Source organism: Vipera ursinii, assembly GCF_947247035.1.
Source record: "Vipera ursinii genome assembly, chromosome: 7".
Lineage (NCBI taxonomy): Eukaryota > Metazoa > Chordata > Lepidosauria > Squamata > Viperidae > Vipera > Vipera ursinii.
In genome coordinates, this window is record NC_139521.1 from 23,660,410 (window position 1) to 23,948,767 (window position 288,358).

Consider the following 288,358-nt stretch of genomic DNA (forward strand, 5'->3'; position numbering starts at 1 on the left):
AATTCGAAAAACAAACACATATTCATGTTCTCCCGGCTCACCGAAGACCAAAAAACCATGAGTTATGCAGATCTGATGTCTCCTTGCGGAGATAGCCCATGTTATATCTTGCATTTGTTAGGAAAAACTGCTTATAGCAAGAAATGTGCCCTTTGCAGATAGAGCTCAAATTCGAAAAACAAACACATATTCATGTTCCCCCGGCTCACCGAAGACCAAAAAACCATGAGTTTTGCAGATTTGAGTCTCCTTGCGGAGATAGCCCATGTTATATCTTGCATTTGTTCGGAAAAACTGCTTTTAGCAAGAAAAGTGCCGTTTGCAGATAGAGCTCAAATTCGAAAAACAAACACGTATTCATGTTCCCCAACCTCCCCGAAGACAAAAAAACCATGCGTTTTGCAGTTCTGATGTCTCCTTGCGGAGATAGCCCATGTTATATCTTGCATTTGTTAGGAAAAACTGCTTTTAGCAAGAAAAGTGCCCTTTGCAGATAGAGCTCAAATTCGAAAAACAAACTCATATTCATGTTCTCCCGGCTCACCGAAGACCAAAAAACCATGAGTTATGCAGATCTGATGTCTCCTTGCGGAGATAGCCCATGTTATATCTTGCATTTGTTAGGAAAAACTGCTTTTAGCAAGAAAAGTGCCCTTTGCAGATAGAGCTCAAATTCGAAAAACAAACACATATTCATGTTCTCCCGGCTCACCGAAGACCAAAAAACCATGAGTTATGCAGATCTGATGTCTCCTTGCGGAGATAGTCCATGTTATATCTTGCATTTGTTAGGAAAAACTGCTTTTAGCAAGAAAAGTGCCGTTTGCACATAGAGCTCAAATTCGAAAAACAAACACATATTCATGTTCCCCAACCTCCCCGAAGACCAAAAAACCATGCGTTTTGCAGTTCTGATGTCTCCTTGCGGAGATAGCCCATGTTATATCTTGCATTTGTTAGGAAAAACTGCTTTTAGCAAGAAAAGTGCCCTTTGCAGATAGAGCTCAAATTCGAAAAACAAACACATATTCATGTTCCCCCGGCTCACCGAAGACCAAAAACCATGAGTTATGCAGATCTGATGTCTCCTTGCGGAGATAGCCCATGTTATATCTTGCATTTGTTAGGAAAAACTGCTTATAGCAAGAAAAGTGCCGTTTGCAGATAGAGCTCAAATTCGAAAAACAAACACATATTCATGTTCCCCAACCTCCCCGAAAACCAAAAAACCATGCGTTTTGCAGTTCTGATGTCTGCTTGCGGAGATAGCCCATGTTATATCTTGCATTTGTTAGGAAAAACTGTTTATAGCATGAAAAGTGCCCATTGCAGATAGAGCTCAAATTCGAAAAACAAACACATATTCATGTTCCCCCGGCTCACCGAAGACTAAAAAACCACGAGTTATGCAGATCTGATGTCTCCTTGCGGAGATAGCCCATGTTATATCTTGCATTTGTTCGGAAAAACTGCTTTTAGCAAGAAAAGTGCCGTTTGCAGATAGAGCTCAAATTCGAAAAACAAACACGTACTCATGTTCCCCAACCTCCCCGAAGACCAAAAAACCATGAGTTATGCAGATCTGATGTCTCCTTGCGGAGATAGCCAATGTTATATCTTGCATTTGTTAGTTAAAACTGCTTATAGCAAGAAAAGTGCCCTTTGCAGATAGAGCTCAAATTCGAAAAACAAACACATATTCATGTTCCCCCGGCTCACCGAAGACCAAAAACCATGAGTTATGCAGATCTGATGTCTCCTTGCGGAGATAGCCCATGTTATATCTTGCATTTGTTAGGAAAAACTGCTTATAGCAAGAAAAGTGCCCTTTGCAGATAGAGCTCAAATTCGAAAAACAAACACATATTCATGTTCCCCCGGCTCACCGAAGACCAAAAAACCATGAGTTTTGCAGATCTGAGTCTCCTTGCGGAGATAGCCCATGTTATATCTTGCATTTGTTAGGAAAAACTGCTTATAGCATGAAAAGTGCCCTTTGCAGATAGAGCTCAAATTCGAAAAACAAACACATATTCATGTTCCCCCGGCTCACCGAAGACAAAAAAACCATGAGTTTTACAGATCTGATGTCTCCTTGCGGAGATAGCCCATGTTATATCTTGCATTTGTTAGGAAAAACTGCTTATAGCATGAAGTGCCCTTTGCAGATAGAGCTCAAATTCGAAAAACAAACACAAATTCATGTTCCCCCGGCTCACCGAAGTCCAAAAAACCATGAGTTATGCAGATCTGATGTCACCTTGTGGAGATAGCCCATGTTATATCTTGCATTTGTTAGGAAAAACTGCTTATAGCAAGAAAAGTGCCCTTTGCAGATAGAGCTCAAATTCGAAAAACAAACACATATTCATGTTCCCCCGGCTCACCGAAGACCAAAAAACCATGAGTTTTACAGATCTGATGTCTCCTTGCGGAGATAGCCCATGTTATATCTTGCATTTGTTAGTAAAAACTGTTTATAGCATGAAAAGTGCCCATTGCAGATAGAGCTCAAATTCGAAAAACAAACACATATTCATGTTCCCCCGGCTCACCGAAGACTAAAAAACCACGAGTTATGCAGATCTGATGTCTCCTTGCGGAGATAGCCCATGTTATATCTTGCATTTGTTCGGAAAAACTGCTTTTAGCAAGAAAAGTGCCGTTTGCAGATAGAGCTCAAATTCGAAAAACAAACACCTATTCATGTTCCCCAAGCTCCCCGAAGTCCAAAAAACCATGAGTTATGCAGATCTGATGTCTCCTTGCGGAGATAGCCCATGTTATATCTTGCATTTGTTAGGAAAAACTGCTTATAGCAAGAAAAGTGCCCTTTGCAGATAGAGCTCAAATTCGAAAAACAAACACATATTCATGTTCCCCCGGCTCACCGAAGACCAAAAAACCATGAGTTTTGCAGATCTGATGTCTCCTTGGGAAGATAGCCCATGTTATATCTTGCATTTGTTCGGAAAAACTGCTTTTAGCAAGAAAAGTGCCGTTTGCAGATAGAGCTCAAATTTGAAAAACAAACACGTATTCATGTTCCCCAACCTCCCCAAAGACCAAAAAACCATGCGTTTTGCAGTTCGGATGTCTCCTTGCGGAGATAGCCCATGTTATATCTTGCATTTGTTAGGAAAAACTGCTTTTAGCAAGAGAAGTGCCCTTTGCAGATAGAGCTCAAATTCGAAAAACAAACACATATTCATGTTCTCCCGGCTCACCGAAGACCAAAAAACCATGAGTTATGCAGATCTGATGTCTCCTTGCGGAGATAGCCCATGTTATATCTTGCATTTGTTAGGAAAAACTGCTTATAGCAAGAAAAGTGCCCTTTGCAGATAGAGCTCAAATTCGAAAAACAAACACATATTCATGTTCCCCCGGCTCACCGAAGACCAAAAAACCATGAGTTTTGCAGATCTGAGTCTCCTTGCTGAGATAGCCCATGTTATATCTTGCATTTGTTAGGAAAAACTGCTTATAGCATGAAAAGTGCCCTTTGCAGATAGAGCTCAAATTCGAAAAACAAACACATATTCATGTTCCCCCGGCTCACCGAAGACAAAAAAACCATGAGTTTTACAGATCTGATGTCTCCTTGCGGAGATAGCCCATGTTATATCTTGCATTTGTTAGGAAAAACTGCTTATAGCATGAAGTGCCCTTTGCAGATAGAGCTCAAATTCGAAAAACAAACACATATTCATGTTCCCCCGGCTCACCGAAGTCCAAAAAACCATGAGTTATGCAGATCTGATGTCACCTTGTGGAGATAGCCCATGTTATATCTTGCATTTGTTAGGAAAAACTGCTTATAGCAAGAAAAGTGCCCTTTGCAGATAGAGCTCAAATTCGAAAAACAAACACATATTCATGTTCCCCCGGCTCACCGTAGACCAAAAAACCATGAGTTTTACAGATCTGATGTCTCCTTGCGGAGATAGCCCATGTTATATCTTGCATTTGTTAGTAAAAACTGTTTATAGCATGAAAAGTGCCCATTGCAGATAGAGCTCAAATTCGAAAAACAAACACATATTCATGTTCCCCCGGCTCACCGAAGACTAAAAAACCACGAGTTATGCAGATCTGATGTCTCCTTGCGGAGATAGCCCATGTTATATCTTGCATTTGTTCGGAAAAAATGCTTTTAGCAAGAAAAGTGCCGTTTGCAGATAGAGCTCAAATTCGAAAAACAAACACCTATTCATGTTCCCCAAGCTCCCCGAAGTCCAAAAAACCATGAGTTATGCAGATCTGATGTCTCCTTGCGGAGATAGCCCATGTTATATCTTGCATTTGTTAGGAAAAACTGCTTATAGCAAGAAAAGTGCCCTTTGCAGATAGAGCTCAAATTCGAAAAACAAACACATATTCATGTTCCCCCGGCTCACCGAAGACCAAAAAACCATGAGTTTTACAGATCTGATGTCTCCTTGCGGAGATAGCCCATGTTATATCTTGCATTTGTTAGTAAAAACTGTTTATAGCATGAAAAGTGCCCATTGCAGATAGAGCTCAAATTCGAAAAACAAACACATATTCATGTTCCCCCGGCTCACCGAAGACTAAAAAACCACGAGTTATGCAGATCTGATGTCTCCTTGCGGAGATAGCCCATGTTATATCTTGCATTTGTTCGGAAAAAATGCTTTTAGCAAGAAAAGTGCCGTTTGCAGATAGAGCTCAAATTCGAAAAACAAACACCTATTCATGTTCCCCAAGCTCCCCGAAGTCCAAAAAACCATGAGTTATGCAGATCTGATGTCTCCTTGCGGAGATAGCCCATGTTATATCTTGCATTTGTTAGGAAAAACTGCTTATAGCAAGAAAAGTGCCCTTTGCAGATAGAGCTCAAATTCGAAAAACAAACACATATTCATGTTCCCCCGGCTCACCGAAGACCAAAAAACCATGAGTTTTGCAGATTTGAGTCTCCTTGCGGAGATAGCCCATGTTATATCTTGCATTTGTTCGGAAAAACTGCTTTTAGCAAGAAAAGTGCCGTTTGCAGATAGAGCTCAAATTCGAAAAACAAACACCTATTCATGTTCCCCAAGCTCCCCGAAGTCCAAAAAACCATGAGTTATGCAGATCTGATGTCTCCTTGCGGAGATAGCCCATGTTATATCTTGCATTTGTTAGGAAAAACTGCTTATAGCAAGAAAAGTGCCCTTTGCAGATAGAGCTCAAATTCGAAAAACAAACACATATTCATGTTCCCCCGGCTCACCGAAGACCAAAAAACCATGAGTTTTGCAGATCTGATGTCTCCTTGCGAAGATAGCCCATGTTATATCTTGCATTTGTTCGGAAAAACTGCTTTTAGCAAGAAAAGTGCCGTTTGCAGATAGAGCTCAAATTCGAAAAACAAACACGTATTCATGTTCCCCAACCTCCCCAAAGACCAAAAAACCATGCGTTTTGCAGTTCGGATGTCTCCTTGCGGAGATAGCCCATGTTATATCTTGCATTTGTTAGGAAAAACTGCTTTTAGCAAGAGAAGTGCCCTTTGCAGATAGAGCTCAAATTCGAAAAACAAACACATATTCATGTTCTCCCGGCTCACCGAAGACCAAAAAACCATGAGTTATGCAGATCTGATGTCTCCTTGCGGAGATAGCCCATGTTATATCTTGCATTTGTTAGGAAAAACTGCTTATAGCAAGAAATGTGCCCTTTGCAGATAGAGCTCAAATTCGAAAAACAAACACATATTCATGTTCCCCCGGCTCACCGAAGACCAAAAAACCATGAGTTTTGCAGATTTGAGTCTCCTTGCGGAGATAGCCCATGTTATATCTTGCATTTGTTCGGAAAAACTGCTTTTAGCAAGAAAAGTGCCGTTTGCAGATAGAGCTCAAATTCGAAAAACAAACACGTATTCATGTTCCCCAACCTCCCCGAAGACAAAAAAACCATGCGTTTTGCAGTTCTGATGTCTCCTTGCGGAGATAGCCCATGTTATATCTTGCATTTGTTAGGAAAAACTGCTTTTAGCAAGAAAAGTGCCCTTTGCAGATAGAGCTCAAATTCGAAAAACAAACTCATATTCATGTTCTCCCGGCTCACCGAAGACCAAAAAACCATGAGTTATGCAGATCTGATGTCTCCTTGCGGAGATAGCCCATGTTATATCTTGCATTTGTTAGGAAAAACTGCTTTTAGCAAGAAAAGTGCCCTTTGCAGATAGAGCTCAAATTCGAAAAACAAACACATATTCATGTTCTCCCGGCTCACCGAAGACCAAAAAACCATGAGTTATGCAGATCTGATGTCTCCTTGCGGAGATAGCCCATGTTATATCTTGCATTTGTTAGGAAAAACTGCTTTTAGCAAGAAAAGTGCCGTTTGCACATAGAGCTCAAATTCGAAAAACAAACACATATTCATGTTCCCCAACCTCCCCGAAGACCAAAAAACCATGCGTTTTGCAGTTCTGATGTCTCCTTGCGGAGATAGCCCATGTTATATCTTGCATTTGTTAGGAAAAACTGCTTTTAGCAAGAAAAGTGCCCTTTGCAGATAGAGCTCAAATTCGAAAAACAAACACATATTCATGTTCCCCCGGCTCACCGAAGACCAAAAACCATGAGTTATGCAGATCTGATGTCTCCTTGCGGAGATAGCCCATGTTATATCTTGCATTTGTTAGGAAAAACTGCTTTTAGCAAGAAAAGTGCCCTTTGCAGATAGAGCTCAAATTCGAAAAACAAACACATATTCATGTTCTCCCGGCTCACCGAAGACCAAAAAACCATGAGTTATGCAGATCTGATGTCTCCTTGCGGAGATAGCCCATGTTATATCTTGCATTTGTTAGGAAAAACTGCTTATAGCAAGAAATGTGCCCTTTGCAGATAGAGCTCAAATTCGAAAAACAAACACATATTCATGTTCCCCCGGCTCACCGAAGACCAAAAAACCATGAGTTTTGCAGATCTGAGTCTCCTTGCGGAGATAGCCCATGTTATATCTTGCATTTGTTAGGAAAAACTGCTTATAGCATGAAGTGCCCTTTGCAGATAGAGCTCAAATTCGAAAAACAAACACATATTCATGTTCCCCCGGCTCACCGAAGTCCAAAAAACCATGAGTTATGCAGATCTGATGTCACCTTGTGGAGATAGCCCATGTTATATCTTGCATTTGTTAGGAAAAACTGCTTATAGCAAGAAAAGTGCCCTTTGCAGATAGAGCTCAAATTCGAAAAACAAACACATATTCATGTTCCCCCGGCTCACCGAAGACCAAAAAACCACGAGTTATGCAGATCTGATGTCTCCTTGCGGAGATAGCCCATGTTATATCTTGCATTTGTTCGGAAAAACTGCTTTTAGCAAGAAAAGTGCCGTTTGCAGATAGAGCTCAAATTCGAAAAACAAACACGTATTCATGTTCCCCAACCTCCCCGAAGACCAAAAAACCATGAGTTATGCAGATCTGATGTCTCCTTGCGGAGATAGCCCATGTTATATCTTGCATTTGTTAGGAAAATCTGCTTTTAGCAAGAAAAGTGCCCTTTGCAGATAGAGCTCAAATTCGAAAAACAAACACATATTCATGTTCTCCCGGCTCACCGAAGACCAAAAAACCATGAGTTATGCAGATCTGATGTCTCCTTGCGGAGATAGCCCATGTTATATCTTGCATTTGTTAGGAAAAACTGCTTATAGCAAGAAATGTGCCCTTTGCAGATAGAGCTCAAATTCGAAAAACAAACACATATTCATGTTCCCCCGGCTCACTGAAGACCAAAAAACCATGAGTTTTGCAGATCTGAGTCTCCTTGCGGAGATAGCCCATGTTATATCTTGCATTTGTTCGGAAAAACTGCTTTTAGCAAGAAAAGTGCCGTTTGCAGATAGAGCTCAAATTCGAAAAACAAACACGTATTCATGTTCCCCAACCTCCCCGAAGACAAAAAAACCATGCGTTTTGCAGTTCTGATGTCTCCTTGCGGAGATAGCCCATGTTATATCTTGCATTTGTTAGGAAAAACTGCTTTTAGCAAGAAAAGTGCCCTTTGCAGATAGAGCTCAAATTCGAAAAACAAACTCATATTCATGTTCTCCCGGCTCACCGAAGACCAAAAAACCATGAGTTATGCAGATCTGATGTCTCCTTGCGGAGATAGCCCATGTTATATCTTGCATTTGTTAGGAAAAACTGCTTTTAGCAAGAAAAGTGCCCTTTGCAGATAGAGCTCAAATTCGAAAAACAAACACATATTCATGTTCTCCCGGCTCACCGAAGACCAAAAAACCATGAGTTATGCAGATCTGATGTCTCCTTGCGGAGATAGCCCATGTTATATCTTGCATTTGTTAGGAAAAACTGCTTTTAGCAAGAAAAGTGCCGTTTGCACATAGAGCTCAAATTCGAAAAACAAACACATATTCATGTTCCCCAACCTCCCCGAAGACCAAAAAACCATGCGTTTTGCAGTTCTGATGTCTCCTTGCGGAGATAGCCCATGTTATATCTTGCATTTGTTAGGAAAAACTGCTTTTAGCAAGAAAAGTGCCCTTTGCAGATAGAGCTCAAATTCGAAAAACAAACACATTTTCATGTTCCCCCGGCTCACCGAAGACTAAAAAACCACGAGTTATGCAGATCTGATGTCTCCTTGCGGAGATAGCCCATGTTATATCTTGCATTTGTTCGGAAAAACTGCTTTTAGCAAGAAAAGTGCCATTTGCAGATAGAGCTCAAATTCGAAAAACAAACACGTATTCATGTTCCCCAACCTCCCCGAAGACCAAAAAACCATGAGTTATGCAGATCTGATGTCTCCTTGCGGAGATAGCCCATGTTATATCTTGCATTTGTTAGGAAAAACTGCTTTTAGCAAGAAAAGTGCCCTTTGCAGATAGAGCTCAAATTCGAAAAACAAACACATATTCATGTTCTCCCGGCTCACCGAAGACCAAAAAACCATGAGTTATGCAGATCTGATGTCTCCTTGCGGAGATAGCCCATGTTATATCTTGCATTTGTTAGGAAAAACTGCTTATAGCAAGAAATGTGCCCTTTGCAGATAGAGCTCAAATTCGAAAAACAAACACATATTCATGTTCCCCCGGCTCACCGAAGACCAAAAAATCATGAGTTTTGCAGATCTGAGTCTCCTTGCGGAGATAGCCCATGTTATATCTTGCATTTGTTCGGAAAAACTGCTTTTAGCAAGAAAAGTGCCGTTTGCAGATAGAGCTCAAATTCGAAAAACAAACACGTATTCATGTTCCCCAACCTCCCCGAAGACAAAAAAACCATGCGTTTTGCAGTTCTGATGTCTCCTTGCGGAGATAGCCCATGTTATATCTTGCATTTGTTAGGAAAAACTGCTTTTAGCAATAAAAGTGCCCTTTGCAGATAGAGCTCAAATTCGAAAAACAAACTCATATTCATGTTCTCCCGGCTCACCGAAGACCAAAAAACCATGAGTTATGCAGATCTGATGTCTCCTTGCGGAGATAGCCCATGTTATATCTTGCATTTGTTAGGAAAAACTGCTTTTAGCAAGAAAAGTGCCCTTTGCAGATAGAGCTCAAATTCGAAAAACAAACACATATTCATGTTCTCCCGGCTCACCGAAGACCAAAAAACCATGAGTTATGCAGATCTGATGTCTCCTTGCGGAGATAGCCCATGTTATATCTTGCATTTGTTAGGAAAAACTGCTTTTAGCAAGAAAAGTGCCGTTTGCACATAGAGCTCAAATTCGAAAAACAAACACATATTCATGTTCCCCAACCTCCCCGAAGACCAAAAAACCATGCGTTTTGCAGTTCTGATGTCTCCTTGCGGAGATAGCCCATGTTATATCTTGCATTTGTTAGGAAAAACTGCTTTTAGCAAGAAAAGTGCCCTTTGCAGATAGAGCTCAAATTCGAAAAACAAACACATATTCATGTTCCCCCGGCTCACCGAAGACCAAAAACCATGAGTTATGCAGATCTGATGTCTCCTTGCGGAGATAGCCCATGTTATATCTTGCATTTGTTAGGAAAAACTGCTTATAGCAAGAAAAGTGCCCTTTACAGATAGAGCTCAAATTCGAAAAACAAACACATATTCATGTTCCCCCGGCTCACCGAAGACCAAAAAACCATGAGTTTTGCAGATCTGAGTCTCCTTGCTGAGATAGCCCATGTTATATCTTGCATTTGTTAGGAAAAACTGCTTATAGCATGAAAAGTGCCCTTTGCAGATAGAGCTCAAATTCGAAAAACAAACACATATTCATGTTCCCCCGGCTCACTGAAGTCCAAAAATCATGAGTTATACAGATCTGATGTCACCTTGTGGAGATAGCCCATGTTATATCTTGCATTTGTTAGGAAAAACTGCTTATAGCAAGAAAAGTGCCCTTTGCAGATAGAGCTCAAATTCGAAAAACAAACACATATTCATGTTCCCCCGGCTCACCGAAGACAAAAAAACCATGAGTTTTACAAATCTGATGTCTCCTTGCGGAGATAGCCCATGTTATATCTTGCATTTGTTAGGAAAAACTGCTTATAGCATGAAGTGCCCTTTGCAGATAGAGCTCAAATTAGAAAAACAAACACATATTCATGTTCCCCCGGCTCACCGAAGTCCAAAAAACCATGAGTTATGCAGATCTGATGTCACCTTGTGGAGATAGCCCATGTTATATCTTGCATTTGTTAGGAAAAACTGCTTATAGCAAGAAAAGTGCCCTTTGCAGATAGAGCTCAAATTCGAAAAACAAACACATATTCATGTTCTCCCGGCTCACCGAAGACCAAAAAACCATGAGTTATGCAGATCTGATGTCTCCTTGCGGAGATAGCCCATGTTATATCTTGCATTTGTTAGGAAAAACTGCTTATAGCAAGAAATGTGCCCTTTGCAGATAGAGCTCAAATTCGAAAAACAAACACATATTCATGTTCCCCCGGCTCACCGAAGACCAAAAAATCATGAGTTTTGCAGATCTGAGTCTCCTTGCGGAGATAGCCCATGTTATATCTTGCATTTGTTCGGAAAAACTGCTTTTAGCAAGAAAAGTGCCGTTTGCAGATAGAGCTCAAATTCGAAAAACAAACACGTATTCATGTTCCCCAACCTCCCCGAAGACAAAAAAACCATGCGTTTTGCAGTTCTGATGTCTCCTTGCGGAGATAGCCCATGTTATATCTTGCATTTGTTAGGAAAAACTGCTTTTAGCAAGAAAAGTGCCCTTTGCAGATAGAGCTCAAATTCGAAAAACAAACTCATATTCATGTTCTCCCGGCTCACCGAAGACCAAAAAACCATGAGTTATGCAGATCTGATGTCTCCTTGCGGAGATAGCCCATGTTATATCTTGCATTTGTTAGGAAAAACTGCTTTTAGCAAGAAAAGTGCCCTTTGCAGATAGAGCTCAAATTCGAAAAACAAACACATATTCATGTTCTCCCGGCTCACCGAAGACCAAAAAACCATGAGTTATGCAGATCTGATGTCTCCTTGCGGAGATAGCCCATGTTATATCTTGCATTTGTTAGGAAAAACTGCTTTTAGCAAGAAAAGTGCCGTTTGCACATAGAGCTCAAATTCGAAAAACAAACACATATTCATGTTCCCCAACCTCCCCGAAGACCAAAAAACCATGCGTTTTGCAGTTCTGATGTCTCCTTGCGGAGATAGCCCATGTTATATCTTGCATTTGTTAGGAAAAACTGCTTTTAGCAAGAAAAGTGCCCTTTGCAGATAGAGCTCAAATTCGAAAAACAAACACATATTCATGTTCCCCCGGCTCACCGAAGACCAAAAACCATGAGTTATGCAGATCTGATGTCTCCTTGCGGAGATAGCCCATGTTATATCTTGCATTTGTTAGGAAAAACTGCTTATAGCAAGAAAAGTGCCCTTTACAGATAGAGCTCAAATTCGAAAAACAAACACATATTCATGTTCCCCCGGCTCACCGAAGACCAAAAAACCATGAGTTTTGCAGATCTGAGTCTCCTTGCTGAGATAGCCCATGTTATATCTTGCATTTGTTAGGAAAAACTGCTTATAGCATGAAAAGTGCCCTTTGCAGATAGAGCTCAAATTCGAAAAACAAACACATATTCATGTTCCCCCGGCTCACTGAAGTCCAAAAAACCATGAGTTATACAGATCTGATGTCACCTTGTGGAGATAGCCCATGTTATATCTTGCATTTGTTAGGAAAAACTGCTTATAGCAAGAAAAGTGCCCTTTGCAGATAGAGCTCAAATTCGAAAAACAAACACATATTCATGTTCCCCCGGCTCACCGAAGACAAAAAAACCATGAGTTTTACAGATCTGATGTCTCCTTGCGGAGATAGCCCATGTTATATCTTGCATTTGTTAGGAAAAACTGCTTATAGCATGAAGTGCCCTTTGCAGATAGAGCTCAAATTCGAAAAACAAACACATATTCATGTTCCCCCGGCTCACCGAAGTCCAAAAAACCATGAGTTATGCAGATCTGATGTCACCTTGTGGAGATAGCCCATGTTATATCTTGCATTTGTTAGGAAAAACTGCTTATAGCAAGAAAAGTGCCCTTTGCAGATAGAGCTCAAATTCGAAAAACAAACACATATTCATGTTCCCCCGGCTCACCGAAGACCAAAAAACCATGAGTTTTACAGATCTGATGTCTCCTTGCGGAGATAGCCCATGTTATATCTTGCATTTGTTAGTAAAAACTGTTTATAGCATGAAAAGTGCCCATTGCAGATAGAGCTCAAATTCGAAAAACAAACGCATATTCATGTTCCCCCGGCTCACCGAAGACTAAAAAACCACGAGTTATGCAGATCTGATGTCTCCTTGCGGAGATAGCCCATGTTATATCTTGCATTTGTTCGGAATAACTGCTTTTAGCAAGAAAAGTGCCGTTTGCAGATAGAGCTCAAATTCGAAAAACAAACACGTATTCATGTTCCCCAACCTCCCCGAAGACCAAAAAACCATGAGTTATGCAGATCTGATGTCTCCTTGCGGAGATAGCCCATGTTATATCTTGCATTTGTTAGGAAAAACTGCTTATAGCAAGAAAAGTGCCCTTTGCAGATAGAGCTCAAATTCGAAAAACAAACACATATTCATGTTCCCCCGGCTCACCGAAGACCAAAAAACCACGAGTTATGCAGATCTGATGTCTCCTTGCGGAGATAGCCCATGTTATATCTTGCATTTGTTCGGAAAAACTGCTTTTAGCAAGAAAAGTGCCGTTTGCAGATAGAGCTCAAATTCGAAAAACAAACACGTATTCATGTTCCCCAACCTCCCCGAAGACCAAAAAACCATGAGTTATGCAGATCTGATGTCTCCTTGCGGAGATAGCCCATGTTATATCTTGCATTTGTTAGGAAAATCTGCTTTTAGCAAGAAAAGTGCCCTTTGCAGATAGAGCTCAAATTCGAAAAACAAACACATATTCATGTTCTCCCGGCTCACCGAAGACCAAAAAACCATGAGTTATGCAGATCTGATGTCTCCTTGCGGAGATAGCCCATGTTATATCTTGCATTTGTTAGGAAAAACTGCTTATAGCAAGAAATGTGCCCTTTGCAGATAGAGCTCAAATTCGAAAAACAAACACATATTCATGTTCCCCCGGCTCACCGAAGACCAAAAAACCATGAGTTTTGCAGATCTGAGTCTCCTTGCGGAGATAGCCCATGTTATATCTTGCATTTGTTCGGAAAAACTGCTTTTAGCAAGAAAAGTGCCGTTTGCAGATAGAGCTCAAATTCGAAAAACAAACACGTATTCATGTTCCCCAACCTCCCCGAAGACAAAAAAACCATGCGTTTTGCAGTTCTGATGTCTCCTTGCGGAGATAGCCCATGTTATATCTTGCATTTGTTAGGAAAAACTGCTTTTAGCAAGAAAAGTGCCCTTTGCAGATAGAGCTCAAATTCGAAAAACAAACTCATATTCATGTTCTCCCGGCTCACCGAAGACCAAAAAACCATGAGTTATGCAGATCTGATGTCTCCTTGCGGAGATAGCCCATGTTATATCTTGCATTTGTTAGGAAAAACTGCTTTTAGCAAGAAAAGTGCCCTTTGCAGATAGAGCTCAAATTCGAAAAACAAACACATATTCATGTTCTCCCGGCTCACCGAAGACCAAAAAACCATGAGTTATGCAGATCTGATGTCTCCTTGCGGAGATAGCCCATGTTATATCTTGCATTTGTTAGGAAAAACTGCTTTTAGCAAGAAAAGTGCCGTTTGCACATAGAGCTCAAATTCGAAAAACAAACACATATTCATGTTCCCCAACCTCCCCGAAGACCAAAAAACCATGCGTTTTGCAGTTCTGATGTCTCCTTGCGGAGATAGCCCATGTTATATCTTGCATTTGTTAGGAAAAACTGCTTTTAGCAAGAAAAGTGCCCTTTGCAGATAGAGCTCAAATTCGAAAAACAAACACATTTTCATGTTCCCCCGGCTCACCGAAGACTAAAAAACCACGAGTTATGCAGATCTGATGTCTCCTTGCGGAGATAGCCCATGTTATATCTTGCATTTGTTCGGAAAAACTGCTTTTAGCAAGAAAAGTGCCATTTGCAGATAGAGCTCAAATTCGAAAAACAAACACGTATTCATGTTCCCCAACCTCCCCGAAGACCAAAAAACCATGAGTTATGCAGATCTGATGTCTCCTTGCGGAGATAGCCCATGTTATATCTTGCATTTGTTAGGAAAAACTGCTTTTAGCAAGAAAAGTGCCCTTTGCAGATAGAGCTCAAATTCGAAAAACAAACACATATTCATGTTCTCCCGGCTCACCGAAGACCAAAAAACCATGAGTTATGCAGATCTGATGTCTCCTTGCGGAGATAGCCCATGTTATATCTTGCATTTGTTAGGAAAAACTGCTTATAGCAAGAAATGTGCCCTTTGCAGATAGAGCTCAAATTCGAAAAACAAACACATATTCATGTTCCCCCGGCTCACCGAAGACCAAAAAATCATGAGTTTTGCAGATCTGAGTCTCCTTGCGGAGATAGCCCATGTTATATCTTGCATTTGTTCGGAAAAACTGCTTTTAGCAAGAAAAGTGCCGTTTGCAGATAGAGCTCAAATTCGAAAAACAAACACGTATTCATGTTCCCCAACCTCCCCGAAGACAAAAAAACCATGCGTTTTGCAGTTCTGATGTCTCCTTGCGGAGATAGCCCATGTTATATCTTGCATTTGTTAGGAAAAACTGCTTTTAGCAATAAAAGTGCCCTTTGCAGATAGAGCTCAAATTCGAAAAACAAACTCATATTCATGTTCTCCCGGCTCACCGAAGACCAAAAAACCATGAGTTATGCAGATCTGATGTCTCCTTGCGGAGATAGCCCATGTTATATCTTGCATTTGTTAGGAAAAACTGCTTTTAGCAAGAAAAGTGCCCTTTGCAGATAGAGCTCAAATTCGAAAAACAAACACATATTCATGTTCTCCCGGCTCACCGAAGACCAAAAAACCATGAGTTATGCAGATCTGATGTCTCCTTGCGGAGATAGCCCATGTTATATCTTGCATTTGTTAGGAAAAACTGCTTTTAGCAAGAAAAGTGCCGTTTGCACATAGAGCTCAAATTCGAAAAACAAACACATATTCATGTTCCCCAACCTCCCCGAAGACCAAAAAACCATGCGTTTTGCAGTTCTGATGTCTCCTTGCGGAGATAGCCCATGTTATATCTTGCATTTGTTAGGAAAAACTGCTTTTAGCAAGAAAAGTGCCCTTTGCAGATAGAGCTCAAATTCGAAAAACAAACACATATTCATGTTCCCCCGGCTCACCGAAGACCAAAAACCATGAGTTATGCAGATCTGATGTCTCCTTGCGGAGATAGCCCATGTTATATCTTGCATTTGTTAGGAAAAACTGCTTATAGCAAGAAAAGTGCCCTTTACAGATAGAGCTCAAATTCGAAAAACAAACACATATTCATGTTCCCCCGGCTCACCGAAGACCAAAAAACCATGAGTTTTGCAGATCTGAGTCTCCTTGCTGAGATAGCCCATGTTATATCTTGCATTTGTTAGGAAAAACTGCTTATAGCATGAAAAGTGCCCTTTGCAGATAGAGCTCAAATTCGAAAAACAAACACATATTCATGTTCCCCCGGCTCACTGAAGTCCAAAAATCATGAGTTATACAGATCTGATGTCACCTTGTGGAGATAGCCCATGTTATATCTTGCATTTGTTAGGAAAAACTGCTTATAGCAAGAAAAGTGCCCTTTGCAGATAGAGCTCAAATTCGAAAAACAAACACATATTCATGTTCCCCCGGCTCACCGAAGACAAAAAAACCATGAGTTTTACAGATCTGATGTCTCCTTGCGGAGATAGCCCATGTTATATCTTGCATTTGTTAGGAAAAACTGCTTATAGCATGAAGTGCCCTTTGCAGATAGAGCTCAAATTAGAAAAACAAACACATATTCATGTTCCCCCGGCTCACCGAAGTCCAAAAAACCATGAGTTATGCAGATCTGATGTCACCTTGTGGAGATAGCCCATGTTATATCTTGCATTTGTTAGGAAAAACTGCTTATAGCAAGAAAAGTGCCCTTTGCAGATAGAGCTCAAATTCGAAAAACAAACACATATTCATGTTCTCCCGGCTCACCGAAGACCAAAAAACCATGAGTTATGCAGATCTGATGTCTCCTTGCGGAGATAGCCCATGTTATATCTTGCATTTGTTAGGAAAAACTGCTTATAGCAAGAAATGTGCCCTTTGCAGATAGAGCTCAAATTCGAAAAACAAACACATATTCATGTTCCCCCGGCTCACCGAAGACCAAAAAATCATGAGTTTTGCAGATCTGAGTCTCCTTGCGGAGATAGCCCATGTTATATCTTGCATTTGTTCGGAAAAACTGCTTTTAGCAAGAAAAGTGCCGTTTGCAGATAGAGCTCAAATTCGAAAAACAAACACGTATTCATGTTCCCCAACCTCCCCGAAGACAAAAAAACCATGCGTTTTGCAGTTCTGATGTCTCCTTGCGGAGATAGCCCATGTTATATCTTGCATTTGTTAGGAAAAACTGCTTTTAGCAAGAAAAGTGCCCTTTGCAGATAGAGCTCAAATTCGAAAAACAAACTCATATTCATGTTCTCCCGGCTCACCGAAGACCAAAAAACCATGAGTTATGCAGATCTGATGTCTCCTTGCGGAGATAGCCCATGTTATATCTTGCATTTGTTAGGAAAAACTGCTTTTAGCAAGAAAAGTGCCCTTTGCAGATAGAGCTCAAATTCGAAAAACAAACACATATTCATGTTCTCCCGGCTCACCGAAGACCAAAAAACCATGAGTTATGCAGATCTGATGTCTCCTTGCGGAGATAGCCCATGTTATATCTTGCATTTGTTAGGAAAAACTGCTTTTAGCAAGAAAAGTGCCGTTTGCACATAGAGCTCAAATTCGAAAAACAAACACATATTCATGTTCCCCAACCTCCCCGAAGACCAAAAAACCATGCGTTTTGCAGTTCTGATGTCTCCTTGCGGAGATAGCCCATGTTATATCTTGCATTTGTTAGGAAAAACTGCTTTTAGCAAGAAAAGTGCCCTTTGCAGATAGAGCTCAAATTCGAAAAACAAACACATATTCATGTTCCCCCGGCTCACCGAAGACCAAAAACCATGAGTTATGCAGATCTGATGTCTCCTTGCGGAGATAGCCCATGTTATATCTTGCATTTGTTAGGAAAAACTGCTTATAGCAAGAAAAGTGCCCTTTACAGATAGAGCTCAAATTCGAAAAACAAACACATATTCATGTTCCCCCGGCTCACCGAAGACCAAAAAACCATGAGTTTTGCAGATCTGAGTCTCCTTGCTGAGATAGCCCATGTTATATCTTGCATTTGTTAGGAAAAACTGCTTATAGCATGAAAAGTGCCCTTTGCAGATAGAGCTCAAATTCGAAAAACAAACACATATTCATGTTCCCCCGGCTCACTGAAGTCCAAAAAACCATGAGTTATACAGATCTGATGTCACCTTGTGGAGATAGCCCATGTTATATCTTGCATTTGTTAGGAAAAACTGCTTATAGCAAGAAAAGTGCCCTTTGCAGATAGAGCTCAAATTCGAAAAACAAACACATATTCATGTTCCCCCGGCTCACCGAAGACAAAAAAACCATGAGTTTTACAGATCTGATGTCTCCTTGCGGAGATAGCCCATGTTATATCTTGCATTTGTTAGGAAAAACTGCTTATAGCATGAAGTGCCCTTTGCAGATAGAGCTCAAATTCGAAAAACAAACACATATTCATGTTCCCCCGGCTCACCGAAGTCCAAAAAACCATGAGTTATGCAGATCTGATGTCACCTTGTGGAGATAGCCCATGTTATATCTTGCATTTGTTAGGAAAAACTGCTTATAGCAAGAAAAGTGCCCTTTGCAGATAGAGCTCAAATTCGAAAAACAAACACATATTCATGTTCCCCCGGCTCACCGAAGACCAAAAAACCATGAGTTTTACAGATCTGATGTCTCCTTGCGGAGATAGCCCATGTTATATCTTGCATTTGTTAGTAAAAACTGTTTATAGCATGAAAAGTGCCCATTGCAGATAGAGCTCAAATTCGAAAAACAAACGCATATTCATGTTCCCCCGGCTCACCGAAGACTAAAAAACCACGAGTTATGCAGATCTGATGTCTCCTTGCGGAGATAGCCCATGTTATATCTTGCATTTGTTCGGAATAACTGCTTTTAGCAAGAAAAGTGCCGTTTGCAGATAGAGCTCAAATTCGAAAAACAAACACGTATTCATGTTCCCCAACCTCCCCGAAGACCAAAAAACCATGAGTTATGCAGATCTGATGTCTCCTTGCGGAGATAGCCCATGTTATATCTTGCATTTGTTAGGAAAAACTGCTTATAGCAAGAAAAGTGCCCTTTACAGATAGAGCTCAAATTCGAAAAACAAACACATATTCATGTTCCCCCGGCTCACCGAAGACCAAAAAACCATGAGTTTTGCAGATCTGAGTCTCCTTGCTGAGATAGCCCATGTTATATCTTGCATTTGTTAGGAAAAACTGCTTATAGCATGAAAAGTGCCCTTTGCAGATAGAGCTCAAATTCGAAAAACAAACACATATTCATGTTCCCCCGGCTCACCGAAGTCCAAAAAACCATGAGTTATGCAGATCTGATGTCACCTTGTGGAGATAGCCCATGTTATATCTTGCATTTGTTAGGAAAAACTGCTTATAGCAAGAAAAGTGCCCTTTGCAGATAGAGCTCAAATTCGAAAAACAAACACATATTCATGTTCCCCCGGCTCACCGAAGACAAAAAAACCATGAGTTTTACAGATCTGATGTCTCCTTGCGGAGATAGCCCATGTTATATCTTGCATTTGTTAGGAAAAACTGCTTATAGCATGAAGTGCCCTTTGCAGATAGAGCTCAAATTCGAAAAACAAACACATATTCATGTTCCCCCGGCTCACCGAAGTCCAAAAAACCATGAGTTATGCAGATCTGATGTCTCCTTGCGGAGATAGCCCATGTTATATCTTGCATTTGTTAGGAAAAACTGCTTATAGCAAGAAAAGTGCCCTTTGCAGATAGAGCTCAAATTCGAAAAACAAACACATATTCATGTTCCCCCGGCTCACCGAAGACCAAAAAACCATGAGTTTTACAGATCTGATGTCTCCTTGCGGAGATAGCCCATGTTATATCTTGCATTTGTTAGTAAAAACTGTTTATAGCATGAAAAGTGCCCATTGCAGATAGAGCTCAAATTCGAAAAACAAACACATATTCATGTTCCCCCGGCTCACCGAAGACTAAAAAACCACGAGTTATGCAGATCTGATGTCTCCTTGCGGAGATAGCCCATGTTATATCTTGCATTTGTTCGGAAAAACTGCTTTTAGCAAGAAAAGTGCCGTTTGCAGATAGAGCTCAAATTCGAAAAACAAACACGTATTCATGTTCCCCAACCTCCCCGAAGACCAAAAAACCATGAGTTATGCAGATCTGATGTCTCCTTGCGGAGATAGCCCATGTTATATCTTGCATTTGTTAGGAAAAACTGCTTTTAGCAAGAAAAGTGCCCTTTGCAGATAGAGCTCAAATTCGAAAAACAAACTCATATTCATGTTCCCCCAGCTCACCGAAGACCAAAAAACCATGAGTTATGCAGATCTGATGTCTCCTTGCGGAGATAGCCCATGTTATATCTTGCATTTGTTAGGAAAAACTGCTTTTAGCAAGAAAAGTGCCGTTTGCACATAGAGCTCAAATTCGAAAAACAAACACATATTCATGTTCCCCAACCTCCCCGAAGACCAAAAAACCATGCGTTTTGCAGTTCTGATGTCTCCTTGCGGAGATAGCCCATGTTATATCTTGCATTTGTTAGGAAAAACTGCTTTTAGCAAGAAAAGTGCCCTTTGCAGATAGAGCTCAAATTCGAAAAACAAACACATATTCATGTTCTCCCGGCTCACCGAAGACCAAAAAACCATGAGTTTTGCAGATCTGATGTCTCCTTGCGGAGATAGCCCATGTTATATCTTGCATTTGTTAGGAAAAACTGCTTTTAGCAAGAAAAGTGCCGTTTGCAGATAGAGCTCAAATTCGAAAAACAAACACATATTCATGTTCCCCAACCTCCCCGAAGACCAAAAAACCATGCGTTTTGCAGTTCGGATGTCTCCTTGCGGAGATAGCCCATGTTATATCTTGCATTTGTTAGGAAAAACTGCTTTTAGCAAGAAAAGTGCCCTTTGCAGATAGAGCTCAAATTCGAAAAACAAACACATATTCATGTTCCCCCGGCTCACCGAAGACCAAAAAACCATGAGTTTTGCAGATCTGAGTCTCCTAGCTGAGATAGCCCATGTTATATCTTGCATTTGTTAGGAAAAACTGCTTATAGCCTGAAAAGTGCCCTTTGCAGATAGAGCTCAAATTCGAAAAACAAACACATATTCATGTTCCCCCGGCTCACCGAAGTCCAAAAAACCATGAGTTATGCAGATCTGATGTCACCTTGTGGAGATAGCCCATGTTATATCTTGCATTTGTTAGGAAAAACTGCTTATAGCAAGAAAAGTGCCCTTTGCAGATAGAGCTCAAATTCGAAAAACAAACACATATTCATGTTCCCCCGGCTCACCGAAGTCCAAAAAACCATGAGTTATGCAGATCTGATGTCACCTTGTGGAGATAGCCCATGTTATATCTTGCATTTGTTAGGAAAAACTGCTTATAGCAAGAAAAGTGCCCTTTGCAGATAGAGCTCAAATTCGAAAAACAAACACATATTCATGTTCCCCCGGCTCACCGAAGACAAAAAAACCATGAGTTTTACAGATCTGATGTCTCCTTGCGGAGATAGCCCATGTTATATCTTGCATTTGTTAGGAAAAACTGCTTATAGCATGAAGTGCCCTTTGCAGATAGAGCTCAAATTCGAAAAACAAACACATATTCATGTTCCCCCGGCTCACCGAAGTCCAAAAAACCATGAGTTATGCAGATCTGATGTCACCTTGTGGAGATAGCCCATGTTATATCTTGCATTTGTTCGGAAAAACTGCTTTTAGCAAGAAAAGTGCCCTTTGCAGATAGAGCTCAAATTCGAAAAACAAACTCATATTCATGTTCTCCCGGCTCACCGAAGACCAAAAAACCATGAGTTATGCAGATCTGATGTCTCCTTGCGGAGATAGCCCATGTTATATCTTGCATTTGTTAGGAAAAACTGCTTTTAGCAAGAAAAGTGCCGTTTGCACATAGAGCTCAAATTCGAAAAACAAACACATATTCATGTTCCCCAACCTCCCCGAAGACCAAAAAACCATGCGTTTTGCAGTTCTGATGTCTCCTTGCGGAGATAGCCCATGTTATATCTTGCATTTGTTAGGAAAAACTGCTTTTAGCAAGAAAAGTGCCCTTTGCAGATAGAGCTCAAATTCGAAAAACAAACACATATTCATGTTCTCCCGGCTCACCGAAGACCAAAAAACCATGAGTTTTGCAGATCTGATGTCTCCTTGCGGAGATAGCCCATGTTATATTTTGCATTTGTTAGGAAAAACTGCTTTTAGCAAGAAAAGTGCCGTTTGCAGATAGAGCTCAAATTCGAAAAACAAACACATATTCATGTTCCCCAACCTCCCCGAAGACCAAAAAACCATGCGTTTTGCAGTTCGGATGTCTCCTTGCGGAGATAGCCCATGTTATATCTTGCATTTGTTAGGAAAAACTGCTTTTAGCAAGAAAAGTGCCCTTTGCAGATAGAGCTCAAATTCGAAAAACAAACACATATTCATGTTCCCCCGGCTCACCGAAGACCAAAAAACCATGAGTTTTGCAGATCTGAGTCTCCTAGCTGAGATAGCCCATGTTATATCTTGCATTTGTTAGGAAAAACTGCTTATAGCATGAAAAGTGCCCTTTGCAGATAGAGCTCAAATTCGAAAAACAAACACATATTCATGTTCCCCCGGCTCACCGAAGTCCAAAAAACCATGAGTTATGCAGATCTGATGTCACCTTGTGGAGATAGCCCATGTTATATCTTGCATTTGTTAGGAAAAACTGCTTATAGCAAGAAAAGTGCCCTTTGCAGATAGAGCTCAAATTCGAAAAACAAACACATATTCATGTTCCCCCGGCTCACCGAAGTCCAAAAAACCATGAGTTATGCAGATCTGATGTCACCTTGTGGAGATAGCCCATGTTATATCTTGCATTTGTTAGGAAAAACTGCTTATAGCAAGAAAAGTGCCCTTTGCAGATAGAGCTCAAATTCGAAAAACAAACACATATTCATGTTCCCCCGGCTCACCGAAGACAAAAAAACCATGAGTTTTACAGATCTGATGTCTCCTTGCGGAGATAGCCCATGTTATATCTTGCATTTGTTAGGAAAAACTGCTTATAGCATGAAGTGCCCTTTGCAGATAGAGCTCAAATTCGAAAAACAAACACATATTCATGTTCCCCCGGCTCACCGAAGTCCAAAAAACCATGAGTTATGCAGATCTGATGTCACCTTGTGGAGATAGCCCATGTTATATCTTGCATTTGTTAGGAAAAACTGCTTATAGCAAGAAAAGTGCCCTTTGCAGATAGAGCTCAAATTCGAAAAACAAACACATATTCATGTTCCCCCGGCTCACCGAAGACCAAAAAACCATGAGTTTTACAGATCTGATGTCTCCTTGCGGAGATAGCCCATGTTATATCTTGCATTTGTTAGTAAAAACTGTTTATAGCATGAAAAGTGCCCATTGCAGATAGAGCTCAAATTCGAAAAACAAACACGTATTCATGTTCCCCAACCTCCCCGAAGACCAAAAAACCATGAGTTATGCAGATCTGATGTCTCCTTGCGGAGATAGCCCATGTTATATCTTGCATTTGTTAGGAAAAACTGCTTTTAGCAAGAAAAGTGCCCTTTGCAGATAGAGCTCAAATTCGAAAAACAAACACATATTCATGTTCTCCCGGCTCACCGAAGACCAAAAAACCATGAGTTATGCAGATCTGATGTCTCCTTGCGGAGATAGCCCATGTTATATCTTGCATTTGTTAGGAAAAACTGCTTATAGCAAGAAATGTGCCCTTTGCAGATAGAGCTCAAATTCGAAAAACAAACACATATTCATGTTCCCCCGGCTCACCGAAGACCAAAAAACCATGAGTTTTGCAGATCTGAGTCTCCTTGCGGAGATAGCCCATGTTATATCTTGCATTTGTTAGGAAAAACTGCTTATAGCATGAAGTGCCCTTTGCAGATAGAGCTCAAATTCGAAAAACAAACACATATTCATGTTCCCCCGGCTCACCGAAGTCCAAAAAACCATGAGTTATGCAGATCTGATGTCACCTTGTGGAGATAGCCCATGTTATATCTTGCATTTGTTAGGAAAAACTGCTTATAGCAAGAAAAGTGCCCTTTGCAGATAGAGCTCAAATTCGAAAAACAAACACATATTCATGTTCCCCCGGCTCACCGAAGACCAAAAAACCATGAGTTTTACAGATCTGATGTCTCCTTGTGGAGATAGCCCATGTTATATCTTGCATTTGTTCGGAAAAACTGCTTTTAGCAAGAAAAGTGCCGTTTGCAGATAGAGCTCAAATTCGAAAAACAAACACGTATTCATGTTCCCCAACCTCCCCGAAGACCAAAAAATCATGAGTTATGCAGATCTGATGTCTCCTTGCGGAGATAGCCCATGTTATATCTTGCATTTGTTAGGAAAAACTGCTTTTAGCAAGAAAAGTGCCCTTTGCAGATAGAGCTCAAATTCGAAAAACAAACACATATTCATGTTCTCCCGGCTCACCGAAGACCAAAAAACCATGAGTTATGCAGATCTGATGTCTCCTTGCGGAGATAGCCCATGTTATATCTTGCATTTGTTAGGAAAAACTGCTTATAGCAAGAAATGTGCCTTTGCAGATAGAGCTCAAATTCGAAAAACAAACACATATTCATGTTCCCCCGGCTCACCGAAGACCAAAAAACCATGAGTTTTGCAGATCTGAGTCTCCTTGCGGAGATAGCCCATGTTATATCTTGCATTTGTTCGGAAAAACTGCTTTTAGCAAGAAAAGTGCCGTTTGCAGATAGAGCTCAAATTCGAAAAACAAACACGTATTCATGTTCCCCAACCTCCCCGAAGACAAAAAAACCATGCGTTTTGCAGTTCTGATGTCTCCTTGCGGAGATAGCCCATGTTATATCTTGCATTTGTTAGGAAAAACTGCTTTTAGCAAGAAAAGTGCCCTTTGCAGATAGAGCTCAAATTCGAAAAACAAACACATATTCATGTTCTCCCGGCTCACCGAAGACCAAAAAACCATGAGTTTTGCAGATCTGATGTCTCCTTGCGGAGATAGCCCATGTTATATCTTGCATTTGTTAGGAAAAACTGCTTTTAGCAAGAAAAGTGCCGTTTGCAGATAGAGCTCAAATTCGAAAAACAAACACATATTCATGTTCCCCAACCTCCCCGAAGACCAAAAAACCATGCGTTTTGCAGTTCGGATGTCTCCTTGCGGAGATAGCCCATGTTATATCTTGCATTTGTTAGGAAAAACTGCTTTTAGCAAGAAAAGTGCCCTTTGCAGATAGAGCTCAAATTCGAAAAACAAACACATATTCATGTTCCCCCGGCTCACCGAAGACCAAAAAACCATGAGTTTTGCAGATCTGAGTCTCCTAGCTGAGATAGCCCATGTTATATCTTGCATTTGTTAGGAAAAACTGCTTATAGCATGAAAAGTGCCCTTTGCAGATAGAGCTCAAATTCGAAAAACAAACACATATTCATGTTCCCCCGGCTCACCGAAGTCCAAAAAACCATGAGTTATGCAGATCTGATGTCACCTTGTGGAGATAGCCCATGTTATATCTTGCATTTGTTAGGAAAAACTGCTTATAGCAAGAAAAGTGCCCTTTGCAGATAGAGCTCAAATTCGAAAAACAAACACATATTCATGTTCCCCCGGCTCACCGAAGTCCAAAAAACCATGAGTTATGCAGATCTGATGTCACCTTGTGGAGATAGCCCATGTTATATCTTGCATTTGTTAGGAAAAACTGCTTATAGCAAGAAAAGTGCCCTTTGCAGATAGAGCTCAAATTCGAAAAACAAACACATATTCATGTTCCCCCGGCTCACCGAAGACAAAAAAACCATGAGTTTTACAGATCTGATGTCTCCTTGCGGAGATAGCCCATGTTATATCTTGCATTTGTTAGGAAAAACTGCTTATAGCATGAAGTGCCCTTTGCAGATAGAGCTCAAATTCGAAAAACAAACACATATTCATGTTCCCCCGGCTCACCGAAGTCCAAAAAACCATGAGTTATGCAGATCTGATGTCACCTTGTGGAGATAGCCCATGTTATATCTTGCATTTGTTAGGAAAAACTGCTTATAGCAAGAAAAGTGCCCTTTGCAGATAGAGCTCAAATTCGAAAAACAAACACATATTCATGTTCCCCCGGCTCACCGAAGACCAAAAAACCATGAGTTTTACAGATCTGATGTCTCCTTGCGGAGATAGCCCATGTTATATCTTGCATTTGTTAGTAAAAACTGTTTATAGCATGAAAAGTGCCCATTGCAGATAGAGCTCAAATTCGAAAAACAAACACGTATTCATGTTCCCCAACCTCCCCGAAGACCAAAAAACCATGAGTTATGCAGATCTGATGTCTCCTTGCGGAGATAGCCCATGTTATATCTTGCATTTGTTAGGAAAAACTGCTTTTAGCAAGAAAAGTGCCCTTTGCAGATAGAGCTCAAATTCGAAAAACAAACACATATTCATGTTCTCCCGGCTCACCGAAGACCAAAAAACCATGAGTTATGCAGATCTGATGTCTCCTTGCGGAGATAGCCCATGTTATATCTTGCATTTGTTAGGAAAAACTGCTTATAGCAAGAAATGTGCCCTTTGCAGATAGAGCTCAAATTCGAAAAACAAACACATATTCATGTTCCCCCGGCTCACCGAAGACCAAAAAACCATGAGTTTTGCAGATCTGAGTCTCCTTGCGGAGATAGCCCATGTTATATCTTGCATTTGTTAGGAAAAACTGCTTATAGCATGAAGTGCCCTTTGCAGATAGAGCTCAAATTCGAAAAACAAACACATATTCATGTTCCCCCGGCTCACCGAAGTCCAAAAAACCATGAGTTATGCAGATCTGATGTCACCTTGTGGAGATAGCCCATGTTATATCTTGCATTTGTTAGGAAAAACTGCTTATAGCAAGAAAAGTGCCCTTTGCAGATAGAGCTCAAATTCGAAAAACAAACACATATTCATGTTCCCCCGGCTCACCGAAGACCAAAAAACCATGAGTTTTACAGATCTGATGTCTCCTTGTGGAGATAGCCCATGTTATATCTTGCATTTGTTCGGAAAAACTGCTTTTAGCAAGAAAAGTGCCGTTTGCAGATAGAGCTCAAATTCGAAAAACAAACACGTATTCATGTTCCCCAACCTCCCCGAAGACCAAAAAACCATGAGTTATGCAGATCTGATGTCTCCTTGCGGAGATAGCCCATGTTATATCTTGCATTTGTTAGGAAAAACTGCTTTTAGCAAGAAAAGTGCCCTTTGCAGATAGAGCTCAAATTCGAAAAACAAACACATATTCATGTTCTCCCGGCTCACCGAAGACCAAAAAACCATGAGTTATGCAGATCTGATGTCTCCTTGCGGAGATAGCCCATGTTATATCTTGCATTTGTTAGGAAAAACTGCTTATAGCAAGAAATGTGCCTTTGCAGATAGAGCTCAAATTCGAAAAACAAACACATATTCATGTTCCCCCGGCTCACCGAAGACCAAAAAACCATGAGTTTTGCAGATCTGAGTCTCCTTGCGGAGATAGCCCATGTTATATCTTGCATTTGTTCGGAAAAACTGCTTTTAGCAAGAAAAGTGCCGTTTGCAGATAGAGCTCAAATTCGAAAAACAAACACGTATTCATGTTCCCCAACCTCCCCGAAGACAAAAAAACCATGCGTTTTCAAGTTCTGATGTCTCCTTGCGGAGATAGCCCATGTTATATCTTGCATTTGTTAGGAAAAACTGCTTTTAGCAAGAAAAGTGCCCTTTGCAGATAGAGCTCAAATTCGAAAAACAAACTCATATTCATGTTCTCCCGGCTCACCGAAGACCAAAAAACCATGAGTTATGCAGATCTGATGTCTCCTTGCGGAGATAGCCCATGTTATATCTTGCATTTGTTAGGAAAAACTGCTTTTAGCAAGAAAAGTGCCCTTTGCAGATAGAGCTCAAATTCGAAAAACAAACACATATTCATGTTCTCCCGGCTCACCGAAGACCAAAAAACCATGAGTTATGCAGATCTGATGTCTCCTTGCGGAGATAGCCCATGTTATATCTTGCATTTGTTAGGAAAAACTGCTTTTAGCAAGAAAAGTGCCGTTTGCACATAGAGCTCAAATTCGAAAAACAAACACATATTCATGTTCCCCAACCTCCCCGAAGACCAAAAAACCATGCGTTTTGCAGTTCTGATGTCTCCTTGCGGAGATAGCCCATGTTATATCTTGCATTTGTTAGGAAAAACTGCTTTTAGCATGAAAAGTGCCCTTTGCAGATAGAGCTCAAATTCGAAAAACAAACACATATTCATGTTCCCCCGGCTCACCGAAGACTAAAAAACCACGAGTTATGCAGATCTGATGTCTCCTTGCGGAGATAGCCCATGTTATATCTTGCATTTGTTAGGAAAAACTGCTTTTAGCAAGAAAAGTGCCCTTTGCAGATAGAGCTCAAATTCGAAAAACAAACTCATATTCATGTTCTCCCGGCTCACCGAAGACCAAAAAACCATGAGTTATGCAGATCTGATGTCTCCTTGCGGAGATAGCCCATGTTATATCTTGCATTTGTTAGGAAAAACTGCTTTTAGCAAGAAAAGTGCCCTTTGCAGATAGAGCTCAAATTCGAAAAACAAACACATATTCATGTTCTCCCGGCTCACCGAAGACCAAAAAACCATGAGTTATGCAGATCTGATGTCTCCTTGCGGAGATAGCCCATGTTATATCTTGCATTTGTTAGGAAAAACTGCTTTTAGCAAGAAAAGTGCCGTTTGCACATAGAGCTCAAATTCGAAAAACAAACACATATTCATGTTCCCCAACCTCCCCGAAGACCAAAAAACCATGCGTTTTGCAGTTCTGATGTCTCCTTGCGGAGATAGCCCATGTTATATCTTGCATTTGTTAGGAAAAACTGCTTTTAGCATGAAAAGTGCCCTTTGCAGATAGAGCTCAAATTCGAAAAACAAACACATATTCATGTTCCCCCGGCTCACCGAAGACTAAAAAACCACGAGTTATGCAGATCTGATGTCTCCTTGCGGAGATAGCCCATGTTATATCTTGCATTTGTTCGGAAAAACTGCTTTTAGCAAGAAAAGTGCCGTTTGCAGATAGAGCTCAAATTCGAAAAACAAACACGTATTCATGTTCCCCAACCTCCCCGAAGACCAAAAAACCATGAGTTATGCAGATCTGATGTCTCCTTGCGGAGATAGCCCATGTTATATCTTGCATTTGTTAGGAAAAACTGCTTTTAGCAAGAAAAGTGCCCTTTGCAGATAGAGCTCAAATTCGAAAAACAAACACATATTCATGTTCTCCCGGCTCACCGAAGACCAAAAAACCATGAGTTATGCAGATCTGATGTCTCCTTGCGGAGATAGCCCATGTTATATCTTGCATTTGTTAGGAAAAACTGCTTATAGCAAGAAATGTGCCCTTTGCAGATAGAGCTCAAATTCGAAAAACAAACACATATTCATGTTCCCCCGGCTCACCGAAGACCAAAAAATCATGAGTTTTGCAGATCTGAGTCTCCTTGCGGAGATAGCCCATGTTATATCTTGCATTTGTTCGGAAAAACTGCTTTTAGCAAGAAAAGTGCCGTTTGCAGATAGAGCTCAAATTCGAAAAACAAACACGTATTCATGTTCCCCAACCTCCCCGAAGACAAAAAAACCATGCGTTTTGCAGTTCTGATGTCTCCTTGCGGAGATAGCCCATGTTATATCTTGCATTTGTTAGGAAAAACTGCTTTTAGCAAGAAAAGTGCCCTTTGCAGATAGAGCTCAAATTCGAAAAACAAACTCATATTCATGTTCTCCCGGCTCACCGAAGACCAAAAAACCATGAGTTATGCAGATCTGATGTCTCCTTGCGGAGATAGCCCATGTTATATCTTGCATTTGTTAGGAAAAACTGCTTTTAGCAAGAAAAGTGCCCTTTGCAGATAGAGCTCAAATTCGAAAAACAAACACATATTCATGTTCTCCCGGCTCACCGAAGACCAAAAAACCATGAGTTATGCAGATCTGATGTCTCCTTGCTGAGATAGCCCATGTTATATCTTGCATTTGTTAGGAAAAACTGCTTTTAGCAAGAAAAGTGCCGATTGCACATAGAGCTCAAATTCGAAAAACAAACACATATTCATGTTCCCCAACCTCCCCGAAGACCAAAAAACCATGCGTTTTGCAGTTCTGATGTCTCCTTGCGGAGATAGCCCATGTTATATCTTGCATTTGTTAGGAAAAACTGCTTTTAGCAAGAAAAGTGCCCTTTGCAGATAGAGCTCAAATTCGAAAAACAAACACATATTCATGTTCCCCCGGCTCACCGAAGACCAAAAACCATGAGTTATGCAGATCTGATGTCTCCTTGCGGAGATAGCCCATGTTATATCTTGCATTTGTTAGGAAAAACTGCTTATAGCAAGAAAAGTGCCCTTTACAGATAGAGCTCAAATTCGAAAAACAAACACATATTCATGTTCCCCCGGCTCACCGAAGACCAAAAAACCATGAGTTTTGCAGATCTGAGTCTCCTTGCTGAGATAGCCCATGTTATATCTTGCATTTGTTAGGAAAAACTGCTTATAGCATGAAAAGTGCCCTTTGCAGATAGAGCTCAAATTCGAAAAACAAACACATATTCATGTTCCCCCGGCTCACTGAAGTCCAAAAAACCATGAGTTATACAGATCTGATGTCACCTTGTGGAGATAGCCCATGTTATATCTTGCATTTGTTAGGAAAAACTGCTTATAGCAAGAAAAGTGCCCTTTGCAGATAGAGCTCAAATTCGAAAAACAAACACATATTCATGTTCCCCCGGCTCACCGAAGACAAAAAAACCATGAGTTTTACATATCTGATGTCTCCTTGCGGAGATAGCCCATGTTATATCTTGCATTTGTTAGGAAAAACTGCTTATAGCATGAAGTGCCCTTTGCAGATAGAGCTCAAATTCGAAAAACAAACACATATTCATGTTCCCCCGGCTCACCGAAGTCCAAAAAACCATGAGTTATGCAGATCTGATGTCACCTTGTGGAGATAGCCCATGTTATATCTTGCATTTGTTAGGAAAAACTGCTTATAGCAAGAAAAGTGCCCTTTGCAGATAGAGCTCAAATTCGAAAAACAAACACATATTCATGTTCCCCCGGCTCACCGAAGACTAAAAAACCACGAGTTATGCAGATCTGATGTCTCCTTGCGGAGATAGCCCATGTTATATCTTGCATTTGTTCGGAAAAACTGCTTTTAGCAAGAAAAGTGCCGTTTGCAGATAGAGCTCAAATTCGAAAAACAAACACGTATTCATGTTCCCCAACCTCCCCGAAGACCAAAAAACCATGAGTTATGCAGATCTGATGTCTCCTTGCGGAGATAGCCCATGTTATATCTTGCATTTGTTAGGAAAAACTGCTTATAGCAAGAAAAGTGCCCTTTACAGATAGAGCTCAAATTCGAAAAACAAACACATATTCATGTTCCCCCGGCTCACCGAAGACCAAAAAACCATGAGTTTTGCAGATCTGAGTCTCCTTGCTGAGATAGCCCATGTTATATCTTGCATTTGTTAGGAAAAACTGCTTATAGCATGAAAAGTGCCCTTTGCAGATAGAGCTCAAATTCGAAAAACAAACACATATTCATGTTCCCCCGGCTCACCGAAGTCCAAAAAACCATGAGTTATGCAGATCTGATGTCACCTTGTGGAGATAGCCCATGTTATATCTTGCATTTGTTAGGAAAAACTGCTTATAGCAAGAAAAGTGCCCTTTGCAGATAGAGCTCAAATTCGAAAAACAAACACATATTCATGTTCCCCCGGCTCACCGAAGACAAAAAAACCATGAGTTTTACAGATCTGATGTCTCCTTGCGGAGATAGCCCATGTTATATCTTGCATTTGTTAGGAAAAACTGCTTATAGCATGAAGTGCCCTTTGCAGATAGAGCTCAAATTCGAAAAACAAACACATATTCATGTTCCCCCGGCTCACCGAAGTCCAAAAAACCATGAGTTATGCAGATCTGATGTCACCTTGTGGAGATAGCCCATGTTATATCTTGCATTTGTTAGGAAAAACTGCTTATAGCAAGAAAAGTGCCCTTTGCAGATAGAGCTCAAATTCGAAAAACAAACACATATTCATGTTCCCCCGGCTCACCGAAGACCAAAAAACCATGAGTTTTACAGATCTGATGTCTCCTTGCGGAGATAGCCCATGTTATATCTTGCATTTGTTAGTAAAAACTGTTTATAGCATGAAAAGTGCCCATTGCAGATAGAGCTCAAATTCGAAAAACAAACACATATTCATGTTCCCCCGGCTCACCGAAGACTAAAAAACCACGAGTTATGCAGATCTGATGTCTCCTTGCGGAGATAGCCCATGTTATATCTTGCATTTGTTCGGAAAAACTGCTTTTAGCAAGAAAAGTGCCGTTTGCAGATAGAGCTCAAATTCGAAAAACAAACACGTATTCATGTTCCCCAACCTCCCCGAAGACCAAAAAACCATGAGTTATGCAGATCTGATGTCTCCTTGCGGAGATAGCCCATGTTATATCTTGCATTTGTTAGGAAAAACTGCTTATAGCAAGAAAAGTGCCCTTTGCAGATAGAGCTCAAATTCGAAAAACAAACACATATTCATGTTCCCCCGGCTCACTGAAGACCAAAAAACCATGAGTTTTGCAGATCTGAGTCTCCTTGCGGAGATAGCCCATGTTATATCTTGCATTTGTTCGGAAAAACTGCTTTTAGCAAGAAAAGTGCCGTTTGCAGATAGAGCTCAAATTCGAAAAACAAACACGTATTCATGTTCCCCAACCTCCCCGAAGACCAAAAAACCATGCGTTTTGCAGTTCTGATGTCTCCTTGCGGAGATAGCCCATGTTATATCTTGCATTTGTTAGGAAAAACTGCTTTTAGCAAGAAAAGTGCCCTTTGCAGATAGAGCTCAAATTCGAAAAACAAACTCATATTCATGTTCTCCCGGCTCACCGAAGACCAAAAAACCATGAGTTATGCAGATCTGATGTCTCCTTGCGGAGATAGCCCATGTTATATCTTGCATTTGTTAGGAAAAACTGCTTTTAGCAAGAAAAGTGCCGTTTGCAGATAGAGCTCAAATTCGAAAAACAAACACATATTCATGTTCCCCAACCTCCCCGAAGACCAAAAAACCATGCGTTTTGCAGTTCTGATGTCTCCTTGCGGAGATAGCCCATGTTATATCTTGCATTTGTTAGGAAAAACTGCTTTTAGCAAGAAAAGTGCCCTTTGCAGATAGAGCTCAAATTCGAAAAACAAACACATATTCATGTTCTCCCGGCTCACCGAAGACCAAAAAACCATGAGTTTTGCAGATCTGATGTCTCCTTGCGGAGATAGCCCATGTTATATCTTGCATTTGTTAGGAAAAACTGCTTATAGCAAGAAATGTGCCCTTTGCAGATAGAGCTCAAATTCGAAAAACAAACACATATTTATGATTCCCCCGGCTCACCGAAGACCAAAAAACCATGAGTTTTGCAGATCTGAGTCTCCTTGCGGAGATAGCCCATGTTATATCTTGCATTTGTTCGGAAAAACTGCTTTTAGCAAGAAAAGTGCCGTTTGCAGATAGAGCTCAAATTCGAAAAACAAACACGTATTCATGTTCCCCAACCTCCCCGAAGACAAAAAAACCATGCGTTTTGCAGTTCTGATGTCTCCTTGCGGAGATAGCCCATGTTATATCTTGCATTTGTTAGGAAAAACTGCTTTTAGCAAGAAAAGTGCCCTTTGCAGATAGAGCTCAAATTCGAAAAACAAACTCATATTCATGTTCTCCCGGCTCACCGAAGACCAAAAAACCATGAGTTATGCAGATCTGATGTCTCCTTGCGGAGATAGCCCATGTTATATCTTGCATTTGTTAGGAAAAACTGCTTTTAGCAAGAAAAGTGCCCTTTGCAGATAGAGCTCAAATTCGAAAAACAAACACATATTCATGTTCTCCCGGCTCACCGAAGACCAAAAAACCATGAGTTATGCAGAACTGATGTCTCCTTGCGGAGATAGCCCATGTTATATCTTGCATTTGTTAGGAAAAACTGCTTTTAGAAAGAAAAGTGCCGTTTGCACATAGAGCTCAAATTCGAAAAACAAACACATATTCATGTTCCCCAACCTCCCCGAAGACCAAAAAACCATGCGTTTTGCAGTTCTGATGTCTCCTTGCGGAGATAGCCCATGTTATATCTTGCATTTGTTAGGAAAAACTGCTTTTAGCAAGAAAAGTGCCCTTTGCAGATAGAGCTCAAATTCGAAAAACAAACACATATTCATGTTCCCCCGGCTCACCGAAGACCAAAAACCATGAGTTATGCAGATCTGATGTCTCCTTGCGGAGATAGCCCATGTTATATCTTGCATTTGTTAGGAAAAACTGCTTATAGCAAGAAAAGTGCCCTTTACAGATAGAGCTCAAATTCGAAAAACAAACACATATTCATGTTCCCCCGGCTCACCGAAGACCAAAAAACCATGAGTTTTGCAGATCTGAGTCTCCTTGCTGAGATAGCCCATGTTATATCTTGCATTTGTTAGGAAAAACTGCTTATAGCATGAAAAGTGCCCTTTGCAGATAGAGCTCAAATTCGAAAAACAAACACATATTCATGTTCCCCCGGCTCACCGAAGTCCAAAAAACCATGAGTTATGCAGATCTGATGTCACCTTGTGGAGATAGCCCATGTTATATCTTGCATTTGTTAGGAAAAACTGCTTATAGCAAGAAAAGTGCCCTTTGCAGATAGAGCTCAAATTCGAAAAACAAACACATATTCATGTTCCCCCGGCTCACCGAAGACAAAAAAACCATGAGTTTTACAGATCTGATGTCTCCTTGCGGAGATAGCCCATGTTATATCTTGCATTTGTTAGGAAAAACTGCTTATAGCATGAAGTGCCCTTTGCAGATAGAGCTCAAATTCGAAAAACAAACACATATTCATGTTCCCCCGGCTCACCGAAGTCCAAAAAACCATGAGTTATGCAGATCTGATGTCACCTTGTGGAGATAGCCCATGTTATATCTTGCATTTGTTAGGAAAAACTGCTTATAGCAAGAAAAGTGCCCTTTGCAGATAGAGCTCAAATTCGAAAAACAAACACATATTCATGTTCCCCCGGCTCACCGAAGACCAAAAAACCATGAGTTTTACAGATCTGATGTCTCCTTGCGGAGATAGCCCATGTTATATCTTGCATTTGTTAGTAAAAACTGTTTATAGCATGAAAAGTGCCCATTGCAGATAGAGCTCAAATTCGAAAAACAAACACATATTCATGTTCCCCCGGCTCACCGAAGACTAAAAAACCACGAGTTATGCAGATCTGATGTCTCCTTGCGGAGATAGCCCATGTTATATCTTGCATTTGTTCGGAAAAACTGCTTTTAGCAAGAAAAGTGCCGTTTGCAGATAGAGCTCAAATTCGAAAAACAAACACGTATTCATGTTCCCCAACCTCCCCGAAGACCAAAAAACCATGAGTTATGCAGATCTGATGTCTCCTTGCGGAGATAGCCCATGTTATATCTTGCATTTGTTAGGAAAAACTGCTTATAGCAAGAAAAGTGCCCTTTGCAGATAGAGCTCAAATTCGAAAAACAAACACATATTCATGTTCCCCCGGCTCACCGAAGACCAAAAAACCATGAGTTTTGCAGATCTGAGTCTCCTTGCGGAGATAGCCCATGTTATATCTTGCATTTGTTCGGAAAAACTGCTTTTAGCAAGAAAAGTGCCGTTTGCAGATAGAGCTCAAATTCGAAAAACAAACACGTATTCATGTTCCCCAACCTCCCCGAAGACCAAAAAACCATGCGTTTTGCAGTTCTGATGTCTCCTTGCGGAGATAGCCCATGTTATATCTTGCATTTGTTAGGAAAAACTGCTTTTAGCAAGAAAAGTGCCCTTTGCAGATAGAGCTCAAATTCGAAAAACAAACACATATTCATGTTCCCCAACCTCCCCGAAGACCAAAAAACCATGCGTTTTGCAGTTCTGATGTCTCCTTGCGGAGATAGCCCATGTTATATCTTGCATTTGTTAGGAAAAACTGCTTTTAGCAAGAAAAGTGCCCTTTGCAGATAGAGCTCAAATTCGAAAAACAAACACATATTCATGTTCTCCCGGCTCACCGAAGACCAAAAAACCATGAGTTTTGCAGATCTGATGTCTCCTTGCGGAGATAGCCCATGTTATATCTTGCATTTGTTAGGAAAAACTGCTTTTAGCAAGAAAAGTGCCGTTTGCAGATAGAGCTCAAATTCGAAAAACAAACACATATTCATGTTCCCCAACCTCCCCGAAGACCAAAAAACCATGCGTTTTGCAGTTCGGATGTCTCCTTGCGGAGATAGCCCATGTTATATCTTGCATTTGTTAGGAAAAACTGCTTTTAGCAAGAAAAGTGCCCTTTGCAGATAGAGCTCAAATTCGAAAAACAAACACATATTCATGTTCCCCCGGCTCACCGAAGACCAAAAAACCATGAGTTTTGCAGATCTGAGTCTCCTTGCTGAGATAGCCCATGTTATATCTTGCATTTGTTAGGAAAAACTGCTTATAGCATGAAAAGTGCCCTTTGCAGATAGAGCTCAAATTCGAAAAACAAACACATATTCATGTTCCCCCGGCTCACCGAAGTCCAAAAAACCATGAGTTATGCAGATCTGATGTCACCTTGTGGAGATAGCCCATGTTATATCTTGCATTTGTTAGGAAAAACTGCTTATAGCAAGAAAAGTGCCCTTTGCAGATAGAGCTCAAATTCGAAAAACAAACACATATTCATGTTCCCCCGGCTCACCGAAGACAAAAAAACCATGAGTTTTACAGATCTGATGTCTCCTTGCGGAGATAGCCCATGTTATATCTTGCATTTGTTAGGAAAAACTGCTTATAGCATGAAGTGCCCTTTGCAGATAGAGCTCAAATTCGAAAAACAAACACATATTCATGTTCCCCCGGCTCACCGAAGTCCAAAAAACCATGAGTTATGCAGATCTGATGTCACCTTGTGGAGATAGCCCATGTTATATCTTGCATTTGTTAGGAAAAACTGCTTATAGCAAGAAAAGTGCCCTTTGCAGATAGAGCTCAAATTCGAAAAACAAACACATATTCATGTTCCCCCGGCTCACCGAAGACCAAAAAACCATGAGTTTTACAGATCTGATGTCTCCTTGCGGAGATAGCCCATGTTATATCTTGCATTTGTTAGTAAAAACTGTTTATAGCATGAAAAGTGCCCATTGCAGATAGAGCTCAAATTCGAAAAACAAACACATATTCATGTTCCCCCGGCTCACCGAAGACCAAAAAACCATGAGTTATGCAGATCTGATGTCTCCTTGCGGAGATAGCCCATGTTATATCTTGCATTTGTTAGGAAAAACTGCTTATAGCAAGAAAAGTGCCCTTTGCAGATAGAGCTCAAATTCGAAAAACAAACACATATTCATGTTCCCCCGGCTCACCGAAGACCAAAAAACCATGAGTTTTGCAGATCTGAGTCTCCTTGCGGAGATAGCCCATGTTATATCTTGCATTTGTTAGGAAAAACTGCTTTTAGCAAGAAAAGTGCCCTTTGCAGATAGAGGTCAAATTCGAAAAACAAACTCATATTCATGTTCTCCCGGCTCACCGAAGACCAAAAAACCATGAGTTATGCAGATCTGATGTCTCCTTGCGGAGATAGCCCATGTTATATCTTGCATTTGTTAGGAAAAACTGCTTTTAGCAAGAAAAGTGCCCTTTGCAGATAGAGCTCAAATTCGAAAAACAAACACATATTCATGTTCTCCCGGCTCACCGAAGACCAAAAAACCATGAGTTATGCAGATCTGATGTCTCCTTGCGGAGATAGCCCATGTTATATCTTGCATTTGTTAGGAAAAACTGCTTATAGCAAGAAATGTGCCTTTGCAGATAGAGCTCAAATTCGAAAAACAAACACATATTCATGTTCCCCCGGCTCACCGAAGACCAAAAAACCATGAGTTTTGCAGATCTGAGTCTCCTTGCGGAGATAGCCCATGTTATATCTTGCATTTGTTCGGAAAAACTGCTTTTAGCAAGAAAAGTGCCGTTTGCAGATAGAGCTCAAATTCGAAAAACAAACACGTATTCATGTTCCCCAACCTCCCCGAAGACAAAAAAACCATGCGTTTTGCAGTTCTGATGTCTCCTTGCGGAGATAGCCCATGTTATATCTTGCATTTGTTAGGAAAAACTGCTTTTAGCAAGAAAAGTGCACTTTGCAGATAGAGCTCAAATTCGAAAAACAAACTCATATTCATGTTCTCCCGGCTCACCGAAGACCAAAAAACCATGAGTTATGCAGATCTGATGTCTCCTTGCGGAGATAGCCCATGTTATATCTTGCATTTGTTAGGAAAAACTGCTTTTAGCAAGAAAAGTGCCCTTTGCAGATAGAGCTCAAATTCGAAAAACAAACACATATTCATGTTCTCCCGGCTCACCGAAGACCAAAAAACCATGAGTTATGCAGATCTGATGTCTCCTTGCGGAGATAGCCCATGTTATATCTTGCATTTGTTAGGAAAAACTGCTTTTAGCAAGAAAAGTGCCGTTTGCACATAGAGCTCAAATTCGAAAAACAAACACATATTCATGTTCCCCAACCTCCCCGAAGACCAAAAAACCATGCGTTTTGCAGTTCTGATGTCTCCTTGCGGAGATAGCCCATGTTATATCTTGCATTTGTTAGGAAAAACTGCTTTTAGCATGAAAAGTGCCCTTTGCAGATAGAGCTCAAATTCGAAAAACAAACACATATTCATGTTCCCCCGGCTCACCGAAGACTAAAAAACCACGAGTTATGCAGATCTGATGTCTCCTTGCGGAGATAGCCCATGTTATATCTTGCATTTGTTCGGAAAAACTGCTTTTAGCAAGAAAAGTGCCGTTTGCAGATAGAGCTCAAATTCGAAAAACAAACACGTATTCATGTTCCCCAACCTCCCCGAAGACCAAAAAACCATGAGTTATGCAGATCTGATGTCTCCTTGCGGAGATAGCCCATGTTATATCTTGCATTTGTTAGGAAAAACTGCTTTTAGCAAGAAAAGTGCCCTTTGCAGATAGAGCTCAAATTCGAAAAACAAACTCATATTCATGTTCTCCCGGCTCACCGAAGACCAAAAAACCATGAGTTATGCAGATCTGATGTCTCCTTGCGGAGATAGCCCATGTTATATCTTGCATTTGTTAGGAAAAACTGCTTTTAGCAAGAAAAGTGCCCTTTGCAGATAGAGCTCAAATTCGAAAAACAAACACATATTCATGTTCTCCCGGCTCACCGAAGACCAAAAAACCATGAGTTATGCAGATCTGATGTCTCCTTGCTGAGATAGCCCATGTTATATCTTGCATTTGTTAGGAAAAACTGCTTTTAGCAAGAAAAGTGCCGATTGCACATAGAGCTCAAATTCGAAAAACAAACACATATTCATGTTCCCCAACCTCCCCGAAGACCAAAAAACCATGCGTTTTGCAGTTCTGATGTCTCCTTGCGGAGATAGCCCATGTTATATCTTGCATTTGTTAGGAAAAACTGCTTTTAGCAAGAAAAGTGCCCTTTGCAGATAGAGCTCAAATTCGAAAAACAAACACATATTCATGTTCCCCCGGCTCACCGAAGACCAAAAACCATGAGTTATGCAGATCTGATGTCTCCTTGCGGAGATAGCCCATGTTATATCTTGCATTTGTTAGGAAAAACTGCTTATAGCAAGAAAAGTGCCCTTTACAGATAGAGCTCAAATTCGAAAAACAAACACATATTCATGTTCCCCCGGCTCACCGAAGACCAAAAAACCATGAGTTTTGCAGATCTGAGTCTCCTTGCTGAGATAGCCCATGTTATATCTTGCATTTGTTAGGAAAAACTGCTTATAGCATGAAAAGTGCCCTTTGCAGATAGAGCTCAAATTCGAAAAACAAACACATATTCATGTTCCCCCGGCTCACTGAAGTCCAAAAAACCATGAGTTATACAGATCTGATGTCACCTTGTGGAGATAGCCCATGTTATATCTTGCATTTGTTAGGAAAAACTGCTTATAGCAAGAAAAGTGCCCTTTGCAGATAGAGCTCAAATTCGAAAAACAAACACATATTCATGTTCCCCCGGCTCACCGAAGACAAAAAAACCATGAGTTTTACATATCTGATGTCTCCTTGCGGAGATAGCCCATGTTATATCTTGCATTTGTTAGGAAAAACTGCTTATAGCATGAAGTGCCCTTTGCAGATAGAGCTCAAATTCGAAAAACAAACACATATTCATGTTCCCCCGGCTCACCGAAGTCCAAAAAACCATGAGTTATGCAGATCTGATGTCACCTTGTGGAGATAGCCCATGTTATATCTTGCATTTGTTAGGAAAAACTGCTTATAGCAAGAAAAGTGCCCTTTGCAGATAGAGCTCAAATTCGAAAAACAAACACATATTCATGTTCCCCCGGCTCACCGAAGACCAAAAAACCATGAGTTTTACAGATCTGATGTCTCCTTGCGGAGATAGCCCATGTTATATCTTGCATTTGTTAGTAAAAACTGTTTATAGCATGAAAAGTGCCCATTGCAGATAGAGCTCAAATTCGAAAAACAAACGCATATTCATGTTCCCCCGGCTCACCGAAGACTAAAAAACCACGAGTTATGCAGATCTGATGTCTCCTTGCGGAGATAGCCCATGTTATATCTTGCATTTGTTCGGAAAAACTGCTTTTAGCAAGAAAAGTGCCGTTTGCAGATAGAGCTCAAATTCGAAAAACAAACACGTATTCATGTTCCCCAACCTCCCCGAAGACCAAAAAACCATGAGTTATGCAGATCTGATGTCTCCTTGCGGAGATAGCCCATGTTATATCTTGCATTTGTTAGGAAAAACTGCTTATAGCAAGAAAAGTGCCCTTTACAGATAGAGCTCAAATTCGAAAAACAAACACATATTCATGTTCCCCCGGCTCACCGAAGACCAAAAAACCATGAGTTTTGCAGATCTGAGTCTCCTTGCTGAGATAGCCCATGTTATATCTTGCATTTGTTAGGAAAAACTGCTTATAGCATGAAAAGTGCCCTTTGCAGATAGAGCTCAAATTCGAAAAACAAACACATATTCATGTTCCCCCGGCTCACCGAAGTCCAAAAAACCATGAGTTATGCAGATCTGATGTCACCTTGTGGAGATAGCCCATGTTATATCTTGCATTTGTTAGGAAAAACTGCTTATAGCAAGAAAAGTGCCCTTTGCAGATAGAGCTCAAATTCGAAAAACAAACACATATTCATGTTCCCCCGGCTCACCGAAGACAAAAAAACCATGAGTTTTACAGATCTGATGTCTCCTTGCGGAGATAGCCCATGTTATATCTTGCATTTGTTAGGAAAAACTGCTTATAGCATGAAGTGCCCTTTGCAGATAGAGCTCAAATTCGAAAAACAAACACATATTCATGTTCCCCCGGCTCACCGAAGTCCAAAAAACCATGAGTTATGCAGATCTGATGTCACCTTGTGGAGATAGCCCATGTTATATCTTGCATTTGTTAGGAAAAACTGCTTATAGCAAGAAAAGTGCCCTTTGCAGATAGAGCTCAAATTCGAAAAACAAACACATATTCATGTTCCCCCGGCTCACCGAAGACCAAAAAACCATGAGTTTTACAGATCTGATGTCTCCTTGCGGAGATAGCCCATGTTATATCTTGCATTTGTTAGTAAAAACTGTTTATAGCATGAAAAGTGCCCATTGCAGATAGAGCTCAAATTCGAAAAACAAACACATATTCATGTTCCCCCGGCTCACCGAAGACTAAAAAACCACGAGTTATGCAGATCTGATGTCTCCTTGCGGAGATAGCCCATGTTATATCTTGCATTTGTTCGGAAAAACTGCTTTTAGCAAGAAAAGTGCCGTTTGCAGATAGAGCTCAAATTCGAAAAACAAACACGTATTCATGTTCCCCAACCTCCCCGAAGACCAAAAAACCATGAGTTATGCAGATCTGATGTCTCCTTGCGGAGATAGCCCATGTTATATCTTGCATTTGTTAGGAAAAACTGCTTATAGCAAGAAAAGTGCCCTTTGCAGATAGAGCTCAAATTCGAAAAACAAACACATATTCATGTTCCCCCGGCTCACCGAAGACCAAAAAACCATGAGTTTTGCAGATCTGAGTCTCCTTGCGGAGATAGCCCATGTTATATCTTGCATTTGTTCGGAAAAACTGCTTTTAGCAAGAAAAGTGCCGTTTGCAGATAGAGCTCAAATTCGAAAAACAAACACGTATTCATGTTCCCCAACCTCCCCGAAGACCAAAAAACCATGCGTTTTGCAGTTCTGATGTCTCCTTGCGGAGATAGCCCATGTTATATCTTGCATTTGTTAGGAAAAACTGCTTTTAGCAAGAAAAGTGCCCTTTGCAGATAGAGCTCAAATTCGAAAAACAAACTCATATTCATGTTCTCCCGGCTCACCGAAGACCAAAAAACCATGAGTTATGCAGATCTGATGTCTCCTTGCGGAGATAGCCCATGTTATATCTTGCATTTGTTAGGAAAAACTGCTTTTAGCAAGAAAAGTGCCGTTTGCACATAGAGCTCAAATTCGAAAAACAAACACATATTCATGTTCCCCAACCTCCCCGAAGACCAAAAAACCATGCGTTTTGCAGTTCTGATGTCTCCTTGCAGAGATAGCCCATGTTATATCTTGCATTTGTTAGGAAAAACTGCTTTTAGCAAGAAAAGTGCCCTTTGCAGATAGAGCTCAAATTCGAAAAACAAACACATATTCATGTTCTCCCGGCTCACCGAAGACTAAAAAACCATGAGTTTTGCAGATCTGATGTCTCCTTGCGGAGATAGCCCATGTTATATCTTGCATTTGTTAGGAAAAACTGCTTTTAGCAAGAAAAGTGCCGTTTGCAGATAGAGCTCAAATTCGAAAAACAAACACATATTCATGTTCCCCAACCTCACCGAAGACCAAAAAACCATGCGTTTTGCAGTTCGGATGTCTCCTTGCGGAGATAGCCCATGTTATATCTTGCATTTGTTAGGAAAAACTGCTTTTAGCAAGAAAAGTGCCCTTTGCAGATAGAGCTCAAATTCGAAAAACAAACACATATTCATGTTCCCCCGGCTCACCGAAGACCAAAAAACCATGAGTTTTGCAGATCTGAGTCTCCTAGCTGAGATAGCCCATGTTATATCTTGCATTTGTTAGGAAAAACTGCTTATAGCATGAAAAGTGCCCTTTGCAGATAGAGCTCAAATTCGAAAAACAAACACATATTCATGTTCCCCCGGCTCACCGAAGTCCAAAAAACCATGAGTTATGCAGATCTGATGTCACCTTGTGGAGATAGCCCATGTTATATCTTGCATTTGTTAGGAAAAACTGCTTATAGCAAGAAAAGTGCCCTTTGCAGATAGAGCTCAAATTCGAAAAACAAACACATATTCATGTTCCCCCGGCTCACCGAAGTCCAAAAAACCATGAGTTATGCAGATCTGATGTCACCTTGTGGAGATAGCCCATGTTATATCTTGCATTTGTTAGGAAAAACTGCTTATAGCAAGAAAAGTGCCCTTTGCAGATAGAGCTCAAATTCGAAAAACAAACACATATTCATGTTCCCCCGGCTCACCGAAGACAAAAAAACCATGAGTTTTACAGATCTGATGTCTCCTTGCGGAGATAGCCCATGTTATATCTTGCATTTGTTAGGAAAAACTGCTTATAGCATGAAGTGCCCTTTGCAGATAGAGCTCAAATTCGAAAAACAAACACATATTCATGTTCCCCCGGCTCACCGAAGTCCAAAAAACCATGAGTTATGCAGATCTGATGTCACCTTGTGGAGATAGCCCATGTTATATCTTGCATTTGTTAGGAAAAACTGCTTATAGCAAGAAAAGTGCCCTTTGCAGATAGAGCTCAAATTCGAAAAACAAACACATATTCATGTTCCCCCGGCTCACCGAAGACCAAAAAACCATGAGTTTTACAGATCTGATGTCTCCTTGCGGAGATAGCCCATGTTATATCTTGCATTTGTTAGTAAAAACTGTTTATAGCATGAAAAGTGCCCATTGCAGATAGAGCTCAAATTCGAAAAACAAACACATATTCATGTTCCCCCGGCTCACCGAAGACTAAAAAACCACGAGTTATGCAGATCTGATGTCTCCTTGCGGAGATAGCCCATGTTATATCTTGCATTTGTTCGGAAAAACTGCTTTTAGCAAGAAAAGTGCCGTTTGCAGATAGAGCTCAAATTCGAAAAACAAACACGTATTCATGTTCCCCAACCTCCCCGAAGACCAAAAAACCATGAGTTATGCAGATCTGATGTCTCCTTGCGGAGATAGCCCATGTTATATCTTGCATTTGTTAGGAAAAACTGCTTTTAGCAAGAAAAGTGCCCTTTGCAGATAGAGCTCAAATTCGAAAAACAAACACATATTCATGTTCTCCCGGCTCACCGAAGACCAAAAAACCATGAGTTATGCAGATCTGATGTCTCCTTGCGGAGATAGCCCATGTTATATCTTGCATTTGTTAGGAAAAACTGCTTATAGCTAGAAATGTGCCCTTTGCAGATAGAGCTCAAATTCGAAAAACAAACACATATTCATGATTCCCCCGGCTCACCGAAGACCAAAAAACCATGAGTTTTGCAGATCTGAGTCTCCTTGCGGAGATAGCCCATGTTATATCTTGCATTTGTTCGGAAAAACTGCTTTTAGCAAGAAAAGTGCCGTTTGCAGATAGAGCTCAAATTCGAAAAACAAACACGTATTCATGTTCCCCAACCTCCCCGAAGACAAAAAAACCATGCGTTTTGCAGTTCTGATGTCTCCTTGCGGAGATAGCCCATGTTATATCTTGCATTTGTTAGGAAAAACTGCTTTTAGCAAGAAAAGTGCCCTTTGCAGATAGAGCTCAAATTCGAAAAACAAACTCATATTCATGTTCTCCCGGCTCACCGAAGACCAAAAAACCATGAGTTATGCAGATCTGATGTCTCCTTGCGGAGATAGCCCATGTTATATCTTGCATTTGTTAGGAAAAACTGCTTTTAGCAAGAAAAGTGCCCTTTGCAGATAGAGCTCAAATTCGAAAAACAAACACATATTCATGTTCTCCCGGCTCACCGAAGACCAAAAAACCATGAGTTATGCAGATCTGATGTCTCCTTGCGGAGATAGCCCATGTTATATCTTGCATTTGTTAGGAAAAACTGCTTTTAGAAAGAAAAGTGCCGTTTGCACATAGAGCTCAAATTCGAAAAACAAACACATATTCATGTTCCCCAACCTCCCCGAAGACCAAAAAACCATGCGTTTTGCAGTTCTGATGTCTCCTTGCGGAGATAGCCCATGTTATATCTTGCATTTGTTAGGAAAAACTGCTTTTAGCAAGAAAAGTGCCCTTTGCAGATAGAGCTCAAATTCGAAAAACAAACACATATTCATGTTCCCCCGGCTCACCGAAGACCAAAAACCATGAGTTATGCAGATCTGATGTCTCCTTGCGGAGATAGCCCATGTTATATCTTGCATTTGTTAGGAAAAACTGCTTATAGCAAGAAAAGTGCCCTTTACAGATAGAGCTCAAATTCGAAAAACAAACACATATTCATGTTCCCCCGGCTCACCGAAGACCAAAAAACCATGAGTTTTGCAGATCTGAGTCTCCTTGCTGAGATAGCCCATGTTATATCTTGCATTTGTTAGGAAAAACTGCTTATAGCATGAAAAGTGCCCTTTGCAGATAGAGCTCAAATTCGAAAAACAAACACATATTCATGTTCCCCCGGCTCACCGAAGTCCAAAAAACCATGAGTTATGCAGATCTGATGTCACCTTGTGGAGATAGCCCATGTTATATCTTGCATTTGTTAGGAAAAACTGCTTATAGCAAGAAAAGTGCCCTTTGCAGATAGAGCTCAAATTCGAAAAACAAACACATATTCATGTTCCCCCGGCTCACCGAAGACAAAAAAACCATGAGTTTTACAGATCTGATGTCTCCTTGCGGAGATAGCCCATGTTATATCTTGCATTTGTTAGGAAAAACTGCTTATAGCATGAAGTGCCCTTTGCAGATAGAGCTCAAATTCGAAAAACAAACACATATTCATGTTCCCCCGGCTCACCGAAGTCCAAAAAACCATGAGTTATGCAGATCTGATGTCACCTTGTGGAGATAGCCCATGTTATATCTTGCATTTGTTAGGAAAAACTGCTTATAGCAAGAAAAGTGCCCTTTGCAGATAGAGCTCAAATTCGAAAAACAAACACATATTCATGTTCCCCCGGCTCACCGAAGACCAAAAAACCATGAGTTTTACAGATCTGATGTCTCCTTGCGGAGATAGCCCATGTTATATCTTGCATTTGTTAGTAAAAACTGTTTATAGCATGAAAAGTGCCCATTGCAGATAGAGCTCAAATTCGAAAAACAAACACATATTCATGTTCCCCCGGCTCACCGAAGACTAAAAAACCACGAGTTATGCAGATCTGATGTCTCCTTGCGGAGATAGCCCATGTTATATCTTGCATTTGTTCGGAAAAACTGCTTTTAGCAAGAAAAGTGCCGTTTGCAGATAGAGCTCAAATTCGAAAAACAAACACGTATTCATGTTCCCCAACCTCCCCGAAGACCAAAAAACCATGAGTTATGCAGATCTGATGTCTCCTTGCGGAGATAGCCCATGTTATATCTTGCATTTGTTAGGAAAAACTGCTTATAGCAAGAAAAGTGCCCTTTGCAGATAGAGCTCAAATTCGAAAAACAAACACATATTCATGTTCCCCCGGCTCACCGAAGACCAAAAAACCATGAGTTTTGCAGATCTGAGTCTCCTTGCGGAGATAGCCCATGTTATATCTTGCATTTGTTCGGAAAAACTGCTTTTAGCAAGAAAAGTGCCGTTTGCAGATAGAGCTCAAATTCGAAAAACAAACACGTATTCATGTTCCCCAACCTCCCCGAAGACCAAAAAACCATGCGTTTTGCAGTTCTGATGTCTCCTTGCGGAGATAGCCCATGTTATATCTTGCATTTGTTAGGAAAAACTGCTTTTAGCAAGAAAAGTGCCCTTTGCAGATAGAGCTCAAATTCGAAAAACAAACACATATTCATGTTCCCCAACCTCCCCGAAGACCAAAAAACCATGCGTTTTGCAGTTCTGATGTCTCCTTGCGGAGATAGCCCATGTTATATCTTGCATTTGTTAGGAAAAACTGCTTTTAGCAAGAAAAGTGCCCTTTGCAGATAGAGCTCAAATTCGAAAAACAAACACATATTCATGTTCTCCCGGCTCACCGAAGACCAAAAAACCATGAGTTTTGCAGATCTGATGTCTCCTTGCGGAGATAGCCCATGTTATATCTTGCATTTGTTAGGAAAAACTGCTTTTAGCAAGAAAAGTGCCGTTTGCAGATAGAGCTCAAATTCGAAAAACAAACACATATTCATGTTCCCCAACCTCCCCGAAGACCAAAAAACCATGCGTTTTGCAGTTCGGATGTCTCCTTGCGGAGATAGCCCATGTTATATCTTGCATTTGTTAGGAAAAACTGCTTTTAGCAAGAAAAGTGCCCTTTGCAGATAGAGCTCAAATTCGAAAAACAAACACATATTCATGTTCCCCCGGCTCACCGAAGACCAAAAAACCATGAGTTTTGCAGATCTGAGTCTCCTTGCTGAGATAGCCCATGTTATATCTTGCATTTGTTAGGAAAAACTGCTTATAGCATGAAAAGTGCCCTTTGCAGATAGAGCTCAAATTCGAAAAACAAACACATATTCATGTTCCCCCGGCTCACCGAAGTCCAAAAAACCATGAGTTATGCAGATCTGATGTCACCTTGTGGAGATAGCCCATGTTATATCTTGCATTTGTTAGGAAAAACTGCTTATAGCAAGAAAAGTGCCCTTTGCAGATAGAGCTCAAATTCGAAAAACAAACACATATTCATGTTCCCCCGGCTCACCGAAGACAAAAAAACCATGAGTTTTACAGATCTGATGTCTCCTTGCGGAGATAGCCCATGTTATATCTTGCATTTGTTAGGAAAAACTGCTTATAGCAAGAAAAGTGCCCTTTGCAGATAGAGCTCAAATTCGAAAAACAAACACATATTCATGTTCCCCCGGCTCACCGAAGACCAAAAAACCATGAGTTTTACAGATCTGATGTCTCCTTGCGGAGATAGCCCATGTTATATCTTGCATTTGTTAGTAAAAACTGTTTATAGCATGAAAAGTGCCCATTGCAGATAGAGCTCAAATTCGAAAAACAAACACATATTCATGTTCCCCCGGCTCACCGAAGACCAAAAAACCATGAGTTATGCAGATCTGATGTCTCCTTGCGGAGATAGCCCATGTTATATCTTGCATTTGTTAGGAAAAACTGCTTATAGCAAGAAAAGTGCCCTTTGCAGATAGAGCTCAAATTCGAAAAACAAACACATATTCATGTTCCCCCGGCTCACCGAAGACCAAAAAACCATGAGTTTTGCAGATCTGAGTCTCCTTGCGGAGATAGCCCATGTTATATCTTGCATTTGTTAGGAAAAACTGCTTTTAGCAAGAAAAGTGCCCTTTGCAGATAGAGGTCAAATTCGAAAAACAAACTCATATTCATGTTCTCCCGGCTCACCGAAGACCAAAAAACCATGAGTTATGCAGATCTGATGTCTCCTTGCGGAGATAGCCCATGTTATATCTTGCATTTGTTAGGAAAAACTGCTTTTAGCAAGAAAAGTGCCGTTTGCACATAGAGCTCAAATTCGAAAAACAAACACATATTCATGTTCCCCAACCTCCCCGAAGACCAAAAAACCATGCGTTTTGCAGTTCTGATGTCTCCTTGCGGAGATAGCCCATGTTATATCTTGCATTTGTTAGGAAAAACTGCTTTTAGCAAGAAAAGTGCCCTTTGCAGATAGAGCTCAAATTCGAAAAACAAACACATATTCATGTTCTCCCGGCTCACCGAAGACCAAAAAACCATGAGTTTTGCAGATCTGATGTCTCCTTGCGGAGATAGCCCATGTTATATCTTGCATTTGTTAGGAAAAACTGCTTTTAGCAAGAAAAGTGCCGTTTGCAGATAGAGCTCAAATTCGAAAAACAAACACATATTCATGTTCCCCAACCTCCCCGAAGACCAAAAAACCATGCGTTTTGCAGTTCGGATGTCTCCTTGCGGAGATAGCCCATGTTATATCTTGCATTTGTTAGGAAAAACTGCTTTTAGCAAGAAAAGTGCCCTTTGCAGATAGAGCTCAAATTCGAAAAACAAACACATATTCATGTTCCCCCGGCTCACCGAAGACCAAAAAACCAAGAGTTTTGCAGATCTGAGTCTCCTAGCTGAGATAGCCCATGTTATATCTTGCATTTGTTAGGAAAAACTGCTTATAGCATGAAAAGTGCCCTTTGCAGATAGAGCTCAAATTCGAAAAACAAACACATATTCATGTTCCCCCGGCTCACCGAAGTCCAAAAAACCATGAGTTATGCAGATCTGATGTCACCTTGTGGAGATAGCCCATGTTATATCTTGCATTTGTTAGGAAAAACTGCTTATAGCAAGAAAAGTGCCCTTTGCAGATAGAGCTCAAATTCGAAAAACAAACACATATTCATGTTCCCCCGGCTCACCGAAGACCAAAAAACCATGAGTTTTACAGATCTGATGTCTCCTTGCGGAGATAGCCCATGTTATATCTTGCATTTGTTAGTAAAAACTGTTTATAGCATGAAAAGTGCCCATTGCAGATAGAGCTCAAATTCGAAAAACAAACACATATTCATGTTCCCCCGGCTCACCGAAGACTAAAAAACCACGAGTTATGCAGATCTGATGTCTCCTTGCGGAGATAGCCCATGTTATATCTTGCATTTGTTCGGAAAAACTGCTTTTAGCAAGAAAAGTGCCGTTTGCAGATAGAGCTCAAATTCGAAAAACAAATACGTATTCATGTTCCCCAACCTCCCCGAAGACCAAAAAACCATGCGTTTTGCAGTTCGGATGTCTCCTTGCGGAGATAGCCCATGTTATATCTTGCATTTGTTAGGAAAAACTGCTTTTAGCAAGAGAAGTGCCCTTTGCAGATAGAGCTCAAATTCGAAAAACAAACACATATTCATGTTCTCCCGGCTCACCGAAGACCAAAAAACCATGAGTTTTACAGATCTGATGTCTCCTTGCGGAGATAGCCCATGTTATATCTTGCATTTGTTAGTAAAAACTGTTTATAGCATGAAAAGTGCCCATTGCAGATAGAGCTCAAATTCGAAAAACAAACACATATTCATGTTCCCCCGGCTCACCGAAGACCAAAAAACCATGAGTTATGCAGATCTGATGTCTCCTTGCGGAGATAGCCCATGTTATATCTTGCATTTGTTAGGAAAAACTGCTTATAGCAAGAAAAGTGCCCTTTGCAGATAGAGCTCAAATTCGAAAAACAAACACATATTCATGTTCCCCCGGCTCACCGAAGACCAAAAAACCATGAGTTTTGCAGATCTGAGTCTCCTTGCGGAGATAGCCCATGTTATATCTTGCATTTGTTAGGAAAAACTGCTTTTAGCAAGAAAAGTGCCCTTTGCAGATAGAGGTCAAATTCGAAAAACAAACTCATATTCATGTTCTCCCGGCTCACCGAAGACCAAAAAACCATGAGTTATGCAGATCTGATGTCTCCTTGCGGAGATAGCCCATGTTATATCTTGCATTTGTTAGGAAAAACTGCTTTTAGCAAGAAAAGTGCCGTTTGCACATAGAGCTCAAATTCGAAAAACAAACACATATTCATGTTCCCCAACCTCCCCGAAGACCAAAAAACCATGCGTTTTGCAGTTCTGATGTCTCCTTGCGGAGATAGCCCATGTTATATCTTGCATTTGTTAGGAAAAACTGCTTTTAGCAAGAAAAGTGCCCTTTGCAGATAGAGCTCAAATTCGAAAAACAAACACATATTCATGTTCTCCCGGCTCACCGAAGACCAAAAAACCATGAGTTTTGCAGATCTGATGTCTCCTTGCGGAGATAGCCCATGTTATATCTTGCATTTGTTAGGAAAAACTGCTTTTAGCAAGAAAAGTGCCGTTTGCAGATAGAGCTCAAATTCGAAAAACAAACACATATTCATGTTCCCCAACCTCCCCGAAGACCAAAAAACCATGCGTTTTGCAGTTCGGATGTCTCCTTGCGGAGATAGCCCATGTTATATCTTGCATTTGTTAGGAAAAACTGCTTTTAGCAAGAAAAGTGCCCTTTGCAGATAGAGCTCAAATTCGAAAAACAAACACATATTCATGTTCCCCCGGCTCACCGAAGACCAAAAAACCAAGAGTTTTGCAGATCTGAGTCTCCTAGCTGAGATAGCCCATGTTATATCTTGCATTTGTTAGGAAAAACTGCTTATAGCATGAAAAGTGCCCTTTGCAGATAGAGCTCAAATTCGAAAAACAAACACATATTCATGTTCCCCCGGCTCACCGAAGTCCAAAAAACCATGAGTTATGCAGATCTGATGTCACCTTGTGGAGATAGCCCATGTTATATCTTGCATTTGTTAGGAAAAACTGCTTATAGCAAGAAAAGTGCCCTTTGCAGATAGAGCTCAAATTCGAAAAACAAACACATATTCATGTTCCCCCGGCTCACCGAAGACCAAAAAACCATGAGTTTTACAGATCTGATGTCTCCTTGCGGAGATAGCCCATGTTATATCTTGCATTTGTTAGTAAAAACTGTTTATAGCATGAAAAGTGCCCATTGCAGATAGAGCTCAAATTCGAAAAACAAACACATATTCATGTTCCCCCGGCTCACCGAAGACTAAAAAACCACGAGTTATGCAGATCTGATGTCTCCTTGCGGAGATAGCCCATGTTATATCTTGCATTTGTTCGGAAAAACTGCTTTTAGCAAGAAAAGTGCCGTTTGCAGATAGAGCTCAAATTCGAAAAACAAATACGTATTCATGTTCCCCAACCTCCCCGAAGACCAAAAAACCATGCGTTTTGCAGTTCGGATGTCTCCTTGCGGAGATAGCCCATGTTATATCTTGCATTTGTTAGGAAAAACTGCTTTTAGCAAGAGAAGTGCCCTTTGCAGATAGAGCTCAAATTCGAAAAACAAACACATATTCATGTTCTCCCGGCTCACCGAAGACCAAAAAACCATGAGTTTTACAGATCTGATGTCTCCTTGCGGAGATAGCCCATGTTATATCTTGCATTTGTTAGGAAAAACTGCTTATAGCAAGAAATGTGCCCTTTGCAGATAGAGCTCAAATTCGAAAAACAAACACATATTCATGTTCCCCCGGCTCACCGAAGTCCAAAAAACCATGAGTTATGCAGATCTGATGTCACCTTGTGGAGATAGCCCATGTTATATCTTGCATTTGTTAGGAAAAACTGCTTATAGCAAGAAAAGTGCCCTTTGCAGATAGAGCTCAAATTCGAAAAACAAACACATATTCATGTTCCCCCGGCTCACCGAAGACCAAAAAACCATGAGTTTTACAGATCTGATGTCTCCTTGCGGAGATAGCCCATGTTATATCTTGCATTTGTTAGTAAAAACTGTTTATAGCATGAAAAGTGCCCATTGCAGATAGAGCTCAAATTCGAAAAACAAACACATATTCATGTTCCCCCGGCTCACCGAAGACTAAAAAACCACGAGTTATGCAGATCTGATGTCTCCTTGCGGAGATAGCCCATGTTATATCTTGCATTTGTTCGGAAAAACTGCTTTTAGCAAGAAAAGTGCCGTTTGCAGATAGAGCTCAAATTCGAAAAACAAACACGTATTCATGTTCCCCAACCTCCCCGAAGACCAAAAAACCATGCGTTTTGCAGTTCTGATGTCTCCTTGCGGAGATAGCCCATGTTATATCTTGCATTTGTTAGGAAAAACTGCTTTTAGCAAGAAAAGTGCCCTTTGCAGATAGAGCTCAAATTCGAAAAACAAACTCATATTCATGTTCTCCCGGCTCACCGAAGACCAAAAAACCATGAGTTATGCAGATCTGATGTCTCCTTGCGGAGATAGCCCATGTTATATCTTGCATTTGTTAGGAAAAACTGCTTTTAGCAAGAAAAGTGCCCTTTGCAGATAGAGCTCAAATTCGAAAAACAAACACATATTCATGTTCTCCCGGCTCACCGAAGACCAAAAAACCATGAGTTATGCAGATCTGATGTCTCCTTGCGGAGATAGCCCATGTTATATCTTGCATTTGTTAGGAAAAACTGCTTTTAGCAAGAAAAGTGCCGTTTGCACATAGAGCTCAAATTCGAAAAACAAACACATATTCATGTTCCCCAACCTCCCCGAAGACCAAAAAACCATGCGTTTTGCAGTTCTGATGTCTCCTTGCGGAGATAGCCCATGTTATATCTTGCATTTCTTAGGAAAAACTGCTTTTAGCAAGAAAAGTGCCCTTTGCAGATAGAGCTCAAATTCGAAAAACAAACACATATTCATGTTCCCCCGGCTCACCGAAGACCAAAAAACCATGAGTTTTGCAGATCTGAGTCTCCTTGCTGAGATAGCCCATGTTATATCTTGCATTTGTTAGGAAAAACTGCTTATAGCATGAAAAGTGCCCTTTGCAGATAGAGCTCAAATTCGAAAAACAAACACATATTCATGTTCCCCCGGCTCACCGAAGTCCAAAAAACCATGAGTTATGCAGATCTGATGTCTCCTTGCGGAGATAGCCCATGTTATATCTTGCATTTGTTAGGAAAAACTGCTTTTAGCAAGAAAAGTGCCCTTTGCAGATAGAGCTCAAATTCGAAAAACAAACACATATTCATGTTCCCCCGGCTCACCGAAGTCCAAAAAACCATGAGTTATGCAGATCTGATGTCACCTTGTGGAGATAGCCCATGTTATATCTTGCATTTGTTAGGAAAAACTGCTTATAGCAAGAAAAGTGCCCTTTGCAGATAGAGCTCAAATTCGAAAAACAAACACATATTCATGTTCCCCCGGCTCACCGAAGACAAAAAAACCATGAGTTTTACAGATCTGATGTCTCCTTGCGGAGATAGCCCATGTTATATCTTGCATTTGTTAGGAAAAACTGCTTATAGCATGAAGTGCCCTTTGCAGATAGAGCTCAAATTCGAAAAACAAACACATATTCATGTTCCCCCGGCTCACCGAAGTCCAAAAAACCATGAGTTATGCAGATCTGATGTCACCTTGTGGAGATAGCCCATGTTATATCTTGCATTTGTTTGGAAAAACTGCTTATAGCAAGAAAAGTGCCCTTTGCAGATAGAGCTCAAATTCGAAAAACAAACACATATTCATGTTCCCCCGGCTCACCGAAGACCAAAAAACCATGAGTTTTACAGATCTGATGTCTCCTTGCGGAGATAGCCCATGTTATATCTTGCATTTGTTAGTAAAAACTGTTTATAGCATGAAAAGTGCCCATTGCAGATAGAGCTCAAATTCGAAAAACAAACACATATTCATGTTCCCCCGGCTCACCGAAGACTAAAAAACCACGAGTTATGCAGATCTGATGTCTCCTTGCGGAGATAGCCCATGTTATATCTTGCATTTGTTCGGAAAAACTGCTTTTAGCAAGAAAAGTGCCGTTTGCAGATAGAGCTCAAATTCGAAAAACAAACACGTATTCATGTTCCCCAACCTCCCCGAAGACCAAAAAACCATGAGTTATGCAGATCTGATGTCTCCTTGCGGAGATAGCCCATGTTATATCTTGCATTTGTTAGGAAAAACTGCTTTTAGCAAGAAAAGTGCCCTTTGCAGATAGAGCTCAAATTCGAAAAACAAACACATATTCATGTTCTCCCGGCTCACCGAAGACCAAAAAACCATGAGTTATGCAGATCTGATGTCTCCTTGCGGAGATAGCCCATGTTATATCTTGCATTTGTTAGGAAAAACTGCTTATAGCAAGAAATGTGCCCTTTGCAGATAGAGCTCAAATTCGAAAAACAAACACATATTCATGTTCCCCCGGCTCACCGAAGACCAAAAAACCATGAGTTTTGCAGATCTGAGTCTCCTTGCGGAGATAGCCCATGTTATATCTTGCATTTGTTCGGAAAAACTGCTTTTAGCAAGAAAAGTGCCGTTTGCAGATAGAGCTCAAATTCGAAAAACAAACACGTATTCATGTTCCCCAACCTCCCCGAAGACAAAAAAACCATGCGTTTTGCAGTTCTGATGTCTCCTTGCGGAGATAGCCCATGTTATATCTTGCATTTGTTAGGAAAAACTGCTTTTAGCAAGAAAAGTGCCCTTTGCAGATAGAGCTCAAATTCGAAAAACAAACTCATATTCATGTTCTCCCGGCTCACCGAAGACCAAAAAACCATGAGTTATGCAGATCTGATGTCTCCTTGCGGAGATAGCCCATGTTATATCTTGCATTTGTTAGGAAAAACTGCTTTTAGCAAGAAAAGTGCCCTTTGCAGATAGAGCTCAAATTCGAAAAACACACACATATTCATGTTCTCCCGGCTCACCGAAGACCAAAAAAACATGAGTTATGCAGATCTGATGTCTCCTTGCGGAGATAGCCCATGTTATATCTTGCATTTGTTAGGAAAAACTGCTTTTAGCAAGAAAAGTGCCGTTTGCACATAGAGCTCAAATTCGAAAAACAAACACATATTCATGTTCCCCAACCTCCCCGAAGACCAAAAAACCATGCGTTTTGCAGTTCTGATGTCTCCTTGCGGAGATAGCCCATGTTATATCTTGCATTTGTTAGGAAAAACTGCTTTTAGCAAGAAAAGTGCCCTTTGCAGATAGAGCTCAAATTCGAAAAACAAACACATATTCATGTTCCCCCGGCTCACCGAAGACCAAAAACCATGAGTTATGCAGATCTGATGTCTCCTTGCGGAGATAGCCCATGTTATATCTTGCATTTGTTAGGAAAAACTGCTTATAGCAAGAAAAGTGCCCTTTGCAGATAGAGCTCAAATTCGAAAAACAAACACATATTCATGTTCCCCCGGCTCACCGAAGACCAAAAACCATGAGTTATGCAGATCTGATGTCTCCTTGCGGAGATAGCCCATGTTATATCTTGCATTTGTTAGGAAAAACTGCTTATAGCAAGAAAAGTGCCCTTTACAGATAGAGCTCAAATTCGAAAAACAAACACATATTCATGTTCCCCCGGCTCACCGAAGACCAAAAAACCATGAGTTTTACAGATCTGATGTCTCCTTGCGGAGATAGCCCATGTTATATCTTGCATTTGTTAGTAAAAACTGTTTATAGCATGAAAAGTGCCCATTGCAGATAGAGCTCAAATTCGAAAAACAAACACATATTCATGTTCCCCCGGCTCACCGAAGACTAAAAAACCACGAGTTATGCAGATCTGATGTCTCCTTGCGGAGATAGCCCATGTTATATCTTGCATTTGTTCGGAAAAACTGCTTTTAGCAAGAAAAGTGCCGTTTGCAGATAGAGCTCAAATTCGAAAAACAAATACGTATTCATGTTCCCCAACCTCCCCGAAGACCAAAAAACCATGCGTTTTGCAGTTCGGATGTCTCCTTGCGGAGATAGCCCATGTTATATCTTGCATTTGTTAGGAAAAACTGCTTTTAGCAAGAGAAGTGCCCTTTGCAGATAGAGCTCAAATTCGAAAAACAAACACATATTCATGTTCTCCCGGCTCACCGAAGACCAAAAAACCATGAGTTTTACAGATCTGATGTCTCCTTGCGGAGATAGCCCATGTTATATCTTGCATTTGTTAGGAAAAACTGCTTATAGCAAGAAATGTGCCCTTTGCAGATAGAGCTCAAATTCGAAAAACAAACACATATTCATGTTCCCCCGGCTCACCGAAGTCCAAAAAACCATGAGTTATGCAGATCTGATGTCACCTTGTGGAGATAGCCCATGTTATATCTTGCATTTGTTAGGAAAAACTGCTTATAGCAAGAAAAGTGCCCTTTGCAGATAGAGCTCAAATTCGAAAAACAAACACATATTCATGTTCCCCCGGCTCACCGAAGACCAAAAAACCATGAGTTTTACAGATCTGATGTCTCCTTGCGGAGATAGCCCATGTTATATCTTGCATTTGTTAGTAAAAACTGTTTATAGCATGAAAAGTGCCCATTGCAGATAGAGCTCAAATTCGAAAAACAAACACATATTCATGTTCCCCCGGCTCACCGAAGACTAAAAAACCACGAGTTATGCAGATCTGATGTCTCCTTGCGGAGATAGCCCATGTTATATCTTGCATTTGTTAGGAAAAACTGCTTTTAGCAAGAAAAGTGCCCTTTGCAGATAGAGCTCAAATTCGAAAAACAAATACGTATTCATGTTCCCCAACCTCCCCGAAGACCAAAAAACCATGCGTTTTGCAGTTCGGATGTCTCCTTGCGGAGATAGCCCATGTTATATCTTGCATTTGTTAGGAAAAACTGCTTTTAGCAAGAGAAGTGCCCTTTGCAGATAGAGCTCAAATTCGAAAAACAAACACATATTCATGTTCTCCCGGCTCACCGAAGACCAAAAAACCATGAGTTATGCAGATCTGATGTCTCCTTGCGGAGATAGCCCATGTTATATCTTGCATTTGTTAGGAAAAACTGCTTATAGCAAGAAATGTGCCCTTTGCAGATAGAGCTCAAATTCGAAAAACAAACACATATTCATGTTCCCCCGGCTCACCGAAGACCAAAAAACCATGAGTTTTGCAGATCTGAGTCTCCTTGCGGAGATAGCCCATGTTATATCTTGCATTTGTTCGGAAAAACTGCTTTTAGCAAGAAAAGTGCCGTTTGCAGATAGAGCTCAAATTCGAAAAACAAACACGTATTCATGTTCCCCAACCTCCCCGAAGACCAAAAAACCATGCGTTTTGCAGTTCTGATGTCTCCTTGCGGAGATAGCCCATGTTATATCTTGCATTTGTTAGGAAAAACTGCTTTTAGCAAGAAAAGTGCCCTTTGCAGATAGAGCTCAAATTCGAAAAACAAACTCATATTCATGTTCACCCGGCTCACCGAAGACCAAAAAACCATGAGTTTTGCAGATCTGAGTCTCCTTGCGGAGATAGCCCATGTTATATCTTGCATTTGTTCGGAAAAACTGCTTTTAGCAAGAAAAGTGCCGTTTGCAGATAGAGCTCAAATTCGAAAAACAAACACGTATTCATGTTCCCCAACCTCCCCGAAGACCAAAAAACCATGCGTTTTGCAGTTCTGATGTCTCCTTGCGGAGATAGCCCATGTTATATCTTGCATTTGTTAGGAAAAACTGCTTTTAGCAAGAAAAGTGCCCTTTGCAGATAGAGCTCAAATTCGAAAAACAAACTCATATTCATGTTCACCCGGCTCACCGAAGACCAAAAAACCATGAGTTATGCAGATCTGATGTCTCCTTGCGGAGATAGCCCATGTTATATCTTGCATTTGTTAGGAAAAACTGCTTTTAGCAAGAAAAGTGCCGTTTGCACATAGAGCTCAAATTCGAAAAACAAACACATATTCATGTTCCCCAACCTCCCCGAAGACCAAAAAACCATGCGTTTTGCAGTTCTGATGTCTCCTTGCGGAGATAGCCCATGTTATATCTTGCATTTGTTAGGAAAAACTGCTTTTAGCAAGAAAAGTGCCCTTTGCAGATAGAGCTCAAATTCGAAAAACAAACACATATTCATGTTCCCCCGGCTCACCGAAGACCAAAAAACCATGAGTTTTGCAGATCTGAGTCTCCTTGCTGAGATAGCCCATGTTATATCTTGCATTTGTTAGGAAAAACTGCTTATAGCATGAAAAGTGCCCTTTGCAGATAGAGCTCAAATTCGAAAAACAAACACATATTCATGTTCCCCCGGCTCACCGAAGACCAAAAAACCATGAGTTTTGCAGATCTGAGTCTCCTTGCTGAGATAGCCCATGTTATATCTTGCATTTGTTAGGAAAAACTGCTTATAGCATGAAAAGTGCCCTTTGCAGATAGAGCTCAAATTCGAAAAACAAACACATATTCATGTTCCCCCGGCTCACCGAAGTCCAAAAAACCATGAGTTATGCAGATCTGATGTCACCTTGTGGAGATAGCCCATGTTATATCTTGCATTTGTTAGGAAAAACTGCTTATAGCAAGAAAAGTGCCCTTTGCAGATAGAGCTCAAATTCGAAAAACAAACACATATTCATGTTCCCCCGGCTCACCGAAGACCAAAAAACCATGAGTTTTACAGATCTGATGTCTCCTTGCGGAGATAGCCCATGTTATATCTTGCATTTGTTAGTAAAAACTGTTTATAGCATGAAAAGTGCCCATTGCAGATAGAGCTCAAATTCGAAAAACAAACACATATTCATGTTCCCCCGGCTAACCGAAGACTAAAAAACCACGAGTTATGCAGATCTGATGTCTCCTTGCGGAGATAGCCCATGTTATATCTTGCATTTGTTCGGAAAAACTGCTTTTAGCAAGAAAAGTGCCGTTTGCAGATAGAGCTCAAATTCGAAAAACAAACACGTATTCATGTTCCCCAACCTCCCCGAAGACCAAAAAACCATGAGTTATGCAGATCTGATGTCTCCTTGCGGAGATAGCCCATGTTATATCTTGCATTTGTTAGGAAAAACTGCTTTTAGCAAGAAAAGTGCCGTTTGCAGATAGAGCTCAAATTCGAAAAACAAACACATATTCATGTTCCCCAACCTCCCCGAAGACCAAAAAACCATGCGTTTTGCAGTTCGGATGTCTCCTTGCGGAGATAGCCCATGTTATATCTTGCATTTGTTAGGAAAAACTGCTTTTAGCAAGAAAAGTGCCCTTTGCAGATAGAGCTCAAATTCGAAAAACAAACACATATTCATGTTCCCCCGGCTCACCGAAGACCAAAAAACCAAGAGTTTTGCAGATCTGAGTCTCCTAGCTGAGATAGCCCATGTTATATCTTGCATTTGTTAGGAAAAACTGCTTATAGCATGAAAAGTGCCCTTTGCAGATAGAGCTCAAATTCGAAAAACAAACACATATTCATGTTCCCCCGGCTCACCGAAGTCCAAAAAACCATGAGTTATGCAGATCTGATGTCACCTTGTGGAGATAGCCCATGTTATATCTTGCATTTGTTAGGAAAAACTGCTTATAGCAAGAAAAGTGCCCTTTGCAGATAGAGCTCAAATTCGAAAAACAAACACATATTCATGTTCCCCCGGCTCACCGAAGACCAAAAAACCATGAGTTTTACAGATCTGATGTCTCCTTGCGGAGATAGCCCATGTTATATCTTGCATTTGTTAGTAAAAACTGTTTATAGCATGAAAAGTGCCCATTGCAGATAGAGCTCAAATTCGAAAAACAAACACATATTCATGTTCCCCCGGCTCACCGAAGACTAAAAAACCACGAGTTATGCAGATCTGATGTCTCCTTGCGGAGATAGCCCATGTTATATCTTGCATTTGTTCGGAAAAACTGCTTTTAGCAAGAAAAGTGCCCTTTGCAGATAGAGCTCAAATTCGAAAAACAAACACATATTCATGTTCCCCAACCTCCCCGAAGACCAAAAAACCATGCGTTTTGCAGTTCGGATGTCTCCTTGCGGAGATAGCCCATGTTATATCTTGCATTTGTTAGGAAAAACTGCTTTTAGCAAGAAAAGTGCCCTTTGCAGATAGAGCTCAAATTCGAAAAACAAACACATATTCATGTTCCCCCGGCTCACCGAAGACCAAAAAACCATGAGTTTTGCAGATCTGAGTCTCCTTGCTGAGATAGCCCATGTTATATCTTGCATTTGTTAGGAAAAACTGCTTATAGCATGAAAAGTGCCCTTTGCAGATAGAGCTCAAATTCGAAAAACAAACACATATTCATGTTCCCCCGGCTCACCGAAGTCCAAAAAACCATGAGTTATGCAGATCTGATGTCACCTTGTGGAGATAGCCCATGTTATATCTTGCATTTGTTAGGAAAAACTGCTTATAGCAAGAAAAGTGCCCTTTGCAGATAGAGCTCAAATTCGAAAAACAAACACATATTCATGTTCCCCCGGCTCACCGAAGACAAAAAAACCATGAGTTTTACAGATCTGATGTCTCCTTGCGGAGATAGCCCATGTTATATCTTGCATTTGTTAGGAAAAACTGCTTATAGCAAGAAAAGTGCCCTTTGCAGATAGAGCTCAAATTCGAAAAACAAACACATATTCATGTTCCCCCGGCTCACCGAAGACCAAAAAACCATGAGTTTTACAGATCTGATGTCTCCTTGCGGAGATAGCCCATGTTATATCTTGCATTTGTTAGTAAAAACTGTTTATAGCATGAAAAGTGCCCATTGCAGATAGAGCTCAAATTCGAAAAACAAACACATATTCATGTTCCCCCGGCTCACCGAAGACCAAAAAACCATGAGTTATGCAGATCTGATGTCTCCTTGCGGAGATAGCCCATGTTATATCTTGCATTTGTTAGGAAAAACTGCTTATAGCAAGAAAAGTGCCCTTTGCAGATAGAGCTCAAATTCGAAAAACAAACACATATTCATGTTCCCCCGGCTCACCGAAGACCAAAAAACCATGAGTTTTGCAGATCTGAGTCTCCTTGCGGAGATAGCCCATGTTATATCTTGCATTTGTTAGGAAAAACTGCTTTTAGCAAGAAAAGTGCCCTTTGCAGATAGAGGTCAAATTCGAAAAACAAACTCATATTCATGTTCTCCCGGCTCACCGAAGACCAAAAAACCATGAGTTATGCAGATCTGATGTCTCCTTGCGGAGATAGCCCATGTTATATCTTGCATTTGTTAGGAAAAACTGCTTTTAGCAAGAAAAGTGCCGTTTGCACATAGAGCTCAAATTCGAAAAACAAACACATATTCATGTTCCCCAACCTCCCCGAAGACCAAAAAACCATGCGTTTTGCAGTTCTGATGTCTCCTTGCGGAGATAGCCCATGTTATATCTTGCATTTGTTAGGAAAAACTGCTTTTAGCAAGAAAAGTGCCCTTTGCAGATAGAGCTCAAATTCGAAAAACAAACACATATTCATGTTCTCCCGGCTCACCGAAGACCAAAAAACCATGAGTTTTGCAGATCTGATGTCTCCTTGCGGAGATAGCCCATGTTATATCTTGCATTTGTTAGGAAAAACTGCTTTTAGCAAGAAAAGTGCCGTTTGCAGATAGAGCTCAAATTCGAAAAACAAACACATATTCATGTTCCCCAACCTCCCCGAAGACCAAAAAACCATGCGTTTTGCAGTTCGGATGTCTCCTTGCGGAGATAGCCCATGTTATATCTTGCATTTGTTAGGAAAAACTGCTTTTAGCAAGAAAAGTGCCCTTTGCAGATAGAGCTCAAATTCGAAAAACAAACACATATTCATGTTCCCCCGGCTCACCGAAGACCAAAAAACCAAGAGTTTTGCAGATCTGAGTCTCCTAGCTGAGATAGCCCATGTTATATCTTGCATTTGTTAGGAAAAACTGCTTATAGCATGAAAAGTGCCCTTTGCAGATAGAGCTCAAATTCGAAAAACAAACACATATTCATGTTCCCCCGGCTCACCGAAGTCCAAAAAACCATGAGTTATGCAGATCTGATGTCACCTTGTGGAGATAGCCCATGTTATATCTTGCATTTGTTAGGAAAAACTGCTTATAGCAAGAAAAGTGCCCTTTGCAGATAGAGCTCAAATTCGAAAAACAAACACATATTCATGTTCCCCCGGCTCACCGAAGACCAAAAAACCATGAGTTTTACAGATCTGATGTCTCCTTGCGGAGATAGCCCATGTTATATCTTGCATTTGTTAGTAAAAACTGTTTATAGCATGAAAAGTGCCCATTGCAGATAGAGCTCAAATTCGAAAAACAAACACATATTCATGTTCCCCCGGCTCACCGAAGACTAAAAAACCACGAGTTATGCAGATCTGATGTCTCCTTGCGGAGATAGCCCATGTTATATCTTGCATTTGTTCGGAAAAACTGCTTTTAGCAAGAAAAGTGCCGTTTGCAGATAGAGCTCAAATTCGAAAAACAAATACGTATTCATGTTCCCCAACCTCCCCGAAGACCAAAAAACCATGCGTTTTGCAGTTCGGATGTCTCCTTGCGGAGATAGCCCATGTTATATCTTGCATTTGTTAGGAAAAACTGCTTTTAGCAAGAGAAGTGCCCTTTGCAGATAGAGCTCAAATTCGAAAAACAAACACATATTCATGTTCTCCCGGCTCACCGAAGACCAAAAAACCATGAGTTTTACAGATCTGATGTCTCCTTGCGGAGATAGCCCATGTTATATCTTGCATTTGTTAGTAAAAACTGTTTATAGCATGAAAAGTGCCCATTGCAGATAGAGCTCAAATTCGAAAAACAAACACATATTCATGTTCCCCCGGCTCACCGAAGACCAAAAAACCATGAGTTATGCAGATCTGATGTCTCCTTGCGGAGATAGCCCATGTTATATCTTGCATTTGTTAGGAAAAACTGCTTATAGCAAGAAAAGTGCCCTTTGCAGATAGAGCTCAAATTCGAAAAACAAACACATATTCATGTTCCCCCGGCTCACCGAAGACCAAAAAACCATGAGTTTTGCAGATCTGAGTCTCCTTGCGGAGATAGCCCATGTTATATCTTGCATTTGTTAGGAAAAACTGCTTTTAGCAAGAAAAGTGCCCTTTGCAGATAGAGGTCAAATTCGAAAAACAAACTCATATTCATGTTCTCCCGGCTCACCGAAGACCAAAAAACCATGAGTTATGCAGATCTGATGTCTCCTTGCGGAGATAGCCCATGTTATATCTTGCATTTGTTAGGAAAAACTGCTTTTAGCAAGAAAAGTGCCGTTTGCACATAGAGCTCAAATTCGAAAAACAAACACATATTCATGTTCCCCAACCTCCCCGAAGACCAAAAAACCATGCGTTTTGCAGTTCTGATGTCTCCTTGCGGAGATAGCCCATGTTATATCTTGCATTTGTTAGGAAAAACTGCTTTTAGCAAGAAAAGTGCCCTTTGCAGATAGAGCTCAAATTCGAAAAACAAACACATATTCATGTTCTCCCGGCTCACCGAAGACCAAAAAACCATGAGTTTTGCAGATCTGATGTCTCCTTGCGGAGATAGCCCATGTTATATCTTGCATTTGTTAGGAAAAACTGCTTTTAGCAAGAAAAGTGCCGTTTGCAGATAGAGCTCAAATTCGAAAAACAAACACATATTCATGTTCCCCAACCTCCCCGAAGACCAAAAAACCATGCGTTTTGCAGTTCGGATGTCTCCTTGCGGAGATAGCCCATGTTATATCTTGCATTTGTTAGGAAAAACTGCTTTTAGCAAGAAAAGTGCCCTTTGCAGATAGAGCTCAAATTCGAAAAACAAACACATATTCATGTTCCCCCGGCTCACCGAAGACCAAAAAACCAAGAGTTTTGCAGATCTGAGTCTCCTAGCTGAGATAGCCCATGTTATATCTTGCATTTGTTAGGAAAAACTGCTTATAGCATGAAAAGTGCCCTTTGCAGATAGAGCTCAAATTCGAAAAACAAACACATATTCATGTTCCCCCGGCTCACCGAAGTCCAAAAAACCATGAGTTATGCAGATCTGATGTCACCTTGTGGAGATAGCCCATGTTATATCTTGCATTTGTTAGGAAAAACTGCTTATAGCAAGAAAAGTGCCCTTTGCAGATAGAGCTCAAATTCGAAAAACAAACACATATTCATGTTCCCCCGGCTCACCGAAGACCAAAAAACCATGAGTTTTACAGATCTGATGTCTCCTTGCGGAGATAGCCCATGTTATATCTTGCATTTGTTAGTAAAAACTGTTTATAGCATGAAAAGTGCCCATTGCAGATAGAGCTCAAATTCGAAAAACAAACACATATTCATGTTCCCCCGGCTCACCGAAGACTAAAAAACCACGAGTTATGCAGATCTGATGTCTCCTTGCGGAGATAGCCCATGTTATATCTTGCATTTGTTCGGAAAAACTGCTTTTAGCAAGAAAAGTGCCGTTTGCAGATAGAGCTCAAATTCGAAAAACAAATACGTATTCATGTTCCCCAACCTCCCCGAAGACCAAAAAACCATGCGTTTTGCAGTTCGGATGTCTCCTTGCGGAGATAGCCCATGTTATATCTTGCATTTGTTAGGAAAAACTGCTTTTAGCAAGAGAAGTGCCCTTTGCAGATAGAGCTCAAATTCGAAAAACAAACACATATTCATGTTCTCCCGGCTCACCGAAGACCAAAAAACCATGAGTTTTACAGATCTGATGTCTCCTTGCGGAGATAGCCCATGTTATATCTTGCATTTGTTAGGAAAAACTGCTTATAGCAAGAAATGTGCCCTTTGCAGATAGAGCTCAAATTCGAAAAACAAACACATATTCATGTTCCCCCGGCTCACCGAAGTCCAAAAAACCATGAGTTATGCAGATCTGATGTCACCTTGTGGAGATAGCCCATGTTATATCTTGCATTTGTTAGGAAAAACTGCTTATAGCAAGAAAAGTGCCCTTTGCAGATAGAGCTCAAATTCGAAAAACAAACACATATTCATGTTCCCCCGGCTCACCGAAGACCAAAAAACCATGAGTTTTACAGATCTGATGTCTCCTTGCGGAGATAGCCCATGTTATATCTTGCATTTGTTAGTAAAAACTGTTTATAGCATGAAAAGTGCCCATTGCAGATAGAGCTCAAATTCGAAAAACAAACACATATTCATGTTCCCCCGGCTCACCGAAGACTAAAAAACCACGAGTTATGCAGATCTGATGTCTCCTTGCGGAGATAGCCCATGTTATATCTTGCATTTGTTCGGAAAAACTGCTTTTAGCAAGAAAAGTGCCGTTTGCAGATAGAGCTCAAATTCGAAAAACAAACACGTATTCATGTTCCCCAACCTCCCCGAAGACCAAAAAACCATGCGTTTTGCAGTTCTGATGTCTCCTTGCGGAGATAGCCCATGTTATATCTTGCATTTGTTAGGAAAAACTGCTTTTAGCAAGAAAAGTGCCCTTTGCAGATAGAGCTCAAATTCGAAAAACAAACTCATATTCATGTTCTCCCGGCTCACCGAAGACCAAAAAACCATGAGTTATGCAGATCTGATGTCTCCTTGCGGAGATAGCCCATGTTATATCTTGCATTTGTTAGGAAAAACTGCTTTTAGCAAGAAAAGTGCCCTTTGCAGATAGAGCTCAAATTCGAAAAACAAACACATATTCATGTTCTCCCGGCTCACCGAAGACCAAAAAACCATGAGTTATGCAGATCTGATGTCTCCTTGCGGAGATAGCCCATGTTATATCTTGCATTTGTTAGGAAAAACTGCTTTTAGCAAGAAAAGTGCCGTTTGCACATAGAGCTCAAATTCGAAAAACAAACACATATTCATGTTCCCCAACCTCCCCGAAGACCAAAAAACCATGCGTTTTGCAGTTCTGATGTCTCCTTGCGGAGATAGCCCATGTTATATCTTGCATTTCTTAGGAAAAACTGCTTTTAGCAAGAAAAGTGCCCTTTGCAGATAGAGCTCAAATTCGAAAAACAAACACATATTCATGTTCCCCCGGCTCACCGAAGACCAAAAAACCATGAGTTTTGCAGATCTGAGTCTCCTTGCTGAGATAGCCCATGTTATATCTTGCATTTGTTAGGAAAAACTGCTTATAGCATGAAAAGTGCCCTTTGCAGATAGAGCTCAAATTCGAAAAACAAACACATATTCATGTTCCCCCGGCTCACCGAAGTCCAAAAAACCATGAGTTATGCAGATCTGATGTCTCCTTGCGGAGATAGCCCATGTTATATCTTGCATTTGTTAGGAAAAACTGCTTTTAGCAAGAAAAGTGCCCTTTGCAGATAGAGCTCAAATTCGAAAAACAAACACATATTCATGTTCCCCCGGCTCACCGAAGTCCAAAAAACCATGAGTTATGCAGATCTGATGTCACCTTGTGGAGATAGCCCATGTTATATCTTGCATTTGTTAGGAAAAACTGCTTATAGCAAGAAAAGTGCCCTTTGCAGATAGAGCTCAAATTCGAAAAACAAACACATATTCATGTTCCCCCGGCTCACCGAAGACAAAAAAACCATGAGTTTTACAGATCTGATGTCTCCTTGCGGAGATAGCCCATGTTATATCTTGCATTTGTTAGGAAAAACTGCTTATAGCATGAAGTGCCCTTTGCAGATAGAGCTCAAATTCGAAAAACAAACACATATTCATGTTCCCCCGGCTCACCGAAGTCCAAAAAACCATGAGTTATGCAGATCTGATGTCACCTTGTGGAGATAGCCCATGTTATATCTTGCATTTGTTTGGAAAAACTGCTTATAGCAAGAAAAGTGCCCTTTGCAGATAGAGCTCAAATTCGAAAAACAAACACATATTCATGTTCCCCCGGCTCACCGAAGACCAAAAAACCATGAGTTTTACAGATCTGATGTCTCCTTGCGGAGATAGCCCATGTTATATCTTGCATTTGTTAGTAAAAACTGTTTATAGCATGAAAAGTGCCCATTGCAGATAGAGCTCAAATTCGAAAAACAAACACATATTCATGTTCCCCCGGCTCACCGAAGACTAAAAAACCACGAGTTATGCAGATCTGATGTCTCCTTGCGGAGATAGCCCATGTTATATCTTGCATTTGTTCGGAAAAACTGCTTTTAGCAAGAAAAGTGCCGTTTGCAGATAGAGCTCAAATTCGAAAAACAAACACGTATTCATGTTCCCCAACCTCCCCGAAGACCAAAAAACCATGAGTTATGCAGATCTGATGTCTCCTTGCGGAGATAGCCCATGTTATATCTTGCATTTGTTAGGAAAAACTGCTTTTAGCAAGAAAAGTGCCCTTTGCAGATAGAGCTCAAATTCGAAAAACAAACACATATTCATGTTCTCCCGGCTCACCGAAGACCAAAAAACCATGAGTTATGCAGATCTGATGTCTCCTTGCGGAGATAGCCCATGTTATATCTTGCATTTGTTAGGAAAAACTGCTTATAGCAAGAAATGTGCCCTTTGCAGATAGAGCTCAAATTCGAAAAACAAACACATATTCATGTTCCCCCGGCTCACCGAAGACCAAAAAACCATGAGTTTTGCAGATCTGAGTCTCCTTGCGGAGATAGCCCATGTTATATCTTGCATTTGTTCGGAAAAACTGCTTTTAGCAAGAAAAGTGCCGTTTGCAGATAGAGCTCAAATTCGAAAAACAAACACGTATTCATGTTCCCCAACCTCCCCGAAGACAAAAAAACCATGCGTTTTGCAGTTCTGATGTCTCCTTGCGGAGATAGCCCATGTTATATCTTGCATTTGTTAGGAAAAACTGCTTTTAGCAAGAAAAGTGCCCTTTGCAGATAGAGCTCAAATTCGAAAAACAAACTCATATTCATGTTCTCCCGGCTCACCGAAGACCAAAAAACCATGAGTTATGCAGATCTGATGTCTCCTTGCGGAGATAGCCCATGTTATATCTTGCATTTGTTAGGAAAAACTGCTTTTAGCAAGAAAAGTGCCCTTTGCAGATAGAGCTCAAATTCGAAAAACACACACATATTCATGTTCTCCCGGCTCACCGAAGACCAAAAAAACATGAGTTATGCAGATCTGATGTCTCCTTGCGGAGATAGCCCATGTTATATCTTGCATTTGTTAGGAAAAACTGCTTTTAGCAAGAAAAGTGCCGTTTGCACATAGAGCTCAAATTCGAAAAACAAACACATATTCATGTTCCCCAACCTCCCCGAAGACCAAAAAACCATGCGTTTTGCAGTTCTGATGTCTCCTTGCGGAGATAGCCCATGTTATATCTTGCATTTGTTAGGAAAAACTGCTTTTAGCAAGAAAAGTGCCCTTTGCAGATAGAGCTCAAATTCGAAAAACAAACACATATTCATGTTCCCCCGGCTCACCGAAGACCAAAAACCATGAGTTATGCAGATCTGATGTCTCCTTGCGGAGATAGCCCATGTTATATCTTGCATTTGTTAGGAAAAACTGCTTATAGCAAGAAAAGTGCCCTTTGCAGATAGAGCTCAAATTCGAAAAACAAACACATATTCATGTTCCCCCGGCTCACCGAAGACCAAAAACCATGAGTTATGCAGATCTGATGTCTCCTTGCGGAGATAGCCCATGTTATATCTTGCATTTGTTAGGAAAAACTGCTTATAGCAAGAAAAGTGCCCTTTACAGATAGAGCTCAAATTCGAAAAACAAACACATATTCATGTTCCCCCGGCTCACCGAAGACCAAAAAACCATGAGTTTTACAGATCTGATGTCTCCTTGCGGAGATAGCCCATGTTATATCTTGCATTTGTTAGTAAAAACTGTTTATAGCATGAAAAGTGCCCATTGCAGATAGAGCTCAAATTCGAAAAACAAACACATATTCATGTTCCCCCGGCTCACCGAAGACTAAAAAACCACGAGTTATGCAGATCTGATGTCTCCTTGCGGAGATAGCCCATGTTATATCTTGCATTTGTTCGGAAAAACTGCTTTTAGCAAGAAAAGTGCCGTTTGCAGATAGAGCTCAAATTCGAAAAACAAATACGTATTCATGTTCCCCAACCTCCCCGAAGACCAAAAAACCATGCGTTTTGCAGTTCGGATGTCTCCTTGCGGAGATAGCCCATGTTATATCTTGCATTTGTTAGGAAAAACTGCTTTTAGCAAGAGAAGTGCCCTTTGCAGATAGAGCTCAAATTCGAAAAACAAACACATATTCATGTTCTCCCGGCTCACCGAAGACCAAAAAACCATGAGTTTTACAGATCTGATGTCTCCTTGCGGAGATAGCCCATGTTATATCTTGCATTTGTTAGGAAAAACTGCTTATAGCAAGAAATGTGCCCTTTGCAGATAGAGCTCAAATTCGAAAAACAAACACATATTCATGTTCCCCCGGCTCACCGAAGTCCAAAAAACCATGAGTTATGCAGATCTGATGTCACCTTGTGGAGATAGCCCATGTTATATCTTGCATTTGTTAGGAAAAACTGCTTATAGCAAGAAAAGTGCCCTTTGCAGATAGAGCTCAAATTCGAAAAACAAACACATATTCATGTTCCCCCGGCTCACCGAAGACCAAAAAACCATGAGTTTTACAGATCTGATGTCTCCTTGCGGAGATAGCCCATGTTATATCTTGCATTTGTTAGTAAAAACTGTTTATAGCATGAAAAGTGCCCATTGCAGATAGAGCTCAAATTCGAAAAACAAACACATATTCATGTTCCCCCGGCTCACCGAAGACTAAAAAACCACGAGTTATGCAGATCTGATGTCTCCTTGCGGAGATAGCCCATGTTATATCTTGCATTTGTTAGGAAAAACTGCTTTTAGCAAGAAAAGTGCCCTTTGCAGATAGAGCTCAAATTCGAAAAACAAATACGTATTCATGTTCCCCAACCTCCCCGAAGACCAAAAAACCATGCGTTTTGCAGTTCGGATGTCTCCTTGCGGAGATAGCCCATGTTATATCTTGCATTTGTTAGGAAAAACTGCTTTTAGCAAGAGAAGTGCCCTTTGCAGATAGAGCTCAAATTCGAAAAACAAACACATATTCATGTTCTCCCGGCTCACCGAAGACCAAAAAACCATGAGTTATGCAGATCTGATGTCTCCTTGCGGAGATAGCCCATGTTATATCTTGCATTTGTTAGGAAAAACTGCTTATAGCAAGAAATGTGCCCTTTGCAGATAGAGCTCAAATTCGAAAAACAAACACATATTCATGTTCCCCCGGCTCACCGAAGACCAAAAAACCATGAGTTTTGCAGATCTGAGTCTCCTTGCGGAGATAGCCCATGTTATATCTTGCATTTGTTCGGAAAAACTGCTTTTAGCAAGAAAAGTGCCGTTTGCAGATAGAGCTCAAATTCGAAAAACAAACACGTATTCATGTTCCCCAACCTCCCCGAAGACCAAAAAACCATGCGTTTTGCAGTTCTGATGTCTCCTTGCGGAGATAGCCCATGTTATATCTTGCATTTGTTAGGAAAAACTGCTTTTAGCAAGAAAAGTGCCCTTTGCAGATAGAGCTCAAATTCGAAAAACAAACTCATATTCATGTTCACCCGGCTCACCGAAGACCAAAAAACCATGAGTTTTGCAGATCTGAGTCTCCTTGCGGAGATAGCCCATGTTATATCTTGCATTTGTTCGGAAAAACTGCTTTTAGCAAGAAAAGTGCCGTTTGCAGATAGAGCTCAAATTCGAAAAACAAACACGTATTCATGTTCCCCAACCTCCCCGAAGACCAAAAAACCATGCGTTTTGCAGTTCTGATGTCTCCTTGCGGAGATAGCCCATGTTATATCTTGCATTTGTTAGGAAAAACTGCTTTTAGCAAGAAAAGTGCCCTTTGCAGATAGAGCTCAAATTCGAAAAACAAACTCATATTCATGTTCACCCGGCTCACCGAAGACCAAAAAACCATGAGTTATGCAGATCTGATGTCTCCTTGCGGAGATAGCCCATGTTATATCTTGCATTTGTTAGGAAAAACTGCTTTTAGCAAGAAAAGTGCCGTTTGCACATAGAGCTCAAATTCGAAAAACAAACACATATTCATGTTCCCCAACCTCCCCGAAGACCAAAAAACCATGCGTTTTGCAGTTCTGATGTCTCCTTGCGGAGATAGCCCATGTTATATCTTGCATTTGTTAGGAAAAACTGCTTTTAGCAAGAAAAGTGCCCTTTGCAGATAGAGCTCAAATTCGAAAAACAAACACATATTCATGTTCCCCCGGCTCACCGAAGACCAAAAAACCATGAGTTTTGCAGATCTGAGTCTCCTTGCTGAGATAGCCCATGTTATATCTTGCATTTGTTAGGAAAAACTGCTTATAGCATGAAAAGTGCCCTTTGCAGATAGAGCTCAAATTCGAAAAACAAACACATATTCATGTTCCCCCGGCTCACCGAAGACCAAAAAACCATGAGTTTTGCAGATCTGAGTCTCCTTGCTGAGATAGCCCATGTTATATCTTGCATTTGTTAGGAAAAACTGCTTATAGCATGAAAAGTGCCCTTTGCAGATAGAGCTCAAATTCGAAAAACAAACACATATTCATGTTCCCCCGGCTCACCGAAGTCCAAAAAACCATGAGTTATGCAGATCTGATGTCACCTTGTGGAGATAGCCCATGTTATATCTTGCATTTGTTAGGAAAAACTGCTTATAGCAAGAAAAGTGCCCTTTGCAGATAGAGCTCAAATTCGAAAAACAAACACATATTCATGTTCCCCCGGCTCACCGAAGACCAAAAAACCATGAGTTTTACAGATCTGATGTCTCCTTGCGGAGATAGCCCATGTTATATCTTGCATTTGTTAGTAAAAACTGTTTATAGCATGAAAAGTGCCCATTGCAGATAGAGCTCAAATTCGAAAAACAAACACATATTCATGTTCCCCCGGCTAACCGAAGACTAAAAAACCACGAGTTATGCAGATCTGATGTCTCCTTGCGGAGATAGCCCATGTTATATCTTGCATTTGTTCGGAAAAACTGCTTTTAGCAAGAAAAGTGCCGTTTGCAGATAGAGCTCAAATTCGAAAAACAAACACGTATTCATGTTCCCCAACCTCCCCGAAGACCAAAAAACCATGAGTTATGCAGATCTGATGTCTCCTTGCGGAGATAGCCCATGTTATATCTTGCATTTGTTAGGAAAAACTGCTTTTAGCAAGAAAAGTGCCGTTTGCAGATAGAGCTCAAATTCGAAAAACAAACACATATTCATGTTCCCCAACCTCCCCGAAGACCAAAAAACCATGCGTTTTGCAGTTCGGATGTCTCCTTGCGGAGATAGCCCATGTTATATCTTGCATTTGTTAGGAAAAACTGCTTTTAGCAAGAAAAGTGCCCTTTGCAGATAGAGCTCAAATTCGAAAAACAAACACATATTCATGTTCCCCCGGCTCACCGAAGACCAAAAAACCAAGAGTTTTGCAGATCTGAGTCTCCTAGCTGAGATAGCCCATGTTATATCTTGCATTTGTTAGGAAAAACTGCTTATAGCATGAAAAGTGCCCTTTGCAGATAGAGCTCAAATTCGAAAAACAAACACATATTCATGTTCCCCCGGCTCACCGAAGTCCAAAAAACCATGAGTTATGCAGATCTGATGTCACCTTGTGGAGATAGCCCATGTTATATCTTGCATTTGTTAGGAAAAACTGCTTATAGCAAGAAAAGTGCCCTTTGCAGATAGAGCTCAAATTCGAAAAACAAACACATATTCATGTTCCCCCGGCTCACCGAAGACCAAAAAACCATGAGTTTTACAGATCTGATGTCTCCTTGCGGAGATAGCCCATGTTATATCTTGCATTTGTTAGTAAAAACTGTTTATAGCATGAAAAGTGCCCATTGCAGATAGAGCTCAAATTCGAAAAACAAACACATATTCATGTTCCCCCGGCTCACCGAAGACTAAAAAACCACGAGTTATGCAGATCTGATGTCTCCTTGCGGAGATAGCCCATGTTATATCTTGCATTTGTTCGGAAAAACTGCTTTTAGCAAGAAAAGTGCCGTTTGCAGATAGAGCTCAAATTCGAAAAACAAATACGTATTCATGTTCCCCAACCTCCCCGAAGACCAAAAAACCATGCGTTTTGCAGTTCGGATGTCTCCTTGCGGAGATAGCCCATGTTATATCTTGCATTTGTTAGGAAAAACTGCTTTTAGCAAGAGAAGTGCCCTTTGCAGATAGAGCTCAAATTCGAAAAACAAACACATATTCATGTTCTCCCGGCTCACCGAAGACCAAAAAACCATGAGTTTTACAGATCTGATGTCTCCTTGCGGAGATAGCCCATGTTATATCTTGCATTTGTTAGGAAAAACTGCTTATAGCAAGAAATGTGCCCTTTGCAGATAGAGCTCAAATTCGAAAAACAAACACATATTCATGTTCCCCCGGCTCACCGAAGTCCAAAAAACCATGAGTTATGCAGATCTGATGTCACCTTGTGGAGATAGCCCATGTTATATCTTGCATTTGTTAGGAAAAACTGCTTATAGCAAGAAAAGTGCCCTTTGCAGATAGAGCTCAAATTCGAAAAACAAACACATATTCATGTTCCCCCGGCTCACCGAAGACCAAAAAACCATGAGTTTTACAGATCTGATGTCTCCTTGCGGAGATAGCCCATGTTATATCTTGCATTTGTTAGTAAAAACTGTTTATAGCATGAAAAGTGCCCATTGCAGATAGAGCTCAAATTCGAAAAACAAACACATATTCATGTTCCCCCGGCTCACCGAAGACTAAAAAACCACGAGTTATGCAGATCTGATGTCTCCTTGCGGAGATAGCCCATGTTATATCTTGCATTTGTTCGGAAAAACTGCTTTTAGCAAGAAAAGTGCCGTTTGCAGATAGAGCTCAAATTCGAAAAACAAACACGTATTCATGTTCCCCAACCTCCCCGAAGACCAAAAAACCATGCGTTTTGCAGTTCTGATGTCTCCTTGCGGAGATAGCCCATGTTATATCTTGCATTTGTTAGGAAAAACTGCTTTTAGCAAGAAAAGTGCCCTTTGCAGATAGAGCTCAAATTCGAAAAAGAAACTCATATTCATGTTCTCCCGGCTCACCGAAGACCAAAAAACCATGAGTTATGCAGATCTGATGTCTCCTTGCGGAGATAGCCCATGTTATATCTTGCATTTGTTAGGAAAAACTGCTTTTAGCAAGAAAAGTGCCCTTTGCAGATAGAGCTCAAATTCGAAAAACAAACACATATTCATGTTCTCCCGGCTCACCGAAGACCAAAAAACCATGAGTTATGCAGATCTGATGTCTCCTTGCGGAGATAGCCCATGTTATATCTTGCATTTGTTAGGAAAAACTGCTTTTAGCAAGAAAAGTGCCGTTTGCACATAGAGCTCAAATTCGAAAAACAAACACATATTCATGTTCCCCAACCTCCCCGAAGACCAAAAAACCATGCGTTTTGCAGTTCTGATGTCTCCTTGCGGAGATAGCCCATGTTATATCTTGCATTTCTTAGGAAAAACTGCTTTTAGCAAGAAAAGTGCCCTTTGCAGATAGAGCTCAAATTCGAAAAACAAACACATATTCATGTTCCCCCGGCTCACCGAAGACCAAAAAACCATGAGTTTTGCAGATCTGAGTCTCCTTGCTGAGATAGCCCATGTTATATCTTGCATTTGTTAGGAAAAACTGCTTATAGCATGAAAAGTGCCCTTTGCAGATAGAGCTCAAATTCGAAAAACAAACACATATTCATGTTCCCCCGGCTCACCGAAGTCCAAAAAACCATGAGTTATGCAGATCTGATGTCTCCTTGCGGAGATAGCCCATGTTATATCTTGCATTTGTTAGGAAAAACTGCTTTTAGCAAGAAAAGTGCCCTTTGCAGATAGAGCTCAAATTCGAAAAACAAACACATATTCATGTTCCCCCGGCTCACCGAAGTCCAAAAAACCATGAGTTATGCAGATCTGATGTCACCTTGTGGAGATAGCCCATGTTATATCTTGCATTTGTTAGGAAAAACTGCTTATAGCAAGAAAAGTGCCCTTTGCAGATAGAGCTCAAATTCGAAAAACAAACACATATTCATGTTCCCCCGGCTCACCGAAGACAAAAAAACCATGAGTTTTACAGATCTGATGTCTCCTTGCGGAGATAGCCCATGTTATATCTTGCATTTGTTAGGAAAAACTGCTTATAGCATGAAGTGCCCTTTGCAGATAGAGCTCAAATTCGAAAAACAAACACATATTCATGTTCCCCCGGCTCACCGAAGTCCAAAAAACCATGAGTTATGCAGATCTGATGTCACCTTGTGGAGATAGCCCATGTTATATCTTGCATTTGTTTGGAAAAACTGCTTATAGCAAGAAAAGTGCCCTTTGCAGATAGAGCTCAAATTCGAAAAACAAACACATATTCATGTTCCCCCGGCTCACCGAAGACCAAAAAACCATGAGTTTTACAGATCTGATGTCTCCTTGCGGAGATAGCCCATGTTATATCTTGCATTTGTTAGTAAAAACTGTTTATAGCATGAAAAGTGCCCATTGCAGATAGAGCTCAAATTCGAAAAACAAACACATATTCATGTTCCCCCGGCTCACCGAAGACTAAAAAACCACGAGTTATGCAGATCTGATGTCTCCTTGCGGAGATAGCCCATGTTATATCTTGCATTTGTTCGGAAAAACTGCTTTTAGCAAGAAAAGTGCCGTTTGCAGATAGAGCTCAAATTCGAAAAACAAACACGTATTCATGTTCCCCAACCTCCCCGAAGACCAAAAAACCATGAGTTATGCAGATCTGATGTCTCCTTGCGGAGATAGCCCATGTTATATCTTGCATTTGTTAGGAAAAACTGCTTTTAGCAAGAAAAGTGCCCTTTGCAGATAGAGCTCAAATTCGAAAAACAAACACATATTCATGTTCTCCCGGCTCACCGAAGACCAAAAAACCATGAGTTATGCAGATCTGATGTCTCCTTGCGGAGATAGCCCATGTTATATCTTGCATTTGTTAGGAAAAACTGCTTATAGCAAGAAATGTGCCCTTTGCAGATAGAGCTCAAATTCGAAAAACAAACACATATTCATGTTCCCCCGGCTCACCGAAGACCAAAAAACCATGAGTTTTGCAGATCTGAGTCTCCTTGCGGAGATAGCCCATGTTATATCTTGCATTTGTTCGGAAAAACTGCTTTTAGCAAGAAAAGTGCCGTTTGCAGATAGAGCTCAAATTCGAAAAACAAACACGTATTCATGTTCCCCAACCTCCCCGAAGACAAAAAAACCATGCGTTTTGCAGTTCTGATGTCTCCTTGCGGAGATAGCCCATGTTATATCTTGCATTTGTTAGGAAAAACTGCTTTTAGCAAGAAAAGTGCCCTTTGCAGATAGAGCTCAAATTCGAAAAACAAACTCATATTCATGTTCTCCCGGCTCACCGAAGACCAAAAAACCATGAGTTATGCAGATCTGATGTCTCCTTGCGGAGATAGCCCATGTTATATCTTGCATTTGTTAGGAAAAACTGCTTTTAGCAAGAAAAGTGCCCTTTGCAGATAGAGCTCAAATTCGAAAAACACACACATATTCATGTTCTCCCGGCTCACCGAAGACCAAAAAAACATGAGTTATGCAGATCTGATGTCTCCTTGCGGAGATAGCCCATGTTATATCTTGCATTTGTTAGGAAAAACTGCTTTTAGCAAGAAAAGTGCCGTTTGCACATAGAGCTCAAATTCGAAAAACAAACACATATTCATGTTCCCCAACCTCCCCGAAGACCAAAAAACCATGCGTTTTGCAGTTCTGATGTCTCCTTGCGGAGATAGCCCATGTTATATCTTGCATTTGTTAGGAAAAACTGCTTTTAGCAAGAAAAGTGCCCTTTGCAGATAGAGCTCAAATTCGAAAAACAAACACATATTCATGTTCCCCCGGCTCACCGAAGACCAAAAACCATGAGTTATGCAGATCTGATGTCTCCTTGCGGAGATAGCCCATGTTATATCTTGCATTTGTTAGGAAAAACTGCTTATAGCAAGAAAAGTGCCCTTTGCAGATAGAGCTCAAATTCGAAAAACAAACACATATTCATGTTCCCCCGGCTCACCGAAGACCAAAAACCATGAGTTATGCAGATCTGATGTCTCCTTGCGGAGATAGCCCATGTTATATCTTGCATTTGTTAGGAAAAACTGCTTATAGCAAGAAAAGTGCCCTTTACAGATAGAGCTCAAATTCGAAAAACAAACACATATTCATGTTCCCCCGGCTCACCGAAGACCAAAAAACCATGAGTTTTACAGATCTGATGTCTCCTTGCGGAGATAGCCCATGTTATATCTTGCATTTGTTAGTAAAAACTGTTTATAGCATGAAAAGTGCCCATTGCAGATAGAGCTCAAATTCGAAAAACAAACACATATTCATGTTCCCCCGGCTCACCGAAGACTAAAAAACCACGAGTTATGCAGATCTGATGTCTCCTTGCGGAGATAGCCCATGTTATATCTTGCATTTGTTCGGAAAAACTGCTTTTAGCAAGAAAAGTGCCGTTTGCAGATAGAGCTCAAATTCGAAAAACAAATACGTATTCATGTTCCCCAACCTCCCCGAAGACCAAAAAACCATGCGTTTTGCAGTTCGGATGTCTCCTTGCGGAGATAGCCCATGTTATATCTTGCATTTGTTAGGAAAAACTGCTTTTAGCAAGAGAAGTGCCCTTTGCAGATAGAGCTCAAATTCGAAAAACAAACACATATTCATGTTCTCCCGGCTCACCGAAGACCAAAAAACCATGAGTTTTACAGATCTGATGTCTCCTTGCGGAGATAGCCCATGTTATATCTTGCATTTGTTAGGAAAAACTGCTTATAGCAAGAAATGTGCCCTTTGCAGATAGAGCTCAAATTCGAAAAACAAACACATATTCATGTTCCCCCGGCTCACCGAAGTCCAAAAAACCATGAGTTATGCAGATCTGATGTCACCTTGTGGAGATAGCCCATGTTATATCTTGCATTTGTTAGGAAAAACTGCTTATAGCAAGAAAAGTGCCCTTTGCAGATAGAGCTCAAATTCGAAAAACAAACACATATTCATGTTCCCCCGGCTCACCGAAGACCAAAAAACCATGAGTTTTACAGATCTGATGTCTCCTTGCGGAGATAGCCCATGTTATATCTTGCATTTGTTAGTAAAAACTGTTTATAGCATGAAAAGTGCCCATTGCAGATAGAGCTCAAATTCGAAAAACAAACACATATTCATGTTCCCCCGGCTCACCGAAGACTAAAAAACCACGAGTTATGCAGATCTGATGTCTCCTTGCGGAGATAGCCCATGTTATATCTTGCATTTGTTAGGAAAAACTGCTTTTAGCAAGAAAAGTGCCCTTTGCAGATAGAGCTCAAATTCGAAAAACAAATACGTATTCATGTTCCCCAACCTCCCCGAAGACCAAAAAACCATGCGTTTTGCAGTTCGGATGTCTCCTTGCGGAGATAGCCCATGTTATATCTTGCATTTGTTAGGAAAAACTGCTTTTAGCAAGAGAAGTGCCCTTTGCAGATAGAGCTCAAATTCGAAAAACAAACACATATTCATGTTCTCCCGGCTCACCGAAGACCAAAAAACCATGAGTTATGCAGATCTGATGTCTCCTTGCGGAGATAGCCCATGTTATATCTTGCATTTGTTAGGAAAAACTGCTTATAGCAAGAAATGTGCCCTTTGCAGATAGAGCTCAAATTCGAAAAACAAACACATATTCATGTTCCCCCGGCTCACCGAAGACCAAAAAACCATGAGTTTTGCAGATCTGAGTCTCCTTGCGGAGATAGCCCATGTTATATCTTGCATTTGTTCGGAAAAACTGCTTTTAGCAAGAAAAGTGCCGTTTGCAGATAGAGCTCAAATTCGAAAAACAAACACGTATTCATGTTCCCCAACCTCCCCGAAGACCAAAAAACCATGCGTTTTGCAGTTCTGATGTCTCCTTGCGGAGATAGCCCATGTTATATCTTGCATTTGTTAGGAAAAACTGCTTTTAGCAAGAAAAGTGCCCTTTGCAGATAGAGCTCAAATTCGAAAAACAAACTCATATTCATGTTCACCCGGCTCACCGAAGACCAAAAAACCATGAGTTTTGCAGATCTGAGTCTCCTTGCGGAGATAGCCCATGTTATATCTTGCATTTGTTCGGAAAAACTGCTTTTAGCAAGAAAAGTGCCGTTTGCAGATAGAGCTCAAATTCGAAAAACAAACACGTATTCATGTTCCCCAACCTCCCCGAAGACCAAAAAACCATGCGTTTTGCAGTTCTGATGTCTCCTTGCGGAGATAGCCCATGTTATATCTTGCATTTGTTAGGAAAAACTGCTTTTAGCAAGAAAAGTGCCCTTTGCAGATAGAGCTCAAATTCGAAAAACAAACTCATATTCATGTTCACCCGGCTCACCGAAGACCAAAAAACCATGAGTTATGCAGATCTGATGTCTCCTTGCGGAGATAGCCCATGTTATATCTTGCATTTGTTAGGAAAAACTGCTTTTAGCAAGAAAAGTGCCGTTTGCACATAGAGCTCAAATTCGAAAAACAAACACATATTCATGTTCCCCAACCTCCCCGAAGACCAAAAAACCATGCGTTTTGCAGTTCTGATGTCTCCTTGCGGAGATAGCCCATGTTATATCTTGCATTTGTTAGGAAAAACTGCTTTTAGCAAGAAAAGTGCCCTTTGCAGATAGAGCTCAAATTCGAAAAACAAACACATATTCATGTTCCCCCGGCTCACCGAAGACCAAAAAACCATGAGTTTTGCAGATCTGAGTCTCCTTGCTGAGATAGCCCATGTTATATCTTGCATTTGTTAGGAAAAACTGCTTATAGCATGAAAAGTGCCCTTTGCAGATAGAGCTCAAATTCGAAAAACAAACACATATTCATGTTCCCCCGGCTCACCGAAGACCAAAAAACCATGAGTTTTGCAGATCTGAGTCTCCTTGCTGAGATAGCCCATGTTATATCTTGCATTTGTTAGGAAAAACTGCTTATAGCATGAAAAGTGCCCTTTGCAGATAGAGCTCAAATTCGAAAAACAAACACATATTCATGTTCCCCCGGCTCACCGAAGTCCAAAAAACCATGAGTTATGCAGATCTGATGTCACCTTGTGGAGATAGCCCATGTTATATCTTGCATTTGTTAGGAAAAACTGCTTATAGCAAGAAAAGTGCCCTTTGCAGATAGAGCTCAAATTCGAAAAACAAACACATATTCATGTTCCCCCGGCTCACCGAAGACCAAAAAACCATGAGTTTTACAGATCTGATGTCTCCTTGCGGAGATAGCCCATGTTATATCTTGCATTTGTTAGTAAAAACTGTTTATAGCATGAAAAGTGCCCATTGCAGATAGAGCTCAAATTCGAAAAACAAACACATATTCATGTTCCCCCGGCTAACCGAAGACTAAAAAACCACGAGTTATGCAGATCTGATGTCTCCTTGCGGAGATAGCCCATGTTATATCTTGCATTTGTTCGGAAAAACTGCTTTTAGCAAGAAAAGTGCCGTTTGCAGATAGAGCTCAAATTCGAAAAACAAACACGTATTCATGTTCCCCAACCTCCCCGAAGACCAAAAAACCATGAGTTATGCAGATCTGATGTCTCCTTGCGGAGATAGCCCATGTTATATCTTGCATTTGTTAGGAAAAACTGCTTATAGCAAGAAAAGTGCCCTTTGCAGATAGAGCTCAAATTCGAAAAACAAACACATATTCATGTTCCCCCGGCTCACCGAAGACCAAAAAACCATGAGTTTTGCAGATCTGAGTCTCCTTGCGGAGATAGCCCATGTTATATCTTGCATTTGTTCGGAAAAACTGCTTTTAGCAAGAAAAGTGCCGTTTGCAGATAGAGCTCAAATTCGAAAAACAAACACGTATTCATGTTCCCCAACCTCCCCGAAGACCAAAAAACCATGCGTTTTGCAGTTCTGATGTCTCCTTGCGGAGATAGCCCATGTTATATCTTGCATTTGTTAGGAAAAACTGCTTTTAGCAAGAAAAGTGCCCTTTGCAGATAGAGCTCAAATTCGAAAAACAAACTCATATTCATGTTCTCCCGGCTCACCGAAGACCAAAAAACCATGAGTTATGCAGATCTGATGTCTCCTTGCGGAGATAGCCCATGTTATATCTTGCATTTGTTAGGAAAAACTGCTTTTAGCAAGAAAAGTGCCGTTTGCACATAGAGCTCAAATTCGAAAAACAAACACATATTCATGTTCCCCAACCTCCCCGAAGACCAAAAAACCATGCGTTTTGCAGTTCTGATGTCTCCTTGCGGAGATAGCCCATGTTATATCTTGCATTTGTTAGGAAAAACTGCTTTTAGCAAGAAAAGTGCCCTTTGCAGATAGAGCTCAAATTCGAAAAACAAACACATATTCATGTTCTCCCGGCTCACCGAAGACCAAAAAACCATGAGTTTTGCAGATCTGATGTCTCCTTGCGGAGATAGCCCATGTTATATCTTGCATTTGTTAGGAAAAACTGCTTTTAGCAAGAAAAGTGCCGTTTGCAGATAGAGCTCAAATTCGAAAAACAAACACATATTCATGTTCCCCAACCTCCCCGAAGACCAAAAAACCATGCGTTTTGCAGTTCGGATGTCTCCTTGCGGAGATAGCCCATGTTATATCTTGCATTTGTTAGGAAAAACTGCTTTTAGCAAGAAAAGTGCCCTTTGCAGATAGAGCTCAAATTCGAAAAACAAACACATATTCATGTTCCCCCGGCTCACCGAAGACCAAAAAACCATGAGTTATGCAGATCTGATGTCTCCTTGCGGAGATAGCCCATGTTATATCTTGCATTTGTTAGGAAAAACTGCTTATAGCAAGAAAAGTGCCCTTTACAGATAGAGCTCAAATTCGAAAAACAAACACATATTCATGTTCCCCCGGCTCACCGAAGACCAAAAAACCATGAGTTTTACAGATCTGATGTCTCCTTGCGGAGATAGCCCATGTTATATCTTGCATTTGTTAGTAAAAACTGTTTATAGCATGAAAAGTGCCCATTGCAGATAGAGCTCAAATTCGAAAAACAAACACATATTCATGTTCCCCCGGCTCACCGAAGACCAAAAAACCACGAGTTATGCAGATCTGATGTCTCCTTGCGGAGATAGCCCATGTTATATCTTGCATTTGTTCGGAAAAACTGCTTTTAGCAAGAAAAGTGCCGTTTGCAGATAGAGCTCAAATTCGAAAAACAAATACGTATTCATGTTCCCCAACCTCCCCGAAGACCAAAAAACCATGCGTTTTGCAGTTCGGATGTCTCCTTGCGGAGATAGCCCATGTTATATCTTGCATTTGTTAGGAAAAACTGCTTTTAGCAAGAGAAGTGCCCTTTGCAGATAGAGCTCAAATTCGAAAAACAAACACATATTCATGTTCTCCCGGCTCACCGAAGACCAAAAAACCATGAGTTTTACAGATCTGATGTCTCCTTGCGGAGATAGCCCATGTTATATCTTGCATTTGTTAGGAAAAACTGCTTATAGCAAGAAATGTGCCCTTTGCAGATAGAGCTCAAATTCGAAAAACAAACACATATTCATGTTCCCCCGGCTCACCGAAGTCCAAAAAACCATGAGTTATGCAGATCTGATGTCACCTTGTGGAGATAGCCCATGTTATATCTTGCATTTGTTAGGAAAAACTGCTTATAGCAAGAAAAGTGCCCTTTGCAGATAGAGCTCAAATTCGAAAAACAAACACATATTCATGTTCCCCCGGCTCACCGAAGACCAAAAAACCATGAGTTTTACAGATCTGATGTCTCCTTGCGGAGATAGCCCATGTTATATCTTGCATTTGTTAGTAAAAACTGTTTATAGCATGAAAAGTGCCCATTGCAGATAGAGCTCAAATTCGAAAAACAAACACATATTCATGTTCCCCCGGCTCACCGAAGACTAAAAAACCACGAGTTATGCAGATCTGATGTCTCCTTGCGGAGATAGCCCATGTTATATCTTGCATTTGTTAGGAAAAACTGCTTTTAGCAAGAAAAGTGCCCTTTGCAGATAGAGCTCAAATTCGAAAAACAAATACGTATTCATGTTCCCCAACCTCCCCGAAGACCAAAAAACCATGCGTTTTGCAGTTCGGATGTCTTCTTGCGGAGATAGCCCATGTTATATCTTGCATTTGTTAGGAAAAACTGCTTTTAGCAAGAGAAGTGCCCTTTGCAGATAGAGCTCAAATTCGAAAAACAAACACATATTCATGTTCTCCCGGCTCACCGAAGACCAAAAAACCATGAGTTATGCAGATCTGATGTCTCCTTGCGGAGATAGCCCATGTTATATCTTGCATTTGTTAGGAAAAACTGCTTATAGCAAGAAATGTGCCCTTTGCAGATAGAGCTCAAATTCGAAAAACAAACACATATTCATGTTCCCCCGGCTCACCGAAGACCAAAAAACCATGAGTTTTGCAGATCTGAGTCTCCTTGCGGAGATAGCCCATGTTATATCTTGCATTTGTTCGGAAAAACTGCTTTTAGCAAGAAAAGTGCCGTTTGCAGATAGAGCTCAAATTCGAAAAACAAACACGTATTCATGTTCCCCAACCTCCCCGAAGACCAAAAAACCATGCGTTTTGCAGTTCTGATGTCTCCTTGCGGAGATAGCCCATGTTATATCTTGCATTTGTTAGGAAAAACTGCTTTTAGCAAGAAAAGTGCCCTTTGCAGATAGAGCTCAAATTCGAAAAACAAACTCATATTCATGTTCACCCGGCTCACCGAAGACCAAAAAACCATGAGTTATGCAGATCTGATGTCTCCTTGCGGAGATAGCCCATGTTATATCTTGCATTTGTTAGGAAAAACTGCTTTTAGCAAGAAAAGTGCCCTTTGCAGATAGAGCTCAAATTCGAAAAACAAACACATATTCATGTTCTCCCGGCTCACCGAAGACCAAAAAACCATGAGTTATGCAGATCTGATGTCTCCTTGCGGAGATAGCCCATGTTATATCTTGCATTTGTTAGGAAAAACTGCTTTTAGCAAGAAAAGTGCCGTTTGCACATAGAGCTCAAATTCGAAAAACAAACACATATTCATGTTCCCCAACCTCCCCGAAGACCAAAAAACCATGCGTTTTGCAGTTCTGATGTCTCCTTGCGGAGATAGCCCATGTTATATCTTGCATTTGTTAGGAAAAACTGCTTTTAGCAAGAAAAGTGCCCTTTGCAGATAGAGCTCAAATTCGAAAAACAAACACATATTCATGTTCCCCTGGCTCACCGAAGACCAAAAAACCATGAGTTTTGCAGATCTGAGTCTCCTTGCTGAGATAGCCCATGTTATATCTTGCATTTGTTAGGAAAAACTGCTTATAGCATGAAAAGTGCCCTTTGCAGATAGAGCTCAAATTCGAAAAACAAACACATATTCATGTTCCCCCGGCTCACCGAAGACCAAAAAACCATGAGTTTTGCAGATCTGAGTCTCCTTGCTGAGATAGCCCATGTTATATCTTGCATTTGTTAGGAAAAACTGCTTATAGCATGAAAAGTGCCCTTTGCAGATAGAGCTCAAATTCGAAAAACAAACACATATTCATGTTCCCCCGGCTCACCGAAGTCCAAAAAACCATGAGTTATGCAGATCTGATGTCACCTTGTGGAGATAGCCCATGTTATATCTTGCATTTGTTAGGAAAAACTGCTTATAGCAAGAAAAGTGCCCTTTGCAGATAGAGCTCAAATTCGAAAAACAAACACATATTCATGTTCCCCCGGCTCACCGAAGACCAAAAAACCATGAGTTTTACAGATCTGATGTCTCCTTGCGGAGATAGCCCATGTTATATCTTGCATTTGTTAGTAAAAACTGTTTATAGCATGAAAAGTGCCCATTGCAGATAGAGCTCAAATTCGAAAAACAAACACATATTCATGTTCCCCCGGCTCACCGAAGACTAAAAAACCACGAGTTATGCAGATCTGATGTCTCCTTGCGGAGATAGCCCATGTTATATCTTGCATTTGTTCGGAAAAACTGCTTTTAGCAAGAAAAGTGCCGTTTGCAGATAGAGCTCAAATTCGAAAAACAAACACGTATTCATGTTCCCCAACCTCCCCGAAGACCAAAAAACCATGAGTTATGCAGATCTGATGTCTCCTTGCGGAGATAGCCCATGTTATATCTTGCATTTGTTAGGAAAAACTGCTTATAGCAAGAAAAGTGCCCTTTGCAGATAGAGCTCAAATTCGAAAAACAAACACATATTCATGTTCCCCCGGCTCACCGAAGACCAAAAAACCATGAGTTTCGCAGATCTGAGTCTCCTTGCGGAGATAGCCCATGTTATATCTTGCATTTGTTCGGAAAAACTGCTTTTAGCAAGAAAAGTGCCGTTTGCAGATAGAGCTCAAATTCGAAAAACAAACACGTATTCATGTTCCCCAACCTCCCCGAAGACCAAAAAACCATGCGTTTTGCAGTTCTGATGTCTCCTTGCGGAGATAGCCCATGTTATATCTTGCATTTGTTAGGAAAAACTGCTTTTAGCAAGAAAAGTGCCCTTTGCAGATAGAGCTCAAATTCGAAAAACAAACTCATATTCATGTTCTCCCGGCTCACCGAAGACCAAAAAACCATGAGTTATGCAGATCTGATGTCTCCTTGCGGAGATAGCCCATGTTATATCTTGCATTTGTTAGGAAAAACTGCTTTTAGCAAGAAAAGTGCCGTTTGCACATAGAGCTCAAATTCGAAAAACAAACACATATTCATGTTCCCCAACCTCCCCGAAGACCAAAAAACCATGCGTTTTGCAGTTCTGATGTCTCCTTGCGGAGATAGCCCATGTTATATCTTGCATTTGTTAGGAAAAACTGCTTTTAGCAAGAAAAGTGCCCTTTGCAGATAGAGCTCAAATTCGAAAAACAAACACATATTCATGTTCTCCCGGCTCACCGAAGACCAAAAAACCATGAGTTTTGCAGATCTGATGTCTCCTTGCGGAGATAGCCCATGTTATATCTTGCATTTGTTAGGAAAAACTGCTTTTAGCAAGAAAAGTGCCGTTTGCAGATAGAGCTCAAATTCGAAAAACAAACACATATTCATGTTCCCCAACCTCCCCGAAGACCAAAAAACCATGCGTTTTGCAGTTCGGATGTCTCCTTGCGGAGATAGCCCATGTTATATCTTGCATTTGTTAGGAAAAACTGCTTTTAGCAAGAAAAGTGCCCTTTGCAGATAGAGCTCAAATTCGAAAAACAAACACATATTCATGTTCCCCCGGCTCACCGAAGACCAAAAAACCATGAGTTTTGCAGATCTGAGTCTCCTAGCTGAGATAGCCCATGTTATATCTTGCATTTGTTAGGAAAAACTGCTTATAGCATGAAAAGTGCCCTTTGCAGATAGAGCTCAAATTCGAAAAACAAACACATATTCATGTTCCCCCGGCTCACCGAAGTCCAAAAAACCATGAGTTATGCAGATCTGATGTCACCTTGTGGAGATAGCCCATGTTATATCTTGCATTTGTTAGGAAAAACTGCTTATAGCAAGAAAAGTGCCCTTTGCAGATAGAGCTCAAATTCGAAAAACAAACACATATTCATGTTCCCCCGGCTCACCGAAGACAAAAAAACCATGAGTTTTACAGATCTGATGTCTCCTTGCGGAGATAGCCCATGTTATATCTTGCATTTGTTAGGAAAAACTGCTTATAGCATGAAGTGCCCTTTGCAGATAGAGCTCAAATTCGAAAAACAAACACATATTCATGTTCCCCCGGCTCACCGAAGTCCAAAAAACCATGAGTTATGCAGATCTGATGTCACCTTGTGGAGATAGCCCATGTTATATCTTGCATTTGTTAGGAAAAACTGCTTATAGCAAGAAAAGTGCCCTTTGCAGATAGAGCTCAAATTCGAAAAACAAACACATATTCATGTTCCCCCGGCTCACCGAAGACCAAAAAACCATGAGTTTTACAGATCTGATGTCTCCTTGCGGAGATAGCCCATGTTATATCTTGCATTTGTTAGTAAAAACTGTTTATAGCATGAAAAGTGCCCATTGCAGATAGAGCTGAAATTCGAAAAACAAACACATATTCATGTTCCCCCGGCTCACCGAAGACTAAAAAACCACGAGTTATGCAGATCTGATGTCTCCTTGCGGAGATAGCCCATGTTATATCTTGCATTTGTTCGGAAAAACTGCTTTTAGCAAGAAAAGTGCCGTTTGCAGATAGAGCTCAAATTCGAAAAACAAACACGTATTCATGTTCCCCAACCTCCCCGAAGACCAAAAAACCATGAGTTATGCAGATCTGATGTCTCCTTGCGGAGATAGCCCATGTTATATCTTGCATTTGTTAGGAAAAACTGCTTTTAGCAAGAAAAGTGCCCTTTGCAGATAGAGCTCAAATTCGAAAAACAAACACATATTCATGTTCTCCCGGCTCACCGAAGACCAAAAAACCATGAGTTATGCAGATCTGATGTCTCCTTGCGGAGATAGCCCATGTTATATCTTGCATTTGTTAGGAAAAACTGCTTATAGCAAGAAATGTGCCCTTTGCAGATAGAGCTCAAATTCGAAAAACAAACACATATTCATGTTCCCCCGGCTCACCGAAGACCAAAAAACCATGAGTTTTGCAGATCTGAGTCTCCTTGCGGAGATAGCCCATGTTATATCTTGCATTTGTTCGGAAAAACTGCTTTTAGCAAGAAAAGTGCCGTTTGCAGATAGAGCTCAAATTCGAAAAACAAACACGTATTCATGTTCCCCAACCTCCCCGAAGACCAAAAAACCATGCGTTTTGCAGTTCTGATGTCTCCTTGCGGAGATAGCCCATGTTATATCTTGCATTTGTTAGGAAAAACTGCTTTTAGCAAGAAAAGTGCCCTTTGCAGATAGAGCTCAAATTCGAAAAACAAACTCATATTCATGTTCTCCCGGCTCACCGAAGACCAAAAAACCATGAGTTATGCAGATCTGATGTCTCCTTGCGGAGATAGCCCATGTTATATCTTGCATTTGTTAGGAAAAACTGCTTTTAGCAAGAAAAGTGCCCTTTGCAGATAGAGCTCAAATTCGAAAAACAAACACATATTCATGTTCTCCCGGCTCACCGAAGACCAAAAAACCATGAGTTATGCAGATCTGATGTCTCCTTGCGGAGATAGCCCATGTTATATCTTGCATTTGTTAGGAAAAACTGCTTTTAGCAAGAAAAGTGCCGTTTGCACATAGAGCTCAAATTCGAAAAACAAACACATATTCATGTTCCCCAACCTCCCCGAAGACCAAAAAACCATGCGTTTTGCAGTTCTGATGTCTCCTTGCGGAGATAGCCCATGTTATATCTTGCATTTGTTAGGAAAAACTGCTTTTAGCAAGAAAAGTGCCCTTTGCAGATAGAGCTCAAATTCGAAAAACAAACACATATTCATGTTCCCCCGGCTCACCGAAGACCAAAAACCATGAGTTATGCAGATCTGATGTCTCCTTGCGGAGATAGCCCATGTTATATCTTGCATTTGTTAGGAAAAACTGCTTATAGCAAGAAAAGTGCCCTTTACAGATAGAGCTCAAATTCGAAAAACAAACACATATTCATGTTCCCCCGGTTCACCGAAGACCAAAAAACCATGAGTTTTGCAGATCTGAGTCTCCTTGCTGAGATAGCCCATGTTATATCTTGCATTTGTTAGGAAAAACTGCTTATAGCATGAAAAGTGCCCTTTGCAGATAGAGCTCAAATTCGAAAAACAAACACATATTCATGTTCCCCCGGCTCACCGAAGTCCAAAAAACCATGAGTTATGCAGATCTGATGTCACCTTGTGGAGATAGCCCATGTTATATCTTGCATTTGTTAGGAAAAACTGCTTATAGCAAGAAAAGTGCCCTTTGCAGATAGAGCTCAAATTCGAAAAACAAACACATATTCATGTTCCCCCGGCTCACCGAAGACAAAAAAACCATGAGTTTTGCAGATCTGAGTCTCCTTGCGGAGATAGCCCATGTTATATCTTGCATTTGTTCGGAAAAACTGCTTTTAGCAAGAAAAGTGCCGTTTGCAGATAGAGCTCAAATTCGAAAAACAAACACGTATTCATGTTCCCCAACCTCCCCGAAGACAAAAAAACCATGCGTTTTGCAGTTCTGATGTCTCCTTGCGGAGATAGCCCATGTTATATCTTGCATTTGTTAGGAAAAACTGCTTTTAGCAAGAAAAGTGCCCTTTGCAGATAGAGCTCAAATTCGAAAAACAAACTCATATTCATGTTCTCCCGGCTCACCGAAGACCAAAAAACCATGAGTTATGCAGATCTGATGTCTCCTTGCGGAGATAGCCCATGTTATATCTTGCATTTGTTAGGAAAAACTGCTTTTAGCAAGAAAAGTGCCCTTTGCAGATAGAGCTCAAATTCGAAAAACAAACACATATTCATGTTCTCCCGGCTCACCGAAGACCAAAAAACCATGAGTTATGCAGATCTGATGTCTCCTTGCGGAGATAGCCCATGTTATATCTTGCATTTGTTAGGAAAAACTGCTTTTAGCAAGAAAAGTGCCGTTTGCACATAGAGCTCAAATTCGAAAAACAAACACATATTCATGTTCCCCAACCTCCCCGAAGACCAAAAAACCATGCGTTTTGCAGTTCTGATGTCTCCTTGCGGAGATAGCCCATGTTATATCTTGCATTTGTTAGGAAAAACTGCTTTTAGCAAGAAAAGTGCCCTTTGCAGATAGAGCTCAAATTCGAAAAACAAACACATATTCATGTTCCCCCGGCTCACCGAAGACCAAAAACCATGAGTTATGCAGATCTGATGTCTCCTTGCGGAGATAGCCCATGTTATATCTTGCATTTGTTAGGAAAAACTGCTTATAGCAAGAAAAGTGCCCTTTACAGATAGAGCTCAAATTCGAAAAACAAACACATATTCATGTTCCCCCGGCTCACCGAAGACCAAAAAACCATGAGTTTTGCAGATCTGAGTCTCCTTGCTGAGATAGCCCATGTTATATCTTGCATTTGTTAGGAAAAACTGCTTATAGCATGAAAAGTGCCCTTTGCAGATAGAGCTCAAATTCGAAAAACAAACACATATTCATGTTCCCCCGGCTCACCGAAGTCCAAAAAACCATGAGTTATGCAGATCTGATGTCACCTTGTGGAGATAGCCCATGTTATATCTTGCATTTGTTAGGAAAAACTGCTTATAGCAAGAAAAGTGCCCTTTGCAGATAGAGCTCAAATTCGAAAAACAAACACATATTCATGTTCCCCCGGCTCACCGAAGACAAAAAAACCATGAGTTTTACAGATCTGATGTCTCCTTGCGGAGATAGCCCATGTTATATCTTGCATTTGTTAGGAAAAACTGCTTATAGCATGAAGTGCCCTTTGCAGATAGAGCTCAAATTCGAAAAACAAACACATATTCATGTTCCCCCGGCTCACCGAAGTCCAAAAAACCATGAGTTATGCAGATCTGATGTCACCTTGTGGAGATAGCCCATGTTATATCTTGCATTTGTTAGGAAAAACTGCTTATAGCAAGAAAAGTGCCCTTTGCAGATAGAGCTCAAATTCGAAAAACAAACACATATTCATGTTCCCCCGGCTCACCGAAGACCAAAAAACCATGAGTTTTACAGATCTGATGTCTCCTTGCGGAGATAGCCCATGTTATATCTTGCATTTGTTAGTAAAAACTGTTTATAGCATGAAAAGTGCCCATTGCAGATAGAGCTCAAATTCGAAAAACAAACACATATTCATGTTCCCCCGGCTCACCGAAGACTAAAAAACCACGAGTTATGCAGATCTGATGTCTCCTTGCGGAGATAGCCCATGTTATATCTTGCATTTGTTCGGAAAAACTGCTTTTAGCAAGAAAAGTGCCGTTTGCAGATAGAGCTCAAATTCGAAAAACAAACACGTATTCATGTTCCCCAACCTCCCCGAAGACCAAAAAACCATGAGTTATGCAGATCTGATGTCTCCTTGCGGAGATAGCCCATGTTATATCTTGCATTTGTTAGGAAAAACTGCTTATAGCAAGAAAAGTGCCCTTTGCAGATAGAGCTCAAATTCGAAAAACAAACACATATTCATGTTCCCCCGGCTCACCGAAGACCAAAAAACCATGAGTTTTGCAGATCTGAGTCTCCTTGCGGAGATAGCCCATGTTATATCTTGCATTTGTTCGGAAAAACTGCTTTTAGGAAGAAAAGTGCCGTTTGCAGATAGAGCTCAAATTCGAAAAACAAACACGTATTCATGTTCCCCAACCTCCCCGAAGACCAAAAAACCATGCGTTTTGCAGTTCTGATGTCTCCTTGCGGAGATAGCCCATGTTATATCTTGCATTTGTTAGGAAAAACTGCTTTTAGCAAGAAAAGTGCCCTTTGCAGATAGAGCTCAAATTCGAAAAACAAACTCATATTCATGTTCTCCCGGCTCACCAAAGACCAAAAAACCATGAGTTATGCAGATCTGATGTCTCCTTGCGGAGATAGCCCATGTTATATCTTGCATTTGTTAGGAAAAACTGCTTTTAGCAAGAAAAGTGCCGTTTGCACATAGAGCTCAAATTCGAAAAACAAACACATATTCATGTTCCCCAACCTCCCCGAAGACCAAAAAACCATGCGTTTTGCAGTTCTGATGTCTCCTTGCGGAGATAGCCCATGTTATATCTTGCATTTGTTAGGAAAAACTGCTTTTAGCAAGAAAAGTGCCCTTTGCAGATAGAGCTCAAATTCGAAAAACAAACACATATTCATGTTCTCCCGGCTCACCGAAGACCAAAAAACCATGAGTTTTGCAGATCTGATGTCTCCTTGCGGAGATAGCCCATGTTATATCTTGCATTTGTTAGGAAAAACTGCTTTTAGCAAGAAAAGTGCCCTTTGCAGATAGAGCTCAAATTCGAAAAACAAACACATATTCATGTTCCCCCGGCTCACCGAAGACCAAAAAACCATGAGTTTTGCAGATCTGAGTCTCCTAGCTGAGATAGCCCATGTTATATCTTGCATTTGTTAGGAAAAACTGCTTATAGCATGAAAAGTGCCCTTTGCAGATAGAGCTCAAATTCGAAAAACAAACACATATTCATGTTCCCCCGGCTCACCGAAGTCCAAAAAACCATGAGTTATGCAGATCTGATGTCACCTTGTGGAGATAGCCCATGTTATATCTTGCATTTGTTAGGAAAAACTGCTTATAGCAAGAAAAGTGCCCTTTGCAGATAGAGCTCAAATTCGAAAAACAAACACATATTCATGTTCCCCCGGCTCACCGAAGACCAAAAAACCATGAGTTTTACAGATCTGATGTCTCCTTGCGGAGATAGCCCATGTTATATCTTGCATTTGTTAGTAAAAACTGTTTATAGCATGAAAAGTGCCCATTGCAGATAGAGCTCAAATTCGAAAAACAAACACATATTCATGTTCCCCCGGCTCACCGAAGACTAAAAAACCACGAGTTATGCAGATCTGATGTCTCCTTGCGGAGATAGCCCATGTTATATCTTGCATTTGTTCGGAAAAACTGCTTTTAGCAAGAAAAGTGCCGTTTGCAGATAGAGCTCAAATTCGAAAAACAAATACGTATTCATGTTCCCCAACCTCCCCGAAGACCAAAAAACCATGCGTTTTGCAGATCTGATGTCTCCTTGCGGAGATAGCCCATGTTATATCTTGCATTTGTTAGGAAAAACTGCTTTTAGCAAGAGAAGTGCCCTTTGCAGATAGAGCTCAAATTCGAAAAACAAACACATATTCATGTTCTCCCGGCTCACCGAAGACCAAAAAACCATGAGTTTTACAGATCTGATGTCTCCTTGCGGAGATAGCCCATGTTATATCTTGCATTTGTTAGGAAAAACTGCTTATAGCAAGAAATGTGCCCTTTGCAGATAGAGCTCAAATTCGAAAAACAAACACATATTCATGTTCCCCCGGCTCACCGAAGTCCAAAAAACCATGAGTTATGCAGATCTGATGTCACCTTGTGGAGATAGCCCATGTTATATCTTGCATTTGTTTGGAAAAACTGCTTATAGCAAGAAAAGTGCCCTTTGCAGATAGAGCTCAAATTCGAAAAACAAACACATATTCATGTTCCCCCGGCTCACCGAAGACCAAAAAACCATGAGTTTTACAGATCTGATGTCTCCTTGCGGAGATAGCCCATGTTATATCTTGCATTTGTTAGTAAAAACTGTTTATAGCATGAAAAGTGCCCATTGCAGATAGAGCTCAAATTCGAAAAACAAACACATATTCATGTTCCCCCGGCTCACCGAAGACTAAAAAACCACGAGTTATGCAGATCTGATGTCTCCTTGCGGAGATAGCCCATGTTATATCTTGCATTTGTTCGGAAAAACTGCTTTTAGCAAGAAAAGTGCCGTTTGCAGATAGAGCTCAAATTCGAAAAACAAACACGTATTCATGTTCCCCAACCTCCCCGAAGACCAAAAAACCATGAGTTATGCAGATCTGATGTCTCCTTGCGGAGATAGCCCATGTTATATCTTGCATTTGTTAGGAAAAACTGCTTTTAGCAAGAAAAGTGCCCTTTGCAGATAGAGCTCAAATTCGAAAAACAAACACATATTCATGTTCTCCCGGCTCACCGAAGACCAAAAAACCATGAGTTATGCAGATCTGATGTCTCCTTGCGGAGATAGCCCATGTTATATCTTGCATTTGTTAGGAAAAACTGCTTATAGCAAGAAATGTGCCCTTTGCAGATAGAGCTCAAATTCGAAAAACAAACACATATTCATGTTCCCCCGGCTCACCGAAGACCAAAAAACCATGAGTTTTGCAGATCTGAGTCTCCTTGCGGAGATAGCCCATGTTATATCTTGCATTTGTTCGGAAAAACTGCTTTTAGCAAGAAAAGTGCCGTTTGCAGATAGAGCTCAAATTCGAAAAACAAACACGTATTCATGTTCCCCAACCTCCCCGAAGACAAAAAAACCATGCGTTTTGCAGTTCTGATGTCTCCTTGCGGAGATAGCCCATGTTATATCTTGCATTTGTTAGGAAAAACTGCTTATAGCAAGAAAAGTGCCCTTTGCAGATAGAGCTCAAATTCGAAAAACAAACACATATTCATGTTCCCCCGGCTCACCGAAGACCAAAAAACCATGAGTTTTGCAGATCTGAGTCTCCTTGCGGAGATAGCCCATGTTATATCTTGCATTTGTTCGGAAAAACTGCTTTTAGCAAGAAAAGTGCCGTTTGCAGATAGAGCTCAAATTCGAAAAACAAACACGTATTCATGTTCCCCAACCTCCCCGAAGACCAAAAAACCATGCGTTTTGCAGTTCTGATGTCTCCTTGCGGAGATAGCCCATGTTATATCTTGCATTTGTTAGGAAAAACTGCTTTTAGCAAGAAAAGTGCCCTTTGCAGATAGAGCTCAAATTCGAAAAACAAACTCATATTCATGTTCTCCCGGCTCACCAAAGACCAAAAAACCATGAGTTATGCAGATCTGATGTCTCCTTGCGGAGATAGCCCATGTTATATCTTGCATTTGTTAGGAAAAACTGCTTTTAGCAAGAAAAGTGCCGTTTGCACATAGAGCTCAAATTCGAAAAACAAACACATATTCATGTTCCCCAACCTCCCCGAAGACCAAAAAACCATGCGTTTTGCAGTTCTGATGTCTCCTTGCGGAGATAGCCCATGTTATATCTTGCATTTGTTAGGAAAAACTGCTTTTAGCAAGAAAAGTGCCCTTTGCAGATAGAGCTCAAATTCGAAAAACAAACACATATTCATGTTCTCCCGGCTCACCGAAGACCAAAAAACCATGAGTTTTGCAGATCTGATGTCTCCTTGCGGAGATAGCCCATGTTATATCTTGCATTTGTTAGGAAAAACTGCTTTTAGCAAGAAAAGTGCCGTTTGCAGATAGAGCTCAAATTCGAAAAACAAACACATATTCATGTTCCCCAACCTCCCCGAAGACCAAAAAACCATGCGTTTTGCAGTTCGGATGTCTCCTTGCGGAGATAGCCCATGTTATATCTTGCATTTGTTAGGAAAAACTGCTTTTAGCAAGAAAAGTGCCCTTTGCAGATAGAGCTCAAATTCGAAAAACAAACACATATTCATGTTCCCCCGGCTCACCGAAGACCAAAAAACCATGAGTTTTGCAGATCTGAGTCTCCTAGCTGAGATAGCCCATGTTATATCTTGCATTTGTTAGGAAAAACTGCTTATAGCATGAAAAGTGCCCTTTGCAGATAGAGCTCAAATTCGAAAAACAAACACATATTCATGTTCCCCCGGCTCACCGAAGTCCAAAAAACCATGAGTTATGCAGATCTGATGTCACCTTGTGGAGATAGCCCATGTTATATCTTGCATTTGTTAGGAAAAACTGCTTATAGCAAGAAAAGTGCCCTTTGCAGATAGAGCTCAAATTCGAAAAACAAACACATATTCATGTTCCCCCGGCTCACCGAAGACCAAAAAACCATGAGTTTTACAGATCTGATGTCTCCTTGCGGAGATAGCCCATGTTATATCTTGCATTTGTTAGTAAAAACTGTTTATAGCATGAAAAGTGCCCATTGCAGATAGAGCTCAAATTCGAAAAACAAACACATATTCATGTTCCCCCGGCTCACCGAAGACTAAAAAACCACGAGTTATGCAGATCTGATGTCTCCTTGCGGAGATAGCCCATGTTATATCTTGCATTTGTTCGGAAAAACTGCTTTTAGCAAGAAAAGTGCCGTTTGCAGATAGAGCTCAAATTCGAAAAACAAATACGTATTCATGTTCCCCAACCTCCCCGAAGACCAAAAAACCATGCGTTTTGCAGATCTGATGTCTCCTTGCGGAGATAGCCCATGTTATATCTTGCATTTGTTAGGAAAAACTGCTTTTAGCAAGAGAAGTGCCCTTTGCAGATAGAGCTCAAATTCGAAAAACAAACACATATTCATGTTCTCCCGGCTCACCGAAGACCAAAAAACCATGAGTTTTACAGATCTGATGTCTCCTTGCGGAGATAGCCCATGTTATATCTTGCATTTGTTAGGAAAAACTGCTTATAGCAAGAAATGTGCCCTTTGCAGATAGAGCTCAAATTCGAAAAACAAACACATATTCATGTTCCCCCGGCTCACCGAAGTCCAAAAAACCATGAGTTATGCAGATCTGATGTCACCTTGTGGAGATAGCCCATGTTATATCTTGCATTTGTTTGGAAAAACTGCTTATAGCAAGAAAAGTGCCCTTTGCAGATAGAGCTCAAATTCGAAAAACAAACACATATTCATGTTCCCCCGGCTCACCGAAGACCAAAAAACCATGAGTTTTACAGATCTGATGTCTCCTTGCGGAGATAGCCCATGTTATATCTTGCATTTGTTAGTAAAAACTGTTTATAGCATGAAAAGTGCCCATTGCAGATAGAGCTCAAATTCGAAAAACAAACACATATTCATGTTCCCCCGGCTCACCGAAGACTAAAAAACCACGAGTTATGCAGATCTGATGTCTCCTTGCGGAGATAGCCCATGTTATATCTTGCATTTGTTCGGAAAAACTGCTTTTAGCAAGAAAAGTGCCGTTTGCAGATAGAGCTCAAATTCGAAAAACAAACACGTATTCATGTTCCCCAACCTCCCCGAAGACCAAAAAACCATGAGTTATGCAGATCTGATGTCTCCTTGCGGAGATAGCCCATGTTATATCTTGCATTTGTTAGGAAAAACTGCTTTTAGCAAGAAAAGTGCCCTTTGCAGATAGAGCTCAAATTCGAAATACAAACACATATTCATGTTCTCCCGGCTCACCGAAGACCAAAAAACCATGAGTTATGCAGATCTGATGTCTCCTTGCGGAGATAGCCCATGTTATATCTTGCATTTGTTAGGAAAAACTGCTTATAGCAAGAAATGTGCCCTTTGCAGATAGAGCTCAAATTCGAAAAACAAACACATATTCATGTTCCCCCGGCTCACCGAAGACCAAAAAACCATGAGTTTTGCAGATCTGAGTCTCCTTGCGGAGATAGCCCATGTTATATCTTGCATTTGTTCGGAAAAACTGCTTTTAGCAAGAAAAGTGCCGTTTGCAGATAGAGCTCAAATTCGAAAAACAAACACGTATTCATGTTCCCCAACCTCCCCGAAGACAAAAAAACCATGCGTTTTGCAGTTCTGATGTCTCCTTGCGGAGATAGCCCATGTTATATCTTGCATTTGTTAGGAAAAACTGCTTTTAGCAAGAAAAGTGCCCTTTGCAGATAGAGCTCAAATTCGAAAAACAAACTCATATTCATGTTCTCCCGGCTCACCGAAGACCAAAAAACCATGAGTTATGCAGATCTGATGTCTCCTTGCGGAGATAGCCCATGTTATATCTTGCATTTGTTAGGAAAAACTGCTTTTAGCAAGAAAAGTGCCCTTTGCAGATAGAGCTCAAATTCGAAAAACACACACATATTCATGTTCTCCCGGCTCACCGAAGACCAAAAAAACATGAGTTATGCAGATCTGATGTCTCCTTGCGGAGATAGCCCATGTTATATCTTGCATTTGTTAGGAAAAACTGCTTTTAGCAAGAAAAGTGCCGTTTGCACATAGAGCTCAAATTCGAAAAACAAACACATATTCATGTTCCCCAACCTCCCCGAAGACCAAAAAACCATGCGTTTTGCAGTTCTGATGTCTCCTTGCGGAGATAGCCCATGTTATATCTTGCATTTGTTAGGAAAAACTGCTTTTAGCAAGAAAAGTGCCCTTTGCAGATAGAGCTCAAATTCGAAAAACAAACACATATTCATGTTCCCCCGGCTCACCGAAGACCAAAAACCATGAGTTATGCAGATCTGATGTCTCCTTGCGGAGATAGCCCATGTTATATCTTGCATTTGTTAGGAAAAACTGCTTATAGCAAGAAAAGTGCCCTTTGCAGATAGAGCTCAAATTCGAAAAACAAACACATATTCATGTTCCCCCGGCTCACCGAAGACCAAAAACCATGAGTTATGCAGATCTGATGTCTCCTTGCGGAGATAGCCCATGTTATATCTTGCATTTGTTAGGAAAAACTGCTTATAGCAAGAAAAGTGCCCTTTACAGATAGAGCTCAAATTCGAAAAACAAACACATATTCATGTTCCCCCGGCTCACCGAAGACCAAAAAACCATGAGTTTTACAGATCTGATGTCTCCTTGCGGAGATAGCCCATGTTATATCTTGCATTTGTTAGTAAAAACTGTTTATAGCATGAAAAGTGCCCATTGCAGATAGAGCTCAAATTCGAAAAACAAACACATATTCATGTTCCCCCGGCTCACCGAAGACTAAAAAACCACGAGTTATGCAGATCTGATGTCTCCTTGCGGAGATAGCCCATGTTATATCTTGCATTTGTTCGGAAAAACTGCTTTTAGCAAGAAAAGTGCCGTTTGCAGATAGAGCTCAAATTCGAAAAACAAATACGTATTCATGTTCCCCAACCTCCCCGAAGACCAAAAAACCATGCGTTTTGCAGTTCGGATGTCTCCTTGCGGAGATAGCCCATGTTATATCTTGCATTTGTTAGGAAAAACTGCTTTTAGCAAGAGAAGTGCCCTTTGCAGATAGAGCTCAAATTCGAAAAACAAACACATATTCATGTTCTCCCGGCTCACCGAAGACCAAAAAACCATGAGTTTTACAGATCTGATGTCTCCTTGCGGAGATAGCCCATGTTATATCTTGCATTTGTTAGGAAAAACTGCTTATAGCAAGAAATGTGCCCTTTGCAGATAGAGCTCAAATTCGAAAAACAAACACATATTCATGTTCCCCCGGCTCACCGAAGTCCAAAAAACCATGAGTTATGCAGATCTGATGTCACCTTGTGGAGATAGCCCATGTTATATCTTGCATTTGTTAGGAAAAACTGCTTATAGCAAGAAAAGTGCCCTTTGCAGATAGAGCTCAAATTCGAAAAACAAACACATATTCATGTTCCCCCGGCTCACCGAAGACCAAAAAACCATGAGTTTTACAGATCTGATGTCTCCTTGCGGAGATAGCCCATGTTATATCTTGCATTTGTTAGTAAAAACTGTTTATAGCATGAAAAGTGCCCATTGCAGATAGAGCTCAAATTCGAAAAACAAACACATATTCATGTTCCCCCGGCTCACCGAAGACTAAAAAACCACGAGTTATGCAGATCTGATGTCTCCTTGCGGAGATAGCCCATGTTATATCTTGCATTTGTTAGGAAAAACTGCTTTTAGCAAGAAAAGTGCCCTTTGCAGATAGAGCTCAAATTCGAAAAACAAATACGTATTCATGTTCCCCAACCTCCCCGAAGACCAAAAAACCATGCGTTTTGCAGTTCGGATGTCTCCTTGCGGAGATAGCCCATGTTATATCTTGCATTTGTTAGGAAAAACTGCTTTTAGCAAGAGAAGTGCCCTTTGCAGATAGAGCTCAAATTCGAAAAACAAACACATATTCATGTTCTCCCGGCTCACCGAAGACCAAAAAACCATGAGTTATGCAGATCTGATGTCTCCTTGCGGAGATAGCCCATGTTATATCTTGCATTTGTTAGGAAAAACTGCTTATAGCAAGAAATGTGCCCTTTGCAGATAGAGCTCAAATTCGAAAAACAAACACATATTCATGTTCCCCCGGCTCACCGAAGACCAAAAAACCATGAGTTTTGCAGATCTGAGTCTCCTTGCGGAGATAGCCCATGTTATATCTTGCATTTGTTCGGAAAAACTGCTTTTAGCAAGAAAAGTGCCGTTTGCAGATAGAGCTCAAATTCGAAAAACAAACACGTATTCATGTTCCCCAACCTCCCCGAAGACCAAAAAACCATGCGTTTTGCAGTTCTGATGTCTCCTTGCGGAGATAGCCCATGTTATATCTTGCATTTGTTAGGAAAAACTGCTTTTAGCAAGAAAAGTGCCCTTTGCAGATAGAGCTCAAATTCGAAAAACAAACTCATATTCATGTTCACCCGGCTCACCGAAGACCAAAAAACCATGAGTTTTGCAGATCTGAGTCTCCTTGCGGAGATAGCCCATGTTATATCTTGCATTTGTTCGGAAAAACTGCTTTTAGCAAGAAAAGTGCCGTTTGCAGATAGAGCTCAAATTCGAAAAACAAACACGTATTCATGTTCCCCAACCTCCCCGAAGACCAAAAAACCATGCGTTTTGCAGTTCTGATGTCTCCTTGCGGAGATAGCCCATGTTATATCTTGCATTTGTTAGGAAAAACTGCTTTTAGCAAGAAAAGTGCCCTTTGCAGATAGAGCTCAAATTCGAAAAACAAACTCATATTCATGTTCACCCGGCTCACCGAAGACCAAAAAACCATGAGTTATGCAGATCTGATGTCTCCTTGCGGAGATAGCCCATGTTATATCTTGCATTTGTTAGGAAAAACTGCTTTTAGCAAGAAAAGTGCCGTTTGCACATAGAGCTCAAATTCGAAAAACAAACACATATTCATGTTCCCCAACCTCCCCGAAGACCAAAAAACCATGCGTTTTGCAGTTCTGATGTCTCCTTGCGGAGATAGCCCATGTTATATCTTGCATTTGTTAGGAAAAACTGCTTTTAGCAAGAAAAGTGCCCTTTGCAGATAGAGCTCAAATTCGAAAAACAAACACATATTCATGTTCCCCCGGCTCACCGAAGACCAAAAAACCATGAGTTTTGCAGATCTGAGTCTCCTTGCTGAGATAGCCCATGTTATATCTTGCATTTGTTAGGAAAAACTGCTTATAGCATGAAAAGTGCCCTTTGCAGATAGAGCTCAAATTCGAAAAACAAACACATATTCATGTTCCCCCGGCTCACCGAAGACCAAAAAACCATGAGTTTTGCAGATCTGAGTCTCCTTGCTGAGATAGCCCATGTTATATCTTGCATTTGTTAGGAAAAACTGCTTATAGCATGAAAAGTGCCCTTTGCAGATAGAGCTCAAATTCGAAAAACAAACACATATTCATGTTCCCCCGGCTCACCGAAGTCCAAAAAACCATGAGTTATGCAGATCTGATGTCACCTTGTGGAGATAGCCCATGTTATATCTTGCATTTGTTAGGAAAAACTGCTTATAGCAAGAAAAGTGCCCTTTGCAGATAGAGCTCAAATTCGAAAAACAAACACATATTCATGTTCCCCCGGCTCACCGAAGACCAAAAAACCATGAGTTTTACAGATCTGATGTCTCCTTGCGGAGATAGCCCATGTTATATCTTGCATTTGTTAGTAAAAACTGTTTATAGCATGAAAAGTGCCCATTGCAGATAGAGCTCAAATTCGAAAAACAAACACATATTCATGTTCCCCCGGCTAACCGAAGACTAAAAAACCACGAGTTATGCAGATCTGATGTCTCCTTGCGGAGATAGCCCATGTTATATCTTGCATTTGTTCGGAAAAACTGCTTTTAGCAAGAAAAGTGCCGTTTGCAGATAGAGCTCAAATTCGAAAAACAAACACGTATTCATGTTCCCCAACCTCCCCGAAGACCAAAAAACCATGAGTTATGCAGATCTGATGTCTCCTTGCGGAGATAGCCCATGTTATATCTTGCATTTGTTAGGAAAAACTGCTTATAGCAAGAAAAGTGCCCTTTGCAGATAGAGCTCAAATTCGAAAAACAAACACATATTCATGTTCCCCCGGCTCACCGAAGACCAAAAAACCATGAGTTTTGCAGATCTGAGTCTCCTTGCGGAGATAGCCCATGTTATATCTTGCATTTGTTCGGAAAAACTGCTTTTAGCAAGAAAAGTGCCGTTTGCAGATAGAGCTCAAATTCGAAAAACAAACACGTATTCATGTTCCCCAACCTCCCCGAAGACCAAAAAACCATGCGTTTTGCAGTTCTGATGTCTCCTTGCGGAGATAGCCCATGTTATATCTTGCATTTGTTAGGAAAAACTGCTTTTAGCAAGAAAAGTGCCCTTTGCAGATAGAGCTCAAATTCGAAAAACAAACTCATATTCATGTTCTCCCGGCTCACCGAAGACCAAAAAACCATGAGTTATGCAGATCTGATGTCTCCTTGCGGAGATAGCCCATGTTATATCTTGCATTTGTTAGGAAAAACTGCTTTTAGCAAGAAAAGTGCCGTTTGCACATAGAGCTCAAATTCGAAAAACAAACACATATTCATGTTCCCCAACCTCCCCGAAGACCAAAAAACCATGCGTTTTGCAGTTCTGATGTCTCCTTGCGGAGATAGCCCATGTTATATCTTGCATTTGTTAGGAAAAACTGCTTTTAGCAAGAAAAGTGCCCTTTGCAGATAGAGCTCAAATTCGAAAAACAAACACATATTCATGTTCTCCCGGCTCACCGAAGACCAAAAAACCATGAGTTTTGCAGATCTGATGTCTCCTTGCGGAGATAGCCCATGTTATATCTTGCATTTGTTAGGAAAAACTGCTTTTAGCAAGAAAAGTGCCGTTTGCAGATAGAGCTCAAATTCGAAAAACAAACACATATTCATGTTCCCCAACCTCCCCGAAGACCAAAAAACCATGCGTTTTGCAGTTCGGATGTCTCCTTGCGGAGATAGCCCATGTTATATCTTGCATTTGTTAGGAAAAACTGCTTTTAGCAAGAAAAGTGCCCTTTGCAGATAGAGCTCAAATTCGAAAAACAAACACATATTCATGTTCCCCCGGCTCACCGAAGACCAAAAAACCATGAGTTATGCAGATCTGATGTCTCCTTGCGGAGATAGCCCATGTTATATCTTGCATTTGTTAGGAAAAACTGCTTATAGCAAGAAAAGTGCCCTTTACAGATAGAGCTCAAATTCGAAAAACAAACACATATTCATGTTCCCCCGGCTCACCGAAGACCAAAAAACCATGAGTTTTACAGATCTGATGTCTCCTTGCGGAGATAGCCCATGTTATATCTTGCATTTGTTAGTAAAAACTGTTTATAGCATGAAAAGTGCCCATTGCAGATAGAGCTCAAATTCGAAAAACAAACACATATTCATGTTCCCCCGGCTCACCGAAGACCAAAAAACCACGAGTTATGCAGATCTGATGTCTCCTTGCGGAGATAGCCCATGTTATATCTTGCATTTGTTCGGAAAAACTGCTTTTAGCAAGAAAAGTGCCGTTTGCAGATAGAGCTCAAATTCGAAAAACAAATACGTATTCATGTTCCCCAACCTCCCCGAAGACCAAAAAACCATGCGTTTTGCAGTTCGGATGTCTCCTTGCGGAGATAGCCCATGTTATATCTTGCATTTGTTAGGAAAAACTGCTTTTAGCAAGAGAAGTGCCCTTTGCAGATAGAGCTCAAATTCGAAAAACAAACACATATTCATGTTCTCCCGGCTCACCGAAGACCAAAAAACCATGAGTTTTACAGATCTGATGTCTCCTTGCGGAGATAGCCCATGTTATATCTTGCATTTGTTAGGAAAAACTGCTTATAGCAAGAAATGTGCCCTTTGCAGATAGAGCTCAAATTCGAAAAACAAACACATATTCATGTTCCCCCGGCTCACCGAAGTCCAAAAAACCATGAGTTATGCAGATCTGATGTCACCTTGTGGAGATAGCCCATGTTATATCTTGCATTTGTTAGGAAAAACTGCTTATAGCAAGAAAAGTGCCCTTTGCAGATAGAGCTCAAATTCGAAAAACAAACACATATTCATGTTCCCCCGGCTCACCGAAGACCAAAAAACCATGAGTTTTACAGATCTGATGTCTCCTTGCGGAGATAGCCCATGTTATATCTTGCATTTGTTAGTAAAAACTGTTTATAGCATGAAAAGTGCCCATTGCAGATAGAGCTCAAATTCGAAAAACAAACACATATTCATGTTCCCCCGGCTCACCGAAGACTAAAAAACCACGAGTTATGCAGATCTGATGTCTCCTTGCGGAGATAGCCCATGTTATATCTTGCATTTGTTAGGAAAAACTGCTTTTAGCAAGAAAAGTGCCCTTTGCAGATAGAGCTCAAATTCGAAAAACAAATACGTATTCATGTTCCCCAACCTCCCCGAAGACCAAAAAACCATGCGTTTTGCAGTTCGGATGTCTCCTTGCGGAGATAGCCCATGTTATATCTTGCATTTGTTAGGAAAAACTGCTTTTAGCAAGAGAAGTGCCCTTTGCAGATAGAGCTCAAATTCGAAAAACAAACACATATTCATGTTCTCCCGGCTCACCGAAGACCAAAAAACCATGAGTTATGCAGATCTGATGTCTCCTTGCGGAGATAGCCCATGTTATATCTTGCATTTGTTAGGAAAAACTGCTTATAGCAAGAAATGTGCCCTTTGCAGATAGAGCTCAAATTCGAAAAACAAACACATATTCATGTTCCCCCGGCTCACCGAAGACCAAAAAACCATGAGTTTTGCAGATCTGAGTCTCCTTGCGGAGATAGCCCATGTTATATCTTGCATTTGTTCGGAAAAACTGCTTTTAGCAAGAAAAGTGCCGTTTGCAGATAGAGCTCAAATTCGAAAAACAAACACGTATTCATGTTCCCCAACCTCCCCGAAGACCAAAAAACCATGCGTTTTGCAGTTCTGATGTCTCCTTGCGGAGATAGCCCATGTTATATCTTGCATTTGTTAGGAAAAACTGCTTTTAGCAAGAAAAGTGCCCTTTGCAGATAGAGCTCAAATTCGAAAAACAAACTCATATTCATGTTCACCCGGCTCACCGAAGACCAAAAAACCATGAGTTATGCAGATCTGATGTCTCCTTGCGGAGATAGCCCATGTTATATCTTGCATTTGTTAGGAAAAACTGCTTTTAGCAAGAAAAGTGCCCTTTGCAGATAGAGCTCAAATTCGAAAAACAAACACATATTCATGTTCTCCCGGCTCACCGAAGACCAAAAAACCATGAGTTATGCAGATCTGATGTCTCCTTGCGGAGATAGCCCATGTTATATCTTGCATTTGTTAGGAAAAACTGCTTTTAGCAAGAAAAGTGCCGTTTGCACATAGAGCTCAAATTCGAAAAACAAACACATATTCATGTTCCCCAACCTCCCCGAAGACCAAAAAACCATGCGTTTTGCAGTTCTGATGTCTCCTTGCGGAGATAGCCCATGTTATATCTTGCATTTGTTAGGAAAAACTGCTTTTAGCAAGAAAAGTGCCCTTTGCAGATAGAGCTCAAATTCGAAAAACAAACACATATTCATGTTCCCCTGGCTCACCGAAGACCAAAAAACCATGAGTTTTGCAGATCTGAGTCTCCTTGCTGAGATAGCCCATGTTATATCTTGCATTTGTTAGGAAAAACTGCTTATAGCATGAAAAGTGCCCTTTGCAGATAGAGCTCAAATTCGAAAAACAAACACATATTCATGTTCCCCCGGCTCACCGAAGACCAAAAAACCATGAGTTTTGCAGATCTGAGTCTCCTTGCTGAGATAGCCCATGTTATATCTTGCATTTGTTAGGAAAAACTGCTTATAGCATGAAAAGTGCCCTTTGCAGATAGAGCTCAAATTCGAAAAACAAACACATATTCATGTTCCCCCGGCTCACCGAAGTCCAAAAAACCATGAGTTATGCAGATCTGATGTCACCTTGTGGAGATAGCCCATGTTATATCTTGCATTTGTTAGGAAAAACTGCTTATAGCAAGAAAAGTGCCCTTTGCAGATAGAGCTCAAATTCGAAAAACAAACACATATTCATGTTCCCCCGGCTCACCGAAGACCAAAAAACCATGAGTTTTACAGATCTGATGTCTCCTTGCGGAGATAGCCCATGTTATATCTTGCATTTGTTAGTAAAAACTGTTTATAGCATGAAAAGTGCCCATTGCAGATAGAGCTCAAATTCGAAAAACAAACACATATTCATGTTCCCCCGGCTCACCGAAGACTAAAAAACCACGAGTTATGCAGATCTGATGTCTCCTTGCGGAGATAGCCCATGTTATATCTTGCATTTGTTCGGAAAAACTGCTTTTAGCAAGAAAAGTGCCGTTTGCAGATAGAGCTCAAATTCGAAAAACAAACACGTATTCATGTTCCCCAACCTCCCCGAAGACCAAAAAACCATGAGTTATGCAGATCTGATGTCTCCTTGCGGAGATAGCCCATGTTATATCTTGCATTTGTTAGGAAAAACTGCTTATAGCAAGAAAAGTGCCCTTTGCAGATAGAGCTCAAATTCGAAAAACAAACACATATTCATGTTCCCCCGGCTCACCGAAGACCAAAAAACCATGAGTTTCGCAGATCTGAGTCTCCTTGCGGAGATAGCCCATGTTATATCTTGCATTTGTTCGGAAAAACTGCTTTTAGCAAGAAAAGTGCCGTTTGCAGATAGAGCTCAAATTCGAAAAACAAACACGTATTCATGTTCCCCAACCTCCCCGAAGACCAAAAAACCATGCGTTTTGCAGTTCTGATGTCTCCTTGCGGAGATAGCCCATGTTATATCTTGCATTTGTTAGGAAAAACTGCTTTTAGCAAGAAAAGTGCCCTTTGCAGATAGAGCTCAAATTCGAAAAACAAACTCATATTCATGTTCTCCCGGCTCACCGAAGACCAAAAAACCATGAGTTATGCAGATCTGATGTCTCCTTGCGGAGATAGCCCATGTTATATCTTGCATTTGTTAGGAAAAACTGCTTTTAGCAAGAAAAGTGCCGTTTGCACATAGAGCTCAAATTCGAAAAACAAACACATATTCATGTTCCCCAACCTCCCCGAAGACCAAAAAACCATGCGTTTTGCAGTTCTGATGTCTCCTTGCGGAGATAGCCCATGTTATATCTTGCATTTGTTAGGAAAAACTGCTTTTAGCAAGAAAAGTGCCCTTTGCAGATAGAGCTCAAATTCGAAAAACAAACACATATTCATGTTCTCCCGGCTCACCGAAGACCAAAAAACCATGAGTTTTGCAGATCTGATGTCTCCTTGCGGAGATAGCCCATGTTATATCTTGCATTTGTTAGGAAAAACTGCTTTTAGCAAGAAAAGTGCCGTTTGCAGATAGAGCTCAAATTCGAAAAACAAACACATATTCATGTTCCCCAACCTCCCCGAAGACCAAAAAACCATGCGTTTTGCAGTTCGGATGTCTCCTTGCGGAGATAGCCCATGTTATATCTTGCATTTGTTAGGAAAAACTGCTTTTAGCAAGAAAAGTGCCCTTTGCAGATAGAGCTCAAATTCGAAAAACAAACTCATATTCATGTTCTCCCGGCTCACCGAAGACCAAAAAACCATGAGTTTTGCAGATCTGATGTCTCCTTGCGGAGATAGCCCATGTTATATCTTGCATTTGTTAGGAAAAACTGCTTTTAGCAAGAAAAGTGCCCTTTGCAGATAGAGCTCAAATTCGAAAAACAAACTCATATTCATGTTCTCCCGGCTCACCGAAGACCAAAAAACCATGAGTTTTACAGATCTGATGTCTCCTTGCGGAGATAGCCCATGTTATATCTTGCATTTGTTAGTAAAAACTGTTTATAGCATGAAAAGTGCCCATTGCAGATAGAGCTGAAATTCGAAAAACAAACACATATTCATGTTCCCCCGGCTCACCGAAGACTAAAAAACCACGAGTTATGCAGATCTGATGTCTCCTTGCGGAGATAGCCCATGTTATATCTTGCATTTGTTAGGAAAAACTGCTTTTAGCAAGAAAAGTGCCCTTTGCAGATAGAGCTCAAATTCGAAAAACAAACTCATATTCATGTTCTCCCGGCTCACCGAAGACCAAAAAACCATGAGTTATGCAGATCTGATGTCTCCTTGCGGAGATAGCCCATGTTATATCTTGCATTTGTTAGGAAAAACTGCTTTTAGCAAGAAAAGTGCCCTTTGCAGATAGAGCTCAAATTCGAAAAACAAACACATATTCATGTTCTCCCGGCTCACCGAAGACCAAAAAACCATGAGTTATGCAGATCTGATGTCTCCTTGCGGAGATAGCCCATGTTATATCTTGCATTTGTTAGGAAAAACTGCTTTTAGCAAGAAAAGTGCCGTTTGCACATAGAGCTCAAATTCGAAAAACAAACACATATTCATGTTCCCCAACCTCCCCGAAGACCAAAAAACCATGCGTTTTGCAGTTCTGATGTCTCCTTGCGGAGATAGCCCATGTTATATCTTGCATTTGTTAGGAAAAACTGCTTTTAGCAAGAAAAGTGCCCTTTGCAGATAGAGCTCAAATTCGAAAAACAAACACATATTCATGTTCCCCCGGCTCACCGAAGTCCAAAAAACCATGAGTTATGCAGATCTGATGTCACCTTGTGGAGATAGCCCATGTTATATCTTGCATTTGTTAGGAAAAACTGCTTATAGCAAGAAAAGTGCCCTTTGCAGATAGAGCTCAAATTCGAAAAACAAACACATATTCATGTTCCCCCGGCTCACCGAAGACCAAAAAACCATGAGTTTTACAGATCTGATGTCTCCTTGCGGAGATAGCCCATGTTATATCTTGCATTTGTTAGTAAAAACTGTTTATAGCATGAAAAGTGCCCATTGCAGATAGAGCTGAAATTCGAAAAACAAACACATATTCATGTTCCCCCGGCTCACCGAAGACTAAAAAACCACGAGTTATGCAGATCTGATGTCTCCTTGCGGAGATAGCCCATGTTATATCTTGCATTTGTTAGGAAAAACTGCTTTTAGCAAGAAAAGTGCCCTTTGCAGATAGAGCTCAAATTCGAAAAACAAACTCATATTCATGTTCCCCAACCTCCCCGAAGACCAAAAAACCATGCGTTTTGCAGTTCTGATGTCTCCTTGCGGAGATAGCCCATGTTATATCTTGCATTTGTTAGGAAAAACTGCTTTTAGCAAGAAAAGTGCCCTTTGCAGATAGAGCTCAAATTCGAAAAACAAACACATATTCATGTTCCCCCGGCTCACCGAAGTCCAAAAAACCATGAGTTATGCAGATCTGATGTCACCTTGTGGAGATAGCCCATGTTATATCTTGCATTTGTTAGGAAAAACTGCTTATAGCAAGAAAAGTGCCCTTTGCAGATAGAGCTCAAATTCGAAAAACAAACACATATTCATGTTCCCCCGGCTCACCGAAGACCAAAAAACCATGAGTTTTACAGATCTGATGTCTCCTTGCGGAGATAGCCCATGTTATATCTTGCATTTGTTAGTAAAAACTGTTTATAGCATGAAAAGTGCCCATTGCAGATAGAGCTGAAATTCGAAAAACAAACACATATTCATGTTCCCCCGGCTCACCGAAGACTAAAAAACCACGAGTTATGCAGATCTGATGTCTCCTTGCGGAGATAGCCCATGTTATATCTTGCATTTGTTAGGAAAAACTGCTTTTAGCAAGAAAAGTGCCCTTTGCAGATAGAGCTCAAATTCGAAAAACAAACTCATATTCATGTTCTCCCGGCTCACCGAAGACCAAAAAACCATGAGTTATGCAGATCTGATGTCTCCTTGCGGAGATAGCCCATGTTATATCTTGCATTTGTTAGGAAAAACTGCTTTTAGCAAGAAAAGTGCCCTTTGCAGATAGAGCTCAAATTCGAAAAACAAACACATATTCATGTTCTCCCGGCTCACCGAAGACCAAAAAACCATGAGTTATGCAGATCTGATGTCTCCTTGCGGAGATAGCCCATGTTATATCTTGCATTTGTTAGGAAAAACTGCTTTTAGCAAGAAAAGTGCCGTTTGCACATAGAGCTCAAATTCGAAAAACAAACACATATTCATGTTCCCCAACCTCCCCGAAGACCAAAAAACCATGCGTTTTGCAGTTCTGATGTCTCCTTGCGGAGATAGCCCATGTTATATCTTGCATTTGTTAGGAAAAACTGCTTTTAGCAAGAAAAGTGCCCTTTGCAGATAGAGCTCAAATTCGAAAAACAAACACATATTCATGTTCCCCCGGCTCACCGAAGTCCAAAAAACCATGAGTTATGCAGATCTGATGTCACCTTGTGGAGATAGCCCATGTTATATCTTGCATTTGTTAGGAAAAACTGCTTATAGCAAGAAAAGTGCCCTTTGCAGATAGAGCTCAAATTCGAAAAACAAACACATATTCATGTTCCCCCGGCTCACCGAAGACCAAAAAACCATGAGTTTTACAGATCTGATGTCTCCTTGCGGAGATAGCCCATGTTATATCTTGCATTTGTTAGTAAAAACTGTTTATAGCATGAAAAGTGCCCATTGCAGATAGAGCTGAAATTCGAAAAACAAACACATATTCATGTTCCCCCGGCTCACCGAAGACTAAAAAACCACGAGTTATGCAGATCTGATGTCTCCTTGCGGAGATAGCCCATGTTATATCTTGCATTTGTTAGGAAAAACTGCTTTTAGCAAGAAAAGTGCCCTTTGCAGATAGAGCTCAAATTCGAAAAACAAACTCATATTCATGTTCCCCAACCTCCCCGAAGACCAAAAAACCATGCGTTTTGCAGTTCTGATGTCTCCTTGCGGAGATAGCCCATGTTATATCTTGCATTTGTTAGGAAAAACTGCTTTTAGCAAGAAAAGTGCCCTTTGCAGATAGAGCTCAAATTCGAAAAACAAACACATATTCATGTTCCCCCGGCTCACCGAAGTCCAAAAAACCATGAGTTATGCAGATCTGATGTCACCTTGTGGAGATAGCCCATGTTATATCTTGCATTTGTTAGGAAAAACTGCTTATAGCAAGAAAAGTGCCCTTTGCAGATAGAGCTCAAATTCGAAAAACAAACACATATTCATGTTCCCCCGGCTCACCGAAGACCAAAAAACCATGAGTTTTACAGATCTGATGTCTCCTTGCGGAGATAGCCCATGTTATATCTTGCATTTGTTAGTAAAAACTGTTTATAGCATGAAAAGTGCCCATTGCAGATAGAGCTGAAATTCGAAAAACAAACACATATTCATGTTCCCCCGGCTCACCGAAGACTAAAAAACCACGAGTTATGCAGATCTGATGTCTCCTTGCGGAGATAGCCCATGTTATATCTTGCATTTGTTAGGAAAAACTGCTTTTAGCAAGAAAAGTGCCCTTTGCAGATAGAGCTCAAATTCGAAAAACAAACTCATATTCATGTTCTCCCGGCTCACCGAAGACCAAAAAACCATGAGTTATGCAGATCTGATGTCTCCTTGCGGAGATAGCCCATGTTATATCTTGCATTTGTTAGGAAAAACTGCTTTTAGCAAGAAAAGTGCCCTTTGCAGATAGAGCTCAAATTCGAAAAACAAACACATATTCATGTTCTCCCGGCTCACCGAAGACCAAAAAACCATGAGTTATGCAGATCTGATGTCTCCTTGCGGAGATAGCCCATGTTATATCTTGCATTTGTTAGGAAAAACTGCTTTTAGCAAGAAAAGTGCCGTTTGCACATAGAGCTCAAATTCGAAAAACAAACACATATTCATGTTCCCCAACCTCCCCGAAGACCAAAAAACCATGCGTTTTGCAGTTCTGATGTCTCCTTGCGGAGATAGCCCATGTTATATCTTGCATTTGTTAGGAAAAACTGCTTTTAGCAAGAAAAGTGCCCTTTGCAGATAGAGCTCAAATTCGAAAAACAAACACATATTCATGTTCCCCCGGCTCACCGAAGTCCAAAAAACCATGAGTTATGCAGATCTGATGTCACCTTGTGGAGATAGCCCATGTTATATCTTGCATTTGTTAGGAAAAACTGCTTATAGCAAGAAAAGTGCCCTTTGCAGATAGAGCTCAAATTCGAAAAACAAACACATATTCATGTTCCCCCGGCTCACCGAAGACCAAAAAACCATGAGTTTTACAGATCTGATGTCTCCTTGCGGAGATAGCCCATGTTATATCTTGCATTTGTTAGTAAAAACTGTTTATAGCATGAAAAGTGCCCATTGCAGATAGAGCTGAAATTCGAAAAACAAACACATATTCATGTTCCCCCGGCTCACCGAAGACTAAAAAACCACGAGTTATGCAGATCTGATGTCTCCTTGCGGAGATAGCCCATGTTATATCTTGCATTTGTTCGGAAAAACTGCTTTTAGCAAGAAAAGTGCCGTTTGCAGATAGAGCTCAAATTCGAAAAACAAACACGTATTCATGTTCCCCAACCTCCCCGAAGACCAAAAAACCATGAGTTATGCAGATCTGATGTCTCCTTGCGGAGATAGCCCATGTTATATCTTGCATTTGTTAGGAAAAACTGCTTTTAGCAAGAAAAGTGCCCTTTGCAGATAGAGCTCAAATTCGAAAAACAAACACATATTCATGTTCTCCCGGCTCACCGAAGACCAAAAAACCATGAGTTATGCAGATCTGATGTCTCCTTGCGGAGATAGCCCATGTTATATCTTGCATTTGTTAGGAAAAACTGCTTATAGCAAGAAATGTGCCCTTTGCAGATAGAGCTCAAATTCGAAAAACAAACACATATTCATGTTCCCCCGGCTCACCGAAGACCAAAAAACCATGAGTTTTGCAGATCTGAGTCTCCTTGCGGAGATAGCCCATGTTATATCTTGCATTTGTTCGGAAAAACTGCTTTTAGCAAGAAAAGTGCCGTTTGCAGATAGAGCTCAAATTCGAAAAACAAACACGTATTCATGTTCCCCAACCTCCCCGAAGACCAAAAAACCATGCGTTTTGCAGTTCTGATGTCTCCTTGCGGAGATAGCCCATGTTATATCTTGCATTTGTTAGGAAAAACTGCTTTTAGCAAGAAAAGTGCCCTTTGCAGATAGAGCTCAAATTCGAAAAACAAACTCATATTCATGTTCTCCCGGCTCACCGAAGACCAAAAAACCATGAGTTATGCAGATCTGATGTCTCCTTGCGGAGATAGCCCATGTTATATCTTGCATTTGTTAGGAAAAACTGCTTTTAGCAAGAAAAGTGCCCTTTGCAGATAGAGCTCAAATTCGAAAAACAAACACATATTCATGTTCTCCCGGCTCACCGAAGACCAAAAAACCATGAGTTATGCAGATCTGATGTCTCCTTGCGGAGATAGCCCATGTTATATCTTGCATTTGTTAGGAAAAACTGCTTTTAGCAAGAAAAGTGCCGTTTGCACATAGAGCTCAAATTCGAAAAACAAACACATATTCATGTTCCCCAACCTCCCCGAAGACCAAAAAACCATGCGTTTTGCAGTTCTGATGTCTCCTTGCGGAGATAGCCCATGTTATATCTTGCATTTGTTAGGAAAAACTGCTTTTAGCAAGAAAAGTGCCCTTTGCAGATAGAGCTCAAATTCGAAAAACAAACACATATTCATGTTCCCCCGGCTCACCGAAGACCAAAAACCATGAGTTATGCAGATCTGATGTCTCCTTGCGGAGATAGCCCATGTTATATCTTGCATTTGTTAGGAAAAACTGCTTATAGCAAGAAAAGTGCCCTTTACAGATAGAGCTCAAATTCGAAAAACAAACACATATTCATGTTCCCCCGGTTCACCGAAGACCAAAAAACCATGAGTTTTGCAGATCTGAGTCTCCTTGCTGAGATAGCCCATGTTATATCTTGCATTTGTTAGGAAAAACTGCTTATAGCATGAAAAGTGCCCTTTGCAGATAGAGCTCAAATTCGAAAAACAAACACATATTCATGTTCCCCCGGCTCACCGAAGTCCAAAAAACCATGAGTTATGCAGATCTGATGTCACCTTGTGGAGATAGCCCATGTTATATCTTGCATTTGTTAGGAAAAACTGCTTATAGCAAGAAAAGTGCCCTTTGCAGATAGAGCTCAAATTCGAAAAACAAACACATATTCATGTTCCCCCGGCTCACCGAAGACAAAAAAACCATGAGTTTTGCAGATCTGAGTCTCCTTGCGGAGATAGCCCATGTTATATCTTGCATTTGTTCGGAAAAACTGCTTTTAGCAAGAAAAGTGCCGTTTGCAGATAGAGCTCAAATTCGAAAAACAAACACGTATTCATGTTCCCCAACCTCCCCGAAGACAAAAAAACCATGCGTTTTGCAGTTCTGATGTCTCCTTGCGGAGATAGCCCATGTTATATCTTGCATTTGTTAGGAAAAACTGCTTTTAGCAAGAAAAGTGCCCTTTGCAGATAGAGCTCAAATTCGAAAAACAAACTCATATTCATGTTCTCCCGGCTCACCGAAGACCAAAAAACCATGAGTTATGCAGATCTGATGTCTCCTTGCGGAGATAGCCCATGTTATATCTTGCATTTGTTAGGAAAAACTGCTTTTAGCAAGAAAAGTGCCCTTTGCAGATAGAGCTCAAATTCGAAAAACAAACACATATTCATGTTCTCCCGGCTCACCGAAGACCAAAAAACCATGAGTTATGCAGATCTGATGTCTCCTTGCGGAGATAGCCCATGTTATATCTTGCATTTGTTAGGAAAAACTGCTTTTAGCAAGAAAAGTGCCGTTTGCACATAGAGCTCAAATTCGAAAAACAAACACATATTCATGTTCCCCAACCTCCCCGAAGACCAAAAAACCATGCGTTTTGCAGTTCTGATGTCTCCTTGCGGAGATAGCCCATGTTATATCTTGCATTTGTTAGGAAAAACTGCTTTTAGCAAGAAAAGTGCCCTTTGCAGATAGAGCTCAAATTCGAAAAACAAACACATATTCATGTTCCCCCGGCTCACCGAAGACCAAAAACCATGAGTTATGCAGATCTGATGTCTCCTTGCGGAGATAGCCCATGTTATATCTTGCATTTGTTAGGAAAAACTGCTTATAGCAAGAAAAGTGCCCTTTACAGATAGAGCTCAAATTCGAAAAACAAACACATATTCATGTTCCCCCGGCTCACCGAAGACCAAAAAACCATGAGTTTTGCAGATCTGAGTCTCCTTGCTGAGATAGCCCATGTTATATCTTGCATTTGTTAGGAAAAACTGCTTATAGCATGAAAAGTGCCCTTTGCAGATAGAGCTCAAATTCGAAAAACAAACACATATTCATGTTCCCCCGGCTCACCGAAGTCCAAAAAACCATGAGTTATGCAGATCTGATGTCACCTTGTGGAGATAGCCCATGTTATATCTTGCATTTGTTAGGAAAAACTGCTTATAGCAAGAAAAGTGCCCTTTGCAGATAGAGCTCAAATTCGAAAAACAAACACATATTCATGTTCCCCCGGCTCACCGAAGACAAAAAAACCATGAGTTTTACAGATCTGATGTCTCCTTGCGGAGATAGCCCATGTTATATCTTGCATTTGTTAGGAAAAACTGCTTATAGCATGAAGTGCCCTTTGCAGATAGAGCTCAAATTCGAAAAACAAACACATATTCATGTTCCCCCGGCTCACCGAAGTCCAAAAAACCATGAGTTATGCAGATCTGATGTCACCTTGTGGAGATAGCCCATGTTATATCTTGCATTTGTTAGGAAAAACTGCTTATAGCAAGAAAAGTGCCCTTTGCAGATAGAGCTCAAATTCGAAAAACAAACACATATTCATGTTCCCCCGGCTCACCGAAGACCAAAAAACCATGAGTTTTACAGATCTGATGTCTCCTTGCGGAGATAGCCCATGTTATATCTTGCATTTGTTAGTAAAAACTGTTTATAGCATGAAAAGTGCCCATTGCAGATAGAGCTCAAATTCGAAAAACAAACACATATTCATGTTCCCCCGGCTCACCGAAGACTAAAAAACCACGAGTTATGCAGATCTGATGTCTCCTTGCGGAGATAGCCCATGTTATATCTTGCATTTGTTCGGAAAAACTGCTTTTAGCAAGAAAAGTGCCGTTTGCAGATAGAGCTCAAATTCGAAAAACAAACACGTATTCATGTTCCCCAACCTCCCCGAAGACCAAAAAACCATGAGTTATGCAGATCTGATGTCTCCTTGCGGAGATAGCCCATGTTATATCTTGCATTTGTTAGGAAAAACTGCTTATAGCAAGAAAAGTGCCCTTTGCAGATAGAGCTCAAATTCGAAAAACAAACACATATTCATGTTCCCCCGGCTCACCGAAGACCAAAAAACCATGAGTTTTGCAGATCTGAGTCTCCTTGCGGAGATAGCCCATGTTATATCTTGCATTTGTTCGGAAAAACTGCTTTTAGCAAGAAAAGTGCCGTTTGCAGATAGAGCTCAAATTCGAAAAACAAACACGTATTCATGTTCCCCAACCTCCCCGAAGACCAAAAAACCATGCGTTTTGCAGTTCTGATGTCTCCTTGCGGAGATAGCCCATGTTATATCTTGCATTTGTTAGGAAAAACTGCTTTTAGCAAGAAAAGTGCCCTTTGCAGATAGAGCTCAAATTCGAAAAACAAACTCATATTCATGTTCTCCCGGCTCACCAAAGACCAAAAAACCATGAGTTATGCAGATCTGATGTCTCCTTGCGGAGATAGCCCATGTTATATCTTGCATTTGTTAGGAAAAACTGCTTTTAGCAAGAAAAGTGCCGTTTGCACATAGAGCTCAAATTCGAAAAACAAACACATATTCATGTTCCCCAACCTCCCCGAAGACCAAAAAACCATGCGTTTTGCAGTTCTGATGTCTCCTTGCGGAGATAGCCCATGTTATATCTTGCATTTGTTAGGAAAAACTGCTTTTAGCAAGAAAAGTGCCCTTTGCAGATAGAGCTCAAATTCGAAAAACAAACACATATTCATGTTCTCCCGGCTCACCGAAGACCAAAAAACCATGAGTTTTGCAGATCTGATGTCTCCTTGCGGAGATAGCCCATGTTATATCTTGCATTTGTTAGGAAAAACTGCTTTTAGCAAGAAAAGTGCCGTTTGCAGATAGAGCTCAAATTCGAAAAACAAACACATATTCATGTTCCCCAACCTCCCCGAAGACCAAAAAACCATGCGTTTTGCAGTTCGGATGTCTCCTTGCGGAGATAGCCCATGTTATATCTTGCATTTGTTAGGAAAAACTGCTTTTAGCAAGAAAAGTGCCCTTTGCAGATAGAGCTCAAATTCGAAAAACAAACACATATTCATGTTCCCCCGGCTCACCGAAGACCAAAAAACCATGAGTTTTGCAGATCTGAGTCTCCTAGCTGAGATAGCCCATGTTATATCTTGCATTTGTTAGGAAAAACTGCTTATAGCATGAAAAGTGCCCTTTGCAGATAGAGCTCAAATTCGAAAAACAAACACATATTCATGTTCCCCCGGCTCACCGAAGTCCAAAAAACCATGAGTTATGCAGATCTGATGTCACCTTGTGGAGATAGCCCATGTTATATCTTGCATTTGTTAGGAAAAACTGCTTATAGCAAGAAAAGTGCCCTTTGCAGATAGAGCTCAAATTCGAAAAACAAACACATATTCATGTTCCCCCGGCTCACCGAAGACCAAAAAACCATGAGTTTTACAGATCTGATGTCTCCTTGCGGAGATAGCCCATGTTATATCTTGCATTTGTTAGTAAAAACTGTTTATAGCATGAAAAGTGCCCATTGCAGATAGAGCTCAAATTCGAAAAACAAACACATATTCATGTTCCCCCGGCTCACCGAAGACTAAAAAACCACGAGTTATGCAGATCTGATGTCTCCTTGCGGAGATAGCCCATGTTATATCTTGCATTTGTTCGGAAAAACTGCTTTTAGCAAGAAAAGTGCCGTTTGCAGATAGAGCTCAAATTCGAAAAACAAATACGTATTCATGTTCCCCAACCTCCCCGAAGACCAAAAAACCATGCGTTTTGCAGATCTGATGTCTCCTTGCGGAGATAGCCCATGTTAGGAAAAACTGCTTTTAGCAAGAGAAGTGCCCTTTGCAGATAGAGCTCAAATTCGAAAAACAAACACATATTCATGTTCTCCCGGCTCACCGAAGACCAAAAAACCATGAGTTTTACAGATCTGATGTCTCCTTGCGGAGATAGCCCATGTTATATCTTGCATTTGTTAGGAAAAACTGCTTATAGCAAGAAATGTGCCCTTTGCAGATAGAGCTCAAATTCGAAAAACAAACACATATTCATGTTCCCCCGGCTCACCGAAGTCCAAAAAACCATGAGTTATGCAGATCTGATGTCACCTTGTGGAGATAGCCCATGTTATATCTTGCATTTGTTAGGAAAAACTGCTTATAGCAAGAAAAGTGCCCTTTGCAGATAGAGCTCAAATTCGAAAAACAAACACATATTCATGTTCCCCCGGCTCACCGAAGACCAAAAAACCATGAGTTTTACAGATCTGATGTCTCCTTGCGGAGATAGCCCATGTTATATCTTGCATTTGTTAGTAAAAACTGTTTATAGCATGAAAAGTGCCCATTGCAGATAGAGCTCAAATTCGAAAAACAAACACATATTCATGTTCCCCCGGCTCACCGAAGACTAAAAAACCACGAGTTATGCAGATCTGATGTCTCCTTGCGGAGATAGCCCATGTTATATCTTGCATTTGTTCGGAAAAACTGCTTTTAGCAAGAAAAGTGCCGTTTGCAGATAGAGCTCAAATTCGAAAAACAAATACGTATTCATGTTCCCCAACCTCCCCGAAGACCAAAAAACCATGCGTTTTGCAGTTCGGATGTCTCCTTGCGGAGATAGCCCATGTTATATCTTGCATTTGTTAGGAAAAACTGCTTATAGCAAGAAATGTGCCCTTTGCAGATAGAGCTCAAATTCGAAAAACAAACACATATTCATGTTCCCCCGGCTCACCGAAGACCAAAAAACCATGAGTTATGCAGATCTGATGTCTCCTTGCGGAGATAGCCCATGTTATATCTTGCATTTGTTAGGAAAAACTGCTTATAGCAAGAAATGTGCCCTTTGCAGATAGAGCTCAAATTCGAAAAACAAACACATATTCATGTTCCCCCGGCTCACCGAAGACCAAAAAACCATGAGTTTTGCAGATCTGAGTCTCCTTGCGGAGATAGCCCATGTTATATCTTGCATTTGTTCGGAAAAACTGCTTTTAGCAAGAAAAGTGCCGTTTGCAGATAGAGCTCAAATTCGAAAAACAAACACGTATTCATGTTCCCCAACCTCCCCGAAGACCAAAAAACCATGCGTTTTGCAGTTCTGATGTCTCCTTGCGGAGATAGCCCATGTTATATCTTGCATTTGTTAGGAAAAACTGCTTTTAGCAAGAAAAGTGCCCTTTGCAGATAGAGCTCAAATTCGAAAAACAAACTCATATTCATGTTCTCCCGGCTCACCGAAGACCAAAAAACCATGAGTTATGCAGATCTGATGTCTCCTTGCGGAGATAGCCCATGTTATATCTTGCATTTGTTAGGAAAAACTGCTTTTAGCAAGAAAAGTGCCCTTTGCAGATAGAGCTCAAATTCGAAAAACAAACACATATTCATGTTCTCCCGGCTCACCGAAGACCAAAAAACCATGAGTTATGCAGATCTGATGTCTCCTTGCGGAGATAGCCCATGTTATATCTTGCATTTGTTAGGAAAAACTGCTTTTAGCAAGAAAAGTGCCGTTTGCACATAGAGCTCAAATTCGAAAAACAAACACATATTCATGTTCCCCAACCTCCCCGAAGACCAAAAAACCATGCGTTTTGCAGTTCTGATGTCTCCTTGCGGAGATAGCCCATGTTATATCTTGCATTTGTTAGGAAAAACTGCTTTTAGCAAGAAAAGTGCCCTTTGCAGATAGAGCTCAAATTCGAAAAACAAACACATATTCATGTTCTCCCGGCTCACCGAAGACCAAAAAACCATGAGTTTTGCAGATCTGATGTCTCCTTGCGGAGATAGCCCATGTTATATCTTGCATTTGTTAGGAAAAACTGCTTTTAGCAAGAAAAGTGCCGTTTGCAGATAGAGCTCAAATTCGAAAAACAAACACATATTCATGTTCCCCAACCTCCCCGAAGACCAAAAAACCATGAGTTATGCAGATCTGATGTCTCCTTGCGGACATAGCCCATGTTATATCTTGCATTTGTTAGTTAAAACTGCTTATAGCAAGAAAAGTGCCCTTTGCAGATAGAGCTCAAATTCGAAAAACAAACACATATTCATGTTCCCCCGGCTCACCGAAGACCAAAAACCATGAGTTATGCAGATCTGATGTCTCCTTGCGGAGATAGCCCATGTTATATCTTGCATTTGTTAGGAAAAACTGCTTATAGCAAAAAAAAGTGCCCTTTGCAGATAGAGCTCAAATTCGAAAAACAAACACATATTCATGTTCCCCCGGCTCACCGAAGACCAAAAAACCATGAGTTTTGCAGATCTGAGTCTCCTTGCTGAGATAGCCCATGTTATATCTTGCATTTGTTAGGAAAAACTGCTTATAGCATGAAAAGTGCCCTTTGCAGATAGAGCTCAAATTCGAAAAACAAACACATATTCATGTTCCCCCGGCTCACCGAAGTCCAAAAAACCATGAGTTATGCAGATCTGATGTCACCTTGTGGAGATAGCCCATGTTATATCTTGCATTTGTTAGGAAAAACTGCTTATAGCATGAAGTGCCCTTTGCAGATAGAGCTCAAATTCGAAAAACAAACACATATTCATGTTCCCCCGGCTCACCGAAGTCCAAAAAACCATGAGTTATGCAGATCTGATGTCACCTTGTGGAGATAGCCCATGTTATATCTTGCATTTGTTAGGAAAAACTGCTTATAGCAAGAAAAGTGCCCTTTGCAGATAGAGCTCAAATTCGAAAAACAAACACATATTCATGTTCCCCCGGCTCACCGAAGACCAAAAAACCATGAGTTTTACAGATCTGATGTCTCCTTGCGGAGATAGCCCATTTTATATCTTGCATTTGTTAGTAAAAACTGTTTATAGCATGAAAAGTGCCCATTGCAGATAGAGCTCAAATTCGAAAAACAAACACATATTCATGTTCCCCCGGCTCACCGAAGACTAAAAAACCACGAGTTATGCAGATCTGATGTCTCCTTGCGGAGATAGCCCATGTTATATCTTGCATTTGTTCGGAAAAACTGCTTTTAGCAAGAAAAGTGCCGTTTGCAGATAGAGCTCAAATTCGAAAAACAAACACGTATTCATGTTCCCCAACCTCCCCGAAGACCAAAAAACCATGAGTTATGCAGATCTGATGTCTCCTTGCGGAGATAGCCCATGTTATATCTTGCATTTGTTAGGAAAAACTGCTTATAGCAAGAAAAGTGCCCTTTGCAGATAGAGCTCAAATTCGAAAAACAAACACATATTCATGTTCCCCCGGCTCACCGAAGACCAAAAAACCATGAGTTTTGCAGATCTGATGTCTCCTTGCGAAGATAGCCCATGTTATATCTTGCATTTGTTCGGAAAAACTGCTTTTAGCAAGAAAAGTGCCGTTTGCAGATAGAGCTCAAATTCGAAAAACAAACACGTATTCATGTTCCCCAACCTCCCCGAAGACCAAAAAACCATGCGTTTTGCAGTTCGGATGTCTCCTTGCGGAGATAGCCCATGTTATATCTTGCATTTGATAGGAAAAACTGCTTTTAGCAAGAGAAGTGCCCTTTGCAGATAGAGCTCAAATTCGAAAAACAAACACATATTCATGTTCTCCCGGCTCACCGAAGACCAAAAAACCATGAGTTATGCAGATCTGATGTCTCCTTGCGGAGATAGCCCATGTTATATCTTGCATTTGTTAGGAAAAACTGCTTATAGCAAGAAATGTGCCCTTTGCAGATAGAGCTCAAATTCGAAAAACAAACACATATTCATGTTCCCCCGGCTCACCGAAGACCAAAAAACCATGAGTTTTGCAGATCTGAGTCTCCTTGCGGAGATAGCCCATGTTATATCTTGCATTTGTTCGGAAAAACTGCTTTTAGCAAGAAAAGTGCCGTTTGCAGATAGAGCTCAAATTCGAAAAACAAACACGTATTCATGTTCCCCAACCTCCCCGAAGACAAAAAAACCATGCGTTTTGCAGTTCTGATGTCTCCTTGCGGAGATAGCCCATGTTATATCTTGCATTTGTTAAGAAAAACTGCTTTTAGCAAGAAAAGTGCCCTTTGCAGATAGAGCTCAAATTCGAAAAACAAACTCATATTCATGTTCTCCCGGCTCACCGAAGACCAAAAAACCATGAGTTATGCAGATCTGATGTCTCCTTGCGGAGATAGCCCATGTTATATCTTGCATTTGTTAGGAAAAACTGCTTTTAGCAAGAAAAGTGCCCTTTGCAGATAGAGCTCAAATTCGAAAAACAAACACATATTCATGTTCTCCCGGCTCACCGAAGACCAAAAAACCATGAGTTATGCAGATCTGATGTCTCCTTGCGGAGATAGCCCATGTTATATCTTGCATTTGTTAGGAAAAACTGCTTTTAGCAAGAAAAGTGCCGTTTGCACATAGAGCTCAAATTCGAAAAACAAACACATATTCATGTTCCCCAACCTCCCCGAAGACCAAAAAACCATGCGTTTTGCAGTTCTGATGTCTCCTTGCGGAGATAGCCCATATATCTTGCATTTGTTAGGAAAAACTGCTTTTAGCAAGAAAAGTGCCGTTTGCACATAGAGCTCAAATTCGAAAAACAAACACATATTCATGTTCCCCAACCTCCCCGAAGACCAAAAAACCATGCGTTTTGCAGTTCTGATGTCTCCTTGCGGAGATAGCCCATATATCTTGCATTTGTTAGGAAAAACTGCTTATAGCAAGAAAAGTGCCCTTTACAGATAGAGCTCAAATTCGAAAAACAAACACATATTCATGTTCCCCCGGCTCACCGAAGACCAAAAAACCATGAGTTTTGCAGATCTGAGTCTCCTTGCTGAGATAGCCCATGTTATATCTTGCATTTGTTAGGAAAAACTGCTTATAGCATGAAAAGTGCCCTTTGCAGATAGAGCTCAAATTCGAAAAACAAACACATATTCATGTTCCCCCGGCTCACCGAAGTCCAAAAAACCATGAGTTATGCAGATCTGATGTCACCTTGTGGAGATAGCCCATGTTATATCTTGCATTTGTTAGGAAAAACTGCTTATAGCAAGAAAAGTGCCCTTTGCAGATAGAGCTCAAATTCGAAAAACAAACACATATTCATGTTCCCCCGGCTCACCGAAGACAAAAAAACCATGAGTTTTACAGATCTGATGTCTCCTTGCGGAGATAGCCCATGTTATATCTTGCATTTGTTAGGAAAAACTGCTTATAGCATGAAGTGCCCTTTGCAGATAGAGCTCAAATTCGAAAAACAAACACATATTCATGTTCCCCCGGCTCACCGAAGTCCAAAAAACCATGAGTTATGCAGATCTGATGTCACCTTGTGGAGATAGCCCATGTTATATCTTGCATTTGTTAGGAAAAACTGCTTATAGCAAGAAAAGTGCCCTTTGCAGATAGAGCTCAAATTCGAAAAACAAACACATATTCATGTTCCCCCGGCTCACCGAAGACCAAAAAACCATGAGTTTTACAGATCTGATGTCTCCTTGCGGAGATAGCCCATGTTATATCTTGCATTTGTTAGTAAAAACTGTTTATAGCATGAAAAGTGCCCATTGCAGATAGAGCTCAAATTCGAAAAACAAACACATATTCATGTTCCCCCGGCTCACCGAAGACTAAAAAACCACGAGTTATGCAGATCTGATGTCTCCTTGCGGAGACAGCCCATGTTATATCTTGCATTTGTTCGGAAAAACTGCTTTTAGCAAGAAAAGTGCCGTTTGCAGATAGAGCTCAAATTCGAAAAACAAACACGTATTCATGTTCCCCAACCTCCCCGAAGACCAAAAAACCATGAGTTATGCAGATCTGATGTCTCCTTGCGGAGATAGCCCATGTTATATCTTGCATTTGTTAGGAAAAACTGCTTTTAGCAAGAAAAGTGCCCTTTGCAGATAGAGCTCAAATTCGAAAAACAAACACATATTCATGTTCTCCCGGCTCACCGAAGACCAAAAAACCATGAGTTATGCAGATCTGATGTCTCCTTGCGGAGATAGCCCATGTTATATCTTGCATTTGTTAGGAAAAACTGCTTTTAGCAAGAAAAGTGCCCTTTGCAGATAGAGCTCAAATTCGAAAAACAAACACATATTCATGTTCCCCCGGCTCACCGAAGACCAAAAAACCATGAGTTTTGCAGATCTGAGTCTCCTAGCTGAGATAGCCCATGTTATATCTTGCATTTGTTAGGAAAAACTGCTTATAGCATGAAAAGTGCCCTTTGCAGATAGAGCTCAAATTCGAAAAACAAACACATATTCATGTTCCCCCGGCTCACCGAAGTCCAAAAAACCATGAGTTATGCAGATCTGATGTCACCTTGTGGAGATAGCCCATGTTATATCTTGCATTTGTTAGGAAAAACTGCTTATAGCAAGAAAAGTGCCCTTTGCAGATAGAGCTCAAATTCGAAAAACAAACACATATTCATGTTCCCCCGGCTCACCGAAGACCAAAAAACCATGAGTTTTGCAGATCTGAGTCTCCTTGCGGAGATAGCCCATGTTATATCTTGCATTTGTTCGGAAAAACTGCTTTTAGCAAGAAAAGTGCCGTTTGCAGATAGAGCTCAAATTCGAAAAACAAACACGTATTCATGTTCCCCAACCTCCCCGAAGACCAAAAAACCATGCGTTTTGCAGTTCTGATGTCTCCTTGCGGAGATAGCCCATGTTATATCTTGCATTTGTTAGGAAAAACTGCTTTTAGCAAGAAAAGTGCCCTTTGCAGATAGAGCTCAAATTCGAAAAACAAACTCATATTCATGTTCTCCCGGCTCACCGAAGACCAAAAAACCATGAGTTATGCAGATCTGATGTCTCCTTGCGGAGATAGCCCATGTTATATCTTGCATTTGTTAGGAAAAACTGCTTTTAGCAAGAAAAGTGCCCTTTGCAGATAGAGCTCAAATTCGAAAAACAAACACATATTCATGTTCTCCCGGCTCACCGAAGACCAAAAAACCATGAGTTATGCAGATCTGATGTCTCCTTGCGGAGATAGCCCATGTTATATCTTGCATTTGTTAGGAAAAACTGCTTTTAGCAAGAAAAGTGCCGTTTGCACATAGAGCTCAAATTCGAAAAACAAACACATATTCATGTTCCCCAACCTCCCCGAAGACCAAAAAACCATGCGTTTTGCAGTTCTGATGTCTCCTTGCGGAGATAGCCCATGTTATATCTTGCATTTGTTAGGAAAAACTGCTTTTAGCAAGAAAAGTGCCCTTTGCAGATAGAGCTCAAATTCGAAAAACAAACACATATTCATGTTCTCCCGGCTCACCGAAGACCAAAAAACCATGAGTTTTGCAGATCTGATGTCTCCTTGCGGAGATAGCCCATGTTATATCTTGCATTTGTTAGGAAAAACTGCTTTTAGCAAGAAAAGTGCCGTTTGCAGATAGAGCTCAAATTCGAAAAACAAACACATATTCATGTTCCCCAACCTCCCCGAAGACCAAAAAACCATGCGTTTTGCAGTTCTGATGTCTGCTTGCGGAGATAGCCCATGTTATATCTTGCATTTGTTAGTAAAAACTGTTTATAGCATGAAAAGTGCCCATTGCAGATAGAGCTCAAATTCGAAAAACAAACACATATTCATGTTCCCCCGGCTCACCGAAGACTAAAAAACCACGAGTTATGCAGATCTGATGTCTCCTTGCGGAGATAGCCCATGTTATATCTTGCATTTGTTCGGAAAAACTGCTTTTAGCAAGAAAAGTGCCGTTTGCAGATAGAGCTCAAATTCGAAAAACAAACACGTACTCATGTTCCCCAACCTCCCCGAAGACCAAAAAACCATGAGTTATGCAGATCTGATGTCTCCTTGCGGAGATAGCCCATGTTATATCTTGCATTTGTTAGTTAAAACTGCTTATAGCAAGAAAAGTGCCCTTTGCAGATAGAGCTCAAATTCGAAAAACAAACACATATTCATGTTCCCCCGGCTCACCGAAGACCAAAAACCATGAGTTATGCAGATCTGATGTCTCCTTGCGGAGATAGCCCATGTTATATCTTGCATTTGTTAGGAAAAACTGCTTATAGCAAGAAAAGTGCCCTTTGCAGATAGAGCTCAAATTCGAAAAACAAACACATATTCATGTTCCCCCGGCTCACCGAAGACCAAAAAACCATGAGTTTTGCAGATCTGAGTCTCCTTGCTGAGATAGCCCATGTTATATCTTGCATTTGTTAGGAAAAACTGCTTATAGCATGAAAAGTGCCCTTTGCAGATAGAGCTCAAATTCGAAAAACAAACACATATTCATGTTCCCCCGGCTCACCGAAGTCCAAAAAACCATGAGTTATGCAGATCTGATGTCACCTTGTGGAGATAGCCCATGTTATATCTTGCATTTGTTAGGAAAAACTGCTTATAGCAAGAAAAGTGCCCTTTGCAGATAGAGCTCAAATTCGAAAAACAAACACATATTCATGTTCCCCCGGCTCACCGAAGACAAAAAAACCATGAGTTTTACAGATCTGATGTCTCCTTGCGGAGATAGCCCATGTTATATCTTGCATTTGTTAGGAAAAACTGCTTATAGCATGAAGTGCCCTTTGCAGATAGAGCTCAAATTCGAAAAACAAACACATATTCATGTTCCCCCGGCTCACCGAAGTCCAAAAAACCTTGAGTTATGCAGATCTGATGTCACCTTGTGGAGATAGCCCATGTTATATCTTGCATTTGTTAGGAAAAACTGCTTATAGCAAGAAAAGTGCCCTTTGCAGATAGAGCTCAAATTCGAAAAACAAACACATATTCATGTTCCCCCGGCTCACCGAAGACCAAAAAACCATGAGTTTTACAGATCTGATGTCTCCTTGCGGAGATAGCCCATGTTATATCTTGCATTTGTTAGTAAAAACTGTTTATAGCATGAAAAGTGCCCATTGCAGATAGAGCTCAAATTCGAAAAACAAACACATATTCATGTTCCCCCGGCTCACCGAAGACTAAAAAACCACGAGTTATGCAGATCTGATGTCTCCTTGCGGAGATAGCCCATGTTATATCTTGCATTTGTTCGGAAAAACTGCTTTTAGCAAGAAAAGTGCCGTTTGCAGATAGAGCTCAAATTCGAAAAACAAACACGTATTCATGTTCCCCAACCTCCCCGAAGACCAAAAAACCATGAGTTATGCAGATCTGATGTCTCCTTGCGGAGATAGCCCATGTTATATCTTGCATTTGTTAGGAAAAACTGCTTATAGCAAGAAAAGTGCCCTTTGCAGATAGAGCTCAAATTCGAAAAACAAACACATATTCATGTTCCCCCGGCTCACCGAAGACCAAAAAACCATGAGTTTTGCAGATCTGATGTCTCCTTGCGAAGATAGCCCATGTTATATCTTGCATTTGTTCGGAAAAACTGCTTTTAGCAAGAAAAGTGCCGTTTGCAGATAGAGCTCAAATTCGAAAAACAAACACGTACTCATGTTCCCCAACCTCCCCGAAGACCAAAAAACCATGAGTTATGCAGATCTGATGTCTCCTTGCGGACATAGCCCATGTTATATCTTGCATTTGTTAGTTAAAACTGCTTATAGCAAGAAAAGTGCCCTTTGCAGATAGAGCTCAAATTCGAAAAACAAACACATATTCATGTTCCCCCGGCTCACCGAAGACCAAAAACCATGAGTTATGCAGATCTGATGTCTCCTTGCGGAGATAGCCCATGTTATATCTTGCATTTGTTAGGAAAAACTGCTTATAGCAAGAAAAGTGCCCTTTGCAGATAGAGCTCAAATTCGAAAAACAAACACATATTCATGTTCCCCCGGCTCACCGAAGACCAAAAAACCATGAGTTTTGCAGATCTGAGTCTCCTTGCTGAGATAGCCCATGTTATATCTTGCATTTGTTAGGAAAAACTGCTTTTAGCATGAAAAGTGCCCTTTGCAGATAGAGCTCAAATTCGAAAAACAAACACATATTCATGTTCCCCCGGCTCACCGAAGTCCAAAAAACCATGAGTTATGCAGATCTGATGTCACCTTGTGGAGATAGCCCATGTTATATCTTGCATTTGTTAGGAAAAACTGCTTATAGCAAGAAAAGTGCCCTTTGCAGATAGAGCTCAAATTCGAAAAACAAACACATATTCATGTTCCCCCGGCTCACCGAAGACAAAAAAACCATGAGTTTTACAGATCTGATGTCTCCTTGCGGAGATAGCCCATGTTATATCTTGCATTTGTTAGGAAAAACTGCTTATAGCATGAAGTGCCCTTTGCAGATAGAGCTCAAATTCGAAAAACAAACACATATTCATGTTCCCCCGGCTCACCGAAGTCCAAAAAACCATGAGTTATGCAGATCTGATGTCACCTTGTGGAGATAGCCCATGTTATATCTTGCATTTGTTAGGAAAAACTGCTTATAGCAAGAAAAGTGCCCTTTGCAGATAGAGCTCAAATTCGAAAAACAAACACATATTCATGTTCCCCCGGCTCACCGAAGACCAAAAAACCATGAGTTTTACAGATCTGATGTCTCCTTGCGGAGATAGCCCATGTTATATCTTGCATTTGTTAGTAAAAACTGTTTATAGCATGAAAAGTGCCCATTGCAGATAGAGCTCAAATTCGAAAAACAAACACATATTCATGTTCCCCCGGCTCACCGAAGACTAAAAAACCACGAGTTATGCAGATCTGATGTCTCCTTGCGGAGATAGCCCATGTTATATCTTGCATTTGTTCGGAAAAACTGCTTTTAGCAAGAAAAGTGCCGTTTGCAGATAGAGCTCAAATTCGAAAAACAAACACGTATTCATGTTCCCCAACCTCCCCGAAGACCAAAAAACCATGAGTTATGCAGATCTGATGTCTCCTTGCGGAGATAGCCCATGTTATATCTTGCATTTGTTAGGAAAAACTGCTTATAGCAAGAAAAGTGCCCTTTGCAGATAGAGCTCAAATTCGAAAAACAAACACATATTCATGTTCCCCCGGCTCACCGAAGACCAAAAAACCATGAGTTTTGCAGATCTGATGTCTCCTTGCGAAGATAGCCCATGTTATATCTTGCATTTGTTCGGAAAAACTGCTTTTAGCAAGAAAAGTGCCGTTTGCAGATAGAGCTCAAATTCGAAAAACAAACACGTATTCATGTTCCCCAACCTCCCCGAAGACCAAAAAACCATGCGTTTTGCAGTTCGGATGTCTCCTTGCGGAGATAGCCCATGTTATATCTTGCATTTGTTAGGAAAAACTGCTTTTAGCAAGAGAAGTGCCCTTTGCAGATAGAGCTCAAATTCGAAAAACAAACACATATTCATGTTCTCCCGGCTCACCGAAGACCAAAAAACCATGAGTTATGCAGATCTGATGTCTCCTTGCGGAGATAGCCCATGTTATATCTTGCATTTGTTAGGAAAAACTGCTTATAGCAAGAAATGTGCCCTTTGCAGATAGAGCTCAAATTCGAAAAACAAACACATATTCATGTTCCCCCGGCTCACCGAAGACCAAAAAACCATGAGTTTTGCAGATCTGAGTCTCCTTGCGGAGATAGCCCATGTTATATCTTGCATTTGTTCGGAAAAACTGCTTTTAGCAAGAAAAGTGCCGTTTGCAGATAGAGCTCAAATTCGAAAAACAAACACGTATTCATGTTCCCCAACCTCCCCGAAGACAAAAAAACCATGCGTTTTGCAGTTCTGATGTCTCCTTGCGGAGATAGCCCATGTTATATCTTGCATTTGTTAAGAAAAACTGCTTTTAGCAAGAAAAGTGCCCTTTGCAGATAGAGCTCAAATTCGAAAAACAAACTCATATTCATGTTCTCCCGGCTCACCGAAGACCAAAAAACCATGAGTTATGCAGATCTGATGTCTCCTTGCGGAGATAGCCCATGTTATATCTTGCATTTGTTAGGAAAAACTGCTTTTAGCAAGAAAAGTGCCCTTTGCAGATAGAGCTCAAATTCGAAAAACAAACACATATTCATGTTCTCCCGGCTCACCGAAGACCAAAAAACCATGAGTTATGCAGATCTGATGTCTCCTTGCGGAGATAGCCCATGTTATATCTTGCATTTGTTAGGAAAAACTGCTTTTAGCAAGAAAAGTGCCGTTTGCACATAGAGCTCAAATTCGAAAAACAAACACATATTCATGTTCCCCAACCTCCCCGAAGACCAAAAAACCATGCGTTTTGCAGTTCTGATGTCTCCTTGCGGAGATAGCCCATGTTATATCTTGCATTTGTTAGGAAAAACTGCTTTTAGCAAGAAAAGTGCCCTTTGCAGATAGAGCTCAAATTCGAAAAACAAACACATATTCATGTTCCCCCGGCTCACCGAAGACCAAAAACCATGAGTTATGCAGATCTGATGTCTCCTTGCGGAGATAGCCCATGTTATATCTTGCATTTGTTAGGAAAAACTGCTTATAGCAAGAAAAGTGCCCTTTACAGATAGAGCTCAAATTCGAAAAACAAACACATATTCATGTTCCCCCGGCTCACCGAAGACCAAAAAACCATGAGTTTTGCAGATCTGAGTCTCCTTGCTGAGATAGCCCATGTTATATCTTGCATTTGTTAGGAAAAACTGCTTATAGCATGAAAAGTGCCCTTTGCAGATAGAGCTCAAATTCGAAAAACAAACACATATTCATGTTCCCCCGGCTCACCGAAGTCCAAAAAACCATGAGTTATGCAGATCTGATGTCACCTTGTGGAGATAGCCCATGTTATATCTTGCATTTGTTAGGAAAAACTGCTTATAGCAAGAAAAGTGCCCTTTGCAGATAGAGCTCAAATTCGAAAAACAAACACATATTCATGTTCCCCCGGCTCACCGAAGACAAAAAAACCATGAGTTTTACAGATCTGATGTCTCCTTGCGGAGATAGCCCATGTTATATCTTGCATTTGTTAGGAAAAACTGCTTATAGCATGAAGTGCCCTTTGCAGATAGAGCTCAAATTCGAAAAACAAACACATATTCATGTTCCCCCGGCTCACCGAAGTCCAAAAAACCATGAGTTATGCAGATCTGATGTCACCTTGTGGAGATAGCCCATGTTATATCTTGCATTTGTTAGGAAAAACTGCTTATAGCAAGAAAAGTGCCCTTTGCAGATAGAGCTCAAATTCGAAAAACAAACACATATTCATGTTCCCCCGGCTCACCGAAGACCAAAAAACCATGAGTTTTACAGATCTGATGTCTCCTTGCGGAGATAGCCCATGTTATATCTTGCATTTGTTAGTAAAAACTGTTTATAGCATGAAAAGTGCCCATTGCAGATAGAGCTCAAATTCGAAAAACAAACACATATTCATGTTCCCCCGGCTCACCGAAGACTAAAAAACCACGAGTTATGCAGATCTGATGTCTCCTTGCGGAGACAGCCCATGTTATATCTTGCATTTGTTCGGAAAAACTGCTTTTAGCAAGAAAAGTGCCGTTTGCAGATAGAGCTCAAATTCGAAAAACAAACACGTATTCATGTTCCCCAACCTCCCCGAAGACCAAAAAACCATGAGTTATGCAGATCTGATGTCTCCTTGCGGAGATAGCCCATGTTATATCTTGCATTTGTTAGGAAAAACTGCTTTTAGCAAGAAAAGTGCCCTTTGCAGATAGAGCTCAAATTCGAAAAACAAACACATATTCATGTTCTCCCGGCTCACCGAAGACCAAAAAACCATGAGTTATGCAGATCTGATGTCTCCTTGCGGAGATAGCCCATGTTATATCTTGCATTTGTTAGGAAAAACTGCTTATAGCAAGAAATGTGCCCTTTGCAGATAGAGCTCAAATTCGAAAAACAAACACATATTCATGTTCCCCCGGCTCACCGAAGACCAAAAAACCATGAGTTTTGCAGATCTGAGTCTCCTTGCGGAGATAGCCCATGTTATATCTTGCATTTGTTCGGAAAAACTGCTTTTAGCAAGAAAAGTGCCGTTTGCAGATAGAGCTCAAATTCGAAAAACAAACACGTATTCATGTTCCCCAACCTCCCCGAAGACAAAAAAACCATGCGTTTTGCAGTTCTGATGTCTCCTTGCGGAGATAGCCCATGTTATATCTTGCATTTGTTAGGAAAAACTGCTTTTAGCAAGAAAAGTGCCCTTTGCAGATAGAGCTCAAATTCGAAAAACAAACTCATATTCATGTTCTCCCGGCTCACCGAAGACCAAAAAACCATGAGTTATGCAGATCTGATGTCTCCTTGCGGAGATAGCCCATGTTATATCTTGCATTTGTTAGGAAAAACTGCTTTTAGCAAGAAAAGTGCCCTTTGCAGATAGAGCTCAAATTCGAAAAACAAACACATATTCATGTTCTCCCGGCTCACCGAAGACCAAAAAACCATGAGTTATGCAGATCTGATGTCTCCTTGCGGAGATAGCCCATGTTATATCTTGCATTTGTTAGGAAAAACTGCTTTTAGCAAGAAAAGTGCCGTTTGCACATAGAGCTCAAATTCGAAAAACAAACACATATTCATGTTCCCCAACCTCCCCGAAGACCAAAAAACCATGCGTTTTGCAGTTCTGATGTCTCCTTGCGGAGATAGCCCATGTTATATCTTGCATTTGTTAGGAAAAACTGCTTTTAGCAAGAAAAGTGCCCTTTGCAGATAGAGCTCAAATTCGAAAAACAAACACATATTCATGTTCCCCCGGCTCACCGAAGACCAAAAACCATGAGTTATGCAGATCTGATGTGTCCTTGCGGAGATAGCCCATGTTATATCTTGCATTTGTTAGGAAAAACTGCTTATAGCAAGAAAAGTGCCCTTTACAGATAGAGCTCAAATTCGAAAAACAAACACATATTCATGTTCCCCCGGCTCACCGAAGACCAAAAAACCATGAGTTTTGCAGATCTGAGTCTCCTTGCTGAGATAGCCCATGTTATATCTTGCATTTGTTAGGAAAAACTGCTTATAGCATGAAAAGTGCCCTTTGCAGATAGAGCTCAAATTCGAAAAACAAACACATATTCATGTTCCCCCGGCTCACCGAAGTCCAAAAAACCATGAGTTATGCAGATCTGATGTCACCTTGTGGAGATAGCCCATGTTATATCTTGCATTTGTTAGGAAAAACTGCTTATAGCAAGAAAAGTGCCCTTTGCAGATAGAGCTCAAATTCGAAAAACAAACACATATTCATGTTCCCCCGGCTCACCGAAGACCAAAAAACCATGAGTTTTACAGATCTGATGTCTCCTTGCGGAGATAGCCCATGTTATATCTTGCATTTGTTAGTAAAAACTGTTTATAGCATGAAAAGTGCCCATTGCAGATAGAGCTCAAATTCGAAAAACAAACACATATTCATGTTCCCCCGGCTCACCGAAGACTAAAAAACCACGAGTTATGCAGATCTGATGTCTCCTTGCGGAGATAGCCCATGTTATATCTTGCATTTGTTCGGAAAAACTGCTTTTAGCAAGAAAAGTGCCGTTTGCAGATAGAGCTCAAATTCGAAAAACAAACACGTATTCATGTTCCCCAACCTCCCCGAAGACCAAAAAACCATGAGTTATGCAGATCTGATGTCTCCTTGCGGAGATAGCCCATGTTATATCTTGCATTTGTTAGGAAAAACTGCTTATAGCAAGAAAAGTGCCCTTTGCAGATAGAGCTCAAATTCGAAAAACAAACACATATTCATGTTCCCCCGGCTCACCGAAGACCAAAAAACCATGAGTTTTGCAGATCTGAGTCTCCTTGCGGAGATAGCCCATGTTATATCTTGCATTTGTTCGGAAAAACTGCTTTTAGCAAGAAAAGTGCCGTTTGCAGATAGAGCTCAAATTCGAAAAACAAACACGTATTCATGTTCCCCAACCTCCCCGAAGACCAAAAAACCATGCGTTTTGCAGTTCTGATGTCTCCTTGCGGAGATAGCCCATGTTATATCTTGCATTTGTTCGGAAAAACTGCTTTTAGCAAGAAAAGTGCCCTTTGCAGATAGAGCTCAAATTCGAAAAACAAACTCATATTCATGTTCTCCCGGCTCACCGAAGACCAAAAAACCATGAGTTATGCAGATCTGATGTCTCCTTGCGGAGATAGCCCATGTTATATCTTGCATTTGTTAGGAAAAACTGCTTTTAGCAAGAAAAGTGCCGTTTGCACATAGAGCTCAAATTCGAAAAACAAACACATATTCATGTTCCCCAACCTCCCCGAAGACCAAAAAACCATGCGTTTTGCAGTTCTGATGTCTCCTTGCGGAGATAGCCCATGTTATATCTTGCATTTGTTAGGAAAAACTGCTTTTAGCAAGAAAAGTGCCCTTTGCAGATAGAGCTCAAATTCGAAAAACAAACACATATTCATGTTCCCCCGGCTCACCGAAGACTAAAAAACCACGAGTTATGCAGATCTGATGTCTCCTTGCGGAGATAGCCCATGTTATATCTTGCATTTGTTAGGAAAAACTGCTTTTAGCAAGAAAAGTGCCGTTTGCAGATAGAGCTCAAATTCGAAAAACAAACACATATTCATGTTCCCCAACCTCCCCGAAGACCAAAAAACCATGCGTTTTGCAGTTCGGATGTCTCCTTGCGGAGATAGCCCATGTTATATCTTGCATTTGTTAGGAAAAACTGCTTTTAGCAAGAAAAGTGCCCTTTGCAGATAGAGCTCAAATTCGAAAAACAAACACATATTCATGTTCCCCCGGCTCACCGAAGACCAAAAACCATGAGTTATGCAGATCTGATGTCTCCTTGCGGAGATAGCCCATGTTATATCTTGCATTTGTTAGGAAAAACTGCTTATAGCAAGAAAAGTGCCCTTTACAGATAGAGCTCAAATTCGAAAAACAAACACATATTCATGTTCCCCCGGCTCACCGAAGACCAAAAAACCATGAGTTTTGCAGATCTGAGTCTCCTTGCTGAGATAGCCCATGTTATATCTTGCATTTGTTAGGAAAAACTGCTTATAGCATGAAAAGTGCCCTTTGCAGATAGAGCTCAAATTCGAAAAACAAACACATATTCATGTTCCCCCGGCTCACCGAAGTCCAAAAAACCATGAGTTATGCAGATCTGATGTCACCTTGTGGAGATAGCCCATGTTATATCTTGCATTTGTTAGGAAAAACTGCTTATAGCAAGAAAAGTGCCCTTTGCAGATAGAGCTCAAATTCGAAAAACAAACACATATTCATGTTCCACCGGCTCACCGAAGACCAAAAAACCATGAGTTTTACAGATCTGATGTCTCCTTGCGGAGATAGCCCATGTTATATCTTGCATTTGTTAGTAAAAACTGTTTATAGCATGAAAAGTGCCCATTGCAGATAGAGCTCAAATTCGAAAAACAAACACATATTCATGTTCCCCCGGCTCACCGAAGACTAAAAAACCACGAGTTATGCAGATCTGATGTCTCCTTGCGGAGATAGCCCATGTTATATCTTGCATTTGTTCGGAAAAACTGCTTTTAGCAAGAAAAGTGCCGTTTGCAGATAGAGCTCAAATTCGAAAAACAAACACGTATTCATGTTCCCCAACCTCCCCGAAGACCAAAAAACCATGAGTTATGCAGATCTGATGTCTCCTTGCGGAGATAGCCCATGTTATATCTTGCATTTGTTAGGAAAAACTGCTTATAGCAAGAAAAGTGCCCTTTGCAGATAGAGCTCAAATTCGAAAAACAAACACATATTCATGTTCCCCCGGCTCACCGAAGACCAAAAAACCATGAGTTTTGCAGATCTGAGTCTCCTTGCGGAGATAGCCCATGTTATATCTTGCATTTGTTCGGAAAAACTGCTTTTAGCAAGAAAAGTGCCGTTTGCACATAGAGCTCAAATTCGAAAAACAAACACATATTCATGTTCCCCAACCTCCCCGAAGACCAAAAAACCATGCGTTTTGCAGTTCTGATGTCTCCTTGCGGAGATAGCCCATGTTATATCTTGCATTTGTTAGGAAAAACTGCTTTTAGCAAGAAAAGTGCCCTTTGCAGATAGAGCTCAAATTCGAAAAACAAACACATATTCATGTTCCCCCGGCTCACCGAAGACTAAAAAACCACGAGTTATGCAGATCTGATGTCTCCTTGCGGAGATAGCCCATGTTATATCTTGCATTTGTTAGGAAAAACTGCTTTTAGCAAGAAAAGTGCCGTTTGCAGATAGAGCTCAAATTCGAAAAACAAACACATATTCATGTTCCCCAACCTCCCCGAAGACCAAAAAACCATGCGTTTTGCAGTTCGGATGTCTCCTTGCGGAGATAGCCCATGTTATATCTTGCATTTGTTAGGAAAAACTGCTTTTAGCAAGAAAAGTGCCCTTTGCAGATAGAGCTCAAATTCGAAAAACAAACACATATTCATGTTCTGCCGGCTCACCGAAGACCAAAAAACCATGAGTTATGCAGATCTGATGTCTCCTTGCGGAGATAGCCCATGTTATATCTTGCATTTGTTAGGAAAAACTGCTTATAGCAAGAAAAGTGCCCTTTGCAGATAGAGCTCAAATTCGAAAAACAAACACATATTCATGTTCCCCCGGCTCACCGAAGACCAAAAAACCATGAGTTTTGCAGATCTGAGTCTCCTTGCGGAGATAGCCCATGTTATATCTTGCATTTGTTCGGAAAAACTGCTTTTAGCAAGAAAAGTGCCGTTTGCAGATAGAGCTCAAATTCGTAAAACAAACACGTATTCATGTTCCCCAACCTCCCCGAAGACCAAAAAACCATGCGTTTTGCAGTTCTGATGTCTCCTTGCGGAGATAGCCCATGTTATATCTTGCATTTGTTAGGAAAAACTGCTTTTAGCAAGAAAAGTGCCCTTTGCAGATAGAGCTCAAATTCGAAAAACAAACACATATTCATGTTCCCCCGGCTCACCGAAGACCAAAAAACCATGAGTTTTACAGATCTGATGTCTCCTTGCGGAGATAGCCCATGTTATATCTTGCATTTGTTAGTAAAAACTGTTTATAGCATGAAAAGTGCCCATTGCAGATAGAGCTCAAATTCGAAAAACAAACACATATTCATGTTCCCCCGGCTCACCGAAGACTAAAAAACCACGAGTTATGCAGATCTGATGTCTCCTTGCGGAGATAGCCCATGTTATATCTTGCATTTGTTCGGAAAAACTGCTTTTAGCAAGAAAAGTGCCGTTTGCAGATAGAGCTCAAATTCGAAAAACAAACACGTATTCATGTTCCCCAACCTCCCCGAAGACCAAAAAACCATGAGTTATGCAGATCTGATGTCTCCTTGCGGAGATAGCCCATGTTATATCTTGCATTTGTTAGGAAAAACTGCTTATAGCAAGAAAAGTGCCCTTTGCAGATAGAGCTCAAATTCGAAAAACAAACACATATTCATGTTCCCCCGGCTCACCGAAGACCAAAAAACCATGAGTTTTGCAGATCTGAGTCTCCTTGCTGAGATAGCCCATGTTATATCTTGCATTTGTTCGGAAAAACTGCTTTTAGCAAGAAAAGTGCCGTTTGCAGATAGAGCTCAAATTCGAAAAACAAACACGTATTCATGTTCCCCAACCTCCCCGAAGACCAAAAAACCATGCGTTTTGCAGTTCTGATGTCTCCTTGCGGAGATAGCCCATGTTATATCTTGCATTTGTTCGGAAAAACTGCTTTTAGCAAGAAAAGTGCCCTTTGCAGATAGAGCTCAAATTCGAAAAACAAACTCATATTCATGTTCTCCCGGCTCACCGAAGACCAAAAAACCATGAGTTATGCAGATCTGATGTCTCCTTGCGGAGATAGCCCATGTTATATCTTGCATTTGTTAGGAAAAACTGCTTTTAGCAAGAAAAGTGCCGTTTGCACATAGAGCTCAAATTCGAAAAACAAACACATATTCATGTTCCCCAACCTCCCCGAAGACCAAAAAACCATGCGTTTTGCAGTTCTGATGTCTCCTTGCGGAGATAGCCCATGTTATATCTTGCATTTGTTCGGAAAAACTGCTTTTAGCAAGAAAAGTGCCCTTTGCAGATAGAGCTCAAATTCGAAAAACAAACACATATTCATGTTCCCCCGGCTCACCGAAGACTAAAAAACCACGAGTTATGCAGATCTGATGTCTCCTTGCGGAGATAGCCCATGTTATATCTTGCATTTGTTAGGAAAAACTGCTTTTAGCAAGAAAAGTGCCGTTTGCAGATAGAGCTCAAATTCGAAAAACAAACACATATTCATGTTCCCCAACCTCCCCGAAGACCAAAAAACCATGCGTTTTGCAGTTCGGATGTCTCCTTGCGGAGATAGCCCATGTTATATCTTGCATTTGTTAGGAAAAACTGCTTTTAGCAAGAAAAGTGCCCTTTGCAGATAGAGCTCAAATTCGAAAAACAAACACATATTCATGTTCTGCCGGCTCACCGAAGACCAAAAAACCATGAGTTATGCAGATCTGATGTCTCCTTGCGGAGATAGCCCATGTTATATCTTGCATTTGTTAGGAAAAACTGCTTATAGCAAGAAAAGTGCCCTTTGCAGATAGAGCTCAAATTCGAAAAACAAACACATATTCATGTTCCCCCGGCTCACCGAAGACCAAAAAACCATGAGTTTTGCAGATCTGAGTCTCCTTGCGGAGATAGCCCATGTTATATCTTGCATTTGTTCGGAAAAACTGCTTTTAGCAAGAAAAGTGCCGTTTGCAGATAGAGCTCAAATTCGAAAAACAAACACGTATTCATGTTCCCCAACCTCCCCGAAGACCAAAAAACCATGCGTTTTGCAGTTCTGATGTCTCCTTGCGGAGATAGCCCATGTTATATCTTGCATTTGTTAGGAAAAACTGCTTTTAGCAAGAAAAGTGCCCTTTGCAGATAGAGCTCAAATTCGAAAAACAAACACATATTCATGTTCTCCCGGCTCACCGAAGACCAAAAAACCATGAGTTTTGCAGATCTGATGTCTCCTTGCGGAGATAGCCCATGTTATATCTTGCATTTGTTAGGAAAAACTGCTTTTAGCAAGAAAAGTGCCGTTTGCAGATAGAGCTCAAATTCGAAAAACAAACACATATTCATGTTCCCCAACCTCCCCGAAGACCAAAAAACCATGCGTTTTGCAGTTCTGATGTCTCCTTGCGGAGATAGCCCATGTTATATCTTGCATTTGTTAGGAAAAACTGCTTTTAGCAAGAAAAGTGCCCTTTGCAGATAGAGCTCAAATTCGAAAAACAAAAACATATTCATGTTCTCCCGGCTCACCGAAGACCAAAAAACCATGAGTTATGCAGATCTGATGTCTCCTTGCGGAGATAGCCCATGTTATATCTTGCATTTGTTAGGAAAAACTGCTTATAGCAAGAAAAGTGCCCTTTGCAGATAGAGCTCAAATTCGAAAAACAAACACATATTCATGTTCCCCCGGCTCACCGAAGACCAAAAAACCATGAGTTTTGCAGATCTGAGTCTCCTTGCTGAGATAGCCCATGTTATATCTTGCATTTGTTAGGAAAAACTCCTTATAGCATGAAAAGTGCCCTTTGCAGATAGAGCTCAAATTCGAAAAAAACATATATTCATGTTCCCCCGGCTCACCGAAGTCTAAAAAACCATGAGTTATGCAGATCTGATGTCACCTTGCGGAGATAGCCCATGTTATATCTTGCATTTGTTAGGAAAAACTGCTTTTAGCAAGAAAACTGCCCTTTGCAGATAGAGCTCAAATTCGAAAAACAAACACATATTCATGTTCTCCCGGCTCACCGAAGACCAAAAAACCATGAGTTATGCAGATCTGATGTCTCCTTGCGGAGATAGCCCATGTTATATCTTGCATTTGTTAGGAAAAACTGCTTTTAGCAAGAAAAGTGCCGTTTGCACATAGAGCTCAAATTCGAAAAACAAACACATATTCATGTTCCCCAACCTCCCCGAAGACCAAAAAACCATGCGTTTTGCAGTTCTGATGTCTCCTTGCGGAGATAGCCCATGTTATATCTTGCATTTGTTAGGAAAAACTGCTTTTAGCAAGAAAAGTGCCCTTTGCAGATAGAGCTCAAATTCGAAAAACAAAAACATATTCATGTTCTCCCGGCTCACCGAAGACCAAAAAACCATGAGTTATGCAGATCTGATGTCTCCTTGCGGAGATAGCCCATGTTATATCTTGCATTTGTTAGGAAAAACTGCTTATAGCAAGAAAAGTGCCCTTTGCAGATAGAGCTCAAATTCGAAAAACAAACACATATTCATGTTCCCCCGGCTCACCGAAGACCAAAAAACCATGAGTTTTGCAGATCTGAGTCTCCTTGCTGAGATAGCCCATGTTATATCTTGCATTTGTTAGGAAAAACTCCTTATAGCATGAAAAGTGCCCTTTGCAGATAGAGCTCAAATTCAAAAAACAAACATATATTCATGTTCCCCCGGCTCACCGAAGTCTAAAAAACCATGAGTTATGCAGATCTGATGTCACCTTGCGGAGATAGCCCATGTTATATCTTGCATTTCTTAGGAAAAACTGCTTATAGCAAGAAAAGTGCCCTTTGCAGATAGAGCTCAAATTCGAAAAACAAACACATATTCATGTTCCCCCGGCTCACCGAAGACCAAAAAACCATGAGTTTTACAGATCTGATGTCTCCTTGCGGAGAAAGCCCATGTTATATCTTGCATTTGTTAGTAAAAACTGTTTATAGCATGAAAAGTGCCCATTGCAGATAGAGCTCAAATTCGAAAAACAAACACATATTCATGTTCCCCCGGCTCACCGAAGACTAAAAAAACACGAGTTATGCAGATCTGATGTCTCCTTGCGGAGATAGCCCATGTTATATCTTGCATTTGTTCGGAAAAACTGCTTTTAGCAAGAAAAGTGCCGTTTGCAGATAGAGCTCAAATTCGAAAAACAAACACGTATACATGTTCCCCAACCTCCCCGAAGACCAAAAAACCATGCGTTTTGCAGTTCTGATGTCTCCTTGCGGAGATAGCCCATGTTATATCTTGCATTTGTTAGAAAAGTGCCCTTTGCAGATAGAGCTCAAATTCGAAAAACAAACTCATATTCATGTTCTCCCGGCTCACCGAAGACCAAAAAACCATGAGTTGTGCAGATCTGATGTCTCCTTGCGGAGATAGCCCATGTTATATCTTGCATTTGTTAGGAAAAACTGCTTTTAGCAAGAAAAGTGCCCTTTGCAGATAGAGCTCAAATTCGAAAAACAAACACATATTCATGTTCCCCCGGCTCACCGAAGAACAAAAAACCATGAGTTTTACAGATCTGATGTCTCTTGCGGAGATAGCCCATGTTATATCTTGCATTTGTTAGGAAAAACTGCTTTTAGCAAGAAAACTGCCCTTTGCAGATAGAGCTCAAATTCGAAAAACAAACACATATTCATGTTCTCCCGGCTCACCGAAGACCAAAAAACCATGAGTTATGCAGATCTGATGTCTCCTTGCGGAGATAGCCCATGTTATATCTTGCATTTGTTAGGAAAAACTGCTTATAGCAAGAAAAGTGCCCTTTGCAGATAGAGCTCAAATTCGAAAAACAAACACATATTCATGTTCCCCCGGTTCACCGAAGACCAAAAAACCATGAGTTTTGCAGATCTGAGTCTCCTTGCTGAGATAGCCCATGTTATATCTTGCATTTGTTAGGAAAAACTGCTTATAGCATGAAAAGTGCCCTTTGCAGATAGAGCTCAAATTCGAAAAACAAACACATATTCATGTTTCCCCGGCTCACCGAAGACCAAAAAACCATGAGTTTTACAGATCTGATGTCTCCTTGCGGAGATAGCCCATGTTATATCTTGCATTTGTTAGGAAAAACTGCTTTTAGCAAGAAAAGTGCCGTTTGCAGATAGAGCTCAAATTCGAAAAACAAACACATATTCATGTTCCCCAACCTCCCCGAAGACCAAAAAACCATGCGTTTTGCAGTTCTGATGTCTCCTTGCGGAGATAGCCCATGTTATATCTTGCATTTGTTAGGAAAAACTGCTTTTAGCAAGAAAAGTGCCCTTTGCAGATAGAGCTCAAATTCGAAAAACAAAAACATATTCATGTTCTCCCGGCTCACCGAAGACCAAAAAACCATGAGTTATGCAGATCTGATGTCTCCTTGCGGAGATAGCCCATGTTATATCTTGCATTTGTTAGGAAAAACTGCTTATAGCAAGAAAAGTGCCCTTTGCAGATAGAGCTCAAATTCGAAAAACAAACACATATTCATGTTCCCCCGGCTCACCGAAGACCAAAAAACCATGAGTTTTGCAGATCTGAGTCTCCTTGCTGAGATAGCCCATGTTATATCTTGCATTTGTTAGGAAAAACTCCTTATAGCATGAAAAGTGCCCTTTGCAGATAGAGCTCAAATTCAAAAAACAAACATATATTCATGTTCCCCCGGCTCACCGAAGTCTAAAAAACCATGAGTTATGCAGATCTGATGTCACCTTGCGGAGATAGCCCATGTTATATCTTGCATTTCTTAGGAAAAACTGCTTATAGCAAGAAAAGTGCCCTTTGCAGATAGAGCTCAAATTCGAAAAACAAACACATATTCATGTTCCCCCGGCTCACCGAAGACCAAAAAACCATGAGTTTTACAGATCTGATGTCTCCTTGCGGAGAAAGCCCATGTTATATCTTGCATTTGTTAGTAAAAACTGTTTATAGCATGAAAAGTGCCCATTGCAGATAGAGCTCAAATTCGAAAAACAAACACATATTCATGTTCCCCCGGCTCACCGAAGACTAAAAAAACACGAGTTATGCAGATCTGATGTCTCCTTGCGGAGATAGCCCATGTTATATCTTGCATTTGTTCGGAAAAACTGCTTTTAGCAAGAAAAGTGCCGTTTGCAGATAGAGCTCAAATTCGAAAAACAAACACGTATACATGTTCCCCAACCTCCCCGAAGACCAAAAAACCATGCGTTTTGCAGTTCTGATGTCTCCTTGCGGAGATAGCCCATGTTATATCTTGCATTTGTTAGAAAAGTGCCCTTTGCAGATAGAGCTCAAATTCGAAAAACAAACTCATATTCATGTTCTCCCGGCTCACCGAAGACCAAAAAACCATGAGTTGTGCAGATCTGATGTCTCCTTGCGGAGATAGCCCATGTTATATCTTGCATTTGTTAGGAAAAACTGCTTTTAGCAAGAAAAGTGCCCTTTGCAGATAGAGCTCAAATTCGAAAAACAAACACATATTCATGTTCCCCCGGCTCACCGAAGAACAAAAAACCATGAGTTTTACAGATCTGATGTCTCTTGCGGAGATAGCCCATGTTATATCTTGCATTTGTTAGGAAAAACTGCTTTTAGCAAGAAAACTGCCCTTTGCAGATAGAGCTCAAATTCGAAAAACAAACACATATTCATGTTCTCCCGGCTCACCGAAGACCAAAAAACCATGAGTTATGCAGATCTGATGTCTCCTTGCGGAGATAGCCCATGTTATATCTTGCATTTGTTAGGAAAAACTGCTTTTAGCAAGAAAAGTGCCGTTTGCACATAGAGCTCAAATTCGAAAAACAAACACATATTCATGTTCCCCAACCTCCCCGAAGACCAAAAAACCATGCGTTTTGCAGTTCTGATGTCTCCTTGCGGAGATAGCCCATGTTATATCTTGCATTTGTTAGGAAAAACTGCTTTTAGCAAGAAAAGTGCCCTTTGCAGATAGAGCTCAAATTCGAAAAACAAACACATATTCATGTTCTCCCGGCTCACCGAAGACCAAAAAACCATGAGTTTTGCAGATCTGATGTCTCCTTGCGGAGATAGCCCATGTTATATCTTGCATTTGTTAGGAAAAACTGCTTTTAGCAAGAAAAGTGCCGTTTGCAGATAGAGCTCAAATTCGAAAAACAAACACATATTCATGTTCCCCAACCTCCCCGAAGACCAAAAAACCATGCGTTTTGCAGTTCTGATGTCTCCTTGCGGAGATAGCCCATGTTATATCTTGCATTTGTTAGGAAAAACTGCTTTTAGCAAGAAAAGTGCCCTTTGCAGATAGAGCTCAAATTCGAAAAACAAAAACATATTCATGTTCTCCCGGCTCACCGAAGACCAAAAAACCATGAGTTATGCAGATCTGATGTCTCCTTGCGGAGATAGCCCATGTTATATCTTGCATTTGTTAGGAAAAACTGCTTATAGCAAGAAAAGTGCCCTTTGCAGATAGAGCTCAAATTCGAAAAACAAACACATATTCATGTTCCCCCGGCTCACCGAAGACCAAAAAACCACGAGTTTTGCAGATCTGAGTCTCCTTGCGGAGATAGCCCATGTTATATCTTGCATTTGTTCGGAAAAACTGCTTTTAGCAAGAAAAGTGCCGTTTGCAGATAGAGCTCAAATTCGAAAAACAAACACGTATTCATGTTCCCCAACCTCCCCGAAGACCAAAAAACCATGCGTTTTGCAGTTCTGATGTCTCCTTGCGGAGATAGCCCATGTTATATCTTGCATTTGTTAGGAAAAACTGCTTTTAGCAAGAAAAGTGCCCTTTGCAGATAGAGCTCAAATTTGAAAAACAAACTCATATTCATGTTCTCCCGGCTCACCGAAGACCAAAAAACCATGAGTTATGCAGATCTGATGTCTCCTTGCGGAGATAGCCCATGTTATATCTTGCATTTGTTAGGAAAAACTGCTTTTAGCAAGAAAAGTGCCGTTTGCACATAGAGCTCAAATTCGAAAAACAAACACATATTCATGTTCCCCAACCTCCCCGAAGACCAAAAAACCATGCGTTTTGCAGTTCTGATGTCTCCTTGCGGAGATAGCCCATGTTATATCTTGCATTTGTTAGGAAAAACTGCTTTTAGCAAGAAAAGTGCCCTTTGCAGATAGAGCTCAAATTCGAAAAACAAACACATATTCATGTTCTCCCGGCTCACCGAAGACCAAAAAACCATGAGTTTTGCAGATCTGATGTCTCCTTGCGGAGATAGCCCATGTTATATCTTGCATTTGTTAGGAAAAACTGCTTTTAGCAAGAAAAGTGCCGTTTGCAGATAGAGCTCAAATTCGAAAAACAAACACATATTCATGTTCCCCAACCTCCCCGAAGACCAAAAAACCATGCGTTTTGCAGTTCTGATGTCTCCTTGCGGAGATAGCCCATGTTATATCTTGCATTTGTTAGGAAAAACTGCTTTTAGCAAGAAAAGTGCCCTTTGCAGATAGAGCTCAAATTCGAAAAACAAAAACATATTCATGTTCTCCCGGCTCACCGAAGACCAAAAAACCATGAGTTATGCAGATCTGATGTCTCCTTGCGGAGATAGCCCATGTTATATCTTGCATTTGTTAGGAAAAACTGCTTATAGCAAGAAAAGTGCCCTTTGCAGATAGAGCTCAAATTCGAAAAACAAACACATATTCATGTTCCCCCGGCTCACCGAAGACCAAAAAACCATGAGTTTTGCAGATCTGAGTCTCCTTGCTGAGATAGCCCATGTTATATCTTGCATTTGTTAGGAAAAACTCCTTATAGCATGAAAAGTGCCCTTTGCAGATAGAGCTCAAATTCAAAAAACAAACATATATTCATGTTCCCCCGGCTCACCGAAGTCTAAAAAACCATGAGTTATGCAGATCTGATGTCACCTTGCGGAGATAGCCCATGTTATATCTTGCATTTCTTAGGAAAAACTGCTTATAGCAAGAAAAGTGCCCTTTGCAGATAGAGCTCAAATTCGAAAAACAAACACATATTCATGTTCCCCCGGCTCACCGAAGACCAAAAAACCATGAGTTTTACAGATCTGATGTCTCCTTGCGGAGAAAGCCCATGTTATATCTTGCATTTGTTAGTAAAAACTGTTTATAGCATGAAAAGTGCCCATTGCAGATAGAGCTCAAATTCGAAAAACAAACACATATTCATGTTCCCCCGGCTCACCGAAGACTAAAAAAACACGAGTTATGCAGATCTGATGTCTCCTTGCGGAGATAGCCCATGTTATATCTTGCATTTGTTCGGAAAAACTGCTTTTAGCAAGAAAAGTGCCGTTTGCAGATAGAGCTCAAATTCGAAAAACAAACACGTATACATGTTCCCCAACCTCCCCGAAGACCAAAAAACCATGCGTTTTGCAGTTCTGATGTCTCCTTGCGGAGATAGCCCATGTTATATCTTGCATTTGTTAGAAAAGTGCCCTTTGCAGATAGAGCTCAAATTCGAAAAACAAACTCATATTCATGTTCTCCCGGCTCACCGAAGACCAAAAAACCATGAGTTGTGCAGATCTGATGTCTCCTTGCGGAGATAGCCCATGTTATATCTTGCATTTGTTAGGAAAAACTGCTTTTAGCAAGAAAAGTGCCCTTTGCAGATAGAGCTCAAATTCGAAAAACAAACACATATTCATGTTCCCCCGGCTCACCGAAGAACAAAAAACCATGAGTTTTACAGATCTGATGTCTCTTGCGGAGATAGCCCATGTTATATCTTGCATTTGTTAGGAAAAACTGCTTTTAGCAAGAAAACTGCCCTTTGCAGATAGAGCTCAAATTCGAAAAACAAACACATATTCATGTTCTCCCGGCTCACCGAAGACCAAAAAACCATGAGTTATGCAGATCTGATGTCTCCTTGCGGAGATAGCCCATGTTATATCTTGCATTTGTTAGGAAAAACTGCTTATAGCAAGAAAAGTGCCCTTTGCAGATAGAGCTCAAATTCGAAAAACAAACACATATTCATGTTCCCCCGGTTCACCGAAGACCAAAAAACCATGAGTTTTGCAGATCTGAGTCTCCTTGCTGAGATAGCCCATGTTATATCTTGCATTTGTTAGGAAAAACTGCTTATAGCATGAAAAGTGCCCTTTGCAGATAGAGCTCAAATTCGAAAAACAAACACATATTCATGTTTCCCCGGCTCACCGAAGACCAAAAAACCATGAGTTTTACAGATCTGATGTCTCCTTGCGGAGATAGCCCATGTTATATCTTGCATTTGTTAGTAAAAACTGTTTATAGCATGAAAAGTGCCCATTGCAGATAGAGCTCAAATTCGAAAAACAAACACATATTCATGTTCCCCCGGCTCACCGAAGACTAAAAAACCACGAGTTATGCAGATCTGAAGTCTCCTTGCGGAGATAGCCCATGTTATATCTTGCATTTGTTCGGAAAAACTGCTTTTAGCAAGAAAAGTGCCGTTTGCAGATAGAGCTCAAATTCGAAAAACAAACACATATTCATGTTCCCCAACCTCCCCGAAGACCAAAAAACCATGCGTTTTGCAGTTCTGATGTCTCCTTGCGGAGATAGCCCATGTTATATCTTGCATTTGTTAGGAAAAACTGCTTTTAGCAAGAAAAGTGCCCTTTGCAGATAGAGCTCAAATTCGAAAAACAAAAACATATTCATGTTCTCCCGGCTCACCGAAGACCAAAAAACCATGAGTTATGCAGATCTGATGTCTCCTTGCGGAGATAGCCCATGTTATATCTTGCATTTGTTAGGAAAAACTGCTTATAGCAAGAAAAGTGCCCTTTGCAGATAGAGCTCAAATTCGAAAAACAAACACATATTCATGTTCCCCCGGCTCACCGAAGACCAAAAAACCATGAGTTTTGCAGATCTGAGTCTCCTTGCTGAGATAGCCCATGTTATATCTTGCATTTGTTAGGAAAAACTCCTTATAGCATGAAAAGTGCCCTTTGCAGATAGAGCTCAAATTCAAAAAACAAACATATATTCATGTTCCCCCGGCTCACCGAAGTCTAAAAAACCATGAGTTATGCAGATCTGATGTCACCTTGCGGAGATAGCCCATGTTATATCTTGCATTTCTTAGGAAAAACTGCTTATAGCAAGAAAAGTGCCCTTTGCAGATAGAGCTCAAATTCGAAAAACAAACACATATTCATGTTCCCCCGGCTCACCGAAGACCAAAAAACCATGAGTTTTACAGATCTGATGTCTCCTTGCGGAGAAAGCCCATGTTATATCTTGCATTTGTTAGTAAAAACTGTTTATAGCATGAAAAGTGCCCATTGCAGATAGAGCTCAAATTCGAAAAACAAACACATATTCATGTTCCCCCGGCTCACCGAAGACTAAAAAAACACGAGTTATGCAGATCTGATGTCTCCTTGCGGAGATAGCCCATGTTATATCTTGCATTTGTTCGGAAAAACTGCTTTTAGCAAGAAAAGTGCCGTTTGCAGATAGAGCTCAAATTCGAAAAACAAACACGTATACATGTTCCCCAACCTCCCCGAAGACCAAAAAACCATGCGTTTTGCAGTTCTGATGTCTCCTTGCGGAGATAGCCCATGTTATATCTTGCATTTGTTAGAAAAGTGCCCTTTGCAGATAGAGCTCAAATTCGAAAAACAAACTCATATTCATGTTCTCCCGGCTCACCGAAGACCAAAAAACCATGAGTTGTGCAGATCTGATGTCTCCTTGCGGAGATAGCCCATGTTATATCTTGCATTTGTTAGGAAAAACTGCTTTTAGCAAGAAAAGTGCCCTTTGCAGATAGAGCTCAAATTCGAAAAACAAACACATATTCATGTTCCCCCGGCTCACCGAAGAACAAAAAACCATGAGTTTTACAGATCTGATGTCTCTTGCGGAGATAGCCCATGTTATATCTTGCATTTGTTAGGAAAAACTGCTTTTAGCAAGAAAACTGCCCTTTGCAGATAGAGCTCAAATTCGAAAAACAAACACATATTCATGTTCTCCCGGCTCACCGAAGACCAAAAAACCATGAGTTATGCAGATCTGATGTCTCCTTGCGGAGATAGCCCATGTTATATCTTGCATTTGTTAGGAAAAACTGCTTATAGCAAGAAAAGTGCCCTTTGCAGATAGAGCTCAAATTCGAAAAACAAACACATATTCATGTTCCCCCGGTTCACCGAAGACCAAAAAACCATGAGTTTTGCAGATCTGAGTCTCCTTGCTGAGATAGCCCATGTTATATCTTGCATTTGTTAGGAAAAACTGCTTATAGCATGAAAAGTGCCCTTTGCAGATAGAGCTCAAATTCGAAAAACAAACACATATTCATGTTTCCCCGGCTCACCGAAGACCAAAAAACCATGAGTTTTACAGATCTGATGTCTCCTTGCGGAGATAGCCCATGTTATATCTTGCATTTGTTAGTAAAAACTGTTTATAGCATGAAAAGTGCCCATTGCAGATAGAGCTCAAATTCGAAAAACAAACACATATTCATGTTCCCCCGGCTCACCGAAGACTAAAAAACCACGAGTTATGCAGATCTGAAGTCTCCTTGCGGAGATAGCCCATGTTATATCTTGCATTTGTTCGGAAAAACTGCTTTTAGCAAGAAAAGTGCCGTTTGCAGATAGAGCTCAAATTCGAAAAACAAACACATATTCATGTTCCCCAACCTCCCCGAAGACGAAAAAACCATGTGTTTTGCAGTTCTGATGTCTCCTTGCGGAGATAGCCCATGTTACATTTGTTAGGAAAAACTGCTTTTAGCAAGAAAAGTGCCCTTTGCAGATAGAGCTCAAATTCGAAAAACAAAATCATATTCATGTTCTCCCGGCTCACCGAAGACCAAAAAACCATGAGTTATGCAGATCTGATGTCTCCTTGCGGAGATAGCCCATGTTATATCTTGCATTTGTTAGGAAAAACTGCTTTTAGCAAGAAAAGTGCCGTTTGCACATAGAGCTCAAATTCGAAAAACAAACACATATTCATGTTCCCCAACCTCCCCGAAGACCAAAAAACCATGCGTTTTGCAGTTCTGATGTCTCCTTGCGGAGATTGCCCATGTTATATCTTGCATTTTTTAGGAAAAACTGCTTTTAGCAAGAAAAGTGCCCTTTGCAGATAGAGCTCAAATTCGAAAAACAAACACATATTCATGTTCTCCCGGCTCTCCGAAGACCAAAAAACCATGAGTTATGCAGATCTGATGTCTCCTTGCGGAGATAGCCCATGTTATATCTTGCATTTGTTAGGAAAAACTGCTTTTAGCAAGAAAAGTGCCGTTTGCAGATAGAGCTCAAATTCGAAAAACAAACACATATTCATGTTCTCCTGGCTCACCGAATACCAAAAAACCATGAGTTTTGCAGATCTGATGTCTCCTTGCGGAGATAGCCCATGTTATATCTTGCATTTGTTAGGAAAAACTGCTTTTAGCAAGAAAAGTGCCGTTTGCAGATAGAGCTCAAATTCGAAAAACAAACACATATTCATGTTCCCCAACCTCCCCGAAGACCAAAAAACCATGCGTTTTGCAGTTCTGATGTCTCCTTGCGGAGATAGCCCATGTTATATCTTGCATTTGTTAGGAAAAACTGCTTTTAGCAAGAAAAGTGCCCTTTGCAGATAGAGCTCAAATTCGAAAAACAAAATCATATTCATGTTCTCCCGGCTCACCGAAGACCAAAAAACCATGAGTTATGCAGATCTGATGTCTCCTTGCGGAGATAGCCCATGTTATATCTTGCATTTGTTAGGAAAAACTGCTTTTAGCAAGAAAAGTGCCGTTTGCACATAGAGCTCAAATTCGAAAAACAAACACATATTCATGTTCCCCAACCTCCCCGAAGACCAAAAAACCATGCGTTTTGCAGTTCTGATGTCTCCTTGCGGAGATTGCCCATGTTATATCTTGCATTTTTTAGGAAAAACTGCTTTTAGCAAGAAAAGTGCCCTTTGCAGATAGAGCTCAAATTCGAAAAACAAACACATATTCATGTTCTCCCGGCTCTCCGAAGACCAAAAAACCATGAGTTATGCAGATCTGATGTCTCCTTGCGGAGATAGCCCATGTTATATCTTGCATTTGTTAGGAAAAACTGCTTTTAGCAAGAAAAGTGCCGTTTGCAGATAGAGCTCAAATTCGAAAAACAAACACATATTCATGTTCTCCTGGCTCACCGAATACCAAAAAACCATGAGTTTTGCAGATCTGATGTCTCCTTGCGGAGATAGCCCATGTTATATCTTGCATTTGTTAGTAAAAACTGTTTATAGCATGAAAAGTGCCCATTGCAGATAGAGCTCAAATTCGAAAAACAAACACATATTCATGTTCCCCCGGCTCACCGAAGACTAAAAAACCACGAGTTATGCAGATCTGAAGTCTCCTTGCGGAGATAGCCCATGTTATATCTTGCATTTGTTCGGAAAAACTGCTTTTAGCAAGAAAAGTGCCGTTTGCAGATAGAGCTCAAATTCGAAAAACAAACACATATTCATGTTCCCCAACCTCCCCGAAGACGAAAAAACCATGTGTTTTGCAGTTCTGATGTCTCCTTGCGGAGATAGCCCATGTTACATTTGTTAGGAAAAACTGCTTTTAGCAAGAAAAGTGCCCTTTGCAGATAGAGCTCAAATTCGAAAAACAAAATCATATTCATGTTCTCCCGGCTCACCGAAGACCAAAAAACCATGAGTTATGCAGATCTGATGTCTCCTTGCGGAGATAGCCCATGTTATATCTTGCATTTGTTAGGAAAAACTGCTTTTAGCAAGAAAAGTGCCGTTTGCACATAGAGCTCAAATTCGAAAAACAAACACATATTCATGTTCCCCAACCTCCCCGAAGACCAAAAAACCATGCGTTTTGCAGTTCTGATGTCTCCTTGCGGAGATTGCCCATGTTATATCTTGCATTTTTTAGGAAAAACTGCTTTTAGCAAGAAAAGTGCCCTTTGCAGATAGAGCTCAAATTCGAAAAACAAACACATATTCATGTTCTCCCGGCTCTCCGAAGACCAAAAAACCATGAGTTATGCAGATCTGATGTCTCCTTGCGGAGATAGCCCATGTTATATCTTGCATTTGTTAGGAAAAACTGCTTTTAGCAAGAAAAGTGCCGTTTGCAGATAGAGCTCAAATTCGAAAAACAAACACATATTCATGTTCTCCTGGCTCACCGAATACCAAAAAACCATGAGTTTTGCAGATCTGATGTCTCCTTGCGGAGATAGCCCATGTTATATCTTGCATTTGTTAGGAAAAACTGCTTTTAGCAAGAAAAGTGCCGTTTGCAGATAGAGCTCAAATTCGAAAAACAAACACATATTCATGTTCCCCAACCTCCCCGAAGACCAAAAAACCATGCGTTTTGCAGTTCTGATGTCTCCTTGCGGAGATAGCCCATGTTATATCTTGCATTTGTTAGGAAAAACTGCTTTTAGCAAGAAAAGTGCCCTTTGCAGATAGAGCTCAAATTCGAAAAACAAAATCATATTCATGTTCTCCCGGCTCACCGAAGACCAAAAAACCATGAGTTATGCAGATCTGATGTCTCCTTGCGGAGATAGCCCATGTTATATCTTGCATTTGTTAGGAAAAACTGCTTTTAGCAAGAAAAGTGCCGTTTGCACATAGAGCTCAAATTCGAAAAACAAACACATATTCATGTTCCCCAACCTCCCCGAAGACCAAAAAACCATGCGTTTTGCAGTTCTGATGTCTCCTTGCGGAGATTGCCCATGTTATATCTTGCATTTTTTAGGAAAAACTGCTTTTAGCAAGAAAAGTGCCCTTTGCAGATAGAGCTCAAATTCGAAAAACAAACACATATTCATGTTCTCCCGGCTCTCCGAAGACCAAAAAACCATGAGTTATGCAGATCTGATGTCTCCTTGCGGAGATAGCCCATGTTATATCTTGCATTTGTTAGGAAAAACTGCTTTTAGCAAGAAAAGTGCCGTTTGCAGATAGAGCTCAAATTCGAAAAACAAACACATATTCATGTTCTCCTGGCTCACCGAATACCAAAAAACCATGAGTTTTGCAGATCTGATGTCTCCTTGCGGAGATAGCCCATGTTATATCTTGCATTTGTTAGGAAAAACTGCTTTTAGCAAGAAAAGTGCCGTTTGCAGATAGAGCTCAAATTCGAAAAACAAACACATATTCATGTTCCCCAACCTCCCCGAAGACCAAAAAACCATGCGTTTTGCAGTTCTGATGTCTCCTTGCGGAGATAGCCCATGTTATATCTTGCATTTGTTAGGAAAAACTGCTTTTAGCAAGAAAAGTGCCCTTTGCAGATAGAGCTCAAATTCGAAAAACAAACTCATATTCATGTTCTCCCGGCTCACTGAAGACCAAAAAACCATGAGTTGTGCAGATCTGATGTCTCCTTGCGGAGATAGCCCATGTTATATCTTGCATTTGTTAGGAAAAAGAGCTTATAGCATGAAAAGTGCCCTTTGCAGATAGAGCTCAAATTCGAAAAACAAACACATATTCATGTTCCCCCGGCTCACCGAAGTCCAAAAAACCATGAGTTATGCAGATCTGATGTCACCTTGCGGAGATAGCCCATGTTATATCTTGCATTTGTTAGGAAAAACTGCTTATAGCAAGAAAAGTGCCCTTTGGAGATAGAGCTCAAATTCGAAAAACAAACACATATTCATGTTCCCCCGGCTCACCGAAGACCAAAAAACCATGAGTTTTACAGATCTGATGTCTCCTTGCGGAGATAGCCCATGTTATATCTTGCATTTGTTAGGAAAAACTGCTTTTAGCAAGAAAAGTGCCCTTTGCAGATAGACCTCAAATTCGAAAAACAAACACATATTCATGTTCTCCCGGCTCACCGAAGACCAAAAAACCATGAGTTATGCAGATCTGATGTCTCCTTGCGGAGATAGCCCATGTTATATCTTGCATTTGTTAGTTAAAACTGCTTATAGCAAGAAACGTGCCCTTTGCAGATAGAGCTCAAATTCGAAAAACAAACACATATTCATGTTCCCCCGGCTCACCGAAGACCAAAAAACCATGAGTTTTACAGATCTGATGTCTCCTTGCGGAGATAGCCCATGTTATATCTTGCATTTGTTAGGAAAAACTGCTTATAGCATGAAAAGTGCCCTTTGCAGATAGAGCTCAAATTCGAAAAACAAACACATATTCATGTTCCCCCGGCTCACCGAAGTCTAAAAAACCATGAGTTATGCAGATCTGAGTCTCCTTGCTGAGATAGCCCATGTTATATCTTGCATTTGTTAGGAAAAACTGCTTATAGCATGAAAAGTGCCCTTTGCAGATAGAGCTCAAATTCGAAAAACAAACACATATTCATATTCCCCCGGCTCACCGAAGTCTAAAAAACCATGAGTTATGCAGATCTGATGTCACCTTGCGGAGATAGCCCATGTTATATCTTGCATTTGTTCGGAAAAACTGCTTTTAGCAAGAAAAGTGCCGTTTGCAGATAGAGCTCAAATTCGAAAAACAAACACGTATTCATATTCCCCAACCTCCCCGAAGACCAAAAAACCATGCGTTTTGCAGTTCTGATGTCTCCTTGCGGAGATAGCCCATGTTATATCTTGCATTTGTTAGGAAAAACTGCTTTTAGCAAGAAAAGTGCCCTTTGCAGATAGAGCTCAAATTCGAAAAACAAACTCATATTCATGTTCTCCCGGCTCACCGAAGACCAAAAAACCATGAGTTGTGCAGATCTGATGTCTCCTTGCGGAGATAGCCCATGTTATATCTTGCATTTGTTAGGAAAAACTGCTTTTAGCAAGAAAAGTGCCCTTTGCAGATAGAGCTCAAATTCGAAAAACAAACACATATTCATGTTCCCCAACCTCCCCGAAGACCAAAAAACCATGCGTTTTGCAGTTCTGATGTCTGCTTGCGGAGATAGCCCATGTTATATCTTGCATTTGTTAGGAAAAACTGCTTTTAGCAAGAAAAGTGCCCTTTGCAGATAGAGCTCAAATTCGAAAAACAAACTCATATTCATGTTCTCCCGGCTCACCGAAGACCAAAAAACCATGAGTTGTGCAGATCTGATGTCTCCTTGCGGAGATAGCCCATGTTATATCTTGCATTTGTTAGGAAAAACTGCTTTTAGCAAGAAAAGTGCCCTTTGCAGATAGAGCTCAAATTCGAAAAACAAACACATATTCATGTTCTCCCGGCTCACCGAAGACCAAAAAACCATGAGTTATGCAGATCTGATGTCTCCTTGCGGAGATAGCCCATGTTATATCTTGCATTTGTTAGGAAAAACTGCTTATAGCAAGAAAAGTGCCCTTTGCAGATAGAGCTCAAATTCGAAAAACAAACACATATTCATGTTCCCCCGGCTCACCGAAGACCAAAAAACCATGAGTTTTGCAGATCTGATGTCTCCTTGCTGAGATAGCCCATGTTATATCTTGCATTTGTTAGGAAAAACTGCTTTTAGCAAGAAAAGTGCCCTTTGCAGATAGAGCTCAAATTCGAAAAACAAACACATATTCATGTTCTCCCGGCTCACCGAAGACCAAAAAACCATGAGTTATGCAGATCTGATGTCACCTTGCGGAGATATCCCATGTTATATCTTGCATTTGTTAGGAAAAACTGCTTATAGCAAGAAAAGTGCCCTTTGCAGATAGAGCTCAAATTCGAAAAACAAACACATATTCATGTTCCCCCGGCTCACCGAAGACCAAAAAACCATGAGTTTTGCAGATCTGATGTCTCCTTGCGGAGATAGCCCATGTTATATCTTGCATTTGTTAGGAAATCTGCTTTAGCATGAAAAGTGCCCTTTGCAGATAGAGCTCAAATTCGAAAAACAAACACATATTCATGTTCCCCCGGCTCACCGAAGACTAAAAAACCACGAGTTATGCAGATCTGATGTCTCCTTGCGGAGATAGCCCATGTTATATCTTGCATTTGTTCGGAAAAACTGGTTTTAGCAAGAAAAGTGCCGTTTGCAGATAGAGCTCAAATTCGAAAAACAAACACGTATTCATGTTCCCCAACCTCCCCGAAGACCAAAAAACCATGCGTTTTGCAGTTCTGATGTCTCCTTGCGGAGATAGCCCATGTTATATCTTGCATTTGTTAGGAAAAACTGCTTTTAGCAAGAAAAGTGCCCTTTGCAGATAGAGCTCAAATTCGAAAAACAAACTCATATTCATGTTCTCCCGGCTCACCGAAGACCAAAAAACCATGAGTTGTGCAGATCTGATGTCTCCTTGCGGAGATAGCCCATGTTATATCTTGCATTTGTTAGGAAAAACTGCTTTTAGCAAGAAAAGTGCCCTTTGCAGATAGAGCTCAAATTCGAAAAACAAACACATATTCATGTTCTCCCGGCTCACCGAAGACCAAAAAACCATGAGTTATGCAGATCTGATGTCTCCTTGCGGAGATAGCCCATGTTATATCTTGCATTTGTTAGGAAAAACTGCTTATAGCAAGAAAAGTGCCCTTTGCAGATAGAGCTCAAATTCGAAAAACAAACACATATTCATGTTCCCCCGGCTCACCGAAGACCAAAAAACCATGAGTTTTGCAGATCTGAGTCTCCTTGCTGAGATAGCCCATGTTATATCTTGCATTTGTTAGGAAAAACAGCTTATAGCATGAAAAGTGCCCTTTGCAGATAGAGCTCAAATTCGAAAAACAAACACATATTCATGTTCCCCCGGCTCACCGAAGTCCAAAAAACCATGAGTTATGCAGATCTGATGTCACCTTGCGGAGATAGCCCATGTTATATCTTGCATTTGTTAGGAAAAACTGCTTATAGCAAGAAAAGTGCCCTTTGCAGATAGAGCTCAAATTCGAAAAACAAACACATATTCATGTTCCCCCGGCTCACCGAAGACCAAAAAACCATGAGTTTTACAGATCTGATGTCTCCTTGCGGAGATAGCCCATGTTATATCTTGCATTTGTTAGGAAAAACTGCTTTTAGCAAGAAAAGTGCCCTTTGCAGATAGAGCTCAAATTCGAAAAACAAACACATATTCATGTTCTCCCGGCTCACCGAAGACCAAAAAACCATGAGTTATGCAGATCTGATGTCACCTTGCGGAGATATCCCATGTTATATCTTGCATTTGTTAGGAAAAACTGCTTATAGCAAGAAAAGTGCCCTTTGCAGATAGAGCTCAAATTCGAAAAACAAACACATATTCATGTTCCCCCGGCTCACCGAAGACCAAAAAACCATGAGTTTTGCAGATCTGATGTCTCCTTGCGGAGATAGCCCATGTTATATCTTGCATTTGTTAGGAAATCTGCTTTAGCATGAAAAGTGCCCTTTGCAGATAGAGCTCAAATTCGAAAAACAAACACATATTCATGTTCCCCCGGCTCACCGAAGACTAAAAAACCACGAGTTATGCAGATCTGATGTCTCCTTGCGGAGATAGCCCATGTTATATCTTGCATTTGTTCGGAAAAACTGCTTTTAGCAAGAAAAGTGCCGTTTGCAGATAGAGCTCAAATTCGAAAAACAAACACGTATTCATGTTCCCCAACCTCCCCGAAGACCAAAAAACCATGCGTTTTGCAGTTCTGATGTCTCCTTGCGGAGATAGCCCATGTTATATCTTGCATTTGTTAGGAAAAACTGCTTTTAGCAAGAAAAGTGCCCTTTGCAGATATAGCTCAAATTCGAAAAACAAACTCATATTCATGTTCTCCCGGCTCACCGAAGACCAAAAAACCATGAGTTGTGCAGATCTGATGTCTCCTTGCGGAGATAGCCCATGTTATATCTTGCATTTGTTAGGAAAAACTGCTTTTAGCAAGAAAAGTGCCCTTTGCAGATAGAGCTCAAATTCGAAAAACAAACACATATTCATGTTCTCCCGGCTCACCGAAGACCAAAAAACCATGAGTTATGCAGATCTGATGTCTCCTTGCGGAGATAGCCCATGTTATATCTTGCATTTGTTAGGAAAAACTGCTTATAGCAAGAAAAGTGCCCTTTGCAGATAGAGCTCAAATTCGAAAAACAAACACATATTCATGTTCCCCCGGCTCACCGAAGACCAAAAAACCATGAGTTTTGCAGATCTGAGTCTCCTTGCTGAGATAGCCCATGTTATATCTTGCATTTGTTAGGAAAAACAGCTTATAGCATGAAAAGTGCCCTTTGCAGATAGAGCTCAAATTCGAAAAACAAACACATATTCATGTTCCCCCGGCTCACCGAAGTCCAAAAAACCATGAGTTATGCAGATCTGATGTCACCTTGCGGAGATAGCCCATGTTATATCTTGCATTTGTTAGGAAAAACTGCTTATAGCAAGAAAAGTGCCCTTTGCAGATAGAGCTCAAATTCGAAAAACAAACACATATTCATGTTCCCCCGGCTCACCGAAGACCAAAAAACCATGAGTTTTACAGATCTGATGTCTCCTTGCGGAGATAGCCCATGTTATATCTTGCATTTGTTAGGAAAAACTGCTTTTAGCAAGAAAAGTGCCCTTTGCAGATAGAGCTCAAATTCGAAAAACAAACACATATTCATGTTCTCCCGGCTCACCGAAGACCAAAAAACCATGAGTTATGCAGATCTGATGTCACCTTGCGGAGATATCCCATGTTATATCTTGCATTTGTTAGGAAAAACTGCTTATAGCAAGAAAAGTGCCCTTTGCAGATAGAGCTCAAATTCGAAAAACAAACACATATTCATGTTCCCCCGGCTCACCGAAGACCAAAAAACCATGAGTTTTGCAGATCTGATGTCTCCTTGCGGAGATAGCCCATGTTATATCTTGCATTTGTTAGGAAATCTGCTTTAGCATGAAAAGTGCCCTTTGCAGATAGAGCTCAAATTCGAAAAACAAACACATATTCATGTTCCCCCGGCTCACCGAAGACTAAAAAACCACGAGTTATGCAGATCTGATGTCTCCTTGCGGAGATAGCCCATGTTATATCTTGCATTTGTTCGGAAAAACTGCTTTTAGCAAGAAAAGTGCCGTTTGCAGATAGAGCTCAAATTCGAAAAACAAACACGTATTCATGTTCCCCAACCTCCCCGAAGACCAAAAAACCATGCGTTTTGCAGTTCTGATGTCTCCTTGCGGAGATAGCCCATGTTATATCTTGCATTTGTTAGGAAAAACTGCTTTTAGCAAGAAAAGTGCCCTTTGCAGATAGAGCTCAAATTCGAAAAACAAACTCATATTCATGTTCTCCCGGCTCACCGAAGACCAAAAAACCATGAGTTGTGCAGATCTGATGTCTCCTTGCGGAGATAGCCCATGTTATATCTTGCATTTGTTAGGAAAAACTGCTTTTAGCAAGAAAAGTGCCCTTTGCAGATAGAGCTCAAATTCGAAAAACAAACACATATTCATGTTCTCCCGGCTCACCGAAGACCAAAAAACCATGAGTTATGCAGATCTGATGTCTCCTTGCGGAGATAGCCCATGTTATATCTTGCATTTGTTAGGAAAAACTGCTTATAGCAAGAAAAGTGCCCTTTGCAGATAGAGCTCAAATTCGAAAAACAAACACATATTCATGTTCCCCCGGCTCACCGAAGACCAAAAAACCATGAGTTTTGCAGATCTGAGTCTCCTTGCTGAGATAGCCCATGTTATATCTTGCATTTGTTAGGAAAAACAGCTTATAGCATGAAAAGTGCCCTTTGCAGATAGAGCTCAAATTCGAAAAACAAACACATATTCATGTTCCCCCGGCTCACCGAAGTCCAAAAAACCATGAGTTATGCAGATCTGATGTCACCTTGCGGAGATAGCCCATGTTATATCTTGCATTTGTTAGGAAAAACTGCTTATAGCAAGAAAAGTGCCCTTTGCAGATAGAGCTCAAATTCGAAAAACAAACACATATTCATGTTCCCCCGGCTCACCGAAGACCAAAAAACCATGAGTTTTACAGATCTGATGTCTCCTTGCGGAGATAGCCCATGTTATATCTTGCATTTGTTAGGAAAAACTGCTTTTAGCAAGAAAAGTGCCCTTTGCAGATAGAGCTCAAATTCGAAAAACAAACACATATTCATGTTCTCCCGGCTCACCGAAGACCAAAAAACCATGAGTTATGCAGATCTGATGTCTCCTTGCGGAGATAGCCCATGTTATATCTTGCATTTGTTAGTTAAAACTGCTTATAGCAAGAAAAGTGCCCTTTGCAGATAGAGCTCAAATTCGAAAAACAAACACATATTCATGTTCCCCCGGCTCACCGAAGACCAAAAAACCATGAGTTTTACAGATCTGATGTCTCCTTGCGGAGATAGCCCATGTTATATCTTGCATTTGTTAGGAAAAACTGCTTATAGCATGAAAAGTGCCCTTTGCAGATAGAGCTCAAATTCGAAAAACAAACACATATTCATGTTCCCCCGGCTCACCGAAGTCTAAAAAACCATGAGTTATGCAGATCTGAGTCTCCTTGCTGAGATAGCCCATGTTATATCTTGCATTTGTTAGGAAAAACTGCTTATAGCATGAAAAGTGCCCTTTGCAGATAGAGCTCAAATTCGAAAAACAAACACATATTCATGTTCCCCCGGCTCACCGAAGTCTAAAAAACCATGAGTTATGCAGATCTGATGTCACTTTGCGGAGATAGCCCATGTTATATCTTGCATTTGTTCGGAAAAACTGCTTTTAGCAAGAAAAGTGCCGTTTGCAGATAGAGCTCAAATTCGAAAAACAAACACGTATTCATGTTCCCCAACCTCCCCGAAGACCAAAAAACCATGCATTTTGCAGTTCTGATGTCTCCTTGCGGAGATAGCCCATGTTATATCTTGCATTTGTTAGGAAAAACTGCTTTTAGCAAGAAAAGTGCCCATTGCAGATAGAGCTCAAATTCGAAAAACAAACTCATATTCATGTTCTCCCGGCTCACCGAAGACCAAAAAACCATGAGTTGTGCAGATCTGATGTCTCCTTGCGGAGATAGCCCATGTTATATCTTGCATTTGTTAGGAAAAACTGCTTTTAGCAAGAAAAGTGCCCTTTGCAGATAGAGCTCAAATTCGAAAAACAAACACATATTCATGTTCCCCAACCTCCCCGAAGACCAAAAAACCATGCGTTTTGCAGTTCTGATGTCTCCTTGCGGAGATAGCCCATGTTATATCTTGCATTTGTTAGGAAAAACTGCTTATAGCAAGAAAAGTGCCCATTGCAGATAGAGCTCAAATTCGAAAAACAAACACATATTCATGTTCCCCCGGCTCACCGAAGACCAAAAAACCATGAGTTTTGCGGATCTGATGTCTCCTTGCGGAGATAGCCCATGTTATATCTTGCATTTGTTAGGAAAAACTGCTTATAGGAAAAAAACTGCCCATTGCAGATAGAGCTCAAATTCGAAAAACAAACACATATTCATGTTCCCCCAACTCACTGAATACCAAAAAACCATGAGTTTTGCAGATCTGATGGCTCCTTGCGGAGATAGCCCATGTTATATCTTGCATTTGTTAGGAAATCTGCTTTAGCATGAAAAGTGCCCTTTGCAGATAGAGCTCAAATTCGAAAAACAAACACATATTCATGTTCCCCCGGCTCACCAAAGACCAAAAAACCATGAGTTTTGCAGATCTGATGTCTCCTTGCGGAGATAGCCCATGTTATATCTTGCATTTGTTAGGAAAAACTGCTTTAGCATGAAAAGTGCTATTTGAAGATAGAGCTCAAATTCGAAAAACAAACACATATTCATGTTCCCCCGACTCACTGAATACCAAAAAACCATGAGTTTTGCAGAACTGATGTCTCCTTGCGGAGATAGCCCATGTTATATCTTGTATTTGTTAGGAAAAACTGCTTATAGCAAGAAAAGTGCCCATTGCAGATAGAGCTCAAATTCGAAAAACAAACACATATTCATGTTCCCCTGGCTCACCAAAGACCAAAAAACCATGAGTTTTGCAGATCTGATGTCTCCTTGCGGAGATAGCCCATGTCATATCTTGCATTTGTTAGGAAATCTGCTTTAGCATGAAATGTGCCCTTTGGAGATAGAGCTCAAATTCGAAAAACAAACACATATTCATGTTCCCCGGCTCACTGAATACCAAAAAACCATGAGTTTTGCAGATCTGATGTCTCCTTGCGGAGATAGCCCATGTTATATCTTGCATTTGTTAGGAAATCTGCTTTAGCATGAAAAGTGCCCTTTGCAGATAGAGCTCAAATTCGAAAAACAAACACATATTCATGTTCCCCCGGCTCACCAAATTCCAAAAAACCATGAGTTTTGCAGATCTGATGTCTCCTTGCGGAGATAGCCCATGTTATATCTTGCATTTGTTAGGAAAAACTGCTTTAGCATGAAAAGTGCTATTTGCAGATAGAGCTCAAATTCGAAAAACAAACACATATTCATGTTCCCCCGGCTCACCAAAGAAAAAAAAATCATGAGTTTTGCAGATCTGATGTCTCCTTGCGGAGATAGCCCATGTTATATCTTGCATTTGTTAGGAAAAACTGTTTATTGCATGAAAAGTGCCCATTGCAGATAGAGCTCAAATTCGAAAAACAAACACATATTCATGTTCCCCCGGCTCACCGAAGACTAAAAAACCACGAGTTATGCAGATCTGATGTCTCCTTGCGGAGATAGCCCATGTTATATCTTGCATTTGTTCGGAAAAACTGCTTTTAGCAAGAAAAGTGCCGTTTGCAGATAGAGCTCAAATTCGAAAAACAAACACGTATTCATGTTCCCCAACCTCCCCGAAGACCAAAAAACCATGCGTTTTGCAGTTCTGATGTCTCCTTGCGGAGATAGCCCATGTTATATCTTGCATTTGTTAGGAAAAACTGCTTTTAGCAAGAAAAGTGCCCTTTGCAGATAGAGCTCAAATTCGAAAAACAAACTCATATTCATGTTCTCCCGGCTCACCGAAGACCAAAAAACCATGAGTTGTGCAGATCTGATGTCTCCTTGCGGAGATAGCCCATGTTATATCTTGCATTTGTTAGGAAAAACTGCTTTTAGCAAGAAAAGTGCCCTTTGCAGATAGAGCTCAAATTTGAAAAACAAACACATATTCATGTTCTCCCGGCTCACCGAAGACCAAAAAACCATGAGTTATGCAGATCTGATGTCTCCTTGCGGAGATAGCCCATGTTATATCTTGCATTTGTTAGGAAAAACTGCTTATAGCAAGAAAAGTGCCCTTTGCAGATAGAGCTCAAATTCGAAAAACAAACACATATTCATGTTCCCCCGGCTCACCGAAGACCAAAAAACCATGAGTTTTGCAGATCTGAGTCTCCTTGCTGAGATAGCCCATGTTATATCTTGCATTTGTTAGGAATAACAGCTTATAGCATGAAAAGTGCCCTTTGCAGATAGAGCTCAGATTCGAAAAACAAACACATATTCATGTTCCCCCGGCTCACCGAAGTCCAAAAAACCATGAGTTATGCAGATCTGATGTCACCTTGCGGAGATAGCCCATGTTATATCTTGCATTTGTTAGGAAAAACTGCTTATAGCAAGAAAAGTGCCCTTTGCAGATAGAGCTCAAATTCGAAAAACAAACACATATTCATGTTCCCCCGGCTCACCGAAGACCAAAAAACCATGAGTTTTACAGATCTGATGTCTCCTTGCGGAGATAGCCCATGTTATATCTTGCATTTGTTAGGAAAAACTGCTTTTAGCAAGAAAAGTGCCCTTTGCAGATAGAGCTCAAATTCGAAAAACAAACACATATTCATGTTCTCCCGGCTCACCGAAGACCAAAAAACCATGAGTTATGCAGATCTGATGTCTCCTTGCGGAGATAGCCCATGTTATATCTTGCATTTGTTAGTTAAAACTGCTTATAGCAAGAAAAGTGCCCTTTGCAGATAGAGCTCAAATTCGAAAAACAAACACATATTCATGTTCCCCCGGCTCACCGAAGACCAAAAAACCATGAGTTTTACAGATCTGATGTCTCCTTGCGGAGATAGCCCATGTTATATCTTGCATTTGTTAGGAAAAACTGCTTATAGCATGAAAAGTGCCCTTTGCAGATAGAGCTCAAATTCGAAAAACAAACACATATTCATGTTCCCCCGGCTCACCGAAGTCTAAAAAACCATGAGTTATGCAGATCTGAGTCTCCTTGCTGAGATAGCCCATGTTATATCTTGCATTTGTTAGGAAAAACTGCTTATAGCATGAAAAGTGCCCTTTGTAGATAGAGCTCAAATTCGAAAAACAAACACATATTCATGTTCCCCCGGCTCACCGAAGTCTAAAAAACCATGAGTTATGCAGATCTGATGTCACTTTGCGGAGATAGCCCATGTTATATCTTGCATTTGTTCGGAAAAACTGCTTTTAGCAAGAAAAGTGCCGTTTGCAGATAGAGCTCAAATTCGAAAAACAAACACGTATTCATGTTCCCCAACCTCCCCGAAGACCAAAAAACCATGCATTTTGCAGTTCTGATGTCTCCTTGCGGAGATAGCCCATGTTATATCTTGCATTTGTTAGGAAAAACTGCTTTTAGCAAGAAAAGTGCCCTTTGCAGATAGAGCTCAAATTCGAAAAACAAACTCATATTCATGTTCTCCCGGCTCACCGAAGACCAAAAAACCATGAGTTGTGCAGATCTGATGTCTCCTTGCGGAGATAGCCCATGTTATATCTTGCATTTGTTAGGAAAAACTGCTTTTAGCAAGAAAAGTGCCCTTTGCAGATAGAGCTCAAATTCGAAAAACAAACACATATTCATGTTCCCCAACCTCCCCGAAGACCAAAAAACCATGCGTTTTGCAGTTCTGATGTCTCCTTGCGGAGATAGCCCATGTTATATCTTGCATTTGTTAGGAAAAACTGCTTATAGCAAGAAAAGTGCCCATTGCAGATAGAGCTCAAATTCGAAAAACAAACACATATTCATGTTCCCCCGGCTCACCGAAGACCAAAAAACCATGAGTTTTGCGGATCTGATGTCTCCTTGCGGAGATAGCCCATGTTATATCTTGCATTTGTTAGGAAAAACTGCTTATAGGAAAAAAACTGCCCATTGCAGATAGAGCTCAAATTCGAAAAACAAACACATATTCATGTTCCCCCGGCTCACCAAAGAAAAAAAAATCATGAGTTTTGCAGATCTGATATCTCCTTGCGGAGATAGCCCATGTTATATCTTGCATTTGTTAGGAAAAACTGCTTTAGCATGAAAAGTGCTATTTGCAGATAGAGCTCAAATTCGAAAAACAAACACATATTCATGTTCCCCCAACTCACTGAATACCAAAAAACCATGAGTTTTGCAGATCTGATGGCTCCTTGCGGAGATAGCCCATGTTATATCTTGCATTTGTTAGGAAATCTGCTTTAGCATGAAAAGTGCCCTTTGCAGATAGAGCTCAAATTCGAAAAACAAACACATATTCATGTTCCCCCGGCTCACCAAAGACCAAAAAACCATGAGTTTTGCAGATCTGATGTCTCCTTGCGGAGATAGCCCATGTTATATCTTGCATTTGTTAGGAAAAACTGCTTTAGCATGAAAAGTGCTATTTGAAGATAGAGCTCAAATTCGAAAAACAAACACATATTCATGTTCCCCCGACTCACTGAATACCAAAAAACCATGAGTTTTGCAGAACTGATGTCTCCTTGCGGAGATAGCCCATGTTATATCTTGTATTTGTTAGGAAAAACTGCTTATAGCAAGAAAAGTGCCCATTGCAGATAGAGCTCAAATTCGAAAAACAAACACATATTCATGTTCCCCTGGCTCACCAAAGACCATGAGTTTTGTTAGTATTTGTTAGGAAAAACTGCTTATAGCAAGAAAAGTGCCCATTGCAGATAGAGCTCAAATTCGAAAAACAAACACATATTCATGTTCCCCTGGTTCACCAAAAACCATGAGTTTTGCAGATCTGATGTCTCCTTGCGGAGATAGCCCATGTCATATCTTGCATTTGTTAGGAAATCTGCTTTAGCATGAAATGTGCCCTTTGGAGATAGAGCTCAAATTCGAAAAACAAACACATATTCATGTTCCCCGGCTCACTGAATACCAAAAAACCATGAGTTTTGCAGATCTGATGTCTCCTTGCGGAGATAGCCCATGTTATATCTTGCATTTGTTAGGAAATCTGCTTTAGCATGAAAAGTGCCCTTTGCAGATAGAGCTCAAATTCGAAAAACAAACACATATTCATGTTCCCCCGGCTCACCAAAGACCAAAAAACCATGAGTTTTGCAGATCTGATGTCTCCTTGCGGAGATAGCCCATGTTATATCTTGCATTTGTTAGTAAAAACTGTTTATTGCATGAAAAGTGCCCATTGCAGATAGAGCTCAAATTCGAAAAACAAACACATATTCATGTTCCCCCGGCTCACCGAAGACTAAAAAACCACGAGTTATGCAGATCTGATGTCTCCTTGCGGAGATAGCCCATGTTATATCTTGCATTTGTTCGGAAAAACTGCTTTTAGCAAGAAAAGTGCCGTTTGCAGATAGAGCTCAAATTCGAAAAACAAACACGTATTCATGTTCCCCAACCTCCCCGAAGACCAAAAAACCATGCGTTTTGCAGTTCTGATGTCTCCTTGCGGAGATAGCCCATGTTATATCTTGCATTTGTTAGGAAAAACTGCTTTTAGCAAGAAAAGTGCCCTTTGCAGATATAGCTCAAATTCGAAAAACAAACTCATATTCATGTTCTCCCGGCTCACCGAAGACCAAAAAACCATGAGTTGTGCAGATCTGATGTCTCCTTGCGGAGATAGCCCATGTTATATCTTGCATTTGTTAGGAAAAACTGCTTTTAGCAAGAAAAGTGCCCTTTGCAGATAGAGCTCAAATTCGAAAAACAAACACATATTCATGTTCTCCCGGCTCACCGAAGACCAAAAAACCATGAGTTATGCAGATCTGATGTCTCCTTGCGGAGATAGCCCATGTTATATCTTGCATTTGTTAGGAAAAACTGCTTATAGCAAGAAAAGTGCCCTTTGCAGATAGAGCTCAAATTCGAAAAACAAACACATATTCATGTTCCCCCGGCTCACCGAAGACCAAAAAACCATGAGTTTTGCAGATCTGAGTCTCCTTGCTGAGATAGCCCATGTTATATCTTGCATTTGTTAGGAAAAACAGCTTATAGCATGAAAAGTGCCCTTTGCAGATAGAGCTCAAATTCGAAAAACAAACACATATTCATGTTCCCCCGGCTCACCGAAGTCCAAAAAACCATGAGTTATGCAGATCTGATGTCACCTTGCGGAGATAGCCCATGTTATATCTTGCATTTGTTAGGAAAAACTGCTTATAGCAAGAAAAGTGCCCTTTGCAGATAGAGCTCAAATTCGAAAAACAAACACATATTCATGTTCCCCCGGCTCACCGAAGACCAAAAAACCATGAGTTTTACAGATCTGATGTCTCCTTGCGGAGATAGCCCATGTTATATCTTGCATTTGTTAGGAAAAACTGCTTTTAGCAAGAAAAGTGCCCTTTGCAGATAGAGCTCAAATTCGAAAAACAAACACATATTCATGTTCTCCCGGCTCACCGAAGACCAAAAAACCATGAGTTATGCAGATCTGATGTCTCCTTGCGGAGATAGCCCATGTTATATCTTGCATTTGTTAGTTAAAACTGCTTATAGCAAGAAAAGTGCCCTTTGCAGATAGAGCTCAAATTCGAAAAACAAACACATATTCATGTTCCCCCGGCTCACCGAAGACCAAAAAACCATGAGTTTTACAGATCTGATGTCTCCTTGCGGAGATAGCCCATGTTATATCTTGCATTTGTTAGGAAAAACTGCTTATAGCATGAAAAGTGCCCTTTGCAGATAGAGCTCAAATTCGAAAAACAAACACATATTCATGTTCCCCCGGCTCACCGAAGTCTAAAAAACCATGAGTTATGCAGATCTGAGTCTCCTTGCTGAGATAGCCCATGTTATATCTTGCATTTGTTAGGAAAAACTGCTTATAGCATGAAAAGTGCCCTTTGCAGATAGAGCTCAAATTCGAAAAACAAACACATATTCATGTTCCCCCGGCTCACCGAAGTCTAAAAAACCATGAGTTATGCAGATCTGATGTCACTTTGCGGAGATAGCCCATGTTATATCTTGCATTTGTTCGGAAAAACTGCTTTTAGCAAGAAAAGTGCCGTTTGCAGATAGAGCTCAAATTCGAAAAACAAACACGTATTCATGTTCCCCAACCTCCCCGAAGACCAAAAAACCATGCATTTTGCAGTTCTGATGTCTCCTTGCGGAGATAGCCCATGTTATATCTTGCATTTGTTAGGAAAAACTGCTTTTAGCAAGAAAAGTGCCCTTTGCAGATAGAGCTCAAATTCGAAAAACAAACTCATATTCATGTTCTCCCGGCTCACCGAAGACCAAAAAACCATGAGTTGTGCAGATCTGATGTCTCCTTGCGGAGATAGCCCATGTTATATCTTGCATTTGTTAGGAAAAACTGCTTTTAGCAAGAAAAGTGCCCTTTGCAGATAGAGCTCAAATTCGAAAAACAAACACATATTCATGTTCCCCAACCTCCCCGAAGACCAAAAAACCATGCGTTTTGCAGTTCTGATGTCTCCTTGCGGAGATAGCCCATGTTATATCTTGCATTTGTTAGGAAAAACTGCTTATAGCAAGAAAAGTGCCCATTGCAGATAGAGCTCAAATTCGAAAAACAAACACATATTCATGTTCCCCCGGCTCACCGAAGACCAAAAAACCATGAGTTTTGCGGATCTGATGTCTCCTTGCGGAGATAGCCCATGTTATATCTTGCATTTGTTAGGAAAAACTGCTTATAGGAAAAAAACTGCCCATTGCAGATAGAGCTCAAATTCGAAAAACAAACACATATTCATGTTCCCCCGGCTCACCAAAGAAAAAAAAATCATGAGTTTTGCAGATCTGATATCTCCTTGCGGAGATAGCCCATGTTATATCTTGCATTTGTTAGGAAAAACTGCTTTAGCATGAAAAGTGCTATTTGCAGATAGAGCTCAAATTCGAAAAACAAACACATATTCATGTTCCCCCAACTCACTGAATACCAAAAAACCATGAGTTTTGCAGATCTGATGGCTCCTTGCGGAGATAGCCCATGTTATATCTTGCATTTGTTAGGAAATCTGCTTTAGCATGAAAAGTGCCCTTTGCAGATAGAGCTCAAATTCGAAAAACAAACACATATTCATGTTCCCCCGGCTCACCAAAGACCAAAAAACCATGAGTTTTGCAGATCTGATGTCTCCTTGCGGAGATAGCCCATGTTATATCTTGCATTTGTTAGGAAAAACTGCTTTAGCATGAAAAGTGCTATTTGAAGATAGAGCTCAAATTCGAAAAACAAACACATATTCATGTTCCCCCGACTCACTGAATACCAAAAAACCATGAGTTTTGCAGAACTGATGTCTCCTTGCGGAGATAGCCCATGTTATATCTTGTATTTGTTAGGAAAAACTGCTTATAGCAAGAAAAGTGCCCATTGCAGATAGAGCTCAAATTCGAAAAACAAACACATATTCATGTTCCCCTGGCTCACCAAAGACCAAAAAACCATGAGTTTTGCAGATCTGATGTCTCCTTGCGGAGATAGCCCATGTCATATCTTGCATTTGTTAGGAAATCTGCTTTAGCATGAAATGTGCCCTTTGGAGATAGAGCTCAAATTCGAAAAACAAACACATATTCATGTTCCCCGGCTCACTGAATACCAAAAAACCATGAGTTTTGCAGATCTGATGTCTCCTTGCGGAGATAGCCCATGTTATATCTTGCATTTGTTAGGAAATCTGCTTTAGCATGAAAAGTGCCCTTTGCAGATAGAGCTCAAATTCGAAAAACAAACACATATTCATGTTCCCCCGGCTCACCAAAGACCAAAAAACCATGAGTTTTGCAGATCTGATGTCTCCTTGCGGAGATAGCCCATGTTATATCTTGCATTTGTTAGGAAAAACTGCTTTAGCATGAAAAGTGCTATTTGCAGATAGAGCTCAAATTCGAAAAACAAACACATATTCATGTTCCCCCGACTCACTGAATACCAAAAAACCATGAGTTTTGCAGAACTGATGTCTCCTTGCGGAGATAGCCCATGTTATATCTCGTATTTGTTAGGAAAAACTGCTTATAGCAAGAAAAGTGCCCATTGCAGATAGAGCTCAAATTGGAAAAACAAACACATATTCATGTTCCCCTGGCTCACCAAAGACCAAAAAACCATGAGTTTTGCAGATCTGATGTCTCCTTGCGGAGATAGCCCATGTCATATCTTGCATTTGTTAGGAAATCTGCTTTAGCATGAAAAGTGCCCTTTGGAGATAGAGCTCAAATTCGAAAAACAAACACATATTCATGTTCCCCGGCTCACTGAATACCAAAAAACCATGAGTTTTGCAGATCTGATGTCTCCTTGCGGAGATAGCCCATGTTATATCTTGCATTTGTTAGGAAAAACTGCTTATAGCATGAAAAGTGCCCTTTGCAGATAGAGCTCAAATTCGAAAAACAAACACATATTCATGTTCCCCTGGCTCACCAAAGAAAAAAAAACCATGAGTTTTGCAGATCTGATGTCTCCTTGCGGAGATAGCCCATGTTATATCTTGCATTTGTTAGGAAAAACTGCATATAGCAAGAAAAGTGCCCATTGCAGATAGAGCTCAAATTTGAAAAACAAACACATATTCATGTTCCCCCGGCTCACCGAAGACCAAAAAATCATGAGTTTTGCAGATCTGATGTCTCCTTGCGGAGATAGCCCATGTTATATCTTGCATTTGTTAGGAAAAACTGCTTTAGCATGAAAAGTGCTATTTGCAGATAGAGCTCAAATTCGAAAAACAAACACATATTCATGTTCCCCCGGCTCACCGAATACCAAAAAACCATGAGTTTTGCAGATCTGATGTCTCCTTGCGGAGATAGCCCATGTTATATCTTGCATTTGTTAGGAAAAACTGCTTATAGCATGAAAAGTGCCCATTGCAGATAGAGCTCAAATTCGAAAAACAAACACATATTCATGTTCCCCCGCATCACCGAAGACCAAAAAACCATGAGTTTTGCGGATCTGATGTCTCCTTGCGGAGATAGCTCATGTTATATCTTGCATTTGTTAGGAAAAACTGCTTATAGGAAAAAAACTGCCCATTGCAGATATAGCTCAAATTCGAAAAACAAACACATATTCATGTTCCCCTGGCTCACCAAAGAAAAAAAAACCATGAGTTTTGCAGATCTGATGTCTCCTTGCGGAGATAGCCCATGTCATATCTTGCATTTGTTAGGAAATCTGCTTTAGCATGAAATGTGCCCTTTGGAGATAGAGCTCAAATTCGAAAAACAAACACATATTCATGTTCCCCGGCTCACTGAATACCAAAAAACCATGAGTTTTGCAGATCTGATGTCTCCTTGCGGAGATAGCCCATGTTATATCTTGCATTTGTTAGGAAATCTGCTTTAGCATGAAAAGTGCCCTTTGCAGATAGAGCTCAAATTCGAAAAACAAACACATATTCATGTTCCCCTGGCTCACCAAAGACCAAAAAACCATGAGTTTTGCAGATCTGATGTCTCCTTGCGGAGATAGCCCATGTCATATCTTGCATTTGTTAGGAAATCTGCTTTAGCATGAAATGTGCCCTTTGGAGATAGAGCTCAAATTCGAAAAACAAACACATATTCATGTTCCCCCGGCTCACCAAAGACCAAAAAACCATGAGTTTTGCAGATCTGATGTCTCCTTGCGGAGATAGCCCATGTTATATCTTGCATTTGTTAGGAAAAACTGCTTTAGCATGAAAAGTGCTATTTGCAGATAGAGCTCAAATTCGAAAAACAAACACATATTCATGTTCCCCGGCTCACCGAAGACCAAAAAACCATGAGTTTTGCAGATCTGATGTCTCCTTGCGGAGATAGCCCATGTTATATCTTGCATTTGTTAGGAAAAACTGCTTATAGCATGAAAAGTGCCCTTTGCAGACAGAGCTCAAATTCGAAAAACAAACACATATTCATGTTCCCCTGGCTCACCAAAGAAAAAAAAACCATGAGTTTTGCAGATCTGATGTCTCCTTGCGGAGATAGCCCATGTCATATCTTGCATTTGTTAGGAAATCTGCTTTAGCATGAAATGTGCCCTTTGGAGATAGAGCTCAAATTCGAAAAACAAACACATATTCATGTTCCCCGGCTCACTGAATACCAAAAAACCATGAGTTTTGCAGATCTGATGTCTCCTTGCGGAGATAGCCCATGTTATATCTTGCATTTGTTAGGAAATCTGCTTTAGCATGAAAAGTGCCCTTTGCAGATAGAGCTCAAATTCGAAAAACAAACACATATTCATGTTCCCCTGGCTCACCAAAGACCAAAAAACCATGAGTTTTGCAGATCTGATGTCTCCTTGCGGAGATAGCCCATGTCATATCTTGCATTTGTTAGGAAATCTGCTTTAGCATGAAATGTGCCCTTTGGAGATAGAGCTCAAATTCGAAAAACAAACACATATTCATGTTCCCCCGGCTCACCAAAGACCAAAAAACCATGAGTTTTGCAGATCTGATGTCTCCTTGCGGAGATAGCCCATGTTATATCTTGCATTTGTTAGGAAAAACTGCTTTAGCATGAAAAGTGCTATTTGCAGATAGAGCTCAAATTCGAAAAACAAACACATATTCATGTTCCCCGGCTCACCGAAGACCAAAAAACCATGAGTTTTGCAGATCTGATGTCTCCTTGCGGAGATAGCCCATGTTATATCTTGCATTTGTTAGGAAAAACTGCTTATAGCATGAAAAGTGCCCTTTGCAGATAGAGCTCAAATTCGAAAAACAAACACATATTCATGTTCCCCTGGCTCACCAAAGAAAAAAAAACCATGAGTTTTGCAGATCTGATGTCTCCTTGCGGAGATAGCCCATGTTATATCTTGCATTTGTTAGGAAAAACTGCATATAGCAAGAAAAGTGCCCATTGCAGATAGAGCTCAAATTTGAAAAACAAACACATATTCATGTTCCCCCGGCTCACCGAAGACCAAAAAATCATGAGTTTTGCAGATCTGATGTCTCCTTGCGGAGATAGCCCATGTTATATCTTGCATTTGTTAGGAAAAACTGCTTTAGCATGAAAAGTGCTATTTGCAGATAGAGCTCAAATTCGAAAAACAAACACATATTCATGTTCCCCCGGCTCACCGAAGACCAAAAAACCATGAGTTTTGCGGATCTGATGTCTCCTTGCGGAGATAGCCCATGTTATATCTTGCATTTGTTAGGAAATCTGCTTTAGCATGAAAAGTGCCCTTTGCAGATAGAGCTCAAATTCGAAAAACAAACACATATTCATGTTCCCCGGCTCACTGAAGACCAAAAAACCATGAGTTTTGCAGATCTGATGTCTCCTTGCGGAGATAGCCCATGTTATCTCTTCCATTTGTTAGGAAAAACTGCTTATAGCATGAAAAGTGCCCTTTGCAGATAGAGCTCAAATTCGAAAAACAAACACATATTCATGTTCCCCCGCATCACCGAAGACCAAAAAACCATGAGTTTTGCGGATCTGATGTCTCCTTGCGGAGATAGCTCATGTTATATCTTGCATTTGTTAGGAAAAACTGCTTATAGGAAAAAAAACTGCCCATTGCAGATATAGCTCAAATTCGAAAAACAAACACATATTCATGTTCCCCCGGCTCACCGAAGACCAAAAAACCATGAGTTTTGCAGATCTGATGCCTCCTTGCGGAGATAGCCCATGTTATATCTTGCATTTGTTAGGAAATCTGCTTTAGCATGAAAAGTGCTATTTGCAGATAGAGCTCAAATTCGAAAAACAAACACATATTCATGTTCCCCCGACTCACTGAATACCAAAAAACCATGAGTTTTGCAGAACTGATGTCTCCTTGCGGAGATAGCCCATGTTATATCTTGTATTTGTTAGGAAAAACTGCTTATAGCAAGAAAAGTGCCCATTGCAGATAGAGCTCAAATTCGAAAAACAAACACATATTCATGTTCCCCTGGCTCACCAAAGACCAAAAAACCATGAGTTTTGCAGATCTGATGTCTCCTTGCGGAGATAGCCCATGTCATATCTTGCATTTGTTAGGAAAAACTGCTTATAGCAAGAAAAGTGCCCTTTGCAGATAGAGCTCAAATTCGAAAAACAAACACATATTCATGTTCCCCCGGCTCACCGAAGACCAAAAAACCATGAGTTTTACAGATCTGATGTCTCCTTGCGGAGATAGCCCATGTTATATCTTGCATTTGTTAGTAAAAACTGTTTATTGCATGAAAAGTGCCCATTGCAGATAGAGCTCAAATTCGAAAAACAAACACATATTCATGTTCCCCCGGCTCACCGAAGACTAAAAAACCACGAGTTATGCAGATCTGATGTCTCCTTGCGGAGATAGCCCATGTTATATCTTGCATTTGTTCGGAAAAACTGCTTTTAGCAAGAAAAGTGCCGTTTGCAGATAGAGCTCAAATTCGAAAAACAAACACGTATTCATGTTCCCCAACCTCCCCGAAGACCAAAAAACCATGCGTTTTGCAGTTCTGATGTCTCCTTGCGGAGATAGCCCATGTTATATCTTGCATTTGTTAGGAGAAACTGCTTTTAGCAAGAAAAGTGCCCTTTGCAGATAGAGCTCAAATTCGAAAAACAAACACATATTCATGTTCCCCCGGCTCACCGAAGACCAAAAAACCATGAGTTTTACAGATCTGATGTCTCCTTGCGGAGATAGCCCATGTTATATCTTGCATTTGTTAGTAAAAACTGTTTATTGCATGAAAAGTGCCCATTGCAGATAGAGCTCAAATTCGAAAAACAAACACATATTCATGTTCCCCCGGCTCACCGAAGACTAAAAAACCACGAGTTATGCAGATCTGATGTCTCCTTGCGGAGATAGCCCATGTTATATCTTGCATTTGTTCGGAAAAACTGCTTTTAGCAAGAAAAGTGCCGTTTGCAGATAGAGCTCAAATTCGAAAAACAAACACGTATTCATGTTCCCCAACCTCCCCGAAGACCAAAAAACCATGCGTTTTGCAGTTCTGATGTCTCCTTGCGGAGATAGCCCATGTTATATCTTGCATTTGTTAGGAAAAACTGCTTTTAGCAAGAAAAGTGCCCTTTGCAGATAGAGCTCAAATTCGAAAAACAAACTCATATTCATGTTCTCCCGGCTCACCGAAGACCAAAAAACCATGCGTTGTGCAGATCTGATGTCTCCTTGCGGAGATAGCCCATGTTATATCTTGCATTTGTTAGGAAAAACTGCTTTTAGCAAGAAAAGTGCCCTTTGCAGATAGAGCTCAAATTCGAAAAACAAACACATATTCATGTTCTCCCGGCTCACCGAAGACCAAAAAACCATGAGTTATGCAGATCTGATGTCTCCTTGCGGAGATAGCCCATGTTATATCTTGCATTTGTTAGGAAATACTGCTTATAGCAAGAAAAGTGCCCTTTGCAGATAGAGCTCAAATTCGAAAAACAAAAACATATTCATGTTCCCCCGGCTCACCGAAGACCAAAAAACCATGAGTTTTGCAGATCTGAGTCTCCTTGCTGAGATAGCCCATGTTATATCTTGCATTTGTTAGGAAAAACAGCTTATAGCATGAAAAGTGCTATTTGCAGATAGAGCTCAAATTCGAAAAACAAACACATATTCATGTTCCCCGGCTCACCGAAGACCAAAAAACCATGAGTTTTGCAGATCTGATGTCTCCTTGCGGAGATAGCCCATGTTATATCTTGCATTTGTTAGGAAAAACTGCTTATAGCATGAAAAGTGCCCTTTGCAGATAGAGCTCAAATTCGAAAAACAAACACATATTCATGTTCCCCTGGCTCACCAAAGAAAAAAAAACCATGAGTTTTGCAGATCTGATGTCTCCTTGCGGAGATAGCCCATGTTATATCTTGCATTTGTTAGGAAAAACTGCATATAGCAAGAAAAGTGCCCATTGCAGATAGAGCTCAAATTTGAAAAACAAACACATATTCATGTTCCCCCGGCTCACCGAAGACCAAAAAATCATGAGTTTTGCAGATCTGATGTCTCCTTGCGGAGATAGCCCATGTTATATCTTGCATTTGTTAGGAAAAACTGCTTTAGCATGAAAAGTGCTATTTGCAGATAGAGCTCAAATTCGAAAAACAAACACATATTCATGTTCCCCCGGCTCACCGAAGACCAAAAAACCATGAGTTTTGCGGATCTGATGTCTCCTTGCGGAGATAGCCCATGTTATATCTTGCATTTGTTAGGAAATCTGCTTTAGCATGAAAAGTGCCCTTTGCAGATAGAGCTCAAATTCGAAAAACAAACACATATTCATGTTCCCCGGCTCACTGAAGACCAAAAAACCATGAGTTTTGCAGATCTGATGTCTCCTTGCGGAGATAGCCCATGTTATCTCTTCCATTTGTTAGGAAAAACTGCTTATAGCATGAAAAGTGCCCTTTGCAGATAGAGCTCAAATTCGAAAAACAAACACATATTCATGTTCCCCCGCATCACCGAAGACCAAAAAACCATGAGTTTTGCGGATCTGATGTCTCCTTGCGGAGATAGCTCATGTTATATCTTGCATTTGTTAGGAAAAACTGCTTATAGGAAAAAAAACTGCCCATTGCAGATATAGCTCAAATTCGAAAAACAAACACATATTCATGTTCCCCCGGCTCACCGAAGACCAAAAAACCATGAGTTTTGCAGATCTGATGCCTCCTTGCGGAGATAGCCCATGTTATATCTTGCATTTGTTAGGAAATCTGCTTTAGCATGAAAAGTGCTATTTGCAGATAGAGCTCAAATTCGAAAAACAAACACATATTCATGTTCCCCCGACTCACTGAATACCAAAAAACCATGAGTTTTGCAGAACTGATGTCTCCTTGCGGAGATAGCCCATGTTATATCTTGTATTTGTTAGGAAAAACTGCTTATAGCAAGAAAAGTGCCCTTTGCAGATAGAGCTCAAATTCGAAAAACAAACACATATTCATGTTCCCCCGGCTCACCGAAGACCAAAAAACCATGAGTTTTACAGATCTGATGTCTCCTTGCGGAGATAGCCCATGTTATATCTTGCATTTGTTAGTAAAAACTGTTTATTGCATGAAAAGTGCCCATTGCAGATAGAGCTCAAATTCGAAAAACAAACACATATTCATGTTCCCCCGGCTCACCGAAGACTAAAAAACCACGAGTTATGCAGATCTGATGTCTCCTTGCGGAGATAGCCCATGTTATATCTTGCATTTGTTCGGAAAAACTGCTTTTAGCAAGAAAAGTGCCGTTTGCAGATAGAGCTCAAATTCGAAAAACAAACACGTATTCATGTTCCCCAACCTCCCCGAAGACCAAAAAACCATGCGTTTTGCAGTTCTGATGTCTCCTTGCGGAGATAGCCCATGTTATATCTTGCATTTGTTAGGAAAAACTGCTTTTAGCAAGAAAAGTGCCCTTTGCAGATAGAGCTCAAATTCGAAAAACAAACACATATTCATGTTCCCCCGGCTCACCGAAGACCAAAAAACCATGAGTTTTACAGATCTGATGTCTCCTTGCGGAGATAGCCCATGTTATATCTTGCATTTGTTAGTAAAAACTGTTTATTGCATGAAAAGTGCCCATTGCAGATAGAGCTCAAATTCGAAAAACAAACACATATTCATGTTCCCCCGGCTCACCGAAGACTAAAAAACCACGAGTTATGCAGATCTGATGTCTCCTTGCGGAGATAGCCCATGTTATATCTTGCATTTGTTCGGAAAAACTGCTTTTAGCAAGAAAAGTGCCGTTTGCAGATAGAGCTCAAATTCGAAAAACAAACACGTATTCATGTTCCCCAACCTCCCCGAAGACCAAAAAACCATGCGTTTTGCAGTTCTGATGTCTCCTTGCGGAGATAGCCCATGTTATATCTTGCATTTGTTAGGAAAAACTGCTTTTAGCAAGAAAAGTGCCCTTTGCAGATAGAGCTCAAATTCGAAAAACAAACTCATATTCATGTTCTCCCGGCTCACCGAAGACCAAAAAACCATGCGTTGTGCAGATCTGATGTCTCCTTGCGGAGATAGCCCATGTTATATCTTGCATTTGTTAGGAAAAACTGCTTTTAGCAAGAAAAGTGCCCTTTGCAGATAGAGCTCAAATTCGAAAAACAAACACATATTCATGTTCTCCCGGCTCACCGAAGACCAAAAAACCATGAGTTATGCAGATCTGATGTCTCCTTGCGGAGATAGCCCATGTTATATCTTGCATTTGTTAGGAAATACTGCTTATAGCAAGAAAAGTGCCCTTTGCAGATAGAGCTCAAATTCGAAAAACAAAAACATATTCATGTTCCCCCGGCTCACCGAAGACCAAAAAACCATGAGTTTTGCAGATCTGAGTCTCCTTGCTGAGATAGCCCATGTTATATCTTGCATTTGTTAGGAAAAACAGCTTATAGCATGAAAAGTGCCCTTTGCAGATAGAGCTCAAATTCGAAAAACAAACACATATTCATGTTCCCCCGGCTCACCGAAGTCCAAAAAACCATGAGTTATGCAGATCTGATGTCACCTTGCGGAGATAGCCCATGTTATATCTTGCATTTGTTAGGAAAAACTGCTTTTAGCAAGAAAAGTGCCCATTGCAGATAGAGCTCAAATTCGAAAAACAAACACATATTCATGTTCCCCCGGCTCACCGAAGACTAAAAAACCACGAGTTATGCAGATCTGATGTCTCCTTGCGGAGATAGCCCATGTTATATCTTGCATTTGTTCGGAAAAACTGCTTTTAGCAAGAAAAGTGCCGTTTGCAGATAGAGCTCAAATTCGAAAAACAAACACGTATTCATGTTCCCCAACCTCCCCGAAGACCAAAAAACCATGCGTTTTGCAGTTCTGATGTCTCCTTGCGGAGATAGCCCATGTTATATCTTGCATTTGTTAGGAAAAACTGCTTTTAGCAAGAAAAGTGCCCTTTGCAGATAGAGCTCAAATTCGAAAAACAAACACATATTCATGTTCCCCCGGCTCACCGAAGACCAAAAAACCATGAGTTTTACAGATCTGATGTCTCCTTGCGGAGATAGCCCATGTTATATCTTGCATTTGTTAGTAAAAACTGTTTATTGCATGAAAAGTGCCCATTGCAGATAGAGCTCAAATTCGAAAAACAAACACATATTCATGTTCCCCCGGCTCACCGAAGACTAAAAAACCACGAGTTATGCAGATCTGATGTCTCCTTGCGGAGATAGCCCATGTTATATCTTGCATTTGTTCGGAAAAACTGCTTTTAGCAAGAAAAGTGCCGTTTGCAGATAGAGCTCAAATTCGAAAAACAAACACGTATTCATGTTCCCCAACCTCCCCGAAGACCAAAAAACCATGCGTTTTGCAGTTCTGATGTCTCCTTGCGGAGATAGCCCATGTTATATCTTGCATTTGTTAGGAAAAACTGCTTTTAGCAAGAAAAGTGCCCTTTGCAGATAGAGCTCAAATTCGAAAAACAAACTCATATTCATGTTCTCCCGGCTCACCGAAGACCAAAAAACCATGAGTTGTGCAGATCTGATGTCTCCTTGCGGAGATAGCCCATGTTATATCTTGCATTTGTTAGGAAAAACTGCTTTTAGCAAGAAAAGTGCCCTTTGCAGATAGAGCTCAAATTCGAAAAACAAACACATATTCATGTTCTCCCGGCTCACCGAAGACCAAAAAACCATGAGTTATGCAGATCTGATGTCTCCTTGCGGAGATAGCCCATGTTATATCTTGCATTTGTTAGGAAATACTGCTTATAGCAAGAAAAGTGCCCTTTGCAGATAGAGCTCAAATTCGAAAAACAAAAACATATTCATGTTCTCCCGGCTCACCGAAGACCAAAAAACCATGAGTTATGCAGATCTGAGTCTCCTTGCTGAGATAGCCCATGTTATATCTTGCATTTGTTAGTTAAAACTGCTTATAGCAAGAAACGTGCCCTTTGCAGATAGAGCTCAAATTCGAAAAACAAACACATATTCATGTTCCCCCGGCTCACCGAAGACCAAAAAACCATGAGTTTTACAGATCTGATGTCTCCTTGCGGAGATAGCCCATGTTATATCTTGCATTTGTTAGGAAAAACTGCTTATAGCATGAAAAGTGCCCTTTGCAGATAGAGCTCAAATTCGAAAAACAAACACATATTCATGTTCCCCCGGCTCACCGAAGTCTAAAAAACCATGAGTTATGCAGATCTGAGTCTCCTTGCTGAGATAGCCCATGTTATATCTTGCATTTGTTAGGAAAAACTGCTTATAGCATGAAAAGTGCCCTTTGCAGATAGAGCTCAAATTCGAAAAACAAACACATATTCATGTTCCCCCGGCTCACCGAAGTCTAAAAAACCATGAGTTATGCAGATCTGATGTCACCTTGCGGAGATAGCCCATGTTATATCTTGCATTTGTTCGGAAAAACTGCTTTTAGCAAGAAAAGTGCCGTTTGCAGATAGAGCTCAAATTCGAAAAACAAACACGTATTCATGTTCCCCAACCTCCCCGAAGACCAAAAAACCATGCGTTTTGCAGTTCTGATGTGTCCTTGCGGAGATAGCCCATGTTATATCTTGCATTTGTTAGGAAAAACTGCTTTTAGCAAGAAAAGTGCCCTTTGCAGATAGAGCTCAAATTCGAAAAACAAACTCATATTCATGTTCTCCCGGCTCACCGAAGACCAAAAAACCATGAGTTGTGCAGATCTGATGTCTCCTTGCGGAGATAGCCCATGTTATATCTTGCATTTGTTAGGAAAAACTGCTTTTAGCAAGAAAAGTGCCCTTTGCAGATAGAGCTCAAATTCGAAAAACAAACACATATTCATGTTCCCCAACCTCCCCGAAGACCAAAAAACCATGCGTTTTGCAGTTCTTATGTCTCCTTGCGGAGATAGCCCATGTTATATCTTGCATTTGTTAGGAAAAACTGCTTTTAGCAAGAAAAGTGCCCTTTGCAGATAGAGCTCAAATTCGAAAAACAAACACATATTCATGTTCTCCCGGCTCACCGAAGACCAAAAAACCATAAGTTATGCAGATCTGATGTCTCCTTGCGGAGATAGCCCATGTTATATCTTGCATTTGTTAGGAAAAACTGCTTATAGCAAGAAAAGTGCCCTTTGCAGATAGAGCTCAAATTCGAAAAACAAACACATATTCATGTTCCCCCGGCTCACCGAAGACCAAAAAACCATGAGTTTTGCAGATCTGATGTCTCCTTGCTGAGATAGCCCATGTTATATCTTGCATTTGTTAGGAAAAACAGCTTATAGCATGAAAAGTGCCCTTTGCAGATAGAGCTCAAATTCGAAAAACAAACACATATTCATGTTCCCCCGGCTCACCGAAGTCCAAAAAACCATGAGTTATGCAGATCTGATGTCACCTTGCGGAGATAGCCCATGTTATATCTTGCATTTGTTAGGAAAAACTGCTTATAGCAAGAAAAGTGCCCTTTGCAGATAGAGCTCAAATTCGAAAAACAAACACATATTCATGTTCCCCCGGCTCACCGAAGACCAAAAAACCATGAGTTTTACACATCTGATGTCTCCTTGCGGAGATAGCCCATGTTATATCTTGCATTTGTTAGGAAAAACTGCTTTTAGCAAGAAAAGTGCCCTTTGCAGATAGAGCTCAAATTCGAAAAACAAACACATATTCATGTTTCCCCGGCTCACCGAAGTCTAAAAAACCATGAGTTATGCAGATCTGATGTCACCTTGCGGAGATAGCCCATGTTATATCTTGCATTTGTTAGGAAAAACTGCTTATAGCAAGAAAAGTGCCCTTTGCAGATAGAGCTCAAATTCGAAAAACAAACACATATTCATGTTCCCCCGGCTCACCGAAGACCAAAAAACCATGAGTTTTGCAGATCTGATGTCTCCTTGCTGAGATAGCCCATGTTATATCTTGCATTTGTTAGGAAAAACAGCTTATAGCATGAAAAGTGCCCTTTGCAGATAGAGCTCAAATTCGAAAAACAAACACATATTCATGTTCCCCCGGCTCACCGAAGTCCAAAAAACCATGAGTTATGCAGATCTGATGTCACCTTGCGGAGATAGCCCATGTTATATCTTGCATTTGTTAGGAAAAACTGCTTATAGCAAGAAAAGTGCCCTTTGCAGATAGAGCTCAAATTCGAAAAACAAACACATATTCATGTTCCCCCGGCTCACCGAAGACCAAAAAACCATGAGTTTTACACATCTGATGTCTCCTTGCGGAGATAGCCCATGTTATATCTTGCATTTGTTAGGAAAAACTGCTTTTAGCAAGAAAAGTGCCCTTTGCAGATAGAGCTCAAATTCGAAAAACAAACACATATTCATGTTTCCCCGGCTCACCGAAGTCTAAAAAACCATGAGTTATGCAGATCTGATGTCACCTTGCGGAGATAGCCCATGTTATATCTTGCATTTGTTAGGAAAAACTGCTTATAGCAAGAAAAGTGCCCTTTGCAGATAGAGCTCAAATTCGAAAAACAAACACATATTCATGTTCCCCCGGCTCACCGAAGACCAAAAAACCATGAGTTTTACAGATCTGATGTCTCCTTGCGGAGATAGCCCATGTTATATCTTGCATTTGTTAGTAAAAACTGTTTATTGCATGAAAAGTGCCCATTGCAGATAGAGCTCAAATTCGAAAAACAAACACATATTCATGTTCCCCCGGCTCACCGAAGACCAAAAAACCATGAGTTTTACAGATCTGATGTCTCCTTGCGGAGATAGCCCATGTTATATCTTGCATTTGTTAGGAAAAACTGCTTATAGCAAGAAAAGTGCCGTTTGCAGATAGAGCTCAAATTCGAAAAACAAACACGTATTCATGTTCCCCAACCTCCCCGAAGACCAAAAAACCATGCATTTTGCAGTTCTGATGTCTCCTTGCGGAGATAGCCCATGTAATATCTTGCATTTGTTAGGAAAAACTGCTTTTAGCAAGAAAAGTGCCCTTTGCAGATAGAGCTCAAATTCGAAAAACAAACTCATATTCATGTTCTCCCGGCTCACCGAAGACCAAAAAAACCATGAGTTGTGCAGATCTGATGTCTCCTTGCGGAGATAGCCCATGTTATATCTTGCATTTGTTAGGAAAAACTGCTTTTAGCAAGAAAAGTGCCCTTTGCAGATAGAGCTCAAATTCGAAAAACAAACACATATTCATGTTCCCCAACCTCCCCGAAGACCAAAAAACCATGCGTTTTGCAGTTCTGATGTCTCCTTGCGGAGATAGCCCATGTTATATCTTGCATTTGTTAGGAAAAACTGCTTATAGCAAGAAAAGTGCCCTTTGCAGATAGAGCTCAAATTCGAAAAACAAACACATATTCATGTTCCCCAACCTCCCCGAAGACCAAAAAACCATGCGTTTTGCAGTTCTGATGTCTCCTTGCGGAGATAGCCCATGTTATATCTTGCATTTGTTAGGAAAAACTGCTTATAGCAAGAAAAGTGCCCATTGCAGATAGAGCTCAAATTCGAAAAACAAACACATATTCATGTTCCCCCGGCTCACCGAAGACCAAAAAACCATGAGTTTTGCGGATCTGATGTTTCCTTGCGGAGATAGCCCATGTTATATCTTGCATTTGTTAGGAAAAACTGCTTATAGGAAAAAAACTTCCCATTGCAGATAGAGCTCAAATTCGAAAAACAAACACATATTCATGTTCCCCCGGCTCACCAAAGACCAAAAAACCATGAGTTTTGCAGATCTGATATCTCCTTGTGGAGATAGCCCATGTTATATCTTGCATTTGTTAGGAAAAACTGCTTTAGCATGAAAAGTGCTATTTGCAGATAGAGCTCAAATTCGAAAAACAAACACATATTCATGTTCCCCCAACTCACTGAATACCAAAAAACCATGAGTTTTGCAGATCTGATGGCTCCTTGCGGAGATAGCCCATGTTATATCTTGCATTTGTTAGGAAATCTGCTTTAGCATGAAAAGTGCCCTTTGCAGATAGAGCTCAAATTCGAAAAACAAACACATATTCATGTTCCCCCGGCTCACCAAAGACCAAAAAACCATGAGTTTTGCAGATCTGATGTCTCCTTGCGGAGATAGCCCATGTTATATCTTGCATTTGTTAGGAAAAACTGCTTTAGCATGAAAAGTGCTATTTGCAGATAGAGCTCAAATTCGAAAAACAAACACATATTCATGTTCCCCCGACTCACTGAATACCAAAAAACCATGAGTTTTGCAGAACTGATGTCTCCTTGCGGAGATAGCCCATGTTATATCTCGTATTTGTTAGGAAAAACTGCTTATAGCAAGAAAAGTGCCCATTGGAGATAGAGCTCAAATTCGAAAAACAAACACATATTCATGTTCCCCTGGCTCACCTAAGACCAAAAAACCATGAGTTTTGCAGATCTGATGTCTCCTTGTGGAGATAGCCCATGTTATATCTTGCATTTGTTAGGAAATCTGCTTTAGCATGAAAAGTGCCCTTTGGAGATAGAGCTCAAATTCGAAAAACAAACACATATTCATGTTCCCCGGCTCACTGAATACCAAAAAACCATGAGTTTTGCAGATCTGATGTCTCCTTGCGGAGATAGCCCATGTTATATCTTGCATTTGTTAGGAAAAACTGCTTATAGCATGAAAAGTGCCCTTTGCAGATAGAGCTCAAATTCGAAAAACAAACACATATTCATGTTCCCCTGGCTCACCAAAGAAAAAAAAACCATGAGTTTTGCAGATCTGATGTCTCCTTGCGGAGATAGCCCATGTTATATCTTGCATTTGTTAGGAAAAACTGCATATAGCAAGAAAAGTGCCCATTGCAGATAGAGCTCAAATTTGAAAAACAAACACATATTCATGTTCCCCCGGCTCACCGAAGACCAAAAAATCATGAGTTTTGCAGATCTGATGTCTCCTTGCGGAGATAGCCCATGTTATATCTTGCATTTGTTAGGAAAAACTGCTTTAGCATGAAAAGTGCTATTTGCAGATATTGCTCAAATTCGAAAAACAAACACATATTCATGTTCCCCCGGCTCACCGAATACCAAAAAACCATGAGTTTTGCAGATCTGATGTCTCCTTGCGGAGATAGCCCATGTTATATCTTGCATTTGTTAGGAAAAACTGCTTATAGCATGAAAAGTGCCCATTGCAGATAGAGCTCAAATTCGAAAAACAAACACATATTCATGTTCCCCCGCATCACCGAAGACCAAAAAACCATGAGTTTTGCGGATCTGATGTCTCCTTGCGGAGATAGCTCATGTTATATCTTGCATTTGTTAGGAAAAACTGCTTATAGGAAAAAAACTGCCCATTGCAGATATAGCTCAAATTCGAAAAACAAACACATATTCATGTTCCCCCGGCTCACCGAAGACCAAAAAACCATGAGTTTTGCAGATCTGATGCCTCCTTGCGGAGATAGCCCATGTTATATCTTGCATTTTTTAGGAAATCTGCTTTAGCATGAAAAGTGCTATTTGCAGATAGAGCTCAAATTCGAAAAACAAACACATATTCATGTTCCCCCGACTCACTGAATACCAAAAAACCATGAGTTTTGCAGAACTGATGTCTCCTTGCGGAGATAGCCCATGTTATATCTTGTATTTGTTAGGAAAAACTGCTTATAGCAAGAAAAGTGCCCATTGCAGATAGAGCTCAAATTCGAAAAAGAAACACATATTCATGTTCCCCTGGCTCACCAAAGACCAAAAAACCATGAGTTTTGCAGATCTGATGTCTCCTTGCGGAGATAGCCCATGTCATATCTTGCATTTGTTAGGAAATCTGCTTTAGCATGAAATGTGCCCTTTGGAGATAGAGCTCAAATTCGAAAAACAAACACATATTCATGTTCCCCGGCTCACTGAATACCAAAAAACCATGAGTTTTGCAGATCTGATGTCTCCTTGCGGAGATAGCCCATGTTATATCTTGCATTTGTTAGGAAATCTGCTTTAGCATGAAAAGTGCCCTTTGCAGATAGAGCTCAAATTCGAAAAACAAACACATATTCATGTTCCCCCGGCTCACCAAAGACCAAAAAACCATGAGTTTTGCAGATCTGATGTCTCCTTGCGGAGATAGCCCATGTTATATCTTGCATTTGTTAGGAAAAACTGCTTTAGCATGAAAAGTGCTATTTGCAGATAGAGCTCAAATTCGAAAAACAAACACATATTCATGTTCCCCGGCTCACTGAATACCAAAAAACCATGAGTTTTGCAGATCTGATGTCTCCTTGCGGAGATAGCCCATGTTATATCTTGCATTTGTTAGGAAAAACTGCTTATAGCATGAAAAGTGCCCTTTGCAGATAGAGCTCAAATTCGAAAAACAAACACATATTCATGTTCCCCTGGCTCACCAAAGAAAAAAAAACCATGAGTTTTGCAGATCTGATGTCTCCTTGCAGAGATAGCCCATGTTATATCTTGCATTTGTTAGGAAAAACTGCATATAGCAAGAAAAGTGCCCATTGCAGATAGAGCTCAAATTTGAAAAACAAACACATATTCATGTTCCCCCGGCTCACCGAAGACCAAAAAATCATGAGTTTTGCAGATCTGATGTCTCCTTGCGGAGATAGCCCATGTTATATCTTGCATTTGTTAGGAAAAACTGCTTTAGCATGAAAAGTGCTATTTGCAGATAGAGCTCAAATTCGAAAAACAAACACATATTCATGTTCCCCCGGCTCACCGAAGACCAAAAAACCATGAGTTTTGCGGATCTGATGTCTCCTTGCGGAGATAGCCCATGTTATATCTTGCATTTGTTAGGAAATCTGCTTTAGCATGAAAAGTGCCCTTTGCAGATAGAGCTCAAATTCGAAAAACAAACACATATTCATGTTCCCCGGCTCACCGAAGACCAAAAAACCATGAGTTTTGCAGATCTGATGTCTCCTTGCGGAGATAGCCCATGTTATCTCTTCCATTTGTTAGGAAAAACTGCTTATAGCATGAAAAGTGCCCTTTGCAGATAGAGCTCAAATTCGAAAAACAAACACATATTCATGTTCCCCCGGCTCACCAAAGACCAAAAAACCATGAGTTTTGCAGATCTGATATCTCCTTGTGGAGATAGCCCATGTTATATCTTGCATTTGTTAGGAAAAACTGCTTTAGCATGAAAAGTGCTATTTGCAGATAGAGCTCAAATTCGAAAAACAAACACATATTCATGTTCCCCCAACTCACTGAATACCAAAAAACCATGAGTTTTGCAGATCTGATGGCTCCTTGCGGAGATAGCCCATGTTATATCTTGCATTTGTTAGGAAATCTGCTTTAGCATGAAAAGTGCCCTTTGCAGATAGAGCTCAAATTCGAAAAACAAACACATATTCATGTTCCCCCGGCTCACCAAAGACCAAAAAACCATGAGTTTTGCAGATCTGATGTCTCCTTGCGGAGATAGCCCATGTTATATCTTGCATTTGTTAGGAAAAACTGCTTTAGCATGAAAAGTGCTATTTGCAGATAGAGCTCAAATTCGAAAAACAAACACATATTCATGTTCCCCCGACTCACTGAATACCAAAAAACCATGAGTTTTGCAGAACTGATGTCTCCTTGCGGAGATAGCCCATGTTATATCTTGTATTTGTTAGGAAAAACTGCTTATAGCAAGAAAAGTGCCCATTGCAGATAGAGCTCAAATTCGAAAAACAAACACATATTCATGTTCCCCTGGCTCACCAAAGACCAAAAAACCATGAGTTTTGCAGATCTGATGTCTCCTTGCGGAGATAGCCCATGTCATATCTTGCATTTGTTAGGAAATCTGCTTTAGCATGAAATGTGCCCTTTGGAGATAGAGCTCAAATTCGAAAAACAAACACATATTCATGTTCCCCGGCTCACTGAATACCAAAAAACCATGAGTTTTGCAGATCTGATGTCTCCTTGCGGAGATAGCCCATGTTATATCTTGCATTTGTTAGGAAATCTGCTTTAGCATGAAAAGTGCCCTTTGCAGATAGAGCTCAAATTCGAAAAACAAACACATATTCATGTTCCCCCGGCTCACCAAAGACCAAAAAACCATGAGTTTTGCAGATCTGATGTCTCCTTGCGGAGATAGCCCATGTTATATCTTGCATTTGTTAGGAAAAACTGCTTTAGCATGAAAAGTGCTATTTGCAGATAGAGCTCAAATTCGAAAAACAAACACATATTCATGTTCCCCCGACTCACTGAATACCAAAAAACCATGAGTTTTGCAGAACTGATGTCTCCTTGCGGAGATAGCCCATGTTATATCTCGTATTTGTTAGGAAAAACTGCTTATAGCAAGAAAAGTGCCCATTGGAGATAGAGCTCAAATTCGAAAAACAAACACATATTCATGTTCCCCTGGCTCACCAAAGACCAAAAAACCATGAGTTTTGCAGATCTGATGTCTCCTTGCGGAGATAGCCCATGTTATATCTTGCATTTGTTAGGAAATCTGCTTTAGCATGAAAAGTGCCCTTTGGAGATAGAGCTCAAATTCGAAAAACAAACACATATTCATGTTCCCCGGCTCACTGAATACCAAAAAACCATGAGTTTTGCAGATCTGATGTCTCCTTGCGGAGATAGCCCATGTTATATCTTGCATTTGTTAGGAAAAACTGCTTATAGCATGAAAAGTGCCCTTTGCAGATAGAGCTCAAATTCGAAAAACAAACACATATTCATGTTCCCCTGGCTCACCAAAGAAAAAAAAAACCATGAGTTTTGCAGATCTGATGTCTCCTTGCGGAGATAGCCCATGTTATATCTTGCATTTGTTAGGAAATACTGCATATAGCAAGAAAAGTGCCCATTGCAGATAGAGCTCAAATTTGAAAAACAAACACATATTCATGTTCCCCCGGCTCACCGAAGACCAAAAAATCATGAGTTTTGCAGATCTGATGTCTCCTTGCGGAGATAGCCCATGTTATATCTTGCATTTGTTAGGAAAAACTGCTTTAGCATGAAAAGTGCTATTTGCAGATATTGCTCAAATTCGAAAAACAAACACATATTCATGTTCCCCCGGCTCACCGAATACCAAAAAACCATGAGTTTTGCAGATCTGATGTCTCCTTGCGGAGATAGCCCATGTTATATCTTGCATTTGTTAGGAAAAACTGCTTATAGCATGAAAAGTGCCCATTGCAGATAGAGCTCAAATTCGAAAAACAAACACATATTCATGTTCCCCCGCATCACCGAAGACCAAAAAACCATGAGTTTTGCGGATCTGATGTCTCCTTGCGGAGATAGCTCATGTTATATCTTGCATTTGTTAGGAAAAACTGCTTATAGGAAAAAAACTGCCCATTGCAGATATAGCTCAAATTCGAAAAACAAACACATATTCATGTTCCCCCGGCTCACCGAAGACCAAAAAACCATGAGTTTTGCAGATCTGATGCCTCCTTGCGGAGATAGCCCATGTTATATCTTGCATTTGTTAGGAAATCTGCTTTAGCATGAAAAGTGCCCTTTGCAGATAGAGCTCAAATTCGAAAAACAAACACATATTCATGTTCCCCCGACTCACTGAATACCAAAAAACCATGAGTTTTGCAGAACTGATGTCTCCTTGCGGAGATAGCCCATGTTATATCTTGTATTTGTTAGGAAAAACTGCTTATAGCAAGAAAAGTGCCCATTGCAGATAGAGCTCAAATTCGAAAAACAAACACATATTCATGTTCCCCGGCTCACTGAATACCAAAAAACCATGAGTTTTGCAGATCTGATGTCTCCTTGCGGAGATAGCCCATGTTATATCTTGCATTTGTTAGGAAATCTGCTTTAGCATGAAAAGTGCCCTTTGCAGATAGAGCTCAAATTCGAAAAACAAACACATATTCATGTTCCCCCGGCTCACCAAAGACCAAAAAACCATGAGTTTTGCAGATCTGATGTCTCCTTGCGGAGATAGCCCATGTTATATCTTGCATTTGTTAGGAATAACTGCTTTAGCATGAAAAGTGCTATTTGCAGATAGAGCTCAAATTCGAAAAACAAACACATATTCATGTTCCCCGGCTCACTGAATACCAAAAAACCATGAGTTTTGCAGATCTGATGTCTCCTTGCGGAGATAGCCCATGTTATATCTTGCATTTGTTAGGAAAAACTGCTTATAGCATGAAAAGTGCCCTTTGCAGATAGAGCTCAAATTCGAAAAACAAACACATATTCATGTTCCCCTGGCTCACCAAAGAAAAAAAAACCATGAGTTTTGCAGATCTGATGTCTCCTTGCAGAGATAGCCCATGTTATATCTTGCATTTGTTAGGAAAAACTGCATATAGCAAGAAAAGTGCCCTTTGCAGATAGAGCTCAAATTCGAAAAACAAACACATATTCATGTTCCCCCGGCTCACTGAAGTCCAAAAAACCATGAGTTATGCAGATCTGATGTCACCTTGTGGAGATAGCCCATGTTATATCTTGCATTTGTTAGGAAAAACTGCTTATAGCAAGAAAAGTGCCCTTTGCAGATAGAGCTCAAATTCGAAAAACAAACACATATTCATGTTCCCCCGGCTCACCGAAGACCAAAAAACCATGAGTTTTACAGATCTGATGTCTCCTTGCGGAGATAGCCCATGTTATATCTTGCATTTGTTAGTAAAAACTGTTTATAGCATGAAAAGTGCCCATTGCAGATAGAGCTCAAATTCGAAAAACAAACACATATTCATGTTCCCCCGGCTCACCGAAGACTAAAAAACCACGAGTTATGCAGATCTGATGTCTCCTTGCGGAGATAGCCCATGTTATATCTTGCATTTGTTCGGAAAAACTGCTTTTAGCAAGAAAAGTGCCGTTTGCAGATAGAGCTCAAATTCGAAAAACAAACACGTATTCATGTTCCCCAACCTCCCCGAAGACCAAAAAACCATGAGTTATGCAGATCTGATGTCTCCTTGCGGAGATAGCCCATGTTATATCTTGCATTTGTTAGGAAAAACTGCTTATAGCAAGAAAAGTGCCCTTTGCAGATAGAGCTCAAATTCGAAAAACAAACACATATTCATGTTCCCCCGGCTCACCGAAGACCAAAAAACCATGAGTTTTGCAGATCTGAGTCTCCTTGCGGAGATAGCCCATGTTATATCTTGCATTTGTTCGGAAAAACTGCTTTTAGCAAGAAAAGTGCCGTTTGCAGATAGAGCTCAAATTCGAAAAACAAACACGTATTCATGTTCCCCAACCTCCCCGAAGACCAAAAAACCATGCGTTTTGCAGTTCTGATGTCTCCTTGCGGAGATAGCCCATGTTATATCTTGCATTTGTTCGGAAAAACTGCTTTTAGCAAGAAAAGTGCCCTTTGCAGATAGAGCTCAAATTCGAAAAACAAACTCATATTCATGTTCTCCCGGCTCACCGAAGACCAAAAAACCATGAGTTATGCAGATCTGATGTCTCCTTGCGGAGATAGCCCATGTTATATCTTGCATTTGTTAGGAAAAACTGCTTTTAGCAAGAAAAGTGCCGTTTGCACATAGAGCTCAAATTCGAAAAACAAACACATATTCATGTTCCCCAACCTCCCCGAAGACCAAAAAACCATGCGTTTTGCAGTTCTGATGTCTCCTTGCGGAGATAGCCCATGTTATATCTTGCATTTGTTAGGAAAAACTGCTTTTAGCAAGAAAAGTGCCCTTTGCAGATAGAGCTCAAATTCGAAAAACAAACACATATTCATGTTCCCCCGGCTCACCGAAGACTAAAAAACCACGAGTTATGCAGATCTGATGTCTCCTTGCGGAGATAGCCCATGTTATATCTTGCATTTGTTAGGAAAAACTGCTTTTAGCAAGAAAAGTGCCGTTTGCAGATAGAGCTCAAATTCGAAAAACAAACACATATTCATGTTCCCCAACCTCCCCGAAGACCAAAAAACCATGCGTTTTGCAGTTCGGATGTCTCCTTGCGGAGATAGCCCATGTTATATCTTGCATTTGTTAGGAAAAACTGCTTTTAGCAAGAAAAGTGCCCTTTGCAGATAGAGCTCAAATTCGAAAAACAAACACATATTCATGTTCTGCCGGCTCACCGAAGACCAAAAAACCATGAGTTATGCAGATCTGATGTCTCCTTGCGGAGATAGCCCATGTTATATCTTGCATTTGTTAGGAAAAACTGCTTATAGCAAGAAAAGTGCCCTTTGCAGATAGAGCTCAAATTCGAAAAACAAACACATATTCATGTTCCCCCGGCTCACCGAAGACCAAAAAACCATGAGTTTTGCAGATCTGAGTCTCCTTGCGGAGATAGCCCATGTTATATCTTGCATTTGTTCGGAAAAACTGCTTTTAGCAAGAAAAGTGCCGTTTGCAGATAGAGCTCAAATTCGTAAAACAAACACGTATTCATGTTCCCCAACCTCCCCGAAGACCAAAAAACCATGCGTTTTGCAGTTCTGATGTCTCCTTGCGGAGATAGCCCATGTTATATCTTGCATTTGTTAGGAAAAACTGCTTTTAGCAAGAAAAGTGCCCTTTGCAGATAGAGCTCAAATTCAAAAAACAAACACATATTCATGTTCCCCCGGCTCACCGAAGACCAAAAAACCATGAGTTTTACAGATCTGATGTCTCCTTGCGGAGATAGCCCATGTTATATCTTGCATTTGTTAGTAAAAACTGTTTATAGCATGAAAAGTGCCCATTGCAGATAGAGCTCAAATTCGAAAAACAAACACATATTCATGTTCCCCCGGCTCACCGAAGACTAAAAAACCACGAGTTATGCAGATCTGATGTCTCCTTGCGGAGATAGCCCATGTTATATCTTGCATTTGTTCGGAAAAACTGCTTTTAGCAAGAAAAGTGCCGTTTGCAGATAGAGCTCAAATTCGAAAAACAAACACGTATTCATGTTCCCCAACCTCCCCGAAGACCAAAAAACCATGAGTTATGCAGATCTGATGTCTCCTTGCGGAGATAGCCCATGTTATATCTTGCATTTGTTAGGAAAAACTGCTTATAGCAAGAAAAGTGCCCTTTGCAGATAGAGCTCAAATTCGAAAAACAAACACATATTCATGTTCCCCCGGCTCACCGAAGACCAAAAAACCATGAGTTTTGCAGATCTGAGTCTCCTTGCTGAGATAGCCCATGTTATATCTTGCATTTGTTCGGAAAAACTGCTTTTAGCAAGAAAAGTGCCGTTTGCAGATAGAGCTCAAATTCGAAAAACAAACACGTATTCATGTTCCCCAACCTCCCCGAAGACCAAAAAACCATGCGTTTTGCAGTTCTGATGTCTCCTTGCGGAGATAGCCCATGTTATATCTTGCATTTGTTCGGAAAAACTGCTTTTAGCAAGAAAAGTGCCCTTTGCAGATAGAGCTCAAATTCGAAAAACAAACTCATATTCATGTTCTCCCGGCTCACCGAAGACCAAAAAACCATGAGTTATGCAGATCTGATGTCTCCTTGCGGAGATAGCCCATGTTATATCTTGCATTTGTTAGGAAAAACTGCTTTTAGCAAGAAAAGTGCCGTTTGCACATAGAGCTCAAATTCGAAAAACAAACACATATTCATGTTCCCCAACCTCCCCGAAGACCAAAAAACCATGCGTTTTGCAGTTCTGATGTCTCCTTGCGGAGATAGCCCATGTTATATCTTGCATTTGTTAGGAAAAACTGCTTTTAGCAAGAAAAGTGCCCTTTGCAGATAGAGCTCAAATTCGAAAAACAAACACATATTCATGTTCCCCAGGCTCACCGAATACTAAAAAACCACGAGTTATGCAGATCTGATGTCTCCTTGCGGAGATAGCCCATGTTATATCTTGCATTTGTTAGGAAAAACTGCTTTTAGCAAGAAAAGTGCCGTTTGCAGATAGAGCTCAAATTCGAAAAACAAACACATATTCATGTTCCCCAACCTCCCCGAAGACCAAAAAACCATGCGTTTTGCAGTTCGGATGTCTCCTTGCGGAGATAGCCCATGTTATATCTTGCATTTGTTAGGAAAAACTGCTTTTAGCAAGAAAAGTGCCCTTTGCAGATAGAGCTCAAATTCGAAAAACAAACACATATTCATGTTCTGCCGGCTCACCGAAGACCAAAAAACCATGAGTTATGCAGATCTGATGTCTCCTTGCGGAGATAGCCCATGTTATATCTTGCATTTGTTAGGAAAAACTGCTTATAGCAAGAAAAGTGCCCTTTGCAGATAGAGCTCAAATTCGAAAAACAAACACATATTCATGTTCCCCCGGCTCACCGAAGACCAAAAAACCATGAGTTTTGCAGATCTGAGTCTCCTTGAGGAGATAGCCCATGTTATATCTTGCATTTGTTCGGAAAAACTGCTTTTAGCAAGAAAAGTGCCGTTTGCAGATAGAGCTCAAATTCGAAAAACAAACACGTATTCATGTTCCCCAACCTCCCCGAAGACCAAAAAACCATGCGTTTTGCAGTTCTGATGTCTCCTTGCGGAGATAGCCCATGTTATATCTTGCATTTGTTAGGAAAAACTGCTTTTAGCAAGAAAAGTGCCCTTTGCAGATAGAGCTCAAATTCGAAAAACAAACACATATTCATGTTCTCCCGGCTCACCGAAGACCAAAAAACCATGAGTTTTGCAGATCTGATGTCTCCTTGCGGAGATAGCCCATGTTATATCTTGCATTTGTTAGGAAAAACTGCTTTTAGCAAGAAAAGTGCCGTTTGCAGATAGAGCTCAAATTCGAAAAACAAACACATATTCATGTTCCCCAACCTCCCCGAAGACCAAAAAACCATGCGTTTTGCAGTTCTGATGTCTCCTTGCGGAGATAGCCCATGTTATATCTTGCATTTGTTAGGAAAAACTGCTTTTAGCAAGAAAAGTGCCCTTTGCAGATAGAGCTCAAATTCGAAAAACAAAAACATATTCATGTTCTCCCGGCTCACCGAAGACCAAAAAACCATGAGTTATGCAGATCTGATGTCTCCTTGCGGAGATAGCCCATGTTATATCTTGCATTTGTTAGGAAAAACTGCTTATAGCAAGAAAAGTGCCCTTTGCAGATAGAGCTCAAATTCGAAAAACAAACACATATTCATGTTCCCCCGGCTCACCGAAGACCAAAAAACCATGAGTTTTGCAGATCTGAGTCTCCTTGCTGAGATAGCCCATGTTATATCTTGCATTTGTTAGGAAAAACTCCTTATAGCATGAAAAGTGCCCTTTGCAGATAGAGCTCAAATTCGAAAAACAAACATATATTCATGTTCCCCCGGCTCACCGAAGTCTAAAAAACCATGAGTTATGCAGATCTGATGTCACCTTGCGGAGATAGCCCATGTTATATCTTGCATTTGTTAGGAAAAACTGCTTATAGCAAGAAAAGTGCCCTTTGCAGATAGAGCTCAAATTCGAAAAACAAACACATATTCATGTTCCCCAACCTCCCCGAAGACCAAAAAACCATGCGTTTTGCAGTTCGGATGTCTCCTTGCGGAGATAGCCCATGTTATATCTTGCATTTGTTAGGAAAAACTGCTTTTAGCAAGAAAAGTGCCCTTTGCAGATAGAGCTCAAATTCGAAAAACAAACACATATTCATGTTCTGCCGGCTCACCGAAGAGCAAAAAACCATGAGTTATGCAGATCTGATGTCTCCTTGCGGAGATAGCCCATGTTATATCTTGCATTTGTTAGGAAAAACTGCTTATAGCAAGAAAAGTGCCCTTTGCAGATAGAGCTCAAATTCGAAAAACAAACACATATTCATGTTCCCCCGGCTCACCGAAGACCAAAAAACCACGAGTTTTGCAGATCTGAGTCTCCTTGCGGAGATAGCCCATGTTATATCTTGCATTTGTTCGGAAAAACTGCTTTTAGCAAGAAAAGTGCCGTTTGCAGATAGAGCTCAAATTCGAAAAACAAACACGTATTCATGTTCCCCAACCTCCCCGAAGACCAAAAAACCATGCGTTTTGCAGTTCTGATGTCTCCTTGCGGAGATAGCCCATGTTATATCTTGCATTTGTTAGGAAAAACTGCTTTTAGCAAGAAAAGTGCCCTTTGCAGATAGAGCTCAAATTTGAAAAACAAACTCATATTCATGTTCTCCCGGCTCACCGAAGACCAAAAAACCATGAGTTATGCAGATCTGATGTCTCCTTGCGGAGATAGCCCATGTTATATCTTGCATTTGTTAGGAAAAACTGGTTTTAGCAAGAAAAGTGCCGTTTGCACATAGAGCTCAAATTCGAAAAACAAACACATATTCATGTTCCCCAACCTCCCCGAAGACCAAAAAACCATGCGTTTTGCAGTTCTGATGTCTCCTTGCGGAGATAGCCCATGTTATATCTTGCATTTGTTAGGAAAAACTGCTTTTAGCAAGAAAAGTGCCCTTTGCAGATAGAGCTCAAATTCGAAAAACAAACACATATTCATGTTCTCCCGGCTCACCGAAGACCAAAAAACCATGAGTTTTGCAGATCTGATGTCTCCTTGCGGAGATAGCCCATGTTATATCTTGCATTTGTTAGGAAAAACTGCTTTTAGCAAGAAAAGTGCCGTTTGCAGATAGAGCTCAAATTCGAAAAACAAACACATATTCATGTTCCCCAACCTCCCCGAAGACCAAAAAACCATGCGTTTTGCAGTTCTGATGTCTCCTTGCGGAGATAGCCCATGTTATATCTTGCATTTGTTAGGAAAAACTGCTTTTAGCAAGAAAAGTGCCCTTTGCAGATAGAGCTCAAATTCGAAAAACAAAAACATATTCATGTTCTCCCGGCTCACCAAAGACCAAAAAACCATGAGTTTTGCAGATCTGATATCTCCTTGTGGAGATAGCCCATGTTATATCTTGCATTTGTTAGGAAAAACTGCTTTAGCATGAAAAGTGCTATTTGCAGATAGAGCTCAAATTCGAAAAACAAACACATATTCATGTTCCCCCAACTCACTGAATACCAAAAAACCATGAGTTTTGCAGATCTGATGGCTCCTTGCGGAGATAGCCCATGTTATATCTTGCATTTGTTAGGAAATCTGCTTTAGCATGAAAAGTGCCCTTTGCAGATAGAGCTCAAATTCGAAAAACAAACACATATTCATGTTCCCCCGGCTCACCAAAGACCAAAAAACCATGAGTTTTGCAGATCTGATGTCTCCTTGCGGAGATAGCCCATGTTATATCTTGCATTTGTTAGGAAAAACTGCTTTAGCATGAAAAGTGCTATTTGCAGATAGAGCTCAAATTCGAAAAACAAACACATATTCATGTTCCCCCGACTCACTGAATACCAAAAAACCATGAGTTTTGCAGAACTGATGTCTCCTTGCGGAGATAGCCCATGTTATATCTTGTATTTGTTAGGAAAAACTGCTTTAGCATGAAAAGTGCTATTTGCAGATAGAGCTCAAATTCGAAAAACAAACACATATTCATGTTCCCCCGACTCACTGAATACCAAAAAACCATGAGTTTTGCAGAACTGATGTCTCCTTGCGGAGATAGCCCATGTTATATCTCGTATTTGTTAGGAAAAACTGCTTATAGCAAGAAAAGTGCCCATTGGAGATAGAGCTCAAATTCGAAAAACAAACACATATTCATGTTCCCCTGGCTCACCTAAGACCAAAAAACCATGAGTTTTGCAGATCTGATGTCTCCTTGCGGAGATAGCCCATGTTATATCTTGCATTTGTTAGGAAATCTGCTTTAGCATGAAAAGTGCCCTTTGGAGATAGAGCTCAAATTCGAAAAACAAACACATATTCATGTTCCCCGGCTCACTGAATACCAAAAAACCATGAGTTTTGCAGATCTGATGTCTCCTTGCGGAGATAGCCCATGTTATATCTTGCATTTGTTAGGAAAAACTGCTTATAGCATGAAAAGTGCCCTTTGCAGATAGAGCTCAAATTCGAAAAACAAACACATATTCATGTTCCCCTGGCTCACCAAAGAAAAAAAAACCATGAGTTTTGCAGATCTGATGTCTCCTTGCGGAGATAGCCCATGTTATATCTTGCATTTGTTAGGAAAAACTGCATATAGCAAGAAAAGTGCCCATTGCAGATAGAGCTCAAATTTGAAAAACAAACACATATTCATGTTCCCCCGGCTCACCGAAGACCAAAAAATCATGAGTTTTGCAGATCTGATGTCTCCTTGCGGAGATAGCCCATGTTATATCTTGCATTTGTTAGGAAAAACTGCTTTAGCATGAAAAGTGCTATTTGCAGATATTGCTCAAATTCGAAAAACAAACACATATTCATGTTCCCCCGGCTCACCGAATACCAAAAAACCATGAGTTTTGCAGATCTGATGTCTCCTTGCGGAGATAGCCCATGTTATATCTTGCATTTGTTAGGAAAAACTGCTTATAGCATGAAAAGTGCCCATTGCAGATAGAGCTCAAATTCGAAAAACAAACACATATTCATGTTCCCCCGCATCACCGAAGACCAAAAAACCATGAGTTTTGCGGATCTGATGTCTCCTTGCGGAGATAGCTCATGTTATATCTTGCATTTGTTAGGAAAAACTGCTTATAGGAAAAAAACTGCCCATTGCAGATATAGCTCAAATTCGAAAAACAAACACATATTCATGTTCCCCCGGCTCACCGAAGACCAAAAAACCATGAGTTTTGCAGATCTGATGCCTCCTTGCGGAGATAGCCCATGTTATATCTTGCATTTTTTAGGAAATCTGCTTTAGCATGAAAAGTGCTATTTGCAGATAGAGCTCAAATTCGAAAAACAAACACATATTCATGTTCCCCCGACTCACTGAATACCAAAAAACCATGAGTTTTGCAGAACTGATGTCTCCTTGCGGAGATAGCCCATGTTATATCTTGTATTTGTTAGGAAAAACTGCTTATAGCAAGAAAAGTGCCCATTGCAGATAGAGCTCAAATTCGAAAAACAAACACATATTCATGTTCCCCTGGCTCACCAAAGACCAAAAAACCATGAGTTTTGCAGATCTGATGTCTCCTTGCGGAGATAGCCCATGTCATATCTTGCATTTGTTAGGAAATCTGCTTTAGCATGAAATGTGCCCTTTGGAGATAGAGCTCAAATTCGAAAAACAAACACATATTCATGTTCCCCGGCTCACTGAATACCAAAAAACCATGAGTTTTGCAGATCTGATGTCTCCTTGCGGAGATAGCCCATGTTATATCTTGCATTTGTTAGGAAATCTGCTTTAGCATGAAAAGTGCCCTTTGCAGATAGAGCTCAAATTCGAAAAACAAACACATATTCATGTTCCCCCGGCTCACCAAAGACCAAAAAACCATGAGTTTTGCAGATCTGATGTCTCCTTGCGGAGATAGCCCATGTTATATCTTGCATTTGTTAGGAAAAACTGCTTTAGCATGAAAAGTGCTATTTGCAGATAGAGCTCAAATTCGAAAAACAAACACATATTCATGTTCCCCGGCTCACTGAATACCAAAAAACCATGAGTTTTGCAGATCTGATGTCTCCTTGCGGAGATAGCCCATGTTATATCTTGCATTTGTTAGGAAAAACTGCTTATAGCATGAAAAGTGCCCTTTGCAGATAGAGCTCAAATTCGAAAAACAAACACATATTCATGTTCCCCTGGCTCACCAAAGAAAAAAAAACCATGAGTTTTGCAGATCTGATGTCTCCTTGCAGAGATAGCCCATGTTATATCTTGCATTTGTTAGGAAAAACTGCATATAGCAAGAAAAGTGCCCATTGCAGATAGAGCTCAAATTTGAAAAACAAACACATATTCATGTTCCCCCGGCTCACCGAAGACCAAAAAATCATGAGTTTTGCAGATCTGATGTCTCCTTGCGGAGATAGCCCATGTTATATCTTGCATTTGTTAGGAAAAACTGCTTTAGCATGAAAAGTGCTATTTGCAGATAGAGCTCAAATTCGAAAAACAAACACATATTCATGTTCCCCCGGCTCACCGAAGACCAAAAAACCATGAGTTTTGCGGATCTGATGTCTCCTTGCGGAGATAGCCCATGTTATATCTTGCATTTGTTAGGAAATCTGCTTTAGCATGAAAAGTGCCCTTTGCAGATAGAGCTCAAATTCGAAAAACAAACACATATTCATGTTCCCCGGCTCACCGAAGACCAAAAAACCATGAGTTTTGCAGATCTGATGTCTCCTTGCGGAGATAGCCCATGTTATCTCTTCCATTTGTTAGGAAAAACTGCTTATAGCATGAAAAGTGCCCTTTGCAGATAGAGCTCAAATTCGAAAAACAAACACATATTCATGTTCCCCCGGCTCACCAAAGACCAAAAAACCATGAGTTTTGCAGATCTGATATCTCCTTGTGGAGATAGCCCATGTTATATCTTGCATTTGTTAGGAAAAACTGCTTTAGCATGAAAAGTGCTATTTGCAGATAGAGCTCAAATTCGAAAAACAAACACATATTCATGTTCCCCCAACTCACTGAATACCAAAAAACCATGAGTTTTGCAGATCTGATGGCTCCTTGCGGAGATAGCCCATGTTATATCTTGCATTTGTTAGGAAATCTGCTTTAGCATGAAAAGTGCCCTTTGCAGATAGAGCTCAAATTCGAAAAACAAACACATATTCATGTTCCCCCGGCTCACCAAAGACCAAAAAACCATGAGTTTTGCAGATCTGATGTCTCCTTGCGGAGATAGCCCATGTTATATCTTGCATTTGTTAGGAAAAACTGCTTTAGCATGAAAAGTGCTATTTGCAGATAGAGCTCAAATTCGAAAAACAAACACATATTCATGTTCCCCCGACTCACTGAATACCAAAAAACCATGAGTTTTGCAGAACTGATGTCTCCTTGCGGAGATAGCCCATGTTATATCTTGTATTTGTTAGGAAAAACTGCTTATAGCAAGAAAAGTGCCCATTGCAGATAGAGCTCAAATTCGAAAAACAAACACATATTCATGTTCCCCTGGCTCACCAAAGACCAAAAAACCATGAGTTTTGCAGATCTGATGTCTCCTTGCGGAGATAGCCCATGTTATATCTTGCATTTGTTAGGAAATCTGCTTTAGCATGAAATGTGCCCTTTGGAGATAGAGCTCAAATTCGAAAAACAAACACATATTCATGTTCCCCGGCTCACTGAATACCAAAAAACCATGAGTTTTGCAGATCTGATGTCTCCTTGCGGAGATAGCCCATGTTATATCTTGCATTTGTTAGGAAATCTGCTTTAGCATGAAAAGTGCCCTTTGCAGATAGAGCTCAAATTCGAAAAACAAACACATATTCATGTTCCCCCGGCTCACCAAAGACCAAAAAACCATGAGTTTTGCAGATCTGATGTCTCCTTGCGGAGATAGCCCATGTTATATCTTGCATTTGTTAGGAAAAACTGCTTTAGCATGAAAAGTGCTATTTGCAGATAGAGCTCAAATTCGAAAAACAAACACATATTCATGTTCCCCCGACTCACTGAATACCAAAAAACCATGAGTTTTGCAGAACTGATGTCTCCTTGCGGAGATAGCCCATGTTATATCTCGTATTTGTTAGGAAAAACTGCTTATAGCAAGAAAAGTGCCCATTGGAGATAGAGCTCAAATTCGAAAAACAAACACATATTCATGTTCCCCTGGCTCACCAAAGACCAAAAAACCATGAGTTTTGCAGATCTGATGTCTCCTTGCGGAGATAGCCCATGTTATATCTTGCATTTGTTAGGAAATCTGCTTTAGCATGAAAAGTGCCCTTTGGAGATAGAGCTCAAATTCGAAAAACAAACACATATTCATGTTCCCCGGCTCACTGAATACCAAAAAACCATGAGTTTTGCAGATCTGATGTCTCCTTGCGGAGATAGCCCATGTTATATCTTGCATTTGTTAGGAAAAACTGCTTATAGCATGAAAAGTGCCCTTTGCAGATAGAGCTCAAATTCGAAAAACAAACACATATTCATGTTCCCCTGGCTCACCAAAGAAAAAAAAACCATGAGTTTTGCAGATCTGATGTCTCCTTGCGGAGATAGCCCATGTTATATCTTGCATTTGTTAGGAAATACTGCATATAGCAAGAAAAGTGCCCATTGCAGATAGAGCTCAAATTTGAAAAACAAACACATATTCATGTTCCCCCGGCTCACCGAAGACCAAAAAATCATGAGTTTTGCAGATCTGATGTCTCCTTGCGGAGATAGCCCATGTTATATCTTGCATTTGTTAGGAAAAACTGCTTTAGCATGAAAAGTGCTATTTGCAGATATTGCTCAAATTCGAAAAACAAACACATATTCATGTTCCCCCGGCTCACCGAATACCAAAAAACCATGAGTTTTGCAGATCTGATGTCTCCTTGCGGAGATAGCCCATGTTATATCTTGCATTTGTTAGGAAAAACTGCTTATAGCATGAAAAGTGCCCATTGCAGATAGAGCTCAAATTCGAAAAACAAACACATATTCATGTTCCCCCGCATCACCGAAGACCAAAAAACCATGAGTTTTGCGGATCTGATGTCTCCTTGCGGAGATAGCTCATGTTATATCTTGCATTTGTTAGGAAAAACTGCTTATAGGAAAAAAACTGCCCATTGCAGATATAGCTCAAATTCGAAAAACAAACACATATTCATGTTCCCCCGGCTCACCGAAGACCAAAAAACCATGAGTTTTGCAGATCTGATGCCTCCTTGCGGAGATAGCCCATGTTATATCTTGCATTTTTTAGGAAATCTGCTTTAGCATGAAAAGTGCTATTTGCAGATAGAGCTCAAATTCGAAAAACAAACACATATTCATGTTCCCCCGACTCACTGAATACCAAAAAACCATGAGTTTTGCAGAACTGATGTCTCCTTGCGGAGATAGCCCATGTTATATCTTGTATTTGTTAGGAAAAACTGCTTATAGCATGAAAAGTGCCCATTGCAGATAGAGCTCAAATTCGAAAAACAAACACATATTCATGTTCCCCGGCTCACTGAATACCAAAAAACCATGAGTTTTGCAGATCTGATGTCTCCTTGCGGAGATAGCCCATGTTATATCTTGCATTTGTTAGGAAATCTGCTTTAGCATGAAAAGTGCCCTTTGCAGATAGAGCTCAAATTCGAAAAACAAACACATATTCATGTTCCCCCGGCTCACCAAAGACCAAAAAACCATGAGTTTTGCAGATCTGATGTCTCCTTGCGGAGATAGCCCATGTTATATCTTGCATTTGTTAGGAAAAACTGCTTTAGCATGAAAAGTGCTATTTGCAGATAGAGCTCAAATTCGAAAAACAAACACATATTCATGTTCCCCGGCTCACTGAATACCAAAAAACCATGAGTTTTGCAGATCTGATGTCTCCTTGCGGAGATAGCCCATGTTATATCTTGCATTTGTTAGGAAAAACTGCTTATAGCATGAAAAGTGCCCTTTGCAGATAGAGCTCAAATTCGAAAAACAAACACATATTCATGTTCCCCTGGCTCACCAAAGAAAAAAAAACCATGAGTTTTGCAGATCTGATGTCTCCTTGCAGAGATAGCCCATGTTATATCTTGCATTTGTTAGGAAAAACTGCATATAGCAAGAAAAGTGCCCTTTGCAGATAGAGCTCAAATTCGAAAAACAAACACATATTCATGTTCCCCCGGCTCACCGAAGTCCAAAAAACCATGAGTTATGCAGATCTGATGTCACCTTGTGGAGATAGCCCATGTTATATCTTGCATTTGTTAGGAAAAACTGCTTATAGCAAGAAAAGTGCCCTTTGCAGATAGAGCTCAAATTCGAAAAACAAACACATATTCATGTTCCCCCGGCTCACCGAAGACCAAAAAACCATGAGTTTTACAGATCTGATGTCTCCTTGCGGAGATAGCCCATGTTATATCTTGCATTTGTTAGTAAAAACTGTTTATAGCATGAAAAGTGCCCATTGCAGATAGAGCTCAAATTCGAAAAACAAACACATATTCATGTTCCCCCGGCTCACCGAAGACTAAAAAACCACGAGTTATGCAGATCTGATGTCTCCTTGCGGAGATAGCCCATGTTATATCTTGCATTTGTTCGGAAAAACTGCTTTTAGCAAGAAAAGTGCCGTTTGCAGATAGAGCTCAAATTCGAAAAACAAACACGTATTCATGTTCCCCAACCTCCCCGAAGACCAAAAAACCATGAGTTATGCAGATCTGATGTCTCCTTGCGGAGATAGCCCATGTTATATCTTGCATTTGTTAGGAAAAACTGCTTATAGCAAGAAAAGTGCCCTTTGCAGATAGAGCTCAAATTCGAAAAACAAACACATATTCATGTTCCCCCGGCTCACCGAAGACCAAAAAACCATGAGTTTTGCAGATCTGAGTCTCCTTGCGGAGATAGCCCATGTTATATCTTGCATTTGTTCGGAAAAACTGCTTTTAGCAAGAAAAGTGCCGTTTGCAGATAGAGCTCAAATTCGTAAAACAAACACGTATTCATGTTCCCCAACCTCCCCGAAGACCAAAAAACCATGCGTTTTGCAGTTCTGATGTCTCCTTGCGGAGATAGCCCATGTTATATCTTGCATTTGTTAGGAAAAACTGCTTTTAGCAAGAAAAGTGCCCTTTGCAGATAGAGCTCAAATTCGAAAAACAAACACATATTCATGTTCCCCCGGCTCACCGAAGACCAAAAAACCATGAGTTTTACAGATCTGATGTCTCCTTGCGGAGATAGCCCATGTTATATCTTGCATTTGTTAGTAAAAACTGTTTATAGCATGAAAAGTGCCCATTGCAGATAGAGCTCAAATTCGAAAAACAAACACATATTCATGTTCCCCCGGCTCACCGAAGACTAAAAAACCACGAGTTATGCAGATCTGATGTCTCCTTGCGGAGATAGCCCATGTTATATCTTGCATTTGTTCGGAAAAACTGCTTTTAGCAAGAAAAGTGCCGTTTGCAGATAGAGCTCAAATTCGAAAAACAAACACGTATTCATGTTCCCCAACCTCCCCGAAGACCAAAAAACCATGAGTTATGCAGATCTGATGTCTCCTTGCGGAGATAGCCCATGTTATATCTTGCATTTGTTAGGAAAAACTGCTTATAGCAAGAAAAGTGCCCTTTGCAGATAGAGCTCAAATTCGAAAAACAAACACATATTCATGTTCCCCCGGCTCACCGAAGACCAAAAAACCATGAGTTTTGCAGATCTGAGTCTCCTTGCTGAGATAGCCCATGTTATATCTTGCATTTGTTCGGAAAAACTGCTTTTAGCAAGAAAAGTGCCGTTTGCAGATAGAGCTCAAATTCGAAAAACAAACACGTATTCATGTTCCCCAACCTCCCCGAAGACCAAAAAACCATGCGTTTTGCAGTTCTGATGTCTCCTTGCGGAGATAGCCCATGTTATATCTTGCATTTGTTCGGAAAAACTGCTTTTAGCAAGAAAAGTGCCCTTTGCAGATAGAGCTCAAATTCGAAAAACAAACTCATATTCATGTTCTCCCGGCTCACCGAAGACCAAAAAACCATGAGTTATGCAGATCTGATGTCTCCTTGCGGAGATAGCCCATGTTATATCTTGCATTTGTTAGGAAAAACTGCTTTTAGCAAGAAAAGTGCCGTTTGCACATAGAGCTCAAATTCGAAAAACAAACACATATTCATGTTCCCCAACCTCCCCGAAGACCAAAAAACCATGCGTTTTGCAGTTCTGATGTCTCCTTGCGGAGATAGCCCATGTTATATCTTGCATTTGTTAGGAAAAACTGCTTTTAGCAAGAAAAGTGCCCTTTGCAGATAGAGCTCAAATTCGAAAAACAAACACATATTCATGTTCCCCCGGCTCACCGAAGACTAAAAAACCACGAGTTATGCAGATCTGATGTCTCCTTGCGGAGATAGCCCATGTTATATCTTGCATTTGTTAGGAAAAACTGCTTTTAGCAAGAAAAGTGCCGTTTGCAGATAGAGCTCAAATTCGAAAAACAAACACATATTCATGTTCCCCAACCTCCCCGAAGACCAAAAAACCATGCGTTTTGCAGTTCGGATGTCTCCTTGCGGAGATAGCCCATGTTATATCTTGCATTTGTTAGGAAAAACTGCTTTTAGCAAGAAAAGTGCCCTTTGCAGATAGAGCTCAAATTCGAAAAACAAACACATATTCATGTTCTGCCGGCTCACCGAAGACCAAAAAACCATGAGTTATGCAGATCTGATGTCTCCTTGCGGAGATAGCCCATGTTATATCTTGCATTTGTTAGGAAAAACTGCTTATAGCAAGAAAAGTGCCCTTTGCAGATAGAGCTCAAATTCGAAAAACAAACACATATTCATGTTCCCCCGGCTCACCGAAGACCAAAAAACCATGAGTTTTGCAGATCTGAGTCTCCTTGCGGAGATAGCCCATGTTATATCTTGCATTTGTTCGGAAAAACTGCTTTTAGCAAGAAAAGTGCCGTTTGCAGATAGAGCTCAAATTCGAAAAACAAACACGTATTCATGTTCCCCAACCTCCCCGAAGACCAAAAAACCATGCGTTTTGCAGTTCTGATGTCTCCTTGCGGAGATAGCCCATGTTATATCTTGCATTTGTTAGGAAAAACTGCTTTTAGCAAGAAAAGTGCCCTTTGCAGATAGAGCTCAAATTCGAAAAACAAACACATATTCATGTTCTCCCGGCTCACCGAAGACCAAAAAACCATGAGTTTTGCAGATCTGATGTCTCCTTGCGGAGATAGCCCATGTTATATCTTGCATTTGTTAGGAAAAACTGCTTTTAGCAAGAAAAGTGCCGTTTGCAGATAGAGCTCAAATTCGAAAAACAAACACATATTCATGTTCCCCAACCTCCCCGAAGACCAAAAAACCATGCGTTTTGCAGTTCTGATGTCTCCTTGCGGAGATAGCCCATGTTATATCTTGCATTTGTTAGGAAAAACTGCTTTTAGCAAGAAAAGTGCCCTTTGCAGATAGAGCTCAAATTCGAAAAACAAAAACATATTCATGTTCTCCCGGCTCACCGAAGACCAAAAAACCATGAGTTATGCAGATCTGATGTCTCCTTGCGGAGATAGCCCATGTTATATCTTGCATTTGTTAGGAAAAACTGCTTATAGCAAGAAAAGTGCCCTTTGCAGATAGAGCTCAAATTCGAAAAACAAACACATATTCATGTTCCCCCGGCTCACCGAAGACCAAAAAACCATGAGTTTTGCAGATCTGAGTCTCCTTGCTGAGATAGCCCATGTTATATCTTGCATTTGTTAGGAAAAACTCCTTATAGCATGAAAAGTGCCCTTTGCAGATAGAGCTCAAATTCGAAAAACAAACATATATTCATGTTCCCCCGGCTCACCGAAGTCTAAAAAACCATGAGTTATGCAGATCTGATGTCACCTTGCGGAGATAGCCCATGTTATATCTTGCATTTGTTAGGAAAAACTGCTTATAGCAAGAAAAGTGCCCTTTGCAGATAGAGCTCAAATTCGAAAAACAAACACATATTCATGTTCCCCAACCTCCCCGAAGACCAAAAAACCATGCGTTTTGCAGTTCGGATGTCTCCTTGCGGAGATAGCCCATGTTATATCTTGCATTTGTTAGGAAAAACTGCTTTTAGCAAGAAAAGTGCCCTTTGCAGATAGAGCTCAAATTCGAAAAACAAACACATATTCATGTTCTGCCGGCTCACCGAAGAGCAAAAAACCATGAGTTATGCAGATCTGATGTCTCCTTGCGGAGATAGCCCATGTTATATCTTGCATTTGTTAGGAAAAACTGCTTATAGCAAGAAAAGTGCCCTTTGCAGATAGAGCTCAAATTCGAAAAACAAACACATATTCATGTTCCCCAACCTCCCCGAAGACCAAAAAACCATGCGTTTTGCAGTTCGGATGTCTCCTTGCGGAGATAGCCCATGTTATATCTTGCATTTGTTAGGAAAAACTGCTTTTAGCAAGAAAAGTGCCCTTTGCAGATAGAGCTCAAATTCGAAAAACAAACACATATTCATGTTCTGCCGGCTCACCGAAGAGCAAAAAACCATGAGTTATGCAGATCTGATGTCTCCTTGCGGAGATAGCCCATGTTATATCTTGCATTTGTTAGGAAAAACTGCTTATAGCAAGAAAAGTGCCCTTTGCAGATAGAGCTCAAATTCGAAAAACAAACACATATTCATGTTCCCCCGGCTCACCGAAGACCAAAAAACCACGAGTTTTGCAGATCTGAGTCTCCTTGCGGAGATAGCCCATGTTATATCTTGCATTTGTTCGGAAAAACTGCTTTTAGCAAGAAAAGTGCCGTTTGCAGATAGAGCTCAAATTCGAAAAACAAACACGTATTCATGTTCCCCAACCTCCCCGAAGACCAAAAAACCATGCGTTTTGCAGTTCTGATGTCTCCTTGCGGAGATAGCCCATGTTATATCTTGCATTTGTTAGGAAAAACTGCTTTTAGCAAGAAAAGTGCCCTTTGCAGATAGAGCTCAAATTTGAAAAACAAACTCATATTCATGTTCTCCCGGCTCACCGAAGACCAAAAAACCATGAGTTATGCAGATCTGATGTCTCCTTGCGGAGATAGCCCATGTTATATCTTGCATTTGTTAGGAAAAACTGCTTTTAGCAAGAAAAGTGCCGTTTGCACATAGAGCTCAAATTCGAAAAACAAACACATATTCATGTTCCCCAACCTCCCCGAAGACCAAAAAACCATGCGTTTTGCAGTTCTGATGTCTCCTTGCGGAGATAGCCCATGTTATATCTTGCATTTGTTAGGAAAAACTGCTTTTAGCAAGAAAAGTGCCCTTTGCAGATAGAGCTCAAATTCGAAAAACAAACACATATTCATGTTCTGCCGGCTCACCGAAGACCAAAAAACCATGAGTTATGCAGATCTGATGTCTCCTTGCGGAGATAGCCCATGTTATATCTTGCATTTGTTAGGAAAAACTGCTTTTAGCAAGAAAAGTGCCGTTTGCAGATAGAGCTCAAATTCGAAAAACAAACACATATTCATGTTCCCCAACCTCCCCGAAGACCAAAAAACCATGCGTTTTGCAGTTCTGATGTCTCCTTGCGGAGATAGCCCATGTTATATCTTGCATTTGTTAGGAAAAACTGCTTTTAGCAAGAAAAGTGCCCTTTGCAGATAGAGCTCAAATTCGAAAAACAAAAACATATTCATGTTCTCCCGGCTCACCGAAGACCAAAAAACCATGAGTTATGCAGATCTGATGTCTCCTTGCGGAGATAGCCCATGTTATATCTTGCATTTGTTAGGAAAAACTGCTTATAGCAAGAAAAGTGCCCTTTGCAGATAGAGCTCAAATTCGAAAAACAAACACATATTCATGTTCCCCCGGCTCACCGAAGACCAAAAAACCATGAGTTTTGCAGATCTGAGTCTCCTTGCTGAGATAGCCCATGTTATATCTTGCATTTGTTAGGAAAAACTCCTTATAGCATGAAAAGTGCCCTTTGCAGATAGAGCTCAAATTCAAAAAACAAACATATATTCATGTTCCCCCGGCTCACCGAAGTCTAAAAAACCATGAGTTATGCAGATCTGATGTCACCTTGCGGAGATAGCCCATGTTATATCTTGCATTTGTTAGGAAAAACTGCTTATAGCAAGAAAAGTGCCCTTTGCAGATAGAGCTCAAATTCGAAAAACAAACACATATTCATGTTCCCCCGGCTCACCGAAGACCAAAAAACCATGAGTTTTACAGATCTGATGTCTCCTTGCGGAGAAAGCCCATGTTATATCTTGCATTTGTTAGTAAAAACTGTTTATAGCATGAAAAGTGCCCATTGCAGATAGAGCTCAAATTCGAAAAACAAACACATATTCATGTTCCCCCGGCTCACCGAAGACTAAAAAAACACGAGTTATGCAGATCTGATGTCTCCTTGCGGAGATAGCCCATGTTATATCTTGCATTTGTTCGGAAAAACTGCTTTTAGCAAGAAAAGTGCCGTTTGCAGATAGAGCTCAAATTCGAAAAACAAACACGTATTCATGTTCCCCAACCTCCCCGAAGACCAAAAAACCATGCGTTTTGCAGTTCTGATGTCTCCTTGCGGAGATAGCCCATGTTATATCTTGCATTTGTTAGAAAAGTGCCCTTTGCAGATAGAGCTCAAATTCGAAAAACAAACTCATATTCATGTTCTCCCGGCTCACCGAAGACCAAAAAACCATGAGTTGTGCAGATCTGATGTCTCCTTGCGGAGATAGCCCATGTTATATCTTGCATTTGTTAGGAAAAACTGCTTTTAGCAAGAAAAGTGCCCTTTGCAGATAGAGCTCAAATTCGAAAAACAAACACATATTCATGTTCCCCCGGCTCACCGAAGAACAAAAAACCATGAGTTTTGCAGTTCTGATGTCTCCTTGCGGAGATAGCCCATGTTACATTTGTTAGGAAAAACTGCTTTTAGCAAGAAAAGTGCCCTTTGCAGATAGAGCTCAAATTCGAAAAACAAAATCATATTCATGTTCTCCCGGCTCACCGAAGACCAAAAAACCATGAGTTATGCAGATCTGATGTCTCCTTGCGGAGATAGCCCATGTTATATCTTGCATTTGTTAGGAAAAACTGCTTTTAGCAAGAAAAGTGCCGTTTGCACATAGAGCTCAAATTCGAAAAACAAACACATATTCATGTTCCCCAACCTCCCCGAAGACCAAAAAACCATGCGTTTTGCAGTTCTGATGTCTCCTTGCGGAGATTGCCCATGTTATATCTTGCATTTTTTAGGAAAAACTGCTTTTAGCAAGAAAAGTGCCCTTTGCAGATAGAGCTCAAATTCGAAAAACAAACACATATTCATGTTCTCCCGGCTCTCCGAAGACCAAAAAACCATGAGTTATGCAGATCTGATGTCTCCTTGCGGAGATAGCCCATGTTATATCTTGCATTTGTTAGGAAAAACTGCTTTTAGCAAGAAAAGTGCCGTTTGCAGATAGAGCTCAAATTCGAAAAACAAACACATATTCATGTTCTCCTGGCTCACCGAATACCAAAAAACCATGAGTTTTGCAGATCTGATGTCTCCTTGCGGAGATAGCCCATGTTATATCTTGCATTTGTTAGGAAAAACTGCTTTTAGCAAGAAAAGTGCCGTTTGCAGATAGAGCTCAAATTCGAAAAACAAACACATATTCATGTTCCCCAACCTCCCCGAAGACCAAAAAACCATGCGTTTTGCAGTTCTGATGTCTCCTTGCGGAGATAGCCCATGTTATATCTTGCATTTGTTAGGAAAAACTGCTTTTAGCAAGAAAAGTGCCCTTTGCAGATAGAGCTCAAATTCGAAAAACAAACTCATATTCATGTTCTCCCGGCTCACTGAAGACCAAAAAACCATGAGTTGTGCAGATCTGATGTCTCCTTGCGGAGATAGCCCATGTTATATCTTGCATTTGTTAGGAAAAAGAGCTTATAGCATGAAAAGTGCCCTTTGCAGATAGAGCTCAAATTCGAAAAACAAACACATATTCATGTTCCCCCGGCTCACCGAAGTCCAAAAAACCATGAGTTATGCAGATCTGATGTCACCTTGCGGAGATAGCCCATGTTATATCTTGCATTTGTTAGGAAAAACTGCTTATAGCAAGAAAAGTGCCCTTTGGAGATAGAGCTCAAATTCGAAAAACAAACACATATTCATGTTCCCCCGGCTCACCGAAGACCAAAAAACCATGAGTTTTACAGATCTGATGTCTCCTTGCGGAGATAGCCCATGTTATATCTTGCATTTGTTAGGAAAAACTGCTTTTAGCAAGAAAAGTGCCCTTTGCAGATAGACCTCAAATTCGAAAAACAAACACATATTCATGTTCTCCCGGCTCACCGAAGACCAAAAAACCATGAGTTATGCAGATCTGATGTCTCCTTGCGGAGATAGCCCATGTTATATCTTGCATTTGTTAGTTAAAACTGCTTATAGCAAGAAACGTGCCCTTTGCAGATAGAGCTCAAATTCGAAAAACAAACACATATTCATGTTCCCCCGGCTCACCGAAGACCAAAAAACCATGAGTTTTACAGATCTGATGTCTCCTTGCGGAGATAGCCCATGTTATATCTTGCATTTGTTAGGAAAAACTGCTTATAGCATGAAAAGTGCCCTTTGCAGATAGAGCTCAAATTCGAAAAACAAACACATATTCATGTTCCCCCGGCTCACCGAAGTCTAAAAAACCATGAGTTATGCAGATCTGAGTCTCCTTGCTGAGATAGCCCATGTTATATCTTGCATTTGTTAGGAAAAACTGCTTATAGCATGAAAAGTGCCCTTTGCAGATAGAGCTCAAATTCGAAAAACAAACACATATTCATATTCCCCCGGCTCACCGAAGTCTAAAAAACCATGAGTTATGCAGATCTGATGTCACCTTGCGGAGATAGCCCATGTTATATCTTGCATTTGTTCGGAAAAACTGCTTTTAGCAAGAAAAGTGCCGTTTGCAGATAGAGCTCAAATTCGAAAAACAAACACGTATTCATATTCCCCAACCTCCCCGAAGACCAAAAAACCATGCGTTTTGCAGTTCTGATGTCTCCTTGCGGAGATAGCCCATGTTATATCTTGCATTTGTTAGGAAAAACTGCTTTTAGCAAGAAAAGTGCCCTTTGCAGATAGAGCTCAAATTCGAAAAACAAACTCATATTCATGTTCTCCCGGCTCACCGAAGACCAAAAAACCATGAGTTGTGCAGATCTGATGTCTCCTTGCGGAGATAGCCCATGTTATATCTTGCATTTGTTAGGAAAAACTGCTTTTAGCAAGAAAAGTGCCCTTTGCAGATAGAGCTCAAATTCGAAAAACAAACACATATTCATGTTCCCCAACCTCCCCGAAGACCAAAAAACCATGCGTTTTGCAGTTCTGATGTCTGCTTGCGGAGATAGCCCATGTTATATCTTGCATTTGTTAGGAAAAACTGCTTTTAGCAAGAAAAGTGCCCTTTGCAGATAGAGCTCAAATTCGAAAAACAAACTCATATTCATGTTCTCCCGGCTCACCGAAGACCAAAAAACCATGAGTTGTGCAGATCTGATGTCTCCTTGCGGAGATAGCCCATGTTATATCTTGCATTTGTTAGGAAAAACTGCTTTTAGCAAGAAAAGTGCCCTTTGCAGATAGAGCTCAAATTCGAAAAACAAACACATATTCATGTTCTCCCGGCTCACCGAAGACCAAAAAACCATGAGTTATGCAGATCTGATGTCTCCTTGCGGAGATAGCCCATGTTATATCTTGCATTTGTTAGGAAAAACTGCTTATAGCAAGAAAAGTGCCCTTTGCAGATAGAGCTCAAATTCGAAAAACAAACACATATTCATGTTCCCCCGGCTCACCGAAGACCAAAAAACCATGAGTTTTGCAGATCTGATGTCTCCTTGCTGAGATAGCCCATGTTATATCTTGCATTTGTTAGGAAAAACTGCTTTTAGCAAGAAAAGTGCCCTTTGCAGATAGAGCTCAAATTCGAAAAACAAACACATATTCATGTTCCCCCGGCTCACCGAAGTCTAAAAAACCATGAGTTATGCAGATCTGATGTCACCTTGCGGAGATATCCCATGTTATATCTTGCATTTGTTAGGAAAAACTGCTTATAGCAAGAAAAGTGCCCTTTGCAGATAGAGCTCAAATTCGAAAAACAAACACATATTCATGTTCCCCCGGCTCACCGAAGACCAAAAAACCATGAGTTTTACAGATCTGATGTCTCCTTGCGGAGATAGCCCATGTTATATCTTGCATTTGTTAGTAAAAACTGTTTATTGCATGAAAAGTGCCCATTGCAGATAGAGCTCAAATTCGAAAAACAAACACATATTCATGTTCCCCCGGCTCACCGAAGACTAAAAAACCACGAGTTATGCAGATCTGATGTCTCCTTGCGGAGATAGCCCATGTTATATCTTGCATTTGTTCGGAAAAACTGCTTTTAGCAAGAAAAGTGCCGTTTGCAGATAGAGCTCAAATTCGAAAAACAAACACGTATTCATGTTCCCCAACCTCCCCAAAGACCAAAAAACCATGCGTTTTGCAGTTCTGATGTCTCCTTGCGGAGATAGCCCATGTTATATCTTGCATTTGTTAGGAAAAACTGCTTTTAGCAAGAAAAGTGCCCTTTGCAGATAGAGCTCAAATTCGAAAAACAAACTCATATTCATGTTCTCCCGGCTCACCGAAGACCAAAAAACCATGAGTTGTGCAGATCTGATGTCTCCTTGCGGAGATAGCCCATGTTATATCTTGCATTTGTTAGGAAAAACTGCTTTTAGCAAGAAAAGTGCCCTTTGCAGATAGAGCTCAAATTCGAAAAACAAACACATATTCATGTTCTCCCGGCTCACCGAAGACCAAAAAACCATGAGTTATGCAGATCTGATGTCTCCTTGCGGAGATAGCCCATGTTATATCTTGCATTTGTTAGGAAAAACTGCTTATAGCAAGAAAAGTGCCCTTTGCAGATAGAGCTCAAATTCGAAAAACAAACACATATTCATGTTCCCCCGGCTCACCGAAGACCAAAAAACCATGAGTTTTGCAGATCTGAGTCTCCTTGCTGAGATAGCCCATGTTATATCTTGCATTTGTTAGGAAAAACAGCTTATAGCATGAAAAGTGCCCTTTGCAGATAGAGCTCAAATTCGAAAAACAAACACATATTCATGTTCCCCCGGCTCACCGAAGTCCAAAAAACCATGAGTTATGCAGATCTGATGTCACCTTGCGGAGATAGCCCATGTTATATCTTGCATTTGTTAGGAAAAACTGCTTATAGCAAGAAAAGTGCCCTTTGCAGATAGAGCTCAAATTCGAAAAACAAACACATATTCATGTTCCCCCGGCTCACCGAAGACCAAAAAACCATGAGTTTTACAGATCTGATGTCTCCTTGCGGAGATAGCCCATGTTATATCTTGCATTTGTTAGGAAAAACTGCTTTTAGCAAGAAAAGTGCCCTTTGCAGATAGAGCTCAAATTCGAAAAACAAACACATATTCATGTTCCCCCGGCTCACCGAAGACCAAAAAACCATGAGTTTTACAGATCTGATGTCTCCTTGCGGAGATAGCCCATGTTATATCTTGCATTTGTTAGGAAAAACTGCTTATAGCATGAAAAGTGCCCTTTGCAGATAGAGCTCAAATTCGAAAAACAAACACATATTCATGTTCCCCCGGCTCACCGAAGTCTAAAAAACCATGAGTTATGCAGATCTGAGTCTCCTTGCTGAGATAGCCCATGTTATATCTTGCATTTGTTAGGAAAAACAGCTTATAGCATGAAAAGTGCCCTTTGCAGATAGAGCTCAAATTCGAAAAACAAACACATATTCATGTTCCCCCGGCTCACCGAAGTCCAAAAAACCATGAGTTATGCAGATCTGATGTCACTTTGCGGAGATAGCCCATGTTATATCTTGCATTTGTTAGGAAAAACTGCTTATAGCAAGAAAAGTGCCCTTTGCAGATAGAGCTCAAATTCGAAAAACAAACACATATTCATGTTCCCCAACCTCCCCGAAGACCAAAAAACCATGAGTTTTACAGATCTGATGTCTCCTTGCGGAGATAGCCCATGTTATATCTTGCATTTGTTAGGAAAAACTGCTTTTAGCAAGAAAAGTGCCCTTTGCAGATAGAGCTCAAATTCGAAAAACAAACTCATATTCATGTTCTCCCGGCTCACCGAAGACCAAAAAACCATGAGTTGTGCAGATCTGATGTCTCCTTGCGGAGATAGCCCATGTTATATCTTGCATTTGTTAGGAAAAACTGCTTTTAGCAAGAAAAGTGCCCTTTGCAGATAGAGCTCAAATTCGAAAAACAAACACATATTAATGTTCCCCAACCTCCCCGAAGACCAAAAAACCATGCGTTTTGCAGTTCTGATGTCTCCTTGCGGAGATAGCCCATGTTATATCTTGCATTTGTTAGGAAAAACTGCTTATAGCAAGAAAAGTGCCCATTGCAGATAGAGCTCAAATTCGAAAAACAAACACATATTCATGTTCCCCCGGCTCACCGAAGACCAAAAAACCATGAGTTTTGCGGATCTGATGTCTCCTTGCGGAGATAGCCCATGTTATATCTTGCATTTGTTAGGAAAAACTGCTTATAGGAAAAAAACTGCCCATTGCAGATAGAGCTCAAATTCGAAAAACAAACACATATTCATGTTCCCCCGGCTCACCAAAGAAAAAAAAATCATGAGTTTTGCAGATCTGATATCTCCTTGCGGAGATAGCCCATGTTATATCTTGCATTTGTTAGGAAAAACTGCTTTAGCATGAAAAGTGCTATTTGCAGATAGAGCTCAAATTCGAAAAACAAACACATATTCATGTTCCCCCAACTCACTGAATACCAAAAAACCATGAGTTTTGCAGATCTGATGGCTCCTTGCGGAGATAGCCCATGTTATATCTTGCATTTGTTAGGAAATCTGCTTTAGCATGAAAAGTGCCCTTTGCAGATAGAGCTCAAATTCGAAAAACAAACACATATTCATGTTCCCCCGGCTCACCAAAGACCAAAAAACCATGAGTTTTGCAGATCTGATGTCTCCTTGCGGAGATAGCCCATGTTATATCTTGCATTTGTTAGGAAAAACTGCTTTAGCATGAAAAGTGCTATTTGAAGATAGAGCTCAAATTCGAAAAACAAACACATATTCATGTTCCCCCGACTCACTGAATACCAAAAAACCATGAGTTTTGCAGAACTGATGTCTCCTTGCGGAGATAGCCCATGTTATATCTTGTATTTGTTAGGAAAAACTGCTTATAGCAAGAAAAGTGCCCATTGCAGATAGAGCTCAAATTCGAAAAACAAACACATATTCATGTTCCCCTGGCTCACCAAAGACCAAAAAACCATGAGTTTTGCAGATCTGATGTCTCCTTGCGGAGATAGCCCATGTCATATCTTGCATTTGTTAGGAAATCTGCTTTAGCATGAAATGTGCCCTTTGGAGATAGAGCTCAAATTCGAAAAACAAACACATATTCATGTTCCCCGGCTCACTGAATACCAAAAAACCATGAGTTTTGCAGATCTGATGTCTCCTTGCGGAGATAGCCCATGTTATATCTTGCATTTGTTAGGAAATCTGCTTTAGCATGAAAAGTGCCCTTTGCAGATAGAGCTCAAATTCGAAAAACAAACACATATTCATGTTCCCCCGGCTCACCAAAGACCAAAAAACCATGAGTTTTGCAGATCTGATGTCTCCTTGCGGAGATAGCCCATGTTATATCTTGCATTTGTTAGGAAAAACTGCTTTAGCATGAAAAGTGCTATTTGCAGATAGAGCTCAAATTCGAAAAACAAACACATATTCATGTTCCCCCGGCTCACCAAAGAAAAAAAAATCATGAGTTTTGCAGATCTGATGTCTCCTTGCGGAGATAGCCCATGTTATATCTTGCATTTGTTAGTAAAAACTGTTTATTGCATGAAAAGTGCCCATTGCAGATAGAGCTCAAATTCGAAAAACAAACACATATTCATGTTCCCCCGGCTCACCGAAGACTAAAAAACCACGAGTTATGCAGATCTGATGTCTCCTTGCGGAGATAGCCCATGTTATATCTTGCATTTGTTCGGAAAAACTGCTTTTAGCAAGAAAAGTGCCGTTTGCAGATAGAGCTCAAATTCGAAAAACAAACACGTATTCATGTTCCCCAACCTCCCCGAAGACCAAAAAACCATGCGTTTTGCAGTTCTGATGTCTCCTTGCGGAGATAGCCCATGTTATATCTTGCATTTGTTAGGAAAAACTGCTTTTAGCAAGAAAAGTGCCCTTTGCAGATAGAGCTCAAATTCGAAAAACAAACTCATATTCATGTTCTCCCGGCTCACCGAAGACCAAAAAACCATGAGTTGTGCAGATCTGATGTCTCCTTGCGGAGATAGCCCATGTTATATCTTGCATTTGTTAGGAAAAACTGCTTTTAGCAAGAAAAGTGCCCTTTGCAGATAGAGCTCAAATTCGAAAAACAAACACATATTCATGTTCTCCCGGCTCACCGAAGACCAAAAAACCATGAGTTATGCAGATCTGATGTCTCCTTGCGGAGATAGCCCATGTTATATCTTGCATTTGTTAGGAAAAACTGCTTATAGCAAGAAAAGTGCCCTTTGCAGATAGAGCTCAAATTCGAAAAACAAACACATATTCATGTTCCCCCGGCTCACCGAAGACCAAAAAACCATGAGTTTTGCAGATCTGAGTCTCCTTGCTGAGATAGCCCATGTTATATCTTGCATTTGTTAGGAAAAACAGCTTATAGCATGAAAAGTGCCCTTTGCAGATAGAGCTCAAATTCGAAAAACAAACACATATTCATGTTCCCCCGGCTCACCGAAGTCCAAAAAACCATGAGTTATGCAGATCTGATGTCACCTTGCGGAGATAGCCCATGTTATATCTTGCATTTGTTAGGAAAAACTGCTTATAGCAAGAAAAGTGCCCTTTGCAGATAGAGCTCAAATTCGAAAAACAAACACATATTCATGTTCCCCCGGCTCACCGAAGACCAAAAAACCATGAGTTTTACAGATCTGATGTCTCCTTGCGGAGATAGCCCATGTTATATCTTGCATTTGTTAGGAAAAACTGCTTTTAGCAAGAAAAGTGCCCTTTGCAGATAGAGCTCAAATTCGAAAAACAAACACATATTCATGTTCTCCTGGCTCACCGAAGACCAAAAAACCATGAGTTATGCAGATCTGATGTCTCCTTGCGGAGATAGCCCATGTTATATCTTGCATTTGTTAGTTAAAACTGCTTATAGCAAGAAAAGTGCCCTTTGCAGATAGAGCTCAAATTCGAAAAACAAACACATATTCATGTTCTCCCGGCTCACCGAAGACCAAAAAACCATGAGTTATGCAGATCTGATGTCTCCTTGCGGAGATAGCCCATGTTATATCTTGCATTTGTTAGGAAAAACTGCTTATAGCAAGAAAAGTGCCCTTTGCAGATAGAGCTCAAATTCGAAAAACAAACACATATTCATGTTCCCCCGGCTCACCGAAGACCAAAAAACCATGAGTTTTGCAGATCTGAGTCTCCTTGCTGAGATAGCCCATGTTATATCTTGCATTTGTTAGGAAAAACAGCTTATAGCATGAAAAGTGCCCTTTGCAGATAGAGCTCAAATTCGAAAAACAAACACATATTCATGTTCCCCCGGCTCACCGAAGTCCAAAAAACCATGAGTTATGCAGATCTGATGTCACCTTGCGGAGATAGCCCATGTTATATCTTGCATTTGTTAGGAAAAACTGCTTATAGCAAGAAAAGTGCCCTTTGCAGATAGAGCTCAAATTCGAAAAACAAACACATATTCATGTTCCCCCGGCTCACCGAAGACCAAAAAACCATGAGTTTTACAGATCTGATGTCTCCTTGCGGAGATAGCCCATGTTATATCTTGCATTTGTTAGGAAAAACTGCTTTTAGCAAGAAAAGTGCCCTTTGCAGATAGAGCTCAAATTCGAAAAACAAACACATATTCATGTTCTCCCGGCTCACCGAAGACCAAAAAACCATGAGTTATGCAGATCTGATGTCTCCTTGCGGAGATAGCCCATGTTATATCTTGCATTTGTTAGTTAAAACTGCTTATAGCAAGAAAAGTGCCCTTTGCAGATAGAGCTCAAATTCGAAAAACAAACACATATTCATGTTCCCCCGGCTCACCGAAGACCAAAAAACCATGAGTTTTACAGATCTGATGTCTCCTTGCGGAGATAGCCCATGTTATATCTTGCATTTGTTAGGAAAAACTGCTTATAGCATGAAAAGTGCCCTTTGCAGATAGAGCTCAAATTCGAAAAACAAACACATATTCATGTTCCCCCGGCTCACCGAAGTCTAAAAAACCATGAGTTATGCAGATCTGAGTCTCCTTGCTGAGATAGCCCATGTTATATCTTGCATTTGTTAGGAAAAACTGCTTATAGCATGAAAAGTGCCCTTTGCAGATAGAGCTCAAATTCGAAAAACAAACACATATTCATGTTCCCCCGGCTCACCGAAGTCTAAAAAACCATGAGTTATGCAGATCTGATGTCACTTTGCGGAGATAGCCCATGTTATATCTTGCATTTGTTCGGAAAAACTGCTTTTAGCAAGAAAAGTGCCGTTTGCAGATAGAGCTCAAATTCGAAAAACAAACACGTATTCATGTTCCCCAACCTCCCCGAAGACCAAAAAACCATGCATTTTGCAGTTCTGATGTCTCCTTGCGGAGATAGCCCATGTTATATCTTGCATTTGTTAGGAAAAACTGCTTTTAGCAAGAAAAGTGCCCTTTGCAGATAGAGCTCAAATTCGAAAAACAAAAACATATTCATGTTCCCCCGGCTCACCGAAGACCAAAAAACCATGAGTTTTGCAGATCTGAGTCTCCTTGCTGAGATAGCCCATGTTATATCTTGCATTTGTTAGGAAAAACAGCTTATAGCATGAAAAGTGCCCTTTGCAGATAGAGCTCAAATTCGAAAAACAAACACATATTCATGTTCCCCCGGCTCACCGAAGTCCAAAAAACCATGAGTTATGCAGATCTGATGTCACCTTGCGGAGATAGCCCATGTTATATCTTGCATTTGTTAGGAAAAACTGCTTTTAGCAAGAAAAGTGCCCTTTGCAGATAGACCTCAAATTCGAAAAACAAACACATATTCATGTTTTCCCGGCTCACCGAAGACCAAAAAACCATGAGTTATGCAGATCTGATGTCTCCTTGCGGAGATAGCCCATGTTATATCTTGCATTTGTTAGTAAAAACTGTTTATTGCATGAAAAGTGCCCATTGCAGATAGAGCTCAAATTCGAAAAACAAACACATATTCATGTTCCCCCGGCTCACCGAAGACTAAAAAACCACGAGTTATGCAGATCTGATGTCTCCTTGCGGAGATAGCCCATGTTATATCTTGCATTTGTTCGGAAAAACTGCTTTTAGCAAGAAAAGTGCCGTTTGCAGATAGAGCTCAAATTCGAAAAACAAACACGTATTCATGTTCCCCAACCTCCCCGAAGACCAAAAAACCATGCGTTTTGCAGTTCTGATGTCTCCTTGCGGAGATAGCCCATGTTATATCTTGCATTTGTTCGGAAAAACTGCTTTTAGCAAGAAAAGTGCCGTTTGCAGATAGAGCTCAAATTCGAAAAACAAACACGTATTCATGTTCCCCAACCTCCCCGAAGACCAAAAAACCATGCGTTTTGCAGTTCTGATGTCTCCTTGCGGAGATAGCCCATGTTATATCTTGCATTTGTTAGGAAAAACTGCTTTTAGCAAGAAAAGTGCCCTTTGCAGATAGAGCTCAAATTCGAAAAACAAACTCATATTCATGTTCTCCCGGCTCACCGAAGACCAAAAAACCATGAGTTGTGCAGATCTGATGTCTCCTTGCGGAGATAGCCCATGTTATATCTTGCATTTGTTAGGAAAAACTGCTTTTAGCAAGAAAAGTGCCCTTTGCAGATAGAGCTCAAATTCGAAAAACAAACACATATTCATGTTCTCCCGGCTCACCGAAGACCAAAAAACCATGAGTTATGCAGATCTGATGTCTCCTTGCGGAGATAGCCCATGTTATATCTTGCATTTGTTAGGAAATACTGCTTATAGCAAGAAAAGTGCCCTTTGCAGATAGAGCTCAAATTCGAAAAACAAACACATATTCATGTTCCCCCGGCTCACCGAAGACCAAAAAACCATGAGTTTTGCAGATCTGAGTCTCCTTGCTGAGATAGCCCATGTTATATCTTGCATTTGTTAGGAAAAACAGCTTATAGCATGAAAAGTGCCCTTTGCAGATAGAGCTCAAATTCGAAAAACAAACACATATTCATGTTCCCCCGGCTCACCGAAGTCCAAAAAACCATGAGTTATGCAGATCTGATGTCACCTTGCGGAGATAGCCCATGTTATATCTTGCATTTGTTAGGAAAAACTGCTTATAGCAAGAAAAGTGCCCTTTGCAGATAGAGCTCAAATTCGAAAAACAAACACATATTCATGTTCCCCCGGCTCACCGAAGACCAAAAAACCATGAGTTTTACAGATCTGATGTCTCCTTGCGGAGATAGCCCATGTTATATCTTGCATTTGTTAGGAAAAACTGCTTTTAGCAAGAAAAGTGCCCTTTGCAGATAGAGCTCAAATTCGAAAAACAAACACATATTCATGTTCTCCCGGCTCACCGAAGACCAAAAAACCATGAGTTATGCAGATCTGATGTCTCCTTGCGGAGATAGCCCATGTTATATCTTGCATTTGTTAGTTAAAACTGCTTATAGCAAGAAAAGTGCCCTTTGCAGATAGAGCTCAAATTCGAAAAACAAACACATATTCATGTTCCCCCGGCTCACCGAAGACCAAAAAACCATGAGTTTTACAGATCTGATGTCTCCTTGCGGAGATAGCCCATGTTATATCTTGCATTTGTTAGGAAAAACTGCTTATAGCATGAAAAGTGCCCTTTGCAGATAGAGCTCAAATTCGAAAAACAAACACATATTCATGTTCCCCCGGCTCACCGAAGTCTAAAAAACCATGAGTTATGCAGATCTGAGTCTCCTTGCTGAGATAGCCCATGTTATATCTTGCATTTGTTAGGAAAAACTGCTTATAGCATGAAAAGTGCCCTTTGCAGATAGAGCTCAAATTCGAAAAACAAACACATATTCATGTTCCCCCGGCTCACCGAAGTCTAAAAAACCATGAGTTATGCAGATCTGATGTCACTTTGCGGAGATAGCCCATGTTATATCTTGCATTTGTTCGGAAAAACTGCTTTTAGCAAGAAAAGTGCCGTTTGCAGATAGAGCTCAAATTCGAAAAACAAACACGTATTCATGTTCCCCAACCTCCCCGAAGACCAAAAAACCATGCATTTTGCAGTTCTGATGTCTCCTTGCGGAGATAGCCCATGTTATATCTTGCATTTGTTAGGAAAAACTGCTTTTAGCAAGAAAAGTGCCCTTTGCAGATAGAGCTCAAATTCGAAAAACAAAAACATATTCATGTTCCCCCGGCTCACCGAAGACCAAAAAACCATGAGTTTTGCAGATCTGAGTCTCCTTGCTGAGATAGCCCATGTTATATCTTGCATTTGTTAGGAAAAACAGCTTATAGCATGAAAAGTGCCCTTTGCAGATAGAGCTCAAATTCGAAAAACAAACACATATTCATGTTCCCCCGGCTCACCGAAGTCCAAAAAACCATGAGTTATGCAGATCTGATGTCACCTTGCGGAGATAGCCCATGTTATATCTTGCATTTGTTAGGAAAAACTGCTTTTAGCAAGAAAAGTGCCCTTTGCAGATAGACCTCAAATTCGAAAAACAAACACATATTCATGTTTTCCCGGCTCACCGAAGACCAAAAAACCATGAGTTATGCAGATCTGATGTCTCCTTGCGGAGATAGCCCATGTTATATCTTGCATTTGTTAGTAAAAACTGTTTATTGCATGAAAAGTGCCCATTGCAGATAGAGCTCAAATTCGAAAAACAAACACATATTCATGTTCCCCCGGCTCACCGAAGACTAAAAAACCACGAGTTATGCAGATCTGATGTCTCCTTGCGGAGATAGCCCATGTTATATCTTGCATTTGTTCGGAAAAACTGCTTTTAGCAAGAAAAGTGCCGTTTGCAGATAGAGCTCAAATTCGAAAAACAAACACGTATTCATGTTCCCCAACCTCCCCGAAGACCAAAAAACCATGCGTTTTGCAGTTCTGATGTCTCCTTGCGGAGATAGCCCATGTTATATCTTGCATTTGTTCGGAAAAACTGCTTTTAGCAAGAAAAGTGCCGTTTGCAGATAGAGCTCAAATTCGAAAAACAAACACGTATTCATGTTCCCCAACCTCCCCGAAGACCAAAAAACCATGCGTTTTGCAGTTCTGATGTCTCCTTGCGGAGATAGCCCATGTTATATCTTGCATTTGTTAGGAAAAACTGCTTTTAGCAAGAAAAGTGCCCTTTGCAGATAGAGCTCAAATTCGAAAAACAAACTCATATTCATGTTCTCCCGGCTCACCGAAGACCAAAAAACCATGAGTTGTGCAGATCTGATGTCTCCTTGCGGAGATAGCCCATGTTATATCTTGCATTTGTTAGGAAAAACTGCTTTTAGCAAGAAAAGTGCCCTTTGCAGATAGAGCTCAAATTCGAAAAACAAACACATATTCATGTTCTCCCGGCTCACCGAAGACCAAAAAACCATGAGTTATGCAGATCTGATGTCTCCTTGCGGAGATAGCCCATGTTATATCTTGCATTTGTTAGGAAATACTGCTTATAGCAAGAAAAGTGCCCTTTGCAGATAGAGCTCAAATTCGAAAAACAAAAACATATTCATGTTCCCCCGGCTCACCGAAGACCAAAAAACCATGAGTTTTGCAGATCTGAGTCTCCTTGCTGAGATAGCCCATGTTATATCTTGCATTTGTTAGGAAAAACAGCTTATAGCATGAAAAGTGCCCTTTGCAGATAGAGCTCAAATTCGAAAAACAAACACATATTCATGTTCCCCCGGCTCACCGAAGTCCAAAAAACCATGAGTTATGCAGATCTGATGTCACCTTGCGGAGATAGCCCATGTTATATCTTGCATTTGTTAGGAAAAACTGCTTTTAGCAAGAAAAGTGCCCTTTGTAGATAGACCTCAAATTCGAAAAACAAACACATATTCATGTTCTCCCGGCTCACCGAAGACCAAAAAACCATGAGTTATGCAGATCTGATGTCTCCTTGCGGAGATAGCCCATGTTATATCTTGCATTTGTTAGTTAAAACTGCTTATAGCAAGAAACGTGCCCTTTGCAGATAGAGCTCAAATTCGAAAAACAAACACATATTCATGTTCCCCCGGCTCACCGAAGTCTAAAAAACCATGAGTTATGCAGATCTGATGTCACCTTGCGGAGATAGCCCATGTTATATCTTGCATTTGTTCGGAAAAACTGCTTTTAGCAAGAAAAGTGCCGTTTGCAGATAGAGCTCAAATTCGAAAAACAAACACGTATTCATGTTCCCCAACCTCCCCGAAGACCAAAAAACCATGCGTTTTGCAGTTCTGATGTGTCCTTGCGGAGATAGCCCATGTTATATCTTGCATTTGTTAGGAAAAACTGCTTTTAGCAAGAAAAGTGCCCTTTGCAGATAGAGCTCAAATTCGAAAAACAAACTCATATTCATGTTCTCCCGGCTCACCGAAGACCAAAAAACCATGAGTTGTGCAGATCTGATGTCTCCTTGCGGAGATAGCCCATGTTATATCTTGCATTTGTTAGGAAAAACTGCTTTTAGCAAGAAAAGTGCCCTTTGCAGATAGAGCTCAAATTCGAAAAACAAACACATATTCATGTTCCCCAACCTCCCCGAAAACCAAAAAACCATGCGTTTTGCAGTTCTTATGTCTCCTTGCGGAGATAGCCCATGTTATATCTTGCATTTGTTAGGAAAAACTGCTTTTAGCAAGAAAAGTGCCCTTTGCAGATAGAGCTCAAATTCGAAAAACAAACACATATTCATGTTCTCCCGGCTCACCGAAGACCAAAAAACCATAAGTTATGCAGATCTGATGTCTCCTTGCGGAGATAGCCCATGTTATATCTTGCATTTGTTAGGAAAAACTGCTTATAGCAAGAAAAGTGCCCTTTGCAGATAGAGCTCAAATTCGAAAAACAAACACATATTCATGTTCCCCCGGCTCACCGAAGACCAAAAAACCATGAGTTTTGCAGATCTGATGTCTCCTTGCTGAGATAGCCCATGTTATATCTTGCATTTGTTAGGAAAAACAGCTTATAGCATGAAAAGTGCCCTTTGCAGATAGAGCTCAAATTCGAAAAACAAACACATATTCATGTTCCCCCGGCTCACCGAAGTCCAAAAAACCATGAGTTATGCAGATCTGATGTCACCTTGCGGAGATAGCCCATGTTATATCTTGCATTTGTTAGGAAAAACTGCTTATAGCAAGAAAAGTGCCCTTTGCAGATAGAGCTCAAATTCGAAAAACAAACACATATTCATGTTCCCCCGGCTCACCGAAGACCAAAAAACCATGAGTTTTACACATCTGATGTCTCCTTGCGGAGATAGCCCATGTTATATCTTGCATTTGTTAGGAAAAACTGCTTTTAGCAAGAAAAGTGCCCTTTGCAGATAGAGCTCAAATTCGAAAAACAAACACATATTCATGTTTCCCCGGCTCACCGAAGTCTAAAAAACCATGAGTTATGCAGATCTGATGTCACCTTGCGGAGATAGCCCATGTTATATCTTGCATTTGTTAGGAAAAACTGCTTATAGCAAGAAAAGTGCCCTTTGCAGATAGAGCTCAAATTCGAAAAACAAACACATATTCATGTTCCCCCGGCTCACCGAAGACCAAAAAACCATGAGTTTTACAGATCTGATGTCTCCTTGCGGAGATAGCCCATGTTATATCTTGCATTTGTTAGTAAAAACTGTTTATTGCATGAAAAGTGCCCATTGCAGATAGAGCTCAAATTCGAAAAACAAACACATATTCATGTTCCCCCGGCTCACCGAAGACCAAAAAACCATGAGTTTTACAGATCTGATGTCTCCTTGCGGAGATAGCCCATGTTATATCTTGCATTTGTTAGGAAAAACTGCTTATAGCAAGAAAAGTGCCGTTTGCAGATAGAGCTCAAATTCGAAAAACAAACACGTATTCATGTTCCCCAACCTCCCCGAAGACCAAAAAACCATGCATTTTGCAGTTCTGATGTCTCCTTGCGGAGATAGCCCATGTAATATCTTGCATTTGTTAGGAAAAACTGCTTTTAGCAAGAAAAGTGCCCTTTGCAGATAGAGCTCAAATTCGAAAAACAAACTCATATTCATGTTCTCCCGGCTCACCGAAGACCAAAAAAACCATGAGTTGTGCAGATCTGATGTCTCCTTGCGGAGATAGCCCATGTTATATCTTGCATTTGTTAGGAAAAACTGCTTTTAGCAAGAAAAGTGCCCTTTGCAGATAGAGCTCAAATTCGAAAAACAAACACATATTCATGTTCCCCAACCTCCCCGAAGACCAAAAAACCATGCGTTTTGCAGTTCTGATGTCTCCTTGCGGAGATAGCCCATGTTATATCTTGCATTTGTTAGGAAAAACTGCTTATAGCAAGAAAAGTGCCCTTTGCAGATAGAGCTCAAATTCGAAAAACAAACACATATTCATGTTCCCCAACCTCCCCGAAGACCAAAAAACCATGCGTTTTGCAGTTCTGATGTCTCCTTGCGGAGATAGCCCATGTTATATCTTGCATTTGTTAGGAAAAACTGCTTATAGCAAGAAAAGTGCCCATTGCAGATAGAGCTCAAATTCGAAAAACAAACACATATTCATGTTCCCCCGGCTCACCGAAGACCAAAAAACCATGAGTTTTGCGGATCTGATGTTTCCTTGCGGAGATAGCCCATGTTATATCTTGCATTTGTTAGGAAAAACTGCTTATAGGAAAAAAACTTCCCATTGCAGATAGAGCTCAAATTCGAAAAACAAACACATATTCATGTTCCCCCGGCTCACCAAAGACCAAAAAACCATGAGTTTTGCAGATCTGATATCTCCTTGTGGAGATAGCCCATGTTATATCTTGCATTTGTTAGGAAAAACTGCTTTAGCATGAAAAGTGCTATTTGCAGATAGAGCTCAAATTCGAAAAACAAACACATATTCATGTTCCCCCAACTCACTGAATACCAAAAAACCATGAGTTTTGCAGATCTGATGGCTCCTTGCGGAGATAGCCCATGTTATATCTTGCATTTGTTAGGAAATCTGCTTTAGCATGAAAAGTGCCCTTTGCAGATAGAGCTCAAATTCGAAAAACAAACACATATTCATGTTCCCCCGGCTCACCAAAGACCAAAAAACCATGAGTTTTGCAGATCTGATGTCTCCTTGCGGAGATAGCCCATGTTATATCTTGCATTTGTTAGGAAAAACTGCTTTAGCATGAAAAGTGCTATTTGCAGATAGAGCTCAAATTCGAAAAACAAACACATATTCATGTTCCCCCGACTCACTGAATACCAAAAAACCATGAGTTTTGCAGAACTGATGTCTCCTTGCGGAGATAGCCCATGTTATATCTCGTATTTGTTAGGAAAAACTGCTTATAGCAAGAAAAGTGCCCATTGGAGATAGAGCTCAAATTCGAAAAACAAACACATATTCATGTTCCCCTGGCTCACCTAAGACCAAAAAACCATGAGTTTTGCAGATCTGATGTCTCCTTGTGGAGATAGCCCATGTTATATCTTGCATTTGTTAGGAAATCTGCTTTAGCATGAAAAGTGCCCTTTGGAGATAGAGCTCAAATTCGAAAAACAAACACATATTCATGTTCCCCGGCTCACTGAATACCAAAAAACCATGAGTTTTGCAGATCTGATGTCTCCTTGCGGAGATAGCCCATGTTATATCTTGCATTTGTTAGGAAAAACTGCTTATAGCATGAAAAGTGCCCTTTGCAGATAGAGCTCAAATTCGAAAAACAAACACATATTCATGTTCCCCTGGCTCACCAAAGAAAAAAAAACCATGAGTTTTGCAGATCTGATGTCTCCTTGCGGAGATAGCCCATGTTATATCTTGCATTTGTTAGGAAAAACTGCATATAGCAAGAAAAGTGCCCATTGCAGATAGAGCTCAAATTTGAAAAACAAACACATATTCATGTTCCCCCGGCTCACCGAAGACCAAAAAATCATGAGTTTTGCAGATCTGATGTCTCCTTGCGGAGATAGCCCATGTTATATCTTGCATTTGTAAGGAAAAACTGCTTTAGCATGAAAAGTGCTATTTGCAGATATTGCTCAAATTCGAAAAACAAACACATATTCATGTTCCCCCGGCTCACCGAATACCAAAAAACCATGAGTTTTGCAGATCTGATGTCTCCTTGCGGAGATAGCCCATGTTATATCTTGCATTTGTTAGGAAAAACTGCTTATAGCATGAAAAGTGCCCATTGCAGATAGAGCTCAAATTCGAAAAACAAACACATATTCATGTTCCCCCGCATCACCGAAGACCAAAAAACCATGAGTTTTGCGGATCTGATGTCTCCTTGCGGAGATAGCTCATGTTATATCTTGCATTTGTTAGGAAAAACTGCTTATAGGAAAAAAACTGCCCATTGCAGATATAGCTCAAATTCGAAAAACAAACACATATTCATGTTCCCCCGGCTCACCGAAGACCAAAAAACCATGAGTTTTGCAGATCTGATGCCTCCTTGCGGAGATAGCCCATGTTATATCTTGCATTTTTTAGGAAATCTGCTTTAGCATGAAAAGTGCTATTTGCAGATAGAGCTCAAATTCGAAAAACAAACACATATTCATGTTCCCCCGACTCACTGAATACCAAAAAACCATGAGTTTTGCAGAACTGATGTCTCCTTGCGGAGATAGCCCATGTTATATCTTGTATTTGTTAGGAAAAACTGCTTATAGCAAGAAAAGTGCCCATTGCAGATAGAGCTCAAATTCGAAAAACAAACACATATTCATGTTCCCCTGGCTCACCAAAGACCAAAAAACCATGAGTTTTGCAGATCTGATGTCTCCTTGCGGAGATAGCCCATGTCATATCTTGCATTTGTTAGGAAATCTGCTTTAGCATGAAATGTGCCCTTTGGAGATAGAGCTCAAATTCGAAAAACAAACACATATTCATGTTCCCCGGCTCACTGAATACCAAAAAACCATGAGTTTTGCAGATCTGATGTCTCCTTGCGGAGATAGCCCATGTTATATCTTGCATTTGTTAGGAAATCTGCTTTAGCATGAAAAGTGCCCTTTGCAGATAGAGCTCAAATTCGAAAAACAAACACATATTCATGTTCCCCCGGCTCACCAAAGACCAAAAAACCATGAGTTTTGCAGATCTGATGTCTCCTTGCGGAGATAGCCCATGTTATATCTTGCATTTGTTAGGAAAAACTGCTTTAGCATGAAAAGTGCTATTTGCAGATAGAGCTCAAATTCGAAAAACAAACACATATTCATGTTCCCCGGCTCACTGAATACCAAAAAACCATGAGTTTTGCAGATCTGATGTCTCCTTGCGGAGATAGCCCATGTTATATCTTGCATTTGTTAGGAAAAACTGCTTATAGCATGAAAAGTGCCCTTTGCAGATAGAGCTCAAATTCGAAAAACAAACACATATTCATGTTCCCCTGGCTCACCAAAGAAAAAAAAACCATGAGTTTTGCAGATCTGATGTCTCCTTGCAGAGATAGCCCATGTTATATCTTGCATTTGTTAGGAAAAACTGCATATAGCAAGAAAAGTGCCCATTGCAGATAGAGCTCAAATTTGAAAAACAAACACATATTCATGTTCCCCCGGCTCACCGAAGACCAAAAAATCATGAGTTTTGCAGATCTGATGTCTCCTTGCGGAGATAGCCCATGTTATATCTTGCATTTGTTAGGAAAAACTGCTTTAGCATGAAAAGTGCTATTTGCAGATAGAGCTCAAATTCGAAAAACAAACACATATTCATGTTCCCCCGGCTCACCGAAGACCAAAAAACCATGAGTTTTGCGGATCTGATGTCTCCTTGCGGAGATAGCCCATGTTATATCTTGCATTTGTTAGGAAATCTGCTTTAGCATGAAAAGTGCCCTTTGCAGATAGAGCTCAAATTCGAAAAACAAACACATATTCATGTTCCCCGGCTCACCGAAGACCAAAAAACCATGAGTTTTGCAGATCTGATGTCTCCTTGCGGAGATAGCCCATGTTATCTCTTCCATTTGTTAGGAAAAACTGCTTATAGCATGAAAAGTGCCCTTTGCAGATAGAGCTCAAATTCGAAAAACAAACACATATTCATGTTCCCCCGGCTCACCAAAGACCAAAAAACCATGAGTTTTGCAGATCTGATGTCTCCTTGCGGAGATAGCCCATGTTATATCTTGCATTTGTTAGGAAAAACTGCTTTAGCATGAAAAGTGCTATTTGCAGATAGAGCTCAAATTCGAAAAACAAACACATATTCATGTTCCCCGGCTCACTGAATACCAAAAAACCATGAGTTTTGCAGATCTGATGTCTCCTTGCGGAGATAGCCCATGTTATATCTTGCATTTGTTAGGAAAAACTGCTTATAGCATGAAAAGTGCCCTTTGCAGATAGAGCTCAAATTCGAAAAACAAACACATATTCATGTTCCCCTGGCTCACCAAAGAAAAAAAAACCATGAGTTTTGCAGATCTGATGTCTCCTTGCAGAGATAGCCCATGTTATATCTTGCATTTGTTAGGAAAAACTGCATATAGCAAGAAAAGTGCCCATTGCAGATAGAGCTCAAATTTGAAAAACAAACACATATTCATGTTCCCCCGGCTCACCGAAGACCAAAAAATCATGAGTTTTGCAGATCTGATGTCTCCTTGCGGAGATAGCCCATGTTATATCTTGCATTTGTTAGGAAAAACTGCTTTAGCATGAAAAGTGCTATTTGCAGATAGAGCTCAAATTCGAAAAACAAACACATATTCATGTTCCCCCGGCTCACCGAAGACCAAAAAACCATGAGTTTTGCGGATCTGATGTCTCCTTGCGGAGATAGCCCATGTTATATCTTGCATTTGTTAGGAAATCTGCTTTAGCATGAAAAGTGCCCTTTGCAGATAGAGCTCAAATTCGAAAAACAAACACATATTCATGTTCCCCGGCTCACCGAAGACCAAAAAACCATGAGTTTTGCAGATCTGATGTCTCCTTGCGGAGATAGCCCATGTTATCTCTTCCATTTGTTAGGAAAAACTGCTTATAGCATGAAAAGTGCCCTTTGCAGATAGAGCTCAAATTCGAAAAACAAACACATATTCATGTTCCCCCGGCTCACCAAAGACCAAAAAACCATGAGTTTTGCAGATCTGATATCTCCTTGTGGAGATAGCCCATGTTATATCTTGCATTTGTTAGGAAAAACTGCTTTAGCATGAAAAGTGCTATTTGCAGATAGAGCTCAAATTCGAAAAACAAACACATATTCATGTTCCCCCAACTCACTGAATACCAAAAAACCATGAGTTTTGCAGATCTGATGGCTCCTTGCGGAGATAGCCCATGTTATATCTTGCATTTGTTAGGAAATCTGCTTTAGCATGAAAAGTGCCCTTTGCAGATAGAGCTCAAATTCGAAAAACAAACACATATTCATGTTCCCCCGGCTCACCAAAGACCAAAAAACCATGAGTTTTGCAGATCTGATGTCTCCTTGCGGAGATAGCCCATGTTATATCTTGCATTTGTTAGGAAAAACTGCTTTAGCATGAAAAGTGCTATTTGCAGATAGAGGTCAAATTCGAAAAACAAACACATATTCATGTTCCCCCGACTCACTGAATACCAAAAAACCATGAGTTTTGCAGAACTGATGTCTCCTTGCGGAGATAGCCCATGTTATATCTTGTATTTGTTAGGAAAAACTGCTTATAGCAAGAAAAGTGCCCATTGCAGATAGAGCTCAAATTCGAAAAACAAACACATATTCATGTTCCCCTGGCTCACCAAAGACCAAAAAACCATGAGTTTTGCAGATCTGATGTCTCCTTGCGGAGATAGCCCATGTCATATCTTGCATTTGTTAGGAAATCTGCTTTAGCATGAAATGTGCCCTTTGGAGATAGAGCTCAAATTCGAAAAACAAACACATATTCATGTTCCCCGGCTCACTGAATACCAAAAAACCATGAGTTTTGCAGATCTGATGTCTCCTTGCGGAGATAGCCCATGTTATATCTTGCATTTGTTAGGAAATCTGCTTTAGCATGAAAAGTGCCCTTTGCAGATAGAGCTCAAATTCGAAAAACAAACACATATTCATGTTCCCCCGGCTCACCAAAGACCAAAAAACCATGAGTTTTGCAGATCTGATGTCTCCTTGCGGAGATAGCCCATGTTATATCTTGCATTTGTTAGGAAAAACTGCTTTAGCATGAAAAGTGCTATTTGCAGATAGAGCTCAAATTCGAAAAACAAACACATATTCATGTTCCCCCGACTCACTGAATACCAAAAAACCATGAGTTTTGCAGAACTGATGTCTCCTTGCGGAGATAGCCCATGTTATATCTCGTATTTGTTAGGAAAAACTGCTTATAGCAAGAAAAGTGCCCATTGGAGATAGAGCTCAAATTCGAAAAACAAACACATATTCATGTTCCCCTGGCTCACCAAAGACCAAAAAACCATGAGTTTTGCAGATCTGATGTCTCCTTGCGGAGATAGCCCATGTTATATCTTGCATTTGTTAGGAAATCTGCTTTAGCATGAAAAGTGCCCTTTGGAGATAGAGCTCAAATTCGAAAAACAAACACATATTCATGTTCCCCGGCTCACTGAATACCAAAAAACCATGAGTTTTGCAGATCTGATGTCTCCTTGCGGAGATAGCCCATGTTATATCTTGCATTTGTTAGGAAAAACTGCTTATAGCATGAAAAGTGCCCTTTGCAGATAGAGCTCAAATTCGAAAAACAAACACATATTCATGTTCCCCTGGCTCACCAAAGAAAAAAAAAACCATGAGTTTTGCAGATCTGATGTCTCCTTGCGGAGATAGCCCATGTTATATCTTGCATTTGTTAGGAAATACTGCATATAGCAAGAAAAGTGCCCATTGCAGATAGAGCTCAAATTTGAAAAACAAACACATATTCATGTTCCCCCGGCTCACCGAAGACCAAAAAATCATGAGTTTTGCAGATCTGATATCTCCTTGCGGAGATAGCCCATGTTATATCTTGCATTTGTTAGGAAAAACTGCTTTAGCATGAAAAGTGCTATTTGCAGATATTGCTCAAATTCGAAAAACAAACACATATTCATGTTCCCCCGGCTCACCGAATACCAAAAAACCATGAGTTTTGCAGATCTGATGTCTCCTTGCGGAGATAGCCCATGTTATATCTTGCATTTGTTAGGAAAAACTGCTTATAGCATGAAAAGTGCCCATTGCAGATAGAGCTCAAATTCGAAAAACAAACACATATTCATGTTCCCCCGCATCACCGAAGACCAAAAAACCATGAGTTTTGCGGATCTGATGTCTCCTTGCGGAGATAGCTCATGTTATATCTTGCATTTGTTAGGAAAAACTGCTTATAGGAAAAAAACTGCCCATTGCAGATATAGCTCAAATTCGAAAAACAAACACATATTCATGTTCCCCCGGCTCACCGAAGACCAAAAAACCATGAGTTTTGCAGATCTGATGCCTCCTTGCGGAGATAGCCCATGTTATATCTTGCATTTGTTAGGAAATCTGCTTTAGCATGAAAAGTGCCCTTTGCAGATAGAGCTCAAATTCGAAAAACAAACACATATTCATGTTCCCCCGACTCACTGAATACCAAAAAACCATGAGTTTTGCAGAACTGATGTCTCCTTGCGGAGATAGCCCATGTTATATCTTGTATTTGTTAGGAAAAACTGCTTATAGCAAGAAAAGTGCCCATTGCAGATAGAGCTCAAATTCGAAAAACAAACACATATTCATGTTCCCCGGCTCACTGAATACCAAAAAACCATGAGTTTTGCAGATCTGATGTCTCCTTGCGGAGATAGCCCATGTTATATCTTGCATTTGTTAGGAAATCTGCTTTAGCATGAAAAGTGCCCTTTGCAGATAGAGCTCAAATTCGAAAAACAAACACATATTCATGTTCCCCCGGCTCACCAAAGACCAAAAAACCATGAGTTTTGCAGATCTGATGTCTCCTTGCGGAGATAGCCCATGTTATATCTTGCATTTGTTAGGAAAAACTGCTTTAGCATGAAAAGTGCTATTTGCAGATAGAGCTCAAATTCGAAAAACAAACACATATTCATGTTCCCCGGCTCACTGAATACCAAAAAACCATGAGTTTTGCAGATCTGATGTCTCCTTGCGGAGATAGCCCATGTTATATCTTGCATTTGTTAGGAAAAACTGCTTATAGCATGAAAAGTGCCCTTTGCAGATAGAGCTCAAATTCGAAAAACAAACACATATTCATGTTCCCCTGGCTCACTAAAGAAAAAAAAACCATGAGTTTTGCAGATCTGATGTCTCCTTGCAGAGATAGCCCATGTTATATCTTGCATTTGTTAGGAAAAACTGCATATAGCAAGAAAAGTGCCCTTTGCAGATAGAGCTCAAATTCGAAAAACAAACACATATTCATGTTCCCCCGGCTCACCGAAGTCCAAAAAACCATGAGTTATGCAGATCTGATGTCACCTTGTGGAGATAGCCCATGTTATATCTTGCATTTGTTAGGAAAAACTGCTTATAGCAAGAAAAGTGCCCTTTGCAGATAGAGCTCAAATTCGAAAAACAAACACATATTCATGTTCCCCCGGCTCACCGAAGACCAAAAAACCATGAGTTTTACAGATCTGATGTCTCCTTGCGGAGATAGCCCATGTTATATCTTGCATTTGTTAGTAAAAACTGTTTATAGCATGAAAAGTGCCCATTGCAGATAGAGCTCAAATTCGAAAAACAAACACATATTCATGTTCCCCCGGCTCACCGAAGACTAAAAAACCACGAGTTATGCAGATCTGATGTCTCCTTGCGGAGATAGCCCATGTTATATCTTGCATTTGTTCGGAAAAACTGCTTTTAGCAAGAAAAGTGCCGTTTGCAGATAGAGCTCAAATTCGAAAAACAAACACGTATTCATGTTCCCCAACCTCCCCGAAGACCAAAAAACCATGAGTTATGCAGATCTGATGTCTCCTTGCGGAGATAGCCCATGTTATATCTTGCATTTGTTAGGAAAAACTGCTTATAGCAAGAAAAGTGCCCTTTGCAGATAGAGCTCAAATTCGAAAAACAAACACATATTCATGTTCCCCCGGCTCACCGAAGACCAAAAAACCATGAGTTTTGCAGATCTGAGTCTCCTTGCGGAGATAGCCCATGTTATATCTTGCATTTGTTCGGAAAAACTGCTTTTAGCAAGAAAAGTGCCGTTTGGAGATAGAGCTCAAATTCGAAAAACAAACACGTATTCATGTTCCCCAACCTCCCCGAAGACCAAAAAACCATGCGTTTTGCAGTTCTGATGTCTCCTTGCGGAGATAGCCCATGTTATATCTTGCATTTGTTCGGAAAAACTGCTTTTAGCAAGAAAAGTGCCCTTTGCAGATAGAGCTCAAATTCGAAAAACAAACTCATATTCATGTTCTCCCGGCTCACCGAAGACCAAAAAACCATGAGTTATGCAGATCTGATGTCTCCTTGCGGAGATAGCCCATGTTATATCTTGCATTTGTTAGGAAAAACTGCTTTTAGCAAGAAAAGTGCCGTTTGCACATAGAGCTCAAATTCGAAAAACAAACACATATTCATGTTCCCCAACCTCCCCGAAGACCAAAAAACCATGCGTTTTGCAGTTCTGATGTCTCCTTGCGGAGATAGCCCATGTTATATCTTGCATTTGTTAGGAAAAACTGCTTTTAGCAAGAAAAGTGCCCTTTGCAGATAGAGCTCAAATTCGAAAAACAAACACATATTCATGTTCCCCCGGCTCACCGAAGACTAAAAAACCACGAGTTATGCAGATCTGATGTCTCCTTGCGGAGATAGCCCATGTTATATCTTGCATTTGTTAGGAAAAACTGCTTTTAGCAAGAAAAGTGCCGTTTGCAGATAGAGCTCAAATTCGAAAAACAAACACATATTCATGTTCCCCAACCTCCCCGAAGACCAAAAAACCATGCGTTTTGCAGTTCGGATGTCTCCTTGCGGAGATAGCCCATGTTATATCTTGCATTTGTTAGGAAAAACTGCTTTTAGCAAGAAAAGTGCCCTTTGCAGATAGAGCTCAAATTCGAAAAACAAACACATATTCATGTTCTGCCGGCTCACCGAAGACCAAAAAACCATGAGTTATGCAGATCTGATGTCTCCTTGCGGAGATAGCCCATGTTATATCTTGCATTTGTTAGGAAAAACTGCTTATAGCAAGAAAAGTGCCCTTTGCAGATAGAGCTCAAATTCGAAAAACAAACACATATTCATGTTCCCCCGGCTCACCGAAGACCAAAAAACCATGAGTTTTGCAGATCTGAGTCTCCTTGCGGAGATAGCCCATGTTATATCTTGCATTTGTTCGGAAAAACTGCTTTTAGCAAGAAAAGTGCCGTTTGCAGATAGAGCTCAAATTCGTAAAACAAACACGTATTCATGTTCCCCAACCTCCCCGAAGACCAAAAAACCATGCGTTTTGCAGTTCTGATGTCTCCTTGCGGAGATAGCCCATGTTATATCTTGCATTTGTTAGGAAAAACTGCTTTTAGCAAGAAAAGTGCCCTTTGCAGATAGAGCTCAAATTCGAAAAACAAACACATATTCATGTTCCCCCGGCTCACCGAAGACCAAAAAACCATGAGTTTTACAGATCTGATGTCTCCTTGCGGAGATAGCCCATGTTATATCTTGCATTTGTTAGGAAAAACTGCTTTTAGCAAGAAAAGTGCCCTTTGCAGATAGAGCTCAAATTCGAAAAACAAACACATATTCATGTTCCCCCGGCTCACCGAAGACTAAAAAACCACGAGTTATGCAGATCTGATGTCTCCTTGCGGAGATAGCCCATGTTATATCTTGCATTTGTTAGGAAAAACTGCTTTTAGCAAGAAAAGTGCCGTTTGCAGATAGAGCTCAAATTCGAAAAACAAACACATATTCATGTTCCCCAACCTCCCCGAAGACCAAAAAACCATGCGTTTTGCAGTTCGGATGTCTCCTTGCGGAGATAGCCCATGTTATATCTTGCATTTGTTAGGAAAAACTGCTTTTAGCAAGAAAAGTGCCCTTTGCAGATAGAGCTCAAATTCGAAAAACAAACACATATTCATGTTCTGCCGGCTCACCGAAGACCAAAAAACCATGAGTTATGCAGATCTGATGTCTCCTTGCGGAGATAGCCCATGTTATATCTTGCATTTGTTAGGAAAAACTGCTTATAGCAAGAAAAGTGCCCTTTGCAGATAGAGCTCAAATTCGAAAAACAAACACATATTCATGTTCCCCCGGCTCACCGAAGACCAAAAAACCATGAGTTTTGCAGATCTGAGTCTCCTTGCGGAGATAGCCCATGTTATATCTTGCATTTGTTCGGAAAAACTGCTTTTAGCAAGAAAAGTGCCGTTTGCAGATAGAGCTCAAATTCGTAAAACAAACACGTATTCATGTTCCCCAACCTCCCCGAAGACCAAAAAACCATGCGTTTTGCAGTTCTGATGTCTCCTTGCGGAGATAGCCCATGTTATATCTTGCATTTGTTAGGAAAAACTGCTTTTAGCAAGAAAAGTGCCCTTTGCAGATAGAGCTCAAATTCGAAAAACAAACACATATTCATGTTCCCCCGGCTCACCGAAGACCAAAAAACCATGAGTTTTACAGATCTGATGTCTCCTTGCGGAGATAGCCCATGTTATATCTTGCATTTGTTAGTAAAAACTGTTTATAGCATGAAAAGTGCCCATTGCAGATAGAGCTCAAATTCGAAAAACAAACACATATTCATGTTCCCCCGGCTCACCGAAGACTAAAAAACCACGAGTTATGCAGATCTGATGTCTCCTTGCGGAGATAGCCCATGTTATATCTTGCATTTGTTCGGAAAAACTGCTTTTAGCAAGAAAAGTGCCGTTTGCAGATAGAGCTCAAATTCGAAAAACAAACACGTATTCATGTTCCCCAACCTCCCCGAAGACCAAAAAACCATGAGTTATGCAGATCTGATGTCTCCTTGCGGAGATAGCCCATGTTATATCTTGCATTTGTTAGGAAAAACTGCTTATAGCAAGAAAAGTGCCCTTTGCAGATAGAGCTCAAATTCGAAAAACAAACACATATTCATGTTCCCCCGGCTCACCGAAGACCAAAAAACCATGAGTTTTGCAGATCTGAGTCTCCTTGCTGAGATAGCCCATGTTATATCTTGCATTTGTTCGGAAAAACTGCTTTTAGCAAGAAAAGTGCCGTTTGCAGATAGAGCTCAAATTCGAAAAACAAACACGTATTCATGTTCCCCAACCTCCCCGAAGACCAAAAAACCATGCGTTTTGCAGTTCTGATGTCTCCTTGCGGAGATAGCCCATGTTATATCTTGCATTTGTTCGGAAAAACTGCTTTTAGCAAGAAAAGTGCCCTTTGCAGATAGAGCTCAAATTCGAAAAACAAACTCATATTCATGTTCTCCCGGCTCACCGAAGACCAAAAAACCATGAGTTATGCAGATCTGATGTCTCCTTGCGGAGATAGCCCATGTTATATCTTGCATTTGTTAGGAAAAACTGCTTTTAGCAAGAAAAGTGCCGTTTGCACATAGAGCTCAAATTCGAAAAACAAACACATATTCATGTTCCCCAACCTCCCCGAAGACCAAAAAACCATGCGTTTTGCAGTTCTGATGTCTCCTTGCGGAGATAGCCCATGTTATATCTTGCATTTGTTAGGAAAAACTGCTTTTAGCAAGAAAAGTGCCCTTTGCAGATAGAGCTCAAATTCGAAAAACAAACACATATTCATGTTCCCCCGGCTCACCGAAGACTAAAAAACCACGAGTTATGCAGATCTGATGTCTCCTTGCGGAGATAGCCCATGTTATATCTTGCATTTGTTAGGAAAAACTGCTTTTAGCAAGAAAAGTGCCGTTTGCAGATAGAGCTCAAATTCGAAAAACAAACACATATTCATGTTCCCCAACCTCCCCGAAGACCAAAAAACCATGAGTTTTGCAGTTCGGATGTCTCCTTGCGGAGATAGCCCATGTTATATCTTGCATTTGTTAGGAAAAACTGCTTTTAGCAAGAAAAGTGCCCTTTGCAGATAGAGCTCAAATTCGAAAAACAAACACATATTCATGTTCTGCCGGCTCACCGAAGACCAAAAAACCATGAGTTATGCAGATCTGATGTCTCCTTGCGGAGATAGCCCATGTTATATCTTGCATTTGTTAGGAAAAACTGCTTATAGCAAGAAAAGTGCCCTTTGCAGATAGAGCTCAAATTCGAAAAACAAACACATATTCATGTTCCCCCGGCTCAACGAAGACCAAAAAACCATGAGTTTTGCAGATCTGAGTCTCCTTGAGGAGATAGCCCATGTTATATCTTGCATTTGTTCGGAAAAACTGCTTTTAGCAAGAAAAGTGCCGTTTGCAGATAGAGCTCAAATTCGAAAAACAAACACGTATTCATGTTCCCCAACCTCCCCGAAGACCAAAAAACCATGCGTTTTGCAGTTCTGATGTCTCCTTGCGGAGATAGCCCATGTTATATCTTGCATTTGTTAGGAAAAACTGCTTTTAGCAAGAAAAGTGCCCTTTGCAGATAGAGCTCAAATTCGAAAAACAAACACATATTCATGTTCTCCCGGCTCACCGAAGACCAAAAAACCATGAGTTTTGCAGATCTGATGTCTCCTTGCGGAGATAGCCCATGTTATATCTTGCATTTGTTAGGAAAAACTGCTTTTAGCAAGAAAAGTGCCGTTTGCAGATAGAGCTCAAATTCGAAAAACAAACACATATTCATGTTCCCCAACCTCCCCGAAGACCAAAAAACCATGCGTTTTGCAGTTCTGATGTCTCCTTGCGGAGATAGCCCATGTTATATCTTGCATTTGTTAGGAAAAACTGCTTTTAGCAAGAAAAGTGCCCTTTGCAGATAGAGCTCAAATTCGAAAAACAAAAACATATTCATGTTCTCCCGGCTCACCGAAGACCAAAAAACCATGAGTTATGCAGATCTGATGTCTCCTTGCGGAGATAGCCCATGTTATATCTTGCATTTGTTAGGAAAAACTGCTTATAGCAAGAAAAGTGCCCTTTGCAGATAGAGCTCAAATTCGAAAAACAAACACATATTCATGTTCCCCCGGCTCACCGAAGACCAAAAAACCATGAGTTTTGCAGATCTGAGTCTCCTTGCTGAGATAGCCCATGTTATATCTTGCATTTGTTAGGAAAAACTCCTTATAGCATGAAAAGTGCCCTTTGCAGATAGAGCTCAAATTCGAAAAACAAACATATATTCATGTTCCCCCGGCTCACCGAAGTCTAAAAAACCATGAGTTATGCAGATCTGATGTCACCTTGCGGAGATAGCCCATGTTATATCTTGCATTTGTTAGGAAAAACTGCTTATAGCAAGAAAAGTGCCCTTTGCAGATAGAGCTCAAATTCGAAAAACAAACACATATTCATGTTCCCCAACCTCCCCGAAGACCAAAAAACCATGCGTTTTGCAGTTCGGATGTCTCCTTGCGGAGATAGCCCATGTTATATCTTGCATTTGTTAGGAAAAACTGCTTTTAGCAAGAAAAGTGCCCTTTGCAGATAGAGCTCAAATTCGAAAAACAAACACATATTCATGTTCTGCCGGCTCACCGAAGAGCAAAAAACCATGAGTTATGCAGATCTGATGTCTCCTTGCGGAGATAGCCCATGTTATATCTTGCATTTGTTAGGAAAAACTGCTTATAGCAAGAAAAGTGCCCTTTGCAGATAGAGCTCAAATTCGAAAAACAAACACATATTCATGTTCCCCCGGCTCACCGAAGACCAAAAAACCACGAGTTTTGCAGATCTGAGTCTCCTTGCGGAGATAGCCCATGTTATATCTTGCATTTGTTCGGAAAAACTGCTTTTAGCAAGAAAAGTGCCGTTTGCAGATAGAGCTCAAATTCGAAAAACAAACACGTATTCATGTTCCCCAACCTCCCCGAAGACCAAAAAACCATGCGTTTTGCAGTTCTGATGTCTCCTTGCGGAGATAGCCCATGTTATATCTTGCATTTGTTAGGAAAAACTGCTTTTAGCAAGAAAAGTGCCCTTTGCAGATAGAGCTCAAATTTGAAAAACAAACTCATATTCATGTTCTCCCGGCTCACCGAAGACCAAAAAACCATGAGTTATGCAGATCTGATGTCTCCTTGCGGAGATAGCCCATGTTATATCTTGCATTTGTTAGGAAAAACTGGTTTTAGCAAGAAAAGTGCCGTTTGCACATAGAGCTCAAATTCGAAAAACAAACACATATTCATGTTCCCCAACCTCCCCGAAGACCAAAAAACCATGCGTTTTGCAGTTCTGATGTCTCCTTGCGGAGATAGCCCATGTTATATCTTGCATTTGTTAGGAAAAACTGCTTTTAGCAAGAAAAGTGCCCTTTGCAGATAGAGCTCAAATTCGAAAAACAAACACATATTCATGTTCTCCCGGCTCACCGAAGACCAAAAAACCATGAGTTTTGCAGATCTGATGTCTCCTTGCGGAGATAGCCCATGTTATATCTTGCATTTGTTAGGAAAAACTGCTTTTAGCAAGAAAAGTGCCGTTTGCAGATAGAGCTCAAATTCGAAAAACAAACACATATTCATGTTCCCCAACCTCCCCGAAGACCAAAAAACCATGCGTTTTGCAGTTCTGATGTCTCCTTGCGGAGATAGCCCATGTTATATCTTGCATTTGTTAGGAAAAACTGCTTTTAGCAAGAAAAGTGCCCTTTGCAGATAGAGCTCAAATTCGAAAAACAAAAACATATTCATGTTCTCCCGGCTCACCAAAGACCAAAAAACCATGAGTTTTGCAGATCTGATATCTCCTTGTGGAGATAGCCCATGTTATATCTTGCATTTGTTAGGAAAAACTGCTTTAGCATGAAAAGTGCTATTTGCAGATAGAGCTCAAATTCGAAAAACAAACACATATTCATGTTCCCCCAACTCACTGAATACCAAAAAACCATGAGTTTTGCAGATCTGATGGCTCCTTGCGGAGATAGCCCATGTTATATCTTGCATTTGTTAGGAAATCTGCTTTAGCATGAAAAGTGCCCTTTGCAGATAGAGCTCAAATTCGAAAAACAAACACATATTCATGTTCCCCCGGCTCACCAAAGACCAAAAAACCATGAGTTTTGCAGATCTGATGTCTCCTTGCGGAGATAGCCCATGTTATATCTTGCATTTGTTAGGAAAAACTGCTTTAGCATGAAAAGTGCTATTTGCAGATAGAGCTCAAATTCGAAAAACAAACACATATTCATGTTCCCCCGACTCACTGAATACCAAAAAACCATGAGTTTTGCAGAACTGATGTCTCCTTGCGGAGATAGCCCATGTTATATCTTGTATTTGTTAGGAAAAACTGCTTTAGCATGAAAAGTGCTATTTGCAGATAGAGCTCAAATTCGAAAAACAAACACATATTCATGTTCCCCCGACTCACTGAATACCAAAAAACCATGAGTTTTGCAGAACTGATGTCTCCTTGCGGAGATAGCCCATGTTATATCTCGTATTTGTTAGGAAAAACTGCTTATAGCAAGAAAAGTGCCCATTGGAGATAGAGCTCAAATTCGAAAAACAAACACATATTCATGTTCCCCTGGCTCACCTAAGACCAAAAAACCATGAGTTTTGCAGATCTGATGTCTCCTTGCGGAGATAGCCCATGTTATATCTTGCATTTGTTAGGAAATCTGCTTTAGCATGAAAAGTGCCCTTTGGAGATAGAGCTCAAATTCGAAAAACAAACACATATTCATGTTCCCCGGCTCACTGAATACCAAAAAACCATGAGTTTTGCAGATCTGATGTCTCCTTGCGGAGATAGCCCATGTTATATCTTGCATTTGTTAGGAAAAACTGCTTATAGCATGAAAAGTGCCCTTTGCAGATAGAGCTCAAATTCGAAAAACAAACACATATTCATGTTCCCCTGGCTCACCAAAGAAAAAAAAACCATGAGTTTTGCAGATCTGATGTCTCCTTGCGGAGATAGCCCATGTTATATCTTGCATTTGTTAGGAAAAACTGCATATAGCAAGAAAAGTGCCCATTGCAGATAGAGCTCAAATTTGAAAAACAAACACATATTCATGTTCCCCCGGCTCACCGAAGACCAAAAAATCATGAGTTTTGCAGATCTGATGTCTCCTTGCGGAGATAGCCCATGTTATATCTTGCATTTGTTAGGAAAAACTGCTTTAGCATGAAAAGTGCTATTTGCAGATATTGCTCAAATTCGAAAAACAAACACATATTCATGTTCCCCCGGCTCACCGAATACCAAAAAACCATGAGTTTTGCAGATCTGATGTCTCCTTGCGGAGATAGCCCATGTTATATCTTGCATTTGTTAGGAAAAACTGCTTATAGCATGAAAAGTGCCCATTGCAGATAGAGCTCAAATTCGAAAAACAAACACATATTCATGTTCCCCCGCATCACCGAAGACCAAAAAACCATGAGTTTTGCGGATCTGATGTCTCCTTGCGGAGATAGCTCATGTTATATCTTGCATTTGTTAGGAAAAACTGCTTATAGGAAAAAAACTGCCCATTGCAGATATAGCTCAAATTCGAAAAACAAACACATATTCATGTTCCCCCGGCTCACCGAAGACCAAAAAACCATGAGTTTTGCAGATCTGATGCCTCCTTGCGGAGATAGCCCATGTTATATCTTGCATTTTTTAGGAAATCTGCTTTAGCATGAAAAGTGCTATTTGCAGATAGAGCTCAAATTCGAAAAACAAACACATATTCATGTTCCCCCGACTCACTGAATACCAAAAAACCATGAGTTTTGCAGAACTGATGTCTCCTTGCGGAGATAGCCCATGTTATATCTTGTATTTGTTAGGAAAAACTGCTTATAGCAAGAAAAGTGCCCATTGCAGATAGAGCTCAAATTCGAAAAACAAACACATATTCATGTTCCCCTGGCTCACCAAAGACCAAAAAACCATGAGTTTTGCAGATCTGATGTCTCCTTGCGGAGATAGCCCATGTCATATCTTGCATTTGTTAGGAAATCTGCTTTAGCATGAAATGTGCCCTTTGGAGATAGAGCTCAAATTCGAAAAACAAACACATATTCATGTTCCCCTGGCTCACCAAAGAAAAAAAAACCATGAGTTTTGCAGATCTGATGTCTCCTTGCAGAGATAGCCCATGTTATATCTTGCATTTGTTAGGAAAAACTGCATATAGCAAGAAAAGTGCCCATTGCAGATAGAGCTCAAATTTGAAAAACAAACACATATTCATGTTCCCCCGGCTCACCGAAGACCAAAAAATCATGAGTTTTGCAGATCTGATGTCTCCTTGCGGAGATAGCCCATGTTATATCTTGCATTTGTTAGGAAAAACTGCTTTAGCATGAAAAGTGCTATTTGCAGATAGAGCTCAAATTCGAAAAACAAACACATATTCATGTTCCCCCGGCTCACCGAAGACCAAAAAACCATGAGTTTTGCGGATCTGATGTCTCCTTGCGGAGATAGCCCATGTTATATCTTGCATTTGTTAGGAAATCTGCTTTAGCATGAAAAGTGCCCTTTGCAGATAGAGCTCAAATTCGAAAAACAAACACATATTCATGTTCCCCGGCTCACCGAAGACCAAAAAACCATGAGTTTTGCAGATCTGATGTCTCCTTGCGGAGATAGCCCATGTTATCTCTTCCATTTGTTAGGAAAAACTGCTTATAGCATGAAAAGTGCCCTTTGCAGATAGAGCTCAAATTCGAAAAACAAACACATATTCATGTTCCCCCGGCTCACCAAAGACCAAAAAACCATGAGTTTTGCAGATCTGATATCTCCTTGTGGAGATAGCCCATGTTATATCTTGCATTTGTTAGGAAAAACTGCTTTAGCATGAAAAGTGCTATTTGCAGATAGAGCTCAAATTCGAAAAACAAACACATATTCATGTTCCCCCAACTCACTGAATACCAAAAAACCATGAGTTTTGCAGATCTGATGGCTCCTTGCGGAGATAGCCCATGTTATATCTTGCATTTGTTAGGAAATCTGCTTTAGCATGAAAAGTGCCCTTTGCAGATAGAGCTCAAATTCGAAAAACAAACACATATTCATGTTCCCCCGGCTCACCAAAGACCAAAAAACCATGAGTTTTGCAGATCTGATGTCTCCTTGCGGAGATAGCCCATGTTATATCTTGCATTTGTTAGGAAAAACTGCTTTAGCATGAAAAGTGCTATTTGCAGATAGAGCTCAAATTCGAAAAACAAACACATATTCATGTTCCCCTGGCTCACCAAAGACCAAAAAACCATGAGTTTTGCAGATCTGATGTCTCCTTGCGGAGATAGCCCATGTTATATCTTGCATTTGTTAGGAAATCTGCTTTAGCATGAAATGTGCCCTTTGGAGATAGAGCTCAAATTCGAAAAACAAACACATATTCATGTTCCCCGGCTCACTGAATACCAAAAAACCATGAGTTTTGCAGATCTGATGTCTCCTTGCGGAGATAGCCCATGTTATATCTTGCATTTGTTAGGAAATCTGCTTTAGCATGAAATGTGCCCTTTGGAGATAGAGCTCAAATTCGAAAAACAAACACATATTCATGTTCCCCTGGCTCACCAAAGACCAAAAAACCATGAGTTTTGCAGATCTGATGTCTCCTTGCGGAGATAGCCCATGTTATATCTTGCATTTGTTAGGAAATCTGCTTTAGCATGAAATGTGCCCTTTGGAGATAGAGCTCAAATTCGAAAAACAAACACATATTCATGTTCCCCGGCTCACTGAATACCAAAAAACCATGAGTTTTGCAGATCTGATGTCTCCTTGCGGAGATAGCCCATGTTATATCTTGCATTTGTTAGGAAATCTGCTTTAGCATGAAAAGTGCCCTTTGCAGATAGAGCTCAAATTCGAAAAACAAACACATATTCATGTTCCCCCGGCTCACCAAAGACCAAAAAACCATGAGTTTTGCAGATCTGATGTCTCCTTGCGGAGATAGCCCATGTTATATCTTGCATTTGTTAGGAAAAACTGCTTTAGCATGAAAAGTGCTATTTGCAGATAGAGCTCAAATTCGAAAAACAAACACATATTCATGTTCCCCCGACTCACTGAATACCAAAAAACCATGAGTTTTGCAGAACTGATGTCTCCTTGCGGAGATAGCCCATGTTATATCTCGTATTTGTTAGGAAAAACTGCTTATAGCAAGAAAAGTGCCCATTGGAGATAGAGCTCAAATTCGAAAAACAAACACATATTCATGTTCCCCTGGCTCACCAAAGACCAAAAAACCATGAGTTTTGCAGATCTGATGTCTCCTTGCGGAGATAGCCCATGTTATATCTTGCATTTGTTAGGAAATCTGCTTTAGCATGAAAAGTGCCCTTTGGAGATAGAGCTCAAATTCGAAAAACAAACACATATTCATGTTCCCCGGCTCACTGAATACCAAAAAACCATGAGTTTTGCAGATCTGATGTCTCCTTGCGGAGATAGCCCATGTTATATCTTGCATTTGTTAGGAAAAACTGCTTATAGCATGAAAAGTGCCCTTTGCAGATAGAGCTCAAATTCGAAAAACAAACACATATTCATGTTCCCCTGGCTCACCAAAGAAAAAAAAACCATGAGTTTTGCAGATCTGATGTCTCCTTGCGGAGATAGCCCATGTTATATCTTGCATTTGTTAGGAAATACTGCATATAGCAAGAAAAGTGCCCATTGCAGATAGAGCTCAAATTTGAAAAACAAACACATATTCATGTTCCCCCGGCTCACCGAAGACCAAAAAATCATGAGTTTTGCAGATCTGATGTCTCCTTGCGGAGATAGCCCATGTTATATCTTGCATTTGTTAGGAAAAACTGCTTTAGCATGAAAAGTGCTATTTGCAGATATTGCTCAAATTCGAAAAACAAACACATATTCATGTTCCCCCGGCTCACCGAATACCAAAAAACCATGAGTTTTGCAGATCTGATGTCTCCTTGCGGAGATAGCCCATGTTATATCTTGCATTTGTTAGGAAAAACTGCTTATAGCATGAAAAGTGCCCATTGCAGATAGAGCTCAAATTCGAAAAACAAACACATATTCATGTTCCCCCGCATCACCGAAGACCAAAAAACCATGAGTTTTGCGGATCTGATGTCTCCTTGCGGAGATAGCTCATGTTATATCTTGCATTTGTTAGGAAAAACTGCTTATAGGAAAAAAACTGCCCATTGCAGATATAGCTCAAATTCGAAAAACAAACACATATTCATGTTCCCCCGGCTCACCGAAGACCAAAAAACCATGAGTTTTGCAGATCTGATGCCTCCTTGCGGAGATAGCCCATGTTATATCTTGCATTTTTTAGGAAATCTGCTTTAGCATGAAAAGTGCTATTTGCAGATAGAGCTCAAATTCGAAAAACAAACACATATTCATGTTCCCCCGACTCACTGAATACCAAAAAACCATGAGTTTTGCAGAACTGATGTCTCCTTGCGGAGATAGCCCATGTTATATCTTGTATTTGTTAGGAAAAACTGCTTATAGCATGAAAAGTGCCCATTGCAGATAGAGCTCAAATTCGAAAAACAAACACATATTCATGTTCCCCGGCTCACTGAATACCAAAAAACCATGAGTTTTGCAGATCTGATGTCTCCTTGCGGAGATAGCCCATGTTATATCTTGCATTTGTTAGGAAATCTGCTTTAGCATGAAAAGTGCCCTTTGCAGATAGAGCTCAAATTCGAAAAACAAACACATATTCATGTTCCCCCGGCTCACCAAAGACCAAAAAACCATGAGTTTTGCAGATCTGATGTCTCCTTGCGGAGATAGCCCATGTTATATCTTGCATTTGTTAGGAAAAACTGCTTTAGCATGAAAAGTGCTATTTGCAGATAGAGCTCAAATTCGAAAAACAAACACATATTCATGTTCCCCGGCTCACTGAATACCAAAAAACCATGAGTTTTGCAGATCTGATGTCTCCTTGCGGAGATAGCCCATGTTATATCTTGCATTTGTTAGGAAAAACTGCTTATAGCATGAAAAGTGCCCTTTGCAGATAGAGCTCAAATTCGAAAAACAAACACATATTCATGTTCCCCTGGCTCACCAAAGAAAAAAAAACCATGAGTTTTGCAGATCTGATGTCTCCTTGCAGAGATAGCCCATGTTATATCTTGCATTTGTTAGGAAAAACTGCATATAGCAAGAAAAGTGCCCTTTGCAGATAGAGCTCAAATTCGAAAAACAAACACATATTCATGTTCCCCCGGCTCACCGAAGTCCAAAAAACCATGAGTTATGCAGATCTGATGTCACCTTGTGGAGATAGCCCATGTTATATCTTGCATTTGTTAGGAAAAACTGCTTATAGCAAGAAAAGTGCCCTTTGCAGATAGAGCTCAAATTCGAAAAACAAACACATATTCATGTTCCCCCGGCTCACCGAAGACCAAAAAACCATGAGTTTTACAGATCTGATGTCTCCTTGCGGAGATAGCCCATGTTATATCTTGCATTTGTTAGTAAAAACTGTTTATAGCATGAAAAGTGCCCATTGCAGATAGAGCTCAAATTCGAAAAACAAACACATATTCATGTTCCCCCGGCTCACCGAAGACTAAAAAACCACGAGTTATGCAGATCTGATGTCTCCTTGCGGAGATAGCCCATGTTATATCTTGCATTTGTTCGGAAAAACTGCTTTTAGCAAGAAAAGTGCCGTTTGCAGATAGAGCTCAAATTCGAAAAACAAACACGTATTCATGTTCCCCAACCTCCCCGAAGACCAAAAAACCATGAGTTATGCAGATCTGATGTCTCCTTGCGGAGATAGCCCATGTTATATCTTGCATTTGTTAGGAAAAACTGCTTATAGCAAGAAAAGTGCCCTTTGCAGATAGAGCTCAAATTCGAAAAACAAACACATATTCATGTTCCCCCGGCTCACCGAAGACCAAAAAACCATGAGTTTTGCAGATCTGAGTCTCCTTGCGGAGATAGCCCATGTTATATCTTGCATTTGTTCGGAAAAACTGCTTTTAGCAAGAAAAGTGCCGTTTGCAGATAGAGCTCAAATTCGTAAAACAAACACGTATTCATGTTCCCCAACCTCCCCGAAGACCAAAAAACCATGCGTTTTGCAGTTCTGATGTCTCCTTGCGGAGATAGCCCATGTTATATCTTGCATTTGTTAGGAAAAACTGCTTTTAGCAAGAAAAGTGCCCTTTGCAGATAGAGCTCAAATTCGAAAAACAAACACATATTCATGTTCCCCCGGCTCACCGAAGACCAAAAAACCATGAGTTTTACAGATCTGATGTCTCCTTGCGGAGATAGCCCATGTTATATCTTGCATTTGTTAGTAAAAACTGTTTATAGCATGAAAAGTGCCCATTGCAGATAGAGCTCAAATTCGAAAAACAAACACATATTCATGTTCCCCCGGCTCACCGAAGACTAAAAAACCACGAGTTATGCAGATCTGATGTCTCCTTGCGGAGATAGCCCATGTTATATCTTGCATTTGTTCGGAAAAACTGCTTTTAGCAAGAAAAGTGCCGTTTGCAGATAGAGCTCAAATTCGAAAAACAAACACGTATTCATGTTCCCCAACCTCCCCGAAGACCAAAAAACCATGAGTTATGCAGATCTGATGTCTCCTTGCGGAGATAGCCCATGTTATATCTTGCATTTGTTAGGAAAAACTGCTTATAGCAAGAAAAGTGCCCTTTGCAGATAGAGCTCAAATTCGAAAAACAAACACATATTCATGTTCCCCCGGCTCACCGAAGACCAAAAAACCATGAGTTTTGCAGATCTGAGTCTCCTTGCTGAGATAGCCCATGTTATATCTTGCATTTGTTCGGAAAAACTGCTTTTAGCAAGAAAAGTGCCGTTTGCAGATAGAGCTCAAATTCGAAAAACAAACACGTATTCATGTTCCCCAACCTCCCCGAAGACCAAAAAACCATGCGTTTTGCAGTTCTGATGTCTCCTTGCGGAGATAGCCCATGTTATATCTTGCATTTGTTCGGAAAAACTGCTTTTAGCAAGAAAAGTGCCCTTTGCAGATAGAGCTCAAATTCGAAAAACAAACTCATATTCATGTTCTCCCGGCTCACCGAAGACCAAAAAACCATGAGTTATGCAGATCTGATGTCTCCTTGCGGAGATAGCCCATGTTATATCTTGCATTTGTTAGGAAAAACTGCTTTTAGCAAGAAAAGTGCCGTTTGCACATAGAGCTCAAATTCGAAAAACAAACACATATTCATGTTCCCCAACCTCCCCGAAGACCAAAAAACCATGCGTTTTGCAGTTCTGATGTCTCCTTGCGGAGATAGCCCATGTTATATCTTGCATTTGTTAGGAAAAACTGCTTTTAGCAAGAAAAGTGCCCTTTGCAGATAGAGCTCAAATTCGAAAAACAAACACATATTCATGTTCCCCCGGCTCACCGAAGACTAAAAAACCACGAGTTATGCAGATCTGATGTCTCCTTGCGGAGATAGCCCATGTTATATCTTGCATTTGTTAGGAAAAACTGCTTTTAGCAAGAAAAGTGCCGTTTGCAGATAGAGCTCAAATTCGAAAAACAAACACATATTCATGTTCCCCAACCTCCCCGAAGACCAAAAAACCATGCGTTTTGCAGTTCTGATGTCTCCTTGCGGAGATAGCCCATGTTATATCTTGCATTTGTTAGGAAAAACTGCTTTTAGCAAGAAAAGTGCCCTTTGCAGATAGAGCTCAAATTCGAAAAACAAACACATATTCATGTTCTGCCGGCTCACCGAAGACCAAAAAACCATGAGTTATGCAGATCTGATGTCTCCTTGCGGAGATAGCCCATGTTATATCTTGCATTTGTTAGGAAAAACTGCTTATAGCAAGAAAAGTGCCCTTTGCAGATAGAGCTCAAATTCGAAAAACAAACACATATTCATGTTCCCCCGGCTCACCGAAGACCAAAAAACCATGAGTTTTGCAGATCTGAGTCTCCTTGCGGAGATAGCCCATGTTATATCTTGCATTTGTTCGGAAAAACTGCTTTTAGCAAGAAAAGTGCCGTTTGCAGATAGAGCTCAAATTCGAAAAACAAACACGTATTCATGTTCCCCAACCTCCCCGAAGACCAAAAAACCATGCGTTTTGCAGTTCTGATGTCTCCTTGCGGAGATAGCCCATGTTATATCTTGCATTTGTTAGGAAAAACTGCTTTTAGCAAGAAAAGTGCCCTTTGCAGATAGAGCTCAAATTCGAAAAACAAACACATATTCATGTTCTCCCGGCTCACCGAAGACCAAAAAACCATGAGTTTTGCAGATCTGATGTCTCCTTGCGGAGATAGCCCATGTTATATCTTGCATTTGTTAGGAAAAACTGCTTTTAGCAAGAAAAGTGCCGTTTGCAGATAGAGCTCAAATTCGAAAAACAAACACATATTCATGTTCCCCAACCTCCCCGAAGACCAAAAAACCATGCGTTTTGCAGTTCTGATGTCTCCTTGCGGAGATAGCCCATGTTATATCTTGCATTTGTTAGGAAAAACTGCTTTTAGCAAGAAAAGTGCCCTTTGCAGATAGAGCTCAAATTCGAAAAACAAAAACATATTCATGTTCTCCCGGCTCACCGAAGACCAAAAAACCATGAGTTATGCAGATCTGATGTCTCCTTGCGGAGATAGCCCATGTTATATCTTGCATTTGTTAGGAAAAACTGCTTATAGCAAGAAAAGTGCCCTTTGCAGATAGAGCTCAAATTCGAAAAACAAACACATATTCATGTTCCCCCGGCTCACCGAAGACCAAAAAACAATGAGTTTTGCAGATCTGAGTCTCCTTGCTGAGATAGCCCATGTTATATCTTGCATTTGTTAGGAAAAACTCCTTATAGCATGAAAAGTGCCCTTTGCAGATAGAGCTCAAATTCGAAAAACAAACATATATTCATGTTCCCCCGGCTCACCGAAGTCTAAAAAACCATGAGTTATGCAGATCTGATGTCACCTTGCGGAGATAGCCCATGTTATATCTTGCATTTGTTAGGAAAAACTGCTTATAGCAAGAAAAGTGCCCTTTGCAGATAGAGCTCAAATTCGAAAAACAAACACATATTCATGTTCCCCAACCTCCCCGAAGACCAAAAAACCATGCGTTTTGCAGTTCGGATGTCTCCTTGCGGAGATAGCCCATGTTATATCTTGCATTTGTTAGGAAAAACTGCTTTTAGCAAGAAAAGTGCCCTTTGCAGATAGAGCTCAAATTCGAAAAACAAACACATATTCATGTTCTGCCGGCTCACCGAAGAGCAAAAAACCATGAGTTATGCAGATCTGATGTCTCCTTGCGGAGATAGCCCATGTTATATCTTGCATTTGTTAGGAAAAACTGCTTATAGCAAGAAAAGTGCCCTTTGCAGATAGAGCTCAAATTCGAAAAACAAACACATATTCATGTTCCCCAACCTCCCCGAAGACCAAAAAACCATGCGTTTTGCAGTTCGGATGTCTCCTTGCGGAGATAGCCCATGTTATATCTTGCATTTGTTAGGAAAAACTGCTTTTAGCAAGAAAAGTGCCCTTTGCAGATAGAGCTCAAATTCGAAAAACAAACACATATTCATGTTCTGCCGGCTCACCGAAGAGCAAAAAACCATGAGTTATGCAGATCTGATGTCTCCTTGCGGAGATAGCCCATGTTATATCTTGCATTTGTTAGGAAAAACTGCTTATAGCAAGAAAAGTGCCCTTTGCAGATAGAGCTCAAATTCGAAAAACAAACACATATTCATGTTCCCCCGGCTCACCGAAGACCAAAAAACCACGAGTTTTGCAGATCTGAGTCTCCTTGCGGAGATAGCCCATGTTATATCTTGCATTTGTTCGGAAAAACTGCTTTTAGCAAGAAAAGTGCCGTTTGCAGATAGAGCTCAAATTCGAAAAACAAACACGTATTCATGTTCCCCAACCTCCCCGAAGACCAAAAAACCATGCGTTTTGGAGTTCTGATGTCTCCTTGCGGAGATAGCCCATGTTATATCTTGCATTTGTTAGGAAAAACTGCTTTTAGCAAGAAAAGTGCCCTTTGCAGATAGAGCTCAAATTTGAAAAACAAACTCATATTCATGTTCTCCCGGCTCACCGAAGACCAAAAAACCATGAGTTATGCAGATCTGATGTCTCCTTGCGGAGATAGCCCATGTTATATCTTGCATTTGTTAGGAAAAACTGCTTTTAGCAAGAAAAGTGCCGTTTGCACATAGAGCTCAAATTCGAAAAACAAACACATATTCATGTTCCCCAACCTCCCCGAAGACCAAAAAACCATGCGTTTTGCAGTTCTGATGTCTCCTTGCGGAGATAGCCCATGTTATATCTTGCATTTGTTAGGAAAAACTGCTTTTAGCAAGAAAAGTGCCCTTTGCAGATAGAGCTCAAATTCGAAAAACAAACACATATTCATGTTCTCCCGGCTCACCGAAGACCAAAAAACCATGAGTTTTGCAGATCTGATGTCTCCTTGCGGAGATAGCCCATGTTATATCTTGCATTTGTTAGGAAAAACTGCTTTTAGCAAGAAAAGTGCCGTTTGCAGATAGAGCTCAAATTCGAAAAACAAACACATATTCATGTTCCCCAACCTCCCCGAAGACCAAAAAACCATGCGTTTTGCAGTTCTGATGTCTCCTTGCGGAGATAGCCCATGTTATATCTTGCATTTGTTAGGAAAAACTGCTTTTAGCAAGAAAAGTGCCCTTTGCAGATAGAGCTCAAATTCGAAAAACAAAAACATATTCATGTTCTCCCGGCTCACCGAAGACCAAAAAACCATGAGTTATGCAGATCTGATGTCTCCTTGCGGAGATAGCCCATGTTATATCTTGCATTTGTTAGGAAAAACTGCTTATAGCAAGAAAAGTGCCCTTTGCAGATAGAGCTCAAATTCGAAAAACAAACACATATTCATGTTCCCCCGGCTCACCGAAGACCAAAAAACCATGAGTTTTGCAGATCTGAGTCTCCTTGCTGAGATAGCCCATGTTATATCTTGCATTTGTTAGGAAAAACTCCTTATAGCATGAAAAGTGCCCTTTGCAGATAGAGCTCAAATTCAAAAAACAAACATATATTCATGTTCCCCCGGCTCACCGAAGTCTAAAAAACCATGAGTTATGCAGATCTGATGTCACCTTGCGGAGATAGCCCATGTTATATCTTGCATTTGTTAGGAAAAACTGCTTATAGCAAGAAAAGTGCCCTTTGCAGATAGAGCTCAAATTCGAAAAACAAACACATATTCATGTTCCCCCGGCTCACCGAAGACCAAAAAACCATGAGTTTTACAGATCTGATGTCTCCTTGCGGAGAAAGCCCATGTTATATCTTGCATTTGTTAGTAAAAACTGTTTATAGCATGAAAAGTGCCCATTGCAGATAGAGCTCAAATTCGAAAAACAAACACATATTCATGTTCCCCCGGCTCACCGAAGACTAAAAAAACACGAGTTATGCAGATCTGATGTCTCCTTGCGGAGATAGCCCATGTTATATCTTGCATTTGTTCGGAAAAACTGCTTTTAGCAAGAAAAGTGCCGTTTGCAGATAGAGCTCAAATTCGAAAAACAAACACGTATTCATGTTCCCCAACCTCCCCGAAGACCAAAAAACCATGCGTTTTGCAGTTCTGATGTCTCCTTGCGGAGATAGCCCATGTTATATCTTGCATTTGTTAGAAAAGTGCCCTTTGCAGATAGAGCTCAAATTCGAAAAACAAACTCATATTCATGTTCTCCCGGCTCACCGAAGACCAAAAAACCATGAGTTGTGCAGATCTGATGTCTCCTTGCGGAGATAGCCCATGTTATATCTTGCATTTGTTAGGAAAAACTGCTTTTAGCAAGAAAAGTGCCCTTTGCAGATAGAGCTCAAATTCGAAAAACAAACACATATTCATGTTCCCCCGGCTCACCGAAGAACAAAAAACCATGAGTTTTGCAGTTCTGATGTCTCCTTGCGGAGATAGCCCATGTTACATTTGTTAGGAAAAACTGCTTTTAGCAAGAAAAGTGCCCTTTGCAGATAGAGCTCAAATTCGAAAAACAAAATCATATTCATGTTCTCCCGGCTCACCGAAGACCAAAAAACCATGAGTTATGCAGATCTGATGTCTCCTTGCGGAGATAGCCCATGTTATATCTTGCATTTGTTAGGAAAAACTGCTTTTAGCAAGAAAAGTGCCGTTTGCACATAGAGCTCAAATTCGAAAAACAAACACATATTCATGTTCCCCAACCTCCCCGAAGACCAAAAAACCATGCGTTTTGCAGTTCTGATGTCTCCTTGCGGAGATTGCCCATGTTATATCTTGCATTTTTTAGGAAAAACTGCTTTTAGCAAGAAAAGTGCCCTTTGCAGATAGAGCTCAAATTCGAAAAACAAACACATATTCATGTTCTCCCGGCTCTCCGAAGACCAAAAAACCATGAGTTATGCAGATCTGATGTCTCCTTGCGGAGATAGCCCATGTTATATCTTGCATTTGTTAGGAAAAACTGCTTTTAGCAAGAAAAGTGCCGTTTGCAGATAGAGCTCAAATTCGAAAAACAAACACATATTCATGTTCTCCTGGCTCACCGAATACCAAAAAACCATGAGTTTTGCAGATCTGATGTCTCCTTGCGGAGATAGCCCATGTTATATCTTGCATTTGTTAGGAAAAACTGCTTTTAGCAAGAAAAGTGCCGTTTGCAGATAGAGCTCAAATTCGAAAAACAAACACATATTCATGTTCCCCAACCTCCCCGAAGACCAAAAAACCATGCGTTTTGCAGTTCTGATGTCTCCTTGCGGAGATAGCCCATGTTATATCTTGCATTTGTTAGGAAAAACTGCTTTTAGCAAGAAAAGTGCCCTTTGCAGATAGAGCTCAAATTCGAAAAACAAACTCATATTCATGTTCTCCCGGCTCACTGAAGACCAAAAAACCATGAGTTGTGCAGATCTGATGTCTCCTTGCGGAGATAGCCCATGTTATATCTTGCATTTGTTAGGAAAAAGAGCTTATAGCATGAAAAGTGCCCTTTGCAGATAGAGCTCAAATTCGAAAAACAAACACATATTCATGTTCCCCCGGCTCACCGAAGTCCAAAAAACCATGAGTTATGCAGATCTGATGTCACCTTGCGGAGATAGCCCATGTTATATCTTGCATTTGTTAGGAAAAACTGCTTATAGCAAGAAAAGTGCCCTTTGGAGATAGAGCTCAAATTCGAAAAACAAACACATATTCATGTTCCCCCGGCTCACCGAAGACCAAAAAACCATGAGTTTTACAGATCTGATGTCTCCTTGCGGAGATAGCCCATGTTATATCTTGCATTTGTTAGGAAAAACTGCTTTTAGCAAGAAAAGTGCCCTTTGCAGATAGACCTCAAATTCGAAAAACAAACACATATTCATGTTCTCCCGGCTCACCGAAGACCAAAAAACCATGAGTTATGCAGATCTGATGTCTCCTTGCGGAGATAGCCCATGTTATATCTTGCATTTGTTAGTTAAAACTGCTTATAGCAAGAAACGTGCCCTTTGCAGATAGAGCTCAAATTCGAAAAACAAACACATATTCATGTTCCCCCGGCTCACCGAAGACCAAAAAACCATGAGTTTTACAGATCTGATGTCTCCTTGCGGAGATAGCCCATGTTATATCTTGCATTTGTTAGGAAAAACTGCTTATAGCATGAAAAGTGCCCTTTGCAGATAGAGCTCAAATTCGAAAAACAAACACATATTCATGTTCCCCCGGCTCACCGAAGTCTAAAAAACCATGAGTTATGCAGATCTGAGTCTCCTTGCTGAGATAGCCCATGTTATATCTTGCATTTGTTAGGAAAAACTGCTTATAGCATGAAAAGTGCCCTTTGCAGATAGAGCTCAAATTCGAAAAACAAACACATATTCATATTCCCCCGGCTCACCGAAGTCTAAAAAACCATGAGTTATGCAGATCTGATGTCACCTTGCGGAGATAGCCCATGTTATATCTTGCATTTGTTCGGAAAAACTGCTTTTAGCAAGAAAAGTGCCGTTTGCAGATAGAGCTCAAATTCGAAAAACAAACACGTATTCATATTCCCCAACCTCCCCGAAGACCAAAAAACCATGCGTTTTGCAGTTCTGATGTCTCCTTGCGGAGATAGCCCATGTTATATCTTGCATTTGTTAGGAAAAACTGCTTTTAGCAAGAAAAGTGCCCTTTGCAGATAGAGCTCAAATTCGAAAAACAAACTCATATTCATGTTCTCCCGGCTCACCGAAGACCAAAAAACCATGAGTTGTGCAGATCTGATGTCTCCTTGCGGAGATAGCCCATGTTATATCTTGCATTTGTTAGGAAAAACTGCTTTTAGCAAGAAAAGTGCCCTTTGCAGATAGAGCTCAAATTCGAAAAACAAACACATATTCATGTTCCCCAACCTCCCCGAAGACCAAAAAACCATGCGTTTTGCAGTTCTGATGTCTGCTTGCGGAGATAGCCCATGTTATATCTTGCATTTGTTAGGAAAAACTGCTTTTAGCAAGAAAAGTGCCCTTTGCAGATAGAGCTCAAATTCGAAAAACAAACTCATATTCATGTTCTCCCGGCTCACCGAAGACCAAAAAACCATGAGTTGTGCAGATCTGATGTCTCCTTGCGGAGATAGCCCATGTTATATCTTGCATTTGTTAGGAAAAACTGCTTTTAGCAAGAAAAGTGCCCTTTGCAGATAGAGCTCAAATTCGAAAAACAAACACATATTCATGTTCTCCCGGCTCACCGAAGACCAAAAAACCATGAGTTATGCAGATCTGATGTCTCCTTGCGGAGATAGCCCATGTTATATCTTGCATTTGTTAGGAAAAACTGCTTATAGCAAGAAAAGTGCCCTTTGCAGATAGAGCTCAAATTCGAAAAACAAACACATATTCATGTTCCCCCGGCTCACCGAAGACCAAAAAACCATGAGTTTTGCAGATCTGATGTCTCCTTGCTGAGATAGCCCATGTTATATCTTGCATTTGTTAGGAAAAACTGCTTTTAGCAAGAAAAGTGCCCTTTGCAGATAGAGCTCAAATTCGAAAAACAAACACATATTCATGTTCCCCCGGCTCACCGAAGTCTAAAAAACCATGAGTTATGCAGATCTGATGTCACCTTGCGGAGATATCCCATGTTATATCTTGCATTTGTTAGGAAAAACTGCTTATAGCAAGAAAAGTGCCCTTTGCAGATAGAGCTCAAATTCGAAAAACAAACACATATTCATGTTCCCCCGGCTCACCGAAGACCAAAAAACCATGAGTTTTACAGATCTGATGTCTCCTTGCGGAGATAGCCCATGTTATATCTTGCATTTGTTAGTAAAAACTGTTTATTGCATGAAAAGTGCCCATTGCAGATAGAGCTCAAATTCGAAAAACAAACACATATTCATGTTCCCCCGGCTCACCGAAGACTAAAAAACCACGAGTTATGCAGATCTGATGTCTCCTTGCGGAGATAGCCCATGTTATATCTTGCATTTGTTCGGAAAAACTGCTTTTAGCAAGAAAAGTGCCGTTTGCAGATAGAGCTCAAATTCGAAAAATAAACACGTATTCATGTTCCCCAACCTCCCCAAAGACCAAAAAACCATGCGTTTTGCAGTTCTGATGTCTCCTTGCGGAGATAGCCCATGTTATATCTTGCATTTGTTAGGAAAAACTGCTTTTAGCAAGAAAAGTGCCCTTTGCAGATAGAGCTCAAATTCGAAAAACAAACTCATATTCATGTTCTCCCGGCTCACCGAAGACCAAAAAACCATGAGTTGTGCAGATCTGATGTCTCCTTGCGGAGATAGCCCATGTTATATCTTGCATTTGTTAGGAAAAACTGCTTTTAGCAAGAAAAGTGCCCTTTGCAGATAGAGCTCAAATTCGAAAAACAAACACATATTCATGTTCTCCCGGCTCACCGAAGACCAAAAAACCATGAGTTATGCAGATCTGATGTCTCCTTGCGGAGATAGCCCATGTTATATCTTGCATTTGTTAGGAAAAACTGCTTATAGCAAGAAAAGTGCCCTTTGCAGATAGAGCTCAAATTCGAAAAACAAACACATATTCATGTTCCCCCGGCTCACCGAAGACCAAAAAACCATGAGTTTTGCAGATCTGAGTCTCCTTGCTGAGATAGCCCATGTTATATCTTGCATTTGTTAGGAAAAACAGCTTATAGCATGAAAAGTGCCCTTTGCAGATAGAGCTCAAATTCGAAAAACAAACACATATTCATGTTCCCCCGGCTCACCGAAGTCCAAAAAACCATGAGTTATGCAGATCTGATGTCACCTTGCGGAGATAGCCCATGTTATATCTTGCATTTGTTAGGAAAAACTGCTTATAGCAAGAAAAGTGCCCTTTGCAGATAGAGCTCAAATTCGAAAAACAAACACATATTCATGTTCCCCCGGCTCACCGAAGACCAAAAAACCATGAGTTTTACAGATCTGATGTCTCCTTGCGGAGATAGCCCATGTTATATCTTGCATTTGTTAGGAAAAACTGCTTTTAGCAAGAAAAGTGCCCTTTGCAGATAGAGCTCAAATTCGAAAAACAAACACATATTCATGTTCTCCCGGCTCACCGAAGACCAAAAAACCATGAGTTATGCAGATCTGATGTCTCCTTGCGGAGATAGCCCATGTTATATCTTGCATTTGTTAGTTAAAACTGCTTATAGCAAGAAAAGTGCCCTTTGCAGATAGAGCTCAAATTCGAAAAACAAACACATATTCATGTTCCCCCGGCTCACCGAAGACCAAAAAACCATGAGTTTTACAGATCTGATGTCTCCTTGCGGAGATAGCCCATGTTATATCTTGCATTTGTTAGGAAAAACTGCTTATAGCATGAAAAGTGCCCTTTGCAGATAGAGCTCAAATTCGAAAAACAAACACATATTCATGTTCCCCCGGCTCACCGAAGTCTAAAAAACCATGAGTTATGCAGATCTGAGTCTCCTTGCTGAGATAGCCCATGTTATATCTTGCATTTGTTAGGAAAAACTGCTTATAGCATGAAAAGTGCCCTTTGCAGATAGAGCTCAAATTCGAAAAACAAACACATATTCATGTTCCCCCGGCTCACCGAAGTCTAAAAAACCATGAGTTATGCAGATCTGATGTCACTTTGCGGAGATAGCCCATGTTATATCTTGCATTTGTTCGGAAAAACTGCTTTTAGCAAGAAAAGTGCCGTTTGCAGATAGAGCTCAAATTCGAAAAACAAACACGTATTCATGTTCCCCAACCTCCCCGAAGACCAAAAAACCATGCATTTTGCAGTTCTGATGTCTCCTTGCGGAGATAGCCCATGTTATATCTTGCATTTGTTAGGAAAAACTGCTTTTAGCAAGAAAAGTGCCCTTTGCAGATAGAGCTCAAATTCGAAAAACAAACTCATATTCATGTTCTCCCGGCTCACCGAAGACCAAAAAACCATGAGTTGTGCAGATCTGATGTCTCCTTGCGGAGATAGCCCATGTTATATCTTGCATTTGTTAGGAAAAACTGCTTTTAGCAAGAAAAGTGCCCTTTGCAGATAGAGCTCAAATTCGAAAAACAAACACATATTAATGTTCCCCAACCTCCCCGAAGACCAAAAAACCATGCGTTTTGCAGTTCTGATGTCTCCTTGCGGAGATAGCCCATGTTATATCTTGCATTTGTTAGGAAAAACTGCTTATAGCAAGAAAAGTGCCCATTGCAGATAGAGCTCAAATTCGAAAAACAAACACATATTCATGTTCCCCCGGCTCACCGAAGACCAAAAAACCATGAGTTTTGCGGATCTGATGTCTCCTTGCGGAGATAGCCCATGTTATATCTTGCATTTGTTAGGAAAAACTGCTTATAGGAAAAAAACTGCCCATTGCAGATAGAGCTCAAATTCGAAAAACAAACACATATTCATGTTCCCCCGGCTCACCAAAGAAAAAAAAATCATGAGTTTTGCAGATCTGATATCTCCTTGCGGAGATAGCCCATGTTATATCTTGCATTTGTTAGGAAAAACTGCTTTAGCATGAAAAGTGCTATTTGCAGATAGAGCTCAAATTCGAAAAACAAACACATATTCATGTTCCCCCAACTCACTGAATACCAAAAAACCATGAGTTTTGCAGATCTGATGGCTCCTTGCGGAGATAGCCCATGTTATATCTTGCATTTGTTAGGAAATCTGCTTTAGCATGAAAAGTGCCCTTTGCAGATAGAGCTCAAATTCGAAAAACAAACACATATTCATGTTCCCCCGGCTCACCAAAGACCAAAAAACCATGAGTTTTGCAGATCTGATGTCTCCTTGCGGAGATAGCCCATGTTATATCTTGCATTTGTTAGGAAAAACTGCTTTAGCATGAAAAGTGCTATTTGAAGATAGAGCTCAAATTCGAAAAACAAACACATATTCATGTTCCCCCGACTCACTGAATACCAAAAAACCATGAGTTTTGCAGAACTGATGTCTCCTTGCGGAGATAGCCCATGTTATATCTTGTATTTGTTAGGAAAAACTGCTTATAGCAAGAAAAGTGCCCATTGCAGATAGAGCTCAAATTCGAAAAACAAACACATATTCATGTTCCCCTGGCTCACCAAAGACCAAAAAACCATGAGTTTTGCAGATCTGATGTCTCCTTGCGGAGATAGCCCATGTCATATCTTGCATTTGTTAGGAAATCTGCTTTAGCATGAAATGTGCCCTTTGGAGATAGAGCTCAAATTCGAAAAACAAACACATATTCATGTTCCCCGGCTCACTGAATACCAAAAAACCATGAGTTTTGCAGATCTGATGTCTCCTTGCGGAGATAGCCCATGTTATATCTTGCATTTGTTAGGAAATCTGCTTTAGCATGAAAAGTGCCCTTTGCAGATAGAGCTCAAATTCGAAAAACAAACACATATTCATGTTCCCCCGGCTCACCAAAGACCAAAAAACCATGAGTTTTGCAGATCTGATGTCTCCTTGCGGAGATAGCCCATGTTATATCTTGCATTTGTTAGGAAAAACTGCTTTAGCATGAAAAGTGCTATTTGCAGATAGAGCTCAAATTCGAAAAACAAACACATATTCATGTTCCCCCGGCTCACCAAAGAAAAAAAAATCATGAGTTTTGCAGATCTGATGTCTCCTTGCGGAGATAGCCCATGTTATATCTTGCATTTGTTAGTAAAAACTGTTTATTGCATGAAAAGTGCCCATTGCAGATAGAGCTCAAATTCGAAAAACAAACACATATTCATGTTCCCCCGGCTCACCGAAGACTAAAAAACCACGAGTTATGCAGATCTGATGTCTCCTTGCGGAGATAGCCCATGTTATATCTTGCATTTGTTCGGAAAAACTGCTTTTAGCAAGAAAAGTGCCGTTTGCAGATAGAGCTCAAATTCGAAAAACAAACACGTATTCATGTTCCCCAACCTCCCCGAAGACCAAAAAACCATGCGTTTTGCAGTTCTGATGTCTCCTTGCGGAGATAGCCCATGTTATATCTTGCATTTGTTAGGAAAAACTGCTTTTAGCAAGAAAAGTGCCCTTTGCAGATAGAGCTCAAATTCGAAAAACAAACTCATATTCATGTTCTCCCGGCTCACCGAAGACCAAAAAACCATGAGTTGTGCAGATCTGATGTCTCCTTGCGGAGATAGCCCATGTTATATCTTGCATTTGTTAGGAAAAACTGCTTTTAGCAAGAAAAGTGCCCTTTGCAGATAGAGCTCAAATTCGAAAAACAAACACATATTCATGTTCTCCCGGCTCACCGAAGACCAAAAAACCATGAGTTATGCAGATCTGATGTCTCCTTGCGGAGATAGCCCATGTTATATCTTGCATTTGTTAGGAAAAACTGCTTATAGCAAGAAAAGTGCCCTTTGCAGATAGAGCTCAAATTCGAAAAACAAACACATATTCATGTTCCCCCGGCTCACCGAAGACCAAAAAACCATGAGTTTTGCAGATCTGAGTCTCCTTGCTGAGATAGCCCATGTTATATCTTGCATTTGTTAGGAAAAACAGCTTATAGCATGAAAAGTGCCCTTTGCAGATAGAGCTCAAATTCGAAAAACAAACACATATTCATGTTCCCCCGGCTCACCGAAGTCCAAAAAACCATGAGTTATGCAGATCTGATGTCACCTTGCGGAGATAGCCCATGTTATATCTTGCATTTGTTAGGAAAAACTGCTTATAGCAAGAAAAGTGCCCTTTGCAGATAGAGCTCAAATTCGAAAAACAAACACATATTCATGTTCCCCCGGCTCACCGAAGACCAAAAAACCATGAGTTATGCAGATCTGATGTCTCCTTGCGGAGATAGCCCATGTTATATCTTGCATTTGTTAGGAAAAACTGCTTATAGCAAGAAAAGTGCCCTTTGCAGATAGAGCTCAAATTCGAAAAACAAACACATATTCATGTTCCCCCGGCTCACCGAAGACCAAAAAACCATGAGTTTTGCAGATCTGAGTCTCCTTGCTGAGATAGCCCATGTTATATCTTGCATTTGTTAGGAAAAACAGCTTATAGCATGAAAAGTGCCCTTTGCAGATAGAGCTCAAATTCGAAAAACAAACACATATTCATGTTCCCCCGGCTCACCGAAGTCCAAAAAACCATGAGTTATGCAGATCTGATGTCACCTTGCGGAGATAGCCCATGTTATATCTTGCATTTGTTAGGAAAAACTGCTTATAGCAAGAAAAGTGCCCTTTGCAGATAGAGCTCAAATTCGAAAAACAAACACATATTCATGTTCCCCCGGCTCACCGAAGACCAAAAAACCATGAGTTTTACAGATCTGATGTCTCCTTGCGGAGATAGCCCATGTTATATCTTGCATTTGTTAGGAAAAACTGCTTTTAGCAAGAAAAGTGCCCTTTGCAGATAGAGCTCAAATTCGAAAAACAAACACATATTCATGTTCTCCCGGCTCACCGAAGACCAAAAAACCATGAGTTATGCAGATCTGATGTCTCCTTGCGGAGATAGCCCATGTTATATCTTGCATTTGTTAGTTAAAACTGCTTATAGCAAGAAAAGTGCCCTTTGCAGATAGAGCTCAAATTCGAAAAACAAACACATATTCATGTTCCCCCGGCTCACCGAAGACCAAAAAACCATGAGTTTTACAGATCTGATGTCTCCTTGCGGAGATAGCCCATGTTATATCTTGCATTTGTTAGGAAAAACTGCTTATAGCATGAAAAGTGCCCTTTGCAGATAGAGCTCAAATTCGAAAAACAAACACATATTCATGTTCCCCCGGCTCACCGAAGTCTAAAAAACCATGAGTTATGCAGATCTGAGTCTCCTTGCTGAGATAGCCCATGTTATATCTTGCATTTGTTAGGAAAAACTGCTTATAGCATGAAAAGTGCCCTTTGCAGATAGAGCTCAAATTCGAAAAACAAACACATATTCATGTTCCCCCGGCTCACCGAAGTCTAAAAAACCATGAGTTATGCAGATCTGATGTCACTTTGCGGAGATAGCCCATGGTATATCTTGCATTTGTTCGGAAAAACTGCTTTTAGCAAGAAAAGTGCCGTTTGCAGATAGAGCTCAAATTCGAAAAACAAACACGTATTCATGTTCCCCAACCTCCCCGAAGACCAAAAAACCATGCATTTTGCAGTTCTGATGTCTCCTTGCGGAGATAGCCCATGTTATATCTTGCATTTGTTAGGAAAAACTGCTTTTAGCAAGAAAAGTGCCCTTTGCAGATAGAGCTCAAATTCGAAAAACAAACTCATATTCATGTTCTCCCGGCTCACCGAAGACCAAAAAACCATGAGTTGTGCAGATCTGATGTCTCCTTGCGGAGATAGCCCATGTTATATCTTGCATTTGTTAGGAAAAACTGCTTTTAGCAAGAAAAGTGCCCTTTGCAGATAGAGCTCAAATTCGAAAAACAAACACATATTCATGTTCCCCAACCTCCCCGAAGACCAAAAAACCATGCGTTTTGCAGTTCTGATGTCTCCTTGCGGAGATAGCCCATGTTATATCTTGCATTTGTTAGGAAAAACTGCTTATAGCAAGAAAAGTGCCCATTGCAGATAGAGCTCAAATTCGAAAAACAAACACATATTCATGTTCCCCCGGCTCACCGAAGACCAAAAAACCATGAGTTTTGCGGATCTGATGTCTCCTTGCGGAGATAGCCCATGTTATATCTTGCATTTGTTAGGAAAAACTGCTTATAGGAAAAAAACTGCCCATTGCAGATAGAGCTCAAATTCGAAAAACAAACACATATTCATGTTCCCCCGGCTCACCAAAGAAAAAAAAATCATGAGTTTTGCAGATCTGATATCTCCTTGCGGAGATAGCCCATGTTATATCTTGCATTTGTTAGGAAAAACTGCTTTAGCATGAAAAGTGCTATTTGCAGATAGAGCTCAAATTTGAAAAACAAACACATATTCATGTTCCCCCAACTCACTGAATACCAAAAAACCATGAGTTTTGCAGATCTGATGGCTCCTTGCGGAGATAGCCCATGTTATATCTTGCATTTGTTAGGAAATCTGCTTTAGCATGAAAAGTGCCCTTTGCAGATAGAGCTCAAATTCGAAAAACAAACACATATTCATGTTCCCCCGGCTCACCAAAGACCAAAAAACCATGAGTTTTGCAGATCTGATGTCTCCTTGCGGAGATAGCCCATGTTATATCTTGCATTTGTTAGGAAAAACTGCTTTAGCATGAAAAGTGCTATTTGAAGATAGAGCTCAAATTCGAAAAACAAACACATATTCATGTTCCCCCGACTCACTGAATACCAAAAAACCATGAGTTTTGCAGAACTGATGTCTCCTTGCGGAGATAGCCCATGTTATATCTTGTATTTGTTAGGAAAAACTGCTTATAGCAAGAAAAGTGCCCATTGCAGATAGAGCTCAAATTCGAAAAACAAACACATATTCATGTTCCCCTGGCTCACCAAAGACCAAAAAACCATGAGTTTTGCAGATCTGATGTCTCCTTGCGGAGATAGCCCATGTCATATCTTGCATTTGTTAGGAAATCTGCTTTAGCATGAAATGTGCCCTTTGGAGATAGAGCTCAAATTCGAAAAACAAACACATATTCATGTTCCCCGGCTCACTGAATACCAAAAAACCATGAGTTTTGCAGATCTGATGTCTCCTTGCGGAGATAGCCCATGTTATATCTTGCATTTGTTAGGAAATCTGCTTTAGCATGAAAAGTGCCCTTTGCAGATAGAGCTCAAATTCGAAAAACAAACACATATTCATGTTCCCCCGGCTCACCAAAGACCAAAAAACCATGAGTTTTGCAGATCTGATGTCTCCTTGCGGAGATAGCCCATGTTATATCTTGCATTTGTTAGGAAAAACTGCTTTAGCATGAAAAGTGCTATTTGCAGATAGAGCTCAAATTCGAAAAACAAACACATATTCATGTTCCCCCGACTCACTGAATACCAAAAAACCATGAGTTTTGCAGAACTGATGTCTCCTTGCGGAGATAGCCCATGTTATATCTCGTATTTGTTAGGAAAAACTGCTTATAGCAAGAAAAGTGCCCATTGCAGATAGAGCTCAAATTGGAAAAACAAACACATATTCATGTTCCCCTGGCTCACCAAAGACCAAAAAACCATGAGTTTTGCAGATCTGATGTCTCCTTGCGGAGATAGCCCATGTCATATCTTGCATTTGTTAGGAAATCTGCTTTAGCATGAAAAGTGCCCTTTGGAGATAGAGCTCAAATTCGAAAAACAAACACATATTCATGTTCCCCGGCTCACTGAATACCAAAAAACCATGAGTTTTGCAGATCTGATGTCTCCTTGCGGAGATAGCCCATGTTATATCTTGCATTTGTTAGGAAAAACTGCTTATAGCATGAAAAGTGCCCTTTGCAGATAGAGCTCAAATTCGAAAAACAAACACATATTCATGTTCCCCTGGCTCACCAAAGAAAAAAAAACCATGAGTTTTGCAGATCTGATGTCTCCTTGCGGAGATAGCCCATGTTATATCTTGCATTTGTTAGGAAAAACTGCATATAGCAAGAAAAGTGCCCATTGCAGATAGAGCTCAAATTTGAAAAACAAACACATATTCATGTTCCCCCGGCTCACCGAAGACCAAAAAATCATGAGTTTTGCAGATCTGATGTCTCCTTGCGGAGATAGCCCATGTTATATCTTGCATTTGTTAGGAAAAACTGCTTTAGCATGAAAAGTGCTATTTGCAGATAGAGCTCAAATTCGAAAAACAAACACATATTCATGTTCCCCCGGCTCACCGAATACCAAAAAACCATGAGTTTTGCAGATCTGATGTCTCCTTGCGGAGATAGCCCATGTTATATCTTGCATTTGTTAGGAAAAACTGCTTATAGCATGAAAAGTGCCCATTGCAGATAGAGCTCAAATTCGAAAAACAAACACATATTCATGTTCCCCCGCATCACCGAAGACCAAAAAACCATGAGTTTTGCGGATCTGATGACTCCTTGCGGAGATAGCTCATGTTATATCTTGCATTTGTTAGGAAAAACTGCTTATAGGAAAAAAACTGCCCATTGCAGATATAGCTCAAATTCGAAAAACAAACACATATTCATGTTCCCCTGGCTCACCAAAGAAAAAAAAACCATGAGTTTTGCAGATCTGATGTCTCCTTGCGGAGATAGCCCATGTCATATCTTGCATTTGTTAGGAAATCTGCTTTAGCATGAAATGTGCCCTTTGGAGATAGAGCTCAAATTCGAAAAACAAACACATATTCATGTTCCCCGGCTCACTGAATACCAAAAAACCATGAGTTTTGCAGATCTGATGTCTCCTTGCGGAGATAGCCCATGTTATATCTTGCATTTGTTAGGAAATCTGCTTTAGCATGAAAAGTGCCCTTTGCAGATAGAGCTCAAATTCGAAAAACAAACACATATTCATGTTCCCCTGGCTCACCAAAGACCAAAAAACCATGAGTTTTGCAGATCTGATGTCTCCTTGCGGAGATAGCCCATGTCATATCTTGCATTTGTTAGGAAATCTGCTTTAGCATGAAATGTGCCCTTTGGAGATAGAGCTCAAATTCGAAAAACAAACACATATTCATGTTCCCCCGGCTCACCAAAGACCAAAAAACCATGAGTTTTGCAGATCTGATGTCTCCTTGCGGAGATAGCCCATGTTATATCTTGCATTTGTTAGGAAAAACTGCTTTAGCATGAAAAGTGCTATTTGCAGATAGAGCTCAAATTCGAAAAACAAACACATATTCATGTTCCCCGGCTCACCGAAGACCAAAAAACCATGAGTTTTGCAGATCTGATGTCTCCTTGCGGAGATAGCCCATGTTATATCTTGCATTTGTTAGGAAAAACTGCTTATAGCATGAAAAGTGCCCTTTGCAGATAGAGCTCAAATTCGAAAAACAAACACATATTCATGTTCCCCTGGCTCACCAAAGAAAAAAAAACCATGAGTTTTGCAGATCTGATGTCTCCTTGCGGAGATAGCCCATGTTATATCTTGCATTTGTTAGGAAAAACTGCATATAGCAAGAAAAGTGCCCATTGCAGATAGAGCTCAAATTTGAAAAACAAACACATATTCATGTTCCCCCAACTCACTGAATACCAAAAAACCATGAGTTTTGCTGATCTGATGTCTCCTTGCGGAGATAGCCCATGTTATATCTTGCATTTGTTAGGAAATCTGCTTTAGCATGAAAAGTGCCCTTTGCAGATAGAGCTCAAATTCGAAAAACAAACACATATTCATGTTCCCCCGGCTCACCAAAGACCAAAAAACCATGAGTTTTGCAGATCTGATGTCTCCTTGCGGAGATAGCCCATGTTATATCTTGCATTTGTTAGGAAAAACTGCTTTAGCATGAAAAGTGCTATTTGCAGATAGAGCTCAAATTCGAAAAACAAACACATATTCATGTTCCCCCGACTCACTGAATACCAAAAAACCATGAGTTTTGCAGAACTGATGTCTCCTTGCGGAGATAGCCCATGTTATATCTCGTATTTGTTAGGAAAAACTGCTTATAGCAAGAAAAGTGCCCATTGCAGATAGAGCTCAAATTGGAAAAACAAACACATATTCATGTTCCCCTGGCTCACCAAAGACCAAAAAACCATGAGTTTTGCAGATCTGATGTCTCCTTGCGGAGATAGCCCATGTCATATCTTGCATTTGTTAGGAAATCTGCTTTAGCATGAAAAGTGCCCTTTGGAGATAGAGCTCAAATTCGAAAAACAAACACATATTCATGTTCCCCGGCTCACTGAATACCAAAAAACCATGAGTTTTGCAGATCTGATATCTCCTTGCGGAGATAGCCCATGTTATATCTTGCATTTGTTAGGAAAAACTGCTTATAGCATGAAAAGTGCCCTTTGCAGATAGAGCTCAAATTCGAAAAACAAACACATATTCATGTTCCCCTGGCTCACCAAAGAAAAAAAAACCATGAGTTTTGCAGATCTGATGTCTCCTTGCGGAGATAGCCCATGTTATATCTTGCATTTGTTAGGAAAAACTGCATATAGCAAGAAAAGTGCCCATTGCAGATAGAGCTCAAATTTGAAAAACAAACACATATTCATGTTCCCCCGGCTCACCGAAGACCAAAAAATCATGAGTTTTGCAGATCTGATGTCTCCTTGCGGAGATAGCCCATGTTATATCTTGCATTTGTTAGGAAAAACTGCTTTAGCATGAAAAGTGCTATTTGCAGATAGAGCTCAAATTCGAAAAACAAACACATATTCATGTTCCCCCGGCTCACCGAATACCAAAAAACCATGAGTTTTGCAGATCTGATGTCTCCTTGCGGAGATAGCCCATGTTATATCTTGCATTTGTTAGGAAAAACTGCTTATAGCATGAAAAGTGCCCATTGCAGATAGAGCTCAAATTCGAAAAACAAACACATATTCATGTTCCCCCGCATCACCGAAGACCAAAAAACCATGAGTTTTGCGGATCTGATGACTCCTTGCGGAGATAGCTCATGTTATATCTTGCATTTGTTAGGAAAAACTGCTTATAGGAAAAAAACTGCCCATTGCAGATATAGCTCAAATTCGAAAAACAAACACATATTCATGTTCCCCTGGCTCACCAAAGAAAAAAAAACCATGAGTTTTGCAGATCTGATGTCTCCTTGCGGAGATAGCCCATGTCATATCTTGCATTTGTTAGGAAATCTGCTTTAGCATGAAATGTGCCCTTTGGAGATAGAGCTCAAATTCGAAAAACAAACACATATTCATGTTCCCCGGCTCACTGAATACCAAAAAACCATGAGTTTTGCAGATCTGATGTCTCCTTGCGGAGATAGCCCATGTTATATCTTGCATTTGTTAGGAAATCTGCTTTAGCATGAAAAGTGCCCTTTGCAGATAGAGCTCAAATTCGAAAAACAAACACATATTCATGTTCCCCTGGCTCACCAAAGACCAAAAAACCATGAGTTTTGCAGATCTGATGTCTCCTTGCGGAGATAGCCCATGTCATATCTTGCATTTGTTAGGAAATCTGCTTTAGCATGAAATGTGCCCTTTGGAGATAGAGCTCAAATTCGAAAAACAAACACATATTCATGTTCCCCCGGCTCACCAAAGACCAAAAAACCATGAGTTTTGCAGATCTGATGTCTCCTTGCGGAGATAGCCCATGTTATATCTTGCATTTGTTAGGAAAAACTGCTTTAGCATGAAAAGTGCTATTTGCAGATAGAGCTCAAATTCGAAAAACAAACACATATTCATGTTCCCCGGCTCACCGAAGACCAAAAAACCATGAGTTTTGCAGATCTGATGTCTCCTTGCGGAGATAGCCCATGTTATATCTTGCATTTGTTAGGAAAAACTGCTTATAGCATGAAAAGTGCCCTTTGCAGATAGAGCTCAAATTCGAAAAACAAACACATATTCATGTTCCCCTGGCTCACCAAAGAAAAAAAAACCATGAGTTTTGCAGATCTGATGTCTCCTTGCGGAGATAGCCCATGTTATATCTTGCATTTGTTAGGAAAAACTGCATATAGCAAGAAAAGTGCCCATTGCAGATAGAGCTCAAATTTGAAAAACAAACACATATTCATGTTCCCCCGGCTCACCGAAGACCAAAAAATCATGAGTTTTGCAGATCTGATGTCTCCTTGCGGAGATAGCCCATGTTATATCTTGCATTTGTTAGGAAAAACTGCTTTAGCATGAAAAGTGCTATTTGCAGATAGAGCTCAAATTCGAAAAACAAACACATATTCATGTTCCCCCGGCTCACCGAAGACCAAAAAACCATGAGTTTTGCGGATCTGATGTCTCCTTGCGGAGATAGCCCATGTTATATCTTGCATTTGTTAGGAAATCTGCTTTAGCATGAAAAGTGCCCTTTGCAGATAGAGCTCAAATTCGAAAAACAAACACATATTCATGTTCCCCGGCTCACTGAAGACCAAAAAACCATGAGTTTTGCAGATCTGATGTCTCCTTGCGGAGATAGCCCATGTTATCTCTTCCATTTGTTAGGAAAAACTGCTTATAGCATGAAAAGTGCCCTTTGCAGATAGAGCTCAAATTCGAAAAACAAACACATATTCATGTTCCCCCGCATCACCGAAGACCAAAAAACCATGAGTTTTGCGGATCTGATGTCTCCTTGCGGAGATAGCTCATGTTATATCTTGCATTTGTTAGGAAAAACTGCTTATAGGAAAAAAAACTGCCCATTGCAGATATAGCTCAAATTCGAAAAACAAACACATATTCATGTTCCCCCGGCTCACCGAAGACCAAAAAACCATGAGTTTTGCAGATCTGATGCCTCCTTGCGGAGATAGCCCATGTTATATCTTGCATTTGTTAGGAAATCTGCTTTAGCATGAAAAGTGCTATTTGCAGATAGAGCTCAAATTCGAAAAACAAACACATATTCATGTTCCCCCGACTCACTGAATACCAAAAAACCATGAGTTTTGCAGAACTGATGTCTCCTTGCGGAGATAGCCCATGTTATATCTTGTATTTGTTAGGAAAAACTGCTTATAGCAAGAAAAGTGCCCATTGCAGATAGAGCTCAAATTCGAAAAACAAACACATATTCATGTTCCCCTGGCTCACCAAAGACCAAAAAACCATGAGTTTTGCAGATCTGATGTCTCCTTGCGGAGATAGCCCATGTCATATCTTGCATTTGTTAGGAAAAACTGCTTATAGCAAGAAAAGTGCCCTTTGCAGATAGAGCTCAAATTCGAAAAACAAACACATATTCATGTTCCCCCGGCTCACCGAAGACCAAAAAACCATGAGTTTTACAGATCTGATGTCTCCTTGCGGAGATAGCCCATGTTATATCTTGCATTTGTTAGTAAAAACTGTTTATTGCATGAAAAGTGCCCATTGCAGATAGAGCTCAAATTCGAAAAACAAACACATATTCATGTTCCCCCGGCTCACCGAAGACTAAAAAACCACGAGTTATGCAGATCTGATGTCTCCTTGCGGAGATAGCCCATGTTATATCTTGCATTTGTTCGGAAAAACTGCTTTTAGCAAGAAAAGTGCCGTTTGCAGATAGAGCTCAAATTCGAAAAACAAACACGTATTCATGTTCCCCAACCTCCCCGAAGACCAAAAAACCATGCGTTTTGCAGTTCTGATGTCTCCTTGCGGAGATAGCCCATGTTATATCTTGCATTTGTTAGGAAAAACTGCTTTTAGCAAGAAAAGTGCCCTTTGCAGATAGAGCTCAAATTCGAAAAACAAACACATATTCATGTTCCCCCGGCTCACCGAAGACCAAAAAACCATGAGTTTTACAGATCTGATGTCTCCTTGCGGAGATAGCCCATGTTATATCTTGCATTTGTTAGTAAAAACTGTTTATTGCATGAAAAGTGCCCATTGCAGATAGAGCTCAAATTCGAAAAACAAACACGTATTCATGTTCCCCCGGCTCACCGAAGACTAAAAAACCACGAGTTATGCAGATCTGATGTCTCCTTGCGGAGATAGCCCATGTTATATCTTGCATTTGTTCGGAAAAACTGCTTTTAGCAAGAAAAGTGCCGTTTGCAGATAGAGCTCAAATTCGAAAAACAAACACGTATTCATGTTCCCCAACCTCCCCGAAGACCAAAAAACCATTCGTTTTGCAGTTCTGATGTCTCCTTGCGGAGATAGCCCATGTTATATCTTGCATTTGTTAGGAAAAACTGCTTTTAGCAAGAAAAGTGCCCTTTGCAGATAGAGCTCAAATTCGAAAAACAAACTCATATTCATGTTCTCCCGGCTCACCGAAGACCAAAAAACCATGCGTTGTGCAGATCTGATGTCTCCTTGCGGAGATAGCCCATGTTATATCTTGCATTTGTTAGGAAAAACTGCTTTTAGCAAGAAAAGTGCCCTTTGCAGATAGAGCTCAAATTCGAAAAACAAACACATATTCATGTTCTCCCGGCTCACCGAAGACCAAAAAACCATGAGTTATGCAGATCTGATGTCTCCTTGCGGAGATAGCCCATGTTATATCTTGCATTTGTTAGGAAATACTGCTTATAGCAAGAAAAGTGCCCTTTGCAGATAGAGCTCAAATTCGAAAAACAAAAACATATTCATGTTCCCCCGGCTCACCGAAGACCAAAAAACCATGAGTTTTGCAGATCTGAGTCTCCTTGCTGAGATAGCCCATGTTATATCTTGCATTTGTTAGGAAAAACAGCTTATAGCATGAAAAGTGCCCTTTGCAGATAGAGCTCAAATTCGAAAAACAAACACATATTCATGTTCCCCCGGCTCACCGAAGTCCAAAAAACCATGAGTTATGCAGATCTGATGTCACCTTGCGGAGATAGCCCATGTTATATCTTGCATTTGTTAGGAAAAACTGCTTTTAGCAAGAAAAGTGCCCTTTGCAGATAGACCTCAAATTCGAAAAACAAACACATATTCATGTTTTCCCGGCTCACCGAAGACCAAAAAACCATGAGTTATGCAGATCTGATGTCTCCTTGCGGAGATAGCCCATGTTATATCTTGCATTTGTTAGTAAAAACTGTTTATTGCATGAAAAGTGCCCATTGCAGATAGAGCTCAAATTCGAAAAACAAACACATATTCATGTTCCCCCGGCTCACCGAAGACTAAAAAACCACGAGTTATGCAGATCTGATGTCTCCTTGCGGAGATAGCCCATGTTATATCTTGCATTTGTTCGGAAAAACTGCTTTTAGCAAGAAAAGTGCCGTTTGCAGATAGAGCTCAAATTCGAAAAACAAACACGTATTCATGTTCCCCAACCTCCCCGAAGACCAAAAAACCATGCGTTTTGCAGTTCTGATGTCTCCTTGCGGAGATAGCCCATGTTATATCTTGCATTTGTTAGGAAAAACTGCTTTTAGCAAGAAAAGTGCCCTTTGCAGATAGAGCTCAAATTCGAAAAACAAACACATATTCATGTTCCCCCGGCTCACCGAAGACCAAAAAACCATGAGTTTTACAGATCTGATGTCTCCTTGCGGAGATAGCCCATGTTATATCTTGCATTTGTTAGTAAAAACTGTTTATTGCATGAAAAGTGCCCATTGCAGATAGAGCTCAAATTCGAAAAACAAACACATATTCATGTTCCCCCGGCTCACCAAAGACTAAAAAACCACGAGTTATGCAGATCTGATGTCTCCTTGCGGAGATAGCCCATGTTATATCTTGCATTTGTTCGGAAAAACTGCTTTTAGCAAGAAAAGTGCCGTTTGCAGATAGAGCTCAAATTCGAAAAACAAACACGTATTCATGTTCCCCAACCTCCCCGAAGACCAAAAAACCATGCGTTTTGCAGTTCTGATGTCTCCTTGCGGAGATAGCCCATGTTATATCTTGCATTTGTTAGGAAAAACTGCTTTTAGCAAGAAAAGTGCCCTTTGCAGATAGAGCTCAAATTCGAAAAACAAACTCATATTCATGTTCTCCCGGCTCACCGAAGACCAAAAAACCATGAGTTGTGCAGATCTGATGTCTCCTTGCGGAGATAGCCCATGTTATATCTTGCATTTGTTAGGAAAAACTGCTTTTAGCAAGAAAAGTGCCCTTTGCAGATAGAGCTCAAATTCGAAAAACAAACACATATTCATGTTCTCCCGGCTCACCGAAGACCAAAAAACCATGAGTTATGCAGATCTGATGTCTCCTTGCGGAGATAGCCCATGTTATATCTTGCATTTGTTAGGAAATACTGCTTATAGCAAGAAAAGTGCCCTTTGCAGATAGAGCTCAAATTCGAAAAACAAAAACATATTCATGTTCCCCCGGCTCACCGAAGACCAAAAAACCATGAGTTTTGCAGATCTGAGTCTCCTTGCTGAGATAGCCCATGTTATATCTTGCATTTGTTAGGAAAAACAGCTTATAGCATGAAAAGTGCCCTTTGCAGATAGAGCTCAAATTCGAAAAACAAACACATATTCATGTTCCCCCGGCTCACCGAAGTCCAAAAAACCATGAGTTATGCAGATCTGATGTCACCTTGCGGAGATAGCCCATGTTATATCTTGCATTTGTTAGGAAAAACTGCTTTTAGCAAGAAAAGTGCCCTTTGCAGATAGACCTCAAATTCAAAAAACAAACACATATTCATGTTCTCCCGGCTCACCGAAGACCAAAAAACCATGAGTTATGCAGATCTGATGTCTCCTTGCGGAGATAGCCCATGTTATATCTTGCATTTGTTAGTTAAAACTGCTTATAGCAAGAAACGTGCCCTTTGCAGATAGAGCTCAAATTCGAAAAACAAACACATATTCATGTTCCCCCGGCTCACCGAAGACCAAAAAACCATGAGTTTTACAGATCTGATGTCTCCTTGCGGAGATAGCCCATGTTATATCTTGCATTTGTTAGGAAAAACTGCTTATAGCATGAAAAGTGCCCTTTGCAGATAGAGCTCAAATTCGAAAAACAAACACATATTCATGTTCCCCCGGCTCACCGAAGTCTAAAAAACCATGAGTTATGCAGATCTGAGTCTCCTTGCTGAGATAGCCCATGTTATATCTTGCATTTGTTAGGAAAAACTGCTTATAGCATGAAAAGTGCCCTTTGCAGATAGAGCTCAAATTCGAAAAACAAACACATATTCATGTTCCCCCGGCTCACCGAAGTCTAAAAAACCATGAGTTATGCAGATCTGATGTCACCTTGCGGAGATAGCCCATGTTATATCTTGCATTTGTTCGGAAAAACTGCTTTTAGCAAGAAAAGTGCCGTTTGCAGATAGAGCTCAAATTCGAAAAACAAACACGTATTCATGTTCCCCAACCTCCCCGAAGACCAAAAAACCATGCGTTTTGCAGTTCTGATGTGTCCTTGCGGAGATAGCCCATGTTATATCTTGCATTTGTTAGGAAAAACTGCTTTTAGCAAGAAAAGTGCCCTTTGCAGATAGAGCTCAAATTCGAAAAACAAACTCATATTCATGTTCTCCCGGCTCACCGAAGACCAAAAAACCATGAGTTGTGCAGATCTGATGTCTCCTTGCGGAGATAGCCCATGTTATATCTTGCATTTGTTAGGAAAAACTGCTTTTAGCAAGAAAAGTGCCCTTTGCAGATAGAGCTCAAATTCGAAAAACAAACACATATTCATGTTCCCCAACCTCCCCGAAGACCAAAAAACCATGCGTTTTGCAGTTCTGATGTCTCCTTGCGGAGATAGCCCATGTTATATCTTGCATTTGTTAGGAAAAACTGCTTTTAGCAAGAAAAGTGCCCTTTGCAGATAGAGCTCAAATTCGAAAAACAAACACATATTCATGTTCTCCCGGCTCACCGAAGACCAAAAAACCATAAGTTATGCAGATCTGATGTCTCCTTGCGGAGATAGCCCATGTTATATCTTGCATTTGTTAGGAAAAACTGCTTATAGCAAGAAAAGTGCCCTTTGCAGATAGAGCTCAAATTCGAAAAACAAACACATATTCATGTTCCCCCGGCTCACCGAAGACCAAAAAACCATGAGTTTTGCAGATCTGATGTCTCCTTGCTGAGATAGCCCATGTTATATCTTGCATTTGTTAGGAAAAACAGCTTATAGCATGAAAAGTGCCCTTTGCAGATAGAGCTCAAATTCGAAAAACAAACACATATTCATGTTCCCCCGGCTCACCGAAGTCCAAAAAACCATGAGTTATGCAGATCTGATGTCACCTTGCGGAGATAGCCCATGTTATATCTTGCATTTGTTAGGAAAAACTGCTTATAGCAAGAAAAGTGCCCTTTGCAGATAGAGCTCAAATTCGAAAAACAAACACATATTCATGTTCCCCCGGCTCACCGAAGACCAAAAAACCATGAGTTTTACACATCTGATGTCTCCTTGCGGAGATAGCCCATGTTATATCTTGCATTTGTTAGGAAAAACTGCTTTTAGCAAGAAAAGTGCCCTTTGCAGATAGAGCTCAAATTCGAAAAACAAACACATATTCATGTTTCCCCGGCTCACCGAAGTCTAAAAAACCATGAGTTATGCAGATCTGATGTCACCTTGCGGAGATAGCCCATGTTATATCTTGCATTTGTTAGGAAAAACTGCTTATAGCAAGAAAAGTGCCCTTTGCAGATAGAGCTCAAATTCGAAAAACAAACACATATTCATGTTCCCCCGGCTCACCGAAGACCAAAAAACCATGAGTTTTACAGATCTGATGTCTCCTTGCGGAGATAGCCCATGTTATATCTTGCATTTGTTAGTAAAAACTGTTTATTGCATGAAAAGTGCCCATTGCAGATAGAGCTCAAATTCGAAAAACAAACACATATTCATGTTCCCCCGGCTCACCGAAGACCAAAAAACCATGAGTTTTACAGATCTGATGTCTCCTTGCGGAGATAGCCCATGTTATATCTTGCATTTGTTAGGAAAAACTGCTTATAGCAAGAAAAGTGCCGTTTGCAGATAGAGCTCAAATTCGAAAAACAAACACGTATTCATGTTCCCCAACCTCCCCGAAGACCAAAAAACCATGCATTTTGCAGTTCTGATGTCTCCTTGCGGAGATAGCCCATGTAATATCTTGCATTTGTTAGGAAAAACTGCTTTTAGCAAGAAAAGTGCCCTTTGCAGATAGAGCTCAAATTCGAAAAACAAACTCATATTCATGTTCTCCCGGCTCACCGAAGACCAAAAAACCATGAGTTGTGCAGATCTGATGTCTCCTTGCGGAGATAGCCCATGTTATATCTTGCATTTGTTAGGAAAAACTGCTTTTAGCAAGAAAAGTGCCCTTTGCAGATAGAGCTCAAATTCGAAAAACAAACACATATTCATGTTCCCCAACCTCCCCGAAGACCAAAAAACCATGCGTTTTGCAGTTCTGATGTCTCCTTGCGGAGATAGCCCATGTTATATCTTGCATTTGTTAGGAAAAACTGCTTATAGCAAGAAAAGTGCCCATTGCAGATAGAGCTCAAATTCGAAAAACAAACACATATTCATGTTCCCCCGGCTCACCGAAGACCAAAAAACCATGAGTTTTGCGGATCTGATGTCTCCTTGCGGAGATAGCCCATGTTATATCTTGCATTTGTTAGGAAAAACTGCTTTTAGCAAGAAAAGTGCCCTTTGCAGATAGAGCTCAAATTCGAAAAACAAACACATATTCATGTTCCCCAACCTCCCCGAAGACCAAAAAACCATGCGTTTTGCAGTTCTGATGTCTCCTTGCGGAGATAGCCCATGTTATATCTTGCATTTGTTAGGAAAAACTGCTTATAGCAAGAAAAGTGCCCATTGCAGATAGAGCTCAAATTCGAAAAACAAACACATATTCATGTTCCCCCGGCTCACCGAAGACCAAAAAACCATGAGTTTTGCGGATCTGATGTCTCCTTGCGGAGATAGCCCATGTTATATCTTGCATTTGTTAGGAAAAACTGCTTATAGGAAAAAAACTTCCCATTGCAGATAGAGCTCAAATTCGAAAAACAAACACATATTCATGTTCCCCCGGCTCACCAAAGACCAAAAAACCATGAGTTTTGCAGATCTGATATCTCCTTGTGGAGATAGCCCATGTTATATCTTGCATTTGTTAGGAAAAACTGCTTTAGCATGAAAAGTGCTATTTGCAGATAGAGCTCAAATTCGAAAAACAAACACATATTCATGTTCCCCCAACTCACTGAATACCAAAAAACCATGAGTTTTGCAGATCTGATGGCTCCTTGCGGAGATAGCCCATGTTATATCTTGCATTTGTTAGGAAATCTGCTTTAGCATGAAAAGTGCCCTTTGCAGATAGAGCTCAAATTCGAAAAACAAACACATATTCATGTTCCCCCGGCTCACCAAAGACCAAAAAACCATGAGTTTTGCAGATCTGATGTCTCCTTGCGGAGATAGCCCATGTTATATCTTGCATTTGTTAGGAAAAACTGCTTTAGCATGAAAAGTGCTATTTGCAGATAGAGCTCAAATTCGAAAAACAAACACATATTCATGTTCCCCCGACTCACTGAATACCAAAAAACCATGAGTTTTGCAGAACTGATGTCTCCTTGCGGAGATAGCCCATGTTATATCTTGTATTTGTTAGGAAAAACTGCTTTAGCATGAAAAGTGCTATTTGCAGATAGAGCTCAAATTCGAAAAACAAACACATATTCATGTTCCCCCGACTCACTGAATACCAAAAAACCATGAGTTTTGCAGAACTGATGTCTCCTTGCGGAGATAGCCCATGTTATATCTCGTATTTGTTAGGAAAAACTGCTTATAGCAAGAAAAGTGCCCATTGGAGATAGAGCTCAAATTCGAAAAACAAACACATATTCATGTTCCCCTGGCTCACCTAAGACCAAAAAACCATGAGTTTTGCAGATCTGATGTCTCCTTGCGGAGATAGCCCATGTTATATCTTGCATTTGTTAGGAAATCTGCTTTAGCATGAAAAGTGCCCTTTGGAGATAGAGCTCAAATTCGAAAAACAAACACATATTCATGTTCCCCGGCTCACTGAATACCAAAAAACCATGAGTTTTGCAGATCTGATGTCTCCTTGCGGAGATAGCCCATGTTATATCTTGCATTTGTTAGGAAAAACTGCTTATAGCATGAAAAGTGCCCTTTGCAGATAGAGCTCAAATTCGAAAAACAAACACATATTCATGTTCCCCTGGCTCACCAAAGAAAAAAAAACCATGAGTTTTGCAGATCTGATGTCTCCTTGCGGAGATAGCCCATGTTATATCTTGCATTTGTTAGGAAAAACTGCATATAGCAAGAAAAGTGCCCATTGCAGATAGAGCTCAAATTTGAAAAACAAACACATATTCATGTTCCCCCGGCTCACCGAAGACCAAAAAATCATGAGTTTTGCAGATCTGATGTCCCCTTGCGGAGATAGCCCATGTTATATCTTGCATTTGTTAGGAAAAACTGCTTTAGCATGAAAAGTGCTATTTGCAGATATTGCTCAAATTCGAAAAACAAACACATATTCATGTTCCCCCGGCTCACCGAATACCAAAAAACCATGAGTTTTGCAGATCTGATGTCTCCTTGCGGAGATAGCCCATGTTATATCTTGCATTTGTTAGGAAAAACTGCTTATAGCATGAAAAGTGCCCATTGCAGATAGAGCTCAAATTCGAAAAACAAACACATATTCATGTTCCCCCGCATCACCGAAGACCAAAAAACCATGAGTTTTGCGGATCTGATGTCTCCTTGCGGAGATAGCTCATGTTATATCTTGCATTTGTTAGGAAAAACTGCTTATAGGAAAAAAACTGCCCATTGCAGATATAGCTCAAATTCGAAAAACAAACACATATTCATGTTCCCCCGGCTCACCGAAGACCAAAAAACCATGAGTTTTGCAGATCTGATGCCTCCTTGCGGAGATAGCCCATGTTATATCTTGCATTTTTTAGGAAATCTGCTTTAGCATGAAAAGTGCTATTTGCAGATAGAGCTCAAATTCGAAAAACAAACACATATTCATGTTCCCCCGACTCACTGAATACCAAAAAACCATGAGTTTTGCAGAACTGATGTCTCCTTGCGGAGATAGCCCATGTTATATCTTGTATTTGTTAGGAAAAACTGCTTATAGCAAGAAAAGTGCCCATTGCAGATAGAGCTCAAATTCGAAAAACAAACACATATTCATGTTCCCCTGGCTCACCAAAGACCAAAAAACCATGAGTTTTGCAGATCTGATGTCTCCTTGCGGAGATAGCCCATGTCATATCTTGCATTTGTTAGGAAATCTGCTTTAGCATGAAATGTGCCCTTTGGAGATAGAGCTCAAATTCGAAAAACAAACACATATTCATGTTCCCCGGCTCACTGAATACCAAAAAACCATGAGTTTTGCAGATCTGATGTCTCCTTGCGGAGATAGCCCATGTTATATCTTGCATTTGTTAGGAAATCTGCTTTAGCATGAAAAGTGCCCTTTGCAGATAGAGCTCAAATTCGAAAAACAAACACATATTCATGTTCCCCCGGCTCACCAAAGACCAAAAAACCATGAGTTTTGCAGATCTGATGTCTCCTTGCGGAGATAGCCCATGTTATATCTTGCATTTGTTAGGAAAAACTGCTTTAGCATGAAAAGTGCTATTTGCAGATAGAGCTCAAATTCGAAAAACAAACACATATTCATGTTCCCCGGCTCACTGAATACCAAAAAACCATGAGTTTTGCAGATCTGATGTCTCCTTGCGGAGATAGCCCATGTTATATCTTGCATTTGTTAGGAAAAACTGCTTATAGCATGAAAAGTGCCCTTTGCAGATAGAGCTCAAATTCGAAAAACAAACACATATTCATGTTCCCCTGGCTCACCAAAGAAAAAAAAACCATGAGTTTTGCAGATCTGATGTCTCCTTGCAGAGATAGCCCATGTTATATCTTGCATTTGTTAGGAAAAACTGCATATAGCAAGAAAAGTGCCCATTGCAGATAGAGCTCAAATTTGAAAAACAAACACATATTCATGTTCCCCCGGCTCACCGAAGACCAAAAAATCATGAGTTTTGCAGATCTGATGTCTCCTTGCGGAGATAGCCCATGTTATATCTTGCATTTGTTAGGAAAAACTGCTTTAGCATGAAAAGTGCTATTTGCAGATAGAGCTCAAATTCGAAAAACAAACACATATTCATGTTCCCCCGGCTCACCGAAGACCAAAAAACCATGAGTTTTGCGGATCTGATGTCTCCTTGCGGAGATAGCCCATGTTATATCTTGCATTTGTTAGGAAATCTGCTTTAGCATGAAAAGTGCCCTTTGCAGATAGAGCTCAAATTCGAAAAACAAACACATATTCATGTTCCCCGGCTCACCGAAGACCAAAAAACCATGAGTTTTGCAGATGTGATGTCTCCTTGCGGAGATAGCCCATGTTATCTCTTCCATTTGTTAGGAAAAACTGCTTATAGCATGAAAAGTGCCCTTTGCAGATAGAGCTCAAATTCGAAAAACAAACACATATTCATGTTCCCCCGGCTCACCAAAGACCAAAAAACCATGAGTTTTGCAGATCTGATATCTCCTTGTGGAGATAGCCCATGTTATATCTTGCATTTGTTAGGAAAAACTGCTTTAGCATGAAAAGTGCTATTTGCAGATAGAGCTCAAATTCGAAAAACAAACACATATTCATGTTCCCCCAACTCACTGAATACCAAAAAACCATGAGTTTTGCAGATCTGATGGCTCCTTGCGGAGATAGCCCATGTTATATCTTGCATTTGTTAGGAAATCTGCTTTAGCATGAAAAGTGCCCTTTGCAGATAGAGCTCAAATTCGAAAAACAAACACATATTCATGTTCCCCCGGCTCACCAAAGACCAAAAAACCATGAGTTTTGCAGATCTGATGTCTCCTTGCGGAGATAGCCCATGTTATATCTTGCATTTGTTAGGAAAAACTGCTTTAGCATGAAAAGTGCTATTTGCAGATAGAGCTCAAATTCGAAAAACAAACACATATTCATGTTCCCCCGACTCACTGAATACCAAAAAACCATGAGTTTTGCAGAACTGATGTCTCCTTGCGGAGATAGCCCATGTTATATCTTGTATTTGTTAGGAAAAACTGCTTATAGCAAGAAAAGTGCCCATTGCAGATAGAGCTCAAATTCGAAAAACAAACACATATTCATGTTCCCCTGGCTCACCAAAGACCAAAAAACCATGAGTTTTGCAGATCTGATGTCTCCTTGCGGAGATAGCCCATGTCATATCTTGCATTTGTTAGGAAATCTGCTTTAGCATGAAATGTGCCCTTTGGAGATAGAGCTCAAATTCGAAAAACAAACACATATTCATGTTCCCCGGCTCACTGAATACCAAAAAACCATGAGTTTTGCAGATCTGATGTCTCCTTGCGGAGATAGCCCATGTTATATCTTGCATTTGTTAGGAAATCTGCTTTAGCATGAAAAGTGCCCTTTGCAGATAGAGCTCAAATTCGAAAAACAAACACATATTCATGTTCCCCCGGCTCACCAAAGACCAAAAAACCATGAGTTTTGCAGATCTGATGTCTCCTTGCGGAGATAGCCCATGTTATATCTTGCATTTGTTAGGAAAAACTGCTTTAGCATGAAAGGTGCTATTTGCAGATAGAGCTCAAATTCGAAAAACAAACACATATTCATGTTCCCCCGACTCACTGAATACCAAAAAACCATGAGTTTTGCAGAACTGATGTCTCCTTGCGGAGATAGCCCATGTTATATCTCGTATTTGTTAGGAAAAACTGCTTATAGCAAGAAAAGTGCCCATTGGAGATAGAGCTCAAATTCGAAAAACAAACACATATTCATGTTCCCCTGGCTCACCAAAGACCAAAAAACCATGAGTTTTGCAGATCTGATGTCTCCTTGCGGAGATAGCCCATGTTATATCTTGCATTTGTTAGGAAATCTGCTTTAGCATGAAAAGTGCCCTTTGGAGATAGAGCTCAAATTCGAAAAACAAACACATATTCATGTTCCCCGGCTCACTGAATACCAAAAAACCATGAGTTTTGCAGATCTGATGTCTCCTTGCGGAGATAGCCCATGTTATATCTTGCATTTGTTAGGAAAAACTGCTTATAGCATGAAAAGTGCCCTTTGCAGATAGAGCTCAAATTCGAAAAACAAACACATATTCATGTTCCCCTGGCTCACCAAAGAAAAAAAAACCATGAGTTTTGCAGATCTGATGTCTCCTTGCGGAGATAGCCCATGTTATATCTTGCATTTGTTAGGAAATACTGCATATAGCAAGAAAAGTGCCCATTGCAGATAGAGCTCAAATTTGAAAAACAAACACATATTCATGTTCCCCCGGCTCACCGAAGACCAAAAAATCATGAGTTTTGCAGATCTGATGTCTCCTTGCGGAGATAGCCCATGTTATATCTTGCATTTGTTAGGAAAAACTGCTTTAGCATGAAAAGTGCTATTTGCAGATATTGCTCAAATTCGAAAAACAAACACATATTCATGTTCCCCCGGCTCACCGAATACCAAAAAACCATGAGTTTTGCAGATCTGATGTCTCCTTGCGGAGATAGCCCATGTTATATCTTGCATTTGTTAGGAAAAACTGCTTATAGCATGAAAAGTGCCCATTGCAGATAGAGCTCAAATTCGAAAAACAAACACATATTCATGTTCCCCCGCATCACCGAAGACCAAAAAACCATGAGTTTTGCGGATCTGATGTCTCCTTGCGGAGATAGCTCATGTTATATCTTGCATTTGTTAGGAAAAACTGCTTATAGGAAAAAAACTGCCCATTGCAGATATAGCTCAAATTCGAAAAACAAACACATATTCATGTTCCCCCGGCTCACCGAAGACCAAAAAACCATGAGTTTTGCAGATCTGATGCCTCCTTGCGGAGATAGCCCATGTTATATCTTGCATTTTTTAGGAAATCTGCTTTAGCATGAAAAGTGCTATTTGCAGATAGAGCTCAAATTCGAAAAACAAACACATATTCATGTTCCCCCGACTCACTGAATACCAAAAAACCATGAGTTTTGCAGAACTGATGTCTCCTTGCGGAGATAGCCCATGTTATATCTTGTATTTGTTAGGAAAAACTGCTTATAGCAAGAAAAGTGCCCATTGCAGATAGAGCTCAAATTCGAAAAACAAACACATATTCATGTTCCCCGGCTCACTGAATACCAAAAAACCATGAGTTTTGCAGATCTGATGTCTCCTTGCGGAGATAGCCCATGTTATATCTTGCATTTGTTAGGAAATCTGCTTTAGCATGAAAAGTGCCCTTTGCAGATAGAGCTCAAATTCGAAAAACAAACACATATTCATGTTCCCCCGGCTCACCAAAGACCAAAAAACCATGAGTTTTGCAGATCTGATGTCTCCTTGCGGAGATAGCCCATGTTATATCTTGCATTTGTTAGGAAATCTGCTTTAGCATGAAAAGTGCCCTTTGCAGATAGAGCTCAAATTCGAAAAACAAACACATATTCATGTTCCCCCGGCTCACCAAAGACCAAAAAACCATGAGTTTTGCAGATCTGATGTCTCCTTGCGGAGATAGCCCATGTTATATCTTGCATTTGTTAGGAAAAACTGCTTTAGCATGAAAAGTGCTATTTGCAGATAGAGCTCAAATTCGAAAAACAAACACATATTCATGTTCCCCCGACTCACTGAATACCAAAAAACCATGAGTTTTGCAGAACTGATGTCTCCTTGCGGAGATAGCCCATGTTATATCTTGTATTTGTTAGGAAAAACTGCTTATAGCAAGAAAAGTGCCCATTGCAGATAGAGCTCAAATTCGAAAAACAAACACATATTCATGTTCCCCTGGCTCACCAAAGACCAAAAAACCATGAGTTTTGCAGATCTGATGTCTCCTTGCGGAGATAGCCCATGTCATATCTTGCATTTGTTAGGAAATCTGCTTTAGCATGAAATGTGCCCTTTGGAGATAGAGCTCAAATTCGAAAAACAAACACATATTCATGTTCCCCGGCTCACTGAATACCAAAAAACCATGAGTTTTGCAGATCTGATGTCTCCTTGCGGAGATAGCCCATGTTATATCTTGCATTTGTTAGGAAATCTGCTTTAGCATGAAAAGTGCCCTTTGCAGATAGAGCTCAAATTCGAAAAACAAACACATATTCATGTTCCCCCGGCTCACCAAAGACCAAAAAACCATGAGTTTTGCAGATCTGATGTCTCCTTGCGGAGATAGCCCATGTTATATCTTGCATTTGTTAGGAAAAACTGCTTTAGCATGAAAAGTGCTATTTGCAGATAGAGCTCAAATTCGAAAAACAAACACATATTCATGTTCCCCCGACTCACTGAATACCAAAAAACCATGAGTTTTGCAGAACTGATGTCTCCTTGCGGAGATAGCCCATGTTATATCTCGTATTTGTTAGGAAAAACTGCTTATAGCAAGAAAAGTGCCCATTGGAGATAGAGCTCAAATTCGAAAAACAAACACATATTCATGTTCCCCTGGCTCACCAAAGACCAAAAAACCATGAGTTTTGCAGATCTGATGTCTCCTTGCGGAGATAGCCCATGTTATATCTTGCATTTGTTAGGAAATCTGCTTTAGCATGAAAAGTGCCCTTTGGAGATAGAGCTCAAATTCGAAAAACAAACACATATTCATGTTCCCCGGCTCACTGAATAAAAAAAAACCATGAGTTTTGCAGATCTGATGTCTCCTTGCGGAGATAGCCCATGTTATATCTTGCATTTGTTAGGAAAAACTGCTTATAGCATGAAAAGTGCCCTTTGCAGATAGAGCTCAAATTCGAAAAACAAACACATATTCATGTTCCCCTGGCTCACCAAAGAAAAAAAAACCATGAGTTTTGCAGATCTGATGTCTCCTTGCGGAGATAGCCCATGTTATATCTTGCATTTGTTAGGAAAAACTGCATATAGCAAGAAAAGTGCCCATTGCAGATAGAGCTCAAATTTGAAAAACAAACACATATTCATGTTCCCCCGGCTCACCGAAGACCAAAAAATCATGAGTTTTGCAGATCTGATGTCTCCTTGCGGAGATAGCCCAT